At 55.1% G+C, this 278,304-nt stretch overlaps 10 protein-coding genes across 12 annotated transcripts in view; 4 read left to right on the forward strand and 6 right to left on the reverse strand.

Annotated features, from left to right (window-relative positions):
- The first annotated feature begins 58,550 nt into the window (after window positions 1-58,550).
- SCNN1B (sodium channel epithelial 1 subunit beta) lies at window positions 58,551-70,368 on the forward strand. 2 transcript variants are annotated; one of them, XM_056138906.1, is made up of 12 exons: window positions 58,551-58,861; window positions 60,289-60,565; window positions 61,861-62,051; window positions 65,044-65,147; window positions 65,799-65,962; window positions 66,171-66,278; window positions 66,527-66,644; window positions 67,335-67,410; window positions 67,693-67,750; window positions 68,226-68,287; window positions 69,804-69,879; window positions 70,015-70,368. In XM_056138906.1, exons 1-12 carry the CDS (start codon window positions 58,551-58,553, stop codon window positions 70,366-70,368), a joined length of 1,899 nt encoding a protein of 632 aa, XP_055994881.1. The 2 variants fall into 2 exon arrangements, with proteins under 2 accessions (XP_055994881.1, XP_055994883.1); XM_056138908.1 differs by lacking the exon at window positions 66,171-66,278.
- A 1,892-nt stretch (window positions 70,369-72,260) lies between these two features.
- COG7 (component of oligomeric golgi complex 7) lies at window positions 72,261-110,776 on the reverse strand. The gene is made up of 17 exons (XM_056138824.1): window positions 110,588-110,776; window positions 108,549-108,697; window positions 108,220-108,336; window positions 104,739-104,907; window positions 99,989-100,071; window positions 99,130-99,252; window positions 97,298-97,496; window positions 95,075-95,202; window positions 93,410-93,564; window positions 92,609-92,725; window positions 88,985-89,050; window positions 84,681-84,867; window positions 83,330-83,470; window positions 77,464-77,547; window positions 76,830-76,944; window positions 73,492-73,635; window positions 72,261-72,449 (listed from the first exon to the last, which is right to left on the reverse strand). Exons 1-17 carry the CDS (start codon window positions 110,754-110,756, stop codon window positions 72,283-72,285), a joined length of 2,313 nt encoding a protein of 770 aa, XP_055994799.1. The 5' UTR covers window positions 110,757-110,776; the 3' UTR covers window positions 72,261-72,282.
- Window positions 110,777-115,628: 4,852 nt separating this feature from the next.
- Window positions 115,629-144,219, reverse strand: GGA2 (golgi associated, gamma adaptin ear containing, ARF binding protein 2). The gene is made up of 17 exons (XM_056138844.1): window positions 144,087-144,219; window positions 135,058-135,142; window positions 133,828-133,903; window positions 132,977-133,075; window positions 130,719-130,842; window positions 129,177-129,280; window positions 128,395-128,475; window positions 128,056-128,193; window positions 125,972-126,053; window positions 123,584-123,709; window positions 122,458-122,580; window positions 122,246-122,274; window positions 121,962-122,095; window positions 120,360-120,514; window positions 118,726-118,895; window positions 116,865-116,975; window positions 115,629-116,474 (listed from the first exon to the last, which is right to left on the reverse strand). The coding sequence occupies exons 1-17, from the start codon at window positions 144,172-144,174 to the stop codon at window positions 116,364-116,366; spliced, it is 1,836 nt and encodes a 611-aa protein (XP_055994819.1). The 5' UTR covers window positions 144,175-144,219; the 3' UTR covers window positions 115,629-116,363.
- A 9,256-nt stretch (window positions 144,220-153,475) lies between these two features.
- Window positions 153,476-171,425, reverse strand: EARS2 (glutamyl-tRNA synthetase 2, mitochondrial). 2 transcript variants are annotated; one of them, XR_008795643.1, is made up of 9 exons: window positions 171,258-171,425; window positions 168,771-168,926; window positions 166,589-166,778; window positions 164,565-165,037; window positions 162,945-163,053; window positions 159,328-159,481; window positions 159,070-159,200; window positions 154,444-154,611; window positions 153,476-154,014 (listed from the first exon to the last, which is right to left on the reverse strand). XR_008795643.1 is itself a non-coding variant. In XM_056138859.1 (9 exons), the coding sequence occupies exons 1-9, from the start codon at window positions 171,385-171,387 to the stop codon at window positions 153,931-153,933; spliced, it is 1,563 nt and encodes a 520-aa protein (XP_055994834.1). In that variant the 5' UTR covers window positions 171,388-171,425; the 3' UTR covers window positions 153,476-153,930. The 2 variants fall into 2 exon arrangements, 1 of the variants encoding a protein (XP_055994834.1); XM_056138859.1 differs by having other exon boundaries at window positions 154,444-154,579.
- Window positions 171,426-171,611: 186 nt separating this feature from the next.
- Window positions 171,612-180,648, forward strand: UBFD1 (ubiquitin family domain containing 1). The gene is made up of 7 exons (XM_056138833.1): window positions 171,612-171,804; window positions 171,974-172,303; window positions 173,213-173,421; window positions 176,317-176,382; window positions 176,481-176,586; window positions 178,354-178,436; window positions 180,426-180,648. The coding sequence occupies exons 1-7, from the start codon at window positions 171,780-171,782 to the stop codon at window positions 180,534-180,536; spliced, it is 930 nt and encodes a 309-aa protein (XP_055994808.1). The 5' UTR covers window positions 171,612-171,779; the 3' UTR covers window positions 180,537-180,648.
- Window positions 180,649-187,956: 7,308 nt separating this feature from the next.
- Window positions 187,957-194,131, reverse strand: NDUFAB1 (NADH:ubiquinone oxidoreductase subunit AB1). The gene is made up of 5 exons (XM_056138902.1): window positions 193,926-194,131; window positions 190,933-191,055; window positions 189,421-189,508; window positions 188,409-188,508; window positions 187,957-188,119 (listed from the first exon to the last, which is right to left on the reverse strand). The coding sequence occupies exons 1-4, from the start codon at window positions 194,091-194,093 to the stop codon at window positions 188,417-188,419; spliced, it is 471 nt and encodes a 156-aa protein (XP_055994877.1). The 5' UTR covers window positions 194,094-194,131; the 3' UTR covers window positions 187,957-188,119; window positions 188,409-188,416.
- Window positions 194,132-201,331: 7,200 nt separating this feature from the next.
- PALB2 (partner and localizer of BRCA2) lies at window positions 201,332-221,317 on the reverse strand. The gene is made up of 13 exons (XM_056138918.1): window positions 221,115-221,317; window positions 218,938-218,997; window positions 218,185-218,287; window positions 215,987-217,432; window positions 213,277-214,067; window positions 212,851-212,922; window positions 210,869-211,030; window positions 209,693-209,778; window positions 208,882-209,043; window positions 207,114-207,230; window positions 206,049-206,136; window positions 204,596-204,744; window positions 201,332-201,829 (listed from the first exon to the last, which is right to left on the reverse strand). Exons 1-13 carry the CDS (start codon window positions 221,160-221,162, stop codon window positions 201,622-201,624), a joined length of 3,492 nt encoding a protein of 1,163 aa, XP_055994893.1. The 5' UTR covers window positions 221,163-221,317; the 3' UTR covers window positions 201,332-201,621.
- Window positions 221,318-221,490: 173 nt separating this feature from the next.
- On the forward strand, window positions 221,491-242,577 carry DCTN5 (dynactin subunit 5). Its single transcript, XM_056138850.1, has 6 exons — window positions 221,491-221,600; window positions 222,175-222,243; window positions 232,331-232,449; window positions 236,327-236,438; window positions 238,486-238,588; window positions 241,176-242,577. Exons 1-6 carry the CDS (start codon window positions 221,553-221,555, stop codon window positions 241,271-241,273), a joined length of 549 nt encoding a protein of 182 aa, XP_055994825.1. The 5' UTR covers window positions 221,491-221,552; the 3' UTR covers window positions 241,274-242,577.
- Window positions 242,578-251,506: 8,929 nt separating this feature from the next.
- Window positions 251,507-262,451, forward strand: PLK1 (polo like kinase 1). The gene is made up of 10 exons (XM_056138880.1): window positions 251,507-252,066; window positions 252,542-252,710; window positions 253,650-253,794; window positions 254,610-254,703; window positions 257,112-257,331; window positions 260,477-260,629; window positions 261,236-261,313; window positions 261,411-261,565; window positions 261,666-261,848; window positions 261,972-262,451. Exons 1-10 carry the CDS (start codon window positions 251,674-251,676, stop codon window positions 262,176-262,178), a joined length of 1,797 nt encoding a protein of 598 aa, XP_055994855.1. The 5' UTR covers window positions 251,507-251,673; the 3' UTR covers window positions 262,179-262,451.
- An 85-nt stretch (window positions 262,452-262,536) lies between these two features.
- The window catches only part of ERN2 (endoplasmic reticulum to nucleus signaling 2), a 16,873-nt gene continuing 1,105 nt past the window's right edge, over window positions 262,537-278,304 (reverse strand). The window contains exons 2-22 of the mRNA XM_056138813.1: window positions 277,137-277,242; window positions 276,869-276,902; window positions 276,643-276,715; window positions 274,731-274,803; window positions 274,544-274,651; window positions 274,217-274,318; window positions 273,364-273,607; window positions 269,441-269,519; window positions 269,193-269,340; window positions 268,985-269,106; window positions 267,994-268,149; window positions 267,649-267,793; window positions 266,254-266,338; window positions 265,880-266,069; window positions 265,676-265,775; window positions 265,378-265,577; window positions 263,443-263,590; window positions 263,228-263,355; window positions 262,966-263,089; window positions 262,826-262,893; window positions 262,537-262,749 (exon numbers count right to left, since the gene is read on the reverse strand). Of these exons, the coding sequence (XP_055994788.1) occupies window positions 262,537-262,749; window positions 262,826-262,893; window positions 262,966-263,089; window positions 263,228-263,355; window positions 263,443-263,590; window positions 265,378-265,577; window positions 265,676-265,775; window positions 265,880-266,069; window positions 266,254-266,338; window positions 267,649-267,793; window positions 267,994-268,149; window positions 268,985-269,106; window positions 269,193-269,340; window positions 269,441-269,519; window positions 273,364-273,607; window positions 274,217-274,318; window positions 274,544-274,651; window positions 274,731-274,803; window positions 276,643-276,715; window positions 276,869-276,902; window positions 277,137-277,242 (2,646 nt within the window). The remainder of the gene's footprint in view (window positions 262,750-262,825; window positions 262,894-262,965; window positions 263,090-263,227; window positions 263,356-263,442; window positions 263,591-265,377; window positions 265,578-265,675; window positions 265,776-265,879; window positions 266,070-266,253; window positions 266,339-267,648; window positions 267,794-267,993; window positions 268,150-268,984; window positions 269,107-269,192; window positions 269,341-269,440; window positions 269,520-273,363; window positions 273,608-274,216; window positions 274,319-274,543; window positions 274,652-274,730; window positions 274,804-276,642; window positions 276,716-276,868; window positions 276,903-277,136; window positions 277,243-278,304) is intronic.

The raw sequence follows: 278,304 nt of genomic DNA on the forward strand, positions 1-278,304 counted from the left end.
GGTACCATATGTGGTCCCCTAAGCACCACCAGAGGTTGCCCCTGAGCGCTGAGGTGTGGCCCCAATTCCCTAATCATCACTTGTATCACTTGTCATCCCGTTGCTCACCGATTTGCTCTAGTGTGTGCCAGTGACGTCTCCATTCGTCCCTGTCGCATGCTAGTGTAGCCCAATGGTGTCTGCTCGCTCCAGGAACACGAGGAGCATCAAACCATTTGTTTAGGGTCTTGACAAAGAAGTCTGATCATCTCTTAGGTGGGCGGCCAGGCGTTCTTTTGACGTCCCGTGGAATCCAGTCGGTAACTGCTCTAGTACAGTGGTTATCTCCAAATAATAATAATTTTTAAAAAACTAAGTCAACAGTCATATTCTTACTAAAATAGCAAGAGAACTTCCAGCAAAAAGCATCAGGAAAATTGTGAGAAAGAGAGAGAGAGAGAGAGAGAGAGAGAGATTTGGGGGCAGAGGAGGGTGTTTGTCTTGCTTGCTTGCTTGCTTGCTTGCTTGCAGGATCCCATACTGTCTCCAAGCACTGTCAGTAGTGATCCCTGAAGAAAGAGCAAGGAATAAGCCCTGAGCACCACTGGGTGTGAGCCAAAAGTCACACACACACACACACACACACACACACACACACAGAGAGAGAGAGAGAGAGAGAGAGAGAGAGAGAGATTTATGAGAGATTTTTATGAGAGATTTATTACTTACAAAACCTGGAGATTATACAGCACCCTGGGCTTCAGTAAAGCCACGGGGGCAGGGAGGAGACAGAGAGACAGAGACAGAGACAGAGAGTACAAGGTCCTGAGCGCCTATGTCTATAGAAGCTGACAGTAGGAAGCGGTGAGGAGGTGCTTGCATTGAATTCTTGTTAATTAAACTACAAGAGTGGAAATTACAGGGGCCATGGGAGAGAGAAAGAAGAAAAGGAGGAGGAAAAGAGAAGAGATCCAAATGATCAGCTCCCTCTTTCCTTCCTCCTTTCCTCTCTCTATCTTCCTCCCTCTCCTTCTCCCTCCCTCCCTTTCCCTCCTTCTCTCTCTCCCTCCCTCCTTCTCTCTCACTTCTCTCTCTCTCTGTCCCTCTATCCCTCCCCCTTTCTCTCATGCATGCAGTGGGAATCAAACTCAGGGACTCAACCACGCGGTACAAGGCAATGCTCTGCCAGCCAGCTGCACTCCCAACCTCCAGCTATCTCCTTTGTTTCCATAACAGAATATTTGAATTCTTGTCATTAGGAACAATTGCGACTATAGGAAAATGTACCAACATGCTTTGGAAATGAAAAGGCACCAAACAATGGCCAAGGAAGAATCGTCTGCTTTAGACTGGTCACTCCGAAACAAAATGTTATCAGTGGTGATTGTTGTTGCTGCTTTATTTCTCATCAACCCAGACTGGTAAAACAAAGGTGTCCTAGAAGGAGGAGGCAGCTCGATTCTTATCTGGTGGCGAGGCTGGTGTTGCGCGTGTCTGAACTGGCCCTCTCTGTAAGTGGGGGCTTCGGCAAATAAGCTTAACTCAGCCACTGGCATTGCAGAAAAGGAAGTCAGCTGTCTTCCAAACGCCAACGTTTCATCATTACGGAGGAAAGTTTGAAAAAGGGACATCCTCCCCTAGGTACCCAAATACACCGGCATAAACAGGGATGACCAGAACATCACAGAACCTAGCAAGGCGACGCTCTATGTAAGCGCGTTCAATACACTCACGAAGTCAGTGACACTCCAGCGTCTTTGACATTTGCTTTTTTAAAGCAGTACTTTGCTTCGGTGGCTTTGGTGACTTTGATTACCAGAAAACCAAATGGGCTTTCTGCTCTTTCCAAGGGTTCTACTTCTCAAAATGAAAAAACAAGTTCAGAAAATAAAGGCAAGGTCCAGCAGCCAGCCGGCCTGTGCAGTGGAAACTATGATCGATACAGGAATAGGGCTGGGTGTGACTTGAAAAAGGGGGTTTTCTGGTGAACCCACCAGGAGAAACCAGGAAAGGACCAATATGGACAGTGATCACTTGGTGAAGAGATTACCCACAAAGTACCAGCAACGAGTGAAGGGGGGAGAGAGAGAGAGAGAGAGAGGGAGGGAGGGAGAGAGAGAGAGGGAGGGAGAGGGAGGGAGAGGGAGGGAGAGAGGAGAGAGAAAGAGGAGAGAGTGGGAGGGAGATAGGGAGAATGAGAGAAAGAGAGGAGAGAGAGAAAGAGAGAGAAGGAGAGGTAGAAAAAGAGGGAGAGAAAGAGAGGGGGAGGGAGACAGGGAGGGAGACAGGGAGAAGGAGAGATGGAGAGATAGAGAGAGAGAGAGAGAGAGAGAGAGAGAGAGAGAGAGAGAGAGAGAAAGTCCTCAGAAGGCCGGGTGAAGGCAGAATCAGAAAGCTGTAGAGAGCCAGGAAGGCCTAGTATCCCCGCACCCCCAGGAGTGCCCAGAAACAACCAGCTCCGCTTCCCGAAGAGACAGAATTGAAACCCAGCCAATTACTCTTCCACTTACTCTTCACTCACTTTGCCATCATCGCACCAATGGGCACCTGGCTTCTACACAGATCTGCAAAGCGTGTCTGAGTGTGACCCTTCCCAACCACCCCAGGCAACTCAACACACCCAAGGGCTTCTTAGGTCTGAGACCCCCAATCCCAAATCACAGCTTCAGTTTTTGTTGGTTGGTTTTTTGTTTTTCCATTTTATCAAGGTCAGACTCTTAACTCACACCATGAAAGCCTCACACGCAGGTCAGTCCTGGATGCTGTCCAGTCTGCTCCGAGCTGTGCTCTTTGCAGCTACACACATGGTGCCCCCCCTTGCCCAGTGACCCTCAGATGATGCAGCCTCAGGACAGCTTCATGTTCATGTCCATGACCTCCCCAGGCCATGCAGAGCCCTCAGGACAGAACCCTCAGCCTCACTTGCTGTTGGGACGTCCCTCCCCTATAATGCAGTCAGTTGGGCGGGGAGGGGGAGGGAGAGCCCCAGGGTTAGGAGGACTGGTCAATGGTTGGAATTAACCACAAGTGTGTATGAGGCTGAGGGTAGGTAAGATAGAGAAGAGGCCAGTGTGACAGCAATAGCTGGGAATGATCACGCTGAGGGTTAAAAGTTGGTAAGGGATATTCTGGATAACCTTTCAGTCAGTATCAATGTTGCAAACCACAGTGCCCAAAAGGAGAGAGAGGGTGGGGGGAGGGAGAAAGCGAGAGAGAAGAAAAGCACCTGCCATAGAGGCAGGCAGGGGGTGGGGGGTTGGCGTGATGGGAAGGAACCTGGGGACATTGGTGCTGGGAAATGCGCACTAGTGGAGGGAAGGGTGTTGGAATACCGTAGCACGGTAGCACTGTCCTCCCATTGTTCATCGATTTGCTCGAGCGGGCACCAGTAATGCCTCCATTGTGAGACTTGTTATTGTTTTTGGCATATTGAATACACCACAGGCTCTGCTGTGTGGGCGGGGCACTCTCGGTAACTTGCCGGACTCTCTGATACGGAGGAAGGAATCGAACCCGGGTCGGCCGCATGCCAGGCAAATACCCTATCGTGAACAGCTTTGTAAAAAATAATGATAATAAAATAAAATTGGGGGAAAAAAATCCCAGGCCAGTGGTCACTCCTGTGACCAGTGGTTCCTGCTGCGTGGTCTCTGTCCCCGGGCATGTGGCCACACCACTTCCCGTGAGCCTCGGGACGGTGGGGACGCCTCTGTCTCAGAGGCTCACAGCATGGAGCTCTGGGCTTTGTGGGTATGTTCTAGTTGCACTGACCCCTCCCAGCAACGCTGAAAGGAGGACACTGTGGTTACCCATCTCACACAAGGGCGAAACTGAGGCCCAGCGGGATTAAGGGATTAGCTGGAGCGGAGAGGGTGGAGTCAGGGTAATTACGGGGCAGCCTTCAGGAGCATGAGCTGTGGCGGTGCCTGGCCTCTGGGTTCCTGCTCACCCTCCGCCCAGCCCACTGACTGCCGTGGTCTGGTTCTGTTGGGTCAGGTCTCTGGTTCTCCTCGCCAATGTCTAAAATGCACGTAGATGTTCATGCATGATTTTGCGTGGAGTCACCAATGTAATCGTGTTGGGCTTCCGTGGAGACGCCTTCCCTTCGCTGCTTTTCTTGGCTCGGCTCCCACTCTCATTCCTTGTCTTCCCACAGCTCCCGCCCAGGGAACCTATAAACATCCACTGGGTGAAATTCCAGAGTTTCCTTCCTCCGTGTTTAATCCTGTTCTTTCCCCTGGACCCAGAGGCGATGGGTCCCTCCCTCTGTCTCACACACACACAGACGAACACGATCTGCCTTGCACAAGTTGGGCGATGAGGTCTTATTTTTAGTGTTGGGTGTTTGGGTCCCCCCGGCAGGGCTCAGGGGCTCTGGGTTCACTCCTGGTGCCACTGAGGGGACCCGGAGTTACTGGGGATCAGACTTGGGCCTCCCACACACAGAGCATTTGCTCCCGCCTCAGAGCTCTCTCCCCAGCCCAATTTGCTTTTGGTTTTGCTTGGTTGGTTTGGCTGGTTGGGGAGTGCAAGGGTGAGTCACACCCAGAAAGGTCCAGCATTCACTTCTGGATCGGTGCTCAAGGGTCAGTCTTGGCAGTACTCGGGGGACCACAGGGATAGAGGCTGACTTGGTGTAAGACACTTTTTTTTTGCTTTTTGGGGGTCACAACGGGCGATGCTCAAGGGTTACTCCTGGCTCTGCACTCAGGAATTACTCCTGGCGGTGCTCAGGGGACCATAAGGGACGCTGGGAATTGAACCCGGGTCGGCGGCATGCAAGGCAAATGCCCTACCCGCTGTGCTATCACTCCAGCCCCAAGACAAACACTTTTACCCCTGGACTATCTCTCCTGTCCCAGTTTTATCATATAGATAGATAGATATCTTTCCAAACCCCACTCTTCTCTTCCCTGCTCTCTCATCTGATGCCTTTGATGAGCCCTCAAATGGCCCAGTGTAACTCTCGACCCTGTGCAGTGGCCAAAGGCACACAATTGGACCAGCCTGTGCCTGGAGCCCACTCAGAGGGTCAAGATTCAGCTCTTAACCAGAAACAATGCTTCAGTCACTTCGTTGGCCAGAAGGCTTTGGGGAATAACGCTCTTCCTTCTGTGGGATGCAGACCCCAGGATTGGGGTTTCAGGACCCATGGGTGTATATCTTTTAATAAAAACAAATGTAAAACACCTACCTGGAAAAGTGGAGTCATGGGTGGTGAGAAGTGTACACTGGTGGAGGGATGGGTGTTGGAACACTGTATGACCGAAACTGGACCAGGAACAGCTTTGTAACTCTGTATCTCGCAATTAAAACACAGAACAAAACCAAACTCCTAGATGGGGACAGTTGCAAGCACGGGGTTCCCCACTGCAGACATAACAAATCATCTACTGAATCCAGATCCTCTCAAGCCACTGTGGACTGACTCACACCGCTCCTAGGCCAGACACCTTTCATGAAGGTGTGAGCGGAGCTGTGTTTCTTGTGGATGCTCCAGGGGAATCTGTTCTTGGTCTTTTCAAGGGTCTAGAGCAGCCGGCCTCCCTGTGCTTCAAAGTCCGTAGTGTGGCCTCTCCCAATCTCTCTGCCTCCGTCTCCCTGGGTCTCTGTTTCTCTCCTCCAAACTCCTCCCAATATCCAATATCTCGGGTGCTTCTTCACTCTTCTTTTTTCTTTTGTTCTGCTTGTTTGTTTGTTTGTTTGTTTGTTTGTTTGTTTAGGGGGAGTTGGAACACACCCAGAGGTGTTCGGGGCTTATTCTTAGCTCTGGGCCCAGGCATCACTCCTGACAGTGCTCCAGGGACTCTATGTAGTGCCAGAGATCAAACTCAGGTCCTATCTCCGCCGCTCGACAACTTCTTCATTCTGATCCTCCTACCTCCGTGTCCTAGGAGGATCCTTGTGATCCAAGGAACCGATGACAAAGTCCTTACTATTTCATCATCACTTCAAAGTCCCTTTTGTCAAGTGAGGTGGCATTCACATCCTGGGACTTAGGATATGACTGTCATTGGTGGGGAAGGATTTATTAGTCAGCCTACACCTTACTACAAACCAGTGAGAAGTACACACATACACACACACACACACACACACACACACACACACACACACCTCTCTCCTAGTATTCTACCCCACCCCTGCATTTTCCCCAATTTCTTCTAAAGCCATCTGCAGCAAACTCTGAAGTTTCCCTGCACTCCCTCAGCTCAGCCCCCTGTGCCCCAGACCCCCTATCCTGACCCTGACTTCTCTTGTGCCAACAGCATGACAAGATGATGGCCCCACGGCCAAAGTCTCTACACAGAACCAGGACTTGGGCAGAAACGCGACCCAATTGACACCACCACTTGCTGTGTCAAAGCTAGGCGAGAAGTCAGGCCGCCCCAGGAATCCAGACAGCTGGGTGGAGACCTGGGTTGGGGACCGTGGCAATTGTCAGGATTTCCTAGGTGTCTCAGCCTCAGAAGCTGCGTCACCAGGGAGCAGCCAGCCACTGGACTGGTTCCAAGGCAGGTCCTGGAGGTTAGGAGAGAAGCCGGGAGATGCAGGGGGAATTCCAGGCCTGGGCAAGACCTGGGCAAGACCTGCTCCGGATGCAGAGGCCTCACCAACCATCACCAACAGTCACAGGTATTGAAGAAGTAGCTGTGACCGGCTAGGTGTGGGGCTGGCTGCCAGTTTCCACCTGGACTGAACATCTCTCTGTTTCGCAGCTGTCTCGAGGCGAGGTGGGGTGGAGAGTGGGGTGGGGGGCTTGGAGGGGGGAAGAGATGAGTGGCTTGTTTCTGTTCAATGCTGGCTGGAGGCTAGGGATCTATGACAGAGGTGGGCGAGCAGAGGAACATGGCCCCAAATGCATTGGCCAGGGGAATGGAACTACTGGAAGTCGTGAGCCCTGAGTCTCAGGAATGACCCTGTCTCCCCTGACAAGCTAATGCTCTACCCCGGTGGGCCCAGAGCCAGAGTCCCCTAGGGGGACCCCTGCATCCATCTAGCAGAAGAGGGAAAGAAACTGGGGGCGGTGGATGGCGTGGGAACCTCTGGCTGCTCCTGCAGGAATAGGAGCTCTTCCTTCCACCCTCTTACCAATGTCATGTGACACCTCCCACTGCTTGGAAGCCTGGGAAATGCAGTCCAGTGAGATCAAGCACTGTAGCCCTGTCCTCCCGTTGTTCATCGATTTGCTCGAGCGGGCACCAGTAATGTCTCCATTGTGAGACTTGTTACTGTTTTTGGCATATCAAATATGCCACGGGAGCTTGCCAGGCTCTGCCGTGTGTGTGGTATACTCTCGGTAGTTTGCCAGGCACTCCGAGAGGGATGGAGGAATCAAACTCCGGTCAGCCACGTGCAAGGCAAACGCCCTACTCGCTGTGCCATTGCTCTAGTCCAGTGAGATCAAGAAGTAGAAAGAATATATATATATATATATATATATATATATATATTACTGAAAGTATCCTGCCTGCAAGGGCAGAGCCTGGCAAGCTCCCCGTGGCATATACAATATGCCAAAAACAGTAACAACAAGTCTCACAATGGCGATGTTACTGGTGCCCACTCGAGCAAATAGATGAACAACAGGAGGACATATATATATATATATATATATATATATATATATATATATATAATACAATATATATATGAGAGAGAGAAAGAGAGAGAGTTTGCTCAACACCAAATAGTCTTTCCTTGCTGTGTCAGACTTGGGGAGACAGTGGAAGCTGCCCCCCAAAAGGTAGCATTTACGTCCAATGTTTAAGGCCACCCAGATGCAGAGTGCTTGCCCTGCATGTATTCAAACCCTGGCTTTACTCCTCAACCTAGAAATAGCAGCAGCAGCAGCAGCAACAACAACAACAACAACAATAATACTCCAAAGGGACGGTTCCTATGCTATTACCTGGGGATCACATAAGAGTTACTAGAGGAAGGGAGGCAGGGGCAGGTGTAGAGAGTCAAGCTGTGGATCGACCTCAGTGTTAGCAAGACTGAGAGCCCAGAAATGATAGCGGGCTGCGGAAGGAAGAAGTCCTGCTTCTCTGGACAGGGACGGGAGATCTGTGAACTGGAAGCTGAGTTGGCGTCACTCCTGGGTCAGGGAGATAGCCTGGCAGGTTGGCGTGCATACCAGGTATGCGTGAGGTCTAGAGTTTGATCTCCAGTTCCATCGACCCCTCAAGCCCCTCTGGGTGTGGCCCCGGTGAGCCCAGCACTGCCCAGCTGAGCATTAAAACCTTCAGGGCTGATTTCTGGGCTAAATCACTGGCAGTGACTCCCCATCTCCGAGTCCCTAGCACCCACACCTACACACCCAAAATCTGTTCAAACCTAAGTCTGGAGTTGTGGAGATGAAAGGTTGGAGTGTATCATGCTAGGTTTGTTACAGCATTGTGTGGACTCCCAAACACTTCTGGAAGTGACCCCTGAGCACAGACAGGCATCCCCCCACAAAAATCCCTCCCCCAAACCATACAACATAAACCACCCAAAAGGTAATGCCCAAAGTCATCAACACCAGAGGAGGTTTTTCAGGTTAACCTTCTAGAAATATCTCTGGTTTCTGCGGAAGGCAAGAAGATTGGAAGGGGATCAGAGATGGTGATAGATGTTGAGAACCAGTGTCATGAGGAGGGCTAATCTAAGCATCAGAGTCTGGGAGGGGAGTAGATTGTAGGCTGCGGGCTGGATACGAAGGCCAAAGGGATGAACGAAGAACAAAAACCATGATTCCATGTGGGACAGAGAATCCCATTTCCGAGAATGGCCCCCTGGGTGTCGGTGGTGCTGTTTCACTTTGGTTTTGGGTTTTTTGGTTTGTTTGTTTTTGGGTCACACCCAAGGATGCTCGGGGGTTACTCCTGGCTCATGAACTCAGGAATGACTCCTGGCGGTGCTCGGGGGACCATATGGGATGCTGGGGATCGAACCTGGGTCGGCTGTGTGCAACGCAAATGCCTTACTCGCTGTGCTCTGGCCCTGCTGTTTCACTTTGGACTTGAGGCATCTGCAGCGTCCATCTGGGCATTTAGAGACATGTGCCCTAGGGTCAATTGTCCATGGGTCTGGTGAGAAGAATGGATAGACCAGAGAGCTAGGACATCGGGTAAGGAGCTTGTCCTGCAAGCTGAAGGGGAAGCTAAGGGTTCGGGGTGGGGGTTCAGGGGTGGGGAGCATCATAGAGACAGCTCAGCAGGGCTGGCTGAGGGGAAGGGGGGTAGCAAAGTCCCTGAAGCAGCTCCCGTTTTCACGCCAATGTCCTCTCTCCTTCGGGGATCAAGTTCTCTGGTACTTAGACACAATCTTAGGAGAAAGACAGAAATCCCAGGCTCAGGTGCCCAAGAGCCCTTAAGTTTTGTTCTTTCCACATGGCCACTTGTGACACAGTCCCCTGTGTCATATATTCTCCCCTCAGCATCATCAGGAGTGATCCCTGAGCACAGCACCACCTCTGTGGCACAAATCCAAAATAAAAGGAAAGTTCTCTTGGGGTTGGAGCAATAGCACAGTGTTGGCCTTGCACGCGGCTGACCATGGTTCAATTCCCAGCATCCCATATGGTCCCCTGAGCACCGCCAGGAGTAATTCCTGAGTGCAGAGGCAGGAGTAACCCCTGTGCATCCCATATGGTCCCCTGAGCACCGCCAGGAGTAATTCCTGAGGCAGAGGCAGGAGTAACCCCTGTACATCGCCGGGTGTGACCCAAAAACCAAAAAAAAGAAAAAAAAAGGGAAAGGTCTTGTACTCATGTACTCATCCATTGAACTTTTCTGTAACAGGCAAGTACCTACTGGGAAGTAGGCAAAGGCACAGAGTGGCGACCCCCCCTCCCCGCACCTCCCCACCCCATCCCTGGCCCTCTGAAGCAATCCAACAAGGAAGGACCATGACGAGCTGTTTCTGCTCCCCCCACTTTCAACACCATGGACAGTTTCCTCTCTCCAGACACCAACGGCATAGGCTGGAACTTCAGGTCTATCACTGAGACACGACCCCCTGGGTGAACCCTCTGCCCTGCAGTCCCTCCACTATCACCTCTCTGAAGATGCCAGTTGCAGACATCAGGGATTGGAGTCTGTCCTAACAAAGTCGGGACTTCCTTTCACCCACCCTCCTTTTTCATAATGCGCCAGAACAGTTCACAAAACTCAGAGGAATATTTAGTTCATAGGTACAGGAAATAATGAAGGAGGCCACTGAGAAAGATCCAGAAGAGATGAACAGGGCAACAGAAGGGGAGGAGGGGGACACCCCCCAGCCGTCATTGTGCCTCCCCAGAGGCACCCTCCCCCCAGTTCCTCTGTGTGTGTGTTCACTGACCCGGAAGTGGTCCACACCCCATCATTCATGGTGGCCCCATTCCAGAGGCATGGTTGGTTAAGCCTGACCATTGGTTAATAAAGCCTGACAATTTCCAAGTCCTTTCCCCTTCCAGGAGGTGGGTGAGGGGATGGGGCAGAAAATTCCAACCATCTAATCACACGGCTGGTTCCTCCCTCCATCCTGAGCCTAGCTGGGAGTCCAGAGTCAGGTCCTTCCCATAAATCCCGGGTTTGGCTTGTTCAGGAAAATCAAAGACTCCTCTTAATACAGGGAAATAGAACGGGCAAGTGACCTCGATGGGAAGGAACGAGAAAATGCTCCTTGCGGGCAAAAACTGCCACACGGAGGCATTGCAAAGCTTGACAACCACAGATTCTGCTGTTTCCTAAGTGCACAGCCTACTAACAATGAGATCCTGTCCCTTCACATGTCTCCCCGTCCCTTTTTCCATCTTTGCTGTCTCTGTCTTAAATCCAGCCTTCCTCACCAGCCTGCCCACAGAGTAGAGCAGCCTGGCCCTTTTTTTTTTCCAAACAGTTAATGAATTACAAGTGCTGGGCACCAAAGGGTGAAAACAATAAGGCCCGAGACCAGTTCGGCCTGGGTGCAAGAACCAGGTGACGACAGGGAAGCCCCAACTTTACTGAAATACACTCTTGCAACATGCACACGAGCCTCACTCCTTCCATGAGCTGACAGTGGCTGAGACAACCACAGAAGCTTCCATGTGTGCTTGTACTCTGAGAAAGCACCACCCCACTGCCCTCTTCTCTGAAATCCTGTGCTATTCCTCCCACCTTTATTATTATTATTATTATTATTATTATTAATTTTTCTTTTTTGCATTTTGGGTCACACCTGGCAATACTCAGGGGTTCCCCTTGCTCTGCACTCAGGAATCACTCCTGGCAGTGCTCGGGAGACCGTATGGGATGCTGGGGATCGAACCTGGGTCGACCACATGCAAGGGAAACGCCCAACTCGTTGTACTATCACTCCAGCACCCCCCCTTATTATTTTATCTCATCTCATCTCTGTGCCTATAGAAACTAAACATTGGTGTCAAATGGTACTTTTCTCCAACTCGAAGACACCTGCCTCTGAGTGGGCCAGCTCCCCCTTGAGGAACGATCCGTCTCCATTAGCAACAATGCTCTCTGCAGCTGATGCTTGTACCCGATTTCCTCCCTGCTTCAGTAAATTACTTTCTAGGAGAGAGAAGACAGGGGCTAAGGTGCTTGCCTTGCACACAGCCATCTCAGATTCAGTCTCTGGAACCACCTAGAATCTTCCAAGCATCAGCCAGGAGGAAGCTCTAAGAACTGCCGGCTGTAGCCCAAAAGTCACACACACACACACACACACACACACACACACCATGTCGATAAATTGCTTTCTAGGGGCAGAGAGAGATCCATAGGCTGAAGCACATGCTAGGTTTGATTCCTGTTGCTTCCTGGTCCCTCCAAGCCTCGCCAGGAGTAGTCCCTGAGCACCACAGGGTGTGGCCCCCAAACCAATACAAAATCGATAAAGTCTCTCAAATTTGTTTCTGCCCCTGGCTCCTGAGTTCTTTCCGCCAGGGAAGCCCAGAAGCCTGGCTCCTGGGGAATGCTGCTGGAACCTTCGTACAACATGCTGATTTGGGACATTCCGAGCACGTTGAGAGTTCTGGGCCGGGAACCAGAGGCCAAGACCAAATATGTCCTTTTTTTTTTATTGTAGCTCAGTATCAAAGGGAGTCAATCAGTAAACATCATAAAGATGTCAGGTGGTGAAAATGTTCGTTAGAGAGAAAACTAAATCAGAGGAGCAGAACAGAGCAGCCGGGAGAGGGTGCGGCTTTACAAGGATTGTTGCGGGAAGACCTCGCTGTGGGAACTCTGGGCTTATGAGCCAAAGCACAAGAGGAAGCAAACCACCGAGGTGGAGGAGACGGAAGAAGGTTCTAGAAAGAGTCGAAGAATGAATGAACGAGGAGGGAGATCATCACACCCACTCCTGGCAGAGGCCGGAGAGGAGAGGATGAACCGAACTTAGTTCTGTAAGTGAGATGTGTGTGGGCCAGTCAGGGGGCAGATTTGCTTAGCAAAGACACAGGCTGTGATTCAGGTTGGGGTTTTTATGTCATTTGGTCGAGGGGAGGATTTGGGGTGGGATGCCATCTGTGCTGCGGAGTCACTCCTAGTGATGCTCAGGGCTCCACACACGCTGGAACCAAACCCGGCGTGAGTGAGGCACTCCAGCCCTTTGCGCCATCTCCCCTGCTCCTGACTTAGGTTGTGAACACAATCACTTTGGATGCTGGGTAGAGAAAAAGACCAAAGCAGAAAGGGTGAGGGAGAAAGAAAGTGCTAGAATCCAGGGGGTACTGCTGGCGGCCAGTGGCCCAGACCATGCTGTTACTGTCCAGCCGCCTAAAGGAAAGAAGGTCTGACACAGGCCATCGCACACACAAACCTCCACAATGTTCTCCTCTGTGAAAGATGCCAGAAGCCACAGGCTTCTCATGACACATGCATGACACAGACTGCTTCATGACACATACATGAAAAGCCCAGAATAATTGAGTTTCAGTCATACAATGTCCCAACACCCATCCCTCTGTTCATGTATAACATGAACAGCTTTGTAATTCTCTAGCTCATTTATCTATCTTGAGAGTCAATAAAATAAAAAAGTTAATATTAAAAAATATTGGGCTGGAGTGATAGCTCAGCGGGTAGGGTGTTTGCCTTGCATGCGGCCAACCCGGGCGACCTGGGTTCGATTCCTCCCCTCCTCTCAGAGAGCCCGGCAAGCTACCGAGAGAATCCCACCCGCATGGCAAAGCCTGGCAAGCTACCTGTGACGTATTCGGTATGCCAAACACAGTAACAACAAGTCTCACAATGGAGACATTACTGGGCCTGCTAGAGCAAATCGATGAACAATGGGAGGATAGTGCTGTGCTGCCATTAAAAAATATAGGGCTGGAGCAATAGCACAGTGGGTAGGGCATTTGCCTTGCATGCAGCCAACACGGGTTCGATTCCCAGCATCCCATATGGTCCCCTGAGCACTGCCAGGGGTAATTCCTGAGTGCAGAGCCGGGTGAACCCCTGTGTATCGCCGGGTATGACCCAAAAAGCAAAAAATAAATAAATAAAAATAAAATAAATTATATATATATATATATATATATATATATAAGCCCTGATCCTGGAGTTCTGACATCCGTTGACGATCAAGGATCAGGGACGCTGTCTCATTTGCCAAGGTGTCGAAAATCAGATGGGCTGGTCACGTAATGAGATTTAAAGACGACCGTTGGACTAGAGCTGTTACTGATTGGATTCCACGGGATGTCAAGAGACCGCGTGGCCGCCCACCTACCAGATGGTCAGACTTCTTTGTCAAGATCATGAACGATCGGTTTGAGGCCCTCCATGTTCCCGGAGCGAAGAGATGCCATTGGGCTACACTAGCACGTGACAGGGACAAATGGAGACGTTACTGGCGCCCGCTCGAGCAAATCGACGACTAACGGGAAGTTAAGTGATTAAGTGATATATAAGCCCAGAATAGACAAAGCTTCCCACCACCCCAGAATGGAAATGAAAAGTTGCAGAGGCCAGGGGGTGGGGGCAAGATTGGCTAATGGAGATGGGTCTTTTATGGGGTGATGAAAATGTTCTGGAATGAGAGACAGTGATTGCACAACCTCGGGAATGCATTCAGTGCCACTGACTCGTTCTCTTCCAGAGGATGACTCTTTGGCTAGGTGAATTTCACCTCACTATCAAATGTAGGGGGAAAACAATTACCAGAACACCTTTGACCTGAAAGCTTGGTGAGGAGGCCGCTGCCGTCAGGGGGAGCAGGGCTGGGAAGGAAATTCCAGAGCTCATTTTTTCTGTTTGTTTGTTTTCCAAGATGATTCCTCTGGAGAGGCCCAGGGGCCATTCCAACGGGGCTGTGCAGAAAACATCAGAGCTGGGATTTCAGGGGAGACACGGGAGAGATTTGGGAATCTCAGCTCAATCTCCACCTGCACGCGTCCAAGTTTCTGCTTCCTGGAAGAAGAGGCCAGGAGGAGAAAGCAGAACTGTGACCGCAACGTAAACACACCGATGTGTCAGGCACCTAACTTGGAGGAATGAAATTCAGACCTGCACCTCCCCACCCCCACCACACCCACCCACCCCAGCCGCTCCAGGGTGGTTTGCGCTCTTGAAACCCACCCAGCCATGACAGGTCTGCGGCGGGCAAGGCCGGGCTTGCGGGAGGGTGGTGGGGCTGGAGGCCCGGGGTTCCGCTGCTGTGACTCTCTCCACCGTCTCTGCGGGAGCTCCAGAACGCCAGTCAACAACGTGTTTTCAATAACGACCTGTCTGCCGAGCCCACTGGCGCGGCTTCCATCCTGCCAAGACTTGTCCCTTGAAAAGCCCAAAGGAAAAGGCCAGACTTTGCCAAGCAAGGGGATGCAGGGCGCAGAGCTGCAGAGCCCTAACCTTCCTTAGTGGACGGCCCCCCTCGATGGACACCCCTATTTCCCGGGCAATAATAGGAACCATCGATTAGGACGCTCTCCTGGGCAGGGGCGCAGTGCTCTGCCCAGAACTTGGCAGGCATCAGCATTCTGCCCGGGGGTGGCAGCAGGTGTGTGTGTGGGGGGGGGGGGGGGACATCAGAGAGGCAGATATTATTTCACTGTGACGATGACAAAGGATTCAGCCCTGTTTCACATGTGTCAACAAGCAGAGAGAGCTTAAGAGAATATTAGCAGAGGGTCACCGGAAGCAAGGTTAAATGCTTTAACAAAAGTGCTTGAGAGGAATCCAGAGCCACACAGCGTGGAAAGCCTGAAGGCTTCTGTTCTACCACTCGGCGTGGAGAGGCTGGCGCAGGGGTGAGGCCGAGTTCCCCTCTGCCCGCCACGCCACCCTGAGCCTCTTCACCAATCCTTAACATGGGGGATTGGCACCTCGCCGGTGGCCAGAGCTTGGCAAATGGGTGAATGAATGATTCAGCACACAAAAGGCTAATTAGCATGTGTCACCCTACGTTGCAGATTCGTAATTCCCGAGCCTGTCTCTCCAGCTGGTCAGAGGACTGGCAGGGAGACAGAGCCTTTCCCCCGAACAATGCCATGTAGGAGACTGGGCGAGTTTAATGGTGCAGGTTAAAGAGAAGGCGGTCTGGAGGTGGCTAGGTCAGGCCTCCCTCTCCGTGAGGCCCTGAGCCAGGGATTCTACCAGCCTCTGCTTGGATTTGCTCATCGGGGAAATGGGAGATGTGTCCAACAGCTTCCAGATGTGGATCAAGTTCAATTAGTTGGGCTGGGAAGATTACTTGGGGCGGGGAGCACGTGCTTTGCATGAGGGATTCCCCCTGGGGTGATCTCCAGACTGCCCGGAGTGGCCCTTGAGCATCAAGGGTGTGGTTCACCGCCCCCCCCCCCCCGAAATTAAAACGATTCAGAGGTAGAGAGGTAGGGTTACGAAGTACAGTGAGGAAGGCCGCTTGCTTTGCATTTTGCCAACCCTGGTTCTATCCTGAGCACCCCATGTGGCTCCCCGAGTCCAGGAATGTTCTCTGAGCATGGAGCTAGGATTAAGACCCCTCCAGGTGTGGCACCCCCCCAAACAAACAACAGCAACAACAAAGAGTCAGTAAGCGAACCCCCTGGTAATAGTAGGTGCTCAATAAACACAAAGTGGCAGCTATGAGTCCCAGACAAAGAGTCCCCTGGAGGCATCAGTGTGTATGCCCTGCAGCCTAGAACACGAACAGAAGTATTTTCAAGCATCTATGAGGTTCCAGGACCTAAGTGAAGCACCTCCGTCTCTCCATCATGGTGGCTCTTGAGCACTGTGACCTGGTTGGAACCGGAAGGTAACGTGTTGAGTGAAGCGAGCCAGAAGAAGACAGGCAAACACAGGGTGAGCTCATTGATCTGTGGGTACAGAATACTGGACGAGGAAATGTACTGTAGGAAAGGGGAGTTGCTTAGATCACCCTTGACCCCAGTGTTTAGAGAGGAAGAGGACAGGGAAGGAAAGGAATCAAGGGGAGAGGGGCGGGAGGGGAAAGAAGAAGAGAACAGGAAGTACTGAGGGAGCAGGCACCAGGGCTTCAGTTACATGGTGACATGGGACAGTGGAACAGCTATAGACCCAAAACACAGGCTCCCGTCACTGAAAACATGAGCTCCAAGCTGCAACCCCTGGAACTCCGAAATGTGCCTGGCAAGTTGACAGACGGGGCAGACGGGGATGGGGTGGGACTGGGGTGGGAATCTGGGATCACTGGTGGAAACAAGTTGACAACTGGTGGGGGGATTGGTGTTGAATCACTGTATGCCTAATACTCAATGATCAATAGCTCTGCAAATTACAACTCTTTAATCAAAAATAATAAGAAGAAGAGAATTGAAAAGAAAAAAAAGAGAAGCAGGGATGTGAGATGATTCCGGTTTTCATCCTTCCTTCCTCTTAGGGAGACGGAGGCTAAGAAAGACAAAGGGATTGGCCAAGAGTCCTGGAGCTCAAACGTGCAGATGGAGAGAAGGAAGCACCAACAGGGGCTGAGGGGTTGACTGAGACCCTGGGCCTAGGGGGCACTCCAGAGACAGTGATGATGCAAAGAGCAAGGCTCAAGGATAGCACAGGGCCAAGGTCCTGGCAGGGCTGGGGGATTCCCCAGGGGGCCATGGAGGAAGAGCCCGAACCACAGCACGGAACAGGAGGGGAACCCTGACCCTCCCTTTGTTTCCACCTTTTCTGCACTCCCACCAGATTCTGGGGCTCACCTGAGCTGGAAGCTACTGGGTTTCTACTTAGCCCCTGTCTATTGGTCTTGTGCCCCACCAAACACACACACACACACGCACACGCACACGCACACACAGCACCCCAGAATCTCACACCTAGAACCCACTGCATAAAGTGGAAGGGACGATACAGCTCACTTTGGGGTCTGCGGTAGTCTAGCCAAAGGCCCCTAAAAAGACACCCAGCTGAAGTTTCCATTTCAAGGGCTGGCAAACTGAGGCCCTCCTGCCTAAGACACTCAGGTGTGCCAGGGAGACCCAAGAGGCCCTGCCACTGCTCCACACTGCCCCCCACGCAGATCCACCACTGCCCCTACCTGACTGATGGACCCAGCAAGACGTACATTGAGACCTTTGTCACATTTCTAGAATTGTCCACACCACCCCTTCCCCAGGACAGGCTAAACTATTCCAGGTCCATTGTTTTATCTCTGTGCGATTGACTCAGAACCTTCCATAGTTGATCCAAATTACTGCATGTGCTTCTGCTCTTTCTTATGTGAATGACTTTGAATATTCTATATATGATTGACTTTCTCCCCAAAATTAGATCTCTGTCTCTTCCCGGACTAAACCGTAGAAACGCAAGTTTCCCCCTAAAGCAGGCCAGACAGAAAGTGTCCCCTAAGCTCAGTGGCTCTCTATCTACCTGGGGACTCCGCTGTGTCGGTCTGACCAGCAGGCTCTTTATTTATTTATTTATTTATTTAGGTTTTGGGTCTCACCCAGTGGTGCTCTGCACTCAGGAATCACTCCTGGCAGTGCTCAGGGAACCATATGGGATGCTGGGGATCGAACCCGGGTTGGTGGGGTACAAGGCAAACATCCTCCCCACGACACTATCTCTGAGACTCCTTCAGAGTCTTTGCTCTGTTAAACCGTCTCCCTCTCCTGGTAAGTTCTTTTCCCACCCCACGGTACTGGGCCCAGCGGGGCCTGGGTTCAAGTGCCTCGGCCTCAACTTTCAGGGTCTGCACCCTTATTTTTGCAGGTGGTAGTTGTGGGGGCCGTACTTGGCTCTGTGCTCAGGGATGACTCCTGAGGGTGCTGGGGAGTGTGAGGGGAGGGACTGAATCTGGGTCTGCCTTCTGCTTCTTGGGGTCTGCATTCTTCCTCCCCGCCTCGCAGAAGCCTGTGGGCTCCCTAAACGCAGGGCAGAGGGAGTGACCAGAGGCCCAGCCTGGGGAAAGAGTTGTGGGGTGGGGGGAGGGAAGATGCACCCCACGCCCGCCCCGCCAAGCCTAAATGTGGGTTCAGGAGGGCTGCAGACGGCCACAGCCTTCTCAGGAGGAACTACAAGTCTGGATTTTCAAGTTCAATCCACCGTCTTCAAAATATTGACAAAGAAATCAAATCCGGATGAGCTCTGCCTTCTTGTAGAGCCAAAAGGCTGGGCCGGCCAGGGAAGCTGGAGGCTGAGGTCAAGGTCATGTCAGGAGGTCAAGGAGTCAGCCTCAGGGGACTTCCACGGGCAGCTCCTTCTTGAATATTAAGAAGAAAATGAGGGGGCTGGAGAGATAGCACAGCGGGTAGGGCGTTTGCCTTGCACGCGGCCTACCAGGGTTCGATTCCCAGCATCCCATATGGTCCCCTGAGCACTGCCAGGAGTAATTCCTGAGTGCAGAGCCAGGAGTAACCCCTGTGCATCGCCAGGTATGACCCAAAAAGCAAAAAAGTACAAGAAGAAGAAGGAGGAGGAGGAGGAGGAGGAGGAGGCGGTCTGTGGTGGTAGTGTGTGGGTCGGACGTGTGGCTTGCACGCAGCTAACACTGCTTCAATGTCCAGCGCTGCTTACGGTCCCTGAGCACCGCTAGGAAAGTGGGTGGGGGGAAGGGGAGGGAAGGAGGAGGAAAAGGAGGGGGAGAGGAGGGAGAGGAGGAGAGGAAGAGAAAGAAGAGGAGGGAGAGAAAGGGAGGGGAAGGAGGGGGAGAATGAGGATGAGAGAGGAGAAAGAGGAGGAGGAGGCGGGGAGCGGGAAGCAGGGGAGAGGAGGGAGGGGTCGGAGGGGGAGGAGAAGAGGAGGGAGGGGGGGAGGGGAACAGCAATGATCTGAGTATAATCTGGGAACTGAGGAGGGGCATGCGAGTGGAAGAAGTAGTGATGTAGGGTCCGGAGCTGAGCTGGTAGTGAGAGGTATGTTGGCTTCTCTGCTTTGCCAAAGCAACCGTATTTCCCAGAAGATACCATCCTTCCCACCACCGGACGCTATATGAATAAGGAACTCCTGACTCAGGCTTTGTAACTGTCCTGTGAACCTACTGTCATTCCGAAATTAAAATATGCTTAAGGGACCAGAAAAACAGTAGGGGAATAAGACTCTTGTCTTGCTTGTGGCTGACCCTCCTTCGAGCCCTAGCACCAAACACACACACACACACACACACACACACACACACACACACACACACACTGAGCAAGGCCAGGAGTGATCCCTGAGGACAGAGTCAAGAGTAAGCCCTGGGAAAGCCACATATGGCCCTAAACAAACAAGCAGAAAATTATACTTGGGGTCAGAGCGATAAGACAGTGGGGAGGGCATTTGTCTTGACATAGCCGACCAGGATCCATTTGGTCCTCTGAGCACCACCAGGAGTAATTCCTGAGTACGGAGCCAGGAGTAAACCTTGAGCATAACTGGGTGTATGCCCCAAAAGCCAAAACAAAAATTATATTTTAAAAATATTGTTGAGGAGTCAGAGCGACAGTACAGAGGATAAGGCACTTGCCTGACACGTGGCCAACCCAGGTTCAATCCCCAGCATCTCATATGGTCCCCTGAGCACCGCCAGGAGTGACCCCTGAGCACAGAGCTGGGTGTAGCCCCTGAGCACTAAATGTGGCACCCAAACAAAACTCAAACAAACACTAAAAAGAAAAAAATTAACCCGACACGCTTGCTTGGAGGCAACTATTCTGGCCAATCCCTACTTGGGGGAGAAAAATGAGTAATGAGAGGAAGTAGCTATCGAATGTAGCCTGCCCACACGGCAGAGTCTGGCAAACTCCCCGTGGCCTACCAAATATGCCAAATACCAGTAACAATGATGGGTCTCATTCTCCTCACTTTGAAAGAGCCTTGAATATGGCACTTTTTAAAAATCTCAGGGCTAGGACAAAGGAGACATTACTGGGGCCTGCTCGAGGCAATCGACGAATAACAGGATGATGAAATGAAATGAAATGAAATGAAATGAGAGGAAGTAGTTTTCATCCTGCTCTCAACCAGGAGGAAATGCATCTTTTTCATCTTTCTTTCTTTGTTTCTTTGTTTGTTTTTTCTTTCTTTCTTCTTTCTTTCTTTCTTCTTTTATTCTTTCTTCTTTCTTTCTTCCTTTTATTTATTTTAAACTTTTTTTTTTAGTTTTTGGGTCACACCCAGCAATGCTCAGGGGTTACTCCTGACTCTGCACTCAGGAATTACTCCTGGCAGGCTCAGGGGAACCAGATGGGATGTCAGGGATGGAACCCAGGTCAGGCGCTCACAAGATGAGTGCCTTCCCACTGTCCTGTCACTCCAGTCCAAAGCAGCTTTTCTTGGCAGCCAAAGGCCAGCTTGTTCCTATTGAAGGGAAGACGCCTTCGAGTGAGCAAACCTAAATGAAGTCATTGACTCAGGCAATGGTCATTAGTGCTGAAACCAGGAGGGGAAAGGTTCAAGGAAGGCTGAATACATGCCAGGTTCCAGATTGTTAACCCAACGAGCACTAGCCGGCTGTAGAAGAAACCCCTAAGCATGGGGGAATTGGCCTGTCCCCGCCCTGTCCTGGCCCACTACGTACTCAGCTTCACCAACAAGCCCATCAATCACTCTGAACCCCGGGGTGGACCAATAGGAAGCTCCATACTACACAGCAGCAGAATGAAAAGACAAGTGATCACATCGCACCAAAAAGCTTCCGCACAACTCAAGAGAGAATCCCAACCTGAGGATAGTTCCATGTCACTTTCATGCAGCAGACCCTGGTTCCATCCCTGGCACCACCCATGGTCCCCTGAGCACCACCAGAGGTGATCTCTGAGCACAGAGCGAGGAGTAAGCCCTGGGTGTGGCCCCCAAACCCGAGCCCTCCCATAAAGATACCCACCACTCAATGCACAAACAGCCTCTGAAAGAGAGAACTCATCCCTCCACTCAGGGGTTAATCTCCAAAATGAATAAAGAATTCATTTTTATTAACGCTGAAGCGATAGCACAGTGGTAGGGCGTTCGCCTTACAAGCGGCCAACATGGCCGACCCGAGTTCGATTCCTCCGCCCCTCTCGGAGAGCCCGGCAAGCTACCAAGACTATCTCGCCCGCACGGCAGAGCCTGGCAAGCTCCCCGTGACGTATTCGATATGTCAAACACAGTAACAACGAAGTCTCCAATGGAGACGTTACTGGGCCCGCTCGAGCAAATCGACGAACAACGGGAGGACCGTGACCGTGAATAAAGAACTTGGGCAACTCATAGCAAAATGAACAAAACAAACAAATGACCCAATTTTAAAATAAGCCGAGGAACTTAACAGAGATTTGTCCAAAGAAGACTTTTTTCATTAATTAATTAATAAATTAATTTAGGCACTGTGGTTTACAGTTATTCGTGATTGAGTTTCAGGCATACAATGTTCCAACACCAACCCAGAGCCAGTGTCAACTTCCCTCCTCCAATGTCCCCAGTTTCCCTCCCACCCGACTCCACCCTACCTGTCTCTATAACAGCCACATTTTTTGTTTATATTTGAGCCACACCAGGCAATGTCTAAGGCTTACTTCTGGCTCTGCGTTCAGGGACCACTCCTGGCAGAATTAGAAAATCATATGGGGTACTGGGGATCGAACCCAGGTTGGTCACATGAGAAGCAAGGGTCCTATCCCTGTACTCTCTGTCTAGCCCCCAGAGAAGACTTGAAATTTCACCAATTACATCATGCATCATGACACCCATCATTAAGGAAATAAATGTGAGTGGCCAGGGAGATAGCTCAATTGGCAGAGTACATACCTGCTCTGAGCTCAAACCCTGACTCCTGATGTCCTCTCCCAGCCTTTCACTGAGTGACCTCAAGCATCTTTCCCAGAACGTCTGGTGTGACCCCTAAGAAAACCCACAATGTGGGCGTGACACAGGTAAAAGTCATGCCTGGCATGTGGTTGGCCCTGGTTTGATCCCCAGCACTATGGAGGGTCCCCTGCACACTGCCAGGACAAAACAAAAACTGACAATAGCAGGGCCAGAAAGACAAAAGCTTTCTGCCCCATGGGTAGATGGATGACTTCTGTGTTCAGTGCAGCTCATGCCTTGGAGGAAAGGTGGGCCCAGAGCATGTCTGCAGAGAAAGCTCTTGCTACTCCAGGTGGGATAACAAGAGAGGTCGTGGCTCAGACTCCATCCACAAAGGATGGATCTTCCCACGGACGGCACCAAATGAAGGCTCCTTTTGCTTCCACGGTGAGCCACGGCCACTCAGGGCCCGATTACAGAGCTCCGGAGGTGAATCCGACTCATTAAAACTTCCAATTGTCTGAGAGAGCTTACTCCTAAATGAAACCAAGCCCCTCCTATTTCTTCAACAGAATAATCTCTGTTTATGAGAAGCTCAGTATTTTATATGGCCTAAATGATGTAGGCAGATGCTCCCGTAAAAAGAAAGAAACGAGCTACAGACCACCTTTCACCTAGGGCCCCCCTTTTATTCTAGAGCTAAGCACTGCTCACAGTTTATGACCTTCTAGAGCTTTGTCTGTATGTCCCCAAACATGTATGAACCTATCTGGGAACATGGAACCCCTAGTACCACTGGGCCCCAGCAGCCCATCATTAAAGGCACATACTGAACTATTCAGCCTACAGTCCCAGGCCAATATCACTGGAAATGGTCCCCAGAACCCCCAGGGCCACTGGGGAGGGCCATCCCAAAATATATATAGGTTGGAGTGGAGCCAGGAATTAAACCCAAGTCTCCTACATTCAAGGCATCATTTTCCCACCAAGCCACATCCCTGGCTCTTCGGATGAGGTATTTTTTAAGAATAAAAATAACACACGTACTTGTTCACTGTTGCTGATGTGGGACCTGCCCGCGGTGCTCAGGAGGCCACACAGAGCAAGGTGGAACCCAGGGCCTACACGCCAGCCTGGACTTTCACTCAAGCCCCATCCTTAGTCTGTGTTTCATGGGATGGTAGTTTTTCTGTAAGGTTCTTGTTTCTGCAGCCTGGAGTGATAGCACAGCGGTAGGGCATTTGCCTTACAAGCGGCCAACATGGCCGACCCGAGTTCGATTCCTCCGCCCCTCTCGGAGAGCTGGGCAAGCTACCGAGAGTACCTCGCCCGCACGGCAGAGCGTGGCAAGCTCCCCGTGACGTATTCGATATGCCAAACACAGTAGCAACAAAGTCTCCATTGGAGACGTTACTGGGCCCGCTCGAGCAAATCGATGATCAACGGGAGGGCCTTTCTTTCTCATTCCTATTGCGATGATGAAACACACAGGGACCCAACAAAACCACCTCTTCAGCAGCACATTAATTGGAAAGACTCTAAGCACACCAGTGTTCATCGCGGCACTTATTGTAGCCAACATAGGAGGACACCCAGATACTCAGATGCCTGACTAGGGGTGCATGAACCCAGAATACATACTCAGTGGGACACTATATATCCTCCAGAAAGGATAGAATCACGCAGTTTGCCGCAATGCAGCTGGAACTAGAGGATGTCATGGGGAGAGAAGAGCTGGAAGGAGCGGCCCAGGGTGAACAGAACTGGAGACTTGGTCCACAGAACTGAGTTTGGGAGGAAAAGGTTTGAACAGGAAGGGTCTTTGGGGTCTTGGCGGAAGAAAGCAGGTACGCTGGTGGAGGTGTGGTGCCAGGATGATGTACGCGTGGAACTATCACTTAACAGTATTCTAAATCACATTATCTCAATAAAGATACTTTTTTGGAAAAGACTATCACGGTGCAAGCACTGTTGTGTAATTTGCATAAATAGCTTTAAAAGGGAATAGAATTCATTAGATATCCAGCTGGTGCATGCACCCTAAATTTCCTCCCCCCTCCCCCCCCAACACACACACACACACACACACACACACACACACACACACACCTAATCCCTCTGCCAATTTCTCTGGCTCTCCTGGAAAATTTCCACCAAAATCTGACCATTTCCAACCACCTCCATGTACTCACCCACTCTGATGGTGCCACCATCCCCAGACTCTGTATCATCAACAGGGAAGGAACAGGCATCAGCCTCCAAGGTAAGCGCCAGAAGACGCTGATGCTGCATTAGCCACAGGGGTCAAAAACATGGACACCACCCAATCCCCCTCAGCCGAGGAGCAGATGGGTGAACATGCCAGGCACAGGAACTGCAAACCATCATGCAACTCCCCTCTCTAAAGAAGGAGGGCCACGCGGACTCCAGCCTCAGCCTGGACATCCTTTGAGACCGTCTTGGTAAGATCAGCCAGGCACACAGATACACGTCTTGGTGTGATTCCTCCTAAAGAAGGTGCCTGGGGGCCTGGAGCAATAGTACAGTGGGTAGAGTGCTTGCCTTGCACACAGCTGACCCAAGTGTTCCATCCCTGGCATCCCATAGGGTCCCCTGAAAATCCTCAGTGCAGAGTCAGGAATAACTCCTGAGCATCACTAGGTGTGACCCAAAAAAAGCAAGAAAAGAAGGAGGAGAAAGAGGAGAAGGAGGAGGAGGAGGAGGAGGAAGAAGAAGAAGAAGAAGAAGAAGAAGAAGAAGAAGAAGAAGAAGAAGAAGAAGAAGAAGAAGAAGAAGGAGAAGAAAGAGGAGGAGGAGGAGGAGGAGGAGGAGGAGGAGGAGGAGGGAGAAGGAGGAGGGAGAAGGAGAAGGAGGGAGAAGGAGAAGGAGGAGGAGGAAGAAGAAGAGGAGGAGGAGGAAGAGGAGGAGGTGGTGCCTGCACCCCCAAATACAGAGATGGAGTGTTGGTTACCCGGAGCTGGGAGGCAAGGAGCCAGGAGGGCCCATGGGCTTCAGGACCTTAGCATCTGCTGTGCCCTCCCTCTGTAACCTCCTTCTCCCAAACACCTGTGGGGTTGGCTTCCTCACCTCCTCTGAGCTGAATCCCTGATTTAAAAAATCCCAATCTCCAGGGATGGGAGTGATAGTCCAGCAGGCAGGGCCTTGTATGTGACCAGCCTGGGTTTGATCGCTGGCACCCCATCAGGTCCCTTGAGCCCCACCGGGAGTGATCCATGAACAGAGAACCAGGAGTAAGCCGCCGAGTATGACCCCTAAACAAACAACCTGAAAATCCAAGCTGCACCCCATCTCCCTGGGGCCGATGGTTTTTTTTCTCCTCTGAACACGCCCTTATCCTAGTGAGGATCTCTCCTCCCTCCCTAGAGCGGAAGCTGTTTCCAAGCCTCTGAGCCCTGGCCTGACCTTTCCTCAAGGTTCCCAGATGCCACTACAATCCTTTCAACAAAGTGGCCAAGTTTGTTCCCCGATCTCCTTGTCCAGGTCACAGCCCTGCCACTGAGGACATGATTTTGTCTGGGCCGGGAGGGAGGGACAAAATGGAAAGTCAGGTGCTGGGAAGGACAGGGCCGCCCCAAGCGAGTGAGTGAGCACTTGAGCACCAGCCTGGCTCCCCCCGTGCCATCTGGGCACTGCCACTGGGTTTCTTGGAAGAGAGTGAGAAGCTGCCATCCTTGGCACTGACTGTGGGCTTCTGTGGCCAGCTGGGTGGAGGGGTGGGGGCGGGGGGACTCTGGTGCAACTTCGAGGAATGGGGACCCACTCAGCTACCCCCAGGGCAGCCAGAAGCAGGCTGGACCGGTGTGTGGTCGCTGAGCCAGGCTCCCTGTGAACCAGGCGCCCTCACCTGCCACTTAGATGATCCAGGCCGAGCACAAACAGAAGTTTCTGACTTGCTTCTTCTCCCAGGAAATCAAGGTGGAGGTTTCAGGCACTATTTCCTGATATGGTGGGGGTTTTTTTTTTGGGGGGGGGTTGCTTGGTTTTTGTTTTGTTGTTTTGTTTTATTTTATTTTGTTTTTGCTTTTTGGGTCACACACAGCGATGCTCAGGGCTTACTCCTGGTTCTGATCTCAGGAATTGCTCCTGGTGGTGCTCGGAGAACCCTGTGGATGCTGGGGATCGAGCCCAGGCTGGCCACATGCAAAGCAAATGCCCCACCCGCTGTACTATCGCTCCAGCCCCCTTGATTTCTTTTTAAACATCAAAATTTTTTTTCTGTTCCATGTGATCTGACAAAATATTATGAAAACTGGATCTCCGCCAACACAACCCAGCACTCCCCAGCAGTTATCAACCTCATCATACCTCTCTGGGGTGAGCAAAAACGTCTCCGCATTAGGACTTCTGGCCCCAGAGATACCTGTTTCTGCCCCTGCTTGGACAAGTTCCTGGGCAAGTCTGTTTTTCGATCTGTAAAATGGGAATGAAAACATAGAGCTGCTTCATCTGGTTGTTTGGGAAGCCAGAGGAGATTGGCAGGAAGCTGGTCAATAGTCGCAGGAGGAGGACTAGTGGGGAGGAGGAGGAGCAATGGGGGAGCAGAGTGAGCAAAGGGCCTGGGGCAGAGGAGAAATGACAACGGAATGCGTTGGATGTCACCTGGTGAACAGAGTCAGGGGAGTCTGGGGGAGAAGGGTGGAGATGGGACGCAAGGTCCAGACTCCCAGGTCAGGATTCTACCCATCAAGCATGGGGACCTCCAGACCTGAAGGGGACGCTGCTCTGTATCTGGAAGAGGTTCCCTACCCCAGGGAGTGGCTAAGTCCCCAGCCAGGGCTCCCCACTGTTGCCCTCAGCCCCCAGAAGCTGGTGCTCCTGTGAGGTCCCTCAGTTTGGGAAGGGTTCGGGTTGCAAATAACAGCTACCATAGCGAGAAGGAGCCTCGTGTATTGAAGCTGGTGTTTTGAAGCTTGTGGAGGTGCAGCTCGGTAGACTGCCGTGATGAAACCAGGATCTAGTTTCTCTGACATCCTTCTTATCGGGCTGGAGCGATAGCACAGCGGTAGGGCGTTCGCCTTACAAGCAGCCAACATGGCCGACCCGAGTTCGATTCCTCCGCCCCTCTCGGAGAGCCCGGCAAGCTACCGAGAGTATTCGATGTGCCAGACACAGTAACAACAAAGTCTCCAATGGAGACGTTACTGGGCCCGCTCGAGCAAATCGACGATCAACGGGAGGGCCTTTCTTATCGGGATCTTTCATCATCACCATCATCATCATCCTCATTTTGGTTCAGAGGCACAACTAGAGGATCTTTTGACTCAGTGCTCATGAGCTGCTCCTGGCAGTGCTCAGGGGAAATTGCAGGTGCAGGAATTCAACCCAGATAGACCGCACGCAAAGCATGCCCTCCAGCCCACTGTGCTGCCTCTCTAGCCCCTCTTTTTTAAATTTTCCCTCACTACCTTGTCTGATAAAAGGAGGCTACTCAGGCATCACCACAGGGAAGAGATCTCCAAAGCCAAGTACGGGGAAGAGGCAGAGAACATGCTGGTCCATCCTTCTCCCCAGAATGTCCCATTGCACATTCACCAGCCTGGAAACTCTCCAGATCCATAAGGGGCTCCACACATGACCAGCTGCAGCGGGTGTGTGGGGCTCCCTGAGGACTGGGAGAGGCTCCTTAGTGGAATTTCTCTTTTTTAAATTTAATTTATTTATATTTATTTTTTGTTTTTATGGGTCACACCCAGCAATGCTCAGGGGTTACTCCTGGCTCTGCACTACAGGAATTAGTCCTGGTGGTGCTTGGGGGACCATATGGGATGCTGGGAGTCGAACCCTGGTCAGCCGTGTGCCTACCCGCTGTGCTATCGCTCCGTGCCCCTCCTCAGTGGAGTTTCATTGACTCTGATGAGCCTGGCTGAGGGCTTCGCCCTGGAACTGATAAGATCCAGAGGAATGAAGTTTGCTGATGACCAGCTGGGCACTACCAACCCTTTTAGGTGCCCCTAAAAGGCAATCAAAAGTCCCTAAATATGCCGGGAATGAGGGTGAACAAAGGGGGAATGAACCTAAAACTAGATTAGGAGAAATTTCCTGAATGGTGTTCCGTGCCCCCATTCCTTCAGGGAAAGAAAAAGCACCGTTTACCACTGATTTATGCAGCCTGTTTGCAGCTGGTTCTGGAAGTGCGACATTCGACACCCCGTCTGGCTGGCTGTGAGTTGGTCGGGACCCCCTTTCAGATCTCCTAAAATTGCACTGATGAAAGGAACAGAACTGTTCTCCCACAACAGAGCACACATACCTCTCTAGAACATTCCTTGGCACAGAATCCTCCCAAACCACTCACAAATCCATCCTGACACTGATTTGCCTGGCTGTACCATCTTTCATGCCCGTGTCTGCTCCTAGAATGTTGCTGGCACTTTTCCTTGAGCCAAAGGCCCGTAGTTCCAAACACCCGTGGAAGTCCACGTGGCTGACATCCTTCAGACCAGACTCCTGCTGGGAAAGGGAAGGAGAGGGCTGGGGAGACGCTGGAGCATGGGCCTGGTGTGTGAAACTCTGAGTTTGACTCCACCCCCCCGACCCCAGGCATCTGAAGGTGGCCCCTGGGCACTGCTGGGGTGAGGGTGAGGTGGGGGCAGGTAGGGGAGTAAGAGTCCTGGTGGATCCCAGCAGCACCAGGCCAAGCACAAACCCATTTTCAGTTCTGAACTTGGAACCTTCAGGCCCGCACAGCCAGGCCAAAGATCCCCAAAGCATGATCCCTGAGCACTGCTGAGAGGCCACCAGCTTCCCCCCAGAAAACAGAGAGGGAAGCTTGCTTGTTCTTCATCAATGCAAGCCAAGTGAGAGGAACACAGCTCTCTTTGTTCACAGGTGACTTAAAAAATAAATTGTAAGGAGCCAGAGCGAGAGGACAGCAGGGAGGGCACTTGCCTTGCACGCGTTTGACCTAGGTTCCATCTCTGGCATCCCATAGGGTCCTCTGAGCACTGCCAGGAATGACTCCTGAGCACAGAGCCAGGAGTAAGCCCTGAGCACTGCCCGATATGTCCCCTGCCAGAAAAAAAATCAAGGTGCACTTAGGGGAATTCTTCATGGGAATCCCCATGTTTCATTTCTGGCATGACATGATGCCCCAAATGACCCCAAGCCCTGAGCTAAGAGTAATCCCTGGCACAACCAGATGTGGTCCAAACACCACACAGAGAAAAACAGAAAAACCACAGACCTTAAAAATGATCAGCCAGTCTGTCATTCCCAGACACCGCCTCACCCCGCAAACTCTAGCACCCCTATACTGGAAATCATGGCACCTTAAAAGGGCACGTCCTCCCGTGATGCTGCTCCAGATGCCTCACAAAGGAAGAGAGAACTGGCCAGAAGACCGCTCCTGTCTCCGTTTTTGTAGGTCAAGTGCCATCAAATACCAACACGATCACGTGGCCACAGAAGGCGGTGCTGGAGCAGTGGTTTTTGTGGTGTGACACACAGATTCCTGGGGGTTGGGGACAAGCCCCTTCCAAGGTCATGTTGTCAATGTCATCTTCACAGGAACACACAGATGCTATTCCCCACCTACCCACCCACCATGTCAACATTTTTTTTGTTTATTTTTTTTACTGACAAAAACAATGCCTGATGAGCAATAGTGGGTAAGATTACAGTGGAACTGTATTTCATTTATTCCAACTAAAACGTCTTTTTTTTTTTATTGAATCACCGTGAGATACAGTTACAAAGCTTTCATGTTTGAGATTCAGTCATGAAATGATCGAACACCCATCCCTCCACCAGTGCATTCTTTCCACCATTAATGTCCCCAGTTTCCCCCCCCCCCCCAACATCCCAACCCTCCTCCTGCCTCTATGGCAGACAATTTCCCCCATACTCTCTCTCCACTTTGGGGCATTATAGTTTGCAATACAGATACTGAGAGGCTATCACATGTAGTCCTTGATCTACTTTCAGCACACATCTCCCATCCCGAACGATCCTTCCAACCGCCATTGACTTAGTGACCCCTTCTCTATCCCCGCTGCCTTCTCCCCCAGCTCATGAGGCAGACTTCCAACCACCATGGAGCAATACTCCTGGCCCTTGTCTCTACTGTCCTTGGGTGTCAGTCTAAAACGACATTTTGCAAGTGACCAAACTTAGGGAAACAGTTATGAGAAACCTGCTGTCTTTTATGATACCACACAGTGACTTGCGGGAAAAATCCCACAGTGCCTTTTTCCCCCTGCCCTCCCCCACCCCCATTTTGCTATCGCTGGGAGAAATATGCATAGAGGCATTTTCTTTATATTCATTCTTGTTATACTTGGATAAGTTAATAACAGATCATCAAAGTATCTTTAAATTTCCAGTGTGGTAAAAATCTATAGCTTATTCCTCACATAAACAGCAAATCTCTGGAGTCTTTTGAACTTTAAAAGTGCAAAAGAACCCCAAACTTCAGGATTCATGTTAGGTTACACCATTTAGAAACAGATGGGAAATGATGTTGAAGGATCAGCAGATCAAATAACGTATGAAACTGTGGAGCCAATACTGCAACCCGGGAACACAGGACTATCAGAGAGCTAATTTCCCTTGTTATTGTTGGAGGGACCACATGGGCAGGGGTGCGGGGAGGGGTGCCGTTAAGGGTCATGTGGTAACGGAATTTAAACCCCAGGACTCACAAATGCCCTGCGTGGGCCATCTTCCCGACCCCAATAGATCAGTTTTTAACCACAGAAAAGTTAAAACAAACAAACAAAAGCCCCAGGGGCCAGAGTGATGGTATGGCAGGTAGGACCTGCTTTACACGCAGCCAAGCACCATGAAAATTCATAGAAATTGATGAAATATATTCTTAAGGGCGGAACTGTATTCTGTCAAATAAAAGATCTACATCTTAGTATTTCTCTGTAGCACTGCAGAACTGTCACCCCGTTGTTCATCAATTTGCTCGAGCGGGCACCAGTAACGTCTCCATCGTGAGACTTGTTGTTACTGTTTTTGGCATATTGAATATGCCACGGGGAGCTTGCCAGGCTCTGCCATGCAGGTGGGATACTCTCGGTAGCTTGCCGGGCTCTCTGAGAGGGAAAGAGGAATCAAACCCAGGTCAGCCACATGCAAGGCAAACGCCCTACCCGCTGTGCTATCGCTCCAGCCCTATTATTTCTCTGCCACAAACAGTGAAATGATACTTTTTTTTAAAACCCACAGTCTTTCTACTTTGTGGGGAACGGGGGTACAGAGCTTACTCCTGGCTCTGTGCTCAGGGATCACTCCTGGCATTCTTGGGGCACCATATGAGATGCCGGGGATCAAACCTGGGTTGGCCTGGGGCAAGGCGAGGGCCCTCCCAGCTGTTCTACCTCTCCCGTCCCTCCTTCCACTTCTTGCTTGGGTGATGTGGGATCTCCAGCCTCCTGAGCTATAGGAGAGTGAATCTGTTATTTCACAAATATACTTGTGAAGTACATATGTAATATATTTTATAATTATATATAAATATAAGGGCTGGAGCAATAGCACAGCGGGTAGGGCATTTGCCTTGCACACGGCTGACCAGGATTTTATTCCTCCGTCCCCCTCGGAGAGCTCGGCAAGCTACGGAGAATATCACGCCCACACGGCAGAGCACGGCAAGCTCCCCGTGGTGTATTCAATATGCCAAAAACATTAACAACAAGTCTCACAATGGAGACTTACTTACTGGAACCCGCTCGAGCAAATCGATGAACAATGAGAGAACAGTGCTACAGTGCTACAGAAGTATAAATAATAGTGGCACCCATTATGCAAGAAAGGGAGTTGTGCAGCTCAGTGAAAGGCCCAAGGCTTTGCTCGCTTGTCAGAACTCAAAGCCCCTGGATCAGACCCACTGGGAAGAGAACAGACAGGCAGGTGACAATGGGGGGAGAGGAGATCGCTGCTGAGAAGACACAGCCCCCTCCTGGCAGCCCTAGTTGTTTTGTTGGGTTTTGTTGGGGGGTGCACACCGCAAACATCTCCAACCTGCCCTGAGAACTTCTAGGGCGGACCCGCGACCTTGAGGCCCTGGTGATGGTCTGGAGACGAGAGCCGGGAAGGGAAGGAGAAGGGAAGGCCGGGAGCACAGGGCAGCCCATTCCGGGCTGACACGCTGGGAGGCTTCTGGGTAAATGAGTCGCACCAGCCTTGACCTTCCCAGGGGACAATCTGCCTGCGGGGGTGTGGATGAGACGGGTTGGGGATGATCTGGGGGAAGGGGCCAGGACCCGCGCACGCGTGAGCCAGTGGTCCTGTATGGGATGTGCCGGAGCTGAGAAGGATGTGGGGGTACCGTGACCTGTTTGCGGGACACGCGGGCGGCGGGTCAGGGCTGGGTGCACGTGCTTGTAGCAGAGACGGGGTGGTGGTGGGTGAGTCGGCAGAGAGGTGGGGGACGCAGGGATGCTGGACGCGGCACTTGGGAGCGGGTCGGAGCGGAGAGAGATGCGGGAGAGCGAGAGAGTGCGGGTGCGGGGGCAGGGCGCCTGGGAAATGCGGGACTGGGCGGGCCGCGCGGGGATCAGGGACGGGGCAGGCGGTCCCGGGAGCCAAGACGGGGCGGGCTGTTGGATGGACGGCTGGGTTGGGGAGGGCCGCGCGGGACTGGACGCGGGGGCTCGGGAAACTGGGGGACGGGGCGGGCTACTTGGGGAGGGGTGGGGGGACTGAAGGAGCCGGGGCGGGCCGCGCGCGGGAGCCGGAACTCGACCGGCGGGTCCAGAAGCCGGGACCGGGCCGGCGGGGGGCGCGGTCCGAGGCTCCGGCAAGCTCCGCCCGCGGCCGCTCCCGCCCCCAGGTCCGCGCCCGCGCCCGGCGCCGCCGCCGCTCCCGCCCCGCGCTCCCCGCGCCCCGACGCCGCCGCCCCCCGCCGTCCCTGGCCGAGCCCCGCCGAGCCCCGCAGACCCCCGCGGACCCCCGCGGACCCCCGCCGAGCCCCGCCGAGCCCCGCCGCCGGACGCAGGTAGGAGCGCGCTGCGGACCGTCCCCCGCGCGCCCAGGCTCCGGGCCCACTTGCCCAGCGCACCCCGACGGCGCCGGCACCCGCGCGCCCGGAGCCCGGGGTCTGTGTGCCGCGGCCCCGCAGGTCCCCTGCGGGCTGCGAGGGCCGGGCCGGGGACGCGGGGTGACAGGCCAGAAGGTGACAACAGCCGAACGCCGGGCTCAGCGCGCCCTGCACCTGCGCCGCTGCCGGCCCGGGCGCGCGACTTGGGGGGCGGGGGGGGGGGCGCCTGCTGGTAGTTCCCGGGTCTCAGAGGAGCTGCGGGGTGGGCGAGGGGCGGTGGGAGCCCGCAACTCCCAGAGAGCCGTGACTGAGCCGGCCGGGAACCCCCAGCGCCTGCCTGGGTGTCCCCAGAGGAACGTGGAGTGTGTGAAGGTCCTTCCCGCTCCCAGCCCCAGGAACCCCAGGAACCCAGGAACGCCGCATCCCCGTGTGCTGGGGTAGAGGTGGGCGGGCCCAGAAGAGCAGCTCTGGGTGGCTTGGCATGAGACTCTTCCCTCTTTAGCGGAGGGAGAAACTGAGGCACAGGGAAGATGTCCCGCAGCCGCCCCAGACCTTGCCCACCGCAGAGGGGCTCTTAGCCCTGCTGGAGCGCACGGAAGAGGGGAGGGGGGGAGGGTCTCTGGGACTGAGCACCCCAGTGGCAGACCCTCCTCCCCTTTGGAGAAAAGCTCATTCTCTCCTCCTTCCTGTCACCTCCCGCCCCTACACGTGAGCACTGTCATCAGGGGAATCCCTCTAGACCTTCCCTACAGCTGTGTGGAGCCGCGTGTAGCTGCTCAGAGTCGTGGGCATGTTGGCTGGAAGCGGGAAGGAACCAGCGTCCTCTCTCCTGCCCGTGGTCCTTGGCATCAGCCATGTTGCTGCATTGCCATCTCCAGCCTTTATTTTGTTTTATTTCGTTTTATTGGGAGGGGGCAAGATCTGGTGCACACCTGGCAATGCGGCAATGCTCAGAACTTATTCTTGGCTCTGAGCTCAGGGATCACTCCTGGTGGTGCTCTGGGGACCATCTGTCAGGATCAAACCCGGGTCCCCACCACCCGCCAATCAAGTGCCTTCCCCCCTGGACTGTTCCTCCAGCTGTTTCTTTCAACCTCGTGAAGGGCATTTAGGTCTTGAACGGTCTTTATTTGCACCTCTTCTGTAAGTCGATATCTCTAAGTTAAGTAGAATTGGGTTGTCCTTTTTTATCCTGAGCTGTCAGCATCTGAGGATGCTGAATGAGGTTCCCCTCGTCTCCATGGCTCACAAACATGTTTTGCGCACATGTGTGCACACTTGCGTGCATATGCATGCGCACATGTGCCTACAGGTCTCCTACACACATGCTCTGGGCACAGCAGGACCCTCACAACCCCACCCAGGTACACACTCGAGGCCCTGTCTCCCATACACGGGTGACAAGAACCAAAACTCCCTCCAGCTATGGTCACTGCTGAGCTGATGCTGGGAGCGGAGTTCTAGAGCCAAGCCGCGGGCACTGCCCTATCACGGTCCCCTGCGGGATGCCGCCCAGAGTCCCTGCCCCGCTGCCAGCCCACCCTCCAGCCAGAGCCAGAGCCCTGTCTAAGCCTAGCTCTCTCACCGTGAAGTGGACAAAGTGCCCACAAGTGCCAACCGAGGTGTGTGAGGATGCAGTGGAGTGAACACAGGCCCAGCATGGTCGCAGGCATGGAGCAGTTGCTGCTATTCTTACTGGACCAAGGCCTGTGTCCTCCCAGCACTTGCTGTGACTCCTGCCTCCTCCCAGCTTGCATGTGGGACCCCCAGGAGTGGGCGGCCCCTGGGCCATCCCTTGGAGCATCTCGCCCTGCAGATCCTCAGACCCACCCAGACCTTCTCATCAGAAAACCTGGGCTTGTGTCCGGCTTTGTGTGTACTGGACGCACGCTCAGATTTCCAAGTCACTGGCCTCCCTGAAAGCTGCTGAGGTCCTCGACTTCCTGCTCCCACCGCCACCTGGCAAAGCGGGCAGGTGGTGAGGATTAAACTGGACAGAGGGAGAAGGCGCGATGGGCCAGTATTAGAGGGAAAAGATGCAGAGAACCATGGCGTCAAATCAAAGGATCCAAAATGAAGGAGCACATCTGTGGGCAACTGAGTTTTGAGAAAGGTGACAAGAGCACAAAATGGAACGAGGAAAGTTTCTTTAATGGAGGTACTGGGGATGGGGAGGCTGGAGAGATAATAGTGCAGGAGGGAATGCACATGCCTTGCATGAGGCCAACCCCAGTTCAACCCCTGGCACCACCTGGTCCCCCGAGCACCCATACACCCATCCATCTGTCCACCTGCCCTTCCAACCATCCATCTCTCTGTCCACCTACCATTCACCCATCCATGCATCCACCCACCCACCCATCCCCACACCCATCTAATCACCCATCCATCCACCCATCCATCCAGACATTCATCCACCCATTTATCCATCCATCCATCCATCCATCTACCCATCCATCCATCTGTCCACCCATCTACCAATCCACCCATCAATCCACCCATATACCCACTTATTCATCTGTCCACTGGTTCACCCACCATCTACCCTTTCACCCACCATCCCATCCATCCATCCACCCATCCACACATCTGCTCATTCACCCACGCACCCACTCACCTACCCTCCCACCCATCCACCCGCTCACCCACCCATCTATCCATGCATCTATTGAAACCCCTTCCTTCCCTCTGTTGACACTAATGATGACGGTTGCACATACCTGATCCTGGTGCTCACAAAGTAGCTGTGCTCACCCCTCAGGCTGTGGGCTAGTTGTAGTGTCCACTAGTGCTCACTGTGGTGCTCCCGTACATTGTCACAGGGCTTCACCATCTGGGCCATGGTGCTCACCCATGAGTTCTCAGTTGTGGTCACCAGGGGTCTCTTACATGCAGCTTGCTGCAGTGGGGTAGGATGTGGTTTACAGCAGTGGGGACCCCACAGCAGAGCCATCGGGATTGCACTTGGTGTGTGTGGTGACTGACCAGATTCCACTCCCAGCCTCAGGCGTGCAAGGCAGCCGCTATGGCTGCTCTGCCCCCACGTGTGAGGTGTTGTTCTGTTCCACACACGTGTAGGAGAACTTGCAGTTGTAGCCACACACATCTTTCTTTCCATTTACAAGTATGTTATTGTTCATCAGAACACTCAGATGAGAGACGATGGGATCCCCCTTTCCTAGTGTACCTGCAGAGGACATTTGTTGAATGAAAGATGAATTAATTTTTAATCAGGTCTTTGACCGCTAAAGAACAAACACCGTAAGATTCTGCTTAGGCAAGAGGCTGTGAGCAGGCACCTTCGGGCAGACGGAGCTCCAGAATCTTCCGGGAGGTGGGAAGCAGGGGAGCAGGACTCAGTGGCTTCTCTCTGGGATGGAGTTCCTGGTTGAAGCCACTAAAATCTAGCCGGTGATGGCGAAAACAGTACATTTTTCCATCAAACAGGTCGGGAGGCTTCAAGAAAGGGGGTGGAAGCCCAGTTGGACAGTACAGCGGGGAGGGCGCTGGCCTTGCACATGGTTTTGATCCCCGGACACCCCCTAGGGCCCCCCAAGCCTGTCAGGAGTGATCCCTGAGCCCAGAGCTGGGCGTATGCCCTGAACACCATTGGGTTTGGCCCCCAAGCAAAACAAAACAAATTAGAAAACAAACAAGGTCATGGAGCTCTCTTAGCAGATTGCCCAGGCTTGTGGCCTCGACTAACAGGCTTCTCAACTGCGTGGTTGATCAAACTGTGTTCTCACCTGCACGGTGGGTCAGTCGTTGAGGGATCCAACTCTGGGTCTCACGTGCCAGGCAAGTGTCCTGCCTGCAGAGCCACACCCCTGCTCCTGACCCATCGTTTTTGGGCTTTTTTCTTTGTTTTGCGGGAGATGTATTCATGCTCAACAGGACCCAGGGCCTACCAGCTGGGTGCTGGGCCAAGGGCAGGGATCAGACAAGGAGCACCGACGCGGGAGCATGTGCTCTGCCCCCATGAGTCGGCTCCCTCACTGAACTCCCATTTCTAAAGGATTCACTGAGAGGAGCTGCTTCCCTCCCCCCTTTTTTCTTTCTTTTTTTTCTTTTGGGGTCACACCCAGCGATGCACAGGGGTTACTCCTGGCTCATGCACTCAGGAATCATGGGATGCTGGAAATTGAACCTGGGTTGGCTGCATCCAAGGCAAACATCCTACCCGCTGTGCTATTGCTCCAGCCCCCCCTTTTTTTTTCCAGCTATGAGTTGAGAGTTAGCATCATACCTGCCACCCCCTCCCCAAAGATGCACGTTGTGATCCTGGGCCCCTGGGTCCTGGTGGCCTCAGCTTCTGATTCTTCATCCCTGTTCACCTGTGTTGGACCTGAGGATCAGGTTGTACGTGGTGGCTCGCACACCCGCCACAGCCACAGGCAGCGGGTACAAGCCCCATTGTCGGTTCCCCTTGTTCCCGAGATCCAGGCTGGGGCCTGGTGAGTGAGGACCCAGAGGGTGGGTGTGCCCCCCGCCAACCGTTGGTCTCAGCAGCTCTGCGTGAGTGGGGACCCCTGGGTGGGATGCTCAGAGCTCCCCCGTGTGGTAGAATTTTGGTTCCAAGGCCAGACTGTGCAGCTCCGAGGGAATCAGTCAGATTTGGGGCAATGCTGGGGGGAACCCGGGGCCTCAGAGGTACAGGCGGGGCAAGGGCTGGACACTGAGCTTCCAACCTGCTCTTTGACCCCACGGTCTGCAGGAGCTGGGCAGCAGAGGGTTCTGTCCTCCCGTGGCCGCCCTCTTCCCCATTCTAGGGCTTTCGATCCCTGATGTGAAGCCCCGTCCGAGCCCTGCTCACAGTAGAGTCCCCAGGCCGGAGTGGGGGTGGGGATGGTGTCCCCGCAGGTGGCTCTAGCTGCTGCTCCTGGACAGGGCCCTCTCGTGGGTCAGCCTGGGCCCGGCGCCATCCACCCCAACTGCCTGGAACGAGAATGAGCGCCCAGGCCAGGACTGGTTCCCGGAGCCCTTGAGCTCGAGAGCCTGCCAGCCGGATCTGGGCGGGAGAGCAGCGGGCCTGGGGGACGGTGAATTCTTTCATTTTCTTCCTCCACCCCGAGGCCCGGGGACTCCCTGCCTCGCGGTGGCCCTTCCGTGTTCATGTGCTGGGTGTGGTCCAGGGGGCAGAAGTAGGGGTGCAGTGTGTGTGTGTGTGTGTGTGTGTGTGTGTGTGTGTGTGTGTGTCCAGGCCAGGGCACTCTGGGCTGCCCACCCACCCTGGGCGACCTTGGACTCTGGTTAGACCTGGGCAGCACCGTCCTCGCAGGACTGACCTGAGGATTAAGGGAGACGGCGAGGGCCGTGACCGTTCCTGACCACACCCTGGGCTCGGCCTGCGGTGGCTGTGACCATCAGCCCGATGGCCAGTTCATTCTGATTTGTTCATCCACACCCTCCCATTCGGGACAGTGACTCCTGCCTTACTCACCTCTTAGTTAAGCACCTCCGGTGCACAGACGCGGTTCTAGGGGAGTCCCCCCACCCCCCTGGTAACTCACCACCCCCCACACGGAGCCGTGGGAGCTGTGTCAAGTTCTCCAAGCACCTCATTAAGAAGCCAAGATTGGGGAGATGGGGGGCCAGAGAGAGAGTATAGTGGGTAGCGTACATGCTCACACCTGGGTTCGATCCTCCGCACCTAAGCTGGTCTCCTAATCACTGCCAGGAGAGTGATTTCTGGGTGCCGAGCCAGGAATAAGCCTTGAGTATGAAATTAAATTAAATGAAAAAGACTGTGAAGCTGGCTAGAGTGTAGGCTTGCATGCAGGAAGCCCTGGGTTCGATCCCCAACACCATACGATCCCTGAAGGGGCACCAGAAGCACTGCAAGGAGAAGCCCCTGAGCCCCACCAAACAGCAGAAAAATAAAGAAGAAAGAAAAATAAATCAGCAAACTAATTAACTTTCATAATAGATCTTATTGAACTCATAGATTCAAAATACCGCACCTTGAATCAATATCAGAAATCACAAGTGAGACTTTTTTTCTGTCCACATGTTTTTTTTTAAGTTGTGGATTGTGGTTTAAAAATTCCTGCCCCCCCCCCCCGCCCCAAACACCCCCCCCCCCATTGCTCAGCGCAGGGGCAGTGGCTGTTGCTGACTTGCTGTCATGTGTCCGTCTGCAGAATTCTTTTCATCTGGCAAAATCTCCGTGTTTGCCGCCTCCTGGGAGGCCGGGCCCTGACACTGGGCTTGGGGCTGACACTTGGAGGGACTCACCGTGGGACTCGTGCACTGCCGTCTGGGGGCAGGGGGGAGTGAGGAAGGACCATGCAGTGGTTCTCTGTTGGGGGGAGGGTGGAACACCTCATGGTAACGCCAGAATCCGAGGCATGCACAGCGTGAGAAAATGAACCAGAGCGGGCTGGAGTGTGGGGCTCCTCCGCCTGCAGCCGCAGAGGCTCAGGGCGTAATGGCTTTAGGAGCTGGGGCAGCAGAAAGGACCCAAGGGCACAGCCAGGGCGGCGGGTGGGGGCAATCAGCTGCCAGTGCAGGGGAGCTGGCACCCAGCTCCACGGTGCAGCCAGGCAACCAGTGCAAAGGGCCTGAGGCACAGTAACTTTCGTTCATTGGAGGGAGGGTGGGGAACTTGTGAGCCCGAGGTGGGTGTTTGGGGGAACAAGAAAGCCACCGTGCCTGGGTTGCATTCCAGATGCAATGGGAGGCAATGGATGAAAGTGTCAGAGTGCTTTGGGGGCCAGAGTTTCGGAGACCGTGCCCCCTTTCTGCTCAGCAGAAGTAAGCAAACAGACTGCCAGCAGATGTGTTTGATCGGGGAGGGATGGAGGGAAAGGTGGGTCTACAGGACCCAGGACTTGTCCCTTCAGGCCCCTCACGCCCCAGGAGGGAGCCCTCCTCCTTCTCCCTGGCCCTTTCTGCGCGCCCTCCTGCAGGGAGGGTTTTTTTTTTTTCCCTTCTTGCAGCTTTGATTCTGAGGCTAGGACTGGACTTAACCACAGGGGCTGGATAGCACAGCGGGTAGGGCGTTTGCCTTGCACGCAGCTGACCCGAGTTCGATTCCCAGCATCCCATATGGTCCCCCAAGCACCGCCAGGAGTAATTCCTGAGTTCAGAGCCAGAAGTGACCCCTGAGCACCGCTGGGTGTGACCACAAGTTGGGGGAAGGACATTTCTTCCAGGTTCCTCCCCAAGATGCCCCTTCCTGGCCAGTGAGCTGACCCACGCTAAGTCTTTCCTTGGAGGGGAGGCCCAGACTTCCTCTTCTTGGCAGCACACCTCCATCTCCCACGTTCATCTCTTTCAGTGCTGTCACCGGTGTGAGCCACCGGTGGCTCACAGTTGGATGTGGCTGAATGAACCCAGAATCAGCACCCATGTGTTAGAGACCCTCTTCTCATGGAGCCGGAGAGCTTGAACAGCAGGGGAGGGGCTTGCCTGGCTTGCGGCCAAGCCCAGTTCAACCTCATAGGCGCCTCGAGTCCTACCAGGAGTGGTCCCCAAGCCAGGAGTAAGCCCTGAGCACTGCCATTGTCGCCCTTCCAAAAGAGAAATTAAATACCAAGCCCCAGCACAGTCCAGCTCCTAGGGGCTGGGGCTTTAGAATGGAAATTTGGGGGACCAGAGCAATAATACAGTGGGGAGGGTGCACGTGGCTGGCCGGGGTTTGATCTCTGGCACCCAGAAAGGCCACACGCACTTTGCCAGGAGTGATTCCTGGGTGCAGGGCCAGGAGTAAGCCCTGAACGCCCCAGGGTGTGGTTCCCAAACCAAAACATAAATAAATAAAATATGAAATTGGGGCGAACACGGTAAGGGGGGAGCTGACGGAGGGAAACCGTGTGCTGGGCTTCCGGCCCCTTCCTTGCTCCCCCGCTGTCCCTGTGCATGAACTCCTGAGTGTGCACACAGATACGCAAGCACATACAGGCATATGCATGCATACACACACACACATGCACAGCACACACATGCATGCACACACACAGTGGGACCCTGCTTGGGTAGAACCACCTTTAATTGAAAAGGCTTCCAGCCCAGCCACCTGAGAAAGCCGCGGCACAGTAGCTGAATGAATGTCTGTGCTGCCTGGACCCAGGAAGTCCATGTATTTATTGAGCAGTAAGATTCAACCCCCTCACAACATCTCGTCAGTTTGGAGGGGATATCCCTGGTCCTGATGGGAGCAGAGTGTGTGTGTGTGTGGCAGGGGGATGGTCCGCAGAAAACCTGACAGGGCTTTGGCGGAGGGTGGGTGACCTCCACACAGCAGGGTCGACTTGTTGGAAGTGGGGTGCTGGGCATGGAGAGATGTGTGGGGTCTGTGGGGTCAAGGGCAGCACATGTGTGTGTGCAGGGAGGGATTTCCAGGGACCTACCTCCCAATGGCACCTGCGCCCCACCCAGGAAGAGGTGTGACACCCCATCCCTTACATAGGGGGCCACCAGGACCAACAGGGGACAGACAGATCCCTCAAGGTCACCCAGAGAGTCCCTGGGTCCCCCACACCACCAGAAGAGACAGTGACTAGGTCTCAGTGAAGGGCTGGGCCTTTTCGCACAGCCGCCTGGAGCTGACGAACGCGACTGATGTCTGGGAGGTTCCATCCGAAGGGGGTCACACACCGATTGGTCAAAGAGAGTGTGGCCTTCCGCAGCTCTTCTCGCCACTGGCCACATTCTTCCTGGCCACCCTCACACTCTCCCTGGGCAGGGCAGGGAGGGGCCGGGCCGTGGGCCTCGTGGACCCGCCATAGGCACCCCGTGTCTCGGGCTGGTGGGTCATCTGTTTTCCCAGGTCACTGTGTTCTCTCAGGCTGAGGTTTGCTGTCCTGAATCCCGGGCAATAAAGAAAGCAAACACAGTTCAAAAACGCAGCAGGGCTTGCCAGGCAGGCGTCATCCCGGAAACGCAGGTTCTGCCACCTGCCAACCCCACGCCCGAAGGAAGGGGGGGCTGAGTGTTTGTTAGTCATCAGGACACACGAGACCCCTGGACAGCTCCCTTTGCATTTTCTACTTCTTGTATTGCTTGGTGGTGGGGGGGGGGGGGGTCTCACCTGGTGGTGCTTGAGAGACTCTGTGTGGTGCTGGGGATCGAACCCCCCGTCGGCCGTGTGACAAGGTGAGCACCTTAACCCCAGAACTGTCTCTCCAGCCCTGGATTATCTGTTCTGTTTTTTGTTTTATCTAGAAAAGGAGCAGGAAATTTTGAAAGCAGGTACAGATGTTAGAGTACAGCCCAGGAAATAGAGCCCCCTCACCCCCCGAATTCCTGCAGGCCTTCATTCTGCCAAATATTCGACCCTTAATCCCAGCCAGTAGAACCCAGAATTCCCTTTAAATTCTCTGAAACCTGCAGTCCAGGAGAATTCACCTCTAATCCCAATGTTCTCACCGACATTCCTGGTCATCAGGTTTCCGTGAATTACGCTCTTGCTTTTATCAGGTTCACATTTGATCACAAGATTTCCTGCACCAAACATTTTTTAAAAGTCGTTTTCTTGGGGCTGGAGTGATAGCAAGCGGGTAGGCCATTTGCCTTGCACGCAGCCGACCCGGGTTCGATTCTCAGCATCCCATGTGGTCCCCTGAGCACCGCCAGGAGTAATTCCTGAGTGCAGAGCCACGAGTAACCCCTGTGCATTGCCGGGTGTGACTCAAAAAGAAAAAAAAAAGTCATTTTCTCATGAGTTTTGTTATACAAGTAATATTGGTTCCTTGAAGGAAAAGTTACAAAGCACAGGCAAGCTTCAAACACACACACACACACACACACACACACACACACACACACACACACTTTTTTATTTTTTTTTTAAATAGCAATTGCCCCAGACCCTTCCACCCAAAAATATTCTGGTTCATCTCATCCCAGGTTTTTTGTTTTCTTTTATTTGGGTGCCACACCCAGCAGGGCTCAGGGCTACTCCTGGCTCTGTGCTCAGGGATCACTCCTGACAGGGCTCGTGGGACCATATGGGATGCCGGGGATCGAGCCTGGGGTAGCCGCGTGCAAGGCCGGTGCCCTCCCCATTGTACTATCACTCCAGTTCCTCCCTTTTTTTCCTCTGCACCCAGTGACCTCTTCATTTGTAGTTTTTTACACTAGGAAAACTATGGCCGGAATGATCATAACTTTTTGCTCCAGTAGATGTGTGACTTCAGCTGGGAAGGGCTTTGCACGCGGACAATCTGGGCTGTGATCACCTTTCACTTACCAACCCCCAAAGAAAAACCAATAAACGCCATGAAAAGGTTCGACGAAACCTGTAGCTCTCTCGTTTCCCACTGAGTTGGGTCTGTGGAGGTTTGGCTGATTGGACTGAGGCCGGTGTGTGCTTGCATCTCCTTCACGAGACCTTTCAGGTAGAGTATTCTAGTGCCTTCGGCCACGTCTGCTGTTTGGAGTTTTCAGACTGAGCAGGGCTAGGAATCGAGCGAGAAGCTTGGGCGCAGGAAAACTGGTATACGATGCCATAGAATAGGTTCCGTGGAAACAGCCATGCCAGCAGCTGGGAGGGGGCGGCTGCAGAGCCCAGGGGGGCTGCCGTCTGGGTGTCGCGAGCGGTGAGGTCTTTTATCTGGGGCGATGGTTTTGCCAGGCGAGCACGGGTTTCTGCTGAATCTGTCTTCCGAGGCAGCACGGCTCAGGCGCTGCCTTTCATCTCCCGGGTAATTGCATCGAGGTGCATTAGAAAACAGCTCTAATTAGTCCCCTCAGACCTGTGATTTCATGGGCATTCTGAGGACCGAGCTCAAGTGGGTACTGGAGTAAGGAGTGAGTCAGCGGAAGGGCAGAGATTAAGACTAGGAGAATGTAATTGGCACCCAGACCTGCGGGACTGTGCAGGGGCAGAGGGCCCGGGGCATCGGACAGCTGTTCCCGGGGAGCAGAGAGGCCGGGGAGACCTTCTGCAGGCCGAGCACCAGCTTTGCACGTGGAAGGTCCAGGTTTGATCCCCAGCACCTCACAGTCCCCTGAGCAATGCTGGGACTGACCCCACTTACTCCCAGCACAGCTGGGTGCGGCCCCCGTCACTGCCTCGTGTAGCCTCCCCTGTCCCTCCCCTCAAAAGATATCGCCTCCTCTGCTGCAGCCTGGACCAGCCATGACTGTAAGAACCCTCTGCCCCAGGCCGGAGTGATAGGATAGCGCAGTGGGCAGGGCACTTGCCTTGCAAGCAACCAACCCAGGTTTGATCCTTGGCACCCAGAGCCCCTCCAGGAGTGATTCCTGATTATAGTGCCAGGAGGGAAGCCCTGGGCGTTGCTGGGTGTGACTCCCAAACAAAAACCAATAATAAAAAAATCCCTCAGTCTCCAGAGGCAGCTTTTGGGAGTTTCTTCCCTCTCCTCATAGGAGCTCGATGCAAGAACTCAGCTGGGGGCCAGAGCGATGATAGTTCAGCGGGGAGGGCGTCGGCCTTGCACACAGCCCACCCAGGCTTTGATCCCCAGCATCCCGTGTGGTCCCCTGAGCCCTGCCAGGAAGGATCTTGAATGCAGAGCTAGGAGTGACCCCTGAGCATCACTGGTGTGACCCCTACCCCCACCCACCCCCCCAAAAAAGAGGAACTTGGAGTGTGTTGGATAATCATCAGTACAGAAGCACCATCTGAATTCTTAAATTCTCGTCGCTGGAGTGTGGAGATGTCTGGCAGTTAGGGCGCACCAGAGTCAGGGTGCACCGAGCCTGGCCCATGGCCGACAGGTTCCATCCCCAGCACCACGACACCCCCCAGGGACAGCTGCAGGGCGGCCCCTGAGTGCCTCTAGGTACCCGTCAGAGCTTGAACAGTGGAGCATCCCCTAGCCCAGCTGGGGAACCACTGATGGGACTCCAGAGCTTCCTGAGCACTGCTTGGGAACCTCCCCACAACACACACACATGCACACGCACACACACATGCACACACACGCGCGTGCACACACGCAAACATACACATGCACACACGCACACACATGCACACACATGTACACACGCATACACCCAAGCATGCACACGCACACATGCACACCCCACACACACCCCACACACGTGCACACATGTACACACATGCAGGAACACACACATGCACACACACATGCATGCATGCATGCACACACATACAAACATGCAGACACACATATGCATACACATGCACACACGTGCACACACAAGCAAACATACGCGCGCGCGCACACACACACACACCCAATAAAAAACAAACAAACTGGAAGCTGGTCTGGTTGGGTTACTTTTGCACCTGGAAGTCCTGTCGTACCAGGTGTGGTTAGGGCCTGAGTCATGGGCTGGACCTTCCCTCATCCCCATCGCTGAGTCTGTTATTGAGGTGAGGTCATTGTCATGGGCCTGTGTCCTTGAGAACCCTGTCTTCAGACTGGGTGTGGAGGTTGGCGTGTGGAGGCTCTGAGGGGTCTCGCCTGCCCCCAGGGGGCTCGGCCGAGCTGTGTGTGCACTATGTACACTGTAGCATCTGTCTAAAGAGAAGGTTCTGGGGTGGAGAGCCAGTCCATCAGGCAGGGCTCTTGCTCTGTGTGCGGCTGGCCCTGATTCGATCCCCAGCACCCAAATAGCCCTGCCGGCCATGGTCCCTGAGCACAGAGCCAGGAGTAAGCCTTGGGTACCTCCAGGTATGTCCCCCAAACAAAAGAGTAATAATAAAATCATGCATTTTGCCGCTATCCAAGCGATAGGCCCCGCCAATCTTGGGTGTGGAGGGACTGCCTCTTGTCCCAGAAGCCAGACCTCACAGCACAACAAACGGGTGTAAACTTACCCACTTCCCATTCTGCTGCTCAGCCTAGAAGGCGCAGGGATTACCCCATTTCACAGATGAGAAAAGTGAGCCTTGGAGGAGGGACCATAGAAGATAATGGGCTGAGGCAGCACCACCCAACTGGGGTCTGACCCCAAACCCTGCAGACCCCAGCCCCGATGGCCCCTTCACTCAGGCACTTGAAGGCGCAGGGGGTCTAGGGTGTGACTGGGGAATCCCTCCCGCTTGCCCTCCGCAGCTGCTCCCTGACCTGTAGGCTGACAGGGAGTGTCCACTGTTACCCCCACATGGTGAATCAGAGGTTGCCCCCACCCACACGCCTCCACAGCACCCTGCAAAAGGGCAGTGACCCCGGGACTTCCCCACGGGGTGCAGGAGGGTGGCCAGAACCACTGACAGGCCCTCTCAGAGCTGAGAGGGCAGAGCAGGGCCCGGCTGAGGGTGGCCAGATCCCCCACCAGCTTCCCTGTGGGAGGGATGGGGCCTGCCCCCCAGCAAAGGGACAGGGATGGGGGCTGGGGGGCTGGGGCAGGGGAGTGGGGCGAAACCTGCAGAGTCCAGGACCCACCGGGACTCCTTTCTCTAGCCAGGCTGCTCTGCCCTGCCTCTGCAGTGCTCAGGCAGCTGTTGGTTCTGAATGGGGATCACTCCTGCCTGAGGGTTCTGTGCTCCATTCCTCACTGTGCACCCAGGCTCCACACACAAGCCTGCCAAGGTACACACGTGCACACACATGCACGCAGGACACACATCTACACATGTTTTCACATGTGCACACATCATACATGCACCTACATGCCTGCAAGCACACATCTTCATGCATGTTTATGTGCACACGCAGCACACATGCGTGCGCATACAGACCTGCACAGTGCACACATGTGTACGCACGCATGTACATGCCTGCACAGCACACACATGTATACACATGTACATAAATGCCTGAGCTCCGCACACATATGCACTCACTTATCCATACAAAGCATACACATGTACATACATGCACACACACACACACACACGTGAGCTCCCTGAGTGCAGTCTTCAGGGAGCAGCTGTCACATTCGTTTATCCATTTGTTCAGGTGTGTTTGCCGGGGAAGGGGGGGCACCCAAGCGGTGCCCAGGGAATTCTGGTGGGGGGGGCATGCAGTAATTTTCTATATTGATACCATAAACCTTAACACTATTGTAACGACCTGTCACTGTCACTGTCCTCCCATTGTTCATTGATTTGCTCGAGCGGACCCAATAGCGTCTCCATTCTGACACTTGTTACTGTGTTTGGCATATCGAATACGTCATGGGGAGCTTGCCAGGCTTTGCCATGCGGGTGAGATACTCTCGGTAGCTTGCCGGGTTCCCCGAGAGGGGCGGAGGAATCGAACTCGGGTCGGTGGGCCGGCCGCATGCAAGGCAAATGCCCTACGACTTAAACTTTAATACATTTTAATGAGGGGCTGGAGAGAGAGCACAGGCGCTTACGTCTCATGAGGTCAACCCCAGCAACCATATGGCCCTGGAGCCCCACCAGAAGTGAGCCCCGAGCACAGAGCCAGGAGCGAGCCCTGAGCACAGAGCCTGGAGCGAAGCACAGAGCCAGGAGCGAGCCCTGAGCACAGAGCCAGGAGCGAGCCCTGAGCACAGAGCCTGGAGCGAAGCACAGAGCCAGGAGCGAGCCCTGAGCACAGAGCCTGGAGCGAAGCACAGAGCCAGGAGCGAGCCCTGAGCACGGAGCCTGGAGCGAAGCACAGAACCAGGAGCGAGCCCTGAGCACAGAGCCAGGAGCGAGCCCTGAGCACAGAGCCTGGAGCGAGCTCTGAGCTCTGCTGGGTGCAGCCCAATCCTCTCCAGCCCCCACACAAAGGAAGTCCCCATCTCTGTTGGTGCCCAGCCACCCGCCCGCTCTGGGTTCCCTAAGTGTGAGAGGCTGGGCGGGCCCGTGGAGGTTGGGGAGCTGCAGCCCCAAGAACACAGGGTGCTCATGTGAGCATGGAGGCGGCGGCCCGCCCGTTGCCTCACTGCAGACTTCCCCGTTGCCCGCACCCGGGGTCGGCCCTGGAGCGTGAGCTGAGTAGCAACCTGGTTTCCGTTTCCAGCCTGTGACTCACGGGCGTGTGGGCAGCTCCCCCGCTGCCCTCCACACCTTCCCTGACCCAGGAGCCTGCCCAGCTCGCCCTTCCCCACACTCCAGAGGTGCTGGAGGAAATGCTCAGGCCACAGGGGTCTTGGGCCATGTGGGACCCGAACAGAGAGGCCAGAGGAAGGGCAGTAGTTACAGCTCCTGCCTTGCCCACCCCAGTGCCAAGCCCAGCACTGCGAACATCCTGGATGGGGCCTCCCCCCTCCCCCCAAAAAAAGAAATCTAAGAAAGTTTCCTACGGGGGTCAGCGAGACCCTTCTAAGAGGGACACTGAGGAACATCGTGTCCATCAGGAAGTTGCTTTCCCCTATTTTCCACAGAACTTCTCAGCACTTCGCTGACTGCACAGACTTGGGATGGCTTAGCACGAAGACTTTCAGCGCGGGAAGCTAGCGGAGGGGACTGGCTTTATTCGGTACCTAAGGCTGCAGGCATCCTCAGGAGTGATTAGAAGTGGGAAGGACAGCAGATGTTTGGGGAGCACTGAGTTAGGCGTTCAGGAGCACGCAACAGAACCGACGGCACGAGTGCTGGTGTGAAAACCCATCGCAAAGGTTTCTTTTTTGTTGGATGCGAAGAGGCTGGGCAGAGAGGGCAGCCAGGCGTGGACCAGCTCTCACCAAAAGCCTGCTGGTTGATAGCGCGGGTGTTGGGGGACGTGTGTCTCTGCGCGGCTTTCTGCTTTGAGCAAACCCTTCAAAGGCCATAAAAAAGAAAAAGTGGTTTGGCGATGATACGAACACAGGCTGACTTGGAGCTGAAATAGAGAGTGGGGGCTGGAGCAATAGTACAGTGGGGAGGGTGTTTGCCTTGCACACGGCCAACCCGGGTTCGATTCCTAGCATCCCGTAGAGTCCCCTGAGCACCGCCAGGAGTAATTCCTGAGTGCAGAGCCAGGGTGTGACCCCCCAAAATGAATGAAATAGGGAGTCCACTGAGAATTCATTGATTAGAGGCCAGAGCCATAGGAGAGCAGGCAAAGCGCTCGCCTTGCATGCGGCCAGCCCAGGTTCGATCCCCAACACCACATCAGGTTCCCTAAGCTATGTCAGGAGTGACCCCTGAGCACAGAGCCAGGGGTAAGCCCTGAGCACTACTGGGTGTGGCCCAAAGACAAAAATTTAAAATTTACTGAGTGGGGCTGGAGTGATAGCACAGTAGAGAGGCCATTTGCCTTGCATGTGGCCAACCCAGGTTTGATCCCCTGCACCCCGGAAGGTCCCCCTGAGTACAGCCAGGAGTGATTCCTGAGTGAAGAGCCAGGAGAAACCCCTGAGCACCTCCAGGTGTGACCCCAAAACAAAAACAAACAAAAATTCATTAAGTGTCGAATCTCCCAGAGTTGCAGACAGGAGCGAGCGGGGACTGTCTATTAATGTCACTTCCTCATTACGCCTCCCGCCTCTTCAGTATTCTTATCAACCTTTTCTAGTATTACCATTCATTAATGTTTTCCATTCACTTTTGTTCTGTTTTCCTTGGGAGGGCTACACTCTGTGGTGTTGGAGATTGAACCTGGGACTTCTGCATGCAAAGCATGCACTCAGCCCTCGGATCATTATTCCTGGCCCGAGCACTTGGGGGATTTTATTTTCCTTTCATGGTGTTGGGAGTCAAACTGGGGGTCTCACACATGAGAACCATGTAAAGCACATCCTCCAGCCCTGCAGGCTGATTCTCTGAGAGTCTCTGTTGTCGCTTCCTTCCGGGAGCCTCTGGACCAGCTTCCGTGAGACTGAGGTCAGAGAAGGGACCTTGGGACAGTGGTAGGGGGATATTGGCACCTTCGATGGTGGGTGTGGTGGGCAACATTGTGTGCCTGAAAAGCTCAGGGCAACACTGATGTCAACCATGTTACTGCCATAAAAAATAAAGACCAAGTTCGTTTCCTACAATGAGTCATTTTTTTCTAAGTAACTTATTTCAGTAAGTAATGGTATTTGGAGGCCAAAATCTGGGCCCCTGGCATGTACTAATGTGTATTTATAAATAGGAATGGTGCCTTGGGCCCTGGAGAAACTCTTTACTGCTTCCCTAAATATCTGCGCGCACCCCCCCCCTCCCCGCCCCATATCTTCCACCCCCATCCTGTCCTTTGGCTTCTGCCCAGAGAGAGCAAAGAGTGTTTCGGCACCAAGAGTCAGTGGTGCTTTGGGCCTGCCCTGGCAGAGACTGAGACATGTAAGGTTTTTCAGTCATCACTTTCAAGCCCGTTTTCAGGTGAACCTTCAATTAACTCTAAAAACTCACCGCCCAGAACTCTTTCCTAGTGATGTTGGATAACTGAGCTTCTGCTGTGAGAACAAGTGGATAATATATTATTATCTTCTATAAAATGTATAGCTACATATATTATATGTGCTGGAGCAGTAGTACAGCTTTTGCCTTGCACGTGGCCAACCCGGGTTCAATTCCTCCATCCCTCTTGAGAGCCTGGCAAGCTACCGAGAGTATCCCGCCTGCACGGCAGAGCCTGGCAAGCTCCCCGTGGCATACTCGATATGCCAAAAACAGTAACAATGATGGTCCTCGTTCCCCTGACCCAGAAAGAGCCCCCAGTATGCCATCAGGCCACACTAGCACGTGTCTGGGATGAATGGAGATGTTACTGGCGCCTGCTGGAGCAAGTCGATGAACAACGGGAGGACAGTGATACAGTGATATAAAATAATATAGGGGGTGGATATAGCACCCACCTGCAGTCCATAGGGTCACAGAGGCAGCTGGGGGCTGGAGCCAGAGCAGGGAGAGAAAGCTGAGAGAGACGGCCGGCTTTCGGCCCCCAGAGAATGGGCAGGAACTGGGAGTGTCTGCTCCATCTTTGTGGGGACAGCCGCAGGCTAATTCTGAGCCGGTTGTCCTGTAGAGACCACGCTCAGAGTTCTGAGTTTTCTCTTTTTTTGGTGTGTGTGTAGTGGTGGGGGTGGGGGGTATTTTGGGCCACACGCAGTGGTGCTCAGGGCCACTCTGGCTCTTCACTCAGGGGTCTCTCCTGGTGGGGCTCGGGAGCCTTATGGGGTGCAGGGAATCCATCCCAGATCAGCCCTGGGCACTGTGCTACCACTCTGGCTCCACTTTTTTTTTAAATTTTGGTTTTGTGTCTCACCCAGCAGTGCTCGTCCAAGCTCTGCACTCAGGAATCACTCCTGGTGGTGCTCTGGGGACTGGCGGGGATGCTGGGGATCGAACCCGAGGCCGGGTGCATGAAGGCAAATGCCCTGCCCGCTGCACTATCACCCCAGCCTCTTCCAGCTCCACTTTTTGATTTTTCCGAAGCTGAACTTTTAGATTTTTATTTTTGAAGTGGTTACCCCCCCCCTTTTTTAATTTTAAAAATTTTTTAAATTTTTTCTGTTTTTTATTAGTGAATCACTGTGAGGTACAGTTGCAAACTTAGACTTTCACGTTTGCGTTATAGTCATACGGTGGCCGTTTGCCCGTCCCTCCACCAGTGCCCGTTCTCCTGCACCAATGTTCCCAGCATCCCTTCCACCACCACCGCCCCACCTCTGCGGCAGGGCATTCCCTTTTGCTCTCTCTCCTTTGACCTTTTAGATTTTTATAAAGGTGAAATCTCGCTGTTTTGCAATCACGGCAGAGGTGCTTTGTTTAAGCCTGCGATGTGATTTGCATCCGCTGTGACGCCTCCCTGTTAAGTACAGCCGCGAACGCGTGGTTGCAGATGCATTCAATTAGCCGCCCTCCCACTCGGGACCGGGACTATTTTCATCACCTGGGAAAGTTTCCCTCTACCTTTCTAGGGGAGCCATTAGTCCCTGGAGCCGAGCAGTAATCACGCAACTTTGCCTCTTGCCGCTGTCCAGCGATGGAAGAAAGCGTCTCAGAACACCAATCCCTTCGTGTCCGGCTTTTTTTCCTTGGCCTGTTTTATAGCCCTTCGTGTTTCTGCGTGTAGCCATGGCTGCTTCCTCTTAATGACCGACTGGAATTCCACCATCCGGTTCTGCCACCATTTATTTATTTGTTCACCTGTTGGTGGACATTTAGGTGGCTTCCAGTTTGGGCCTTTGCATGAATGCTCGTCACCAGCCATGTGCTGGTCTTTGTGTGAACGCATGTTTTCGATTTGGCTGGATAAATAGAAGTCAATTACTCAGGGCTGGAGAGATAGGACAGCAGGTAGGGGTTTTCCCCTTGCACGAGGCAAGAGGCTGACCAGGGTTCCATCCCTGGCATCCCATAGGGTCCCCTGAGCCCCACCAGGGTAATTCCTGAGTGCAGAGCCAGGAGCAATCTCTGAGCATTGCCGAGTGTGACCCAAAAAGTCAAAAGAAAAGAGAAAATCAATTGCTTGGTCCAAGGATCAGTGTCCAATCAGCTTCCTGAGACGCTGCCAAACTCTTGTCCGGGGAACGGGCCGGTGTTGCATTCCAGCGGGTCTGTGGGAAGCTGGGAGCGTCCCACCCCCTCACCAACACCAGGTCCTGCCTGATCTCCACGTGGGTGGGATGTGGTATCTGCCTGCAGCCTGGATTTGCATTTCCCCAGTGACTCACACATGAAGCATCTTTTCCTGTGCTCTTGGGACACTTGGGTACCTTCTTGGATGAAATGTCTCCCCCGGTGTTTTGCGCCTCTGTCTGGCGGCGTTGCCGAAGTTCCTTGTGGATACTCTGCACCGATTCTTGGCCAGGTAAGTGAGCCCTGGATTCCCACCCAGCAATTTGCTCTCTTTCCAGTGTTTGGAAGAGCAGGAGATTTTTTTTCTCTGAATAAAGTGCCATGATGGAAGAGCTTTTATTCTTTGAGGATCCCAATATCTAATGTCATGCCTCAAAATTCTTTGCCTGCCCCCAGAGTCACACTTATTTCTCTCCTGTACTTTTTCCTGGATGTTTCCCAGTTTTGGTTTTTATGTTGAAGTCTAGGATCCGTTTCAAGGCAATTAAAAAGATTTTTATTTGAATCAGCATGAATTACAAGGTTATTCATCATTGAATTTCAGGCATACAATGTTCCTTTACGATCTCTTCACCTGTGTCCATTTCCAACCAACCAGTGTCCCCAGCTGACCCTGTTTTTCCCATTTTGGGTAGACACTGTGGCTAAAAAATCTAGTACTGTTACCGACAGGGTATCAAGCATATCACACCATTTCCTTTCAGCATCAAGGTTATTTTTGTATCTAGTTTGTGGTAAGAGTTAAGATTTGAATTTTCGGAGCTGGAGGTATAGCACAGCGGGTAGGGCATTTGCCTTGCACGTGGCCGACCCGGGTTCAGTTCCCAGCATCCCATATGGCCCCATGAGCACCGCCAGGAGTAACTCCTGAGTGCAGAGCCAGGAGTAACCCCTGTGCATCGCTGGGTGTGACCCAAAAAGAAAAAAAAAAACCAACAAGATTTGAATTTTTTTTGTTTCCTTGCTGGATCACACAGCAGTGCTCAGAGACAACTCCCATCTCAATGCTCAGGGGGTTCTACTAGTGGCACTTGGAGGACCACACAATGCTGGGAATCAAACCAGGCCCCCTGCATGAGAATTAAGTGCTCAGCTTCTTGATTCCTGAAAGTGTCCGTACGGGCATTTTCATTTATAGAATTTACTTTTTGTTCCAGCCTCTTTTGTTGGAAAAAAATCATCCTTTTCAAATTTGATATCCTTGACACCTATGTAGATCTATTTCTGAACTTTATTCCATTATTCCATTACTTTCCATTGATATAATATCTATTTATCTCACGATGGCAATAATGCAGTGTTGTGATTGTAGTATCTTAAAGTCATGATATTAGAAAATGTGTCCTTCAACTTTCTTCTTTTTCAAAAGCGGGATTTCTTTTCCATTTTTCATATGAACGTTTAAATCATATAATCATGCTGGGTTCAATCCCAAGCATCCCATATGGTCCCCCAAGCACTTCCTGGAGTGACTCCTGAGTGCAGAGCAAGGAGGAACCCCTGAGCAATGCTGGGTGTGACCCAAAAAGAAAAAAAAAAGATGACCTACAGACTAGGATATTCTACATATAATAAGAGACTTTTATCTATAATATATAATAACTGAATAGCAATAAAAGACAGCCCAAATTTAAAAGGAGCAAAGGATCTGAATGTTTCCCCAAGGAAGAGGTGAATTTTCGGCATACAGTTTTCCAACACCAAACCTTTTACTCGTGCTCACTTCCTGTCACCAAAACTGTAAGACATAGAATGGATATTTCAGCCAGAGAATGGATATCATGACGATAAAAAGTGCATGAGAAAGGGAGAACGTCATTAGTTATCAGGAACATGCGAATCAAAACATGCTCATGGATATGAGTGCCTTCCTTTTTGATATTTCCTTTTTTCTTTTTCCTTCTTCTCCTTGTCCATCTCCGTCCATCCTTCTACCTTTAATCCATCCTTTTTTCCTTCCTTTGGATCGAATTCAAATCTCACTCCTGCAAGGCATGCCCTTTACCACTGAGCCACATCCCTACCCCTGTGTGCAGATTTCTTTCCAAGGAGATGAAAATATTTTCAAAGATGTGAGGAGGGCAGAACAACTCGGAGCACACACTACACCGCACCAGGAATTCTCTTCCCACAGATGAGTTCTAGAGTATGCCAACTACAGATCCCGAAACTGTCCTCCAGGAAAAGAAATATTTTTAAAATACCATGCTACCATCACATACTTTCTTTTGCCAACCTCGCCCAGGGCCTGGGTTTTTGTTTTGTTTTAGCCCTCCAACAGGAAGTTCCCCAAAATTGATCCCCAAAACAAGTGTGTTTGGCCCAAATAATAAAAGACATCTGGACCCAGCTGAGACTCAGGAAACGGGCAGACGTTTTCTCTTACTAGCAACAGAGACTGTGGGACTCACTTTGTTGCCAAGATTTGGGGGTTACTCTGGGCAGCCACAGCAGTGCCCCCTGGTCCTGGCCCAATCACGCTCTCTGCCGCCACTGGTTCTGTTTGGTTGGTTTAAGCTGTTCTAAGCCGATTGGAGCCTTTCCGTACAAGCTGTGTGTTCCCTACAAACACGGGCCGCCTGGCACCTGAGGACAGGGAGTGTGATGGGGACAGCCTGCGTTGAGTGGTGGCACTGATTGATTTGTACTTGGCTGGTGGCCCAAGGGATCAGAAGAATCAAGGGCCCGAGCCGTAGTACAGCAGGGAGGCCACTTGCCTTGCATGCCACTGACCCAGGTTCAATCCCCGGCATCCTGTATGGTCTCCTGAGCACTGTCAGGAGTGGTCCCTAAGTGCAGAGCCAGGAATGGACCAAATTCATCACTGTATCACTGTATCACTGTATCGCTGTCATCATCCCATTGTTCATGGATTTACTGAGCGGGCGCCAATAACGGCTCCATTCGTCCCAGCTCTGAGATTTTAGCAGCCTCTCCTTACTTGTCTTTCCCAATGTTTGGAGGCTCTTTCAGGATCAGGGGAAAGAGACCCATTATTGTTACTGGTTTTGGCATATCGAATACGCCACGGGGAGCTTGCCAGGCTCAGGCTCTGGCATGCAGACCAAATCCATAAATTAATAAATAAATGAATAAATTCTGGGGCTGGAGTGATAGTGCATTGGGGAGGGCTTTTGGCTTGCATGCAGCTGACCTGAGTCCAATCCCTGGCATCCCACATGATCCCCCGAGCACCACCAGGAGTGATTCCTCCAGAGTGCAGAGTCAGGAGTAACCCCTGAGCATCTCTGGGTGTGGCCCCAAAACCAAACCAGCCAACAAACAGATGAGGTAAGAAGATGACAGGGCCTGGAGCAGGTCCGAGGGCTGGCGGGCAGCTCCTTACAATGCTGGAGGCGCTGAGGGTCCATCCCCGGCGCCACACAGCCCTCTAGAGCATCGCCAGGAACGCTCCCTGGCATCTGAGCACCCGAGCACTGCAGGGTGTGGCTAAAAAACCAAACAGCCCCAATGTGCAAGTGGACAGAGAACGCTGACCCAGAGCCTGGCTGGTGTTGCTTTGGGAGCTGTTAAGATGATCTGTAGGGGCTGGAGCGATAGCACAGCAGGTAGGGCGTTTGCCTTGCACGCAGGCAGCCCAGCTTCGATCCTCGGCATCCCATATGGTGCACCGCCAGGAGCAATTCCTGAGTGCAGAGCCAGGAGGAACCCCTATACATTGCCAGGTGTGATCCAAAAAGCAAAAAACAGAAGAAAGAGAGAAAGAAAGAAAGAAAGAAAGAAAGAAAGAAAGAAAGAAAGAAAGAAAGAAAGAAAGAGAGAGAGAGATGATCTGTCGATCTTTGTTTTGTTTTGCGATTGATTTTCATTGAATCATTGTGAATTGCCATTCAGTTCAGAAGTTCCTCCTGATTTCATTTCGGGCTTCCAGTGTTCCCACGGCGATCCCGTCACCAGTGTCCCCTTCCCTCCACCAATACCCCGCTGCTCTCCTGCTGCCTGGCCCTTTGCCCTCTTTCCAGCACCCCCTCCCCCTGCTCCAGAGTGACCGCTCCCCTCCCCCGTCACAGGGGTCCCTTCCCTGACCCATCCAGCCCAGCCGCCTCAGCTTCCTGCTGAAGCCCAGCCCTCCTGACCTGCTTCTGTTGCTGCTGGACAGCTGTTCGTCCCGCCCTGTCTATGTGTTTCTTTCCCTCCGTCCATGGGAGACATCCTGCTGTGTCCGTCTCTCTCCCTCTGACCCCCTCCCCTCAGCGGATCCTCTCAAGCTCCATCACGGAGCAGGAAACCACATGCCTTCACCTTTGCTTACGGCCAAGTGCAATCCCGTTGCGTCTCAGCATCATCTTGTTTGTTATTTCAGAGCAGGTCCTCTGTGGGGGTGTTGCGGGGGGCGTCGGATGCCTTCTGCAGCGGGGGCGGCCAGCGGGCATGTGGAGTGTGATTTCCAGAAAGCGGGAGGCCAGGGGCAGGGCTGGGGGATGAGCCCCCCCCCCCAGGCTTCGGCCAGGGTCCCCCCTCCAGGGAGAGAAGGGTCTAAAGGGAAGGAAGAGCCAGCACGCTTGGACCACATCGAGTCTGGGGCTGGGGCTGCAGATCCTTGAGCAGATGCATCGAGGGAGGGCGGAGGGGTGGCCCAGGGTGGGCTTCTCAGGGACCCTGAGGGGCTCACGGGGAGGCAAGGTGGGCAAGAATGAGCGGAATTTCTTTTCCATGAAGTTTCTGGTAGTTGGGCCAGAGAGATAGTACAGGGGGGCAAGACATTTGCCCTGCACACGGCTGACCCCCAGTTCAACCCCCGACACCACCCGTCGTCTAGGAGTCACTCCTAAGCACAGGGCCAGGAATGAGCCCTGAGCACTACCAGGAGGGGCCCCCAAACAAAAGGAAATGGTTGCAGAGGATGAACAACCTTTGTGGATTACTTAAGAAAGGAAAGGTCCTGGGGGCTGGAGCCATAGTACAGCGGGCAAGGCTTTTGCCTTGCACGCGGCCAACTCGGGTTCGATTCCCAGCATCCCATATGGTCCCCCGAGCACCGCCGGGGGTAATTCCTGAGTGCAAAGCCAGGAGTATAGCCGGGTGTGACCCAAAAAGCAGAAAAGAAAATAGAAAGGAAGGAAGGAAGGAAGGAAGGAAGGAAGGAAGGAAGGAAGAGTCCTACTCACAGCTGGTGACTCAGAATAAATGGCTTCAGGAATGGCTGGATCAAGGGGTTCTGGTGTTGCTGGGAATCTCATCAGGTTGTTTCTGCTTTCCCCTGTGTTCTTGCCTTTGGGGTCCTGGTGCCAGGACCACCAGATGTTCATTGGAGCCAAAAAGAGAGCTCCCTTCCTCACTGACTGCAGCTTAGCGTAACAAAATGGGGTCTCGTTGGTCCAAAGTGTGTGTATATGGGGTGTGATTGGTCACAGTGGGGCTGGCAACGTGGGTCTCTTCTCAAGGCTGGGGTTCAACTCATCCCAGCTGAGACCGGGGGATGTATCTGAGGAAACACCAGAGCAAAAGGCAGGCTCTGCCCCACCCCAAAGGCACCCCCAAAGAGGCGGATGCTTCCAGAAGAGGGCAGCGGTCCGTGTCACCACGGTGAGGAAAGCTGCAGTGAAGGACTGAGGGTCATGGCTGAGGGGCTCGTGCGGGGGAAGAGGAGGGAGGAAAGAGTTTGCCAGGGAAGCAGCGTTCTGGGGAGCCGGGGCCGATGCCAGGCTCAGGGGCTGGGCGCTGGAGCCCCCCGAGCCCCCCACTTCACATCCCCCAGCCCACACACGCTCAGCACCATTCACTCGGTCCTCACGGGCCCTCGGTCCATGAGACGTGGGCAATGGGCACTCCTGTTTACAAGAGGGGGTCACCGAGGTCCAGGAAAGGGGGCAGCTCAGGTCACACGGCCAGAAGATGGCCAGGCCCTGGCCTGTGAGTGGGCGCCACCTTTCTGCCCCCGCAGAACCCCAGGCCCCAGGCCCCGAATCCCAAGTCGTGCCCGGCTGATGGAGGGTGCAGCCAACAGCCCCCCAACAGCTGTCGGTGGAGGAACTGACCCCAAAGCCGCCCCCTCCCCCACTCGGCAGCTGGGAACCATCACCCTGGGCTTGGGGGGCGGGCACTGGGCACGGAGGGGGCAGGCTGATGCCCGCCGTGTGCCCGCAGCAGCGGCATGGCGGTGAGGAAGTATCTGCGCAAGTGCCTGCACCGGCTGCAGAAGGGCCCCGGCTACACCTACAAGGAGCTGCTGCTCTGGTACTGCGACAACACCAACACGCACGGCCCCAAGCGCATCATCCGCGAGGGCCCCAAGAAGAAGGCCGTGTGGTTCGTGCTCACCCTGCTCTTCGCCTGCCTCGTGTGCTGGCAGTGGGGCGTCTTCATCAGGACCTACCTGAGCTGGGAGGTCAGCGTCTCCCTCTCCGTGGGCTTCAAGACCATGGACTTCCCCGCCGTCACCATCTGCAACGCCAGCCCCTTCCAGTAGGTGCCCAGGCTGCGGGAGGAAGGCGCCCCTCCTCCCTCCTCCCTCCCCCTCCCTCCTCCTCCTTCCTCCCTCATTCCCTCCCTTCCTCACTTCTCCCTCTCTCCTCCTTCCCTCCTCCCTCTGTCCCCTCCTCCCTCCTCCTTCCTTGCTCCCTCCTCCCTCCCTCCCTCCCTTCTTTCTTTCCCTTCCTCTCTGTCCTTCCTCCCTCCCTCCCTCCCTTCCTCCCTCCATTCCTTCCCTCCCTCCCTCCATTCCTTCTTCCTTCCTCCCTCCTTCCTTCCCTCCTCCTTTCCTCCCTTCCTCCCACTCTCCGTCTCTCCCTCCTCCCTTCCTTTCCTTCCTTCCCCTCTTCCTTTCCTTCCTCCTCCTCCTCCCTCCCTCCCTTCCTTCCTGCCTTCCTTTCTTCCTTCCTGCCTTCCTTCCTCCCTTCATCTCTTCCTTCCTCCTTCCATCCTTCCTTTCTCCTTTCTTCTTTCTCCTTCCTTTCTTCACTCCTTCCTTCCCATCTTCCTTTTTTCTTTCCCTCCCTCCTTCCCTTCCATCCATCCTTTCTCTTTCCTTCTTTCTTTTCTTTCTTTCTCCTTCCATCCTTCCTGCCTCCTTCCTTCCTCTTTCCATTTTTCTTCCTCCCTTCATCCCTTCCTCCCATCATTCCTTCCCATCTTCCTTCCTTCTCTTCTCTTCCCTTCCGTTTATTCCTTCTTTCTCATCTTCCTTCCCCCCTCCCCTCACCCCCCTTCCTTCCCACTTTCCTGTCTCTCTTTCCTCTCTGCCTTCCACCCAGCTTCCTTGTCCAGAGGGAACAGACTCCCCTCTACCTCTACCGCCGTCAGTACTGAATCTGCTCTCTCGTGGTGAGAGCAGGTATAGGACGGCTGACCTTCAAGTGCTCAGACAGGCCAGCTCCATGGCAGGTGTCCTTAGAGTCATGTCCATAACTCAAATCCACTGCCACACTCAGGTGGGCACAGCTGTACTCAGCCTAGTTAAGAGATCAGGGGGCCCCTGGCTAGTCTGGGAAGTAGATGTGCAGGAGCTTCACCATGTCAGGACAGAGCGGACAGAGCACATGCAAAGGCCCTGGGGTGGGTAGAGCTCAGGACACTGAAGGAATTATAAGCCAGGCCAGCCTGGCTGGAGCCCAGACCATATTCTTGTTTAAAAGAAGGTCCCAGAAGGGAATTCCTGCCTTGTCATTCCGTGTCCAGTTGTCATGGATTTCCCTTGTTCTCGTAAGAGGGCTCTGACTGTGGGGAGACCCTTGTTTGTTTCCAGGGCCCCAACCCAAGGTCTCGCTCCTGCTGAGTCATTATTCTCCAGCCGTGTTCCTTTCTATCCTGAGCCGGGCCACACCCTGGGCAGGTGGGGGTCCATCCTCCAACGCCCCCCACGCTCCCACTGCCCGACTCTCCCCGCCACTCAGGTACTCCAAGGTGAAGCATCTGCTCAAGGACCTGGACGAGCTGATGGAGGCTGTCCTGGAGCGGATCCTGGCGCCCGAGCACGGCCGCGCCAATGCCAGCACCGCCCTCAACCTCACCATCTGGAACCACATGCCCCTGGTCCTCATCGACGAGCGGGACCCTCGGCACCCCCTGGTGCTCGATCTCCTTGGGGACCACCACAACAGCTCGGCCAACAGCAGCTCAGCCCCAGAAAAGATCTGCAACGCCCCGGGGTGCAAAGTGGCCATGAGACTCGTGAGTGGTCCCCGACACAGCCCAGCCTCGGGCGCCCGCCAGAGAGATGGGTGCGAGTCTGCCCTTCCGTGCTGGGGGTCTTGCTGGGGGGAGGGGCGGGCCGCGGGACTGTGCCTGTTTGGGCTGTGGGCAGCACAGGCAAAGACGAACCTCCCTGGGCCAGAGCCGTGGCACCGTGGGGAGGGTGCTCGCCCCGCACGCAGCCGACCGGGTTCAATCTCCCGCACCCAACATGGTCCCCGAGCACTGCCAGGGTAGTTACTGGGTGCAGAGCCAGGAGGAAGCCCCAAGTATTACTGGGTGTGGGCCCCCACCAAAGGAAATAAATAAAATTTTAAAAATACAGTAAGAACAATCTCCGCAGAGGAATGAGGTGCTCTGTGGCCCCAGGGCTGGGGCCCTTCCTAAGGAGGCGCCTCTCCCGGGTCCCTGGGGGAAGGGCCGCCCAAGCCGAGTGCCAGGGCCCCGCCTACCTGTGCCAGTGGAGAGAATGGGGGCCCAGGGGGAGGTGGGCGCGGAGGGGCAGACAGTGCCCTCCTGAGCGCGGGTGCTGGGAGCAGAACATGTGTGCACGGGCCTGTGGCCGGGGCTGCTGGGCGCCTCCAGGTGTGGGGCTGACATGTGGCGCCGGAGCTATGGCATGACGCCATGTGACGGAGCACACATGAAGTGCATGCGGTATGCCTGTGTGTGTTTTGCAAGGGTACGTGTGCCCGTTCATGCTGCGTGTGCTGTGCATGGTTTTGCATGCATAAGCATGTGCCCGTGTGTCATACACGTACGTGCTTGCCTGTGTGTTTTTGTGTGTTGTGTGCTCATTCATGGGGCATGTCCACACTTGCGACTGTGTGCGTGTGTGTTGGGTTTGTATTTGCGCGTGTGTGCCCGTGCTGGTTTGCATACATGTTTCCCTGTGTACATGTGTGTGTTGTGCGTGCGATTGCACCTGTGTCAGTGTGTCCCTGTGTCTGTGCCGGTCTGTGTTTGTGTGTCCCTGTGTATGTTCATGTGTCTGTGCTGGTCTGTGTCCGTGTGTCCCAGTGTCTGTCCGTGTGTCCCAGTGCTGGTGTGTTTACAAGCATGTGCGTGTGTGTGCGCATGCGTGCTTGTGTATGTGTGTGTGTGCGTGCGTGTGTGTGCACGTGCGTGTGTGTGCATGTGTGTGTGTGGCTCCACCTGGGAGACCCCGCAGCTGCAGCATCTGTGGCATGTGCGTTGCCCTCGCTGCCCTGGTGTGGGGGACCGGGGACTGTGTCTGGCCATGGCCTCGCCCCCACCTGCCCTCCCGCCCACAGTGCAGCCTCCGTGCCAGAGAGTGCACCTTCCGGAACTTCAGCAGCGTGGCGCAGGCCGTGACCGAGTGGTACGCGCTGCAGGCCACCGACATCTTCTCGCAGGTGCCCGTGCAGGAGCGGGTGCGCATGGGCTACCCGGGCGAGCGGCTCATCCTGGCCTGCCTGTTCGGGGTGGAGCCCTGCAGCCACCGGTGAGCCCCACCCCCGGCCCTCAGCCTCCCGTGCCCACAGCCTCCCCCAGGGAGAGTCCAGGACAGGAGGGTCCCCGGGAGGCGTTTTTCGGAGCCCCCAGACCGGGCCCACCCGCGGGGTCCAAAGACAGGCCCCCACGAGGGGCGGCTTCTAGACAGGCCTCGTGGGCCTTCTAATGTGCCAGGCCTGAAGAAGGGGTGTCTGGGGGCGGCTGCTCCCCCACCTCAGGTGCAAGGGCTGGGGGCACCGCCGCCTGCTGCCCTGCTCACCCCCGGATCGGGGCTCTGACGCCCCCTTCCCAGAGCTTTCGGAAGGGAAATAGCAGAGTCGGCCAAGTGGGCCTCAGGCCCCTCTGTGTCCTCAAGCCCCTGATGTGAGAGGATGGTAGATGGGGGAGGAGTAACCTCAGAACTCCCCATACCAGCCTCTCCAGCTGGACCACCAAGCCCAGGTTCATCCCGGCTGCAGGACCAGAGCTTTTGTGTTTTTTCTCCTTTGGAATTTTCCTCACCAAACTTTTTTCCAGGTTTGGTCAGTCATTTTCTCAGGGGTCTCCTATGTCTGTTAACAGTTCCCCATCCGTTTGATTCATTTCATAGATTGTGTGTGTGTTACACACTCCTTCCAAATAACTATTTTTTTTTGGTGGGGGGGAGTGCAGTTAACTAAGGATCTTTTTCATTTTTTTTCCTTTTTTTGCAATGCTCAGAGGTTCCTCCTGGCTCTGCACTCAGGAATCACTCCTGGCGGTGCTCAGGGGACCATATGGGATGCCGGGAATCAAACCCTGGTGGTCAGCTGCATGCCAGGCAAACGCCCTGCCCGCTGTACTGTAGCTCTGGCCACTGTTTTTTCCCTCTTGAATACTTTCTCATTTCTTTTTTCTTTTTTTCCTTCTTTGGGTCACACCCGGTGATGCTCAGGGGTTACTTCTGGCTCTGCACTCAGGAGTTACTCCTGGCGGTGCTCAGGGGACCGTATGGGATGCTGGGAATCGAACCTGGGTCGGCCGCGTGCAAGGCAAACGCCCCCCCCCCCCCGTGCTATCGCTCCAGCCCCCACTTTCTCATTTCTGAGGAGGCCTGGTCGCCTCCCCGGAGCAGGGCTTTATCCTCATTTTCCTCGCTGTTATTATCACTGCCCCACGCCTCTGCCCAGGGGAACCCCCCTCACCCCACTTCCTGCCGAGGCGCTGCATTTCTCACTCATTCCCGGGGCTTCCCCAGCCCTGGCCGCTTGCTGGCTCTTGGCTCCTGGCCAGGCAGGGCCCCGGAGGGACAGCAGCTGGAGGCGCAGCCCCGGGCGAGCTTCTCCGAGCACCAAGCAGGCCAGCCCCCACGGTGACACCAAGGGTGTAGCCGCAGACAGGAGACAACTGTCCGGCCACGCCCTGAGCAGCTCCCCTGCACCACAGCTGTCCCGGATGGCCCCTGGGAACACCGTGTCCCGACCCACTCTTCTCCTTCCCTGTGGCCAGTCTCATTCCCCCCGGAATGCGGGCGGAACTGGGATCAGCCTTTTAAACCGTTTTTTCCTGCCACATGGTTGCCTGCCCTGCAGAGTCTCTGCCTGGCATGTCCATCTCCTCCCCACACCCAGGGCTGCCCCTGCCCAGTCAAGTGTGAGCAGCCGGCCTCCCCTCTTCCTGGAACCCGCCCCACTCCTCACCTCCTGCTCCTGCTTATCTCTGCAGATGACTTTATCATGGATTGTCACTGACCTGCTAAATATTGACCCAGTGTCTCTGCCAGGGTGCCAGTTTCGAGCACAGTTCTCTGAGTGATCAGCCCTGCTTGGCATCCAGCCCTCTCTGGGTCCCTTTGGCAAGGGGGCAGGGAGGGGCGTGGATGCTGCTGGTATTTCAGCATGGCGAGTGGGGAAACTGAGGCCCTGAGAGGTTGAATAATGTCCCCAGACCCGCCAGTTACTAAGTGTCAGGACTGGGCTGATTATGGCCCATGAATTCGTTTTGCTTTTCTTTTTTCTTTCTTTTTTTGGAAGGTGAGGGGCTCATCGGCTGTGTCTGGGAGGTAAGGGCCTACACCTGGGAATACAGGTCCAGCAGATGGGGTGACCTAACCTTTTAGTGCCCGCTGGAGTCACACTGGCCCTGCTCAGGGCCGCCAGGCTCAGTCCAGCAGAGGGGCCAGGCGGAACTGGGCATCGAACTCAAGGCCTCAAGCACGCAGATGTGCTCTTGAGTTTTAGGGCCAGCTTCTGAGTTCTCTCTCCCTGGAGGCCCACAGCTGCCTGCTGGGTCTCCGTCCTGAAGCAGGAGCTGCTGACACAGGCCGTGACATACAGGCCCGGGCTGGACATGCTCTAGGGGTCCCATGGGCCGGTAGAGCTGGATCGGGAAGGGACTGGTCAGGAGGTCTCTGCCCCACGGCCCCTACAGAAGGACAGGCGGGTGACCTGGAGTGGGGGGGCTGGTTAGAGACTCTCCCAGGCCAATGAACAGAGGGCAGAGGCTGGCATTGGGGACCCTCCAGGCACGCCTGCACAGGTGGGCAGTTTGCACCCTAGTACCCATCGCTGGCAGCAAGAAGGGTTCAAGGAGGCGCCTCCGCCGGAGTCTGACTCCCGGATTCACAGTCGCCCAGTTGTGCAGGCGGAAACCAAAACCAAAACCTACTGGAGCCCAGTGCGAGGCTGGAACAATAGCTCAGCAGAGAGGATGTTTGCCTTGCACACTTCCAAGACTGGGGTTCAACCCCCGGACTCCCATCGGGTCCCCCGAGCACCACCAGGAATGATTCCTGAGTGCAGAGCCAGGAGCAACCCCTGACATCGCTGGGTACAACCCCTCAGAGCGCCCCCCAAAGAAAACACCAAAGGAACAAAGTATTTTCCCGATGCCACCTAAACCAGAGGGCCCGGCCCCACCCAGCCCGCTGTCTTTCCCCAGGGGGCTCTGGGAGTCTCTCCAGCGAGGGAGGTACCTGGCGACTCCTGCTGTGGAGTGACCCCCCTGCCCCCCACCCCTCCCAGGAATTTCACTGCCATCTTCCACCCCGACTACGGCAACTGCTACATCTTCAACTGGGGCATGACCGAGCAGGCCCTGCCCTCCGCCAACCCCGGGGCTGAGTTCGGTGAGTCTGTGGCCGGACACGGCTCCCCATGGGCTGCAGGGGCGAGTGACCGTGAGCTGTGCAGGGTGGGGAGGCATGATGTCCAGAGAAGACAGCATGGCGGGGGGAAGGGTGCCGCCTTACATAGGGTTTATCCCCGGCACCCCACAGGGGCCCCGATAGCCACCTGGAGTGATTCCTGAGCACAGAGCCAGGAGCAAGCCCTGAGCACTGCTGAATATGGCCAGGAAGGAAGGAAAGAAGAGAGGAAGAAAGAGAGGGAGGGAGGGAGGGAGGGAGCAAGGGGAACTAAGGAGGAAGGGGAGGGGGAAGGAAGGAGGGAAGGAAGGAAGGAAGAAAGGAAGGAAGGAAGGAGGGAGGGAGGGAGGGAGGGAGGGAAGGAGGGAGGAAGGGAGGGAAGGAAGAGAGGAAGGAAGGAAGGAGGGAAGGAAGAGAGGAAGGAAGGAAGGAAGGAAGGAAGGAAGGAAGGAAGGAAGAAGGGAAGGAAGAGAGGAAGGAAGGGAGTGAGGGAGGGAAGAGAGAGAGCACACAGGGGCGTGAGGTGGCGGCCCCCCGCAGGAAGCAGGAGCACCTGTGGGTTTTCTCTGGGCTGGGGAGTCTGGGGGTGCCTCTGCTGGGGACGGGGCTCAGCAGCTCTCCGGGCACCCACAGGCCTGAAGCTGCTGCTGGACATCGGGCAGGAGGACTACGTGCCCTTCCTCACGCCCACGGCCGGGGCGCGGCTGCTGCTGCACGAGCAGAGGTCGTTCCCCTTCATCAAGGACGAGGGCGTCTACGCCATGGCGGGCGCCGAGACCTCCATTGGGGTGCTGGTGGTACGGCCTCCGGGGACCCCTGTTGGCCCCTCCCGCCCCGCGCCTGACTGGAGCCCCACGGGCTCAGCCTTCCATCTCATCCTGGCCCCTCCCACTCAGCTGGGGGGAGGCGGTGAAGGGCTGCAGGGCCCCCCACCCGAGTCGGCTCTGTGATGCTTGGGGGGCAGGGAGGGCTGGTGGGCGCCCCCGATCCGTCTCTGTGGCGCAGGACAAGCTGGGGCGCATGGGCGAGCCCTATAGCCAGTGCACAGCCAACGGCTCCGACGTGCCCATCCGAAACCTCTACAGCGAGTACAACACCAGCTACTCCATCCAGGTGGGCCTGGGGGCTGGAGGGCTGTGCTCACCCCCGCCCCGCCCTGTGCTTTCCCGGGGCTGCCAGGGAGGGAGGGAGGGCCAGCCCGCCTCCCGCTCCTGCTCCCCGGGACCCCTCCTGGGGGTGGGACACAGAGCCAGCCCGTGTTGCCCACCTGACTCCCTGGTCAGGGTCTGCCTGACCCCCAGAGAGGAGCCCGGGACGCCGCTGTCTCCCGGGTGGGGACTAACGCCCGTCCCCGCCCCCAGGCCTGCATCCGCTCCTGCTTCCAGGACCACATGATCCGAAACTGCAGCTGCGGACACTACCTGTACCCGCTGCCCCGTGGGGAGAGATACTGTAGCACCCGGGACTTCCCCGACTGGGGTGAGGGCGCCTGGGGGGGGGGGGGCGGCGTGTGCCCGGTCGCTCTCAGCCCAGGCGGTGCGGGAGCAGGCATGCGGGCAGCATAGGTGAGCGCCTGTGGAGGGCGCGTGCACGTGTCGTGTGCACGTGGGCAGGGCAGCTCACAGAGCGCGTGGGCACTCCTGTAGGCATGCGGGTGTGTGCCTGTGGGCCTGTGTGCACCTGTGGGTGTGTACATACCTGTGGGCGTGTGTGTGCGTGCCTGTGTGGGCGTGGGCCCTACGGAGGTGTACATGCCTGTGGGTGTGTGGCACCTGCGGACTCCTGTGGGCATGTGCCAGTACAGGCCGTCCCGCAGTCCTTGTGCCTGCTGGTGCCTGCGGCGTCTCTGGGCTCTGGGAAGAAGGTGGGCTCTGGGGACTGACACCTGACGCCCAGGACCACCCCTGCTGGGCGCCCTCTGTGCCCAGGCCCCAAGTCCAGCTACAACACCAGTGGACACAGAGAGGGTCCCCCGCCCTGCCTCACGTGGGCGGGGGCATCCCCCTCCAACAGGAACCCCGCAGGGGTGTGTGACAAGCCGAGGGAGGGCACTGGGGCGGGTGTCTGGGGGTGCAGTGGCTGGAGGTGGGGGTGGGGGGGCTGCCGAGAGCAGAAGGGAGGGCGGGCCCGCCCCACAGCCCCTCACAGCCTCTGCCACGCCCCCTCCAGCCTACTGCTACTCTGCCCTGCGCATGAGCGTGGCCCAGCGGGAGACCTGCATCGGCCTGTGCAAGGAGTCGTGCAAGTGAGTGGACGGGCGTGTGCCTGCACGTGTGTGCGTATCTGTGCCTGCACGTGAGCAGACATGCACATGGTGGTGAGTGCGTGTGTGGATGGCATGCGTGTGCGTACACGTGTGCCTGCACACGGACACATGTGCACACGCGTACACGCGGGTGGTGTGCACACCTGCGTGCACGTGTACGTGTGCGCATACGTGTGTGCACGCACGTGTACTTGTGTGTACGTGTGTGCGTTCACATGTGTGGGCAGGCGGGATGGCAATGCGGCTCTCTTGCTTCCGCAGTGACACGCAGTACAAGATGACCATCTCCATGGCCGACTGGCCGTCCGAGTCCTCCGAGGTGAGCGGGCATCTGTGGCCCCTAGGCAGGTCCAGACCGACCCACACGCTGTGTCCCTCTCCCCTGTGCTGGCGCAAAGTGCTGGGGTCACCGCAGTGAGGGGGTGACCATCCTTTGCCCACCTGAAGCTTCCGTTCTCAGCAGGGAGAGGAGGTCACGAATGGCAAGTGGAGAGGCCGTCTTAGCAGAAGGTCAGGGAAGCCTCCCCAGAAAGGAGCCAGGTGGCTTGGGGCAGCGGGGCGCCAGGGCCAGCCCAGAGGCAGGCCGGCCGGGGCAGCTGGGCCTGCAGTAGTCGTCCAGAGGCCCGAGTGCCTCTCTCCGCACAGGCATCCCATGCACTCTGGAACCTTCCTCTGGAGGTTCTCCCCGGCCACTCAGCATCTCTCCACGCGGCCTCTGGGCGTGGCGGCCACACGGCCATGAGGGTCACCTCCCCCCGGCCCTCATTGCTTCCTTCCGCCTTCTCGCCGTCCAGGACTGGATCTTCCACGTCTTGTCTCAGGAGCGGGACCAGAGTGCCAATGTCACCTTGAGCAGGTGAGTGTGGGGCCTGGGCAGGGCTGGGGAGGACGGACTGGAGGAGGGGTTGGCCCTGAGCAGCTGGTCAGCACCAGCAGCGGGAGCGTGAGAGGGAGGCCAGCTGCAGGCTGAGTCTCCCAGACCGGGGATCCTGATCCCCTTGGTAACCTGCTCACCCCCACATCCCTCCGTCATCCGCCCCTCCACTCTCCCCCCGTCTCTCCGCTTACCCATCCCAGTGGGCCCCATCACCTCTCGCCTCCCTGCATCCCCATCTTTCTCCTCCTCTCCCCCACCATCCACCATCCCTTCCCCCATCTAACCTCCATCCATGTGTGCTTCCACCCAGCCTTCTGCTTCCTCTATCTCACCTTCACCCGTGCCTCCACCCTTCCACCCACCATCCAGCCTCCGATCCTTCTGTCTGTTGACCCAGTCGGCCTACACGTCCACCGGTCTCTCCGTCCCTCCGTCCCTCTGTCACCCATCCGTCCATCCAGCCACACACTCGCCATCCTACATGTGTCTTCCTTCATCCGTGCAGCCAAACACGCACTGACTCCAAGCAGACACAGTCCATCGCCTGGGAGGACTCCAGTGCGGTGGGCAGAGCTGCAGCCAGGGCTGGAGAGAAGGGCCTGGAGAGGGACCATTGAGCTCCCTCTCTGAGGAAGGGTGGGAACTGTCTGAACAAACACAAGGCAAGGACACCCAGGCCAAGTCTGGAGGTGTGGGAGCCGTGACTTTCTGAGGACCACCAGCGACAAGGGGGCGTCCAGGGCCACCCTTCCTGCCCCCAGTCCTCTGCAGCCTCCTGCCTGTGGGTGGCAGCCTGAGGCGGGCCAGGGGGCTTACCCTCTGGAGGATCTCTGTGAGCACGGGTCCATCCTGTGAGCATGCCCAGGTGTGTGAGTATGCATGCACGTGTCTATATGTGTGTGAGTGCCCATTTATGTGTATTGTCCATGTGTGCCCATGTGTTATGAGTGTGTCCGTGTATGAGCATGCATTTTGTGTTCTGTGGTATGTGGGAGTGTGCATATGTGTCCATGTGTGGGAACATGCTGGTATGTCCATGTGTGTGAGAGCAATTGTCCGTGAGTAGAAGCCGTGTCCATGTGTGGGAGCATGGTGGAGCATGTATTCACATATGTGAATGGACATGTGTGTCCATGTGTGAGCATGCATGCAGGTGTCATGTGTACACATACAAGAGCATTGTAAGCATACATGCATGTGTGTCCATGTGTGGGAGTAAACATGCACTGTGCCCATGTATGGGAGCATAGATGCATGTGTGTCATGTGTGTATAAAACAGGAGTGTCATTTGTGGTCATACATGTATGCTGTGGGAGCATGAATCCATGGACGAGCAAGCATGCAGGTGTCATGCGTGAGGTGCCATACATGCACGTGTCGTGTGTGGGAGTATACATGTATGTATGTCTTGTGCGCATACATGCATGTGTGTTTGCGTGTGTGCACGCGCTCGCGTTGCCAGGGAGGCCACCGGCTGTCTGTGCTGCTCCGCAGGAAGGGGATCCTCAAGCTCAATATCTACTTCCAAGAATTCAACTACCGCACCATCGAGGAGTCCGCGGCCAACAACGTGAGTCAGGCCAGTGCCGGGGCCCACCTGGGCCCGCACCAGGTGGGGGGGGCTGAGAGCATCCCGATTCCTCGCGGGGCTGCGGGTCTGAGAGGGGTCCCAGCAGGAGGTCACCCCCGCGCTTGCCCCCTGCAGATCGTCTGGCTGCTCTCCAACCTGGGGGGCCAGTTCGGCTTCTGGATGGGGGGCTCGGTGCTGTGTCTGATCGAGTTCGGGGAGATCATCATCGACTTCCTGTGGATCACCGTCATCAAGCTGGTGGCCTGCGCCCGGGGCCTGCGGCAGCGGCGCGCCCAGGCCCGCTACGCCGGGCCGCCGCCCACCGTGGCCGAGCTGGTGGAGGCCCACACCAACTTCGGCTTCCAGCCCGAGCCCCCGCCGGTGCCCGGCACCCCGCCCATCCCGGGCACGCCGCCGCCCAACTACGACTCGCTGCGGCTGCAGCCCCTGGACATCATTGAGTCTGATGGGGAGGGCGAGGCCGTCTAGTGCCACCCCCGGCAGCCGGACTTGGGCAGGGCACAGCACCAGCGGGGGTGTGGGGTCTCACCCCCACCCACACCACCCTGCTCCTTGGCCTGAGATGCCCCCTCTAAGTGCCAGCCCCCCCACAACACCTCCCCTGTGGGCAGCACTGCCCTCCCCGTGCCAGGCAGCTACATCATGCAGCTGACCGAGAACTGGGCTCTGTCCCTGGCCTGGAGTACCCGCTATGACGTGCCGCAGAGGGCAGTGCAGTAGAGCACAGAGAGCATCAGGCCTGGGGGACTGCCTGCTGGTGGTGTCCTGTTGTAGAGAATAAAAGTAGGAAACACGGAGTGGTGGTGTATTGTGTCCTGGGGTGGTCCGGGAAGGCCCTGCCAGCAGCCACCTGTTGAAAGCAGAGACCATGCTCGAAAAATCTCCATTCTTGCTTGAGGAAGCCAGGGACGGAGACCAAGCCTTGCCTCTCCCCCACCAGCTTGCTCCGCCAGGCCTGGTGAGGACCCCAACTTCCGGGCTTCCCTGAGTGGCCACGGCAGCATCTGAGGCAGAAGGGTTCCACTTCGGGCCCTGAGCCTCGGTCCACGTTCACAGCCCTCACTTTCTCAGGGAAGCCACCCTGGTTCCAGGGATGGGAGGGCAGAGGACAAGGAAATCCCAGGCCGCCAGCCGCTGGGGGGAAGCGCTGGCCCCTGAGAAGTCGTGCAGGCAGGTCCCGGGACCCCCCAGTGCCCACCTGGCTGGCCTGGGGGGACAATGACAGACTTGCTCTGAATCCAGCTCTGTGCTGGATGAGCCCCTCCCCCACACACTTGGCTTCGTGGTGAGAAGTGCAGATATGGGGGGACAGGTGACCCCCGCACACACGCACGCCATCACGGTCCAGGGCAGGGGTGCCTGGGTCAGACCCAGCATGGGACAGGCCCGAGCCCCACCACATCTGTGCCTGAACTGGGTGCGGCCCCCAAGCCAGGAAATAGCAAAAGCAGAAAAATAAAAAACCTAAGGGGGCTGGAGTGATAGCACAGTGGGTAGGGCGTTTTCCTTGCACACTGCGGACCTGAGTTCGATTCCCAGCATCCCACAGGGTCCCCTGAGCAGCGCCAGGAGTAATTCCTGAGTGCAGAGCCAGGAGTAACCCCTGTGCATCGCCGGATGTGACCCAAAAGAAAAAAACACACCCGAAGGAGTCTGCAGTGTGTGCTGGGCCCCCCCCCCAGCCTCCCGCTGGCCTCCCTGGGGTCCAGGCCATGTGGTAAACCCCAGCTGGTCTGAGCCAGAGTTTCCAGCATGACATGGTTTGGCACCTTGGGCTGGCTCTGACGACATTCTTGCCTGTCACGAGACAGTGGCCCTGCACGGAGGTGGCCGAGACCAGGAGGCTGTCCTTTCCCCCATGTCCCAGCCACCCTTGCAGCCGGGGAGGGTGCCTGAGGGTGTCACGGCAACCTGGTGACAGGGAACCCACATGAGGCCCGAGAGGAAGTTGGGGGGGGGGGTCTGGGAAGGGAGGAGAGTCGGGTGCAGGTCTCGCCTGGGTCGGCCCCACGCTCCTGCAGTTGCCCCTGAACTCACTCTCTGTGGCCCGTGGACACACCTCAGGGCCTCGCCCTGCCCGTGGGGCTGCCCGCCCACTCCCCAGCCGCCTGCCGCAAGGACCCAGTGGTCTGCGCTGCTTGGTCCGCAGACTGACCCCTCCATTCCCCTGGGGCCACACGCCCAATAGGCCCCAAAGGGTGAATGACGTGAGTGAGGCGCTTCTTTCATTTCTGTCTTTTACTGATTCCATCTCCAAAACCGGATCATTAAAAATTTAGGAACAACAAAAAACCCTCTGTTCTTCTCTAATAAATAAAACTCTGTGATCTGTGGCCTCTCTGAGGATGAAGCGAGTCCATCCTGTCCTGCGCACATTGCTGGTCAGTGGTCCACGCTGCGCATGGCGGCCACGGTGGAGACGAGGCGGCGGGGCAGCCCCTTGCTGGCCTGTCGGAAATCCTCGGGCTTGGCCTTCAGGAGCGTGACGATGTTCTGGAGCGTGCGGGACGGCTGCAGGCCCAGGGCATCCATCACGTTGATCAGGTAGTCTGCAGGTGGACACACACGCTCGGCAGATGGTCCCCCAGGGGCCCCCCAAGTGAGCAGCAGGGTTGCCCACCCGTGTGTGGGTCGGGCGGGATGGCTTAAAGGGCCCAGCACACGCTGGGCATGCAGGAGCCCGGGGTCCGCTGAGCACCTCCGGGAGTGAGCACCAGCACAAAGCTAGGAGCAGCCCTGGAGCACTGCACGGTGGAGTCCCCAGGGATTCTAAAGCCACCGAGCCTGGCCCACCACCCGGTCAGCTCGGGCTCTCCATGCGGGCGCTGCAACTCCCCGCCCACCCCACTGACCACGTGGAGATCCCAGGGGGTCAGCAGACACCGAAGACCTCACAGGGCCGGACAGAGGGAACAGGCCGGATGGGCTCACAGCCAGGAGGTGGGCGGAGCCGGGTCTCCCCCGAGGCTGGGACCCCGAGCTGGGAGCAGCCCTTGAGTTGTGCCAGGCATGCTCAGAAACCAAACCCACAACCAGACAATGGGATGACGCCGAGACCCCGGGAAGTGGCCAGACCCGAGCATCAGGTGGGAGCCCCAGGAAGGCAGCCAGAGGGGCAGGAGTTGGGGAGTGGTACCCCAGATGCCTCACTCCACAACAGCGCCAGGCTCTCTGGGGACTGGGGAGGGGGAGGGAGAGGGGAGGAGGGAGGGAAGGAGGGGAGGAGAGAGGGAGGGAGAAGGAGGAAGGTGCGGTTTGGCGCCTGACATACAGGGACGCCCTGAGAGCTGGACCCGGGGCAGTTTGGTGCTGAGGATTCCGGAAACGAAGCCCATGGGGCCAGCATTATCTGTGTCCCCTCCCGACCTGCACGGTCCCCAGGGCCTGACAGACACCAGGATGTCAGTCATGATGACACTCAGTCTCCCCAAGAATCTACCTCTCAGCTTCTCCCCCAATCGTGCTGGAGCTCAGAGGGCCGGACAGGGAGCAGTTTCCGGCATGCCAGGGACCCGGCTGCCCCTCACCCCCGGGCTGCGCCCCCTCCCCACCTCCCCACCACCGCCCTCCACCCTGGTTCCGGGCACCCACCGATGTCGGTAGCCAGCTGCTTGGTGGAGTGCGGGGTCAGCTCGGGGATCTGGAGGATGACGTCGCAGTAGGTCTGCATTGTGGCCCGGGCGATGGAGCCCAGCCAGTGGTCAGCCATGTTGTCCAGCTCGGGCAATTCATCCCCTGGAGGGGCAAGGAGGTCACGGAGAACCCAAGCCCGCCGGGAAAGAGCCACCTTGGCCACCCCCACCCCCAGTCTGGCTGGGAGCCGGGGTGCTGGGCGGGGGGGCTCGGGAAGGTCACAGAAACATCTGGAGCCAGTGGAAGGACAGGAAACGGCCCACAGGCCCTGGAGCCGGCCTGCCAGCAGAGGCAGCTGGGCTCTGGGTTTCGCATCCCGCAGGCCCACCAGGCCAGTTAGAGACGGTCATTAGCTGGAGGGTGACAGACAGGCCCGGGAAGCTATGTGGCAGAGATGAAACGTGAGCGAGAGCGGCACCCGGAGGAAGGCGCGGGCCGGGGCAGGCGGGCACAGGCCGGGTCCCGTGGGGTCCCGCTCCTGCCCGGTGTTTGGGGAAAGAGCCAGAGTCCCCACCAGCTCCCAGGCAGGGGGACCCGCGACCAACACCAGGGCACAGTCAGATAAGGCAGGCTCGGGCCGGAGCGACAGGACAGTGGGGAGGGGTTTGCCTTGGACGCCCCCAGGCCCGGGTTCGGTTCCCAGCACCTCAGAGGGTCCCCGAGCCTTGCCAGGAGTGATCCCTGAGCACAGAGCCTGGAGTCAGCCCTGAGCACTGCCGGGGGCGGCCCCGGAGCAGAAACAGTCGAGGCTCCCCCTCAAGGCCAGGCTCTCCCTTCTTTTCTTTTCCTGTCACACCTTTCTCAGTCGAGTTTCTCAATACGAACTATCTTGCTTTACTAGAAAAAAGGATCTGAGCGGACAGGTGCAACGAACACTCACCTCTACAACCTGCCCTTCAGTCATAGCACCACTGCCACTACTGCCACCTACATACATTTTTTAAAAATTCCTTTAAAAAATTTTATAAAGTAGCACTGCACTGTTGCATTGTCCTCCCGTTGTTCATCAATTTGCTCGAGCGGGCACCAGTAACATCTCCCTTGTGAGACTTGTTACTGTGTTTGGCATAATGAATACATCATGGGGAGCTTGCCAGGCTTTGCCATGCAGGAGAGATACTCTCGGTAGCTTGCCAGGCTCGCCGAGAGGGGTGGAGAAATCGAACCCGGGTCGGCTGGGGCGGCCTCATGCAAGGCAAACTCCCTACCAGCTCTGCTATCACTCCAGCCCTTTATAAAGTAAAACATAAATAAATAAAATAAAAAATTTATAAAGTAGGGGCTGGAGCGATAGCACAGCGGGTAGGGCATTTGCCTTGCATGCGGCCGTCCCAGGTTCAGTTCCCAACATCCAATATGGTCCCCTGAGCACCTCCAGGAATGATTCCTGAGTGCATGAGCCAGGAGTAACCCCTGTGCAACCCTGGGTGTGACCCAAAAAAGCAAAAAAAAAATGTATAAAGTAGTTTACAATATTTGATTACGTTAAAATATTAGAACACCAATTCTACCACCATTATACCTTCCCACCACCATATTTCAGATGTTTCCATCCGGAACCCCAACCCCTGCTCCAAGGCAGAATCAACATAATTTATTTTGTATTGTTATGAAAAACCACTGCATAAATTTTTATATGTATAAAAAAAACCCAAATTTCCAGAGAGGGCTGCAGAGACAGAGCAGCAGCCGGGGCAGTGGCCTTGTATGAGCTGGACCCTGGTTCCCCCCAGCCCTGCACACACCACATGCCCCTTGAGCACTGCCAAGTGGAGCCCCAGAGGCCTGCTGGGGTGGCTCCGGCCAGGCCCTCGCATTAATCCTCTGATGCCGTGTCCCCCTGATGTTTTTCAGACAACACAGAACAGCGGTGAAAAGTCAGCGTCCTTCACACTGGCCTCCTGGCAGCGGACACTGGCAGTGGGGTTCTGCGGCTTCCTGTGATTTTACACCCACCCCGCCCCTGCCCTCCCGAGCACTGCTTCTGTAGACGGCGTTGTCTGTGAAATAACAGGCGGCTATTCTGGAAGGGTGGGTCCTGCACCCCACTGGTCCTCCCGAGACCCGGGCCATCTCCCGCCGACAGCCACAGCTGCTGCTGGCTCTCCTGCCTCCCGTGTGTCCCCGCGTGCCTCTGCTGCTGGCTCTCCTGCCTCCCGTGTGTCCCCGCGTGCCTCTGAGAGCCAGTGGGCACCACACCCCTTCCTTCATTAATCTTTGGAGAAAATCTTTTTCTTTTTTTTAGATTGGTGACTTCTCTTGAGCTGCTGAATTTTTTTTATCTTTTTTTTCTTTTTGGGTCACACCTGGCAGTGCCCAGGGATTCCCCCTGGCTCTGCACTCAGGAATCACTCCTGGCAGTGCTCAGGGGACCATATGGGATTCTGGGAATCGCACCTAGATCAGCCGAGTGCAAGGCAAGCGCCCTACCCGGTGTGCCAGCCCCTGAGTGTTTGATAAACCAAGTGATTTGTACTGTCTCCTTCTTGGACAGGGGTGCTGGGGCCACACACACAGCGTGCTCAGCAGGATCTACTCCCAGCTCTGTGCTCAGGGGGGCCTCGTGGAGTTAGGGACAGAACCAGAATCGGCCAACGGGTTGGCTGCATCCGAGACAAGTGCCCTAACCCCAACCGTCTCTCCAGACCCAGCCGACTGTTTTTTTCCATCATTGCATCTCGACAGAGGGAGGCCGGGAAGGCCCAGTTCAGGAACTAAGATGATTCTGGATCTGAATAGGGGGTCCCTGATCAAATCTGGGTATGAAATTCACTATTTTCCCCTTGTCTGTGGAGAGGCCCAGGGTCCTGTGTGTCTGTAGCAAGGAGGGCGTGCGGAGGAAGGACGCCACCACCAGAGGTGTGGAGACTGGAAGCGTCTCCTTTGGACGAAGATTTTGTTTTTTCTTTTTGGGTCACACCCAGCAATGCACAGGGGTTACTCCTGGCTCTGCACCCTGTAATCACTCCTGATGGTGCTCAGGGAACCCTATGGGATGCAGGGAATCAAACCCGGCATGCAAGGCAAACGCCCTCCCCGCTGTGCAGCCAACTCCCCTGGACCAAGATTCCTTTTCCTGCCTCTATCAGGCCACGGCCCACAGCGGGGGGCCATGTGCTCCCCTTCGGACCCTGGGCCGAGAAGCCTGGCTCTCGCTCCAACAGCCCATCCTGGGGTGGGTGGGGTGGGGTGGGGAGGGGTCTGTCTCCCCTCGCCTTTCCCGGGACAATAATCCCGGGGCCCGCCCAGGTGTCCAGAGAGGCACGCGTCCAGACCGCCGGGGGCCGGGCACTCACCCTGCTCTGGAGGAAAGGGCAGCTTCCCGGCGTGCAGGGCCAGTTCCAGGGCTGAGTCCTCCTGCGTCACGAAGGGCTCGAGATTCAGCGGGAGGGACATGAGGTACTGGCCAATCTGTGCAAGAGGAAAGCGCTCAGGTCAGGCCGCGAAGGCAGGTGGGAGACTGGGTGTGGTGGGGCCACCCCGGTCTGGCCTTTCCAGGAGGTGGGGGGCGGCACTGATGGTTTGCAGGCTTGTCAGCCTCGCACTGGACCAGCCCAAGTGATCTGGCCCCCTGAAAGCACTTGGGTCACGAGACAGTGCGGGGGCTGGAGCGACTGGACAGTGGGGAGAGTGTCTGCCTTGCACACGGCTGACCAGGATTCGATCCCGGCATCGCATGAGGTCCCCCGAGCACTGCTAGGAGTTTCTGAGCCTCGCTGGGTGTGACCCAGAAAAGCAAAAAAGCAAAAGAAAAGGGGCCGTGGGTCCTGCCCTCAGCAGATGGTGAGCCGCCTCTCCCGGAAGCCGTGCGAGCAGAGGCCGGGCGGGAGGCTCTCCGAGGGCTGAGGGCACAGCCAAGCGCAGGGAGCCCGGGTCCCTCCAGCACTGCTGGAGGGCGAGCCCGGGCGGAGGGAGGCAGGGAACACTCACGTTGCTGATGTACTCGAGCGGGGTGAGGCTGAAGGTGGGCAGGTCGTCGGTCAGCGTCTCCCCGATGCCAGCCGTGTTCCAGCTCTAGGAAGGCAGGGAGGGGCGTCAGCTACAGCCACCAGCACCCCTCGGGCCTGGGCCGGAATCCCGGGGGTCTGTCCCTCCCACGCCACCCACACCTCAGAGCCGTGGGCTTGTCACTCGGGCTGAAAGGACAGCAGGGCAGTGCAGGGGCGGCGGGTGCTGGGCGCAGGGCACAGTCGGCCTTGCTGTGTGTCGGGCCCCTCGCCCGCTGAAGAGAAGCCCCCCTCCCCCCGCCCCGTAAGGCCCCCCACAGGCCCTACATGGAAATCCCCCGTCTAGGAGGGCGGCTCGGGGGCCGTGGGGGCTGCGGGAATACGAACGTCACTCCCCAGGGCGACACCCAATCCAAGCTCTCCTCTCTGCCCACCCTCGGCACTGCGTCTCCACCGGTTCCCAAGCGGGGCAGGACGGGGAGGAGGAGGAGGGACGGGGGCAGGAGGGGGCAGCACGGGGCAGCAAGGGACTCCACAGCCCACCGGCTGCTCCTCTGCCCTCGGCCTGGCCTGTGGGCGACCCTCGCCCCGTTTTCTCTCGCCACGTCAAGTGGGAACATGGACACTGCCCCAGGCTGGCGCCCTTCCCGGCCGTCTCTGGAGAGTGGCCCCCCACGGGACTGGTGCCCCTCTGGGCCACACCTCCGCGGAGTTCCCGAAGGCCCCTCTGGAGGAACGCAGGGACACTCCCCAGGTCACGCCGGACGCCCGATCCAGTCGCTTGAGCCTTTAAGCACATTCCGGGAAGGAATGACCACAGCTGACCGCGGGGCTCCTGGCCCAGGCAGGCCCGCGGCCTCCCGCTCCCATCCACTCTGCCCTCTGCCCCGCGCTGGGCAGGGCCCCCCCACGCAGCCCCTCCACGCCAGAGGCCCACCCCCCCCATTAGCCCATTAGCCGGTTAGCCAGAAGCACCCGCCCCGCCCGGCTCTGGGCCAGAAAGGGACACGCTGCGTGCTCTGTGCTCTGCCTCACTACAAATCACACATACACACACACACCACACACCACACACACGCACACCACACACATGCACACACACACTCCACACACCACACACACGCACACATACCACACACACACCACACACCACACACACACCACACACATGCACACACACACTCCACACACGACACACACGACACACGCACGCACACATACCACACACACCACATACACAGCACACACCACACACATACACAGCACACACACATACACATGTGCCACACATACACACACCCCACACCACACCACACATCACACACCACACACAGAACACACCCACACCACACACACACCCACACACACCACACACATACACACACACCACACATACCACACACATATACACACCACACAAACACCACACACACTACACACACTTACACACACCACACACACCACACGTAAGTTCTCAAAGGAGCTGGTTAGACAGCGAGAGCCCAGAGGAATAAGGGTCAGGAGCTTTGATGGGCTAGCTGCAGGCCATGGAGAGAGAGGGCGGGAGAGAACTGGAGCTTGGACCAGCACGCTGAGGCTTTCCCTTCGCCAAATATGCATGTGTGTGTGTGCGTGAGAGAGAGAGAGAGAGAGAGAGAGAGAGACAGAGACAGAGACAGAGACAGAGACGGAGAGAGAACGCACAGCTATTGCAGCCAGCTGCACAGGTTCCTTTCCCGTCCTTGCTCACCTCCCGTCTCCCAGGCGGGGCTCCACGTACCCCACAGGCGACTCTCAGCTCCCAGGCACCCTGGGCCTCCGCGCCTCCTGGAGCAATGAATCCCGGCCGCCTCAGTCCCCCGTCCTCGCCCCTCCCCCAGGGACTCTGAGGGAACAGGGGTTAACAAACAGGCCGTGAGGGCCAGATGGGAGTCCAGGAGGCAGGGCACTCGCCTTGCAGGCAGCTGAAACTGGGCCGGCCCACGGGTGGGAGTGATCCCTGAGCATCGCTGGGTGTGCCCCCCCACACACACACACATGCAATAAGTAAATAAAACAAAGATAAAACCCAGACACTCCTGTAGGCCTGAGGGAGCCAGGAAGGGTCTAGAATAAGCAACAGGCTCCGAGCGATGCAGGTCCAAGGGGTGACCAGGAATGGGGCGGGAGGCAACTCAGGAGCCAAGACATAGGGACAGGGGCCACAGTGCAGCAGGTGGGGCGTTTGCCTTGCATGCGGCCAACTGGGGTTCGACCCTCAGCACCCTGTGAGCACTGCCAGGAGAAATACCTGAGCGCAGAGTTGGGAGTAAGACCTGAGTACCGCCAGGTGTGGCCCCCCAACCCCAAAATTATGAACTAAAAATAGAAGAGGGGCTCCCAAGAAGTGATATGCAGGGGCGGGGGGAGAGGGGACCGGCAGCATGGGGTGCGGTCGCTGGCAGAGGGGAGCAGGCCAGGGTGTGAACACTGGGGCAGTCGGGAAGCCCAACGACAGGACCACGGGCGCCACCGAGGGGGGGCTCCCAGGAAAGCCCAAGGGGAGCAGGGGGGCACACAGCCGGATGCAGGCGTCTGGAGCGGGGGAGGCGGAGGGGGCCGGCAGGGTGGGGCAGCAGACGGGTGAGTGGCCTGGCAGAGGCCGACAGGGAAATGCTGCAGATTCTATTTCAATTGTTCCAAACAATGTCAAGGGTCCTCCAAAGGGGCGTTCTCCAGCCAGCCATCTGTCACCGGGAGCTGGAGGGACACTTCGGTCACCTCTTCTGAAATGGCACAGAGTGCTGGTTTATGTGCTCGACATGTAAAAAGGGCAGCAAGGAGATTTACCAGCAGAGGGTGAAGACAAACATTTCATGACTGGGGTTTAATTTTCAAATCCCTCAGGCCGCAGTATTTGCCTTTGTTTTGTGGGCGTCTGAGCTGGCACTTGGGGAGAACCCCTCCTAATCCCCAGACTGCCCTGGGGCCCTGGGGAGCAGGGGCGCTGAAGGGGAGGCGAGAGTCGGGGGCCCCAGACCCGACTGTGCCCCACGCCCTGTAGGGAGGAAACAGGGCACTGGGGTAAGAGAGATGGTACCAAGCTCCCGGCTGCGCACGACTCAGACCACAGAACCAGAAGGAGGACAGTTTCGGCACAGCGGGGAAAGATTTTAAGCGCTGACAAAATAAGAACTCAAATAAGCAAGCAGGGGCTGGAGCGATAGGACAGCAGGGAGGGCGCTTGCCTGGCTCACCGCTAACCTGGGTTCGACCCCCAGCATTCCATAGGATTCCCTGAGCACCGCCAGGAGTGATCCCTGAGTGCAGAGCCAGGAGTCAGCCCTGACAACTGCCTGGTGAAACCCAAGCCAAAACAGGCCTGAGATCGGACAAGGGGTACAGCACTTGGCTTGCATCTGGCTGACCCTATGTTGGTCCCCGGTCTTACATATGGGCCCCCGAGCACCGCCAGGGATCACCCCAAGCACAGAGCCAGCAGCAGCCTCTGCACAATGCTTGGAGTCGTCCATTGCTGCCTGCAAAAGGGAAACTATTCTCTCAATATTCGTTTCTTTTAGAAAACACATCCCGAAGGCTGGAGTGATAGGACAGAGGCAGCAGCCAACCGGGTCCAGCCCCCAGCATCCCATGGGGTCCCCTTAGCACCTTCAGGAATAACTGCTGAGTGCAGAGCCAGGAGGAAGCCCTGAGCATCGCCGGGTGTGACCCCCAAACAAAACAACAACAAAACAAATCCCAGTTCCTCCTGAGCACCTGTGCTGTGCGCCTCCAGCCTCGGAGTGAGCGCACAGGCAGAAACACTGGCTGGACGGGCACCAGATGCTTGGCCGGCGGGAGGGGAGTCTGGAGGGGATTTATAGCTCCCCCCACAGTGTTTCTTGAATTTCTGAAAATAAACGTGCACAATTCACATTCTATGTATGCAACAGTCAAATCTAAATACTGCACCCCCCCTTTACCATCTCAAACACAAGATGTCTTTTCCGATCAATCAATATTTTCTGATTATCAATACATGTGGAGCTGAGGTCCAACACAGAGGGCCCCTGTGGTGCTGGGGACTGAGCCCGGGACACATGCCATATGCATCACGTGTGCTCAGCCCCTGGGGCCACCTCCCCAACCCCCTGTGATTCTCATTTAAGAGCCCCGACCTTCATCTTGGGAAATGAGGATGTCGGGAGGAAGAAACCTTCCAGTTTGGAGGCAGTTCCCCATTGCAGTGCTGTGCTAAGTTGTATTATTGGCAGACCTCACCGGATTCTCGTGTATCTGCCCAGGGAGTTTCCATGTCCCCACCAAAAGCCAAGAAGGTGAGGTTCACAGGACCAGCCAGTCACGTGATCCACCATGTGCTCCACCAGCCAGCCACGTGACCCACGCTGAGCGCAGCTGGTGGGGCCCGCATGGGAAGCGTGGGGTGGGCAGCTGGCGCCCCTTGGGCCTCCCCACCCTGCCTGAGCCAGAGGCCCAGGGAGGCTAGACGAGACCACAGGGCAAAGCACGGGAGAGTCACAGAATCCCGGGGCCCGCCAGGTTGTTTCATGGCTCGTTTGGGCAGATTCTATGAGCTTTACAGGGGCCGAGGCCTGGCCGAGGCCAAGAACCAGCAAGGGGGCAGCCCAGAGGGCAGCAGAGACTTTGTCAGTGAGCCACGGGAGTTCAGCTTCCTAGAAGGATCGGAAGATTAAAAGGCTATAACTGGCACTTTCCCGAGAGATGAACGGAAGGGAGGGAGGGAAGAAAGAAGGAAGGAAGGGAGAGAGAAAGAGGAAGGGAGGGAGAAAGAGAGGGAGGAGAGGGCAGGGAGAAAGGGTGGAGGAAAGAGGGAGGGAGGGAGGGAGGGAGGGAGGGAGGGAGGGGGGAGGGAAGAAGAGACCTACATGGACAGGGACAGGGCCCAGGCCAGGGACAGAGCCAGCAGGAGAGTGGGCTTCGAGGCCGTGACCAAGCAGGAAGGGGAAGGTGTCGGATAAGAAGTGTGAGGCTCTGGAGGAACCGCCACAGGAAGAGAGAGAACATGGGGACAGGAGCGTCCCCAAACAAAAACAAATCCCCAGAAACACAGGACCACGATCTGGGGGGCGGGGGGCGGATGGCTCCAAACACGCGGACCCAGCAGGTGCCTGGCACACCTTGTAACCCCTCCCTCTCTCCCCGGCATCACTAGGACCAACATCGCAGGCACCACCAGTGTTCAAAACCCAAACCTAACCAAATGCGATGAAAATTCCAGGTCAGGGGCCAGAGCAGGCCAGACAGGACAGCGGGGAGGGAGTTTGCCTTGCATGTGGCTGACCCAAGCTCAATCCCCGGCACCCCACAGGATCTCCCGAGCACCTCCAGGAGTGATCCCTGAGCACAGAGCCAGGAGTCGGACCTGAAACCCAAACCCCACACCGTGTGAACCAAAACCCAAACCGACAATTGCAGGTCAAACCTGGCCAAGGCACTCGCCGGGGCCAAGTTCTAGAACCAATTCTGCAGAAACGAAGGAGGAGAATGATCCCACCTTGAACGCGCCACCCCCTGAGTGGGCCGCCCCAAAGGGCGGGAGGACAGGAGTTAATGGAGCAACAGTAATCACCCCCAAGACGAGCGGGGCTGGGGAGAAAGCATCGCGGTCACCGCAATCAAGATAAGACATTCTTGTGGGCAGTGAGTGGCAAGGGAACAGGACGGGGGCGGGGGGCGGGGGACACCCACACTCTGGGACCAGGTCAAAGCGGCTCTGAAAGCTCCTGGCGGGGGTGGATTTAGGAAGGGGCAGGACTGGGGGCGGGTGGGCGGGGGCGGAGAGGCCAGACAGAGATGGAGAGGGCGGGTGCTGCCTCCCGGGCACTCACATCCATCCTGCAGACCAGCAGGAGCTGCTGTTTGATGCGCAGAAAAACCGAGTCAAACGCCAACTGGTGGGCCTGCTGGTTAAGGCACGTCAGGGCCGCGCGCGACGCCGACAGCAGGGTGTGGTTCCTCGAGCCTTTCTCCTGAGGGGAAAATGTGGGCGGCCATCAGAGAGAGTCATGGAGATGCCGAGAGGGGGCGGGGAGGCGGCCAGGGCCCCCACGCGGGCTGTGTCCCCAGCCCCCAGGAGCCAGCCGGGGGCTGTCACTGGGATCGCGGAGGGCAGTCGCGACATCTCACTCGCTTCCCCGGGTGGGGGGACACAGCAAACACAGTCCAGGTTTGGCCAGGGGGGAGCAGCCGGGCCGTGCGAGGAGGAGGAGGAAGCGGAGGAGGAGGGGACCGGAGTCCTGGTTTCCACGGGGGCTGACCCACCGTCCACAGGCGCGGGCCCTGCGGAAGTGCTGACCGCCGGCCCGAGAAGGCACAGGGATGGAAAATGTGGCCTTGGCTTTGCGATGACAAATGACCCGATTACCATGAACAGACACAAATCAGATCAGCAATAAAGATAAACGGGGCGGCCTGAACCTAATCACGGGGACACGGATGGGTGAGCTCACTGCGGCGCTGGCAAAAGTGGCTGCCAAGCTCCAAGGCAGTCAGGGGGTGGGGGTCGGCTGGGCGGGGGGCTAACCAAGGTGCAGAGAGGTGGGGGAGACCCCGTGAGAGACACCAAAGTCAACCCATAGTCTGAAGCCCAGCAGTAGGATTTCGGATGACGCCCAGGGCAAGGGGACTAGCAAGGGCACTTCCGCCTGTCACTCCAAGACCCCAAGAGACGGGGGCCACGGCAGACATGGGGCCTGGGCGTGTGGAGGCTCCTCCTTGGTCCTCAGAGCGTGGGGAGAGTCCTCCCGGGGCCTGAGAGCACGAGGAGGGTGCTCCCCAGGGAGGTGCTCCAGTCCTTGGGCCCCTGCGGGCCTGAGACTTAAAGCGGAGGGCACCTCTGTGAGGGGCAGTCCCAGGGGATGGAAGGGCCGGCCCCCGTGTTCTGCCGTGGCCCCTTCTCGAGCACTGCAGTTGTCCGCTCGGCGGGACAGTGAGCGAGCCCAGCGGCATCCAGCGGAGAGGCCTCCACACACCCCTGTTTCCTTCAGCCCTGATAAGGCGCCGTGGACCTGGCCCTCACCCCCCTTTTCCAGCGGGCTCTTGCCCAGGTGCTCAAGGAGCTCCGTAAGTCACTGAAACACCGATGGGCCAGGCCACGGTGCAGGGCCCACGGCCACACCCGAGAGCCCGATGGCGGGAGAAGGAGGGTGGTGAGGGGAGCAGGATGCCCGGCCAGCCCACCTTGATGGTGTAGAGGATCTCCATGAGGCTGGCGTACTCGGCCGGACTCTCCTTCTGGAGGTAGTTGTACTCCTGCCAGGGGTTCTTGGCCGGGCTCTTCCTGTCTGCCAGCAGGCCATCCTGCAGGCCGGTGAGGCTCCGTGGGCAGTAGGAGTCACAGAGGTACTTGCCCGCCGTGGACAGGATCCTGCAAGGGAGCAGGGCTGGTTGCTGGGCGCCCAGTGGGAACTTCCTTCGGGGCCCGAGAGCCCGGTCGAGCAGTGACTCTGGGACGTGTCCACAGGACCTGCAGCCTTCCTGCGCCCGCCATGAGAGCCAGCTGGATCCCAGGAGCACAGAACCAGGCAGGGGCCCAGCTCCCAGGAGCCCGCAGCCCACCAGAACGCGGCACCTGCTGGCTAGTCACTGCTCAGCCCGTGACACCAGCCCTGCCCTACTGAGTGGCCCAGCACAGCACAGCCCAGCATGACTCTGACCCCGAAGAGTCGCGGCGGGGTCCCCGAGCCTCCTGGACCTCCTCTCTCCTCCTGCCCACTGTGCTCGGGCACCCCCTCCACAACTCAGCCTGCCCCCACTCCCCGCTAGGAACCTCGGCCCCTCCCAGGTGCTGCAGGAGCTTCTCACACGTGGACACTGTGCTCAGCTCCCTGCAGGACCTGACACAGTACAGGGCGGGAGGCACCAAGAGGTGACGACTGGTGTGTGCATGTGCATGTGCGGGTGTGCACATGTGTGTGCGTGTGCATGTATGCATGTGTGTGCGCGCGTGTGTGCATAAGTATGTGTGTGAGAAACCCCAGCAAGTCCCAGCATGTCCCTCTGGGCCTCGACTGGTGTGTGTGTGTGTGTGTGTGCTTGTGTGCCTGTGTGTGTGGTATGTGTGCATGTGTGTGTGTGCGCGTGTGTGCACATGTGTGTGCGTGTGCATGTATGCATGTGTGTGCGCGCGTGTGTGCATAAGTATGTGTGTGAGAAACCCCAGCAAGTCCCAGGATGTCCCTCTGGGCCTCGACTGGTGTGTGTGTGTGTGTGTGTGCTTGTGTGCCTGTGTGTGTGGTGTGTGCATGTGCGGGTGTGCACATGTGTGTGCATGTGTCCACGTATGTGTGTGCGTGTGCGTACGCATGCGCGCACGTGTGTGTGTGTGTGTCTGTGTGTGTCTGTGTGTGTGTGTGAGAAACCCCAGCAAGTCCCTCCGGGCCTTCCAGAGCCTGGTCCAGAGCCCACAGAGGAGCTGCGCAGGACCCCTTGGTCTTGGCACCCCACCAGCACCACCCCCCACATTCTCCCCACAGATGCAGTGAAGACCCAGGGGCCAGGGGGTATGGGGTATGGCAGTGGAGAGGGGGGCAGCCAAGGACTCAACGGGGTCCAGACCCCCGAGCTCGGAGAGGAATGGCGGTGCCCGAGGTGCAGGGAGAGGCTGATAGCTGGGCAGGACGGGGGGGAGGAGGGGCAATTCCCAGCCCCCAAATCCTGCTCCGGGGACAGCGGGGCAGGTGCTTGTCTTCCACGCGGCCAACCTGGGATTCATCTCTGACGCCCACCAGAAGTGGTTCCTGAGCGCAGAGCCAGGAGCAAGTCCTGAGCTCTGCTGGGGTGGCTCCCCCTCAAAAAACCCAGCCCACCCACCCAGCCAACCAGGCACCCCTCCTCTCCTGAAGAAACAGCGTTCGGACGTGCCCCACCCCACGCACAGCGTTGGCTGAGCTCGGGCAACAAGGCCTGCGGGCTGTGCGACAGCGCTCTCTCTCTCTCTCTCTCTCTCTCTCTCTCTCTCTCTCTCTCTCTCTCCCTCTCCCCCCTCTCTCCTCTCCCTCTTTCTTTCCTCGCTCTCTCCCCACTCCCGGCAGTGTGGGAGGCCCTGTGTGCCTCAGGGACTGAGCAGGAGTTGGCTGCGAGCGGGCGGGCGCCCGGCCTAACTGCAGAGAGAGACCCGGGCTGCGGGGCTGAGCGAGGCGGTGCTCGGGGCACTCGCCTGTTCCAGCCTCACGGTCCCAGGCGGACGGGCTCCCTCGGTCCTTCCTGCCCTGCTCCTCATGCCCTTCCCCGTGTGGCCCTCCCTGTCCCAGGGTCCCCTGGGTGGGGGTGAGGGGTTCCACACTTGCTTCACGCCCAGGGTCACACTGGCAGCGCCAGGACTACACCTGGCAGTGTGGGGCGGTGGCCGGGAAGAGACTCCAGGTCTTCTGCATGCCATGCAGCTGCTCTGCCACTGAGTCACAGCCCGGGCCCCTCTCCCGTGCCCTGTAACCCCTTAAAGAAGGTGGAATCATGTTCTCAGGAGCCGGGGTGAGTGTACAGAGGGGGCTGGCCTGAGCAGAGGGTCGGGCTGGGTGTTTCCCCAGGCGCTGCTGGAAGGGGACCCGGAGCGGCCGAGAGCCCCAGCGGCCACCTGTGTCCCCATGGCGGAGGTCACCACCATGTGGCAGCTGCCTTGAGGCTTATCTTATCTCCCCATCAATCTCCCCGTGTTATCACATTATCCAGGACGGCCTCAGGGGCAGAGGCCAAGGCACAATAAAGCCCAGCCCTATTGGGTGGGGGGAGGGGGTCACCTGAGGCCCCTCTGTCCTCCCCTGCTGCCCCCACATGCTCCTGGAACAGCTCCAGGACGCAGGTGGGGAGGGCACAGTTCTCTGGGACAGCCAGGTTGGGGGCGGGGGGTCCTCCCCATTTCCGCGGCAGCCCCGGGCCAAGGGACTCTGATGAGCAGCTTCCGGGTGTGAGAGCCTCACTTGGCCGGCGGTTTCCATCTCCACCTGTCCTGGCACTGCGGGAACACAGCCTTCTGCCTCTCCTGGGAATCCCCCAACTGGCGTCCCTCACCAAGTCTGCGTGAGCACACGTATGAGGGGTCTGCGGGTGTGTCTGAATGAGCACACGTGTAGGTGCGTGCATATCCGTGTGAGCACATGTGTGGGAGGGTGTGTCTGTGTGAGCACACCAAGGACACGTGTTGGGGTGTCTGTGAGCATGATGAGGGTGTGCGTGTGTGTGAGATCACATGTATAAGGGGGTATGTAGGCATGTCGTGTCTGTGTGAGTGCACTGGTTGTGTGTGCACACATATATGGTGTGTAAACATGTGTGTACAAATGTGTGAGCACGTGAGAGTGCGTGTCTGTGTGAGCACAGTGTGCATGGGGTGTGTGCACACATGTGTGATGTCTGTGAGCACATATACAGGGTCGTGTGCATGTGTGTGCAAATGTGGGGAATGTTTGTGTGTACATATGGTGGTTTGCATTGTGTGTCCACACATGTTGGGTTGCAGTATGCACATGTGTACACAAATGCAGGGCGTGTGTATGCATGCACACATGTGGGGGCATGTATGTATACACATGGGTAGGTTGTATGTGTACACATGTAACTGCATGTGTGTGGGTATACGTGCGTGAACACTGTGGGGCATGTGTGTACACACATGCAGCAGGTGCGGGTGTGCATGGGGCGTCTACTTCACGGAGTATGTGTGGCACACAGGCCACACTGGCCACCTGCGGGCTGGGGTCTATTCGTGACAGGAAGTCACATGTGCTGGGGGTGGCGCTGGGAAGGGAGGAACAGCACGGGCCCATTCCAGCTGCTGCAAGACTTTCCCCATGGTGAGAACATCGAGAAATCTCTGGAGACTAAAGCCCAGAAGCCGTGGCTGACCCCTAGCCCCAAGGCTGGTCGCACCCCACACCCCCTTCCCTGGCACCGCTTGGCACCCAGCCTGCCCAGCCCTCACCCTGCATAACACTGCCCAGAAGCCCCCCCACCCCCAACCCCTGCCCCGGCAGAGGGCACTTTGGTGGAGGACAGAGTTTCGGGGGCGGAGTGGAAGGGGCCGCTACTGGGCGCAGTAGGATGCTCGAGAGAACAGAGAAACCAGCTCCACCTGGGAACAAGGGGCAGAGCTGGAGGCAAGGGAGCAGGGCGGCCGGTGCCCTCTGAACGGAAACCCCATCTCAGCGGGGCGCACCGGACTCACTCCCACCCGCAGCCCCGCTCCCTGGGCACATCATCCCCAGTCCCACTGACTGACACCCAGGCAAGCAGGTGGAGCCCAGCCCACAAAACTGGGAGGCAGCAGGTGCAGTTTCATCCTGGGCTGAAACAGTCCCGTCCCCAGCCCCAGCGAGGTGCCACAGCCACGTGGGCCCAGCCTGCCCTTCACAGGCCCCATAAACCAGCAAGGAGGGAGGAAATGACAGCCGCTCTGGGGACAGCCAGTCCTAAGCACCGGAAGCTGTCCCGGGCGGGGTGAGGACAGTCCCCACCCAGCCCCTGGGGACGCCCCGGCTGTGTCCTACCTGTTGGCGAGCTGCTGCTCCAGGTCCCCGCACTGCCGCAGAAGCTCCCCACAGGTGGCTATTATCCTGGAAGGACAAAGAGCACCTCAGGGCCCGGGATCTGGAATGCTGGCATGTGCAGGGCAAGCCTCGTCTTATTCATAAGTTTGAAGGAGTCACTCCTTTCAGTGGCGTGGGCCCTGGGAAGGCCTTTAGCCAGCGGATGGAACCAGCAAAGTTCCACCAAAGAGCGATTACCAGGAGTGGGGACAGGTCGGCTCAAGGGTCCTCAGACAAATCTCTTGGACGCACTGTGAAACGTTGGTCTATGTAGGACAAAACCGAAAAACCTCAGGGCCAGCAGGCAGGGGACTTGCCTTGCACGCGGCCAACCTGGGTTTAGACCCTCGATCCTCAGATGGTCCCCAAGCACCACCAGGAGTGACCCGAGTGCAGATCCAGAAGCAAATCCCTGAGCATCGCCAAGCGTGGCCCCCAAACGAAACAGTAGACATATTTGTAAATCAATGAATTTTAACGGTTTTTTTTTTTTCCTTTTTGGGTCACACTGGTGATGCTCAGGGGTTACTCCTGGCTCTGCACTCAGGAATTACTCTGGAGGTGCTCAGGGGACTATATGGGATGCTGAGAATTGGACCCAGGTCAGCCGTGTGCAAGGCAAACACCCTACCTGCTGTGCTATTGCTCCAGCCCCTGAACTTTTTTTTTTTAATGTAGTTGAAAACATAAAAGTTAACTCCAAACCCCAACTGTCTCGTTTACCATTTGTTCAATGCCTGCTATTCACTGACAAGGCCGAGAACATCGTTGTGCTATGCAAGCACAGCCCTCTGGACCACACCCATGGCGGGGGAGAGAGATTAATCCCAAATTGCTAGGAGATGAGCCTGCAGGCACGTCATATCTGCACTGAGTAAACCTTTGCTTTCCGAGTAATTTTATGAGTGGCCTCAGATTCCGGCTGGTGAGTCCTTCAACACCACACTATAATGTCAGGACAAATCCAAGGATTAAAAACATCTTAGGACTGGTTAACTTTTAACTTTCTTTAAGAGCGTCTCTCATCACCCAGGTATCTGGGCATTCCATCATAAGAAAGGTTTATGAGAAACTGAAATATGCCACTTGCCTCGGGGGCAACACGAGCTTGCACTTAATATTTTCCAGTAGACCGGACTGCCAGAGATCCGGGGCTCAGAGCTCACATCTAGAACATCACGATACACCCACACACACAGACCCACCACACTCCAGATCCGAGCCCATGCAGTCACATACACACACACACACACACACACACACACACACACACACACACACTCACATATACACACGTCACTCCAGATCTGAGCCCACGCAGTCTCTCTCTCTCTCTCTTTCTCTCTCTCTCTCTCTCACACACACACACACACACACACACACACACCCCAGATCAGAGCCAATAGAGAGTTGGACTCACACATACAGAACCAGATCAGAACCCACAGACAGATAGACACACACACACACACACACACACACGCACGCACACACACACGCGCACACACACATGACAGTGTTAGGAGTTCCTGAAGGTCTGAATCTGCTCTTACCCCAACCCTCGCTGAGTTCTGCAGGTGTCGGGGGCACCACCCAGCGAAGACCAGAGCAAGGAATTTAAGTGGAGGGGGCCAGAGAGACAGCTCAGCCATGCGGCTGACATGGATTTGGTCCCGGGCAAGCCATCTGGTCCCACAAGCACTGCCAGGCGTGATTTCTCAGCACAGGGCCAGGAGTAAGCCCTGAGCACTGCCAGGTGTGGCCCCCAAACCCAATCCCCCATTCCTCCCCCCCAATCTAGGGCCAGGGCAACAGCTCAGAGAGCGCAAGCCCTGACTCAGATCCTCAAAGCACATCTGTGCCCCCGAGCACCACCAGGGGTGGCACAGGAGGCCCTTGGGCCGCGTCAAGAATGGTTTCCAATGACATCTGCACTTCTATGTTCATTGCTGCACTGTCCACAATAGCGAAAACTTGGAAAAAACCCAAGTGCCCAAGAACAGATGACTGGTTAAAGAAACTTTGATACATCTACACAATGGAATACTATGCAGCTGTTAGAAAAGGTGAAGTCATGAAATTTACATACAAGTGGTACTACATAGAAAGTTCCATGCTAAGTGAAATGAGTCAGAAAGAGAGGGACAGACATAGAAAGTCTGCATTCATCTGGGGAATATAAAGTAACAAAATAGGAGACTAACACCCAAGAATAGTCGAGATAAGCACCAGGAGGTTCACTCCATGGCTTGAAGGCCAGCCGCACACGCTAGGGGAAAAGGCAGCTTAGAGAAGGGAGCACCAAGTAAAGGGTGTTGGGAGGATGGGAGATGCATGCTGAAAGTAGACTATAGACCAAACATGATCGCCACCCATTGCCTCTTTTGCAAACCACAACCCTCAATAAGAGAGAGAGAACAAAAGGAAATGCCCTGCCACAGAGGCAGGGTGGGATGGGGAGATGGGGGGGTGGGAGGGATACTGGGATCAGTGGTGGTGGAGAATGGGCACTGGTGGAGGGATGGGTACTTGATCATTGTATAACTGAAACCCAAGCACAAAAACTTGTAAATCTACAACTGTACCCCATGGTGTTTCACTGATAAAAATTTTAAAAAATAATTTAATGACAAGGATTAAAATAAAATAAAATAAAAATGCACTGAAACCTTGGGAGAAAAAAAAAGAATGGTTTCCAGGGCCCTGAGCACCACTGGGGGCATCTCCCTGCTGCTGAAATTAAGAAAAAAAAGTTTTTTCTAGGTTGCTTTGTAATTTAGCTCGATAGTGCCACTGTTAGGTCACACAGGCGTGAGGGAACAGGACAATGGGCACACCCAATTACTGGCCCCCAGGGCCATGGGCCTGGACATGGTGTATGCAAAGCCAGAGCGTTCCATCCCACGGGAAAGAGGACAGGCCGGGTGCTGTCACTCTAGCTCTCAAGGCTGAAGAACCTCCCCCCCCCCCACAGTCACCCCAATCTGTGCTCCCACCAGCATGCCCAGAGGCGAGGGCCAGCCATGGACCACCAGGCTCTGATGACAACGTGTAGATGGGCTCCTCCCAGCCCCTGGTCATCCCAACGGGTGGTCAATGGCCTCTTAAAGGGTCATCTCAGCACCCTTTGAACTCGGTCAGGACCTTTTCCGGGCCCGGAGGGCGGCTGGTGGTAGGAACTGTGCAGTGGTATAGGCGTGGTTGTTGGAACATTGTACAGCTGAGACCTGATCATGAACAGCTTTGTAACTGTGTATCTCACGGTGACTCGATAATAATAATAATAATAATAACAATAATTTTTTAAAAAGAAACATGACTTGGAAATTACACAAAATGTGATTCATTAAAGACAAAATATAGGGGGGGAAGGGGGGGTATAGCCACAGAACAGCGGGTAGCTAGTCTCACACACACGGCAGACCCAGGTTCCATCCCTGGCATCCTGCATGGTCCCCCAAACACTGCCAGGAGTGAGCCTTGAGTACCACTTAGTGTGGCCCCAAAGGGAAAAACCGAAACAGACGCTCGAAGGCCGAGGAGGGGGACACGACGCCCATGCAGACATCTGTGCCCGCGCTGTACCTGATGGAGCTCTGGAAGACCGTCCAGTCCTCCTGGAAGAGGGCGTTGGGGGCGATGTCGTCCAGCTTGCACTTCTTCCGCACCGACTGCAGGGCGCTGGCGAAGTCTGACACGTACCTGCGGGGAGAGCCGGCCGGGCCTGTCCCAGTGCTTCAGACTGCTGGACACCCACGGTCTCATGAGTTCAGACATGCTGTCAGTGGCCTGGAGGGCATCTGTCGAGGCCCCAGCCCAGGGGTGAGCCCCAACTAACCCTGCCCACGGGGCGGCTGTGGTATGGCCTGGAGATCGTGGCTCGTGGTGAGGTGGGCAGGGGAGAGGCACCGAGACTCGGGGAGAGAAACGGGGCCGATCTGGTCAACACTCAGGCCTGGCAATAACTCAGGGCCCATGAGGTGGGGCACCAGGGCCACCAGGGTGAGAGACGGCATTGCCCAGGAGAGCATATGGGCCAGGGCCCGGACGCTGGTGTGTCCTCCAGCCTGGGAGCTGTCCCACAAGTCCAGACGCCCAGCCCAGGAGCTGTCCCACAGGGCCTGGACGCCCAACCTGGGAGCTGTCCCAAGGGTCCTAGACGCCCAGCCCGGGAGCTGTCCCACGGGGCCTCTAGCCCAGGAGGAGCTGTCCCCTCAGCCCTGGCACCTTACAGGCCCCACGAGACCAAAGTGCTGCCAACAGCCACGGTAGGGGCAGCCTGGGGGTCCCTGGCAGGCCCCCCCAGGGCATGAGCTTCTCAGGCCCCTCAGAGCAGGACACGCACACTTTCCCAGGTGTCTCGCTCAGCCGTGGTTCCCGACTTACTTGGCAAAGAGGGCCTTGAGGGCCGCGAGAAGGCCGCAGGTGCCCAGGCCGTGGGTGAAGCGCATGCACCTGTCCACGGCCTCCGCCGCCAGCCCAAAGAGCTTGTTCACAGACTGGCTCAGCTCCCGCACGCAGTCCATGAGCTCCCCGTGCTCCTGGGGGCGAGCGGAGAGCACGCGTGAGTGAGCGCAGGGGGTCGGGGGCAGTTCCGGGCGGGGGAGGACGGGCTGGGCGGTCAGCGAGGGGACGGACATGGGCAGGAAACGGCGATTCCACCTCCAGACTCAGGGGCCGGAGAGACAGGACAGCGTGGAGGGCGTCTGCCACGCACGCAGCCGACCCAGCCTCCATCCCCGGCATCCCAGAGGGATCCCTGAGCGCAGAGGCAGCAGGAAGCCCTGAGCACGGGCAGGTGTGGCCCCCAAACCAAACCCAACAACAGCAAGCAGCACGTTACAATCACACCTTTCCCTTTTGGAGTGGGAAGAAGGGGTGGGGCGGGGGAGACGCATCACAGTGCTCAAGAGCCTGCAGTGCTGGGGATCAAGGCTGGGGTTTCCACACGCGAAGTCTGAGCGCCAGCCCCCCTCCACCTCCTGGGATCTTCTACTGAATTCTTCCTATTGGTGGGGGTGGGCCACACCCGGGGGTGCTCGGGGAGGAGTCCCGGCTCTGCACTCAGGGATCTGTCCTAGCGGAGCTTGGGGGGCCCTACGGGGTGCCGGGGATGGAGCTCAGGTCAGGTGCGAGGCAGCCACCCCAGCCCGTGCTATGTCTCTGTCCCTCAATTCTCCGAGGAGGGAAGAGCCGCCCTGGGCCACTCAGGGGTTACTCAGCGGCGACTCCCGGCCAGGGGACGGCTCTGGGCAGTGCTGGGGGGCTCACTCAGTGCCGGGCTGGAAGCTGGTGTCCCACATGCAAGTCGTGGGCCCCAGGCCTTGGAGCCCTCTCCCGGCCCTTGCCACCCTCCTGGCCACCTTCCTTAGGCCGATCCCTTTACAGTGATGTTTGCTACAGAAATGGCCTTCCCAGGGGCCAGAGCAATAGCACAGCAGGTAGGGCATTTGTTTGCCTTGCACACGGCCGACCCACGTTCAATCCCCGGCATCCCATAGGGTCCCCCGAGCACCACCAGGAGTAATTCCTGAGTGCAGAGCCAGCAGTAACTCCTGAGCATCACTGGGTGTGACCCCCCCCCCAAAAAAAAGAAATGACCTCCCAGGAGGGGCCATAGAGGACCGGCCCTACTGCCCAAATCCCCACACGCTGGGCTCTGCTGCCCGCCAGCAAGCGCCCTCCGCCCAGAGGCCGCGTGGTATCGGGTCCGTGAGTGCCAGAGCCCAGAAGCCTGAAGCCTGTTTTGTCAGACTCCGGGGACTTTCCACGGAGGATATGGCTGGCCTGCCCCGGGGGTCCATTCCGACAGGGGATGGAAGCAGGGTCAGCCACGTGCAAGCCAAGCGCCCTGCCCCCGCACTGTCTCTCCGGCCCCTCCAGGGTCCCCTCTGGCTTTAGGATTCCAAGAGCCCGACGGGGTAGTGGGTGGCCAGAGTCGTTTTTCCGCTACCCACATTCCTACCCACAACCCTTCCACCTTCCCCAGGATGCCCCCCCGACCACACCCCAGGGCCCAGAATGACACCCACGGGGCCTGGGGGACATTACCAAGGGCACCGCGCTGAGCTGGATGAGGAGGTTCTTTTCTTCCAGTTCACCATAGCGGAGCTGGTAGGGCTTGTAGGGGCCGTACACGGCGTCCACCAGCTCCGTGACCTTCACCAGGTTCTGCTCATCTGTCAGGCAAAGAACAGACAACCAGAGACGATCACAAAGGAGCGAGAAATGAATGCCGGGAAGGGGCAGGTGTAAGGCCGTCTCCTGCAACCGCCCCACTCCCTCCTAGGGCCAGCGATGTCCTGTCTACCTGTCTGTCTGTCTGTCTGTCTGTCTGTCTCATCCCTGCAAACCTGGACCAGCATGTGCGCTGTGTAGAGTTCCCCCTCGAGCACTGTTCCTGGAGCCAGTCTCCTGAGTCCCACAGCCCATCACAGTCAAAGACATGCCGAGTGGTAACCGCCCAGGTCCCCACCCAGGAGCCCCGCTGGGGACGAACACAGACCACTGAGCCTGGAATAGCCCCAGAGCATCACCAGGCGTGGCCAAACATCAAGGGGAAAAAAACTGCCGAACAACATAACCGCAAACCAGCATGTAAGACTGTCCCCAGCAGCTTCTTTATTCGTAAAGGCAGAAAAGCTAAAGGCACTGTTGCAGAGTTGTCATTGAAAAGTGTGTCCTGGGGCCAGAGCGGTCGCACAGGACCCCGAGTCCTCACAAGCAGGAGATATTCTGGTCACCAGCAGTTCCCTACCTCGGGGAAGCAAGAAAGCTCAGTCCGAGGGACACACACATGTCTTGTGACCACACCTGGCGATGCTCTGGGGTTAATTCTGGCTCCGCACTCAGGAGTGACTCCTGGCAGTGCTTGGGGAACCCTATGGGGTGCCGGGGATCTGACCCTCCTCGGCCATGTGCAAAGCAAACACCCTACCAGCTGTGCTATCGCTCCAGCCCCCTCAAATACTTATTCTTTAATTGATTTTTTTAAAGTCATGATTCGTGATCCATATCCTCAGTGAGATACTATTTTGCTATTAAAATGGTGAAATGTTGGGCTGGAGAGTTGGTACAGTGGGTGGGGCACTTGCCTTGCATGTGGTCCACCCAAGTTCAATCCCCAGCATCCCGTAAGGTCCTTCAAGCCTGCCAGGAGTGATCCCTGAGTTCAGTACCAGGAGTAAGCCCTGAGCATCACCAGGTATGGGCCCGCCCCCCTCACGCCCCCCAAAAAGTAATAAAATTTAAATGTGTAAACAAATAAATAAATAAATAAAAGAAATCTTGCCCCTTGCGACAACAGGGATGGAACTTGAGGTGATGATGCTTAAAAATAAGACTGGAGGGGCTGGAGCAATAGCACAGCGGGTAGGGCGTTTTGCCTTGCATGCAGCCGACCCGGGTTCAACTCCTAGCATCCCATATGGTCCGCTGAGCACTGTCAGGAGCAATTGTTGAGTGCAGAGCCAGGAGTAACTCCTCAGGATTGCCAGGTGTGACCCGAAAAGCAAAAAAATAAAATAAGCCAGGAAATGAACGACAATCACAGGGGTTTCTCTCGTGCCTGCAACGTGAATAATTCAAGCAGGGCCGGAGAGAGAGAGCATCGTGGGTTGGGCACTTGCCTTGCACATAGCCGGCCTCAGCTGGATCCCTGGCGTCCCATACGGTCCCTGGAGCCCCACCAGGAGTGACCCCTGGGCACAGAGCCCACCAAGAACAGCCCCTGAGTGCCACGGGGCATGTGCTGTTGTTTGCTTCAGGGCAGGAAGGGGGGCCATGCAGTGCCGGGAATCAGACCCAGGGCTTCCTCAGGCCAAGCCCACCCCCCCAGCCCCTGAGCCCTGTCCCTGGCTCCCACTGGCCTTTTCAGCTGAGCTGGGTGAGGTTTAATAATGACTTGAAAGGAAGTGGACGTGGGGGTGGAGAGGCGGGACAGCCCACCTATGCTCTATCCCCGGCAACCCAGGGGGTCCCCTGAGCCGATCAGGAGCGATGCTGAGACAGAGTCAAGAGGAAGCCCTGAGGAACACCGGGCATGGCCCCCAAAAGTAACTGAAAAGAAGGAAGTGGACGTGCCCCCGAACGTGACCCACTCACTGTCGCGTGGACGCCCACCCGTACCCGGAGCCCCCACAGGAGTGGCCTTGAGGGGGGGGCGTAGGGGCACAGCCAATGCCCCCACGCGGTACCTGGGAACATCCGTCCAGCAAAGGCGCCCCCTGCCCTCCCCGCGGAGGCCAGCTCAGCCGAGCTGCGGTGGGCACTCACGGGGGCCGGCCAGCAGGGCGGCCTCCAGGACCTTGGCGAAGTGGGCCGTGGCGTCGTAGAGCTCCAGCAGCCGGCACAGCTCCAGCTCGGGCCCCGCCCTCTCCACGCAGTCGCTCAGGCAGCTGGGCAGCGGGGGCGCCAGGGCCCCCAGGGTCTGGATCAGCAGCACCACCACCACCTCGGCCGGGTTCTTGAAGACCTGCGGGGCAGAGATGGACGCACCAGGAGTGCGGGGTGCCGGGCCTGGCCTGCACCGGCCCCTCCACCCCCTGCACCCCCTACAGTCCCACCGCAGTGACCCCTGAGCACCGCCGGCTGTGGCCTCAAAAGCAGGCCTCAAGGAAGGACAGGAGCCGAATTTCCGTCTAGAACTCAGAGTGCCTGCATTTCCCGGTCCTACCTCCAGGCATAGGTACATGGAACCGTCTCCTCCAGCCAGGACCCTCCCCGCTAGCTGAGACCCTCCCCTCTAGCCAAGACCCTGCCCTGAGCATTCCTCACAACCGACACAGGAAAGACCTTTATGACCCAGGCCGACTTCTGCATTTGATAGGAAATTTTAATAATAATAATAATAATAATAATAATAGGGGACTGGAGTGATAGCACAATGGGGAAGGCATTTGCCTTGCACACGGCTGACCCAGGTTCGATTCCCAGCATCCCATATAGTCCCCCGAGCACCGCCAGGAGTAATTCCTGAGTGCAGAGCCAGGAGCAACCCTTGTGCATTGCCAGGCGTGACCCAAAAAAGCAAAAAAAAAAAAAAAAAAAAAAAAAAGAGAGAGAGAGAGAGAGAGAAAGAGAGAGAGAGGGAAGGAAGTGGGAAGTGCAGGGACAGGCGGGCAGCAGCTGGCGTGAGTCGGGCTCAGTGTTTCAGGGCCTCCCCAGCCGTGCTGGGGGCCCAAGTGCCCAATGGCGACTCCTGCCCCAAGGGGCCTGCAGATGGACACGAGGGCCCGAGAGTGCCCAAGGCCATCCCAGGGCCTCCTGAACACCAGGCAGAGCACTGCCAATGAGTCACACCCCCAACCCCCTTTGTGATTACTTATTTGGGGGAAGCGGGGTGAGGAGTTATACACCTGGCGTGACCTGGGGTCATTCCTGGCTCTGTGCTCAAGAGAGATGCCTGGGGGTGCTCGGGGACCCCACTGGGCTGGTGGCAGGCCAGGCGAGCTCACCCCATTCTGACTCTCTGGCCCAGCCCTTTCCCCTTCTGAAAGAGGGGGTGCCTGCGCCCCCCCACCCACTCTGAGAACAAGGGGCCATGACGCAGACCCTCTTCCCCGGATGATGCAACCCGACTTTAACACAGTCCAGGCGGAGAGTCTCCCCTGGGGGCGAAGTTGCCCCCTTCCTGCTCCCTCAAGTCCCAGGGCACCTTCCAGACCATTCTCTTCCTCACACGCCCCGCAGGAGGGGGAGAAGCAGGAACTGAGGATTTAGGTCAGGTCAGCCTCCCCCAAAGTTAAGATCAAAACCAGCCCTGCTCCCTCAAACACCAGTCTAGAGAGAGAGCCGGGGCCACCCACTTGCAGATGTGGCGATAACAGCCTCCAGGAATTCCAGGGGTGGGGCTGGGGGGTTCCCCAGCCTACACAGAGGGAGGAGCAGAGGGCCAGGAGGAGGTGGCCTAGACACGGCTGAGGCCCTGGGTCCACCAACCCAGGAGGCTGGGAGAGGTGCAAGGTCGCCTGAGGGTCTGCATGCCCCTGGGCTTCGCGGCTTAATCCCTGACCGCCCTTGAGAAGGTCCCTGCAGAGGTTCCAGACAGCGGGGGTGGTGGCGGGGAGGGGGGCGTCTCCCGAGAACCCCAACAGGCAGTGGCTCACCTGTGAGGCCCACTGGGTCTGCGTGTGCCAAGCGCTCAGCAAGGCGTCGTAGAGGCCGGTGAGCTGCCGGTCCAGGGGGAGGTCACTCTGGCACAGGCCCTGCCAGGCGGCCAGCAGCTCCACCTGCAGGGGACAAGACAAGCAGGGAGGGGGGTCCATGGGGCGCGGGCGGGCAGCCCTGAGGGTGTTCCTGCCCCCTCACCTCCAAAGCACAGCCTGCCCACTCTCGCCCCACCTTGCCCCCTCTGCCCTGAAGTCAGGCAGGGGGCAACGGACTTGCAGGGATTAGATGAGCCCAGGACCTCATTTCAACAGGACACCTGTAATCTGAGCCTTCTTTCAGGAAACCAGAAAATCTGAAAATTCTTAATGGCTTGTTCAGGGCATAATAAAGCTTCAGACATGAATCACCCTCCAAAGACAATAGGAGGAAGGCTGGAGGGATGGGACAGCAGGGTAGGGCGTTTTGTTTGCCTTGCACGCGGCTGACCCGGGTCCGATCCCTGGCATCCCATAGGGTCCCCCAAGCACCGCCAGCAGTGATTCCTGACTGCAGAGCCAGGAGTAACCCCTGAGCATCACCAGGTGTGACCCCAAAACCAAATAAATTAAAAAGGCAAAAAAGATTTTAAGAAAAAAAGGGGGGCAGGGAAAAAAACACCCCCCTTTTTTTATCTGTTGACGAAATCCAGCCATACACAGAAGAGTGAGGGCTTTTTTCCGAAACTGGTGGTAAAATGAATCCACAGGCTGGACCAAGAGCACCCCCTACCGGCTAATTCAAAGTACAGCGGTTTTACCTTTGCGTGAGAACTGGGTTCTGCATCCCTGGGACTAAACCACACTCACAGCCCCTCACCTTGTGGCCCTTGTAGTAGTAGGCAAGAAGCTGGGGCATCCGGTCGACTTCAGTAAAAATCTTCACCAACATCTTGGCCTGATCTAAAGGAGCAGAGGAGAAAGTCCACGCGCAGGGCTGCACACTCGCTGGTAAGAACCCGCCGCAAACACCTGCCCCGAACGGGGCCCCACGTGAGCTGGCGTTCGCGTTCTCGCCCAGACGACGCATGGAGTCATGCGTGGAGAGCAGGAATGAGACTCTTATGTCAGGTCAAGGGCGGAATGCTCGCTCCAGTCACACACAGACATGATGACAACCACGCGCCCACGGGCCCCTGAACACAGGCCGGGCGACGCGTCAGCAGAGTGACCGCTGGGTGTGAAGGGCAAGCCGAGTTAGCACAGGGCAGGGGCTGGGGGCGCGGCGCCTTCAGCACTGTGCCTCAGTCTACCACCCGCCCCACTTCCCCTGGACCAGGACTGGGGTCCGAAAGGGTCAGCTTCAAGGGGCTGGCACCTGCCTTGCACGCGGCCAACCTGGGTTCGATCCCCAGCGCCACCGATGGTCCCCTGCCAGGAAGGATCCTTGAGCACAGAGCCAGGAGTCAGCCCTGAGCGCAGCGGGAGTGGCCCCCCAAAACTAAAACAAAATGAAAAAAGCTTGCCAGCAGCAGCCCCAGGACTGGAGAGACAGCACAGGGGTTACTGCAGGCGACCCCAGTTTGAGTCCCAGGCCCCACATGATCCCCCCCAAGCACTGCCCGGGCTCACTCCCGAGCCAGGTATAGAGAGACTTCGCGAAAACACCATGTAAGATGGCATTCCCCAGGTGAGGGACGCGCAGTCACGGGCCCCCGGCCAGAGAGCGATACCACAGTCCAGTGAGACTCCAGAAAGATGCCGCCCTTAAGCTGCTGCTGGTCCTCAAAAAAAAATGCCATCTTCAAGGACTCAACCTGGTCTTTCCAGGGCCAGGAAGACAGTGACCCGAGCCAACTTCTGTCAGCTGCCAAGGACGAGTCCAGGTTCCCTGCCCTGGCCTACATGGTAGCTCTCGGTGGCGCGGGCCTCACCAGAGAGCCCTTCCTGACTGGTCCCCGTCAGACCCGTCCCCGCTGCCGTTCCCGGCCCCATCCTCTCTGTCAGATCCCTTATCTGGCAGTGACGGGCTCTCTCAGCCCCGCGAGTAGACGCGGAGGAACAGGACCAGGCACTCAGGGCTTCCCTTCAGTCCCCGCAGCAAAAGCCAGAGCTGGGAGAACTCCAGCTTCACTGCCAGCTGCAGGCAAAAGAAGACATGAGAATTGCACGGGTGAGGCCGGAGCGATAGCACAGCGAGTAGGGCTTTTGCCTTGCAAGGGGCCAACCCGGGTTCAATTCCCAGCATCCCATAGGGTCCCCCAAGCACCGCCAGGAGTAATTCCTGAGAGCAGAGCCAGGAGGAACCCCTGAGCATCGCTGAGTGCCTTCTTCCTGCCTCCCACCCCCGTTCCCTCGTCCCCTCCCCTCCCTCTCTGGCAACACCCCCCCCCAAAATAAAAAGCAAAAAAAGAAAAAGAATTGCATGTGTGCCTACATGAAGTTGAACCTATGAATAGATAGCGATGCACTAGTACTTTTCTTAAAAGATTTATGCTAGTGCCAGAGAAAGGGGAGGGTACCTGCCTTGCACACGACCTACTGGATTTGATGCCCGCATCCCACATGTGGTCCTCTGAGCCCCACCAGGGGTAACTGCTAAGTGCAGAGCCAGGAGCAACCCCTGAGCATCGCCAGGTGCTGTTCAAAAAGAAATTTGAAAAAGGGAGGGTGTGGCAGAGCAATAGCACAGCAGGTAAGGAGTTTGTGCTGCACGTGGTAAGCCCAGTTCGATCCCTGGCATTCCAAGCGCCCCCCGCAAGCCAAGCACAGCTGCAGAGCCAGGAGTAAGTCCTGAGCACCACCTGGTGTGACCCCAAAACAAACAAACAAGAGAATGCACACAAACAAAGAACACACACACACACACACTTTTAAAGGATTGATGCTATACTGGGAAATAGAGAAAAAAAGATTTATACTTTACCCGAAAACAACAACAACAACAAAAAATATATATAGGCCATTACCAGGTGGTGAGTTGACTAATTAAACATTTTCCTCCTTAGGGGCTGGAGTGATAGTACAGCACGTAGGATGTTTACTTAACCACATGGACAACCCAAATTGTAAGCCCAGCATTCCATCCGGTCCCTGAGCACCACCAGGAATAATTCCTGAGTGCAGAGCCAGGAGTAACCCCTGGGCATTGCTGGACGTGGGAGGAAAAACTTTTCCTTTTTATATTTTTCAAAAGTTTCAAATAACACTTTTTGGTTTGAAGGCCACACCCGGCAAGGCTCAGGACTTCTTCCTGGCTCTGCTCTCAGGGGTCACTCCTGGTGGGCGCAAGGAACCAAGCCAGGGATTCAAACCAACATCAGCCACATGCAAGGAAAGTGCCTGAACCCTCACACTATCACCCCGGCCCCCAAATAAGAGTGTGACTGGCTAAGCATCTGTGCGGGACCCTCTCCACATTACAAGGGTAAGGTCTCAACTTGTCCCCACAGATCCAGAACCCCCCGACCTCTTCCTGCACCTCCCCCTCCGGCAACCACCGTATTTCTCAAATGTTTAATGACCTGCGTGCAGCGCTTTCATCATCGGAAACGTTGCTTTCCAACCACTGCGATCTCAAGCTTCTGCACACACGAGCTCCTTCATCGCCTCCTCGGTGTTCCTAAGCACTTTTCACATTCCACCTTGCATAAAACCATCGGTGTGCCTGTTCTCTCTCCCAGCCTCACCCTCCAAGGGCTGCTGAAAGGTCCTTGAAGGAGAGCAGCCTTATCTCGATCATCTCTGTTTTCCTGGGCCGCCGAAGAAATATTTCTAATACTATTGAGGAGTTAGTTCCCACACCCCCTCCGAAAATTCCTACTCTGACTGCCCCGGCTGGCACTATAAAATACCGACACACCCACTCCCGATGCCCACCGCCTAGCCTAGGTGGCTTGAGGAATGAGCGCAGAATTTGATAAACAGCCGCATTCCACACATATCAGAGAGCCACAGGAGGCACTGCCCGACAAGCTCTTTCTTGCATATCTGGCTAAGGGCAGAGGAAATGACTGCCCGGGGCACCAGCCCCCAGGCTGACGCTGAAACAGAGCGCAGCTCCCGGACAGCGCACCGCCGACCCCTTCTGGCCGGGGCGCAAATGACACCGCAGCGTACAGGCGTGAAAGCAGCAGAGGGCAAGCTGGCCTGGATTCGAGCCCCTGGCTCCGCAACTCCCACACCATCGACTTGGGGAGCGGCCCCCAAATAAAACCAAAACAACCCAAACAAGAACAGAACCACGTGGGCGCTGGGAGCTGACTCAGACGGCCGGAAGGCAGGCTCTGAGGGACATCAGGACTTGTTCTGATTCAACTGCATCACCATAAATAATGGTGACGGGCTGGTGATGGGCTGGAGCGACAGCACAGCGGGGAGTGAGTTTGCTTTGCATGTGGCCGACCCGGGTTCGACTCCTCCGCCCCTCTCGGAGAGCCCGGCAAGCTACCGAGAGTATCCTGGCCGCACGGCAAAGTCTGGCAAGCTCCCCGTGGCGTATTCGATATGCCAGACACAGTAACAACAAGTCTCGCAACGGAGGCGTTACTGGTGCCCGCTCGAACAAATCGATGAACAATGGGAGGACAGTGCTACCATAAATAAACTGTCGAATAAACAAAACGTGATCCTGTATCTCCCGGGCACTGCACGCTTCCCTGAGCGTCACCAGAGCGTCGCCATGCACTGCGGGCTGGGACCCAAAAGCACACCCCAAAAATCCTGCTAATGACACCAGCTCACAACGACCCACTGGGGAGGCGAGGCCGTGGGACGGAAGTTGGAATGCGCTGAATTCACTGGAGCACTTGATGCCGGAGTAACCGCGGCCACCGTCACTATCAAACCAGCACATGGGGCCGTAGCGACGGCACAGAGGCGGGCGGATATGTGACCGAACAACGTGGCAAGACGCTAATGCCGGGTCTGCATGTGCCTCGACCCCGACCTTTCTCCATGCTTGAACCGTCACATATAGAACGCCAGGAAGGGGCCAGAGAGTGAGGGACCTGATGCAATGCAGCCAACCCTGGCCCGCTCGCTGGCACCTCCCACGGTTCCCCAAGCCCCGGCAGGAGGGACTCCCAGGCTCAGAGCCAAGAGTCGCCTCTGCACACAGCCAGGTGCAGCCTCAAACCCACCCCGCCGAAATGAAGTCAAACAAAACGCTGAGGGCTGGGAAGCCAGCAGAGCGCTCGTCAGTCGCCTGCCTTGCAAGGGGCTGCCCTGGCCACAGCCCTGGCTGGAATGCACAGCGCCGCTTCCAGTCCCGAGCATCCGCAGGAGGTCAGGCTGAGCACAGAGAGCCAGGGGCTGCCCCTGAGTCCTGCCGGGTGTGGCCCAAATGCCCCAGTCTCCAGGACCCCCAGCAGATGCTGCAAAGGCGACGCCTACCGGAGGGATGAATAAGAGTGTGTGCTTTGCACGAGGGAACCCCAAGTTCAATACCCAGCACCACATGGTCCCCGAGTACCACCTCCAAGGGCTGCCAGCGTGGCCCCCTACACACTCTAGAAACCCTAAAGTTTAGATTCGTATCCAGTCCCTATCTTCCAATCCACAGGAAGACACTCGACAGATTCACGACGGGGACCTGAGGGTCACCAGTGCTGGGCAGTGCCCCGACTCACCCACAGCCTGCGAGGAGAAGGCGGCGATGATCTGGGGGCTGGCAAAGGCCTCCAGCCGGTTCTTGAGCGCCTCCAGGTGCACACACTTCTCCGAGTAGTCGGGGGTGTCCACGAGCATGGCCAGGCTGTTCTGCATGCCGATGAGCTTGGCCGAGATCACGGCGATGTCCTGCAGGAAGCACAGCACCAAGAGCACTGAGATGAGGAGGCGCCTGCCTCAGAGCCCTCAGGGTGAGCTGTGGGGCTGCTGGAACGACAGCAAGGCGGGAGGGTGCTGGTCTTGCACGCGGCCGACCCGGGTTTGATCCCCGGCATCCCATAGGGTCCCCTGAGCACAACCAAGAGTAATTCCTGAGTGCAGAGCCAGGAGTCACCCCTGAGCATCGCCGGGTATGACCCCCTGGCCCCCATAAAAAAAGGACAAAAAAGTGGGGGCTGGAGCGATAGCACAGCGGGTAGGGCATTTGCCTTACACATGGCCGACCCGGGTTCGATCCCCGGCATCCCATAGGATCCCCTGAGCCCCGACTGGAGTGATCCCTGAGTGCAGAGCCAGGAGTAACCCCTGAGCATCAACAGGTGTGACCCCCCACCCCCATCCAAAAAAAAAAAGAACCAGAGGGGCCACAGGGAAGAGGACTGGGGCTGAGACACTCACACTGTAGGCAGTGGACCCGAGCTCAATACCCAGTCCTGCGGAGGGTCCCCGTGGTTTGCACACGGGCTCACCAGCGCTGCCCTCTGAGCCCTGGCCCCCACCGAAGGCACCGCAGCACTCATGCAGGCGCCCACCTCGGCCGCACCTTCCCAGCTGTGGCACTCACGGGACTTCTGCACTGCTGTGCTTGTTGGGGGGGCCCTTTCTGGCAGCACCCACACACACCTAGCCACAGTGAGGGACTTTCCACTGGCCCAAGTTTACTGGTCAGGCCAAGGATGTTTTCCCAAATAGCAGAGAGGCCTAGAGCCCAGCTGGCTCCAGACCCCATACCTGAGGGCCCCACTCTAAGTTACTCTGTTGCTATTTGTTTGTTTGGTTTCTCACTTGCCTCTGGTTGGGGTCCGGGACCACACCGGGTGGCAGGAAGAGGCGGCCCCCAGCAGCACTCACAGGTGCAGCGTCTGGCTCTGTGCTCCCGCATCCTGCGGCAGCAGGCCCTGAGCCCCGGCTGGCTACAGACAGGCCTAAACTCCCTAAACTCCCTCTGCCGGGCTCGCTCCAGCCCCAGCCCCAGCGCTGCACTTTCCCCAGGCACTTTTCTTTCTTTTCTCTTTTTTGGTGCAAAGGAATGAACGAAGGGCCTCAGTCACACAGAGCACATGCCCTCCCGCTCATCTACATCCCAGCACTCGGTGCTAGTTTTGTTTGTCCAACAGTGCTCAGGGCTGACTCCTGTCTCTGCACTCAGGGATCACTCCTGGAGGGGCCCCGGAGACCCTACGGGATGCCGGGATCTAACCCGGGTTGGCCGCGTGCTAGGCAAGCGCCCTCCCCAGTGTACTATTGCTCCAACACATCAAGTGCTTTTTTTTTTTTTTTAATTCAGAGGGGACCAAAGTGACGATACAGGGGCTAAGGCATTTTCCTTGCTCTCAAATGAACCCACTTTGATCCCTGGTGCCACATATGGTCCCCTGAGCACCACCAGGAGTGATCCCTGAGCACTGTCAGGCATGGTCCAAAAATACACACACAAGAAAAATTGAGAGTATACCCAGTAATTGTGCTTCGTTTCAGCATTCAACAGACATCAACCAGATGCAGACACTCATTCACAGATACTTGAGACACAAAGGAAGAGTCGCACAAAAGGCTTGCAGGGCACCAAGAATCATGAGGATCACAGCGGGACTCGGACTCGGCTGCAGGGGGAAGGATGAATTCTGCCTGCAGGGCTGAGAGGCCAGCAGGGAAAGACAAGAAAGGGGCCGCAGCTGGGCCCTCAGAGCTGAGCGAAGTTGGTCTCCTGGCCATGAGCGGAAGGAACCGCTCCGGCAGGGAGCTAGTGTGAAGGCTGCAGGCTTCGTTAGACATGCAACTCAGAGATCCAACACTGGTGGTTTACACCTACTCACGTCAGAGGCCGGCCCAGGCCTGCAGCTCAGTGGGAGGGCGCTTGCCTGGCGCGCCATGTGTGAGGGTCCGGGTCAATAACAAAATTTGCGCTATAGCACTGGCCTCCCGTCGTTCATCGATTTATCGAGCGGGCACCAGTAACTTCTCCATTGGGAGACTTGTTACTGTGTTTGGCATATCAAATATGCCAAGGGAAGCTTGACAGGCTCTGCCCTGCGGGCAGGATACTCTCGGTAGCTTGCTGTGCTCTCCGAGAAGGACGGAGGTATCGAACCCAGGTTGGCTGCGTGCAAGGCAAACGCCCTACCAGCTAAGATTAAAAATTAAAGGGGCTGGAGAGACAATACACTGAATAGGGCATTTGCTTTGCATGCGGCCAAACCAGGTTTGATCCCCCGGCCCCCATATGGTCCCTCTGAGCCGGGCCAGGAGTAACCCCTGAGCACCACTAGGTGTGGCCCAATAAGGATACCAAAATAGGGGCGAGAGTGAAAGTACAGAGGGGAGGGCATTTGCCTTGCACGGGGCCGACCCGAGTTCAATCCCTGGCACACCATATAGTCCCCCAGACTCTGAGCACCGCCAGGAGTAATTCCTGAGTGCAGAGCTAGGAGTAACCCCTGAGCATCGCTGGGTGCGGCCCAAAAAGAAAAATAAATAAAAGAATACCAAAATAAAACAAAATAACTTGAAAAAACAGGGCTGGAGATAGTCCAGTGGTCAGGACACTTAAGTGCCTTGCACTTGACCAAACCAGGTCCAGTTGGGTTCAATCCCCGGGACCACATTTGGTCCCCTGAGCACTGCTAATGGCGATCCGTGATGCTGGTGATGGGACTGGAGTTGGCAAGCTGTATGCCTGAAACGCAACTACGAATAACTTTGTAAATCTCAATACCTCAATTAAAAAAAATAAAAAACGAAAATAAAAAAGAACCAGAGGCCATATTTAAACCTACTCTCTCTCACAGACCTGTGCTACTGAGAATTCACTAAGAAGTGCTACTTGTCAGCTGGTTTTTGGTTTGGGTGCATCTCCTGGCAGTGCTCAGGGCGTGCTCCTGGCTCTGTGCTCAGGGATCACTCTCGGCGATGCCGGGATCAAACCAGGGCCAGTGACACACAAGGCACGTGGCCTTCCCCGGCACTCTCTCCCGGGCCCCTTCTCTGTTAACTCTCACTGGGAGTCCCCCACGGAGCTTCCGCCAAGCAGAAGAGACCACAACAGACCAGGGGCCCCCAGAGCCGCTCCCCACCCTAGGCCCTTGTGGGGAGGTCATGTGTGTCTTCACACCTGGATGGAAGTCCAGCGCGGACAGAGCCACGACAGGCCCAGTCGGAAACCCGAGACCCACAGACCCGGCACCGGAAACCCTGGGCGGGAACCGAGGCCCAGACACCCACCTGCGTCTTGAACGTCTCCTCTATGTCCGCGCTCAGGGTGCTCCACTTGTCGGCCTCCTGCAGCGAGTCGGCAGCCAGCTGCATCCTGGACTTGACCTGGTCGATTTCCACCAGCACCTACGGGAGAGGCGCCGGCTCAGCGCCCAGACCCAGGCCACTGCCTCCACCCGAGCCTCAAACCCGGGACCACGGCGTGCTGTGCTCCGGGCTGAGGGAGCCAGGACCCCTGTCCACCGCTGAGCACCGGCGAAGGAGAAACCCCGGGTGGACATGCATAGACATGCACGGGCTGCCTGAGATCAGGACCCAGGACGCGAGCACCCTCGGACCTTCATGGACTGCGAGGTGTCCTGCTCGAACTTGCGGATGTCCTCCTTGACCAGGATCATCTGCTCCTTCAGGAAAGACGCCTCCTGCTTGAGGGCCTCCACGTCCCGCAGCACCTTGGGCATGTTCTGCAGGGCCTGGTGGCTGGTCTCTGTCACGAGAAGCAGAAGGGGGGACATTCGGACCCAGGGCCTACCAGCCAGCAAATAAGAGCGCCTGGGGCCGATCAGAAACTTGACCCCCGAGTTTCCCAAGACTGTGGGGCAGAGGAGGACCGATGGGGGGACGGGGTGGGCGCTCGGCCAAGACTGCATCCTTCCTCAAGTGGTGAACTTTTGGGGGGGCGGAGAGGGGCACACTCTGTAGTGTTCGGCAACCTCTCCCAGCTCAGTGCTCACTCTCAGAGGTGCTCAGGGTCCCAGGCGGTGCCGGGAATCAAACCTAGGCCTCCTACGTGCAAAACACACTCTCCCCTTCCTAAGAAACGTACCAACAGCCCAGAGCGCCCTCGGGTATGGCCCCCAAACCAAACACAGAAAAAGAAAACCAGCACTTACAGGGAGACGGGGCGTGCGTTCTGAGCACTGGAAACCATCCTGCTGCCTGCCTGCCGTGGGGCTCCCCGGGCAATACTGGGGCGCAAGCACAACCAGATGTGCCCCCATGCAAAATAAGATGATTGTTTAAGTGGTTGTCTCTGGAAGGATAAGGGCCAGCTTTCACCTCAGAAGGGCCTGGGGGCACTTTATTGGCTTACGGTTCTAAATGGAGCCGAGGTTTGAGTTATACTAAACGTGCACACTTCCCAAAACTCCTTAGCCAAAACCCATACGTTTAACCTATGTCAAACCGACTGAGTCAGAGAGAACTAGGTGGGGGGCTGGAGACATGGTACAGCCCGTAGAGCGCCTGCCCTGCACACAGTGGACCCGGATTCCATCCCTGGTATCCCAGATGGTCCACCAAGCCAGCCAACAACACTGCCAGGAGTGCCCCCTAAATACATCCGGGTGTGGCCCCCCAAACCAAAACTAAATACAAACAAAAAAAGAACTAGGCGGGGGCAGAAAGATAGTGCAGAGGTTTAGGAAGATTGGCTTGCATGGGGCAGACCCTGTTCAATCCCCAGAGTGTCACCCCTCCGAGCACCGGGCCAGGAGTGATCCCTGAACACAGAACCAGGAGGAAGCCCCGAGCACCACTGGGTGCGGCTGAAGCTTCAACCCACCCCAAAGAACGGGAACAGGGGAGAACTCAGCAGACTATCTCACATGCTGCAGGCTCAGGTTCAGTCCCGGACACCACAGGGTCCCCTGAGCACGAACAAGTGTGCCCCAAGCTTCCAGTTCGATCCCTGATACCGCCTATGGTCCCCAAGCACCACAAGGAGTCACCCCTGAGCACGGACCAAGAGTAAACTCAGCACCACCAGGCATGGCCCCAAACCTCCTCACACTTTTTTTTTTAATGGAAGCGTCTGACACAGAGCAAGAACAGAAATATTCGTTGCACGATTAATGTCCTCCCTCCTTCTCTCCCTTTGGAGTTTTCCTTCCAGGCCTCGTGGGGAAACGCCCTCTCTGAGTGCTCCCCGCAAGAGCTAAGTGCCCCGGGATCCAGTTCTGACCACTCCTGACCCCCGTCCGCACTGCCTGCGGCGGGCACTCCAAGGGGGGGCGGGGCATCCAGCTGCCACTTCGCTGAGGCGCTTTAGGATCGTATCAAAGTTGTCTCGGGGGTTGCGGAGCAGGAAACTGAGCGGAGCAGGAGGCTGAGCCTGAGCAGAGATGGTCGATGCACCCACCAGGCTTTAGGAGACGCAGCCCCACTTGCCCCCACATTGGCACCGATGTCCGGCATCAGCAGCCCCATACGTGCACCCCGGACCCGTGCACCCCCCAGAACCCCTGCACCCTTCAGAATCCCTGCACCCCTCGCCCCCAGGACCCCTGAGCCCCCCGGATCCTTGCACCCCACACCCCCGCCCCCGGGGCCCCTGCGCCCCCGTCCCCCGGTGCACACAGCGGGCCGCAAGGCTCACCCTCCACGGCGTGGTTCACCTCCTGGATGAAGAGCTGCAGCTTCATCACCAGCGTGGCCGCGTGCCCGTCGGCCTTCCCCGCCGCCGCCTCCTTGGGGCCGGCCCTGAAGGCCGCGTTGATCCACTCCTTCACGTCGAAGTCGTCGGCCAGGAACCTGGAGAAGTCCATGGCCTGGGCGCCGGGGGCGCTGCGGGAGCGCCCACGCTGCCCCGGGACCGCGGCGCCCGCCCACCGCACCTGCCGCCGGGCCCCCCGGCCGCACCTCCCGCGGAGCCTCGGCCGTCCGGGGCTGACCCTCGCCGCGCGCCGTACTCCCACCGGAAGTGGCTGGCAGTTACCAGGGTGACCGCGCGAGCGCGCTTCCGGGCCGGTCCTGCAGACACGCCCCCGGCGAGCCCGGGACTCGGAGCGTTCGCCTCGCCGGGACGCACTGCCGAGTGTTCGGGGAGAGCTGGGTTGTGGTGAATCACGATGGATTCTTTTTTTAGTTTTAAACGCATCTTACAAAGCTTTTATGAATCGATACGCAGCAAGAAATTCAGACCAACCAGTTTTGCTTTTTTTCAACAAGGTTCAAAGTCCTTGGTTCTACTCTCTGGTTATATAGCTTTATCTCCCTTGGTTTAACATCACATGATTAATCATAGCTTTTTAAAAATGTTTTTTATTAGTGAAACGCCATGAGGTACAGTTCTAGACTTGCAAACTTTCGTGCTTGGGTTTCAGTTATACAATGGTCGGGTCCCCATCCCTCCACCAGTGCCCACTTTCCACCACCGCGGGTCCCAGTATCCCTCTCTCCCACCCCGCCTCTGTGGGCTTTTTGCTCTCTTTACTTTAGGGTGCTGTGGTTTGCAATAGAGGTATTGAGTGGCCCCCCGTGTTCGGTCTATAGTCTACTTTCAGCACGCATCTCGCATCCCGAGCGAGTCCTCCAAACTACCCTTTACTTGGTGGTCCCTTCTCTGTCTGAGCTGCCTTTTCCCCCAGCATCTGCTGCCAGCTTCCAAGCCGTGGAGCCGACCTCCTGGTACTTAACGATTCTTGGGTGTTCATCTCCCATTCTGTTACTTTATGTACCCCAGATGAGTACAGAGTTTCTACGTCTGTCCCTGTCTTTCTCACTCATTTCACTTAACATGATACTTTCCATGTAGAACCACTTGTATGCAAATTTCATGACTTCATCTTTTCTGACAGGTGCATAGTATTCCATTGTGTAGATGTACCAAAGTTTCTTTAACTAGTCATCTGTCTAGGGCATTTGGGTTTTTTCCAGATTTTGGCTATGAACACACAAGTGCAGCAATTAACGTACAAGTGCAGATGTCATTTTGGCTATACTTTTTTGCCTCTGCGGGATATATTCCCAGGAGTGGTATTGCTGAGTCAAATGGGAGCTCAATTTCTAATGTTTTGAGAATCATTTATACTGTTTAACAAAAAGGCTGAACCATTCAGCATTCCCACCAGCAATGAAGGAGGGTCCCTTTCTCCCCACATCCATGCCAACACCGGTTGCTTTTGTTCTTTTGGATGTGTGAGGTGGTATCTCATTTTTTTTTCTTTTTGCTTTTCGGATCACACCCGGCAATGCTCAGGGGTCACTCCTGGCTCTGCACTCAGGAATTAGCCCTGGCGGTGCTTAGGAGACCATATGGGATGCTGGGGATCAAACCCGGGTCAGCTGCGTGCAAGGCAAATGCCCTACCTGCTGTGCTATCGCTCCAGCCCTGGTTTTTAAGGAACTGTGATTTACAATGTTATATTTCAGTGGGTAGGGCGATTGCCTTACACGCAGCCAACCTGAATTCGATTCCTCTGCCCCTCTCAGAGAGCCTGGCAAGCTACTAAGAGTATCTTGCCCACACAGCAAAGCCTGGCAAGCTCCCCGTGATGTATTCTATATGCCAAAAATAGTAAGAAGTCTCACAATTTGTTGTGAGATGTTACTGGTGCCTGCTCGAGCAAATCGATGAACAATGGGAGGACAGTGCTACAGTGCTACAATTCAGTTTTATTTAGCCTTTTTTGGGGGGTCACACCTGGCGATGCTCAGGGGTAATGGTATTCACCCAGAAACTGACTTTAAGCCCATCATAGTAATGGTAGAAAGCCAGCCTTGCATTCTTGGGATAATTTTCATTCTCGCATCTGGGCATATTTACATAAAATGCTTTCGTTGCTGGATTTGATTTGCTAACTTTTTTTGTGAAGGATTATTGTAATTATGTTCTCCAGGGAAATTATCTTTTAGTTTTTAGTTGAATTTCCTCTGATTTTCATTTATGGGGTGATATTCATAGTGACTTGACAGGACTTTCTCTGCGTTTTTAAGGATTTGGTGCTGCCTTTTCATTGACAGTGCTTTGCCATCTTGGCCTGTCCATTTCTTTGTGGGAAATTTTTAAGTTACTAAACTTCTTGTTTTATTTTATTTTTGTTTTTGGGTCACACCTGGCGATGCACAAGGGTTACTCCTGGCTCTGCACTCAGGAATCACCCCTGGCGGTGCTCAGGGGACCATGTGGGATGCTGGGAATCGAACCCGGGTTGGCGGCGTGCAAGGCAAACGTCCTACCCGCTGTGCTATTGCTCCAGCCCCTTCTTGTTTTTTTATACACACATTTTAATCGACGATCAACGGGAGGGCCTTTCCTTTCCCTTTCCCACATTTTAATCAGTAGGTCTTTCTAGAAATTTCACTTTAGCTGTGAAATCTGCTGGCACAAAATTGTTTATTTCTTTGTAACCCCTTTCTATTTCTGTAACATTGGTACATCCCGTGACCTTTGTAAGTTGTGTCTTTTGTTGGTCAGCTAAGAAGTTTGAGGTTTTCTTTCTGAATTCTGGGTGGTACTCTAGGGACCATGTGGTCAGTGTCCCTGAAATCTAACCAAGGCCTACTGCATGCAAAGCATGTGCTCCTGCCTCCGAGCCATCCCCCAACCCACACATTTTATCGTGTTTTAAAAAAACAAGCTTTTTCCTTCTGGAAAGAAAGATGGCAGCCACCTCGGAGCCTTTTGGAAAGCCAGGCATGACTGGTCCTGACGGGGTGACTGAAACCTCATGGGAAGGGGGGCGCTCCCGGCTTGTCCTTCACGCCCTACTGAGGTCATGAGTTGCCCCCCATGAGTGGCTCTCTGGCACAGCCATGACTCTAGAGCCACAGAAACCAGTCTTATAATTATGTGACTCTCGGCAGAAATACTTCCAGGCTTAATAAGTAAAATATCAGAAATCGAAAATCCCGCGGCCGCTATTGTGGCCGCGTGACATCATTTGGTTTTTGTAACAAGCTGTAGAAAACAAATTATTTCACAATGCCTTTTGAGCAGGTCTGATTTGGGGGCTTAAACTCTAATAATGGTGCATCTTTTGTTGAAACAATGAATCTAATCAAAGTAGAGAGAGTGTTAACTAGAATTCATCTGCCTCACAGGGGGTATATTAGGGTTCTTGGTGGTGAAAAATAAGTACTGGTGAAGGGAAATGTGTTTGATGATTGCATGGCTGAGACTTAAACCTGAAAGCTTTGTAACTTTTCCCAGTGATTCAATAAACAAATAAAATATTTTAAAAAATTCTTTTTTTAAGTTTTGGGACCACACCGGCCGTCACTTCTGGTGGTGCTCAGGGGACCATATGGGTCTGCCAGTGATTGAATCTGGGCTAAGGCAAATGCCCTACTCAATGAACTATCACTCCCGCCCATTTCATTTTCTTTCTTTGTTGTTGCTGTTACTGCTGTTTGGTCACATCCGGCGATGCTCAGTGCGTACTCCTGGCTCTGCACTCAGGAATCACTCCTGGTGGTACTTGGGGGGCCCTATGAAATGTTGGGGATCAAACCCAGGTCGGCCGCGTGCAAAGCAAATGCCTTCCCCACTGAGCTGTGGCTCTGGCCCCCCATTTCATTTTTAATGGGTATCTTCATGTTCTTATGGAATTTAAGTCATTTTTCCTTTCTATTGTTAAGGGGGGTTGGGGTCACAGAAAGCATAGGGTGACAGGGGCGGCCTACAGCGAGGGGGATGGCACTCAGGGTCTCACACACACTCCTGTGCTCCAGGGCATGATCCAGGCCGCAGGCTCCGCCTATTTTTAACCTTCACTATTCACACCCAGCAACAGCCCATCCAGGCCCAAGGACAGGCTCACAGATAAGAGCATTGGAATCCAGTCTTAAGTTCACTGATGCTCTGTAGGAGTGGACTGCAGGTAGAGGCCAACGGATAGGAGGAAAAGTGGTATTATCGAAACATGAAAGGACTTTCTTTGGGGGCCAGAAATACATCACCATGGGGAGAGTGCTTTCCTTGCATTGGCCAATCTGCATTCAATTCCTGGCACGCCATGTGGTCCCCCAAGCCTCACCGAGAATGATCTCTGAGCATGAAGCCTGGAGTAACTCTTGAGCACTACTGGGCACCCCCCGCCCCGTCCCCTAAGAAACAAAATAAGGACTTTCTTGGGGCGGTGGTCAGGAGCGCTCTCTCCTACACAGATAATGCCGCGACGGTGGGAACACTCAACATTATGTTGGACAGAGAACAGAACCTCGCATCCTTCAGCCCGTCCCCCTTATCGGCTCCATGAATGAGCTCCCCTGAGGCGTAGCATCTTCTTCAGACTTAAAACTCCACACAGGGGCTGGAGCAATAGCACAGCAGGTAGGGCGTTTGCCTTCCTCGCGGCCAACCCAGGTTTGATTCCCAGCACCCCATATGGTCCCCTGAGCACCGCCAGGAGCAATTCCTGAGTGCATGAGCCAGGAGGAACCCCTGTGCATCACCAGGTGTGACTCAAAAAAGCAAAAAAATCAATAAAAAAAATAAAAGAACCTCCACACAGTGCATCTGCTGCACGGATTATTTATTTGGGGACCCCTTCTGTGTGGTCACCATGTCTGCCACTGCTAAGCTCTTTGCCGCTACCACGGCCCACAGCTCTCAGGGGTCTGTGAAGCGGAGGGGCCCGGGCGACCCCCAGGACTGACGTGCTGCCCACCCCGCACCCTCCCCCCCCCACACACACATACACACAGGCCTGAGGGATGCCTGTGGAAGGACCATGAGGACGGAGCCCAGACAGGGGCCCCACACACAGGCTCCCCCAGCCCCCCTGGGGCCCAGGGAGGGGGGCTCAGTAAGGCACGGTGATGAAGGTCATGAGAGGCCAGCTCTGGTCCAGCGGCGGTCCCTTGCGGTCCGTTTTCAGTTTCTCCAAATCCTTGCGAGCAGCATCTGCTCATGGGGATGGAGTCCAGAGAGGCCCCAAAGACCAACCAGGTCCCTCAGAAGGTCCCTGAGAACTCCAGCCTGGGAGCAACCAAGATGTTCAAAGGCTGACAAGGCACCGAAAGAATGAACGAGAAGGAAACAGGCTCGGGCGGGGGGTGGGGTGGGGGAGTGGAGACACCCAACTTTGGCTGAGAGACCCTCCAGCCTGAGGCAACGGCTTGGGCAGGTACCACCAAGCGGAAAACGGGTGAGTGCGGCAGGGGGACTGGGGCTGAGGGAACATCTCCCACGCTGCCCACACCCCAGGCCTGCCATATGCACACATGCATGTGTGCATGTATGCATGCACACACATACACGCACATGCACACTCAATGTGCAGAGGAAGCAGGAAGTGGCCAGGGGGCCTCCCGCGCCCGTGTGCGGGAGACACCCCCAAACACTACACTAAGTCACCACCAGTCGTCCTAAGTGGGCCACCCAAGGAGCTGCGTGCCGGGCGGGAGCACTGCATGGGCCCGCCAGGGTGTCAGGCGGTGGCCAGCATGGCCGGGTCGGGGACATCTTTCACTTCTCCTACTTCGCTGAAAGGCTGCCCGCCCTGGTTGAATGTCAGCTTATACCGCAACCGGATGGGCTCCTGGGCAAAGACAAGAAGGGACACGGGTGAGGAGAGAGCCAGCAGCCCGCCCAAGGACACATGTCCACCCCCCAGGTCCCGGCCTGTCACTCAGGAGGGGCACGCCGACTTCCCCTAGGAAGCCTGAGACCCCGGCATCCGCGAGCATCCTGGGAATTACAAATGTGCAGAGTCCCCCAAGGTCCCCAACGCAGCTGAGTGGCCAGCCCACACCCCGGTCCCCAGAGGCTCATGCTCAGTGTCTGCTAGGATGACCTGCTCCTGAGCTGCGGCCCACAGCCCTAGGCCAGCACTGCAGGCCCAGCAGGGGACGGCAGCAAGAGCCCGACCTGCGTCCCCTCCCCACCAGGGGCCTCTCGAGGTCGGCCTCCCCGCACTCCGGGATGTTACCTTGTGTGGGTTGTCCAGCAGCAGCATCTGCGAGATCACGGCCGGGGGCGTCAGAGGGCTGAAGGCGGGCAGCTTGGAGCTGGATGCCGGCTGCAGCTTCACCCGCATGGACTGCAGGACACACACACACACACATATGCACACACACGGCCATTTCCTGAGCCCCCGCGGCTGCAAGCAGGAGCAAGCAGCCCCCCAAAGACCGTTCCCTCCGCATGGAAGGAGCAGGGTGTAAGGGTACATCTTGGATAAAATTTACTTGGGGGAGAGGCCAGAGAAATAGTACAGCGGGAAGGGCACTTGCCTTGCTCGTGACCAATGCAGGTTCGATCCCCAGCACCCCGTAAGCATCAGCGCCCCATAAGCACCAGCAGGAGTGATCCCTGAGTTCGGAGCCAGGCATGACCCCTTAGTATCATCGGGTGTGGGCCCTCAAAGTTATTCTTGTTGGGGCAGGTGAAGTGTCAGAACCAGTGATGCCCGGGGCTTACTCCTGGCGGGGTGCAGGGGACCCTATAGGGTATTGGAAGTGACCCCGTATTATCTCTCCAGCCCCATCTTGGGAAAAATTCTAACTCTGCCTCTCCCTTAGCTCTGTGACCCCGGGCACAATCATTAACCTCGATGAGCCTTGAACTGAGATTTCTAAAGTCAAGAGATGAGTAGGTGCCCAGCGACTTGGTGCTCGGCCTCAAGTCCCTCCTCTCAGGACACGCCCCGCCCCGGCTTCCTGCGGCTCTGATGTGGCCACTGCTCGCTAGGGCTCCGCACCCCTCCAAGGGGCCAGACACTCAGATGCCTGCACCCAAGTCACCCCAGCAAGGATGCCAGGAGCACTGTGCGGGGCGTCAGCACGAGGCCTCGGGAGCTGGGCGCTGCTTTCTCAGCTGCTGGCAAAGGGGGTCGGCAGGCAGGCTCCAAAGAGGTGAGCAACGTCGAGAAACAGGAAGGGGCCATTTGGTCTGGTCTGGATGGGATGACTTTTTGTTTGTTTTCTTTTTTGTGGTGCTGGGGCTCCAACCCAGGACTCCAGAAGGGAAAGCATGCATTCCAGCCCTCTGTACTGTCTCTCAGCCCCAAGAGAAAGACTTGCACCCAGCAGCACTTGGGAGCTACTCTCAGCTCTGTGCGGGCGGGGTGTCTCCCAAGAGTGTTCAGGGAACCATGTGATGCCAAGGACTGATCCCATCCATGCCTCCCACATCCAAAACATGTGCTCTGGCCCGCTGAGCTATCTCTCCAGCCCCAAGAGACAGATTCTCTAGCAACTGTGTACAAAACCCACCTAGGGGCCAAAACTCACCAAGGGGCCGGGGATATAGCTCAGCAGGAGAGCAATTGCCGGGCTTTGATCCCTGGCACCACAAAACAAGTAAATAAGTGAATAAAAGAGCCACCTGGATCCAGCCATACCTGAAGTCCAATATTCAGGAAAATGCAGTTAAGTCAAGAAAAGTCCCATTTTATCTCAAAGTGCTTGCAGTAAAAAATTATACGGGGGGGGGGGGGGGGGGGGAACTGGGGACATTGGTGGTGGAGAATGTGCACCGGTGGAGGGAAGGGTGTTTTATCACTGTATGACTGAAACTCAAACATGAAAGCTTGTAACTGTACCTCATGGTGATTCAGTAATAAAATGTTAAAAAATATTTTACCCCATTCAACTGCTGATAGAGGGGCCAGGGCGAGCACTTGCCTGGCATGGGGCTGACCCTGGTTCGGTCCCCAGTATCTCAGGGATTACTCCCTGAGCACCACCAGAATAAGTAACCCCTGAGCATCGCTGCATGTGGTCCCAAAACCAAACCAATGAAACGCGACAACTCGCAGCCAAGAGCCCAGCGAAGGCGCTGGCACTCACCTTGGGCACAGCCACCTGAAACATGATGTCCCAGACGGGCTGCGGGGCGGTGCTCATCATGGTCAGCAGCAGGACCCGCACCTCGGGGTGGCCAGGGGCCCCCGTCTGGGAGAAGTGGAGCAGAATTCGGAATCCATTGCGGTCATACACGATCACGGGAGGCAGACTGCCTGGAGGAGGAGGAGCAGGCAGAAGTATAAGCACCCCCACACCCCCCCACACACGCACCCGGAACTCTCCATGGCCTCCCTGTGTTGTGTGGAAAGTCACACTTGTCCCTGGCCCCCAGGAAACCCCCCTGAGCTCCCACACGCTCTCCCAACCTCCGACCACACCAGTATACTGCTGGCTCCAAACCTGGTGCCATTTCCAGGGGGAGTGCTGGTGAGCACTAAGGCCGTGTCCGAACACACCAGGAAATCCAGCCCGTGGTGAGCAATGACACAGAGCACGAGACGGCACACAGGTGCCAACAAGCCTCAAGCAGCACACACAGTGGCCGACGAAGCGAGCACAGCTCAATGAGCCCGCGGCAGGGCTTGGGGACCACACTGGCGGAGGCAACGATTCTCACAGGTGTTCTTTCAGGGAAGTATTTTTGGATCATTCCATGAAGCCAGTCAGTGGTTGGCAAGCAATACAAAATAAATCATTGTTTCATGATTTATTTTATATTGGCCAGAGCGATAGTCCAGCGGGGAGGGCGTTTGCCTTGCATGCAGCCGACCCGGGTTCCATTCCCAGCATCCCATATGGTCCCTCAAGCACCGCCAGGAGTGACTCCTGAGTGCAGAGCCAGGAGGAACCCCTGTGCATTGCTGGGTGTGGCCCAAAAAAGAAAATCATTGTGGGCTGTGACAGGGGCAGGCTTGAGGGGTGGTCGGGACCATGGTGGAGGGAAAGGTCACAGTGGTGGCAGGGCGGGGGGCTACTGGGACATGGATGCGTGTAATGGGTCATCATAAGCAACGGTGTTTAAACAAAGTGGAACAGTTCAATAGATCAATCGATAAAGCACCGGCCCTGCACGGTCTCTGTCCTTCAGTGCGTGTAAACACCCACCCCCGCAGAGAGCAAGCACTGTGGGCAGGGCGCTTGCCTTACATAGAGCTGATCCTGGTTTGACTCCCAGCACCCCATAGGGTCCCCCAAGCCCCATCAGGAGAGATGCCTAAGCATCTACCCAACGATAAAAGCAGCAGAATTCTTTAAATGGACACCTCAATGACACTGAATGACCTTCAAAGCAAGTCCTACGGGGTTTAATTTTTTATTTGGGGTGTGGGGCGGGGGGGAGAGGAAGAGGGAGGTCTGATGGGCCACAGCCAGCAGCGCCCTGGGCTGAATCCCGGCTCTGGACTCGGCTTGGAGGACCCTGGCTTGGAGGACCATGTGGGGTACCTGGGATCAAACCCAGGCGAGCCGCGTGCACGGCCAGCGCCCTCCCCGCTGTACCAGGGCTCCGTCCCCTCCCGAGAGAGAAAATGTTTCCGCAAAAGCACAGCAAAGAGACCCCAAAGCACCTCTCCCACCCTCTGCCCCCTGCAACCCTCCCTTGGTTTAGGGGCGGCTGACGCAGAGCGGGGAAGCCGAGCATCTCGGAAGGGGAAAGCCGGGGTGAAACTGCCACTTACTGGGCTTCACAGACTCCAGGGGGACGAAGACGTGAGCCAGAGGCGTGTTCTGGGAGGACGAAGAGGCCAAAGGGCCGGCCTCCCAGGACCAGCCCGGGGAGGCCTTGGGGCCGGGGGTCACCTCCTTGGGGAGACTCTTCTGTGAAGAGTGATTCCTGCAGAGAGAGTCGTGCACCCGGACTAGCCGAAGCCCAGGTCATGGAGACCCCCAGCACTGCACGGGCCCCCCAGCACACCAGGAGTGACCCTTGAGCGGCCGGCATGGAGCACTTCCCCTGCAGCCACGAATGCGCCCCCAGATGCAAAACAAAGAGTAGTAGGGCCAGGGAGCAAGCACTGTGGGCAGGGTGCTTGCCTTACATCGAGCCGAGCCGGGGTCGATCCCCACCACCCCATGGGGTGCCCCCAGCCCTCACCAGGAGAGATGCCTAAGCCCAGGGCGGGGAATAAGCCCTGAGCCCTACCAGGTGGGGCCCCCAAACCAAGGCTAGAGTCATGATACTAATTAAAGGTTAGTACCTAAACCAAGGCCATAACGATAATAATAATTAAGGGTTCATGCCCAAACCAAGGCTGTAACAATGATGACAACTAAGGGCAACAGCCGTGACCTCAAGGCCCCGCCGGTGTTCAATCCCAGCTCCACCTGATCTCCCAGCACTCCCAGGCACTGCCCAATGGCCACTAGCCCTGTACAGTGACCTCCGTAAAGATAAGAATACAGCACTGTGGTTTCTTGGGACGCGCTGGGGTCTGGTGGCAGGACACCGAGAGTGGTCTACAACCAGAGGCTATGCCAGACCCTTTCCTTAAAATGTATTTTCTGGGCTGAGTGACAGTACAGCGGTAGGGGGTTTGCCTTGCATGCAGTAGACCCGGGTCCGATAGCAGGCACCTGTGGGCCCACCAGGAATAACCCCTGAGCATCGCCATGTGCTCACACACTCACACACAGACACACACACACACACACACACGAATGTACTTTGTCTGTTTGAGGAGCCACACCCAGCAGTGCTCAGGAGACTGTGTGGTGCTGAGGACCAAGCTCAGAGCTCCCACATGACAGCCAGGCACTGTGCTCCCCAGCACCAGCCCCGAGCACTTCCTGCCCTGCACGTCAACAGCCAACACACGGGAGGATGCAAGTACGACATGTCACACAGAGGACATGAGGCCCCTCGGCTGAGCCCTGGAACCATCCCTCACAGGCTCTGAGGGAAAAGGCTAAAACCCGTGTCTCAGTTCTGCTGCAGGGACTCAGGAATCACCTAGCACCTGCCTCCAGGGGGTACCAATAGGAACTCAGTGAGAAAAGGGATAAGGACAGGCAAGGGCTGTGGTTCAGAGGGAAAGCGCGAGCCTCGTCAGCGGGAGAGCTGGATTCAATCCCCGGAACCAGACGAGCCATGAGCCACAGTGAGCACTCAGGATGCTCAGATGCACTGAGCACTCTCACCTGCTGTGAGCACTCGGGACTCTCGGCCACACGGAGCACTCAGCATGAGCACTTGGGACACTCAGCCACACTGAGTCTGTCACCCCTGATGGGGACAATAGGACTCTCGGGCGTGCCCGCGCCGGCCTCCCCCAAGTACTCACAGCGGCCTGGGAGACGGCTGTGGCGAGAGGAGGTCCAGCAAGTTCCGCTGTGCAGGCAAGCTGGGAGGCCCAGCAGCGCTGGGCAGGGAGGTGGCCAAGGGCGTCTGTTCCTTCCACAGGTCCTGAGCTGACACCTGACCAAGCAGGCATGGGGTGATGGGCGGGGGCTGCGCTGCTTCACGGGCACCCTTGCCCCACCTTAGACCACTTCCGGGGGCTGGGGGCAGAGGTTGTGTGCGCCCCCTCCCCGGGCACCAAGTCCCCTGAAGGAAGAGCGTCCTTACCTTGCTAGTGACCTGGGCGTCGCTGATGCCTGGGAGGAAGGCAGAGAGTGCAGGACACGTCAGGGCCTTTACGCAGGATTGGGGGGCCGTGGCGACGCACGCCTCAGAACAGCGGCCCCTATGCAGCGGCCTGGCCTCTGGCGGGGCCCGCTCTGAGGATGGGATCTCCCTCCCCAGCAGGACAAACAGCCCCGGAGCACCGCCCCCCTCACCGAGGGCTGCCAGGTCCTGGTGCAGCAGAGAGGGCACCCCCGTCCCGTCGGGCTCAGAGCCACTGTCCGCCTCCAGGTCAATCAGGGAGCAGCTCTCCGTGCTGGCTGCAGGGCTCTCCACAGCTGGACAGACAGACGGAATGGGGACAGTCGGACAGGGGCAGAGCCTGCACACCGAGCGCCGCTGCTGGCCTCTCCCGCGTCAGCAAGTCCAGAGGAACCTCCCCACCCAGCCGAGGGTCAGGGGAGCAGAGCCTGTGCTGGGGGCAGCATAGTGTCCCCCTCGGCCGGGCCCCTGGCAGCACTGAACCCCCCTCTACCTCACAGGCTGGCTGGGGGGCGCCCTGAGCAGTAGCCAGGATCACCGGAAGGCCGCGCCCAGAGCACGAACCCTGCCTGCGGAGACCCAGGCTCCATCCCGGCACCGCCAGGAGCCATCCCAAGCCTGGAGCCGGGGGTGGCCGAAACACCCCCAGCACCACCAAGCCTCCCCCCGCAAAAGAAAAAGAAAGAAAAAGCAGATCCGGGCTAGGGAGATGGAAGGCGCTCACCTCGACACCAGCAACTGGGGCTCAGTCCCCAGCTTATGGTCCCCCAAGCCCTGCCAGGAGAGAGCCTGGACACAGCACCAGGAGAAAGCCCTGAAAACAGCCTGGTGTGTCCACCTCCCCTTCCCCTCCACCCCCCCCAAAAAATAGGAAGGAAAAGGGTCAGAGTCATAGTACAGCAGGGAGGCTGTTTGCCTTGCATGTGGCCAACCCGAGTTCGATCCCCAGCATCCCATATGGTCCCCCGAGCACTGCCAGGATGATTCCTGCCTGCAGAGCCAGGAGTAACCCTGAGCACTGCTGGGTGTGACCCCCCAAACAAACAAATCCAGATCCCCAGGAGCCGTCTGGGCACTCCTGATTCAGATGGTCCCAGCCAGAGCTTTGCAGCTCGCCCGAACAGAACACTGCTGCCCCGCGCTCCCAGAGGCAAGGGATCCAACCCCAGGTTCCCCCCCCCCCCCACCTATCGCCAACGCTGGTGGCCACCAGACCCACGCTCAGAGCCTGGGGGCGAGCAAGGGAAGTTCCCACACCCCAGCCCTGTCACCCCGACCTGCCGGAGTCTCCGTGCGTACCTCTGGGGCCAGGTAAGGCTGCCCCGGGGCCGGCCGTGGGGGTCCCGGAGATGACGCGGCCCTCCACCACCTGCTTGTAGAGCAGGACGCCCTGCGTGAGGAGGTCGTTGGCCTGGAGGATCTCCGCTGTGGGAGGAGAGGAAGCTGTGGTGCCGAGCAGCTGGGCGCTGGCCATTATCACCGAGAGGCGTGAGGGCTGGGCGGGGCGCACACCTGGGGGTTCTGGGGGGGGGCTCGGAATCTCAGGCTCAGCAGTGTTTGCAGGGGCACACGGTGCAGGACCGAGGGGACCGAACCAGCCGTGTCCCCAGCTGGGCTGGGAGGTTGCACACAAACAACCCGAGGGCCCGAGGGAAGCCAGGCTGGGGCCCTCCAGGAGGAGGGAGGGGGCACCGGGCCACCCAGTGGCGGGAAAAGCCCCCAAGCTCCTATCCTGCAGTGCTCAGAGGCCCCAGACTCTGCCTGGTTGAGCAGCGTAGATGTCCATCACCTCCCCAGCCCAATCACTATCTGTTTCATCTTATTGTATTTATCTATGCTGGAGCGATAGCACAGCGGTAGGGCGTTTGCCTTGCACGCAGCCAACATGGCCGACCCGAGTTCGATTCCTCCGCCCCTCTCGGAGAGCCCGGCAAGCTACCGAGAGTATCTCGCCCGCACGGCAGAGCCTGGCAAGCTCCCCGTGACGTATTCGATATGCCAAACACAGTAACAACAAGTCTCACGATGGAGACATTACAGGGCCCGCTCGAGAAAACTGATGAACAACGGGCGGACAGTGACAGTGATTTATCTATATACTTTCCTTTTTTGGGTCACACCTGGCAATGCTCAGGGTGACTCCCGGCTCTGCACTCAGGAATCATCCTGGCGTTGCTCTGGGACCATGTGAGATGCCAGGGATCAAACCCAGGTCAGCCACATGCAAGGCAAACGCCCTCCCCGCTGTTCTGTTGCTCTGGCCCCTCTCAGTCTGTCTTTAGCCTTTCAGACGGCCTGGCCAGGCCCTCTATAACCAAACCTCCTGCCCCCAGCTCACATGACCAGCCACGGCCAATCGGCCCTACTCACGCAGGTTCTGAATGCCAATACTTCTAGGGCTCAAGGCGCTCAAGGGGAACAGAGAGCCCAGAGGGCAAAAGGAAAGGCTGAGCTCAACAGGCTAAGTGCGAGCTCGGCAGGCAGGAAGCCCGGGGGAGACCCGCCAGATCTCAGAGGAGGGAGAAGAAAAGGCCTGAGTGATGCTCAGAACACACAACCCAGGTTCAAACTCCACAGGGTTCCGTGAGCCCTGCCAGGAGCAATCCCTGGGCACAGCTAGGTATGGTGAAAAATAAAAAAGGAATGGGGGGGGGGGGGAAGAGAGGGGGAGAGAGAGAGAGAGAGAGAGAGAGAGAGAGAGAGAGAGAGAGAGAGAGAGAGAGACCGAGATCAATTAAGAGAGAGTGAAGTATATCAACCCACAGTTGTAACTTGGAAATCATCACTCTGGATAAGGGAGACTGGTGGTGGGAAACACTCTGTGAAGAGATGGGTGTTGGAAAATTGTATGTCCGAAACCCAATCACGAACAACCCTCTGTGTGCCAGGAGTGACCCCTGAGCACTGCCGAATGTAGGTTCCACACACCCACCCCGCCAAAAAATTTAAATACTGGTCATGAGGATGGAGCCCTGTACACAGCCGACCTGATCCCTGGCACCCTATATGGCCCCCCGAGCACCGCCAGGAGTGAGTCCTGAGAACTGCCAGTGTGACCCCCCAAAAAAGGGGGGGCGCAAGTTGGTAATTTTCAGTAAGAATCCATAGGAATCAATTCAGCTACTCTCCTTTTTACGGGTTCTTCCCCCCAAATAAAAAGTATCAACTGCGGGTCTGGAGCGATAGAAGAGGTGAGACACTTGTCTTGCACGCCCCGGGTTCAATCCCAGGCACCCCAGAAGGAACCCCACACACTGCCAGGAGTGATTCCTGAGCATGCACACACAAACACACACCCCAGCACGCACACAGTGTCCAGACAGGTACACAGGTACACACACACACACACACACACACACACAGTGTCCAACAGGTTCATTACCTGCATGCAGGTATCAGAACTCCCCAGTGCCCTTGCCCTCTGCTCCTCATGGGCCGGTCACTTAGGGGCCCACCCAGGCCCTAGACACAGTCATTCCTGCTACCCCGACCCCAGCCCTCCCAGCCCTGTCCCTCCTGTCCATTATCCCCCGACCCTGCACGATCCAACCCCGTCCCCTACTCTCTGCCGAGTTCACACTTAAGTCTCGACGATTCCCAGTCATTCCAAGCCCGCGCAGGCACTGAGCTTATCCAGACCCAAGGCCTCTGCCGCTGGGCTGGGCTGAGTCAGGGGCAGGGCCATACCGAGCGCGTCGTCGTCATCCGTGGTGTCACTGGCCAGGCGGAAGAGGGTGGGCCGCAGCTTCTCACAGCGCTCGTAGACAACCTGGGGAGAGAGAGAGAGTGGCCGTCACAGCCCCGGCAGGGCAGCTGTCCCCACCATCAGGGCGATGACAGGGGGACCTGGTCACTCTGGACGAGGACTGAATACTCAAAGGAGGACATGCAGGCAAGCGTCTCCGTGACACTACTGGGAGCCACAGGGCCTAAAAGCGAAAAAGACACAAGTGTCTGCCAGGGAGGCAGTAGAGGGGGACGGACAAGGGGGCGGGAGGGTAACGGGGGACTCTGGTGGGCAGAAGTGGACACCACGGAAGCGATGGGTATTCTGACACTATACCCCTGAAACGCAATCTTGAATAAGTTTGTAACTCTGTAATTCACAGAGACTCAATAAAAGAAATTTTTTTTTGGCTTTTTGGGTCACACCCTGCAATGCTCAGGGGTATTACTCCTGGCTCTGCACTCAGAAATTACTCTGGCGGTGCTTGGGGAACCATACGGAATGCTGGGAATCGAACCTGGTTCAGCCGCCTGCAAGGCAAACGACCTACCCGCTGTGAATAATACTTTTTAAAGGCACTGCAGCGCTGCCCTCCCATTGTTCATCGATTTGCTCGAGCAGGCACCAGTTAACATCTCCATTGGGAGACTTGTTACTGTGTTTGGCTTATCGAATACGCCACGGGGAGCTTGTCAGGCTTTGCTGTGCAGGCGAGACACTCTCGGTAGCTTGCCGGGCTCTCCGAGAAGGACGGAGGAATCGAACCCGGGTCGGCCATATGCAAGGCAAACGCCTTACCCGCTGTGCTTTTTTTTTTTTTTTATAAAGAAGCTGGCCCCAGCGCCCCCCTGCAGCTCTGGGAGACAGGCGTTTCACAGGAAGGTGAGGCTATTGAGTAACCAATTATTTAAGAGAGAATAAACGTGACAAAAGGCCTCCTGCTGGCCAGTGCCGCCCTCCCAGCTGCCCCAGGCCCCACTTCACTGTTTCTCTGAGACCGGGTTTCCTGGTCCAGCACGGGTTTCCTGGTCCAGCACGCCTCCTGCCCTGGGTGTCCTCCCGCTGGGACCATCTGGAAAGTGGCCCCTTCCTCACCCACGGACACCGCGCCCACCTTTTCAGTGTCGTGAGCTAGACGGGAGACACACGTGTGTGTGTGTGAACGGCTCAGCTTTCCTCTCTCCATGCCAAGGAGCAGAGGGAGTGACGGGCGAGCCGAGGGGCGCAGGGGCACGAGAGTACCTGCCTGAAGCAGGAAGGAGCCCTGTGAGCAGGAGCACAACCCGCTGCAGGCTTTTAAGAGGGGGTTTCCGGGGCCGGAGCGATAGCACAGTGGAAAGGGCAATTGCCTTGCATGCTGATGACCTGGGTTCAATTCCCAGCATCCCATATGATCCCCTGAGCACTACCAGGAGTAATTCATGAGTGCAGAGCCAGGAATAACCCCTGAGCATCGCCGGGTGTGACCCAAAAAGAAAAAAATAAATAAATAAAAATAAAGAGGGGGTTCCCAGGGCTGGAGCAATATAGCACAGCAGGTGGGGCGTTTGCCCTGCATGTGGCTGACACGGGTTCAATCCCCAGCATCCCATATGGTCCCCCAAGCACCGCCAGGAGTAATTCCTGAGTGCAGAGCCAGGAGTAACCACTGAGCATCGCCGGGTGTGATCCAAAAAGCAAAAACTAAATAAAGAAAGAAAGAGGGGGTTCCCAGGGGCCAGAGCCATAAAACAGTGGGACGGACATTTGCCTTGCATGTGGTAGACCCAGGTTCAATTCCCGGCTTCCCACATGGTGCCCAGGTACTCCCAGGAGTGATTCCTGAGCAAGGAGCCAGAACAAAACACTATCTCTGGGTGCCACCCCAGGGACTCCGGGTGGCAGAGCAAGAGGCAGGGGTGTGACTGACAGGTGTGGCCTGCTTGGCCGGCGGCTGTGGGGCTCAAGCCTCCCCCGGACGGCCCCTCCCTACTGAGTCATCCGCTCCCCAGGAACAGAGGGCACGGAGGACCTTGGGGGGTTGAGGGAGATGCCAGCTGCGCACCTGCAGAGCCGCCTGGTCTGGGGGTGCCTGGCCGGGCCTGCGGTACACGCTCAGCATCTCCTGCAGCGCCCGCACGTGGCTCCGCACTTCCTCCACCGCGCTGGCCCGCCGCGACGCCTTCTCCGACTTCTCCTGCTCCTGTGGGAAGGAAGGGCCCATGGCTCCAGGGGGCTCAGAGAGGTCCCTCGGCGGGGGGGTGGGGGGTGCTCTCCAGGCCGGGAAAGGATGCAACTGGCCGTGGGGCCGGGGATCACCCTCCTGCCGGCCGCTCGCACACAACTAGGACATCCCGCCCGTCCACCTTGCTGTGGGCCCTGGTGGGGGGGGGGGAGCGCCCACCTCCTTGACCAGGCTCTGGATCAGCTGGTTCGCGGCCTGCAGGTCCTCCGGGTGGCTGCTCTTGAGAAGCCGCGTCAGAAGCTGCCGAGCAAACAGAAGGGAAAAGTGAAGACCCTCCCCGCCGACCCCAGGACCACTGCAGAGCCAACACGGGGCAGGGCAACCCCCAGGCACCGACTTCCTCTCAGAGATTGTATTTTTTCAGGGGAACAGGGAGGCTGGGGTCACACCCGGCCATACTCAAGGGTCACTGCCGGTGATGCGCAGGGGCACGTGGGTGCTGGCGGGTCTTCCCGTTGCACGGCCACCGGTTTCAACGGAGTGGAGGGAGATGACTCCACCTACCCTCCCCGGGGAAACGGGCCAATCTGAAGACAGATGTCCAAGTGCTGAGGCCACCCTGCCTGTACTCCCTGAGTGCTGAGGGGACGCTCTCCCCCATCAGTGTGCTGAGAGGACGCTTTCCCCCCTGTGCTGAGGGGTCGCTCTCCCTAGTCTCCTGAGCACAGCCTGGGAGGCTCCAAGAAATACATCGGAACAAATAAGCAAAATCACCAGTGCTCTAGGGTCGCCGGAGATGCTTCAGAGTGACCCACGGGACCAGGCCTAGAACGTTCGGCTGGCTTCAGATTGGGGATGGCACTAAACTCACCTCGGCCCCACACAGTCCGGTCACCTCGCCACCTTCTCCCCCCCAGACACACGGGCCGAAAGCACCCACGCAAGAGCACCCACACGGGGCCCCCTTCCCTCACTCTAAAGGGCCTCGAGCAAGGACGAACCTTTGACTTTTCCTCATCCGCGTCAAAGATGGAGCTCTTGGGCCAGGGAGACGGCGGGGGCAAGATTCTATCCATGGGCAGTTTCGGGTCCTGCTTTATGATTCCTGAAACAAGCAGGTCAGGAGGTGAAGACGCGGCTGCTGCCGTGGGAAGCCCCATCAGCCCCCTCGGGTCCCCCGCCATCCACCCAACTCTGCCGCCGCCTCCCTCCAAGGGCCCAAAGCACCACCCCAGGGTGGGACATGACCGTGTCCCAACCAGTCAGCGGCCATGGGCCTCAATGGGCACCACTGGCCCTTCCGGGCCGGTTCACATCGTCCAGCAGGACCACCCGCAACGCCGCTGGGCTTCCCGGATGCAAGCGCAGGGAAAGCTGACGGCAGGTACCGAGGGGACACACTCTACAGCCCACGACACAGGGCGGCGGAGCAGAGAGGGACATCAGCACAGCAAGTGGGCGGCGGAGGACGACAATCTCAGGAAGGGCGGCGCCTCCAAGGATTTCGCTCAGCTCAAAGCTTTGTGAGCTCCTGGCTGCTGATTTGGGGCCACAGCCGGGGTGCTCGGGGCCGCCTCCCAGCTCTGAGCTTGGGGTTCACGCCTGACGGTGCTTCAGGACCCTTAGGGATGCCGAACCCTGGCTGGCTGCCTGCAAGGTCAGTGCCCTCCCCACTGCACTGTCGCTCCAGCCCATTTTTCTGAACTTTTTACAGGCAGAGGTGAGCCAGCAAGACAACAGGCGGGTCCTGCAACATTAGAGGCACAGGCCCTTCATGGAGGTCCTGCTCTGGGGTGCCCTCCACAATGTGCTCTCCCTGCATACCCCTGACACAGGATGGGGGGGGTGACCAGGGGGCCAGAGATAGCTCAGTGGGAGGACGATGGCGTTGTCCGCAGCCCACCCTGGCTCGACCCCTGGCACCCCACATGGTCCCTGAACACCGCCAGGAGTGATCCCTGAGCAAAGCTGGGCACGACCTCTCCACCCCAAAATTAAAAATAAAAAGCAATGGGGCTGGAACAATAGCACAGCGGGTAGGGTGTTTGCCTTGCACGCGGTCCACCTGGGTTCGATTCCCAGCATCCCAAATGGTCCCCCGAGCACCACCTGAGTGCATGAGCCAGGAGTAACCCCTGTGCATTGCTGGGTATGACCCCAAAAAAAAAATAAAATAAAAATAAATAAAAAGCAAACCTGGCACTTTTCTTGGGGGGGGCAGCAGTGGAGTAAGTCCCTGGCCCAGGCTGGGTGGCCCAGGTCCTGCCCAGTACCCAGGACAGAGCCCGTGCAAGGCCAAAGCGACTGGGAGCAGATGGTCACTGCCGAGGTGACCGGACGGGACCTTCTGGGAGTGTCAGGGCAAAGGGGACCCAGAGCTGACGAGCTAGGCAGACCAGCGCGGCCCGACACCCACACCCTCGGGTTCCCCCAGGAGGGACACCACTGCCACCGCCACCTCCCTCCGGCCGCCCCTGGAGCCCGCAGCACGGGGTGGCCAGCTGGGCCGTGGGGCTTCAGGGAGGCGGCCCAAGGACACAGACCTTGCTTCTTCAGCATCTGATAGGCGTCCCGGATCTTCATGTCTTCTGGGAACCACACGGTCCAGCTGTAGAGGATCTCGATGACCCGGCCCTTGACCGTCTCTGTGCTCCAGGACCCCAGGTACTGGAAGGGAAACGGGGGGATGTGACAGCGGCAGGAGCCGGCCCAGCACCCGCACGCTCGGCCACTGGGGGCAGCACAAGCAGACCCCTGGCCCCAGCGCGGTCTGCCTGTCCGGGGATCGACTTCCAAAAGGTCCTTTTTTGTGAAGAAGGGGAGAAGGGGAAGCGGGGCCACACCAGGCGCTGCCTCCTGGCTCAGTGCTCAGGAGTCCCTCCGGGCAGTGCTTGAGGGAACCGTGGTTGGGGGTGTGGAGGACAAGCGCCTCGCCCCTGAACTGTAGTCTCCCAGTCTGCTCTGAAGAAAGCTCCCGGGCTGGAGAGAACTCCATGGACTGCAGCACACGCTCTGTGTGCATGAGACCTAGGGCCCATCCTTGGGACCACGCGGTCTCCTGAGCACTGAGCACTGCTGGGAGTGAGGAGGGAGGAGGGCGGAGGGAGATGGAGGGCAGAGGAGGTGGTGACGGTGAAGGTGTCTTTATAGGCCCAGGTCAGAAACACTGGAGTGTGCTGGAAGTAGAGAAAGGACCAAACGTGACAGCCTCTCAGTATCTATACTGCAAGCCATAATGCCCCAAAGTAGAGAGAGAGCATGGGGGAAATTGTCTGCCATGGAGGCGGGGGAGGCTGGAAAGGGGGGAATGCTGGGGATATTGGTGGTGGAGATGTGCATTGGTGGAGGGATGGGTGTTCGATCACTGTAGTGTTTGATGATTGTAAACTCAAAGGTAAAGCTTTGTAGCTGTATCTCATGGTGATTCAATAAAAAATAAATAAATAAAAGAATATGGAACTTAAAAAAAAAGAAGAAAGAAAAGAAACACTGGAGGCAGGGCCAGAGTAACAGTACAGCAGGAAGGGTGTTGGCCTTGCTCGTGGCCGACCCGGGTTCAATCCCCGACATCCCATAGGGTCCCCCAAGCACCTCCAGGAGCAATTCCTGAGTGCAGAGCCAGGAGGAACCCCTGAGCATCGCCGGGTGTGACCAAATAAGTCAGAAAACACACACTGGAGGTACTCATCTTTTGTGGGGGGCAGGGACTTTGCCCAACACCTGGCTCGGGAACCCATGAGGCAGCAGGGGCGGAAAACTCTGAGCTCTCTCTCCTGCCCAGAGACGCATGTTTCATGGGGTTCCCCCAGCCGTGGCTGAGGGCCGGGCCCTCTCCTGAGGCTTCGGGCCTTGGGCTCCTCAGGCAGTGCTGGGGGTGGGGTGGGCGGGTGTCCTGTAGTATTGGGGACCGAGCTCAGAGCCTCACACACGGCTGGCAGGCACTCAGCCCTCTGTGCGTTCTCCAGACCCGGGGACGGGGTTTCTGACTGGGGGAGGTGCAAAATAAGAAAAGATCAGTAAGAGCAGGAATGCAGATTTTGGGTCTGGGGGGCCCAGGCTGGATCCCTGGCACCACCTGGTCCCCCAACCACCACCCGGGGTGATCCCCAACCAAGAGGATGCTGGTAGCCACTGAGCACCGCTGGGCGCGGCCAAAAAATAAATTAAGAAAAGAATCTATCTGGTCTTTGTACCTAGTTCCTGTCGCCGCATTTCAAAACCCCTAGGAATTTCCTGAATGTCAGAAATGCCGTTATTCCCCACACCCCGGGCACCGTGTCCAGTAACGCAAACCACAAGAGTGGGCACATGGGCTCCAGGAAGGGGCTGGGCACACCAGCAAGGCCGCTCACAGGATCCCCTGAGGCCCGGGGTAGGAATGCTGAGGCAGCATTCAATCACCAGACCAGAGAAATCTCAGTTGGGGGCTGGAGAGCACAGCAGGTTGGCCACTGACCTTGCATGCAGCCCACCCAGGTTCAATCCCCAGGTTCGATCCCCATAGGGTCCCCCGAGCACCACCAGGAGTGAATCCTGAACGCAAGAGCCGGGAGTCAGCCCTGAGCACCGCTGGGTGTGGTCCCAAAACGAAATAAAACCTCAAACCAGGGCGTGAAGAGCGTCCAAGAGGCCGAGTCCATGCCAGCATCGGGAGGCCCAGGTTCGGTTCCCGGCACCACGCAAGGTCCCCCAAGCACCGACAGGTACAGCCCTCGAGCACCCACAACCTGAGCTGGAACCTGACCGTGAAGCAGAAGCCAGCGCCAGTGGCAGGACGGGCCCTCCTCCCCCTAGCACTTACCTTGGGGGACAGCACTTTGATCAGCTCGTTCAGAAAGCGGAACTTGGCCACCTCGTTGTGGAACTTCTCTCCACAGTAGTTCACGCATGTCTCCAGCACCTGCGTGAACAGGGGGGAGGAGGGGAGGGGGGGATGAGAAGAGGAGACACACCCCCAACCCTGCCCCGCAGCACCGAGGCTCAAACATGAGAGGCAATGCCGGGAAGCAAGAACACAAGGCCAGAGCCATACGACAGCAACAGCGGGGAGGGCGGGGAGGGCATCTGAGTTGCGGGTGGCCGGCCCAGGTTCGATCCCCAGCAGCACGTGTGATCCCCTGAGCACAGTGCCTGGAGTAACCCTTGAGCAGCACCGGGTGTGGCAAAAAGAGAATGGAGAAAAAAATCCAAGAGCCCATTCACAAACAAAACTATTTTCTCTTGAAAAAGCAGGAAACTAGTTTCCAGCCATGTTGGGTCCCAGCACAGGGCCTGGGTTTCTCCTCCCAGGGGCGTCTCTCATGCCACCAGGCCCACTGCGGGCATTGGCACATGCCAAGCTGATCTGAGAAGGGGGAAGAACGAAGTCCTCCTCCTCTCTCCTCCTTCACTTTCTCCTCTCGCCCTCCTCCCTTTTCCTGCTCCCTCTCTTCCTCCTCCTCCTCCCCTACCTCTTCCTTCCTACCCCCTCTTCTTCCCACCCCTCCTCTTCCTTCCTCCCCTTCCTCCTCCTCTTCCTCCTCTCCCCAGGCTGCTCTCCAGAGACAGATGGAGGATGGGGCGCTCTGGGCCCCACACCGCCTTGGTGGCAGGCCTCCTCCCGGTGGGTGTCGCAGCCCCTCCTGGGGCCCAGGCCCAGCAGGGCTGACTCACCATCAGCGCGTACAGAGCCTCCTTCTCCTGCGGAGACTGGATCTTGTGCGCCAGCAGCCAGGGCGCCTGCGTGGGGCTAAGGGGAACAGAGAGCCGGAGCTCGGTGGAGGGGTCGGCCCCAGGGTCCTGGAGGCCACCCCCAGCCCAGGCCCGCACCTCACCCCCACCCTCTGGCAGCAAGAGCACTGAGGCCTTCCTGCAGCCCAGGGAGAGACACTCAGGAAACACCAGTGCAGGGGGACACGGTCAGTGCCTCAGAGATGGCAGAGTGGACGCAGTAGCCGCCTGACTCTATTCACTGGGGGTCCCACACCCGGTGGTGCTCACGGCTGACTCCTGGCTCTGCACCCAGGAATCACTCCTGGTGGTGCATGGGGACCATAGGGGTTGTCGGGGGTGGAACCCGGGTCGGCAGCGTGCAAGGCCAACACCCTCCCTGCTGTCCCATCACTCCGGCCCCCTGACTGGATCTTCCGTTCCTATCCAGACACTTTGGAAAGAAAACACAAAACCTTTTCCTGATTTGTCTTAAGACACACTAGCTCAGGGCTGGAGCCACAGCACAGAGGATAGGGCGTTTGCCTTGCACGCAGCCAAACCGGGTTCGATTCCCAGCATCCCATGTGGTCCCAAGTACCACCAGGAGTGATTCCTGAGTGCATGAGCCAGGAGTAACCCCTATTCATCACCAGGTGTAACCCAAAAAGGAAAAAAAAAAGACACTGGCTCAGGCTGCAGGACAGCCCAGCGGGTAGGGTGCTGGTCTTCCACATGACCAGAGACCCAGGTTCTGTCCCCGGCACCCCACAAGATCCCTGAACACAGAGGCAGGAGTAAGCCCTGAGCACTGCCAGGAGTATTCCCCTGCATAAAATTTAAAAAAAGAAAGAAAACGAAGAAACAATCCTGTTTTTTTGTCATTTTGAAGATAAAAACACATGAGGGGCCAGAGTACTGTAGGGGCATTTGCCTTATACGCGGCCAACCCGGGTTCGATCCCTGATATCCCATATGGTCCCCCGAGCACCGACAAGAGAAATTCCTGAGTGCAGAGTCAGAAGTAACCCCTAAGCATTGCTGGGTGTGGCCCCAAAAGCCAAAAAAATTCAAAAAAAAATTAAAACCACACGTATTTGCTATTTCTAGAGGAAACATTCTGGGTAGATCGTGGGGGGTGGGGGAAGCGAGTCCGGTCACAGGCGGTGTTCCCAGAGCCAGAGGCTGCCTTACCCGCTGGGGTCAGTGTTCACTTGCTCGCAGAAGTTCTGGATGGCTGACCAATCCTGCTCGGGGGTGCTTGGGTCCGTGGCTTTGTCTGCCAGAGGGACAGAAAGGGAAAGTGTCATGAGGGGCCAGAGGCAACAGCACTTGCTCAAGAGTACTAGGGCGCTTGCCGTGCACGCAGCTGACCAGGGTTCGATCCTCGAGACCCCGTTATGGTCCCCCGAGCACTACCAGGAGCGATTTCCTGAGTGCAGAGTCAAGAGTCAGTCCTGACTCTTGAGCACTGCCAGTTGTGGCCCCAAAACCAAAGCCCAGGGGCTGGAGCGAGAGCACAGTGGGTAGGAGTTCAACTTGCATGCAGCTGACCCGGATTTGATTCCCAGTATCCCATAGGGTCCCCTGAGCACTGCCAGGAGTAATTCCTGAGTGCAGAGCCAGGAGCAACCCCTAAGCATCACTGGGTATGACCCAAAAAGAAAAAACAAATCATTTTCAAAAAACACCTTGAGGGGCTGGAGAGATAGCATAGCGGGTAGGGCGTTTGCCTTGCACGCGGCCGACCCGGGTTCGATTCCCAGCATCCTATATGGTCCCCTGAGCACCACCAGGAGTGATTTCTGAGTGCAGAGCCAAGAGTAAGCCCTGAGCACCACTGGGTATGGACCAAAAAGAAAAAAAAAATGTGGGGGCGAGGAGGGGGGGTTGAGAGAGGTTTAGCCCTATCTAGAAGGAAGATCCTGCCCAGGGCCCTAAATGGCTGACAGGGAGGTGCTCCCACCAGGGGCGCCCCACCCCCTCACCCATTCAGCTGCAGTGCTCCCCTCCTCAGCCCTCCCCGTCCTCAGGAGTAACTCCTGAGTGCAGAGCCAGGTGTAACTCCTGTGCATCGCCGGTGTGACCCCCCCCAAAAAAAAACACCTTGAAGAGTAAGGCACCTGGCTGTTCCCAGAGGGTGGAGCACAGCCCCCCTCCTCCCACCCGGACTCCACTCCCTCCCCCGCACCATGCCCTCCCCCTGCCCCCTATAGCTCTGCCCATGCTGCAACTCTGAACCTTGGCCTCCCTCCTCCAGAGCCTCCACCTACCCTCCAACCTCCCTGTCCCTCTTTTATAATGGGGACCCCTCTGGGGGAGGAGAGGGGATCAAACAGCCTCCAAGGTCTGAGCTGAAGCCTGAGCCTGGGTTCTACTTCCAGCAGACCGATCTCCCCACCCCCAAAAAAGGGGATTTCCACCCTCCATCCTTGCTGGGGTCACGGCCCTGTGCTCCTGAGCCCGAGTTCCTCAGAAAAGAGGAAACCAGAGCTTTTCTCAGGAACTCGTCTATTTTTCTGGCTGTTTCTGTTGGGGGCCCTCCCAGTGCTTGGGGATCCCCTAAGCGCAAAGCCTGGGCCTGGGAGGGAGAGCCCGGAGGCGGGAAGGGCTATGCCTGGGATTTGCTAGAATTCTCTCTCTGGCCCACAGGGAAGGATCCTGAGATGAGCGTGTCTGAGCAAAACTCAGGTTGGGGGGCCGGGGAGACACAACAGCGGGGAGGGCGCTGCCTTGCGCACGGAGACCTGGACACCCCGAACGGTCCCCAGAACCCTACCAGAGCTACCACCTCCTAAAAACCCCGACCCAAACCCGAACAAAAAGAATCCCAGCTCGAGGTCGCCTCCTTCTTTGGCTGGGGATGTGGCCAGGAGAGCTCCTGCCTTCCTTGCGTGTGTGAAGACCTCGGTTCGATCCCAGACACTGCCAATGAACCCCTAAAGCAGCGATTCTTGGGGCGTCTGACCCAGAGGGTCCGAGTCGTCTGCGATTCTGCACCCCTGAAGCTTGACGAGACTTCATTAGCGCCAAGGTTAAGGCAGCTCATGAGGAGAGCACCAACACCTGAGCAGGGGACTGGACGAGGGACAGAGAGGCCCGGCGGGGTGAGCGCCAGCCCCCGCCTCCCCGCCAACGGCAGAGAATGCAGCCGGAAGGAAGGAAAACCCACCGAGCTGAGCCAAGCGCCAAGCCCTCCGCCGTGACAAAGCAACACGATGATCTCAGAGGTCTGAGATAGTTCCGGTTTCAAAAACTGACTTTTTTTTTTTTGTCTCGGGGGCCCACATCCAGCAGTACTTAGGAACTACTCCCAGTTCAGTGCTCAGGGGTTGCTCCGGGAACCACAGTGTGGCTGGGTCTCCAGCATGCACAGTACTCGCTCAGGCTCGCTGAGCCACCTTCAGCCCCCAAGACACCGTGCTGGGCAGAGAACACTCAGGAATTCGCCTTAAGAAAAGCAACGTCTTCGGCACATGACAGACCCCAGAGCAGAACCCACCCCAGCAGAGACCGCGCTAGGAGCAGAGCCCTCCGCACCCTCCTCCCCGCAGGACCCTGCTCCAGACCACCTGCCTCCACTCAGCTGAGCCCCAGGGCGTGTCTGAGCCCAAGAGAGGAGGAGCTCAGAGGACACACATTTCCCTGGGAAGGGCCCTGTCATCAAAGTGCTCCCTGGGGTATAAGCAGTGCACTGCACACGGCCCGACCCGTGCTGACCCCCTCACCCCCACCAGGGTGAGCCCTGAGCACAACGCCAGGAAAGACCCTTGAGCACTGAGCCAGGAGGGACCCCTGAACAGAGAATCAGGAGTGACCCCTGAACACAGAGCCAGGCGTGACCCCTGAGCACAGAATCAGGCGTGAACCCTGAACACAGAGCCAGGAGTGAGCCCTGAGCCCTGAGCCAGGGGAACCTGCCTGCAAGTGCTCTAACTTGTGATGCTGGCCCCGCCACCCAGACCACTCCCACACCCCCAGGGGGACAAAGAAGGACCAATGGGAACGCAGGGCACCCCGCCTGGACAGAGAAAAGCTCTCCTAAACAGAGCAGGCCAGTGGCCCCGAAGGGGTAACCCAAGGGACCCAGAAGCTCAGATGTGGCCCTGCCTGGCACAGAGAGGGTTAACAGCTGGCCACACCCCACTGGACAGGCGCTATCTCTCCCCACATGGGTGCCCAGGACCAAAATAAACCCAGGGAGGGTGGCTGTGCAGGGCAGGGAGGCCCTGGGGCCCCATGGGGCACCTTTGAGCTTCCTGGTGTCCAGCAGGGGGTCTCGGGCTCAGCCAGCCCCGGTTGATTCCTGCCTCCAGCCCAGGGAGAGCACCACCGTAGCTGGTGCCAGGGGCTATCCTAAGTGTCAGCCAGATTCACTCTTGGGGTGTGTGATGCCCCCCGGGGGGATTTTCACTCTTCTCTGGCAGAGCCTCAGCTGCCAGAGCAAGGCCCTGACTCCGAGGTCCTCAGAAGACACCGGGGCAATGGTGCATCTTTTGTCAAAACAATGAATCTAATCAAAGTAGAGAGAGTGTTAACTAGAATTCATCTGCCTCACAGGCATTGGGAGGGTTGGGAGGGGGAATACTGGGGTTCTTGGTGGTGAAAAATGAGTACTGGTGAAGGGAAATGTGTTTGATGATTGCATGGCCGAGACTTAAACCTGAAAGCTTTGTAACTTTTCCCACAGTGATTCAATAAAAAAAAAAAAAAGAAGACACCTGGGGTGCTCTCCACTACTGCTATCTCTACACACACACACACACACACACACACACACACACACACACAGCACCACCAAGACATATCTCTGAGGTCCAAACTCGATCTCTTAAAATCCATACTTTAGTGGTGGTCTTGGGGTCACACCCACACTCAGGGTTTACTCCTGGCTCTGCACTCAGGAATCACTCCTGGCAGGACCCCCTGTGAAATGCTGGGGATTGAACAAGGTCAGCGCCCTCCCCACTGTACTATCGCACCGACCCCCTCCAAGTCCATTCTTAAACACTTTTCTTTGCATTCTTGTTGCTTTGGAGGGTCACACCTGGTTGTGCTGGGGGCTAACTCCTGGCAGGGCTCAGGGGGCCATATGTGGTGCCAAAGACTAAACCCGCGTCAGCCGTGGGCCAGATGCGCGCCCGACACACCCAACTAACGCTCCAGTCCCAACTCTTCGACTCTCACGGGAGCACCTTCCGCCAGGGGCCACCGTGTGGCATCTCCAGGGGCCATGAAAGGAGGTTGGGGGGCGCCTGCATCTAGAAGGTCAAGATGGGGGATTCCATCAAACTTCCTCCAACACAGGCCAGGCCCACAACACAGAATTCCTCAGTCCTGGGGGCCCAGCGCCACTGGCTGAAAACCCCGACTCTCGGGGGTCCTTTCTCCCCCTCGCCGGCCTCTCCCAGTGTCCCCACGACACCGCCAGCCCCGGCTCCATCTCGGCCCCCAACGTAACTGGGGTGGGGAGTATTACTGGGAAATGGGTTTGCCCGTGTACAGTCCTTAGCTCCTGCTTCAGACCCCGGGGACCTGAAGAGCTCTGCTTCCTCCGCACCGCCCCCTCCCCAACAGCTTCTGCAGCTACAGAGGAGGAGCTTCCCGAGCACTTCGGCAGAAACGGGCCCACGAGCACCCCACTCCGTTTCACGCCTTTACACTGCTGTTCTTCCCAGGTACCCGCTGTCAAACTTTTAAACACTATTTTTCATTTTGGTTTGGGCCTCACCCAGAAGTGCTCAGGGCTTACTCCTGGGTCTGTGCTCGGAGATTACTCCTGGCAGGGCTCGGGGGGCCATATGGGGTGCAGGGGACTGGACCCAGGTTGGACACACACCAGGTAAGTGTCTTACCTGCTATACAATCTTCTTTTAAAAAAAGAGGTAGGGAAGGTTGGAGCGACAGTACAGTGGGGAGGGCGTTTGCCTTGCACGCGGAGACCCGGGTTCGATCCTCAGCATCCCATAGGGTCCCCCAAGCACCGCCAGGAGTAATTCCTGAGTGCAGAGCCAGGAGGAACCCCTGAGCATCGCTGGATGTGACCCAAAAGCAAAACTAAAATAAAATAAAAAGGAGGTGGGCGAGAGAAAAAGGGGCCAGAGCGATAGTGAAGCGGTAGGGGGCTTGCCTTGCATGTGGCTGACCCAGGTTCCATCCTCAGTACCCCATACGGTGCCCTGAGCCCCACCCAGGAGGATCCCTTGGGTGGGCCAAGGACAGTGTAAGTTCTGAGCATCACCAGGGGTGGCCCAAACACCAAGCAACACACACACACACACACACACACACACACACACACTCACTCTCACACACAGGAAAACCAATCTAAATGTGTGTCTGTGGAGGTGGAGTGACAATACAGTGGGGAGGGCAGGGTGTCTGCCTTGCACAAGCCAACCTGGGTATGGACCAAAAAGCAAAAAAAAAAAAAAATGTGGGGGCGAGGAGGGGGGGTTGAGAGAGGTTTAGCCCTATCTAGAAGGAAGATCCTGCCCAGGGCCCTGAATGGCTGACAGGGAGATGCTCCCACCAGGGGCTCCCCACCCCCTCACCCATTCAGCTGCAGTGCTCCCCTCCTCAGCCCTCCCCGTCCTCCTCCTCAGAGACCTTCCGGCCCCTCCATCAGACTGAGAAACCTCACCAGTGACGTGGGGGGGGGGTCACACCCCCGGAATCCCGCTTCCCCCACCTCAATCTAGCAGTACACGCCCCGGGGATCAGGGCTCGGGGGACCCCGTTTCTCCCTGTGCCCGCTGAGGCTGCTTGTCCCATCGCTTCCTGAATGCCGAGGATCCCAACTCCCACCTGGGCTGCCTGCGCCCTGTCCAGGCTCAGTGCGGGCCCCTCCCCCCGGCCCCTGCCATGGCCTCCACCCGCCAGGGCTCTCTGACAAGCAGCTGCCAGCTGGGGGTGCTGGGAAGGGGCCCCATGAGAAAGGGGGAACCTGGGCACCCACCAGCCACACCGCAGACCAGCTGCTCCTGCCCAGGGCCTGAGCCGGGCGCTGGCCTGCAGCCCGGGGCCACGCACAGCGCTCCAGATGGACATCCACTCCCTGTCCTCATCATCCCTCCATCCTCACTGCCCTGACCCGACCTGAGCCCCTAACCACTACCTAGATAACTTTTTGGGGGGCGTGGTGAGGGTTGGGGTCCAACTTAGGGCTCCCTCCTGGCTCTGTACTCAGGGAGCCTGATGTGGTGCTGGGAATGAAACTGGGGTCGGCCCCACCCAAGGCAGGCGCCTGACCTCCACACTCTCTCTCCAGCCCCTACTCAAGCATCTTTTTTTATTCTTGTATTTTGGGAACAACGCCCGGAGGTGCTCGGTGTTCACACCTGGAGGTGCTCAGGGGGCCATGTGGGGTGCCGGAGATGGAATTCAAGTGAACGACACACAAAACAAATGCCCCACCTGCCGGACCCTCCCGCTGGCCCCTCAAAACATCTTTTTTAAAAACATGAAATTAATGTTGGCTTATGACCTTGGGAACGGGTTCAGAAGTCCAAGGACACACCTTCTCAAATGCCTGATACCCTCCACACCTCCACCGAAGCACTGATAACCCCCCCTCAGCCCTCTGCTGTGTCTGCCTGCCCTTGGGGGCCATGCTCGGTGACTCCAGAAGGGACCCCTCCTGGGGCTCCACATGAGTGCCAGTCTCCACCCTGTTGGCACACCTCATGGTTGGGAGGGGACTCTCAAGCCCACCTGCCCAGTCAGGAGGACAGCCAGAACCCAAGGGCTTGCAGGCTGGAGCGGTAGTACATCAGGGAATTTGCCTTGCACACGTCTACCCCGGGTTCGAGCTCCAAGCCCCGCCAGGAGTGATTCCTGAGCACAGAGCGAGGAGCAAGCCCTGAGCATCACTGGGTGTGGCCCAAGCACAGCCAAAATCAGAACCCAAGGGTTTGCTGTGCTGTGTCTGTTCCTCTGCTTTATTCCTCATACTTTTTGGGGGGGAGGGGATCAAAAACAGTGACAACAAGTTCACAATGGAGACGTTACTGGTGCCTGCTTGAGCAAATCGATGAACAACGGGAGGACAGTGCTACGGTGCTTTTTGGGTCACACCCAGTAATGCTCAGGGGTTCCTCCTGGCTCCGCAGTCAGGAAGACTCCTGGTGGTGCTCGGGGGACCATATGGGATATCGGGAATCGAACCCGGGTCGGCCGCATGCAAGGCAAATGCCCTCCCCGCTGTACTATAGCACCGTCCATTTTTCTCGTCTGTTTTTAATCCCCCTCCTTCCCTCGGTGCCCCGTCGCTGTGGCAGGCTGCACTCCGGCCGCTTCACACCCGGCAGCTGGCTCTCTGGCGGAGGCGCCGGCTCCTAGCAGCACACGAGCGCTGGTTGTGGTGGGCAGCTTGGGACCTCCGCAGTGCTCACTCGGTCTCACCAGAAGCCACCACAGATCTTGCATCTTTTTACTAGCAGTGCTCACTGGAAGGAAAGGGGTGCTGGGGAAGGGGGCTGGGGGAGATGGGGGGAATCACACCCTTGAGTGTCTGGTGCCAGGGAATACAGGCAGCCGAGCTTTCGGGAAGCCCACAGCGCATGTGGGGCACCTGGGTTTCAAACTCATGACCAGATGCTGCAGTGTAGGTGCTCGAGGTGCTCGTGTGAGTCCTCAAGGCCCCCTGTGCTGTGGTTCCAACGTTTCTAACCCAAGGATGCTTCTAACAGAAGAACCTGACCACAGCACCTCTCGCTGAAACACCAACACTCCCCTGGACCGCAGATTAAAGCATCAAACTCCTGGGACTGGAGGGAGAACAAGGCTGGCAGGGACGTGCCTTGGACCTGGTCAATTTGGTTTGATTCCCGCCCTACCCGCTATACGACAGGTCCAGCCCCCAATGTTCTTCTTCTCTTGGGGGGGGGGGGGGTGGCGACACATCTGGTTCCCCGAGGCACAGCCAGGACCGATCCCTGAGCACGGAGCCAGGAATAAGCCCTGAGAGGTCCCAGCTGTTGTCCAAGAACCAAACACATATGCATCATAAATACGAACTCCTGTTTGGGGTTGGGGACCCACCCGGGCAGGCTTGGGAACAGAACCCGGGTCTGCCACGTGCAAGGCCAAAGCACCCTGCCCACGGGGCACTCGCTCCAGGCCCTGACGAAACTCCCTTCTGAGCAAGCCAAACCCCTGTTTGCTCTCCAGGCTCTGCTCCTGCCCCACTTGGCTTTGCGCTGGCGACCGGCTCCTGCCTATGGAGTCTCCTGCTCTGAGGCCTCCTGCTCCACCGGAAAGCTGTCTCCCTGGGGACCCTGCTGCTCCTTTAAACAAACACCCCCACCCCCCCACAACCACCCACCCTCGTGATTTACAACCAGGCCCTGTCCTGGGGGGGAAATCAGCTTGGATCCACTAAAACAAAACAAAACAAAAACCCCCATGGTTCTGGAAGCCAGCGCCCAGCAGGCACACTACACACAATGGGCCATGTCCTACCTCCTCTGAACCTCGGTTTCCCCTGGAGGTCAGGGAGACCACAACACACAATGTTCCTGCGGAACAGAACCCGGGAACAGATGGGATGCAGAGGGGGATTAAGGGGGAACAGATGTCCAAGCTGGCCAGGGGCGGCCTGTGCCAAAGGGACAATGAGCCTGTGTGGACGTTCAAAGCTGCGGCCAGGGCCAGAGAGAAGACAGTACAGCAGGGAGGGCGCTTGCCTGGCGCCCGGCTGACCCGGGTTCGATCCCCAGCACCCCCACTGGGCCCCCCGCAGGCGCCCCCCGGCCGACCCCTGCCAGGAGTGACCCCTGAGCCGAGTGCAGAGCTGGAGTCAGCCCTGAGGACTGCGGGGTGTGGCCCCCAAGACAAAAAAAAAGAAAAATTAAAGAAAAGCTCCAGTTTTGCAAGCGGGCTCGCGGCCGCAGAGGCTGGCGGATGGGGCGCTGCTGGCCCCCCAGCCCCGGCCCGGGGTCCCTGTCGCTGGCTCGGAACCGGGGTGAATAATGGACGCGCTCTCGGGGTGGTCAGCGTGGGACTGGCCCAGGGGCAGGGTCGGAGGAAACGCTGCGGACGCCAGCGCGCGAGGGCGAGGTCCGCGCACCGCCAAGGCGGCTCCGGCTGGCCCGGGAAGGTCCTGGGGTCCTGGGGGGGGTGGGGGGGCTGCGGGGCCACCTGCCCTTCCCGAGGGTCCGCGGAGGACGGCGGGGCCTCACGTGCGGCGCTGGACCCGCGCCAGGGGCGGCCCCGGTACTCACTGAGCCACAGCTCCAGCGCCGCCGCCGCGGGCGGGCGCGGGGCGCCCTCGGCCGCCTCGGCCCCCGCCGCCACCGCCGTCGCTGCCATGCCCGGCCCGGCTGCTCGGGGACCGCGTCCAGCCCCGCGTCCACCCCCGCGGCCGCCGCCGTCTGGCGCGCTCCGGGGCTGCCGACGCGGCAGGCGCGGGGCGGCACGTGACCCGCGGGGCGGGGCGGGGCGGGGCTGTTGGAGCCACGCCCACCCGGGAGGCCACGCCTCCGCCGAGCCCGGGCGGGCGGGGGGCCACTCGGGAACCACCCCGGACACACACACACACACACACACACACACACACACCCCTCTCCCGGCCCACCCGGGCAGCTTTGCCCATCTGGACCTGCGAAAGTGGATTTGCCAGATAACAGAAGGTCATGCCCATCTCACCTTGAATTTCAGATAAACAAGGATCAATCGTTTTAGCATCTTTTTTTAAAAAATATTTTTATTTTGGTTTGGGGACCACACCCAGCAGTGCCTAGGGCTGACTCCTGGCCTGGCCGGGGGCTGGGGGAACCAGTGGAGCACCCTGCAGTGCTTTGCAAAGGCTTGCTCCTGGCTCTTCTAGCCGGCTTGGGGACCATAGGAGGCGCCTGGGATTGAACCTGGGTCAGCCACTTGCAAGGCAAGCATCCGATCTACCGTATTCCCTCTCCAGCCCCTTTTTTTGGTAAATTTTTAAATGTTTTTTATTTTATAAAGTAGTTCACGATATTTGATTACATTTGATATTCAAACACCAATCCCACCACCATTACTCCTTCCCACCACCATATTTTAGATGTTTCAATCACGAGCCCTAATCTCTGCCCCAAAGCAGAACTGAAATAATATGTTTTGTAGCCTGGCAAGCTACCGAGAGTATCTCGCCCGCATGGCAAAGCCTGGCAAGCTACCCGTGAGGTACTCGATATGCCAAACACAGTAACAATAAGTCTCATGATGGAGACATTACTGGGTCCGCTCAAGCAAATCAATGACCAACAGGAGGACAGTGCAGTGCATTGTTGTTTATCATGAAAAAACACTCAAAATGCTACAAAAAAAGTATCCTTAGAGGAAAGAGTGTGTAGGTTGTCGTATTTCACCCAGGGGCCAGTAAGCCCTTCTACAAGAGATCACTAATATGCTGTTAAAGGTTGAGCCTTGTGTGCTATAGATAGATACATAGATAGATAGATAGATAGATAGCTATAGATATATACATATATATGTTTTAAAAAAAGTATATTTCCCTCTAAGCTTGGTTGCCTCCTACTTTGAACCCTATCAAATGTGGTGCAGCAATCTTGGAGTATGGGTAGGGTGTGTGGTTTAAAGTGTCATGCGGCTGCGAATATGGCCACACAGTCCAGGAATACATTCATTCACGGGTGAGGTTCTGCCCGAGTGTGTGGAGAGCGGCTGTGAGCATGGCGGCGGCTGAGTTCTGGGGGTTTTCGGCGGCTGGTGCTGGGTCCCTAAGGACGAGAAGGGGTGCCCCGAGTTAAACAGCCTAGCGCGGGTTCTGGCGGCATGGTTATCCAGCCTCTCTTTTAAGTATTTGTTTTTCCTTCTGGTGTTTGGGCCACACACAGCAATGCTCAGGAGTTACTCCTGACTGTGCTCAGGGATCACTCCTGGCAGTGCTCCAGGGTCTATATGGGTCCCTGGGGATGGAACTTGGATCTGCCATGTGCAAGGCAAACGCACCGTACTATAGCTCTGGCCCCTGTTTTAGCATTTTTAAGGCTAACTAAAGTCCTCCTAGACCACCACCTCTAAGAAGACACCTCCCTGATTTCTCTCTCTACTCTGCTTTTGTTCACAACACAGAACAATGTACTGGACATTGACTTGCTTATTTTATTAAAGAACAATCCCTCCCCCCAAAAAAAATCACACTTCCCATATATTATGTAGTCAATCAATCACAATCACAATCACAACCATCCTGTTGTTCGTCGATTGCCTCGAGCAGGCCCCAGTAACGTCTCCTTCGTCCTAGCCCTGAGACTTTAAAAAAAAAAGTGCCCTATTCAAGGCTCTTTCAGAGTTAGGAGAATGAGACCCTTCATTGTTACTAGTATTTGGCATATTGGGTACGCCACAGGGAGTTTGCCAGACTCTGCCGTGTGGGCAGGTTAGATTCGGTAGCCTGCCAGTTTGTCCAAAGTAGTATTATGTAGTCAACCTATACTAAATATTTCATTCTTCCAATAGCTTGAGCACCATCCGCTCTGAGCACCAGAACTGAGCAGGAGGGTATGACCACTTTTCAAAGGGAGATTGGGGGCCAGAGTGGTAACAGTGGGTTGGGTATTTGCCTTGTATGTGGCCGACCCAGGTGTAATCTTTGTCATCCCACATGGTCTCTAGGGCACTGCCAGGAATGATTCCTGAGTGTGGAGGCAGGAGAAAACCCTAAACATCGCTGGGTGAGACCCAAAAAGCTGAATAAATAAATGCCAGACAGCTGTTTTTCATAGGTCTGGGGCCAGGCAGACCCAGCACCTGGTGGCAGGAGCCCACGGCCTGGTTTGCAGAGGGCCGACCCCCTGCTGATGTTCAGGAGCACTGTAGCACTGTCCTCCAGTTGCTCAACTATTTGCTCAAGCGGGCACCAGAAACGTCTCCATGGTGAGACTTGGTGTTACTGTTTTTGGTATATCGAATATGCCACGGGGAGCTTGCCAGGCTCTGCCGTGCGGGTGGGATACTCTCAATAGCTTGCTGGGTTCTCCAAGAGGGATGGAGGAATCGAACCCGGGTCGGCCACATGCAAGGCAAACGTCCTACCTGCTGTGCTATCACTCCAGCCTGACCCCCTGCTGATGTTCCGGAGCCGGGGGAAAGGCTTGTTTCTGCCCCTTAGCCAGCCGCTACCTATCAGAGGAGTCCCACCCTCCTGAGTTTGTCCAGAGTGAATTGCTTCCAAAGTTCCAAAATAGCATCACGTCAGGGGTAGACCTTCTGTACAGGAATTGTATTTTGTGGTGGAGATGGTTTGGTTGAATTTGCTGTCAGGCCACACGGGGCAGAGCTGGGATCAAACTCGGGGCTCTCCCATGAAAAGCATGTGGTCCAGCCATTGAGCTATCTTCCCAGGCATCATTTAAAATTTGACATGTATGTCAGTGGCTTTCAAACTACCAGATGTCAGCAACAATTTTTTGTTTTTTGTGTTTTGGGCCACACCTGGAAGTGCTCAGGGCTTATTCCTGGCTCTGTGTTCAGGAATCACTCCTGGCAAGGCTTGCGATGATGTAGGCAAGTACATATGGAAAGGTCCTGGGCAATAAAACTTAGGTCAACAGAACTTCTGGGAGGAAAATCCTCAGACTGATCCACCCTGTGGATACAGAAAACAGACCTGATAAGACCTTCAGCACACCCTGAGGAGGTTGGACCCCTCCCCATGAAGTTCCTATGAAAGACACCTTGAGAAGAGCCTATAAAAGACACCTTGGGCAAAGGAATGGCGCACGTATGCTGCCTGAGCCCACGTGCTGCCTGTGCCTGCTTGGCCGAGCACATGTGGTGCCTGAGCACGGGTCGCCCACATCTCCACTCTTGAGATGTGGACTTTGCTGCTTTCCTATCGAATGCTGGGATCTGCGTGTAGGGGCTCACTCTCCACCCTTGGAGAAGCCCTCGTTCTCTCTTGAGCACGGCACTCTGTCGCTTTTACTCTCCGCTCTCTCCCACTTTCTCTTCCTCCTTCCCTTTAAAACTCCTGCAAATAAAATCTGTTTTACTTCACTGCTCGTCTACTCCTGAAATTCTTTTCTGCGAGTGAGACAAGAACCCTGGGTAAGGCCTGGGACCGGATTCTCCTTTCCTGCAAAAAGCAAATCCTCGCCCCAGCTTGAGTCTGTGGCTCCCCAAGAAATCAGGTGGTGGGGATTGACTCCCGTGCCGAGAAGACCGCCTGGAGTGGGCTTCAGCGGCCACCTGGCGGGGCTCAAGCCCGTGCCAAGCAGGGGCTCATCACAGACTTTACCAGTCCTAGTCTTCCCAGTGGGTCCCGGGTGGCAGAGGCGGAGTGGGAGAAGGTGACTGTCTTTTTCTCCTCCTGACTCACGTGAGCCACCTGTGGGGTTCACCTACATCAGAGGGACCATATAGGGTGTCGGGGATCAAACCTGTATCATCACCTATATGCCAGGTCTGGCAACTATTTCTTTTGTTTGTTTGTGATATGGGTCACACCCAGCAGTGTTCTGGAATTTTTCCCAGCTCCATGCTCAAGAATCACTTCTGGCAGGGCTCAGGGTACCAGGGATCAAACCCAGCGCCCCTACATGGAAACATGAAATGAACTCGGCCCTTTGAGCATCTCTCTGATCCAGGCACTGTAGCACTGTCCTCCCATTGTTCATCGATTTGCTCGAGTGGGCACCAGTAACGTCTCCACGATGAGACTTGTTGTTACTGTGTTTGGCATATCGAATACGCCACAGGGAGCTTGCCAGGCTCTGCTGTGCGGGCGGGATACTCTCGGTAGCTTGCCGGGCTCTCCAAGAGGGACGGAGGAATCAAACCCAGGTCGGCAGCGTGCAAGGCAAATGCCCTACCCGCTGTGCAGGCCAAAAAGAAGCGAGAATAAGACCCTTTACTGCATGCCCTCTACATGCACCCTGCTTTAGCAGATGGCGGGAGAGCAGGGAGGGACCCACACACCCTTCCCCACCCTTTGCTCAAAGGCACGGACACATCCATTCCTCACGGGCATAGCAGTTTGTCGACACTGAATTTCAGTAAAACAGGATTTACAAGAAAGCACAGCAGTGAAGCCCCTTGTATGGGGCCGACCTCCGTTCTGTTCCCAGTGTCACACTGTCCCCTGAGCCCTGCGGGGTGCAGCCCTCGAGACCAGGCACATCTGTGGGTCACCTAGACCTCGCACATACATGAGGCAGAAATAAGGCTCCCATCTCCGATGATCGCCAGAGACATTCTATGTCTTTGCATGATGAAAGTAATGGTGCAGTCAACCGTACCCCAAAAGCATAAAATATTAATACTGGTATGTAACACACACACACACACACACACACACACACACACACACACACACACACAGAGTGAATTTTCATTTGGAAAATGAAGAAAACAGACCCTAGGATGGAACTTGAAGAACAGAAGATAAACTCTTGAGACTGCCTCTCCTTTGAATAGGAGCGTGAGCCTTAAGTTAAGAGAAGGAATTTGACGAAAAGAAGAAAAGCAATGAAGAGAAGAAGGAGGCTTGGGAAAGAGGGGCAGGGCAAGGAAATACGATCTGAAGGATTCACAGAGAGGCGTAAATCGAACTTGGGAGCCTTGGGTTTGATGCAAATGGTGCCGTAGATCTCAAGGGCCCTGACGTCATCAGAGCAGCTAAGACAGGTCAAAGTGATCAGATCAGACAGGTCTGATCCAGGGTCTGAGAGATATCTGCAGGTACTTGCCTTGCACATGGCTGACCTGGTTCAATCTCCAACATCCCATATGGTTCCCTAAGCACTGCCAGGAGCGAATACAAACAAAATCCAGTCCTATATTACCTGGAAGACTCGTTACATACAATGCAGAGTGTATTTCAGATTACACTAGTCTGGTATGAGGCCAAATCTCTTTTGGGGCCACACCCAGAGATGCTCACAGGTTACTCAGACAGTGACCAGGGGACTCTAAGAGTTGCTGAGGATTGCACATGGGTCGGCCGCATGCACAGTAAGTGCCCTACCCGCTCTATGCGCAGCCCAACCCCTTAAAAGTCTTTCTAGGGCCGGAGTGATAGTACAGTGCGGAGGGCGTTTGCCTTGCACGCGGCGGACCCAGGTTTGATCCCCAGCATCCCAGAGGGTCCCCAGAGCACTGCCAGGAGTGATTCCTGAGTGCAGAGCCAGGAGGAACCCCTGAGCATTGCCAGGTATGACCCAAAAAGCTGTCACTGTCCTCCCGTTGTTCATCAGTTTGCTCGAGCGGGCCCATTGTGACAACTGTTACTGTGTTTGGCATACTGAATACATCATGGGTAGCTTGCTAGACTTTTCCCTGAGGGCGAGATAGTCTCAGTAGCTTGCTGGGCTCTCCGAGAGGGGCGGAGGTATCGAACTCGGGTCGGCCATGTTGGCCGCTTGCAAGGCAAACGCCCTACCTTCTGTGCTATCACTCCAGCCCACCCAAAAAGCAAAAAATAAAAAATATAAAAAGTCGGGGGCTGGGGCGATAGCACAGAGGGTAGGGCGTTTGCCTTGCACGCAGTCAGCATGGCCGAACCGGGTTCGATTCCCAGCATCCTATATGGTCCCCCCGAACACTGCCAGGAGTAATTCCTAAGTGCATGAGCCAGGAGTAACCCCTGAGCATCGCCGGGTGTGACCCAAAAAGCAAAAAAAAATTATATATATATACATATATATATATAAAGTCTAATTAATTTCTAGGAGCTGTTGCTGCTGCCCTAACCCTCCACCCCCAAACCGGAAGGTTCTGAGCCGTGTGAGCTGTGAGGCAGTGGTCCAGGTGCTCAGTGCAGAATTAGGAGCAGCCTGCAGACAGAATAATTGGTGACTGCAGCGCAGTCTTCCTCGGCCCTTCTTTCCAGGCAGGGAGCCCTCTTGTGCACGTTCGCCTCTGGCCTCCCCTTCCCCTGGGACTCCCTGTGTGGTCCGTGGCCTGTCTCCCCTTCTGGATGATGAGCGGCCAGAGACAGGCATCCCGTCCACCTCGTGCGACTTCCGCCCCTTATCAGGAGCAAGCTGATGATTCCTCTGCCAGCACATTCCTTCCCGAACGCCTGATGGAAGTTTACGGCACCCCAACTCCATCTTTCTTCCCGTTTTTTTTGCTTTGGGTTTGGGCCACATCCAGTGGGGAGGTGCTAGAGGCTCTTCTCAGTGGTGGGCTCGGGAATTGTTCCCAGCAGTTCCCAGCTCTGGGAAACATATGGAGACTGGAAATGAACCCAGCATGTGCTCAGCTGGTCAAGTTATCTGACCCCCCCCACCCCCCACTATCTTTCCCCTTTGTGTTCTTTCCTGGAAACCTCCAAATCCTTCCCTCTGTTCTCTGTCAAAATGTCTCAGTGTGTGGCCAGTTAGCAAACGTAAAAAAGGCTAACATACAAAAACAAACAAAACCCAAGAATGAATGAGGGACACAGCTCATCAGCAGAGCAGCTGTTGCATATAGATAAAGCCCTGGGTTCCTTCCCTACGGTACAAACAAGAAAAAGATTTACACACACACACACACACACACACACACACGTTGGACGGATAGTACAGGAAGGTACTTGCCTCAATTTCAAGCACCACCTATGGTCCTCCAAGTGCCACTGGGAGTGATCCCTGAGCACAGAGGCAGAAATAAGTATTCGGCAGGTGTGACCCCCCACAGGAGGTAAAGCACTTCCCTCGCACACAACCCAACCCAGGTTCAATTCCTGGCATCACGAGCATTGCCGGCTAACACCCTAGAAAAACCCTAAAAAAAAAAAGTAAAATCCAAACCCCCCAAACAGTAGTCAGAGTAATAGTACAACAGGTAGGGTGTTTTCCTTGCACGCAGCCGACCCAGGTTCGATCCCCGGCATTCCATATGGTCCCCTGAGCACCACCAGGAGTAATTCCTGAGTGCAGAGCCAGGAGTAACCCCTGAGCGTGCCGGGTTGACCAAAAAGCAAAACAAAAACAAAAAAATCCCAAACCCCCCAAATCTTAAGGTCTTGCACTTTGCCCCTCATAGAGACACAGCTCAGTCGTCACTAGGCAAGTGGCTGCTTCAGACAGACAGGGCACCTGAGGCTGCCCAGTCCCACTGGCAGAGCCTTTGGGAGCAAAAGAACAGAGAGAATGGGGATGTGGGGGAGAGGAGGGTGCTGAAAGGAGGAAGTGGGCGGCCTGGGGGCAGCGGAGAGTGAGCAGAGGGCCCCCTCTGGACAGGGCTGCAGTCGCAGGGCCAGGAGAGTGAGGGGGACTGGGGTATTCCCAAGTCCTGGAAGTCTGGGCAGCTTTCCCGGAGCCTGTCCTGACCCTCACCCCGACAGTAAGCTGTTCTGCTGTTAGCTGGTTGCCATCTGGGTTGGTGATGGGCCCATTACCCTGTGTTGTGTGTGTGTGTAAACCTCCCGGGGGGGGGGGGGTCTCAGGGAGCAGGCCAGAAGTTCAGGGCTGGGGCCCTGCCATACCAGGGACAACCAGGGTCACAGCTGGCAGTGCTTGGCAGAGTTACATCTAGTGAGGCTCCAGTGGCCACATGATGCCAGGGATGAACCAGAGTCGGGCTCGCGCAAAACTATCGCCCTGACCCCTTCTGCCCCCCACCCCAGTGACTGGGAACCCCGACCTGGCTGGAGGCCTTTGCACCCCCGTCTCCTGGCTTCTCGGCCACTTCTGCCACAGTCTCAGCAGCCAATCCCGGCTCCAAGCAAGCCCATGTGGGTGTGAGTCCACTGCAGAACAAAGGCCACACAGGCTTCCTTAGTCCTGCCTTTCCCAGATGCTTTTTGGGGAATGGATAGAAGGGTTGGGTCACACCCGGCGGTGCTCAGGGCTTACTTCGGGCTCTGCACTCAGGGATCACTCTCGGTGGTGCTCGGGAGACCACATATGACGATGCCAGGGATCAAGCCCGATTCGTCCCCATGCAAGGCAAGAGCCCCCGACCCACCTCCTCCGTATTCTTTGACTCTCCTCAAGTCAGTCTCCAGTGGGTTCAAGCGAGGCAGAGCTGGTTTCTGTTGCTCACAGTCAAGAACCTTTATCCGAGTTACATTTCAAGCAAAGAGGAGTCTCAAAGCAGCTCGATGAACTTTCTTTTTCCTTTTTGGGTCATACTCAGTGGTGATGGGGGCTGCTCCCAGCTCAGGGCTTGAGGAAAAACACGCTAGACAGGTCCGGGACTCCTGTATGCGGCGTATGCTCTCACTCTGCTCCCGGGAGACTTCCCATCCCTTCCCCGTTCCCCTCGGCAAGGAGTATCAGCTCACGTCAGAGCTGGTTCATTCTCACACACCAGGTCACTTTGGACAATGAAGCGACATTATCTGCTCACTGGGGAGGGGTTGTCGGGCCACCACCCAGCAGTGCTGAGGGGCAGCACAGAACCCAGGTCTCACCCTTGGCGCTTTCTGTCCAGCACAATCTCTCCTGCTGTGCCCTGTATTCTGGGACCAGCTGCACCAGGTGGTCCTAACTCTGGATCTTTTTTTTCCGGGGGAATGGGGTCACACCCAGCAATGCTCAGGGGTTACTCCTGGCAGTGCTCGGGGATCGAACCTGGGCTGGCTATGTCCTCTGGCTTTACTATCACTGTGACCCTAAAGGTGGATACTTTCAGTCTTTTGTCGCTTGAAAATCACCACACAATGGATACAGAGAGACACATAAATATATACACACACCAGACTAGTGGCTTTAATTAAACATATGTGTGTATATATGTATAGTCACACACACATAATTGTCTCTGCCCACCTCTGGCAGTGCCCAGGGGGCCCTGTGGTGCCGAGGACCCAGCTGGCTTCCTGTGGCCCTGCCTGCTAGGCTCTCTCTAGCCCATTTGGCAGTGTTTCCTAACGCCAGCTCGAGCCCGCTGAGACGTGAGCCTCCAGGAATGTTCCGTGAATCTGCTCTGTGTGACGTGGTGCTGGCCACCAGGCAGCCTCTGGGGTTCAGAAGAGGGGCGTAGAGGTGCCCAGAGCCACCTGAGTGTCTGGGTCAATTCCTGCCTCCTGCCCCCGCTGTCCTGGGGCGCCGGGCCTCCTGCTCCTCCCCCTGGATGCAGCCGCTGCGCGTGCAGTCTCCTGGCCACCTGCTCTGGCCGCTCCTTGTCCCTCTAGCTGGACAGCAGTTTCTGGATCCGTTGCCGCACTTCCTGAGGGCCCAAGGACACCATCATCTCGGCGACCGGCGGGCCTTGCTGAGCGCAGAGAGAGGAAAGACAGTCTTACTGCCCTGGAAGCATCTGGGGGTGAGGGTGGGGGTGGGGGTGGTGAGGAGGGCTTAGGGCAGCTTTAGGCTTGAGGCTTGTTCCTGGCATGTGGTGCCAGGGACAGAGGCCCGCACTCCCCCATGCAGAGCCCGTGCCCCCACTGCCCTGCTCTACCCTCCAGGCAACTACCGTGCGCCTCCATCTAGAGCTACAGCCCAGCTGCCCCGGCGCAGTGGCCTGTCCCCCTCGCCTGTGGCACTAGGTCTGTCCCCTCAGTCCTCTCCCACAGGGTCTGCTGCCGAGACGCCTGCATGCAGCAGCCGTGGGAAACCCCAGGAGGGGCGAGGCCGCATCCCCCCCGTCTCTGCCGGCATGGGCGGGGTGCGGGGACACGTGCGGGCCCGCTGCCGGCCTCACCAGCTGCCCGCTGAGGGCCACCCGGAGGAGCTTCATCACGTGGCTGTGCTTGGTGCCCGGCAGCCCCGCCGACAGCTTCCTCAGCTCCCCGTTCAGCGCGTCCTGGGTGAGGCTCAGCCCGGGGCCGTCCAGCAGCCTGGGAGAGAAGCAGTTTCCTTAGGGGCTGCACTGGCCCAAGGCACGGGGAGGTGAGGGAAGAAGTCTGACTGACGATTCTCCACCCATTACGTCAGTGGCACCAGCGACGATCCCGCCTGCTGGGGTTGGCGGGTGGTGGGGAGAAGACCGCCCAGGGACCAGAGCAAGTGGGCAAGAGAGGAAGATGAAGAGAAGCCCCGCTAAAGGGCGTGTCCACTAATGGCTCCCTCTTGGCCGTCTCAGCCTCAGCTTTCTCACCTGTAGAGTGGAGCTGATCACAATGCCCGAGCCTCCCTGGCCACGTGTGGCTCAATTAAAACCTGGAGCTCCCCCCCCGGTCTGAGCAGGGCCAGAAGGGCTGCAGAGACCCCCAGGGAGCAGGTGCCGCGTTTCAAAACGCCAGGTATCAGCGATTACCAGCCACGAGACGTGCACACTTGGGAAGGAGTTGGGCAAAGACTGGACGAATGAAGCCCTCTGGGAAAGGACCCACAAATACTGCCTGACGCGTAATCGGGGGAGGCAAAGCACAGGGAGCAGAGAATGCGACTGGGGGTCCCAGCTCCAGGACTGGCCACCAGCTCGCCACCAGCACCCCGGACCTCGCCCTGGGCCGGAAGCACACAGGACCTAAAACCCAAGTGAGGGCTGGAGCCCTCGTCCACGATCCCAGACACTATTTGAACATCAGGAAAAAATTCATTCCCAGGGACAAGAGCAATAGGACAGGGGCCGGAGCGATAGTACAGCGGGGAGGGCGTTTGCCTTGCACGGGGCCGACCTGAGTTCAATCCCCGGCATCCCATATGGTCCTCCAAGCACCGCCAGGAGTAGTTCCTGAGTGCAGAGCCAGGAGGAACCCCTGAGCATAGCTAGGTGTGACCCAAAAAGTAAAAACAAAAGAGCAATGGGACAGCAGGGAAGGCATTTGCCTTGCAGGCAGCTGATGACTGCAGTTCAATCCCTAACATCCCATGTGGTCCCTCAAGACTGCCAGGAGTGATTCCTGAGCCCAGGGCTAGGAGTAAGCCCTGAGCATCGCTGGGTGTGGCTCAACAACAAAACAAAACAAAACAAAACAGAAAACTGAATTCCCAGTTGGCAGGACTCACGCGGCCTGTGGTGGCTCTGCTCCCCCACCTGGTCTCCGTCACTGCCGGGAATCCAGGCCGGAGAACGCAGCCGGGCAGAGGCTGGCCCGGCACTGAGCTCGAACTGAAGAAGCCTCGCAAGGCCAGGGCTTTCCTCGCTGGGAGTCTGTTCTGGGGCCGCTGGGTTTGCGCCAGACACCAGATCAGGCCCTGGTCCGCGACACGCAGCAACTGGGCCTGAGCACTGCTGCTTCCAGGTGGAGCTGTTGAGAACCAGCCTGGCAGCCCTCGGGGCACTGCGAAGGTGCTAGAGCAGGGGAGGGCCGCACAGCACCTGGGATGGAAGCGGGCCCGGTGCTCACAGGCAAGGCACGGACTCCTGTCCTTGGCGTCTCCCCTGCCGAAATCTTATTTCTTGGGTTTTCGTCTGTGGGCCACAGCCGGTGATACTCGGTGGGATCCAGTGCTGGGGACTGAACAAGCACCCCCTGCCCATCTGTCATTTTTGGATCACACCCAGCTGAGCTCAGGGGTCACTCCTGGCAGGCTCAGGGGACTCTATGGAGTGCCGGGAATCGAACCTGTGTCCACTGCATGCAAGGCAAACACCTGCCCGTTGTACGACTGCTCTGCGATCCCCATCCCTTTGTGTGTGTTTTTTGTTGTTGTTGTTGTTGTTGTTCAAACCAGGACTCCATTAAGGCAAGGTACATGGTCAACCCCTGGCTCAAATTATTGGGAAGTACAAAAAGTAATGAAAGAAAGAAACAGAGATTCAGTGCCGTGAACCATTAGACAGGGATCCGAGTGGTTCTTCAGGATAAAAATCTGACTGGATGAAAATCACATTGAAACTTAATAAACTTTGAGTGATTTAAAAAAAAAAATGAAAGAACAGGTGTTCTCCTCCCTGCCACGGTGGGAGGGCAGGCTGGCAAGGAGCAGGGAGGCAGGTCTCAAGACCCAGTGACGGCAGCTGAAGCATCCAGAAGACACTTCTAGACATTCTGGCAGCTTCTGACCGTCTCTGGGTGCCGGCTTTCCTGGCTTAGGGTGGGAGGTGGTCCCTGAAATCTAATCCTGTGGCAGGGTGAGGAGTGAAGATACTAGTTCCTGGGAATCAGCATCTACAGTACCCCGCAGTAAGGGATATTATGAACCGACTCCAGCTCCTGGGAATGTATCCCAGAGAGGGTCTGCAATCATGCCCAATGACGCCCAGGTGAGGTGATGCACCGCAGGCCTGTCTGTAAGGAGCAGCCTCTGGAAACAGCCCAAGTGCCCATCAGCAAGAAAGGAGTTAAGTGAACCTGGCACAGGGGGCTAAGAATGGAACAGGGGCGGGACCGGGGAGGAAGGAGGCTGCTCTGAGCACTGGCCTGGTCGAAGCCGCAGTTGGAAGGAAAATACCCTCAAATTCCCGGAACGCAGAACACGGTTAGTAGCTAATCTTAACAGCAGCAGCAACCTCCAAAATACATATTTAAATCAACGTTATCTCAAAAATCTTAACAATAAAAACTAAATCCAAAAATAAACCCCAACTAGTAACTGGGTTCTGGAACTGGGCAGGCAGATAGGAGACAAGGAGTGAAAATGAACTCCTGGGGCTGGACTGATAGTACAGCAGGGAGGGCGTTTACCTTGCACAAGGATGACCCGGGTTCAATCGCTGGCATCCCACAGGGTCCCCTGAGCATTACCAGCAGTGATTTCTGATTGTAGAGCTAGGAATAACCCGAGTATCGCTGGGTGTGACCCAAAAACGAACCATTCTGTGTGTGTGTGGGAGGCGGGGGGGAAATGGTACTCCTCTTATAAATCCTTTCAATTATTGCTAGTTTTTTGTCTCTTTTCCTGCAGATTGGTTGATTGGACGGCCACAGACTGATCTGCTCTGGTTTTTCTCTGGTTCCTGGGCTACCCCTGGTGATGCTTGGGGCTCACTCTGGCAGTGCCGGGTGTGGGGCCCCAAATGGGGCAGGGCTCAGAGTCCATGCTCAGCCTCTGGCACCCTGTCCAGCCTGGGTCCTCTAGGGGCAGGAATTCTCTGAGCAGGATACATGGGTGCCTATTACACTTTTCCCCCCCTGCCCTTTTTTTGGTGGGGCGGTTGGGGCCACACCTGGGGGTTTTCAGGGCACACTCTTGGCAACGCACTCAGGGCTGACTCCTGGTAGTGCTCATGAGCCCACAGGGAGTTCTGGGGATCAGACTCAGGTCGGCTGCATGCAAGGCAAGCACCCGACCCACTGGACTGTCACTCCAGCCCCCCAAATCACCTTTCCCAGCTTCCTTAGTGTAGTCTGGTCATCGGCAGGCTGTGAGTGTTTGACTTTTGGTGGGTGGGCAGCTGAGTCATACTCAAGGGTGGTGCCAGGGATCGAACCAGGACTGGCCACATGTGAGGCAAGTGCCTTCACTCCCGTTCTCTATCCAGTCCCTGAATGTGTAATTTTTTTTTTTTAAAGCTTGCTTTGTTTATTGGGGTTACATCTGGCAGGGCTCAGGGGACCATCTGGGGTGCTGGAAATCGAAGGTGGGCTAGGTGCGTGCAAGACATTTATGCTGTCAGCTGTCCTATTTCCCTGGCCCCCAAGAACGTGTAACTTTTAAGTCAAGTCCTCGGGGAAGGGGTGTCCTTGCCCTCCCCTGCTTCCTCCTGCCTCCTCAGGCTGGACTGAGAATGGTCTGCAGCCACAAACCACAGAAATGTGAGTGAAACCTAAGAACAGAGGGTCTCTGGGGACAGATGTGGAGGAAAGCAGCCTGCCCTGCTCCCTGTAAGAGGAAATGCGCTTTGTTGGGGTCAGCCTACCCCTCAGCTCCGGGAGAGGCCTCCTCCCCCCGCCACAAACACACACACACACACACACACACACACACACACACGCACACACCCTCAACCCAACAGATACACACACACACACACGCCCCCTTATCCCACAACACACACACACACACACCCCTGCCCCCTCACCCCAACACATCCACACGCGCCCCCTCACCCCGAGACACACACACCCACTCACCCTGCTACACATACCCCCCCCACACACACACCCTCACCCTGACAAACACACACCCCTCTGAGGAAAGGGACCAGCAGAGAAGCACACGGGGCAGAGAGCTAAAGGGAAGGAGAGACACAGGTCCTGGGGCCAGCTCTGTCCACGCTGGGACTGGGTAGAGCCAAGACTGGCCATTGCCCCCCCCCATAAAGATGCTAAGGGAGTACACATGGGCAAGGCAGCATGGGGAGGACCCTCGTGCCAAGGAAGCCAGCGAGTGAGCCCCTTGGCTCCTTCACTGGCCACGGCCATGCCCCGGGAGAGAAGGGGGCAGAGGAGAGGCAGGGCGGGAGGGGCAGAGACTCTTGAGCTGGGCCGGAACTCACCCCAGCACGCGCCTGGCGATCACCTCTGCCTCCTCCGTGATGGCCCCCAGCTGCGCCTGGGCAACGGTGGGGCGTGTCCACAGGTAGGCGTGTGCTGGGGAGACCAGGTCCTGCAGGCGGCCAATGTGACCCTGTTGGGAGAGACGGCACTGAAGGCCCCAGGGCTGGGCAGGGGCAGGGCGCTGCCCACTGGAGCCTCTAGCCCCACCTGTCCTGGCAGGACGATCTTGTCCCGGTAGACAGGACCCCCGACCCCACCTGTCTCAGCAGGACGATCCTCTCCAGGTAGGCAGGCTCCAGGACTGCCCTGTCCTCCAGCTGGCTCCCGAACGCCTCCTCCACCAGTGCCCGCAGCTTCCCGACCAGCTGGTGCCGCTGCGGCTCACTGCCCAGCAGCCGGCGGAGGTGCAGCCTGTGGACGGCAAGGGACGGTCCCACAGCTGACCCGGGCCTGGCTCCCACAGACCCTTCTCCCGGGGAGCAGGCTGAGTGGGAAGACTGATGCCTTTGGTCAACCTCCCCAGCCTTGAGCAGCTTTCTCTTGGTTTGGGGGTCACATCCAGCAGTGCAGGGGGCACAGGAAACCGTGAGGTGCTGGGGATCAAACCTGGGGCTCCAGAATGCAAACCATGCCCTCCGCCCCCCAGAATTCTTCCCCAAAGGGAACGAGCTCTTCCAGCTAGTCAGAAACAGGCAGCCCGGGAGCCTCGTGTGTGAAACTGTTGTCCCAATGAGCAGCTCACGCTCTGCCTATTTTTGAGTATCTGAGTATTTTAGTGGTGCTTCGTGGCTGTTCCCTGCTCGGTGCTCAGCAGGGGACGGAACCCAAATGAGATCCAGCCCATTTGTTTTTCTCTTCAGCCCAAGCAGCTGGACAAATTTAGTCTTTTTTCTTTTCTTTTTGGGTCGTGCAAAGCCAGGAATAACTCCTGGCGGTGCTCGGGGGACCTTCTGGGATGCTGGGAATCGAACCCAGGTCGGCTGCATGAAAAGCAAACGCCCTATCCGCTGTACTATTGTTCCAACCCAAATTTAGTCTTTTATATTTGGCTTTTAGGTCACACAATCTGGCAGTGCTCGGGGCCAACTCCTGGTGGGCTCCGGGAATCAAATGGGGTGCCGGGGATGAACCCTAGGTCAGCTGCGAGCCCGGCAAAAGCCCTCCCCACTTCACTATCGCTCCAGCCCTGTAGGCAGCATTTGACAGCAGGAAGAGAGCGTCCAGGGACATAGAGACTTTGGGCAGAAGAACTGGCGCAGAGACTTCCACTTCCCCCTATCTGGCTGGCTCATGAGCCCTTTACTTGGGGGAGGCAGAGTCGTGGGGCACGAGGACCCTGAAGCAGTGCCCGTGCTGCCGGGCCACCCACCTGCCCCACTGCCCTCTCCCGCGGGACCTGGCTGGCCTCTGAGGCCCTGAAAGTGGTTGCCGCAAATATGGGGCTCTGGTCTGGAAAGACAGCGGAAGAGGAAGGACTTGGGGGCCAGAGAGAGAGCATGGCGGGGTAGGGTTTGGTTCCTGGTGGCCCAAACGGTTCCCGAGTCCTGCCAGGAGAGATTCTCAAGCACTGCCAGATGTGACCCCAAAACAAAAACACGAAGCACAAAAGTATGTTTCTAAAGGTGAGGGATGGAAATCAGTGAAAGTTGCCTTGAGTGTGTGAGGTACCATACATGCATGCATGCATGCGCGCGTGTGTGCGCGCGCGCACACACACACACACACACACACACAGCACAACTAGTACTGGGAGGCGCCCCCCCGACTCTGACTCTGACCACGAAGCAAGCACTGCACGGTGGGGTCGCAGCCAGGACCCAAGGTTACAGTTTGGCTGCATGAAACTCAGGCCCACCCATTCCAGGTAACGCTGCACTGCCTCTTGGGGTCACGGGAAGCACAAGCCCACGTCTGCCTTCTCCTCCGGTCCTGTGGCGGCCGGGACCGCAAAGCACCTCCCTGTCCTTGCCCCTCCAGCCTCCAACACACCGCTCTCTCTGAGGGGGAAGGCATGGCCCAGGGATGAAGACGCTGGCCGTGCACTCTGTGGGCCCCGACTCCATCCCTCTCGGCTCATGTGGTCCCCGGAGCACCAGCGGGAGTCACTCCTAAGCAGAGCCAGGGACGGCCCCTGGGCATGGCCAGTGCGGTGCTTGCTCAGGCACACGTGCACGACGGGGGGGGGCGCTTGCAGACACACGCGAGCATGCTGGACACAGAAGGCAGCTGGAGCAGTGGCACAGCGGCTGACTGGATTTGATTGCTGGCACCACAGGGGGCCTCCCAAGCCCCACCAGGGACGATCCCTGGTCATGGAGCCACAGGGAAGTCCTGAGCACTATAGGGGTAGAACCCCCAATTAATAACAACAACAAGAACAACAACAACAACGAGAGAAAAGGCAGAGGAGAAGCCGAAGTGGCTTTGGTCTTGGAACTCGCCACGCGGAAGGGGCAGAGTGCTGTGTGTCTGGGCCAGTTTGAGTTTTAGGGTGATTGGGCCCCAGAGTCAGGTTGGGGGAGGGTGCCTGCCTTGCATACGGATGACCCAGATTTGACCCCAGTCACCCCATCTGGTGCCCTGAGCCCGGTCAGGAGTCCCTGAGCACCGCCAGTGTGTGCCTAGCCTCCTCCCTCCACAAAAACAAGCCCGAGAGTCATTTAGCTCTGGTGCTGTCCCTGTGTCAATCAGAGCGAATCTACGACCCACACCTTCGATTCCATGCGGGAAATAGGTGAAGGAAAACCCTTCTGAGTACCCCCTGGGGCTGGGCAGCTCGGTGGGCAAGTGTACCCCAGGCTGTACCAGCAGGGGGTCTGGGTCGGATCCCGGCACCTCGAGCAAAAACAAAACCACCTGCATGGGCCAAGAGCTGGTAGTTACAGGGACTAAGGCACTTCCCCGCAGCTGAGCCCTCCACTTCCCAGCACCACAAACGGTTCCTGCCCCATGTCCACCCCTCCCCTAAAGTCACCTTGGAGCAGAAAGGAATAGGCCCTGAGCACCACCAGGTACGTCTCTCCCCAGCACCCCTATGCCCCTAGAAACACCAAAAACCCAACCAGCCGCTGGGGTGAAGCCTGAGCTTGTGCAGATGAGGCTGAGAGAGGCCCGGGAAGACAACTCAGAAGGCCGGAGCCAGCAGCGTTCAGAGGGGCCGCTGCATCTCGTCCCCAAGGGGGCCTCGGCACAGGCCGAGGGCACCTTCCAGGCACTGCGTGTGTGGCCCAAACACCACAGGGGGAAGTACACAGCAGTGAAGAGAGCCAGCTTCTTGCCAGCCCCAAGGAAGGACCGTGGCCCCCGGCCGACGAAGTAGGAGCCCTTCCAAACCCCTGGCGTCCCGGTGCTCAGACACATCCAAGGCAGCCCCCGATCTGCGGGAAGCCTCAGGGAAGCGGGGCTTGCAGTGCGCAGAGGCTGCTGGCTGGGCTGGGCTGCCTGTGAGAGGACGAGGCCTCTCCATGCGGTGCTGGTTCCCAGAACCCGGGAAAGGGGCCTTGCAGGCTGGGAAGGACAAGCGCCATTGCTCTCCTGAAGAGAGGCGCTTCCTAGGCACTGCACAAAACACCTCAATGGACACCAAACTGGACCGAGCGCCGACAACATGGGATGCGGGGAGAACCCTGGGTTTGGGGACGGGTGGGTTTGGAGCCACGCCCAGCTGTGCCCAGGGATCACTCCCGGTGGGGTTCCGGGGTCCCTATGTGGCACTGGGGAATGGAACTCGGGCTGGCAGCAAGCCAGGAGATGCCTCAACTCTGGTCCTTTCTCTCTGGCCATGCCCCGTTCTGGAAGAGGGGAAACAGGCTGAGAGGTCAGACAGCTCACCTGAGCCCGCCCTTGGCGCTGGGCTCTCCAGGGCCCCACTCACCTGTTGAATTCTGGAAGCTTCTCCAGGTCCAGCAGCGCTGAGTGGCAGGTGATCCGGGAGAGGTCAAACTGCGCGATCAGCTCCGGCAAGGTCCTGCCCATCTGGTTCTCTGCCAGTGGGGAAGGCGGGGAAGGTGAGGCCCGGCTGCCTCCAGGACCCCCTTTCACCCACGAGGGAGTCCAGTCTGAGCGGGCCTGCCAACCCTCTCAACGAAGGGATCGGGGGTGAGGGGCTGTGTGTGATCTGGGGGAGACATGCGTGGATGGGGGGGAGGGGCGGCGCCTGGGGGTGTGAGTCCAGCTGTGTGTGGGGGGGATTTGCAGTGTGTGTGTCTAGCCCCTACTCTCAGTGTTTTTGCCTCTTTCTTTTTGGAGCCATGCCCAGCAGTGCTCTGAAGCTGCTCCTGGCTCTGTGCTCAGGGGCGCCTGCAGTGGTGCGGAGTCAAGCCTGGTGCCTCACACATAGTCAGGCCGGACAGTCTGAGCCGCACCCCGGCCAGGCAGGAAGCATCCCCTCAGGAAGCCGCCACCTGGGTGAAGCGCTCTGCTGACACTGTGCTTGGCCCGGCCCATCTGGGGGCAACTTGCCGAGGACCCCAGCTGAGCTCTGCTGGGCTTCTGAGGAGCGGCAGCTCTGGCCCGGGCTGGAGACAGCACTGGCTGGCGAGCTGCTCTGGGCTCTGAGCTCGCCGTCCCCTTGCGCAGGGAGCAGGGAAGCTGTCCCGCACTTCAAGAGCAGCACACAGAGGCAGACCTGCTCAGAGCCCCAAGCAGCCACCCTACTTGGTACGTGTGTGTGTGGCGGCAGGGGTGGGGGACAGGGACACACCTGGTGGTACGCAGTGCCAGGGATCAAACGGGTGTGTGTGGGAAAGGAAAGCCCCTTAACTATGCTGCTGCTTCTGAGTATCGCTGGACCCCCAGGACCAGCAATATCCCGGGATCCCCAAGCAGAGTTTAGGAGCGCCCCATTCAAAACACTAAAAATCAGGTACTTTTTTATTTTTGCTTTTTGGGTAACACCTGGCAATGCACAGGGGTTACTCCTGGCTCTGCACTCAGAAATTACTCCTGGCGGTGCTCCAGGGACCATATGGGATGCTGAGAATCAAACCCGGGTTGGCCGCAAATGCCCTACCCGATGTGCTATCACTGCAGCCCCTCAGGTAAATTTTTGAGCTCCATCCTTGGCACTTTCAGGAAAGAAAAAAAAATAGACACATATTAAAAAAAAAATTGGGTTCAAACCCTGGGCCAAGGAGAAGGGCTGAGGTGGGTCACAGGTGTGAGAGCAGCCCCATCCAAGTCAACCTCCCTTCCTTGGCAGTGACAGGGCAAGGCAGGCCAGCCTCTCACCCCAGTGGGTTCCTGCAGGGGTTGCACCCTGGGGGGCCGCTGTTCAGGGACTCCACCCTAGGCCCAGGAGGGAGGCATTGAGTCCATTTTACAGGTGAGCCCACTGAGGCTCAGAGCCCGGAAGCTCCCGCTGAAGCCTACAGTTCCATGACAGAGCCCAGCCTGGGGCCCAGTCGGGATGCAGCAGCGATTGGGATCAGTTGAGATCTGTCGGGATCCAGGCCTCGTTGCCCGGTGGCCCCAGGGATGCCTGCTGAGTGGGTACCTGGAAACCCCGAGCCGCAGTTGGTGATGATGTCGAGCAGGGCATCAGGCAGGAAGCCGGCGGCAGCGAAGTGCTCCAGGAAGATGTCGCCCTGCCGCTTGGACAGTTTGCTGCCGTCCCGGTTGAGGAGCAGGGGCAGGTGGGCGAAACGCGGTGGCGGCCAGCCCAGGGCCTGGTAGAGGAGCAGGTGCTTGGCGGTGGACACCAGCCACTCGGAGCCCCGCAGCACGTGGCTGATGCCCATGTGGTGGTCGTCCACCACGCAGGCCAGGTGGTAGGTGGGGAAGCCGTCGCTCTTCAGGATGACTGGGTCCCCCTCCACGCTCGCCACCTCGTGCCGGTTCCAGCCATAGACCAGGTCCTGGAAGGCGGGCGCCTCCCCCTCCAGGCGGAAGCGGATGGCGGGCCGGGGCTCCTGGGCCAGCTTCTGGGCCACCTGCGCCTGGGTCAGGTGGCGGCAGCGGTTGTCATATCTGTGGGGAGCAGAGCGGCGCTGTGGCAGGGCTGCGGGGCTAGCCGGCCCGCGGACGGTCGCGTCCCTCTTGGCCCCGGTTCCTGTGTCTTCTGTGGAGACAGTGAGCAAGCCAGGATGCAAGGAAACGATCCGGAGGCACGGCCCACCGAGCTGTCTCCGACCTCCACTGTTATCGGAAAAACGATGAGCCAAGAGGCCAGAGATAGCACAGTGGGGAAGGCACTGGCCTTGCACCAGGTTCGATCCCCGGCATCCTGTATGGTTACCCAAGCCCAGCCAGGAATGATCCCTGAGTGAAGAGCCAGAGCACCACTGAGTGTGACCCCCAAAACCAAACCAAATAAAAAAAAAAAAGAAAAAGAAATCTGAGTATTCCACTGGAGGCAGAGCCAACAGTACAGTGGCTAAGAAGCTTGCCTTGGATGGGATAGACTTGAGTTTGATCCCTGTCGACGCCAGGAGTAACTCCTGAGCATCGCCAGGTGTGGAGGAAAAACAAAAAATGATACATATAAATAAAAGACCACAAGGCAAAGTCCACCCAAGTGACACACTGGCTCTGCCACCATGCAGCCTGGAGGGTCACCCAGCACACATTGGGTGCCACCGCCAGCTCTCCTCCTTAGTGACAAAGGCTGGCCAGGAGGATGAAGGTCACCATGGGGGCACCGAGAAGACCCACGCACCAGACCACTGCACAGATATAAGGGGGGGAGGGGGCATGCATCCCTCAGGCTCTGCACCGGGTGCAGGGCGGAAACCCAAGGCACCAGCTGTCTCTGGACAGGGGAACAGAGGGGCTGGGGTCGGGCCCCAGGGCGTCATCTTTCGAGCCCTCAAAATTCAGTAAAGGACTCATCCATTCATTTCTGGTGGTCGGGGCTGGGCCTCACAGCCACAAGGCAAGCACCGCACCCCTGAGCCAGAGCCCAGACCCCTCCCTGGACATGCAAGGAGCAGAACTGGGTGCTCTGATCACGGCTGACCAAACGGTGTCCTCACAGCGGGCAGACCACCCTCATGCCTTCTCTCTCCTGAGGGAACGAAGGGCTTCGTAACTGCTATTTCTTTGATGGGGTCTCAGGGGCAACTCCCAGCTCCATGCTTGGGGGCAGCTGCTAGCAGGGATGGAGCAGTGTCAGGGAGCGACCCGGGTTTCCCGCATGCTGCCACTCTCTCAGGAACCAGCCAGAGCCGTAGGGATGGGCCGGCCAGGGACAGGGCTCTGGTGGTAGAACACGTGCTGCCTTGCAGGGACGAGACCCCCCCAGCCCACCGTGCACTCCCCAGGGCCCCATGGTCCCTAAGCATTAACCACCCCCAAGGAGACAAGGTGGCACTTCCACGCCCGGGTTCCAGGAAGGCTTGAGCCCGGTCTGCGCCCTCTTCGGGCTGGCTGTAAGTGAGGCCATCTTCTGCCCTGCTGTGAGTGGTGCCACCAAGAGTCACATGTGGCCCTTCCCGCCAGTCCCCAAGTGCAGACACGGTGGGGCAGTGAAGAGGCAGAGCTGGGGGCCTCCCCATGTGGAGGCTACTGGGGGGCACTCACCGGGGCGTCTGGCGGTTCCTCAGCGCCTCCTTCTTCAGGAGCTCCAGTCGCTGGGGCGAGCAGAAGCAAGGGTAGGCCGCGCCAGTCTTGAGCAGCGCTTCCGTGGCCCGGGCATACAGCTCGAGCCGCTGAGACTGCTGGTAGGGCCCAGCGGGACCACCCCGGCGCGGGCTCTCGTCTGGGGGGACACCTGGAACACAGGCCGCGATGCCCTGAGGACCTGGGAGGACGATGCCCGTCCACTTCCGGGCACAGCTCCGAGGGACGTGCCCGCGTCAAGCTAACTCCCCGAGGCAACCTATAGGGTTGGCACACTCCCCATGAACACCTTTTATTTTAACTTTGGTTTTGGGGTCACACTTAGAGCTGCTCAGGGATGACTCCTGGCGGAGCTCAGGGAACTCTGTGGGGTGCTGCGGGTGAAACCCGGCGTGGCTGTGTGCAAGGCGAGCGCCCTCCTCACAGCACACGGCTCCAGCCCCACACCTTCCCAGGGGGCCTCCTCAGGGCCACTCCCAGCCACTCATGACCCCGTGGCCGGCCCAAGGGCTCAGCAACATAGTACAGCGGGGATAAAGGAAGTCCGGCATCTAACTCGGGGCCTAGAGCAATGCAAGGCTAACGTCGGGGCTGACTCCTCAGTCCCAACACCATCTGCCTTTCTGCGTGACAGCCGCCTTAAATTTTTCCTTAAAAAACAAAAATCAAATCCCTGGACTAGAATGACAGTGCTGGTGTTAAGACGCCCCGGACACAGCCAAGCCCAGTTCAATCCTCAGCACCACATATGGTCCCACAGAGCAGGGCTAAGGCAATGTTGAACACCATCAGGTATGGCTTCCAACACCAATTCCCCCCCACCCCAAACATACACATACACACAAACAACCTGAATGCTTCCAAAACTCGTGTACCATCCTCACGCAAAGCCTATGCTAACATGTTTGTCACTCCACAGTCAGGTGTGGCCCGAACACCTCAGGTTACCCCTCACCGGGTCTCCAATTCGATGTCGTGCTCTCCAACAAGGCCCCCCTACCCAAGAAAGCAGCTCTCTGAACCCATACAGATTCCCTAATCTGCACCCTCAGCTCTGGGCTACTTATTGGCACTTCTTACCAAAGCAAGTGGGTAAGACTCAGTTTATCTGTCTTTCTCCGGTGTCCCAAAGTAACGGTGGCACACAGGCCAGACCGAGGCACGTAGCCTTGCAGCACATTTGATTTGATTATCGGGGTGTGGGGGGAAAATGGCCCACGTCAGCTTAGGCATCACTTGGTGCCAGGGATGGAAGCTAGGCCAGCTGTGTGCGAGGTGAGGACCGCAGCCCTGCCCTGAAGGAATGAATGTATTGGGCTAACCCTGACGAAGTCGGCTCTGTGCCAGCCTTCTCCAACACACAGCAACGAACTGTTTCTGTCCTTGAGGAATTCAAAGCCTAGTTAATCTTCTACCAGTGATTAGAGGAAGAAACCGTCTTGGTATTTGGCTACTTCTGCGGGGGAAGTTGAACAAGTCCTACCAGCCCTGGCAGGTGGGCCCCTGGAAACACAAACACGCCCCCCTCCCGTTCTCCCCACGCTTGGCTATCCTCAGGATTAATTCTCCACAAGAAGGCTCACTTCAGAGGTTATGGGCATTTTGTTTGGCTCAAAAAAATGTGGTTAAGAAGGAAAAAAATAAATCAGCTCAGCTTTAACAATGGGAAGTATTCAAGAGCACGGCGGACACCTGGGGTCTGGCTCCTCCTGGGCATCAGCGGATTTAGTGAGTTCTGGCTGTGAACCCGCTGCTCCCCGCTCGCCACAGGCCTCACTGGCCTGTTCCCTACCTGCTCCTGCCAGACTTACCTCAGAGCCTGAGATCAGAGCCAGAGTCTCAGGCTGGGGAGAAAGGGCAGAGATGATGAATGCATGCAGCTGAATGTGGTTCCTGAGCGTCCTCAGGAACAATCCCCCCACTCCAGGAAGAGCCCTGGGGTTAGGCCAGATAAAATAAAAAGGGAAAGACAAGAAAAAGATACTAAGAATGTCCAACAGCTTTTGGTCAGGAGACCTCAGCGTCCTTCTGGGAGGTCCCGATCACTCCAGGTGATACCATGGGCTTCTTGTCCACGAGTCCCCCCCCCCCCCCATGCCCTGACCCTGCTTCCCAGGCCCCCACGCCATCCCTCTGGCCTCACCTGCCCACTCCAGCATAGCCTCAATGTTCTCCGCGGCCCCAGGCACAAGGCGGGTCTGGTCTGTGTCCTCCAGCCGCAGGATGAAGCTCCCTCCATGCTTCTTGGCGAAGATGTAGTTGTACAAGGCAGTACGGAGGCCACCCAGGTGCAGGAAGCCTGGCGAGAGACGGCAAGGGTTCAGACAAGACCCGGGAGAGGCGCTCGCACCGCTCAGACAGACACATGCCGAAGGTACCCTCCGTCAATATCTGCGACCACAGGGCCTGGGGCACCTGGCATCCAGCTCTAGTCAGTAGCCTTTCCCCTGTGGGCTTTCCCTGAGAATCTATGATGAGGAGGATTACATTTACATTCAGCAAAAGAGAGGCCGTAAGTGTTACCGAGTGGTTTACCAAGTGGTTTCTCTTAAGAGATCTAGCTCGAATGCATTAGCTGGGCCAGGAGCAACAGGCTAGTGGGTGGAGCATTGGTTTTGAATGTGGATAACCCAGCCCAACATCCCAGATCCCAGAGGCTCTCTGCAGCCCCGCCCTGCAAACACCACCAGGGATATTTCCTGAGTGGAGTGCCAGGAGTGACCCCTGACCATCGCCATTGTGGCCCAAAAGCATTAGCTGCATAAGGCCTAACTCAGGAGGTCAGTAAGCAGGATGTTAGTATGTCACTGGATGACAGATGACAAAAGAGAGGCTCAGACAATAAGTAATCTGCCCATTGTACAGCAAAGATCCATACAATTCCAGACTTTGACATGAACCTCTGCCTGCATCTTTATAAAACAGGCTGCAAAACTGGCTAATAGGGAGGCACATGGCTCTCGAGTGTGAGGTCATGGGTTCGAGGTGTAGTGTATGTCCCCTGAGTACCCCGAGAACAAACCCCTAAGCACACAGCCTGAAGTTGCCTAAGTCCAGCTGCTGGTGTGGTTCCAAGATGGGGAAACCAAAAAGAAAAAACAAAAACAAAAAAAAACAAAAACAGAAACCCAGGATGCAAACACCCACCAGTTCGGAAGCAAGTACAAAAACTGACTAATTAGCAGCTTAGATGATTCCGTTTTGGAAATTTGCCCGCCTTTCAATCTGAGATGTGTACTCTGGCTTTTTTTTTAAATATTTTTTCCTCTCCAGAGGAGTCTGTTCTCCCTTCAACACGTTTCTCTCTCTTTCCCTCTCTCTCATATTTCTCTAAGTAAACCTCTCTAAACTATTTGACTTCTGACAAAGAAATAGGAATTCGATACTCATTTTGTGATTTCTGGATAACAGGCTCCTATTTTGCGTATTTTTATTTGTGCCGTATTGTGGATTGAACCCAGGTCTCACGCAAGCAAGCTATATGTTTTTAGGATATCTTTTCCCAGTAATCTATTTATAATACCAGTCCACCTTTAATTGTAAATTTTTAAAAATTGGTCTTGGGGGGCTGGAGCAATAGCACAGCGGGTAGAGCATTTGCCTTGCACGCGGCCGATCCGAGTTCAATTCCCAGCATCCCATACGGTCCCCTGAGCACCGCCAGGGGTAATTCCTGAGCACAGAGCCAGGAGTAACCCCTGTGCATCGCCGGGTGTGACCCCCAAAAAAAGCAAAAAAATAAAAAAAAAAATAAAACCCTGAGTCTGAGCATCTTTTAAAAAAAAAAATTGGTCTTGGGCCAGAGCGATAGTACAGTGGGTAGGGCATTTGCCTTGCATGCGGCCGAACTGAGTTCAATCCCCAATATCCTATATGGTTCCCCGAGCACTGCCAGGAGTAACCCCTGAGGCATCGGTGGGTGTGACCCAAGAAACAAAATAAATAAGTAAATAGGTCTTCCCACCATGAATGGTTAGAGAAACCCTGTGGAGAGTGCATCATACTTCTAACTGAATTTTATTTTGGTTTGGGGGCTATCTCCACCACCTTAGGCTTTTCTACTTCTTGCCAGCACCCGGTAGCTGTGCGTGCCACCAAGTCTCATTTGCGGACCTGGGGGCTCAGGATGCGTGACCTCACTCACTGCAGTCCAACCACAGCCACGGGGTCTTTGCACGTGCAAAGGGAGCGAGGGGCGGGGGGCGGAGCCCCTGCTCCAGATTATGGTTTACGGGAGCTGTCACTCAGGTTCTCAGCTGCAGCATCCGAGCCCAGTGGTCCCGCCTGGCACGCAAAATGCCTACGTGCACCGGTGGCAGCAGCCACAACAGAGGCCTCCCCGGAGCAAGGTCCCTGCTCCCTCGAGGACCCAGAGCAGGGTCTGGGCGCCCAGTCCGTCCCCAGAGCACGTTTATTCCACCCTGATCTCGAGGAGGCCGGCGAGGTGGCACACTGCGACAAACACCCTCCCGGGGACGCGCACGACTTCCGCCCGCGGCCAGGCCCGGGTCTCCGTGGCACGGGGTCGCGCTGGCCCCCGCCCGGGCTGCCCCACCGGAAGGGGATTCTTTCCAGAACTTTCGGGGGGGCGGGCCGGCGGGGGGCGGGGCGGGACGTCCGCCCAGGTTACCTGTGGGGCTGGGGGCGAACCGCACTCGCACCGCAGCACCGGGGTCGGCGCCCTGGCTGGCCTCGCGCCGCGTCCCCGGCCGGCCCGCGGGCCTCCGGGCCTGCAGCAGCCTCCGCAGGGGCAGCGCCATGTGCGCCGGGGGGCGCCCACGTGGGCCGCCGCGCGCGGCGTCACTTCCGGGAGGGCCCCGCCAATCGGGCTCCGCCAGCGCGCGCGAGGCCCCGCCCCTTAAAGGCGCAGGCCTCCTCCCGCCGCCACCTCCTCCTCCTCCTGGTCCCGCTCCCGCGCCGGCCCGGGAGGCGAGCCCACTCCGGCCTGCAGGGGGCAGAACCCGGCGCCGGGCGGGCCCGGAAGGCGAAAGCGTGGCAGGGGCGGGCTCCGGGAAGCGGAGGAGGCGGGTCTCCAAGGAGACCGCCACCTGTTTCCGGCGGGCGCGGGCGCGCGCAGGGGCTGCGCCGGGGGCCAGGCTCGGCGCGTTCCCGGCGGCCCCTGCGCGCGCGGCGGGGGTTGTACACAATCATCATGGCGGCGGCCGGGGCCCCGGATGGTGAGCGCGGCGCGGGCGCGGGGCGCGGGGCGCGGGGGGCGCGGGCGCGCGGGGCCGAGCCGCGGAGCCGCCGGCGCCCGCCCGTCCGCCCGCCCCCGCCCCGAGGCGCGCGCGGCCGGCGCCCCCGCCCCGCGTGACCGCCCCTCCCCTCCGCTCCCCTCCCCCGCAGGCCTGGAGGAGCCCGGCATGGACGCGGAGGCCGAGGCGGCGGCCGGCGAGGCGCCCGCGCGGCCCCTGCTCTGCCTGGAGGCCGAGGCGGCGGCGGGGGCGGCGGCGGAGGGCGCGGGCGCGGCGCGAGGCAGCCCGCAGCCCGCCCCGGCCCAGCCCCCCGGGGACCCCGCGGCCCAGGCCTCGGTCAGCAACGGCGAGGACGCGGGCGGCGGCGCGGGCCGGGAGCTGGTGGACCTGAAGATCGTCTGGAACAAGACCAAGCACGACGTGAGGTGCCCGCTGGACAGCACCGGCTCGGAGCTCAAGCAGAAGATCCACGCGATCACAGGTGGGGCTGCCCCCCCCGCCCCCCCCCCCCCCCCGCCTCCCCAGGCCCCCGCCGCGCGCAGGCCTGGCGGCGACCCCTGCAGCGGGCGGGCCATGGGAGGCGCCGAGGCCGCGCCGAGCAGCCGCCCCGCACGCCCCCTGGGAGGCCCGCGCTGGGCTCCTGGAACGCGGCCGGGACGCGTGGCCGCTGGTCTCCGCAGGAGCGGGCCGGTGGGGAGAGCCCTGCGGCCGGGCCCCCCGGCCCCGCCCCTCCCCCCTCGGGCCCCTCTGCCCCCGGCCCTGCGCGAGAGACTAGGCTTCTCCCTCGCCCGACCCTTCCGTCATCTGCAATGATCTCCTCTTCCAAGCGCGGTGGAATCTGGAAGCGCCATAAAAAAAACCCAGGAACTTTGGCCCGGCTGGTTTCTAGCTACCTGTGGACGCCCGTGTCATCGCTTGCATGGTGGTTGATTGAGGGACGTGATTTGACTTGTACCGAACCGTAGGGGACGGTGGACTGGGACTGCGGGTCAGGGGCTGCCATGGCTGCCCTTAAATCAGGGCCGAAGGACCTGCTGTCACCGATCTGTCACCGAGCCCCCGGCCCAGAGAGGTGGTGACTAGCCCCAGCACAGAGGTCACGCGTTTGGTGGCAGAGCCTTTCTCCTGGGGCCTGAATGAAGGACTCTGGTCCGGGCTCTTTTTTTTTTCCCCCTTGGCTTTTGGACTTGCTCAAAAGCCAGAGGGGCTCAGGGGTTCCTCTTGGCTCTGCACTCAGAAGTCACTCCTGGCGGTGCTTGGGGCACCCTGTGGGATGCCGGGGAGCGAACCTGGGTTGGCTGTGTGCGTGGCAAGCAAGCGCCCTGGTCCGCTGTGCTTTCGCTCCTGTCCCAAGGAGCCGTGGTTTTCACTTCTCTTCCCCTTTCCCAAGGTCTCCCGCCGGCCATGCAGAAAGTCATGTACAAGGGCCTCGTCCCCGAGGACAAGACGTTGAGAGAAATAAAAGTGACCAGTGGGGCCAAGATCATGGTGGTTGGCTCCACGATAAATGACGTTTTAGCCGTGAATACGCCCAAAGATGCCGCCCAGCAGGACGCCAAGGCCGAGGAGAACAAGAAGGAGCCGCTCTGCAGGCAGAAAGTGAGTCCCCTCGGGTGCCCGTCTGGCCTGGCCTCTCCGCGCCTCGCCTGTTTGTGCTCTCCCCCCAGGAAGCTCCTCTTGGGACAGGGCCGTCCTGGGGTGTCACAGCAGCGATTGGGCATGGCTGGCTGTGCGCAGAGGCGGCCACTGCAGGGCCCCCTGCCGCAGGTCAGGGTGTCAGGACCTCGCGGTGTGGCATAAGACCTGTGATAGGCAGGCCGCAGGCAGGAATCAGAAGGATTCAGGCGTGAATTTCGCGTCCCGGTGAGCGCCAGAGAGGAACGCCACACTAGGAAGAGTCCTGGCTTCTACCCCCTGCCCCCACCCACACTCCCTGTTTTATTCAGTTGCTCCCACTTCTCTTTTGGTTTGTGACTTTCCCCAAGCAAGACAGGCCTGGAGAAGGTGGATCTCAGAGGTTCCTATAAAAGGCATCAGTGCAAGAACCCACCCAAGTGAAACGATAAGGAAAATGCCTGGTGATTTTGTTGGTTTTCTCCCTCACTCTGTGACCGCGGGGCTCTGTTTCTGCTCTCTGAGCTCATCTTAGGTGCAGAGACCTAAGTTGTCTCGCTCTCAGTCCAGCCGCTTCGATTCTTTCCATACTCGGGAAAAGCAGGGAAAACCAGTCTGGTTGGAAGAAGCAGTATTTGTGAGCTGATGGGCCAGGAAGCCCCTGTACTGCCATGTGCCGGGCAGAGGGATATTTTCAAGCATGTCAGAGTTCATCTGTTCTAGAATCAGGTACCGCATGATTGCCCAGCCACTGTCCAGAATATCCCTCCCCACCTCCCCCAGCACATACGAGTGACCACTGAACACTGCCAGGCGTGGCCAATGACAGCAACAGAAGCTATACAGGCACATGTACTTAAGCGCCATCTTAAAAGGTGAAGTCTTTGTGTCATCTAAAAGTCCGCACCAACCATCCACAGGTTTTTGGGTGTGCGTTTACTGGTGGTGTTTGTATGCTGTCAGCCCCCAGGATGTGTGTGGGGGGGGGTGGGGGGAGGGTCACCGTATCTTCCAGCTCACTGAGTACAGTTCTGTGTTCCCGGCTGCCTCCGTCACATGTATGAATTCACCCGGCACAGGCATGTCAAGAGGGAACATTTTCCCTGGTCGCGTCCTTGGCTCCCAAGATGCCCTTTAAATACAGGTTTGACTGAATAATTGGAGCTCGACAGGCTCGGAACTGTTTTTCCTGGTTGCAGAGAAAGGTCTTCAGAAGGGCCCTGTAAAGGATGAGTCACAGAAAGCCTCTGATCTGCTCGGCTTCATTAATGCCTGTGACCGGTGGGCCGGGGCCTGCAAGGGGAGCAGCGTCTGGGCTCTTTTGGAGACTGTGATCTGCAGCCCCATGCGCGGGGGGCTGGCAGGCTGACAGGCTGCTCTCTGTGGGAGCTGATGAGTCCAGAGGGTTTCTGCCATGCTGGGGAGGGGCTGCGCTGGCTTGTGCCACCTCCTGTTTAAATTCAGTGACATTTTTCTTCTACCCACTCACTGCCCCGTAGTTTTTCTTTTTTGCTGGGGGGTGGTGGTGAGGGGGGTGCTCAGCACCCCTGGCAATGTTTTGGGATCACCTGGAGGCGCTCAGGTTACGCTATGGAATGCCGGGGATCAAACAACCCAGGTTGACCGTGTGCAAGGCAGGCACTCCCCCTGCTGTACTCCCCAGCCTGCCACAGAAGTTTTTGGGGGGTTTGACAGGGAGGCGCACAGCTGGCAGTTCTCAGGGCTTAGTCCTGGCTGTAGGCTCAAGGATCACTCAGGGCAGTGCTCGGAGGACCGTATCAGGTGCTGGGGATTGAACAGAGGTGGGCGCGTGCAAGGCAGGTACTTGTAGCCACTGTCCTATGGTTCCGGCCTGCCCCGTAGTTGTATCCGTAATAGTGCTGGCCACCATCAAGGCCCCCCTGGGCAGAAGCAGCCCTGCAGCACTGGCACCCGCAGGAACCATGGCGGGGGGAAGGTTGTGAGACAGACCCAGTCCTGCGTGAGCCGCCTCTGACCCCCAGGATGGCTTTGGGGCCAAAGGCCTTGTACTCCTCAGCTTCTGCGGTGGCCAGGGTCACTGTCCCTGAGCCATGTCGGGACGTGGGCTGAGGGCCTGGGGCACACATGCTCTCCTGCCGTGTTCCCACTCTGCCACTTCCCTGGTCCCAGTCAGCGCTTGCATTTGGAGAATAACAGCTTGAAGCTGGGTCTGTGCGGAGGTTGGGGCCGAGCCCCGGGGCGGGGGGAGCAGGCCGGGGGTGGGGACGCTTGTACAGCCAGTGGAGTTTGCTGCGTTTGTGGCAGAGATGCCCTTTCTCTGGGCGGGAGAGCAAGTCAGGAGGGTCGGCTCCTGCCTTGAGTGCTACTAGCACCGCCTGGTCCCCGGAGGTCCCCAAGCAGCACGGTGGTCTGGGAAGCTCAGGGCTAGGTCGACTGAGAAGCACTGGGAGAGGCCCCCAGCCTCGCCCCCCTAAAAGGGAGTAAAACACTCAGCAGTGGAAAGGTGCAGCATCCCAGGGTTTCTCTGGCGATGAAGTGAGGAGTGTCTGTCCTTTGTACCTGCCCGGAGAGCCCTTTGGCACTGGGGCTGCGGGCAGGGCTGGGTGTGGGGAGGGTGTGGCCAGGTCACAGCATGGACTCCTGGTGGCTGCTCTGGGAGCCCCAGATGGGAGTTTCTTCCAAGATCATGGGACCCTTTGTTCCTCGCCTGGCTTGTCAGCGGCCCGGGTCGCTCTGCCTCCCCTTGGAGGCTCTGAACTGCCCCGCCCTCAAGGGCCAAGCACCCTGTCCCTGGAATGTAAGGCCTTGGGAACCCAGACGTCATTCCAGCTGCTCCACACCCCTCCGTGGAGGCAGCGGGGCTGCCCCTGACACATCTCTTCTGCCTTGTGTCTTCAGCAACACAGGAAAGTGTTGGATAAAGGGAAACCTGAAGATGTGATGCCCTCTGTGAAGGGCGCCCAGGTAAGGCGGCCTCCCTTGAGCGGGTGCACGCCCTGCGGCTCCCTTCTCGGTCTGCCCGAGTTGGGGGAACCCCCCCATGACTGACCTTTTGCCCCCAGGAGCGCCTGCCCACCGTCCCCCTGTCCGGCATGTACAACAAGTCGGGAGGCAAGGTGCGACTCACCTTCAAGCTGGAGCAGGACCAGCTGTGGATCGGCACGAAAGGTACGTGCAGCCTGGGCCCGCGTGGGCGGCCCTGCCCTGGTGTGTGTGGCCCGGCCAGCTCGGGGATGCGCCTTCTCCTGCAAGCCCTTTGCCTCGTGCTTCTCCGGTCCTGGCCGAAAGGATGGGAGATTCTGCTCACGCAGCAGTTCTGGCCCCCGCTGGCTTTGCCTTCCTCTTGGCTGGAGGGGTTTTCCTGTGCCATCCCATCTCCAGGGCACAGGCTTCACGCATGCGTGTCTCCTTCCCGGCCTGCACTTGGTCACATCCTTCTGGAACAAGGGTATCCCCTGGCCAGCTCACTCGGGCTCTCGTGTGGGCCTGGCCTCAGTTCAGCCGAGGTTCCCGGTGTCTGACAGCTCCAGGGCCCTCCCAGGCGCCCTGTGTTCCCACGCTCACAGCTGGTTCCACTGCCGGCTGTGTCGCTCAGAGCTGTCTCATGGGCGCGAGGCTCCGGGTTCCCCCCAGCACTGCACAAAAAAAGCAGTCCCCATCCCCACATCAGACCAAAGAGCAAGCTGGCCCCCCCCCCCTTTTTTTTTTTGGATTTTGGGTCACACCCGGCGATGCACAGGGATTACTCCTGGCTCTGCACTCAGGAATTGCTCCTGGCGGTGCTCGGGGGACCCTATGGGATGCTGGAATTGAATCGGGTTGGCCACGTGCAAGGCAAACGCCCTATCCGCTGTGCTATTGCTCCAGCCCCAGACCCTTTTCTTAATGGGGTACCAGACTGGCACCTGGCAGTGTGCTCTGAGGGCCTGGGCTTTCTGTGGGGTGACTTGGCCGGCAGCACCCACGACTCTGGAACCCCAAGAGGAGGAGCCCTGGGGCGTGTGCTGGGGCCTCTGGCTTCACCGTGGGTTGTCTTCCATATCCTCAGGAAAGGCCAGAAATCCCGGGTTTTGGGGCATTCTCGGGACGTATCAGGGTGGCTGATTTCTTTTAGGCTCCAGTGGAGGGGCTGGGGGAGCCGGCTCAGCGGGGTGGGCCCCCCTCACCGCATGGTCCCCCGGTGCCCCTGGGGGTGACCCTGACACTGCTGCCCGTGGCCCCCAAACAAAAACAGACCAGCTCAGTCCTGCCAGGGTCACCTAAGAAAGCATGGTGGGGGCCTGATGGAGCTCTCCCAGCTCTGCGCCCCTCCCCCGCCAGGATCTTGTGGGGGCTCACAGAACTGAAGACAGTGTCCAAGTTGGTGGCCGGGCCCGGCCCACATTCCTTCATTCCAATCCGTTTGGTCACCTGAGATTCTCCTCCTCCTTCCCACCGAGGGGGTGGTGACTTGTTCTCTATGCGATTGAGGTGCTTGCCAAGACCCCCGTCCCCGAATACCTGCCACTGCTCTGTGTCCGCACCCCTGCCCCCAGGCTATCACACACACCCTGCACTCCGGGTCCACGGTATCTGGGAAGTCGGAGTTGCTGTTCCTTCAGGAGAAGGTGGCGCGGCTGCTGGGGGGTGTGAGGGCGGGAAGGACCAAGGGCCGATGGGGCACGACTCATACCTGAGCCCAAGCACTGCCACTCGCCTCTTCCCGGGGCCCCTTGGCTGCCCTTGTCCAGGGGCAGTTCTCGGGTTCTTAGTCACCCGGACTTGAGAACACCATTAGGAAAGACGCAGCCGTGCACCCACAGCCCTTGACTATGGCCAGGCCTGGCCCAGGGCGTGCCCCGAGCAGAAGGTCCCCGGGGCAGCCACCAGCAGCCAGTGAGGGACCAAGCCGGGAGCCACGGGCCCGGGACTAAACCGCTGTGATCCCTCGGGCAGAGCGGACCGAGAAGCTGCCCATGGGCTCCATCAAGAACGTGGTGAGCGAGCCCATCGAGGGACACGAGGACTACCACATGATGGTGAGTAGCGGCCGCTGGCTGCCGGGGACGGCCGCGCCGTGACCGAGCACCCGGCCCCGGAAGACGCGCTGTCCCCTCCATCTGCCTAGATCTTTCCTTCCCGGCCACTGCCTCCGTCTCTGGGGCTGCGGCTTGTCTCTGGCTTCCCTCCTCTTGTACAGTTTCACTTCTCGGTCCAGGAAAATAAATACAAAGCAGAGGACTAGCTTGTGGATTTTCATTGTAGATGTGGTCTCGCGTGACCCCGCCAGCCTCGTGCTGGTGATGCCCGCGGTCCCCTTCATGAGGCGAGGACCCCAGGGAGCTGGGGGCTGTGGGCCTGGGTTTGGCAGCGGCTGCTCTCGAGAGCGGCCACTTGCCCGGACAGTCCGTGGAAGAAAGTTGGGAGTTCAGCCCGGGGCAGGTCTGCTCTGCTCCCCCGCGCTCCCTGGCTGGGTCCCTGAACCCTGAACTTGCCCTGGCAGGGCTGGGCAGGGTGATTGCTCTGTGGGTAATGAGTGCCTGCAGGAAAAGGCCCCCATCACCTGAGCACTGAGGAAGAGTTAGCTCAGATCCCTGCTGAGTGAGGGGCCTTGCAGGTGCGTGCGGTCCGCCTCGGGAGACCGACTGACTCCCCTCGTTGTAGAAGTTGGATCTGAACGTTTTTAGCTGGACGTGGTCGCTGCCTTTGAAACATCATCTTTCCGGTCTGACCCACGAGGGTCTGTGACCCGCTCTGCAAGTGGCTGGGGTCCAGGGGTTTCAGGCACTGCAGCGGGGCCCCGGGCAGCCTGAGGAACAGGTGTATTGGGCCAATAGTGTATTGGCTTGACCTGCCCATTTCTCTCCGAACCCTTGTGGGCAAGGGGTTACAAGAACCCCCTCTCTTTCCCAAACCCTGGTAAGGGGCACCTGCACCTTTGTCCCCAGGAAGTGCCTCCGTCCATGTCTCTGGGCAGAACTCCTGCCCCTAGCTCAGGGGCTGCCTCAGCCCCAGGAGAGTTGGTAGCTGCGCTCTCCTGTTTTTTTTTTTTTTTTAGAGATGCATGGAGAATGCCAGTCCCTGTGGCCATCATCCCCAAAGTGAAACTTGTAACTAATTTGTAACTTGCTTTCGATCACTTTTAAATAAAAGACAATTTATCCTCTCTGAAAGTCCCTTTGTCTTCCCCTGCCGTCATCCTGATGTTCCCTTCGGCCTTCCCGTCTCTCCACGCTTTCCTTCTCCTCTATGTCCATGAGCAAGATCTAGTGTTGTTTTGTGTTTTTTCAGTTTTCATAAGTGGTATCCGGTATGTATCGTTCTGCAACTTGGTTATTTTTTTCTTTTCCTTTTTTCCATACGACCTTATGATCTATCTGAATTTAACTGTAGATCCAGCAAATCCTTCTTAAAAGTCCTCCCGTAACTCATTACATCGTCTGCGCCACTTTTCATTTTGTGTCCCCTTCCCGATGGATATGTAGGTGGCGTCCGGAGTGTCCCCGTTCCTGACCGTGCTGCCTGGCCCCTCCTCCCCGTGTCCTCATGCATGCGTGAGCTATGCTAGGGCAGTGGTTCTCCAACTGGCCCCTCCGCTGGACGCCCGGTTCCTGCCCCGGCGCTCCCAGACCGTCGCCCCCACGCGAGGCCCTTTCAGCCTTTCTGTTCCTGCAGACCAGCGATGGACGGTCGTTAAATGCCAGTGACTTTGGTGCCCAGGTTCGGGCGTTCCCGAGGACGGCCTGAGTCCTGCGGCCCGGCCCTTGGGATCGGTCCCGGGCCACCCCGAGTTTGGGAACCACTGCTTCAGCGTTGGCCGTGCGCCCATCTCTCCCACCCTCCTGTCTGTCCGTCTGTCCGTCTCTGTCCCCACAGGAGAATGCGCCCTGTTGCACACTCGTTTGCCTCCCTCCCCCCTTCTCCGCGCGTCCACTTCTCGGCCCCCCTCCTGCCCCGTGTGTGTGCTGTTCTGCCGCTCCGTCTCCCGACCTCTCAAGTACCGCTTGGTTTTCCTTTTTCCCTTCCAGGCGTTTCAGTTGGGCCCCACGGAAGCCTCTTACTACTGGGTGTACTGGGTTCCAACTCAATATGTGGATGCAATCAAAGACACTGTGCTGGGGAAGTGGCAGTATTTTTGAAAGCACTTTCACCTCTGGCCCAGGAGACTGACCCAAAGTGAAGGACATTGCTGGGAGAGGCCTGCAGCATCCCCGGATTTCAGAGTTCTGGAACTTGATTCAAAAACAAAAATCTCTCTCCAGTCTAAGGCGATGTGGTGACTGAAGCCACAGGTGATGGACGGTCACCGTCAGCTTCATTTTAACTTCACCCTCACCGGGTCCCTTTCTTGCAGTCAGCTTCATACCATTTTTCAAGTCCATGCGGTGGAAATCAATAAATCTGAATTCCGAACGTGTTGTGTGGAATACTCTTACATGTGCTGAAGAGTAGACCTGCCAGTTCTGTTTAGAGAGGAATCATCAAAAAAGCTTTCTGGTTTCTTTTTTCTTTTTTTTTTCTTTTTTTTTTTTTTGGTGTGTCTTTTTTAAAAAAAGAAAAAAGATCTCAACTGGAATATTTGCATAAACCTTTGGTTGCAAACATGTGGACTGCATTGTAATGAGGGGGTTGTTTTTATACCTTATTTTTTTTTCCATATGAAGTTGTATGCAACATGGGGAGGGGTGGGCATTGCAGGCCGTATTTTTCTTAATCTGTTGATTCCAGTGTAATTTTCTCCGTCTCTCACTTTCTCGCTTCCTAGATCGGAGTTTTTGTTTTCAGACCCAAAGATGTCGGTTCCTCTTTTTTGTACCTCATAGCCGCTTCCTCTCCTGGCCTCCGTCCGCCGGATGGCGCGGTCTCCGGCAGGTCACGGGCACGAGCCACAGTGTCCCTTGCAGTGACTCCTGTCTAGACATCTTACCCTGCGGGGTCCCCACTCTCGCTCTCCAGGGACACTGCACGGCTGAGTGGGTGGTCTGTCGGCCGGCAGGCCTGCTCCCAAGCCAGGGAGCAGACAGTGGGCGCAGCCATCCAGCCCCTGAGCCCAGATGACCTTCTTGCTTTGCAATGTTCCAGAAAGTTCTTACGCAGTCATGATCCTTTCAATCATGCGTCTCCATTCTGCCCTCGTAGCTCCTGCATTATGTTCAAGTGCCCTTTTCATCCAGGCTCACAGCTGCCACCTTTCTCACTAAGAAGTCCTCTCAACTAGCGGCTTGGCCGCCGGCGGTAAACATCCAAAAAACGAGTGGGGAAGACAGTGAATCGCTCTTGGGGACAGCTCGGCCCCTGGCAGTTTCCGCCCCTTCTGTCCGTTCTTCGTCCCTGTGAACTCTTGTCTCCTTCCGGCCTGCCTGCCTCTGAAATGCGGGAAGGCCTCTTGGCGAGGGTGTCTCCCTCGTGCTGTTCGCTGGTGCCCTGCTGCTGTCTTTGCGGTCCTCCTCCTTGGGTGCAGGGCCAGGCCCCCCCCCCCCCCCAGGCTTTGAACTCGGGGTCTTTGCTCCACATTCTGTGAAATGTCCTCGCATGTGTCTGTCCCCGACGACTCTCCCTCCCCTAGTGAGCCATTTCCTGGCAGTGCCCCTCGCCTCCCCTCCCCTCCTCCGCCGCTGGAGTTCGGGATCCCGCCCGTAGAGACAGTCTTGCTTTTCCATGGTGTGTTGTCGGTGCCCAGTCATGCATCCAGGTAGAAAAACTGCTTCTTGCCGTTCCGGAGGCCTCGGGACGTAGGTGAGGCAAGCAGCATGCGAGAGGCAGCACAGATACCAGATCCTTTGCAAAAAACGGGGGCAGTAAGCGGCCCTCCGGGGCCCCCCGCTTTTGTTTCTCTGAGCAGAGTGCCCCACTCTGCTCCTGGTCAGAGCCTCGCTCGAAAGGCTGCCCCCTTGGTCGGTTGCCCCCTTCCTTCCGGTGAGCGCCAGCCCCACGATCCACTTGCCACAGGCCAAACCCGCTTCCCGCTCAGGCTGGCGTCCCCACGAGCAGGGCCCACGCCAGGGAGAGCCCTTTTCTTTGAAGTCAAATGGTGCTTTTTCCTTCCTTGGAGATACAGTCTATAAGTAATAACGGACTTGACACTTTTTCGTCCGGAGCCGTCGGAGCCTGGCTCGCTTCGAGAACCGTCTTGGGCTCTGGCTCCTGACGTCCGTCCGCGCCGGGACCCTGCTTTAGGACCGGCACCCCGGGAACTCGACCCTCCCTGTGCCCGCGTTTGACCAGATCCCACGTCCGGGTCGCTGCAGTATTCTCCTCTAGCAGTATTCCTCTTCGGTCCCCTGCGCGGTCTCTTCCTCTCTCTCGTGATCCAGCACGAACGACAGTCGCAGTGGCAGTCCCCTTCCGCCCTCGGTCGCTCCTTTTGTGTGTCCCTGCTCGCTTCCTCCTCGGGTTTGCACAGCCCGTCAGGGCGTGGGGACCCCTGGGGTTGGGAGACCCGGCCCTTTCCAAGCTTGGGCGCAGCCTGTTCAGAAGACCCCTGAGAGGTGGCATTCTCCTGGAAGCCACGTCCGGGGTCCCCCGTAGGTCTTGGCCCCCAGACATCAGGCCTTTCTTACCCTTCCCGAGGCAGCCCCCAAGGCCAAGGTGATGTCTGGCCCCCTCCAGGCCTTTGCTGGCTCCCGGCGGAGCTCTCTGGGCCTCGAGGCGGTTTTGGGACCCTTCTCGCTCTGTGGCGAAGCCGCCTGCACTCAGCAGCTGTCTTGATCTCGCTGCTGCTTCCCCCACCAGGGCCAAAGAGACCACCATAGCCGCACGTCGTGCCCCAGAGTCGCCACTGGAGGGGGCCGGCTTTCCTCTTCCTCTTACTTGAACCACGTGCCTGGAGGAGCCCCCCGGGCCCACTTCCTTAGGGGCCCGAGAAGAGCAGGGGGTGGGAGCGGCTAGTCAGAGCCAGGCCAGGCCAGGGTGGGCTCGCTTCCCACCCCGCCGTCCAGGGAGCCGCCTTCTGGCGGGGCCAGCACTCTTGCTGCCCTGGGCTTGGGTGAGGCTGGGCCACGGGGGACGCCGGTGCGGGTGTGGACGGGGCCCCGAGCCAGCGCCCAGCAGGGTCCGGGGCCCGCGGGTCGGGAGCGGGCCGTCTGCTGAACTGCCCTGCCTGGCCGGGGGGGCTCTCCCGCTTTCTCCATTTCTAAGAACCTCTCTCTTTTTCTTTCTTAAAGAGTTCTGCCGAATTATTTGACAATATACGTAAGTACCATGTTTCCTTGTGGTGTACACTCTGTTCTGGTTTTTGTTTTTTAAATCCAATGCCTGTGTGGGCGGAGATGGACGTATTTAGTCTTAATAGATTTGCGCTGCTGGAATTTTCTTTTTCTTTCCTTTTTTTTCCAAGTGTAACCTTGACTAGCTGTCTCATTGTTTATCCTGTAAGATTAGTCTCTCGATTAAAGTTTCATAATGAATCACATCTCTCTCCTGCCAGTTCTTCATGCGCGGATGATGGTGGGCGAGGGTCAAAGGTTGGGAACAGGACCCCCCCTCCAGGCAGTTGGGGTCCCCCAGAGTTCTGCCAGAATATTGCTCACTTTAAGTGCAGAAAATCAGTTCCATGATGAGGGAGTGGATTTTCCCCCTTGGGCCAGTGCCAGCCTGACCCTCCCCATCCTCAGCCTCCTGGGTGGGACTTGACCGGCCATTGTACCTCCGGACATGTTTACCAAGGCCTCAAGGCTGAGCCAGTGACCAGGGAAGGGGAGACGCCCCATTTCCTGTCATGGAGGGCAAGTCTCGTTTGTCGGGGGGGATTGGACCTCGGGAGTCTCCTGTGGGACACTCGCCTGGCTCCTCCATGGGTGTGCCTGCCAGCTCAGGTCACACCCCAGCATCACACTTCCACTGGCGCAGGAGACTGTGCCTCATCACTACAAGGGGTCATGCCCACCAGGGGAATCAGCCTCTGAATTCTTTGCCTGGCAACCGAAAGGCAGAGGGCCAGGGAGGTGGCTCAGTGGTTAGGGACACCTGGCCCCAAGGTGGGTTGGCAACACTGCACCTCCACACCTTACCCCAACCTAGTGTGGCGGTACAGGGCCCAGGGCCTTGAGCCGAGGTGGGCTGAGTATCCGCAGGAGAGGTTGGTTGGTACTGACGACTGAGAGGAAGTCCAGGCTGAGGGTCATGTCACATATTCGGGGCCTTCTCTGGCGTTTTCTTACCTGTTGGTAACTATTGACCCTTTCTGCAGGAGGAACCCCACAAGCCAGTCATAAGACCCAGGGATAGTGCAGCAATTTAAGCATTGCCTTGCACACAGCCAGCCTGGCTTCTATCTCCCGTACCACTGGAATTGTTTCCTGAGCACAGAGACAGGAAGCCCTGGGCCCCCTCGTGTGACCCCATGAGTCCCCTTCGAGCTGAGAGTAGTGGAGGGGACCCCTCGCCCCTGCCTCAGCTCCGGGAGGATCCTCTGGGTTTTAGGATCAAGGCTGCTTTTGTTCTGTGGACTTCTGGTCCCCTGGGATTTTCCAAGAGAACATTTCCTAAGAGAAACGTTAGGAATTTTATCACTTTTAAGTTTCTTGTTCAGCCCTTTCCTCTGTAACTCATTTTAGTCCTTAGTATTTTCTTTTTTTTTTTTTTTTGTCCCTGCTTTTTGGGTCACACCCAGCGATGCTCAGGGATCACTCCTGGCTCTGCACTCAGGAATTACTCCTGGCAGTGCTTGGGGGACAATATGGGATGCCAGGGATCGAACCTGGGTCAGCCATGTGAAAGGCAAACACCCTACTTACTTGCTGTGCTATCGCTCTGGCTAACCTTTCGTATTTTCACTTTTCTTTTGTGAATCAATCATTTCCCAGTCACCCATAATTGACATGTGCATCAGTGAACTTTGGGGGTGGGCGGTCAGCCAGCATCTGAATCACTACCCACAGATACCCCCATTTCCCCAAACTGTAGGGACCTCACCACTCGCCTGGAGCTGTGTGCTGTCTCCAATGTGGACATTGTCACCCCTTACCACCAGGTGGCGTCTCATTCTCAGACTGGATCCATCCCGCAGCTCATGTCCACTCCATACCCGTTGGTTTTGTTTTTCTCTGGGGGGGCGTCAGGGGTGCTTGCTTGGCACGTTCAATCCCCAGCACTGCATGAGCCCTTAGTACTGATGGGTGTGGTTCTGGAAGCCCGCACCCCACCCCCCGGGTAGCCCTGGTGGTCCCCAGCACCCAGAGCCTAAGCCCCACATTGCTGGTCCCCTAAAACAGCCATTCAGAAGATTGAGAGTTCGTGGGGTCAGGGATACCGCACAAGTGTGAAGTGTCTGCCAGTCTGTGTGAGGCCCCCAGTTCCACCTCAGCCCCCCAGCACTGGCTCCCGAGCACTGCGGGGCCCGGGCCCAGGGAGGATAAATACCCACCTTACCCCTTTTTTAGGGGCCTTGGGGGGGGGTCACACCTAGCACTATTTAGGGTTTTCTTCTGGCTTGGTGCTCAGGGATCACTCCTGGCTGGGCTTGGGGGGCCATATGGGGTGCCAGCAATCAAACTCGAGCCAAATTACTGGTTTACCCACTATGCTATTTCTCCAGCCCAGCCCCCTTTCATGTTTTGGGGATTTTTTTGAGACATTCAGCCGACAGCCTGTTGAGCTCTGTTCCCTGCCACCCCACCCCACCCTGTACATTTTTCTTCTTAATTTTTTTTGCATTTTCTTTTTCATTTTGAAGCCACGCCCAGCAGTGCTCAGGAGTTACTCCCGGCGGTGCTCGGGACCATACGGAATGCCGGGGATCAAACTCCAGCCAGCTGAGTGCAGGGCAAATGCCCTACCCGCTGTACTGTCTCGTGGCTCTGCACTCAGAAATTAATCCTGGCAGTGCTTGGACTATATCCATATGGGGGCCCTTGATCCAGCCTGGGTCAGCAGCTTACAAGGCCAGCACCCTACCCCACTGTACTGCCGCTTCTGGCCCGAGCTCTCATCCTTTCATTGGGAACCAACACCTTTCCTTTCTGGTATGTAGTTGGTTTTTCATGGGCCAGAGCTGGGATTCTGGATTCGTCAGGGAACTGGCACCCCGAGAAGTCAGAGCCCTTCCCTCCCACCTCAGGACCGACACTTGGGGTCCACAATTCACACAACTCAGTGACAAATCCAGGTCCCCTAACTTAACCAAGGACACAAGTAGAGGTCAGGTGCCCAAGCTGGGGCACGCGGGGTGTGTGGCACAGTGGCAGAGCTGGTGCCCTGCACCCCAGGCCCTGGCTTCATACCCGGAGCCCTGGACAGGCCCACACACAGAGAGTGAGGTGCAGAGTCGTAGCTGCTCTGGTCAGAGCAGTGGGCGTTCAAGTCCTGTGTCAGCCTGTTCACTGCCGGCCTAGCCTCTTGCAGACCAGAAACCAGGAGGAGGGTTGGTACCTGAGACGCATGTCAAGATACTAGTCTGGAACTAAAGCAATAGGACAGTGGATAGGGTGTTTGCATTGGACCTGGCCAACCTGGGTTTGATGCGTTGCACCCCGTAGGGTCCCCCAAGCCCACCAGGAGTGATCCTTGAGCACGGAGCTATGAGTCAGCCCTGAGTACATCCAGGATTGGCCCCAAAAAACACCACCCAGAACACAATTTAAGGACTGGGCTGTTGGCTTAGCAATCGAGCACAAGCTGCTTTTTGCGTGTGCACCCGTGAGTTGGTTTCCCCTGCACTGCCTCGGTCACCTTCTCACCCAGGGCCAGGGACGGCTTAGAGTTCTGGGGCACCAGGTCCAGAGGGCAGTACCTGGCACCATGGGCCCAGGCTGGGTGTGAGCCAGCAGCTCCCAGGGCCTAAGTAATAAAGAACTGGGCACAGGGAAATACGGGCAGGGTAAAATTTGAGAAAGGAAAAAGCTTTCTGCACTGAGAAAACAAAATGTCACAGGGCCAGACCTGCCATGCAGGGAGGCAACTGTAGTGTTAACAACCCGCCCGCTGTGGTCTTGACATGAAGCTCAGAGGGCGTTGAAGAGCCACCAAGAAAATCGAGGTGCTTGCTTTGCTGTGACCAGCCCTGGTTCCATTACAGCATCCAGGTGACTGCAGTGCAGTCAGGAGTTTAAGCGCTGACCAGGCGTGACCCAAATCCCCCCCCAAAATAAAAAGGAGGCCAGACCAATAGTCCAGCGGAGAGGGCATTTGCATTGTACCCGGCTGACCTGGGTTCAATCCTTGGCATCCCATATGGTTCATCAAGCACTGCCCAGAGTGATTGCGGACAGAGCCAGGAGTAACCTCAAGCATGGCCAGACGTATCCCTAAACCCCCAAAATAAAGGGGAGATGGGCCTGCATCTGGGCTTTGTGGGAAGATGCCTCGGTCTCAGATGTGAGGCCTGTACACACAGGCTCCAAGTGGGCCCCCCAGGAAGCCCCCCATGCCACGGGAGCGCCTCCAGGCCTTCCTTCCCTTCCACCATTTCACTGAGTTTCTTGCTCCTAGTCTCTGGGGGCCAGAGAGCCGCGCCTGAGTGCAGTGACACCAGCACCCGCTGCTGAGAGCCCCTGGTTTCCCATTGGCCCCCGGGGCCCTGCTCAAGGGTCCCCCCACCAAAAACAAAAGATTGACAACAACCTGTTTTATAGCTTTATTTTCAAAGGGGAAAAAACACTTAGACAATTTAAATACAAGTCAAAACAGAATTATTCTGTCTAGGTTGCTGATGGCTCCAGATGCGTGCTCACATCAGGCTCCCACCCGCCAGGTGCCTTCTGGGTCTTCTCAGTGAGGAAAGAACCTGCATAAGATGAGACGAGTGAGGGGTGAGTGTCAGCAAAGGGCACAGGCACCCGGTCCCCACGGCCAGCTAGTCCCGAAGCCATGCTATTACATGACGGGAACCTCTCCCAACTGGCACCAAACACCTCCCCCCCGCCCCCCCCCCGACCTGGAAAGCACTGCTCGGAGTAACGGGGGCGGCCCTGGGGTGCCACAGGTGGGGCAGAGTTGGGGAAACAGGCCTGCACGAGCTCCTGAGGGAAACTGGTCTCTGGGGTCAACACCAGCCGAGACACCTTAAGACTCACCTGACGTTTCATTCATACACATCCTTCTTGTCTGCAATGTAATCTACAATTTCTTGTGGACACATTAACTTTTCCGCATCAATATCAGGAATTTCGAACCCTAAGGGTAAAACCAGAACCAAGTCTGAGTGAGCGAACCCTCTGACACCCACCAGGACCTCCGCTTTCCTGCCACCCTTGGGTCCACCCGGGTCGGGAGCCGGATCCAAGCACTTACAGAGGCGTGGAGTGCCCCAACTGACCTGGCCCACTGGCCCACCACCCTGTTTCCAGGAAAAGTACTCAGCCTGCACTTCCGCCCCCCTCCCCACCGGGAATCTACCTATAGAAGACAGAAAGCTCCCCCTGCCGCCAACTGCACCCCATAGCTACTTTCCACCCCAGTCCCCTCCTTCCAGCACCCCCGGAAAAGGCACTGCCCAGTCTGCAAACGTGGGTCTGCATTATCTGCCCAGGTGCAGTGAAGGTTGGTTCCTTAAAGCGACACTTCACGTACCGGAAAATACACCCATGTGACATGAGACAAAAGCCTGTTTCTACGCCACAAAAGCGTCACGGGACCCTAGCACCTTCCCATAACCCCAGGAAGAGACCCCTCGGCCCTACCCCAGCCCCAAACCACACCCTCCATTCTGCAGAGGAACCTCCAGGAGGGCCAAACACGCTCTGGGGTCCTTTCTGTAATCCACCCTGACCCGACCGTCCCCCCAACTTCTGCTGAGCTCTGTGGCCTGAGGAAGGTCTCACGTGTGTAACTGACTGGAGTGGGGGCGGCATCAGGGCTCCAGGTCCCCACGCGCCTGACCTGAGGGTGGCACAGCCGGTTCTTTCCCTGGGGAGCCCCAGGCCCGCCTTTCCTGGCCACTGCCCGCCCATGCCAGTATGGGAGCGCAGTTCCTACCATTCCCCGGAGCCCTGAGGGGTGGGAGCAAGGCAGTGTGCTCTTGCCGTGCTCAACCCCAACTGCCGCCCCCCGCACACCCTGGGAAGCCCGGGGACCAAGGCACGTTACCAAATTCATCCTCCATGGCCATGATAATCTCCACTTGGTCCAAGCTGTCTAGGCCCAGGTCTTTCATGAAATGGGAATTGACAGAGAGCTGCAATAAAGGACACAAGTCGTCAGGGACGGCTGTGCGCTTGGGGGTGTGAGGGTCTGAGCACATGCCCAAGTTTAATTTCCACCTTCAGATCACCAGGAAGAATTTTCATTTTCTTTTTTTAATCTCCTCACAGCTAAGCATTTTCTACAGCTCAAGAATTCTTTTTTTGTTGTTATTCTGGGGCCACACCTGGCTTATGCTCAGGAATCACTCCTGGCAGTCTTAGAGGATGCCGGTGGTTCGAGCCGAGGTCAGCGCTGTCAAGGCAAGTGCCTTACGTGCCTCAGCCCAACAATTCCTAAGTAAACCAGAACAGAGGGTTGGAGACAGAGGACTGGAAGCAAGGCGCTTGCCCAGCATGGGCTCAAATTCCCGCAGACACGGCCCCCAATTACCACCCGGAGTGACCCTTGAGCAGAGCCAGGAGTAAGCCCCGGCACTAGTGCTACAGTACTACAAGGAGTACGGGGGTAACCCAAACTCCCCTCCACTCCCACAAAAGTCAAGAATTGGATAGGTACAGGGGACCTGGAGAGAGCACAGTGGGGAGGGTGCTCACTTTGCTTGTGGCCAACCTGGGCTGGACCCCCGGCACCCCCTGTGGCTCCTCGACAGCACCAGGAGTAACTCCAGACACCTCTGGGTGTGGTGCAGAAAGCAAAGCACTGATGTGGAGAATGCTCACGGGAGGGCAGGATCGGGTCCCCTCTAGACAGCACCAAGTCAGAAGGAACCCTGAATCCAACAACAGGAAAAGATCAGAAACTAAAAGCAACCCCAAAAAAGCGAAATAAGAGAAAAATCTGTCCAATTCAACAGAGAGATGGTAGAGCAGACAGGGAACTTGCTGCAGCCCACCCGGGTTCAATCCCTGAGCACGTGGCAGGAGTGATCCCCAGTGCAGAGCCAGAAGGAGTAATAGCAACAGATTACTAAAGAATGTTTAAGGTAACTGCTATGAAAGTAAAAAAAAAGGTGCACGGAGGGCTGGGAACGTAGATCACTGGTGGCAGAGCAGTATGTGAGCCCCAGGTCGACCCCTGGCCCCACAGGAAATAAAAGCGGTACAAGGGGGCCTGGAATACAGCTTCTGCGCACGCTCCAGGCCGGGACCCCACACCCACGGACGCCCCAAGGCGCAGGTGTCTGTGAAGGTGGGCAGTGTAGCCCACAGGGCACCATGCGTCTGGGAAGACACGAGCAGTTCTACTGCGGCCGCCCAGTAAGGGCGGGTGGCCGGAAGCAGGCCATTCTCTACCGCCTGTCCACTTGGCCCGAGGAACTGTTTGGCGTGGGCTCCACCCAGCAGTGCTCAGGTGTCACTCTGGAGGTGCTTGGGGGGGCCCATATGCAGTGCTGGGGACTGAAGCTGGGGCGAGCGCAGCCTCCCCTGAGGGCAACTCTTAAAGGCGCCCCAGTACCTTTTCCGGATCGATTTTGTCATAGAGCTTCAGCACGTAGAGAACGCGGTCCTTGATCCCCTCTAGTGTCAGAGGGGGCGCGTCACTGTACTGGCGGCACAGCTGGGCGAGCCTGCTGGGGACCTGCAGGAGGAGAGACAGGGGACATGGAGCTGGTGCCGGACCCCCCACCCCAATCCAGCAGACCAGCGGCTTCATTCCCCTCGCGGCTCTCAGCCGCCTCCCTCAGCGCCCTCTGTAGGGTCCCGACTCTGGGGGTCCAGAAGCCGGAGGGGTGCAGTCCGGGTCTCGGCTCAGCCTGGTGCTCAGTGCTACCACACCGCAGGGTGACCACCCAAGTGCAGCCCCCCAACCCAGCTCGCCAGCAGCCCAAGCCCCTGGTGCCAATCCCAGCCCGGCCCAGTGCCGGCCCGTATTTTCCCCAAACAGCCCGGCTTGAGGAGGCTCGCCACCCTCCTCTCGCCCCTGCAGATCCAGAAACCAGCCAAGGGCCAGAGAGCACAAGGGATGTTGCCTCTACGGGCCCCTGCTGAGCACGGTGTGATCCCCACGTCCCCAGGGGCCCTGTGAGAGTAACCTCCCGCCCCCTGGAAGGCAGTGGTCTGAGACTGAGGAGGGCACCGTCTGGCCGAGGGTGGAGGGAGTCGAGAGTGAGGCGAGGCCAGGGCGCACCAAAATCTTAAGCGGGCAGGTTCTTACACGCTACCACGGCACCAGCCCCTCAAAAACGAGGGGTCTCAGCCTCTGCCCAGCTTCCGGCAGAGACCCCCACTACCTTCCTGTCTGGCCTGCAAGTCACTCCATCGTTCCTCCGCTCGTATCTTTCCCCAAAAAGCAGAGAAGACAGCACCAAGCCCCCAGGACAGCTGAAGGCACCCAAGGGCTCCCGGCGGGCTGCGGGCCCGCATGCATCTGAGTGGGGGCCAGCGGCCTGGACTAGCAGGCACGGCCAGGACCTGAGCTGCCTTCTCCCCCTGGTCTCTCCTCGAGTCACCAGCTTCTGGGCTGCCCCAGCACCCACATGCATCTTCTGCACCTTTTCCCCGACACCTCTACCCCTGCACCGGACCACTGGGATGAGGGAGGCAGAGCAGGGCCGGTTTCTGTCTGCTTGTGGGTTTTGAGGCCAGTTTCGTGTTCAGAAGCTAACGTGAGTGAGTTGGGGGCGGGGGGCACAACATCTCTCTGACCCCACGGGACAGCTCTGGCCTGGAGCCGGCAGGGGACGAGGGTAAGGCCCAGGCTCCATGTTCGGTTTCTAGCCTTGGTTTTCTTCTCGTTACCATCTGCTGGTGTTCTCAGACCCGGGGAGCTGCTTAGCAGGATCCTAGGGGAGTGGGGGGGTGAGTAAAAGAGGGGTATGTGCCCAGGCTCCGGGAACAGGTCTGCACAGGCACAGCTGACAGTGGGGAAGGACCAGAGGCCATGGAGACTTGGGCTAAGAAAACACAGCGGCCTCAGGGCTTGCAGCCCTAAAGGGCAGGGCTGAGGGTGTCCGGGGAGAGGGTGCTCTGCGGGGCAGATGCACCATGAGCCCAGGGGAACGGCCTCAACTGTCGAGGGTAGACAGAGCCACCGGGACAGCGCCAAGTGTCCATGCCGCTCTGAGTGCATGACTTGCCTCCACACCATCTCTGAATCTCTACAGCGAGCCTCGGACCAGACGTGCAACCGCCCTCGGGGAGCTTCCAGTATTCACCCTCTGCCGGTTAACCCTTCAGGGGTGTGAGGAGAATAAACGGGAGCACCTGGTCCCAAGCACTCTGGCCTAAAAACAAAAAGGGATCTCTGTGGCACAGGTTAGCCAAGCAGTGCCTCGGATGCCTCTGAGCACCTGGCAAACACAAAGCAACCATCCAAGGGTCAGTGGCAGGGACGGAATCTTCTGGAAGTTCACGGGAAACAAGCCCAGGCCCTCCCCGAGTCTGTCTGCGCATCAATGCTCTAAGAAGAGACGACGGCCTTGCCTTTCAGCCTCCTGTTGAAATTGGAGGCAGCAACTGTGCCGACAGTTCCTTGTCACTTCAAGGTGACACTCTGAACCTTGGCTCAGGTTAGGGGTGGAAATTTAGGGAAGATCCCTGGGAATGAATCCACTAGCCCTCGAGCCCATCTCAACCCCGGCTACACACACGAGTCTCATCTGGCCACTGTGGACAAGACACTCTGGCTCGAGGCTTGACTGGCCCGGGGTGTCCAGCTTTCATTCCAGCACAGGGTCAAGAGTGAAGCACTATTACCTATAAGGCTTTACTTTGAGAGGGAGGTTCCCACCTTGACCTTGGGCGTCCAGCCTACCCCATGGCCGCACTTCAGGCACCCGGGAACTCATGCTTTGCATGCCGAGAACATGCTTTGCATGCAAGAGGCCGGGTGTTCCACAATCCCCAACGTCACCTCCCCCACCTTTGGGTCCCCCAAACACCACTTAGCTGTAGCCCAGAAACCAAAACACAGGCCGCCATCCACCCCTTCTTCCCACGGAAGAAAATCAGAATCGCTGAGGTTAGTTCAAGAAATGTAGTCTTCTTTCTACCAAGCTCTACCCAGGTGCTTTGAATATACTGCCAGGCCTGAAAATTCACCGTGTTCTCTCCCCCCCCCCCCTTTTTTTGGTCCTGGAGGAACTGCAACCCCAGGTCGATGCGTGGCGTGCACGGAGCAAGCTCCGATTCCAACCCCCGGTTCCAAAAGTCAGTTTACTCTACCGTCCTCGAGAGAGGACCTCTCTCTGTGAAACTGCCGGGACACACACACTGGACTGGCTCTTCGCCCGAAAGGGGGCTCTCGACCCGCGTGCACGGCCCCCGCGCCGGCCGGAGACCGGCTGTCCCGGAAGCGTGGGGCGCGGGGGGGGCAGGGCGAGGTCACCGGGTCACCGCGTCCCGGCGGCGGCCCCGGGGGAGGGGACCCGCGCGCCCAGCCCCCGCCCGGCCCGCGGCCCCCGCGCCGAGCCTGACCCCTGCCCGCCCGGCAAAGTCACGGCCAGTCACCTGCGCGAGCGGCGGGGCCGGCCGCGGGGCGCCGGGCCTCGTCCGGGTGCCCGCGGGACGCAGGGCGCCGCTGAGCGGCCGGGCCGCGGCCAGCGAGGGCAGCCGAGGGAGCGGCGCCCAGGCCGCGGGCAGTCGGCGGACACCGGCGCAGAGGACACGAGCCGCCATGGCTGCGCCGACCCAGGATGCACTGCGGCGCCCTCCGCTCCGCCCCGCGCGCACGCGACGCTGCGCACCGGCCGGGCGCTGCCGGCGGTGGCGGCCCCTGGCGGCCCCTGGTGGCGCTGCACCCTCGCGGCTCCCACAGCCGGGGCTCAGAGAAGCTCAGAGCCGGCCTTGCCCCAATTAGAAGGAACTTGTTTCCTCTTCATTTTTTTCTTTTTTGGGGGGAGTGAGGGGAGAGAGGGCGGATGTTTGGCCCACACCTGGTGATCCTCAGGGCTTACTGCTAGCTCTGCGCTCAGAAATCATTCCTGGGTTGAAGCGATAGCATAGTGGGTAGGGCATTTGCCTTGCACGCAGCTGACCCGGGTTCAACTCCCAGCATCCCGTATGGTCCCCCGAGCACTGCCAGGAGTAATTCCTGAGTGCAGAGCCAGGAGTAACCCCTGTGCATCCGGGTGTGGCCCACTAACCAAAAAAAGAAGAAGAAATCATTTTTGGCGGCACTTGAGAATCATACGGAATGCCGGAGATGGAACCCGGGTTGGCTGCATGCAAGGCCTTACCCTCTGCACCTTTGCTTAGGCCCCTTGTTTTTGTGTTTTTTTTTTTAATTTTTATTAGTGAAACACCATGAGATACAGTTGTAGACTTACAGATTTTTGTGCTTGGGTTTCAATTATACAATGATCAACTACCCATCCCTCCACCAGTGCCCATTTCCCACCACCACGGATCCCAGTATCCCTCCCACCCCCCATCCCCTCCATCCCACCCTGCCTCTGTGGCAGGGCATTCCCTTTTGTTCTCTTTCTCCTTTTGGGTGTTGTGCTTTGCAAAAGAGGCAATGGGTGACAATCATGTTTGGTCTATAGTCTACTTTCAGCATGCTCCTCCCAACCTGGGAGGATCCTCCCAACACCCTTTATTTGGTGCTCCCTTCTCTATCTGAGCTCCCTTTCCCCCTAGCTGGCCTCCAAGCCATGGAGTAAACCTCCTGGTACTAATCTCGGCTATTCTTGGGTGTTAGTCTCCTATTTTGTTACTTTATGTTCCCCAGATGAATGCAATCTTTTTATGTCTATCTCTCTCTTTCTGACTCATTTCACTTAGCATGATACTTTCCATGTAGTACCACTTGTATGTAAATTTCATGACTTCATCTTTTCTAACACCTACATAGTACTCAATTGTGTAGATGTTCCAAAGTTTCTTTAACCAGTCATCTGTTCTCGGGCACTCAGGTTTTTTTCCAGATTTTAGCTATCATAAACAGTGTTGCAATGAACAACAAGTGCAGATGTCACTTCGACTATACCTTTTTGCCTCTCTGGGATATATTCCCAGGAGTGGTATTGCTGGGTCAAATGGGAGCTCAATTTCTAATTTTTTGAGAATCATCCATACTGTTTTTCAAAAGGGCTGAACCAGTCGGCATTCCCACCAGCAGTGAAGGAGGGTCCCTTTCTCCCCACATCTGCACCAACACATGTTGCTTTTGTTCTTTTGGATGTGGGCCAGTCTCTGTGGTGTGAGATGATATCTCATTGTTGCTTTGATCTGCATCTCCCTGATGATTAATGATGTAGAGCATTATCTCATGTGCCTTTCTGCTATTCGAATTTCTTCTTTGAGAAAGTTTCTGTTCATTTCGTTGCCTCATTTTTTTTTTTATGGGGTTGGATGTTTTCTTCTTGTGGAGTTCAGCCAGTACTTTATATATACTTGATATCAACCCTTGTCAGATGTGTATTTGGCGAATATCGTTTCCCATTCTGTTGACTGTCTTTGTACTTTGGTCATTGTTTCTTTTGAGGTGCAGAAGCTTCATAGTTTAAGATAGTCCCTTTGGCTATCTCTGTTTTCACCTGCTCGGCCAGTGGCGTGACATCTTTGAAGATACCATTAGCTTCAATGTCATGGAGGGTTTTGCCAACTTCGTCTTCAATGTACCTTATGGATTCCGGTCTGGTGTTGAGGTCTTTAATCCATTTTGATCTTACTTTTGTACATGGTGTTAGGCAGAGATCTGAGCCCATTTCTTTGCATGTAGCTGTCCAGTTTTGCCAGCACAATTTGTTAAAGAGGCTTTCTCTGCTCCACTTCACATTTCTTGCTCCGTTATCAAAGATTAGATGATCATATATTTGAGGGGAGATGTCAGTATATTCAACCCTGGTCCATTGATTGGTGTGCAGCTCTGCCTTTGTTCCAGTACTGTGTTGTTTTTTATTTATTTATTTTGCTTTTCAGGTCACACCTGGCAATGCTTAGGGATTACTTCTGGCTTTGCACCCAGGAATCACTCCTGGAAGTGCTCAGGGGACCATATGGGATGCTGGGAATCGAACCCGGGTCGGCCGCGTGCATGGCAAATGCCTTGCTCGCTGTGCTATCACTCCAGCCCCCAGTACTGTGCTGTTTTAATTATTACTGCTTTGTAGTAGAGTTTGAAGTTAGGGAGGTTGATTCCTCCCATTTTCTTTTCCCCAAGAATTGCTTTAGCTATTCGTGGGGGCTTATTGTTCCATATGAATTTCAGGAGTGTTTGCTCCATTTCTTTGAAGAATGTCATGCGTATCCTTATAGGGATTGCATGGAATTTGTACAATGCTTTGGGAAGTATTGCCATTTTAACAATGTTAAGTCTCCCGACCCCATGGGAAGGGGGGCGTTCCGGTCCGTCCTTCACGCCCTACCGAGGTCACCAGTTGCCCCCCACGAACGGCTCTCCAGCACGGCCACAGCCCCAGAAGCACAAGGGCTTAATGCAGAACCCAGCAGCTTGGAGCAGAAAAGTGAAAGGACTATGCGTTAATCCAGGCAATCATTTCTGCCCAGAGGGGAAAGGGTGTTGCTCCCTTCCGCCCTCCTCCCTCTGGAAAGAAAGATGGCGGCCACATGGGGGCCTTGTGGACAGCAGATATGAGCCGGGGGTGTGGGGGCGACTAAAACCTCATGGGAAGAGGGGCGTTCTGGTCCGTCCTTCACGCCCTACCGAGGTCACCAGTTGCCCCCCGCAAGCGGCTCTCCAGCACGGCCACGGCCCCAGAAGCACAAGGACTTAATGCAGAACCCAGCAGCTTGGAGCAGAAAAGTGAACGGACTCTGCATTGATCCAGGCCATCAAGTCTGCCGGAGGGGAAAGGGTGTTGCCCCATTCGCCCTCTCCTCTTTGGAAAGAAAGATGGTGGCCACATGGGAGCCTTGTGGACAGCAGGTATGAGCCGGGAGTGTGGGGGCGACTAAAACCTCATGGGAAGGGGGGCGTTCCGGTCCGCCCTTCACGCCCTACCGAGGCCACCGGTTGCCCCCCGCGAGCGGCTCTCCAGCACGGCCAGGACTCCAGAACACAGAAACCAATTTCTTAACTATCTGACTTTCAGTAGAAATACTTCCAGGGTCAATAGGTAAAAGAGCAGAAATCCAAAACCAACATTTAATTCTTGAACCCAGCCGTAGAAAGCAAATCACTTCACAATGCTTTTTCAGGATGTCTGATTTGGGGCGGGGGGGTAAACTCTAAATAATAGTGGTGAATCTTTTATTGAAACAATGAATCTAATCAAAGCAGATAGAGTGTTAACTAGAATTCATCTGCTTCACAGGGACGGGGAGGGGTGGGGGGTGGGGTTTTATTGGGGTTTTTCATGGTAAAAAATAAGTATTGGTAAAGGGAAATGTGTTTGATATTTGCATGACTGAGACATAAACCTGAAAGCTTTGTAACCTTTCCCACAGTGATTCAATAAATAAATTAAAAAAAAAAAAAAAAAAAAGTCTCCCGACCCATGAGCAAGGGATATCTTTCCATTTCCTCATGTCCTCTTTTATTTCCTGAAGTAGCGTTTTGTAGTTTTCTTTGTACAGGTCCTTTACTCCCTTAGCTAAGCTAATTCCTAGGTACTTGATTTTCTGGGGCACAATTGTGAATGGGATTTTTTTTTTCATGTCACTTTCTTTTCTCTCACTGTTTGAGTATAGGAAAGCCATGGACTTTTGGGTATTGATTTTATAGCCTGCAACTTTACTATACGAGTCTATTGTTTCTAGGCGTTTCTTGGTAGAGGTTATAGGGTTCTCTAAGTATAGTATCATATCATCTGTGAATAGTGAGAACTTGATTTCTTCCTTTCCTACCTGAATGTCCTTAATATCTTTTTCTTGCCTAACTGCTATTGCAAGTACTTCCAGTACTATATTGAACAGCAGTTGAGAGAGTGGGCATCCTTGTCTTGTCCTTGATCCTAGAGGGAAGGCTCTGATTTTCCCCATTGAGGATGATGCTTGCTGTAGGCTTGTGGTAGATGGCTTGAACTATATTGAGGAAAGTCCCCTCTATACCCATTTTGGCAAGGGGTGATGGATCTTGTCAAATGCTTCCTTTGCATCTATTGATATGATCATATGCCCTTTATCTTTTCTTTTGTTGAATGGATTATGGATTATGGATTTCCAAATGGTAAACCATCCTTGCATTCCTGGGATGAATCCTACTTGGTCATGGTGTATGATCTTTTTGATGAGTCGTTGGATTCAATTTGCTAATAGTCTGTTGAGGATCTTTGCGTCTGTGTTCATCAGGGATATCGGCCTGTAATTCTCTTTCTTTGTGGTATCTCTGTCTGCTTTTGGAATCAGGGTGATATTTGCTTCATAGAAACTGTTCGGAAGTGTTTTTGATATTTCAATTTTGTGGAAAAGCTTAAAGAGGATTGGGAGTAAGTCCTCTTTAAAGATTTTAGAGATTGGGGCTGGAGAGATAGCACAGCACGTAGGGCATTCGCCTTGCACGCGGCCAACCCGAGTTTGATTCCCAGCATCCCATATGGTCCCCTGAGCACCGCCAGGAGTAACTCCTGAGTGCAGAGCCAGGAGTAACCCCTGTGCATCGCCAGGTGTGACGCCAAAAAAAAAAAAAAAGATTTTAGACATTACTTTTTTTTGAGTGGGGGGGTCACACCCTGCGATGCTGAGGGCTTACTCCTGACTTGCACTCGGGAATTACTCCTGGCGGTGCTCAGGGGACCATATGGGATTCTGGGATTCGAACCCAGGTCGGCCGCATGCAAGGCAAACGCCCTACCCGCTGTGCTATCACTCCAGACCCGTTTTCGTGTTTTTTTTTTTTTTTTTTTTTTTTTGCGGGGGGGCGGTTTGTGTGACACCAGTAGGTGCTCATGGCTGAATCCTGGCTCTGTATTCAGGGATTATATATGTTGTGCTGGGATCTAACCATGGCTGGCTGCCTGCAAGGCAAGCACCTACACCGCAGTACTAGGTTTTCATTATTTCATTACCCCTGAAGTTTTCATTATGTTTTCAGAAATTTTATTGAATCAGTGAATTCACGGTGATAAGCCTTAAATGATGTGCTAGCAAAAAAAGTAGTGTTTCCCTCTTGGTTTATGGAACACACCTATCATTGTTCAGGGGCTACTCCTAGCTTTGTACTCAGGGGTTACTCCTGGATCTCCATTCCTGTGCATAACTATGTGGTGTCCGGGATCAAACAGGTTCGTTGCATGCAAGAGAAGTGCCTTCATCTCTGCACTGTCTCTTTGATTTCTGCATTTGAGGCTAGAGATCAGAATTAGTAATCAGAATTAGTACCGGAGAAAATAAAAACTTTATTTATTTTTGGTTTTGGGGCCAAATCCAGCCTGAGTAGGCATTTCTCCCGGCCTGCACCCAGGAATCACCCCTGGCAATGCTGGGGAACCATATGGGATCTGGTCATCCAACTTACACCTACAGTGTACAAGGCAAGCACCTTGCCTTCTCAAGATTCCTCTCCATCCTGCAAATTAAAAACTTTTGTTTGGGGGCCACACCTGGCAGTGCTTAGGGGTTACTCCTGGCTTGCACTCAGGAATTACTTCTGGTGGTGCTCAGGGAATTATATGGGATACTGGGATCAAACCTGGGTTGGACAAGTGCAAGGCAAATGCCTTAACCACTGTACTATCACTCAGGATCAAAAAGTAAAACTTTTTTGCAAATGTATCAAGGGTAATAATAAACTTCGCCTAAAATCCTATAGTTAACAAGGTATCTTTAAAAACAGAGCAAATAGTTACATTCTGTGTACCTGAATATGTAGCTCAGTAAACATGTTAAGTACTTGTAGTTTGGGATAAAATTTCCAACCTTATGACCAGATTAGGTCTTAGAAAAAAAACTCTAACTCTCAAAATGTCTGATTTAGGCAAAGGCAGAGAATCTGTACTGAGTACAGCTGTGTTGCAGAAGCCCCGTGTCTCTACTGATTACAGGTCCTGGGATCAAATGCAAGGGTAAACAGGATTTTATTTATTATTATTATTTTTTGCTTTTTGGGTTACACCCGGTGATACTCAGGGGTTACTCCTGGCTTTGCACTCAGGAATTACTCATGGCGGTGCTCAGGGGACAATATGGAATGCTGGAATTTGAACCTGGGTTGGCCGCGTGCAAGGCAAACACCCTACCCGCTGTGCTCCAACCCGGTAAACAGGATTTTTAAGTTAGCATACTTGGTAGGTTTTGTGTTAGTTTGGTACTGTATGAAGATAAAGTACTACAAATAGCATAAAGAAGTAAATTGCAGCGTCACAAGATAGCTCAAAAGGTTGGAGCACATGCTTTGCAGGCAGCAGGCGTTGGTTCCACCCTCAGCAAGTGATCCCTCAAGCAACACTGGGGTAACCCTAGAGTTCTGCTGGGTGTGGACTCCCCATATCCACCGCCCCCACAAAACAAAGGCGTATATTGCATATTAAGATAGTAAATGACCTGAAATAAACTCTTACTACACAAGCATTATTGACAAGGGCCCTAATGGGAAAATATTATCTTTTTTGAGCCACACCTGGCAGTGCTCAGGGGTTACTCCTGGCTCTGCACTCAGGAATTACTCCTAACGGTGTTCAGGGGACCATCTGGGATGCCCGCAATTGAACCTGGGTCAGCTGTGTGCAAGGCAAACACCCTACCCATTGTACTATCATTACAGCACCCAAATATTTAGATCTTAACTATTTTTTTTTTTTGGCTTTTGGCTTTTGTGCAGACCTGGTGATGCACAGGGGTTACTCCTGGCTCTGCACTCCAGAATTACTCTTGGCAGTGCTCGGAGGACCATATGGTACGCCGAAGAGTGAACCCAGGTTGGCGGCATGCAAGGCAAATGCCCTACCCACTATACTACCACTCCAGCCCCTAGGTCTTGACTTTCAAAAACGATTTAATACTATTACAAAATGTCAAGCAGAATATATAAATATTTATTAACATTTGAAGCTTTGTTTTTAAAAGCAAATGTGCAAATGTGAGAACTTAAAGAGAAATCAACCTAAAATCCTTTTCCTTGAAGTCCAGTGTAAATGAATACTCAGGATCAGCAGTGCCACCACTCTAAATAAACAAATCTATCTGAATGCAGATATGGGGCATTTTCAATGCCATTCAGATAGTCTCTCTAGAGTTGCGACTCCCAGGAGTACTCTAGAGGCTGCAGAGAGGCAGAACACTGTTTTTACCGCACGCTAACTTATTAGTAGCGGTACACAAATATATTGCCATCTTTTTGTCCAGCCAACAAATGAGAATCTGTGCCTGACCATTTAACGAAGGACCAATTTTGGTCAGAAACAGGTGGAAGGAGAACGGTGCAATGCCCTAAGAGCAAGTCCCAAACGGCAATTCTTCCAGAAGTTAATACGGCTGCTGCAAGACTGTCCTTCACGTCCCCTTCCAGGAACCTAATACAAAGCAGAGAAGAGACAATTCAAATCTCAGTTCAAAAAAAAAATTGTACATATGGATTTTAAGTTAGGTCCAAATCATATACCCTGCAGCAACATGAAGAACAGAAAATACCCCTAACCATGAAAGACTGTTCTTGTTGGCAACCTTCTAACTACTGGCTACAGCTGCCATGCAATCACACCTCTAGGTGCTTCCAGTGGCTTTGCCACATGCCCCAGCCCACAGAGGCCTTTGTCCCTCTGCCCACACCAAACTCAGTGAGTTAGTGTTCCTGTTAGTCCCTCTTGTTTGCTCTGTCCCCAGGGATCAGCACAGGTCTGTTAGCTTGGTACAAAGACTAGACCCATGGTCTCTCTACAGAGGATCGTCACACTCCCTCTCTACCACATTGTTTTTCTATTTTTTTTTTTTTGCATCACCTCTGGCGATGCTCAGGGGTTACTCCTGGCGGTGCTTAGGGGACCATATGGGATGCTGGGAATCGAACCCGGGTCGGCCGCGTGCAAGGCAAATGCCCTACCTGCTGTGCTATTGCTCCAGCACTATTTAAAACCTATTTTTGTTTTAAAAATTGATTGTTTTTTAGTTGAAACCCTGCAACTTATAATATTTTAATTATGGTTTCTCATGCACATAGTTACAATATTGCAAGTCCTCCCCAGTGTGCCTCCCTCCCTGTCTCACATTATCTGTTTGTATCCCTCATAATATGCATAATGTTGATATGGGGGAGGGAATATTATGAATACTGTTTTTTCCAGAGTGCTTTTCACTGTGTGGCAGAGTTTTCTCCTTATGTGGCAAGGCTCTCTCAAACCAAAAGGTGACCACCACAAAGCAGAACTCTGATTGTTTCCTTACTTCTGTAGTCAGTTTACCAGGGTCTGAATCCCAACAAAACAAGATGTGTCCCTGGGTAAGTTGTATAACCTCACCAGTAAATAGGTATGATGAGACACACGTCTACTTCATGGTGTGAGAGTTCATAAGATAACTGATGCAGACAGCTCAGCAGATTCCCTAGTGCACAGGAAATGTTTAGCCACTCCTGGTGGTGCTCGCAGAACCGTAGGGGATGCTGCAGATTGAACCGGATTGGCCACAAGCATGGCAAGCGCCTGACCTACTGTAATTATCACTCCAGCCCCCAAAATGTTATTTTTAAAATCTCTGGCTCCCTCCTAACTGTGTGTAGCCGGTTACCTAACTCATCTTCTAACACTCTATAATGTTTTCCTTTATAGTCTCTTCCAAGCATCAGCTCTCGATCATGGTGACCAATCAGCCTTTGTATCCCAAACAGTGCAACCTATCAGTATCTGATGCACTGAACAATAACCAGCAGATTTCTAACTTAAAAACGTGTGCTTCTGGGGTCGAAGCAATAGTACAGTAGGAAAGGCGTTTGTCTTGCACGCAGCCAACCTGGGTTTGATCCCTGACATCCCATATGGTTCCCCAAGCACCGTCAGGAGTAATTCTGGAGTGCAGAGCCAGGAGTAATCCCCGAGCATTGCAAGGTGTGACCCCAAAAGCCAAAAAACAAAAGCAAAACAAAGCAATACTTCTACAGACTCAACACTGACAACTTGAGATCTGAGCTGCAATCACTGAACCTTATAGTAGCCTGTCAAGGTGGCAGGCAGGGGCACTGGTGGAGGGAGGTCAACACTGGCGGTGGGATTGGAACTGAAATATTGTATGCCTTAAAAGTTAACTATTAAGGTTGGAGCAATAGCACAGAGGGCAGGGTGTTTGCCTTGCATGTGGCCAACCTGGGTTCAATTCTCAGGATCCTATATGGTCCTCCAAGCACTGCCAGGAGTAATTCCTGAGTGCAGAGCGTGGAGTAACCTCTGAACATTGTTGGGTGTGACCCAAAAAGCAAAAAAAAAAAAAAAGTTCTTCAATCAAATGAAAATTATTAACAAACAAAAAAACAGTGTCTAACAGGACTGCCATCAAATCAGCTTTGAACGTTACTAAACAACTAGGTTTCAGAAGTGATGGGATGCCAGGAATGAAACTGAGGTTGGCCTTGTGCAAGGCAAGCGCCTGCCTGTTGTAGCTTTTTGTTTGGGCTTTTGGGTCATATAGGCTGTGCTCGGGACGTACTCCAAGCCTTGCACCCAGGGACTGCTCCTGCGTGTGCTGAGGGTGTGGGGGTGAGACCATATGTGGCACCAGGAATTGGATCTGGGCTGGTTGCTTGCAAGGCAAGTGTCTTACCCACTGTACTATCTCTCTGGTCCATCACTGATGATAACTTTCTGTTTTATTTTGTTATTTTTTTTTTGGGGGGGGTGGGGAGGGGAGCAAAACAAGTCCTTTTTCTCTTTTTTTGTTTTTTTTTTTTTTTGCTTTTTGGGTCACACCCGGTGATGGTCAGGAGTTACTTCTGGCTTTGCACTCAGGAATCACTCCTGGCGGTGCTCGGGGGACCATATGGGATGCTGGGAATTGAACCCGGGTCGGCCAGGTGCAAGGCAAACGCCCCACCCACTGTGCTATTGCTCCAGCCCCAAAACAAGTCCTTTTTCATCCATAAAACAACCTGAGCAAATTTACACCAATGGAAATAAGGAAGTAGGGTATCTGGGTGCTAAGCCAGACCTACCAGACTCATGCTTCAAACTTCAACTGATCCTACCCTCTGTACTGTGATCTGCAGTGTTTCAGGCACTCAGATCTCTAGTTTTCATATCTGCCCAGAACCTTTCTAGACGTCACATTCAGTGAAGCACAGCGTTCACACTTGCCTTCCCGCCTGCCCCTGAGGAAGACAGTAGAGCATCACTCCCATACTCAGGGTCGTCTTAGGGTTAATCACAATCAGCTGAAACACAGGGCTTCCCGTGGGCTCACTCTCTTTGGCACACGGATGACTCAGAACAATAAACAGGAGCCCCTGGTTTAAGAGAAAAAAATAACAAGAAAACAATAATCAAATATCATTAACTTAGGAAACACTAGGATAATGGGGGAGGGGGGAAGTGCCTGCTACAGAGACAGGTTGAGAAGTCTGGGAAGGTAGACAGGAGGGAAACTGGGGACACTGGTGAAGGGTAGTGGGCACTGGTGAAGGGACTGCTGCTGGAACATTGTATGCCTGATACATAATCATAAATATCTTTGTAACTTGTAATTCATGGTGATTCAATTAAAAAGTATCTGTCACTGTCATTGTCCTCCTGTTCTTCATCAATTTGCTCGAGCGGGCCCAGTAACATTGTGAGACTTGTTGCTGTGTTTGGCATATCAAATACGTCATAGGCTGCTTGCCAGGTTTTGCCGTGCAGGCGAGATACTCTCAGTAGCTTGCCAGGCTCTCTGAGAAGGGCAGAGGAATCGAACTCGGGTCGGACGTGTCGGCTGCATGCAAGGCAAATGCCCTACGTGCTGTGCTATTGCTCCAGCCCTAAAAGTATCATTAACTTTATATTTTATTTTGGTTATGTGGTGCCACACCGGGCTGTGCTCTTACTCCTGACACTGTGCTCAGGGATCACTCCTGGTGGGCTTGGGGACCATATGGGGTGCAGGACATCCAAATGCACTGCAAGTACCCTACCTGCTGTACCATCTCTCCGGTCCCAGAGAGTTCAAGTACAGAGATACTTTTAGGCCAGAAAATGTGGGCACTGACACTCAAAAAGAGGTGCCACAGAGGTTGTGCGGTCCACAAAATACAAGTGCTGAGCGGTCTGCTACAGCTTCTGTTCAGATCTCACTGCTGGTAAGCAAGCAGGTGTCCCTGACTCCTAGACAATGAATGACCTTTAATCTGCTCAGATGTCAAAATTCAACTGTAAGCCAAGTCTATTAGCACTCTGGCTACCAGATCTTTCTATACACAAAATCTGATGCCTAAGAGGAAAACACATCTAGAGCTACTTTGTTTAGTTATCCTGAGGATGTCCATTCACATTGTAAGTTATTCATAGCAACATAGCTGTGAGTCAAGTCTGATAACTGGCCTGTTATTTCTCAGTACAAAATCAAAGGCAGAATTAAAAATTGCCTGTAAGTCACAAAGCAAGAAAATTCAGTGAGTAATTATAATGTGCCAATACATTCTCATCCACAGTTTCAGAACAAACACCGTTACTCAGAAATGAAAGGAAGTCAGGTGTGAGAGATGCTCTGATTATCACTGCTTACCAGGCTGTGAGTCTCGCTCAGGGGAACCAGGAGTAGACACGAGATACTCACCATCTCAGAATAGGCTCTGTGACAGACTGAGGCCTGATAGGAATCACCAATGTTCATCTTCTTCAGAAGCTGACCAGTTTTTAAATTCCTTAGATATTAAAAATAAGCTGTTAATATTAATCTTTTTCTTTTTTTAATTTATTTTTGGGTCACCCCCAGCGTTGCACTGGGGTTACTCCTGGCTCATGGACTCAGGAATTGCCTCTGGTGGTACTCGGGGGACCATATGGGATGCTGGGAATCGAACCCGGATCAGCCACATGCAAGACAAACGCCTACCTACTGTGCTATCACTCCAGCCCCAACTTTTTCACTTTTTGTGCATTCTCTTTGATCTTTATTTGACCTAATTTCCTAGCTTTTAATCCAGGCCACATTATCTGAAGGATGTATTTTCTTTTTTTTTAAAAAAAAATTGGAATTTGTTACTTTTACACTTTTTTGCGCCCTCCTAATTGTGTGGCGTAGGGTTATTTCTGAACCATTAGGATTCAATTTTTACTACTATGGATTCTCACAGGCTGTCAACATTCTTTCCACAAACCGACTTTCACATAATATTCTCTTATTCAACATAGGGGGTAAATCATAGAAAAACTATTGCCTTAGTTTTGATTAGTCACAACTATAGGTTTATTTTGCCAATAGTTAATTTTATGGTTTAGCAAATTCCTCTAGGAAAGTTTTCCATAATCTCATTTTACTTGCTACTGAAATCAAACATGTAGTTTCAATCCTTGCTTTCGTCTCATCATGGTTATGTCACATTTATTGCTCAGGACTTCCTCATGGCTCTGTGCTCAGGATCACTCCTGGCAGGGCTCCAGGGATCACATACAAGGGTGCTGGGGAGAGAACCCAGGTTGGCCACATGCAGGCCAGTGCTTTACCCGCAGCACCATCTCTCTGACGCCTATACTTCTTATTAAGCCAAACAAGATCCCAGGCGCCTCCAACCACTGCCAGGAGGAATCCCTGAGGGCAGACGCAGAAGAAACCTTGAGCATCACCAGGTGTGGCCCCAAAACCAAAGAAAGAAAAAGATAATAATGAAGCAACGCTTACCAAATCACAATGTTGTTCATTATAGTGGAACCAAGCAGAGCTTCTTGCATCCCTTGGACCTCAGCAAAAGTTAGTATAGTCTCTTCAGGGGGCATCAAAAATTGTTTTTCCTTGCTTCTGCATTTAAAATAGTGTAAGACTCAAGATGTACCAAAGTTGTTGCTAAGCCATATTATTAACCTATACAGACTGATCCATTTTTCGGGAGGGAGTGTCATACCCAGTGACGTTCAGGGGTTATTCCTGGCTCTCACACGGGAATTGCCCTGGTGGTGCTCATGGGACTATGTGGGATGCTGAGGATCGAACCTGCGTCGACTGCATGCAAGGCAAATACTTTACCCGCTGTGCTATCACTCCGGTTCCCAGACTAATCGACCAGTTTAAGAATCCTTAACTTTCTACAATAATCTTAATATTATCATCATAGTAGCAACTTGTAAAACACCTCAAATTCATCATATTCAAAATCCAACTCATTTACTTTTACTTTCTTGGGGAAGAAGGGCAGTCACAGCTGGCAGTGCTCAAGGGTTATCCTGGCATGCATGCAGAGATCATTCCCAGAGTGCTGGGAGAAACATGTCATGCTGGGTTTTGAACCAGCTTGTCCTCTGAGCTATCTCTTTTCACTTGTCTTTCTGCATGCCTATCCATTAGTCAGGTGACCAAAACCTGGACACTTTTCTGCTTCCCTTCTCCTATTTAATCACTAGGTCCAGACCATTTTTTCTCTAACCTCTCTGGGTGACCCCATATCCACAAACCCTTTCCAATTGTTACTTAAGCAAGTAACAATTCTGTCTACTGCAACAGGTCTTGAACAAAGAAGATACACAAGGTCCATGCCTTCGGTTATTAGGAAAAACAGATACTAATTATAATACAGTATGTTGAATTTCAGGTAGCCACAAGATATTTAATCAACAGGCATGTAGTTCTAGGGGTCAAAAAAGATCTCATATCTTAAAGTAGCCCATTTACTTCTCATAACAATGGTTTTGGGTCTATGAAGTTCTTGAGTTGTTTTTTATCTGTGTAATTGTGTATTGTTCCTTCAAATCTGAATGAGAGTCTGGCTGTAATGTATTCTTGGTGAGGCATTCGTTTCACTGAGCTTGTTCACTATGTCCCACCACTGTCTTCGGGCCTGGAGGGTTTCATCTAAGTCTGCTGTGAATAAACCATGAACAGCTTTGCAATGCTCTATCTCACGGCAATTCAATAAAAATAAAAAATATTAAAAAAAAGAATGGGGTCATAGAAAAATGTGCTTGCTAAATTAAAAGCAGCAATAGAAACTAAGTGTGTGAAGTAAGAGCAGGGGCTCGGACCCTGTAGTCCCTGTGATACTGGAAGAACAGATTTCAGACCCTGAAGAATAATCCATGTTTGCTAGCCCTCTCCATCCACTGAGGTCTTCCTGCCCTGTCCACTCTCGTCTCTCTAAATAGTTTCTCGATGACAAAGTTGAGGCAGACCCTGTTGCCCCAGAACACCAGACAAAATGCTGGTGATCCAACTGTCCTGGAAGCCCTGGGGTAAGATTATTGTGTTTAGTGTAGTTTTGGCCACACTTAGCGATGCTCAGGGCTACTACCAGCTGTGTGCTCAGGACTCTGCTTAGGGAACAGGGCGGTGCTGGGGATCAAATGCTGCTTCCTGCATGTGAAACCTGTGCCCCCAGCGCTTGGAGCTCCCTCCTTGCCCCCCCCCCCCCCAGGTGATTCTTTAGCTAATACTTTAAACCAACCAATGCTTCTCTTACCCTCCATCTTCTGAAAATGTCAGGATCTCCACTTGTTGGTCACAATGGGTCCCATGGCTACTGACGAGCCTTCTCTTTGTCAAGCCAAGCACAGCTTTGATATTTCCAGAACTCAGCAGTGCTTGCCTTTCACTGTGACCATCTGAGGAATAAAGTAATGCCCTAATGCAAATATAAGAAAAATAAAGAAGTCAGGAGTAAGTAAAGGGCTAAATTCAAATATTTTTATTTACCTCTTTGGGTTTTCATTTTGGCCACATCTGGCAGTGTTCCAGCAAGCAAAGGCCACTGAGCTATACCTCCAGGCCCCAAGTTCAAATTTTAAATACAGGGGCTGGAGAGAGGGCACACCAGGGAAGGCACTTACTTTGCAAGTGGCCGACCCAGGGTCAATCCCCAGCATCCCATATAGTTTCCTGGGATTACCAGGAGTGGCTCCTCAGTACAGAGTCAGGAGTAACCCCCGAGCATCTCAGCATCTCAAAACAAACTATTATTTTTTTCTTTTTGGGTCACACCTGGCTCTGCACTCAGGAATTAGTCCTGGCGGTGCTCAGGGGGCTATATGGGATGCTGGGAATCGAACCCGGGTTGGCCAAGTGCAAGGTAAACGCCCTACCTGCTGTGCTATTGTTCCAGTCCCAAACAAATTATTTTTAAAACAGAATCTCCAGCTAAGGATTAGCTGTTTGAGTGCTTTTAAACAAATTTAAATTTGGATTTTATCAAGACAAGCTTAGTTTATAGCCTGTACTCAAAAAAGAGACAAAGATAAATGAAAATAAAAAACTACTCCCTGAGAATTATATACCTGATTTCTCTGATTTCCAAATTTCCCAAAGCCACACATACAAGACTACAAAGACCAGGCACTGGAACTATTTGTAATACTGGAACCTGTATGAAACAAAGCAGCCAAAATTTATGCTGGTTAATACTGGAATCTATATAAAACCAAACTGCCAAAATTAATGTTTGGTTATTTTTATCACATTCTTTTATTTATTTATTTATTTATTTTTTGCTTCTTGGGTCACACCTGGTGATGCACAGGGGTTACTGCTGGCTCTGTACTCAGGAATTAGCCCTGGCGGTGCTCAGGGGACCATGTGGGATGCTGGGAATCGAACCTGAGTCGGACGCGTGCAAGGCAAATGCCCTACCTGCTGTGCTATTGCTCCAGTCCCTATCACATTATTTTCCGTAGTCACTACACCAAGATAATTCTCAACAGTAAAACAAACATGAGAAAGTTCAGCAAATACCCTCTTGTAACATTTTTTTGGGAGGGCTACATACAGTGGCACTTAAGGCTCACACCTGACTCTGCGCTCAGGGAGTACTCCTGGAGGTGCTTAGGCGATCAAATGGGATGCCGGGGATTGACAGCATGCAAAGCAAGTGCTCTACCTGCTGTACTACAGCTCCAGCCACAAACACTCTCTTTTATACGCTATAAATTTTAAAACGTTATATGCACAACACTATTTACTATAGTCTTTGTTTAATATACTCTACACTTCTAACCATCAGGCCATGATTAAGTCAATTCTGGCATGTGAACAAATGAACTATTATGAAGACATTTAAAATGTTTGTGCACAGAACAATGGTTCTTGTGCATGCAAAGCACAGCATTACAAGCTGTGGATAAATGAGAGGAAAGAATAAAATGTGGGCTGGAGAGATTGTAAAGCACTTTCCTTGCACACGGCTGACTAGGCTTTCATCCGCGACATTCCATATGGTCCCTGAAACCTACCTGGAGTGACCCCTGAGTAGAGTCAGGAGTTAAGTCCTGGCCATGCCCAGCCGTGTTCCTTTGAAATGTTTTTATAATAAAATACTGGGAAACAGAATAGAGGGAAGACCTTTATCACTCTGTTCTGTCCTGTTGGGTCATGACCCCAGTTTTGGCAGGCTGCCCATCTATACTACTAGGCACACAGTTACAGAGACCTCTTCCACCTCTAAGCTTCTGACTTACCTCTGTAAAGTGCCAGGAATAAACTTTTTCCCATTGCATGGTATCCAGAGGCCTCCACAAAGAAACTACATATTCACAAGCAGTTATTATACATGGCTCTTTGAGACCAGCTATTTCCCACCATAAGGCACTCACATCCACAGAGCAGGAACCTGAAGGATTCTAAACAGAATGGCAACAATTGTGTTCAAATGAAACCTGAAATCTGTCTTATAGAAAAAGAAACATAAAAAATGATGACTTTAAGAACCAGACAATTACAAGGTAGATGTAAATAAAATTTTGTGCAGGTTAAAAGAACTTTGTGGGTCTATCACGACGATCACGACCATCCTGTTATTCGTCGATTGTCTCAAGCAGGACCCAGTAATGTCTCCTTCGTCCTAGCCCTGAGATTTTTTAAAAAGTGCCATATTCAAGGCTCTTTCAGGGTGAGGAGAATGAGACCCATCATTGTTACTGGTATTTGGCATATTGGGTACGCCACAGGGAGTTTGCCAGACTCTGCCATGTGGAAAGGCTACATTCGATAGCCTGCCAGTTTGTCCAAAGTAGAAATAAGATAATGAGATGTCATAATAAGATATCGTGCGGGCGGTTCCAGGAGCTGGGATTCATAGTCTCTGAGTCTTGGCCGCTGATGGGATTACACAGCACCAGGGGGTCAGTTGGTTGTGGGTCTATGTAACTTTCAAATTGCTCATACACATTTACTTCACTACAGAATGGAATGGATTCAGATTTCATAAAAAAATGTAGTCCATATGAACTTATCCATTTGGAAATCAGACATCTTTTGTGTGTAGGGGATAGAGGGCAGGGAATAGCACAACTGGTGAGTTCAGGGCTTCTTCCTGGCTCTGTGCTCAGGGGTAACTCCTGGTGGAACTCAGGGGATCATTTGCAGTGCCAGGGACAAAACCTGGGTCAGCAGCACGCAAGGCAAGCATCCTAACCTCTCAACTATAGCTCCGGCTCAAAAATTAAACATCCTAATGACACACTCAACTGGTGAAGATGGAATAACACTGAAACTAAATACTATTTCTACAACAAACTACAAAGATTCATATCCAAACACGCAGTGCAAGGTCAAAGCTGTATTTGCAAAGGAAATGTATCACTTGGAAATACATTTACCAAAAAATAAAAACAAAACCAAAAAATAAACCCAAGAAGACAGTAAAAGAACAAAACACGCTGAAAAATAGATGGGGCCAGGGAGCTAGCTCAACAGTTAAGAATGTATGCCCTGATTTTGATGCCTGGCACCCCATGGCTCCCTGAGCACTGCAAGATGGAGTCCTGGTCACCACCCCACATCCCAGCATGGCTGGGCCCAAGTACCCAACCATCAGGTCTAGCGCTGCTGTGCAAAGTACAGCCAGGAGTGGCCCTGGGGCTCCCAAGCATTGCTGAGGGAGGTTATCCACCCGAATGGCCCCTAAAAGAGAAAAATACACAAAAAGGAATTATTGATAAAAAGAGAAAAAAACTCAATAACCATTACCACATAAATATAGTGCTTTTAGTTTTTTTTGGAAGGTCAACAGCACATGCAAATTTTTCTTTTTATTTTTTTGAGGGGTAGAGGTCATCTTGAATAGTGCTCAGGGGTCACTTCTGGCCCAGTGCTCAGGGATGTGATGCCAGGGATCAAACCAGGATCAGCAGCTTGCAAGGCAAATGCCTTCACCTCTATACTATCTCTCCAACCAAAAAATTCTTAATAGGATTAAATTAAGAATGAGAGCCAGGGGTGTGTCTCAAGGGGTAGAGGCATGCCCTGGATGTCTGAGGCCCGGGGTTGTATCCCCAGCAATGTGTACCCAAACTACACTCCCCCACTGTATATGCTCCCTGAGTACTGAAAGCAATAGCAGCAACCACAGCAGATGAAAAACAACCTGGTGAAACTCTTCTCAATTTTAAAATTACATTTTTAACACGTAAGACACATTTGAAGAAAACAGTCTTCTGACCTTCAACTTTGAAACCAACTGTAGGCTGCCTGGATTTAAGTTATCACAAGGAGGAAGGTCTGCAGGGTCAGTCTGTGAAAACAAAAATTAGGTCATCAATCTCTAGCTGATGCCTGCCATCACTCAACAGAACGTCTACTTGTATGCTGGGTTTCCCCTGATAACAGCAGCAAAGCTCCAAATGCAGCTGTTTCACTAAAGACAAAAATTGTAGGACCCCCGCCCACACACACACTAAAAAAAAAAAAAGTTTCAAAGTTCAATTACCCAGAAAGAACTTAATGTTTACAGAGACATTATAAAAAAAAAGTCAAAACATTCTTTGGTATATATATATATATATATATCTTGGATAGACAAGCTGTCCAAACTATAGTATTTCATCTCTCCAGAGAAAATTCCACAATGAAAGAGGCTAGAGGCTACCTGTTCAGTGGCATGTTCCAGGCACAGATCTTTTAGTGGATTTTCTTCGCAAGCAGCTAACATGGTAGGCAGAGGTGTAGCTTGAGAGCCTGGACCACAGGCAGGCTGTCCTTTCCTACCTGACCCGTCGAGGATGCCATCACATTTCGGTGAGCTGGTCAGCCTGTTATGTTTACCACAAGGGCTGCTTGTGGCTTTTGTGTGAGAGAGACAAGGTGTACAGCTCATCTGTGGAATAGTCTCTGCAGGCATTTTCTCAGAGTGTGCTTGGGAGAGCAGAGCTGGGGTTGTGCCCAAGATGGGAAAAGTGGGTGAACACAGGCTTGTTGGTCTGTCATCATCCGGTACAACAGTATTTACGGGGGTGAAAAGTAAAATCGACGAGGAGAGGTCCTTCAGAGGCTGTTTTCTCAACGATGACGTTTTAAGATGCGCATTTCTTGGTGGACTAAGTACCTCCTCCAAGTCCTCCATTTCTTTATCTACCTGTTTAGGAGTCTGTTCCTCCAAAACCACCCAATTTTCCTCTTTAAGCTCAAGCTGTTCTTCTTGATACTTTGATTCAAAAGGTTCAACTGGCTTTTCTGAGCAAGATTTCAGTTTTTCAAGTTTAAGGAGCCCAAAATCTTCATCAGGTAACTGAAAGTCTGTGACATTGAGGAAGGATGACAGATGCTTTAAAATTCGCTTTTCGTCCTTAAGAAATGGAGCACTGAAAGTATCATTATCCAAAGCTAAGTGTGCACTGCTAAAAGAAATACAATCTTCTTTTTGACCACAAACTTCTTTGCCTAAAACAGAAAGCATGAACAATATCCAATGAAAGAGACATTCGCATCCAACAGTGACCATCTAGACTCCAATATGATACAAAATACTCATTGTTTTTCTCATTCACGATTCTAAATTTCAAGCATCAGCTATAGGGTGGTGGTAAGCAGTTCTCCTTTCATAGCATCAAAAATAGTAAAGAGCTGACAGCATTAGCTGGGACAAATCCAGGGTCTAAATCCCAGCTCTGCCTCTGATTTGCTGTTATGTTGGGTTGGTCAACTGTTCTTCCCTGTTTCTTCATGAGGAAACTGGACTAAGATTCTCCATAAAGCCCTTCCTCCTCTAAAATGGTAACTGGAGGTTCTGGTGTCGCCCAGTGGTCACATGTGTGAGGTCTTGTGTTTATTTCCAGGCATTACTGTATACCCTTGGATGTGATCCCTGGCACCACAACAAAGTGTGCGAACCTGACACAGCAACTAGAACAAACCCCTCTTCCTACATTAAAATGACATCAATGCTAAGATTCCAACAATCCTTAGGAGGACTACCTACAAAATGGCTCTTCGAGCTGAAAAAGATCGCGAATACTCAATTATGTCAAGTGCATGACATCTCTTCCCAGCAAGCCTCAACTACAGAATGATCCATGTTAGCACATATGCAAGACCCACACCAAAGAGAGTGCCAGCCCATGATCCAGAGACTCATACATAAATAAATCTCGAAAGAGATCAACAAGCTGCAGAGATGATTCCGGACACCAAAGTCACAATCCAGTTAAAACTTTTAACTCCAGCTGTATCACCCCATTCAAAATTTTAGAATTCCTAGAGTGGCCATGCAACATCTCCGACTCTACACCACTAATCCACCAGGAGTAGCACACATTGGATGGGATGTAAAGTAGAAGACAACAGATCTCCAGGAAGAGAATATTAACACGCAAGGCTTAGCCTGTGACATGTGAATAATCTCTTATACAAGGGCTTAATGGCTTCAGGATGAGATACAACAATCCCCACATACTTTCTTCTAAGGAAATCTTTTCTGGTCATTTTTATCATATTATTTATAACAATCAATATCAAATAAATAATTTAGGGCCACTACTGAGACAGATCTGGGTGGTGGTTGAGAAACTGGAAATGTGGTGTGAAGGTCTAATGGTGGTAGGTCTGGTGTTGGAACATTCAATGTCATAAAATCATTGTGAACTTTATAAAAATGAAATGAAATAAAAAAAAAAGCCAGCCTTGGTGAGCAGATGGCCTAGTGTATAAGGTAAAAGTAAAGGCCCTCCCGTTGTTCGTCGATTTGCTCGAGCGGGCCCAGTAACGTCTCCATTGGAGACTTTGTTGTTACTGTGTCTGGCATATTGAATACGTCACGGGGAGCTTGCCAGGCTCTGCCGTGCGGGCGAGATACTCTCGGTAGCTTGCTGGGCTCTCTGAGAGGGGTGGAGGAATCGAACTCGGGTCGGCCATGTTGGCTGCGGGCAAGGCAAACGCCCTACTGCTGTGCTATCGCTTGGTGAGCAGGTGGCCTAGTGTATAACCCTGGTTATTACAATAGTATCAACAATAATGGAGGGAAAGGGTGTGTATTTGGGTGGGTGGGTGGATGGATGTATGGGGAGGTGTAAACAGAGACTCTTTCTCACCTAAGATTGGTGTGATGACTCAGTGAATTGGGATATTGCCAGGCAGAGCAATAATTATCATCATCAATATTTTCATTTGTTTTGGGCCCATACCCAGCTGTGCTCAGGGTTTACCTAGATCTGTCTCAGGGGTCACTCCTGGCAGGCCAAGCACATGTGGTAGCAGGGATTGAACCTGGCTGATTGAACGATGTGCAAAGGAAGCACCCTACCCGCTGTAAACTATCTCTCCAGCCCCTCAACGTCTTTCGAATTACCTGTAACTCTCCTTACCATGAACAATTGTGTTTTGAGTCTTTTCTTCATGCACAACTTGTCCCTTGGACCTAGCAGCAGCTGATGTGCCAGAAGTTGGCAAAAGCAGTTCATGATGATCTAAAACGGAGGAGATGCTTGACTTTCTTTTTCCGCTCTGTCTCCCACCAAATGGCTGGGAAACCAGCTTCCTTAAAAAGTCATCTTTAGCGCTCTCCGGGGGAGACCTGACTTCAGTCCATGAGAGTTTTTGAGGTCCTCTTGAAGCTGGTTGCCCTGTGCCTAGGTTAGATGTTCTAGTTTCACTCTGGCCAGTTTCTTCGTTGGAATGACTTACAGTTTTAGTTGTCTCCTTTTTATTTCTCAAAATTTTCTTCCTGATACCCAAATGATTTTGAATTACAGACTCGAGGGCTACTTTCCTCTGGGAATCTGACATGTGCCGTGTTGTTCTAACATAATATTCAGCAGGAAATAGAAGTCCTTCGATCATTGTGCAAGAATGTGCTTGATTTTCTGAAGAAACAGGAGCAGTTCCTTCAGGGATGACACTTTTAGACTGACTTCCAATCACCTGTTTCTGAAGACTCTCATTTCCACCCTTTCGAACATTATCGGGAGAATCTACAAGTGTTTCTGTGTGATGATGTTCATTTAGGCTTTGGTTTCTGTGTGCCAGTAAGTTACCATCTGGGTGCTCATTTACAGAAGGAAAGTTGTCTGGCTCTACGTTAAGACCTCTGGGCGGCTGGTCCCTTGAACTTCCACCTTTATTTTCCTCTGAGATATCTTTGAAGATAGTCAGGTTTTTGTCTTGTGCCTCTGAGTTTATAGGGCAAATGTTTTTTACACTGTGAGCAGTGAGTTCACAGTTTCCTTTTTGTGGCTTATGTGCAAGGTGCTTGCGATCACCACTACCTTCTAAGAGAGTATGCAAAGGAAGCGGAGTCACCCTGGGGGAAGGATTTCCTCTTAAGAGCACATCTCTTTGTGGTTTGGCAATTGGTGAAATTAATACATTCTCTCCATCGGCTTCTGTGGGTGCTGCTGGAGAATCCGGGTTGTCAGACTTAGTTGAAAGGTACGTTTTTATTTCAGTTGTGGGGGTCCTAGGATTGTCTCTATCAATTTCTTCTCCTTTCTTTCGTCTTCTTCCAGAGAGAACAAGGAACTCAGCACCAAAGACAGAGTCTACCTCCTGTGAAGTCAAAGTTCTCTTCTGCTGCTTTCTTCTCCCTGACAGCCTACCCACCTGTTTCTCACCATCAGGGACATTGTCCCTGTGGGAAAAATGTTCTTGGCTCACAGCTGTTTTTTCTAGATAAAATTCTTCCAAAGGGTCACTGTCAGGGCTAAAGGACACAGGCTCAATGTCAAGAGTGACAGGTGTCTTTTCTCCAGTTTCTTCATCGAGAAGGGTACTGATTTGTAATGGATCACAAGGAGACACTTTAATTTTAGATTCTGAAGAGGAAAAAATACATATTATTATCTAAATGAAAGAAAAAATTTTCATCTTAAATATCTTATATAAATACTATCACTGTCATTTTTGTTTTTTGGGTCACGCCTGGCTGTGCTCTGAGTTTACTCCTGGCTTTGTGCTGAGAGGGGCTAACCAACAACCATATATAGTGCAGCAGATCAAATCAGGCTGGCGTTGTGCAATATACAGATCCTTGTTCATATTTCTATTTAAAGGTACTTCACTGGTCAGTGCTCGAGGAACATGTGGTGCTAAGGGCCTTGAGCATGGAAGGCACTTGAGTCACATTCCCTGCCTCTGAACACAAACAATTTGATACCTCTATATAATGGAATACTACTCAGCTGCAAAGAAGGAACGAAGTGCTAATGCACGCTTGAATATATGCACAGAGGAACAATTGCTGAAAACATTGTGCTAGGTGAGAAGCCAGACACAAAGGGCCACATACTGTATGCGTCATTCACATGTCACATTCAGATTAGATAAATACAAAAAGGAAAAGGAGACCAGTGGTTCCCAAGGGTTAGGATACAGGGTTTCTGTGTGGAATATTTCTGGAATTCGATAATAATGATCATTGCATAATCTTGTGAAATGTACAAAGAGCTATAGAACTGTATAAGTGAAAGAGCCTATTACAAGTCCTTACCTCTGAATATAAGAAAAAGAGTCAAAGTCCCTGGAAAATAAATAATAAAGCAAGCAGAAGTGAATGGGCTAGTTTTACCTGAGTGGTTTAACTGTGAAGAAATTTCCTGCCGGAATGAGCTATCATGTTCTCCCGCTGTCTTCTTACCAGAATTCCTAAGTTTCTCAGCTCTTTGGGCACGCTAGAGAAAACAAAAGCATCTTAAGGGATGAATGTCAAGAGAAATTTTTTTTTTTTTTGCTTTTTGGGTCACACCCAGCGATGCACAGGGGTTACTCCTGGCTTTGCACTCAGGAATTACTCCTGGCAGTGTTCGGGAGACCATATGGGATAGTGGAAATCGAACCCGGGTCGGCCACGTGCAAGGCAAATGCCCTCCCTGCTGTGCTATCGCGCAAGCCCTGTGCTTTTATTTCAGTTTGGGCCCACACTCAGCGTTTAGGGTTGACTCCTGGCTCTGTGCTCAGGGAATCACTCCTGGCGGATGATCAAACCATGGGGATGCAGATCAAACCCAGGCTGGCTGTGTGCAAGAACCCCACGGACTGGTATTATTATTATTATTATTTTTTAATCTTTTGCTTTTTGGGTCACACCCAGAAGTGCACAGGGGATCCTCCTGGCTCTGCACTCAGGAATCACTCCTGGTGGTGCTCAGGGGACCATATGGGATGCTGGGAATCGAACCCGGGTCGGCCGCGTGCAAGGCAAATGCCCTACCCACTGTACTATCGCTCCAGAAATTTTTACTTTTCTGTTTTCTTTTCATGAACAATAGTTTTGAGTTACGTAGTCTGTATACCTCAATTTACAAGAGTAAGACATGCTTACCTGCAAGCGGGCCAATGTCTTGCTGTATTCTCTCTTCAAGAATGCTAATTTTTCCTTCAACTGGAAGAAAAACAGTGAACAGTACTGAGTAGGGGTGCAGGAGTCAAAGAGGACACAATGCCTTTCAGGCTCAATTGCACAGTGCTCATCAGGTACCTTGGACAGAGACTGTGGAGGCAGGTGCAATAGCCCCGGCCGGCTACTTTGGATTCCTACAGAGAACTCAGTCCTCTAATATCTCAGCTCCTCCGCATAAACAGTTCCCGCCATCTGGAGCATGTCTTCCCAACTCCTTTCACTGATTCACACTGACTCCTCAAACCTCAGCTCAAATTCTATTTTCTGTGGTAGATTCTTAGGTCCTTCTTCGAAGTCAAGTTTACACAAGTCATCTCTTGTTACTTTTTATTTTTTTCCTTTTTAGTTTTGGGGTCACACCTGTTGGTGCTCAGGGGTTACGCCTGGCTCTGCACTCAGGGATCACTCTTGGCAGTGCTTGGGGAATACATGGTGCTCCACAGATTGAACCCAGGTCAAGGCATACAAGACCAGCAACCTGTCCACTCGCTGTACTATTGCTCTGGCCCTGCCAGTGCTTTAATCAGAGTACTCATCACACTGCTTCCCTTCTCCTCCCTTCCCCTCGGGCATCTTTGAAGTGGGAGCGGTCATTCTCAAGACTCACTTTCACCAATAAATCTCCCACTAGGGGGCTGGAGCCATAGCACAGCGGGTAGGGCCTTTGCCTTGCACGTGGCTGACCCGGGTTTGATTCCCAGCATCCCATATGGTCCCCCGAGCACCGTCAGGAGTAGTTCTTGGGTGCATGAGCCAGGAGTAAACCCTGTGCATAGCCGGGTGTGACCTAAGAAGAAAAAAAAACCCCAAATCTACTGTCAGCCAGGCACCCAGGGAGTATCCCTAGCACCCTGAGCAGTAGCCAAGCCCCAGGAGCAGTTGGCAATGGTTTCAGAAGCAAGAGCCTCTATGCGGCCACGCTTATGGGAAAGTAAAGGCCCTCCCGTTGATCGTCGATTTGCTCTAGGGGGCCCAGTAACGTCTCCATTGGAGACTTTGTTGTTACTGTTTCTGGCATATCGAATGCTCTCGGTAGCTTGCCGGGCTCTCCGAGAGGGGCGGAGGAATCGAACCTGGGTTGGCCATGTTGGCCGCTTGTAAGGCGAATGCCCTACCGCTGTGCTATCGCTCCAGCCCTATGGGAAGGCAAAGGGTGCAGTAATACACAAGAAAACATGAAACCGACGAGCTCTTTCCAGCAGAGAACCAGAGTCTGAGAATCAGGATGACGTGAGCGCCTGACCTTGGGAAGGGGCTTCTTTACAGATGGGGTGGGGAGGACGGGGCACTGCCAGGCATGACACAAACTCAAATCTTCACGCATAAGGAGCTGGCTCGGAGAAGACGGGAGGAAAAGCGATCTGACCCCTGCTACCATGCATCTGATTCCTACTGAGCAATTTTCCTGCCCACTCGAAAACCACTTTCCTTGCCTTCTCCTCCCGCCCGCTGCTACTGGACAGGTGGGCCACGGGCTTGGGCTTGGGTAACGGGAAGGACTAACAGTTCGTCTGGAGGGGCCAGTGCCTCGACAGGCTCTCGTGATGGAAACGATCTAGAACAGCGCCCGGGGGGCAGTGCGACCCCCGGGCACGAGTGGTCCAAGGGCGGGCGCGAGCACAGGCGTGGATCGGGGCGGTGGGCGCCGCCGGCTGCCGCGCCGTCCAGTCCAAGCCGACTCTGGATTCGCCCCGAGTCCGCCGGCAGAGCGGCACCGGCCAGCCAGGAGGTGCTCCAGGCCGCTGCAGAATAGTCTGGAATAGTCTAGACCGGCGCGGGCGGGCAAGACGGGAGCCGCGAGACCATCCAGATCGTTCCATCACTGTCCTTCCCAAACAACGCAAGCCAGCTCGGGGGAGGGGGGCCGGGGGCCAGGACCCGCCGCGAGGAGCGACGACAGGTCGCGGCCTGCGGAAACGTCCCTCGGGGGCGCGGGTGGACGAGCCCGGGTGCACGGAGGGGCGTGGGCGTGGCGAGCGCGACTCGGGGGGCTGCTCGGGCTCCTCGTCGCCGCGCGCACGGGTCCGAGGTCACCGCCTCCTCGGGGCGGCCGGGACCCCGCGGCCTCGCCCTCCCCGCACTCGCACCCCGGCCCACACCTTTTCCTTCTCCGCACAGCTGAGGGGCCTCCCGGAAAGCTCTTCCATGGGGCCGGCGGCCGGCCGAAAGAGCAGCCGTGGCCAGCCCCGGGGCGGCGGACGCGAGGAGGCCCCGGCCCGGCCCCCGAGGCTCCAGGAGGCGCCCGGGGAGACGCGAGCCCAGGGCCGCCCTCAGCGCGCGGGTCTGGCCCACGCGGGCCCCACGGCGCCGCGCACTTCCGGCTTGTCGGGGCTCGGCCGCGCGGGCCGCGCAGCGCAGGCGCAGGCGCAGAGCGCCGAGCAGGGATCGGGGTCGTCGAGCCGATGGCCGAGCGCTCGATGGGGTCAAAGGCCGGCGGGAGCGGAAGTGGCGGCGCCGCCGGAAGGACCGGAAGCGAGCGCCGCGGGCCGGCTCGCAGGCGCCGACGGGCGAGGGGGCGGCGGGAGGAGTCGCCCGCCATGGAGCTGGGCGAGCTGCTGTACAACAAGTCGGAGTACATCGAGACGGTGCGCGCGCCCCGCCGGGCCGGGAATGGGCGTGGGCGCGGGGCTGCGGGGGGCGGGGGGCCGGAGCCCCGGTCGCCTCGCGGGGCCTTGGCGAGGGCGGGGCCGGGCGCGGCCCCGTGCCCAGACTTCGGCCCCGCGGGCCGAGCCGCCGACGGGGTGCCGGCCCGCGACTGTCGTCTCTGTCGCCCTCGGCGTCTGCCCCCCGGCGCTCTCGGGCCGGGGGCGGCTTTGCGCGAGACACGCCCGGGCCCAGGTTGTGCGTCTCGGGACCCCCGGGTGGAGGGCGAGGCTCCCGGCGACCGTGTCGGGGGGCGGGGGTCGAGCGTGCAAGCGCCCCGGCCCCCGCAGAGGCAGCGCCCCGCTCCGCTGGGTCCCCCGCACTGCCGGGGTGCCGCCTCCCCGCCGCCCCCAACGGAGACCAAAAGGCCCCCCCCCAAAAAAAATGAATTGTGGAGCAGACCCTGGAGTGCTCCGCGCCTCCTCGCAGGCAGCCCGGGACCCGGGGCGGGGCCCCCACCCCCGACTCTGCTTTCCCCGTTTCTCACCCGCCTTCCCGCTTGTCGTGCGTTTTCAGGCGTCGGGAAACAAAGTGAGTCGCCAGTCGGTGTTGTGCGGCAGCCAGAACATCGTCCTCAATGGCAAGGTAAGGCGCCCGAACCCTTTCGCCAGGTCGCTGGGCTGCCTTCCTCCCACTCCAAAAACCCGACCGTGTGTGTGTGTGTGTGTGTGTGTGTGTTTGGGGGTCACCCCTGAGTGCTGCCCAGGACTTAATCCTGGCTCGGGGATCATTCCTGGTGGCGCTGGGGTGGGGGCTGGGGTGGACCACTGCCTCGCTAGGAATCCAACCAGGGCCCGTCGTGGTGCAAGGCTCTCGCACTTACCCCGGGTGCTCTCCGGCTGCCTCTGCAGAGTCCTTTCAGCTCGCGCGCGCTCCCTGGCCCTAAGGTTGTTTGGGTTTTTTCCGGTTTTGCTTTTTTTAGGTGCACCTGGCAGGACTCAGGGCTTACTCCTGACGCTGTGCCCAGGAATCACTCCTGGCAGTGCTTGGGGCACCATGAGGGATTGGATGCTTGGGATTGAACCCAGGTTGGCCACCTGCAAGGCAAACACCCTGCCTGCGTGTACTGTTGCTTCAGGCCCTCTCAGTTTTTTTAAGTTAAGTTTTTAATTGAACTTAAAAGAGGCCGAGACATAGTACAGCGGGTAAGGGGCTTACCTTGCCTGCAACCACCTGGGTTCGATCCCCGGCATCCCGTATGGTCCCCTGAGCTTGGCAGGAATGATTCCTGAGGGCAGAGTGAGGAGTTACCCCTGAGCATTGCCGGGTGTCATCCCAAAACCAAAATATTTTTTCTCAAATGCTGTTTATTTACTTAATTATTGGTTTTTGAGCTACAGCTCAGTGTGCTAAGTACTTTCTTCTGGTTCTGCTCAGGGATCATCACCTCTGGAGGTGTTGGGGACCCAAGGGTACTCCCTGCAATACTCATCCAACCTGGCTGGCTCTTGAGTGCTGAGGTGCAGGACGGGCGCTCTAATTCGTGTCCTATCTCCGACTCTGAATTCTGTTCCACTGGTCGATATGTTTACTGTTTCAGTAGATTTTGACATCAGAAATCATGAGTCCTCCAATTTCAGCCTGCCGAGTTCTGTTTCGGGGTTGTTTTGTTATTGGAGCCCTTTACTTTTAGAAGGACATTGTAAGGCTGGGGACGTAGCTCAGGGGTAGAGCAAATGACTACACATATGTGAGCCCTGGAGTTTTCACCCCTGATCAATGGATGGTGGTGGGGGTGCACTTTTTATCAGTATGTTAAAGGGCTTACCATTCTCTCATGCCCACGTAATTGTGTTCCAGTTCTTCATTTGGAAGAAAAGTTTGTGGTGTTGACTTAATTTTTCTGTTTTATGATACTTATGAATGAAGGGTTTGAGGCTGTTCATGTTCCTAGAATGAGCAGGCGCCATTGGGCTACATTAGCACGCGACAGGGACGAATGGAGACGTTACTGGTGCCCGCTCAAGCAAATTGATGAGTAACGGGATGTCAAGTGTCAAGTCAAGTCAGTGCTTGTAAACATTATCTTGTGTACCCTGGTCAGCTGAGTATGAGACAAGCACTCTACCCACTGTACTATCACTTTGACCCTGGAATGGCTTTTTTTGGCAGGGTGGGCTACACCTGGCAATGCTCAGTGGTTACTCTGGGCTTTGTATTCAGGGATCATTCCTGAGTGGTCAGGGTGCTCGGAGGACACTGTGGAATGCCAGGGTTTAAGCCCTGGTTGGCAGCATACGAGACAAGCACCCTACCTGCTCTACTGTTACTGTGACCCTTGAATGGCTTTTAAAATAAGGTCACACTCCCATGTTGTTGGGAACCACTGGGGCCACACCAGAGGTGCTGGGAGTGGGTCTGTCGTCCAGGAATCAAAACCAGGGCCTTGTACAGGGTTGGCATGTGTGCTGCTGCTTGAGCTATTTCTCTGGCCCCCTATAAATCATGTGTGGAAAAAACTTTGTACTTTTCATATATGTATCCCCAGGCGATGTACAGTTGCTTGGTTTTTCTTGGTTTTCTGTGACTTTTTTCACATTACAATAACAGTAGGGACCATTTATATCACACGTTGTGAAGGACCATCATTCTCAACTCCTTTTCTGATTCCTGTGCTTTGCACATTTTCACTGCTGTGTACAGTTCCATTTATGTGCTCACTTAATGGTGTGTATGTCCAATTTTGTTGTCGCAAACAACCTTTTTGCATTTCCGGTTCTGTCCCTTGAAAACTCTGGTTCCGTTTTCCTGAGCCCTCTGTCAGTCGTCACAGTGCCAACAGGGATAGGCTGGGCTGAGGTCAGTACGGTAGACAGGATGAAGCCAGTGGAGAATAGTGGTGCCAGGTGAGAATTAAAGATGTGACCCAGCTCTGCCCAAGCAGACTGTTGATTGTCCTGTGGAAATTCAGACCTATAGTTCAGGAGCTTCTGGTTTTCTCCAAAGAGATTGGAAATCTTGAGTTTTTTGTTTGTTTTTTTTTTTTTTAAATGTAAAATGTCTCAGTAGTCAAATAATAATACACAATTAAACGGTAATTGCTATGTGGATTTAACAAGGCATGTTTCTGGCTATAATTTTTAGAACGACTTGCCATCTTTGCCTTATTGTTGAGTTTAGTGAACTCTGTGAAGACCTTTTAGATTTTAACATGACGTTGCCTTGTTTTAAGTTGACTTACTTTCCTACACATCCTGTTCAGTTAGGCAGAGCAGCACCCCTGCCCCTGGACTTTCCTTTTACTTCACTTTATGTGACAGTAAACCAGGAATTGAGTTCCTCTTGCTCAGTTACTTTGAGCACCAACGATAATCTTTATTTTTTAGGGGTGTGTGTGTTTGATTCTTCCAGAGAGTATAATTTAGACTGACAGGGATTTATATAGATTGTCTGTATTTCCAAACTAAGATTGTTGTCTTCATTCAAGACACAATAGAACTATAATGACCACTACTAAGTATTCAGACTCTGGAAATTCTCTCTTCTCCCCAAAGAAAAGAAAGTTATTTTCTGTGTTCACAGATGGAAAAATACACCAAAACCAGCCATTGAAATCAATTATGCATTTCAGATGAAAGAAGTTCATAATAGAGATAGGCATTTCTTTTTTTTTTTTGTCTGAAAGCTGAGAATATATTTACTCTTAATGATGTTGACTTTTTTTTTTTAAATGTAGGAGTACTGCTATTTATTCAGCCACTGATTAACTGATTGAATTGAGCATGAACTCCACCTTACTTTTGTTTTTTCATTTTTTATAATTTTATTTATTGAATCACCATGAGAGCAGTTACAAAGCTTTCAGGTTTAAGTCTCGGTCATACAGTGAAACACCCACACCCATACCTTCACCAGTGCACATTCTCCACCACCAAAAACCCCAGTATACCCCCATCCCACACCCTCCCCCTACCTGTGGGGCAGATGATTTCCACATTACTCTCTCTCTCTCTGCTTTGATTACATTCAGTATTTTGACATCAGACTCGCCATTATTATTTGGGATTTTACCCCAGTACTCAGATCTGCTGAAAAGGCAACAGTAGACAATTTGTTTTCAATTGCTGGTTATGAATAATTTATGATGTTGCGTGGCTGCAGTAGCGGCCACACGATTTTGAAATTCCAAAATTTTAACACTTAAATCTGGAGGGATTTCTGCCAAAACCTGCTGGGTTCCCAGATTTGTTCCTGAGTCTCTGGGATCATGGCCATTAAGAACCTTGATCAGGAGCCAAAAAGGCCGTTGGTGGGCAGCGACTTGGGGTCTTGTTGGGACGGGGAAGAAAGGACCAGCTCCACCCCCATCCTGTGAGGCCCCGCGTGTCTCGTAATTGAGGGCCCAAACCTGACTGTCCAGTAGGCCTCTGTAAGATGGCAGCCACCGAACCGCCTAAGGGGAGCAGGCGGAGGGACAGCACCCTTTCCCCCCTGGGGTGGCCCAGCGACAGTAACCTACTGCGGGTCTGGACGCATTTCTGCCAAAAGCCACTGGGTTCCAAGATTTGTTTCTGAGTCTCTGGGATCATGGCCATTAAGCAGCTTGATCAGGAACCAGAGAGGCCATTCGTGGGCGGTGACTCGGGGGTCTCGTTGGGTTAGGGATGAAAGAGCCAGCTCTACCCCCATCTCGTGAGGTCCCACGTGTCTCGTCACTATGGGTGCAAACTTGACTGTCCAGTGGCCTTCTTCAGAATGGCGGCCACTGGGCCACCAGGGGAACAGGCCAAGGCACGAAACCTATTTCCACCTGGGGTGACCCAGCACCGGTAACCTACTGCAGGGACTGAACGCATTTCTGCCAAAAGCTGGGTATTTTTTTTTTTCTTTTTCTTTTTGGGTCACACCCGGCAATGCACAGGGGTTATTCCTGGCTCTGCACTCAGGAATTACTCCTGGCGGCGCTCAGGGGACCACATGGGATGCTGGGAATCAAACTCAGGTCGGCCGCATGCAAGGCAAATGCCCTACCCGCTGTGCTGTTGCTCCAGCCCCAAAAGCTGTTGGGTTCCAAGATTTGTTTCTGAGTCTCTGGGATTATGGCCTTTAAGCTTGATCAGGAGCCAGACAGGCCGTTCGTGGGTGGTGACTCGGGGTCTCACTGGAATGGGGAGGAAAGGGCCGGCTCCACCCCCATCCCATGAGGCTTCGTGTGTCTCGTCACTACGGACCCAGACTTGACTGTCCAATGGCCTCTGGCGGGTGGCAGCCACTGAGCCACCAAGGGGGAGCAGATGGAGGGACAGCACCCTTTCCTCCCTGGGCTAGCCCAGCGACAGTAACCTACTGTGCGGTCCGGACACATTTCTGCCAAAAGCCGCTGGGTTTCGATATTTGTTTCTGAGTCTCTGGGATCATGGCTGTTAAGCAGCTTGATCAGGAGCCAGAGAGGCCGTTCATGGGCGGCGACTCGGGGTCTCATTTGGACAGGGAGGAAAGGGCCGGCTCCACCTCCATCCCGTGAGGCCCCACATGTCTTGTCACTGAGGGCCCAAACCTGACTGTCCGTGGCCTCTGGAGGATGGCGGCCACCAGGCCACCAGGGGAACAAGCTAAGGCACAAAACCTGTTCCCACCTGGCTGGCCCAGTGCCGGTAACCTACTGCAGGGACCGGATGCATTTCTGCCAAAATCCGTTGGGTTTCGAGATTTGTTTTTGAGTCTCTGGGATCATGGCTGTTAAGCAGTTCGATTGGGAACCAGAGAGGCCATGCCTCCAATTATATAGCTGAGCCGGAGGTGGTTTGTGGGTGTGTCTCCCACATACCTAACTTTTGGCTGTTTACTTTCTTGATAAACTTTTTTCCAAGTTTTTGGGGTCTGGCCAAAAGCACAGCAGCAATTTTTGGGTATCTGGAATTCTGAAGGCGCCATGAGGCTGCTGATGCACTCGCCTCACAGGTACAGATTGACCTGCTGGCGGCACCATACCCCTGAGATAGGCATTTCTTTAAGCTGGAAGGGGCTAGTGTTTATGCTTTGCTGTTTAATTTTCCCCTTCCCTTCCGTTGTTATTCTGCCATGACCAGGGTTCGCCCACTTGTTGGGGTACATTTAACTCGCAGCCTTCACTTTGACTACAAAGAGTGCACACTCTGGTTGCAGTGCTCTGGCAATTTCACGCTTTGTCCTGGTGCCAGGGATCCCCAATAACAGCATCATCAGGATCTCACTCAGCAAGTCGGGCAGTAATGGGGACAAGATGTGTGTCTTCAGATCAACATGATAAGTGCTTTACCTCTGAGCTTCCCCTGGACCCAGACGTATTGGGAGGAGGGCATGAAGGGATCAGTGGTCGTAATGTTAGGATTGAACCTAGGGCATCATACATGTGAGCCCTATGCTCTTAAGTCACTTTTTAAAAATCTGTAACAGTTCACTTTTTCCATCCTTTTTTTTTTCTCCTTTGTCAATTAAATGTTAAGAACTGTTTCACTGTCTCCTCGGATTTCCACATTTCTGAATTGGACTGCTTTTCTTCACATGGACTGTTGACTGCCATCTTTTGTGCCCCCCCCCGTCGCCCTGCCCCCCCCGCATTGGTAATTAATTTGTATATCTCTCATTTTCTTGTTCATTTCTTCTTTCCTCATGGCCCAGGTACTGACTGAGGTTGCATTAGGCATGGAGTCTTTTTTTAAAGCCACTGTGGTCATCCAAAGCGGCATTTCTTAACCTTGTGACCGTGGTATTCCAAAGGGGTCCAAAATGAAAATCACGTAATTGGGAGGTCATGGCACAAGGCTAGGGTCCCGCTTGGAATAGCACAGCGGCCAGTAGGTCGGGATCACATGTGAAGAAAGGGGTTGAAACACGCTAAGCTAAAGGATCACTTTCCCACCAGTCTCCCTCTTTCCTCCATGTAGACTCCAGACCGCTAGCATAATAATAACTCTGAAATGAAAATTCAGTTGGGTTAATTTTTTTCTTGAAGGACCAGAGAGACAATACAGTGGGAAGGGCACTTGTCTTGCTTGCAGCTGACCCAGGTTTGATAATGTGGCACCCGGTATGGTCCCCCAAGCATCACCAGAAGTAATTTCTGAGTGCAGAGCCATGAGTAACCCCTGAGCATCACAGGATATAGTTCCGAAGTAAAAATAAGTAAATAATCCTTTCCTTGCAGTCTCTCTCTCTCTCTCTCTCTCTCTCTTTTTTTTTTTGTGAGCAGGGGCCCACCTGGAGCCACTCCTGGCTCTGCTCAGGAGCTATGCCTGGCAGTGCACTTGGGTTCATATATGCAGTGCCAGGATTTGAACCAGGGTTGTGGCCACAGCCCTGTGTTTGGCCGCCATAACTTTTGTACAAGCTCTCTGGCCCTCTGATTACTCTGTAGGAAGAAAAACATCTAGCAGCCTGGTTGTGACTTAGTGGTAGAGCACCTGGCCAGTGAGTTTGGCACTGTCCCACATTGTTGAGTGAGATCCCACTGGTACTTCTGTCATGTTCCTTGGCCCACAACAAATCTGTGATCTCTGATGCACTGCAGCCACATGTATGTGTGTACCACAAGTATAGAGCACTGCAACTAATTGTGTTTGAGTAGCAGAAGTATGAAACGGTTCTGGAGTGGTAATACAGTGGATAGGGCATTTGCCTTCTATGCAGCCAATCTGGGTTCAATTCTCAGCACCCCATTGGGCTCCCTGAGCCCGCCAGGAGTGAGCCCTGAGCACTGCTGGGAGTGGCACAAAGTAAGTAAGTAAAAAGTAAAGGCCCTCCCGTTGATCATCGATTTGCTCGAGCAGGCCCAGTAACGTCTCCATTGGAGACTTTGTTGTTACTGTGTCTGGCATATCGAATACTCTCGGTAGCTTGCCGGGCTCTCCGAGAGGGGCGGAGGAATCGAACTCGGGTCGGCCATGTTGGCTACGTGCAAGGCAAACGCCCCAGCCACTCCCCACTCCCCACTCCCAAATCGGGAGTGGCACAAAAAACACAAAAAATTATTTGGGGCCAGAGCAATAGTACAGCAGATAGGGCCTTTGCCTTGCTCATGGCTGGCCTACGGTCAGTCCCTGGCCCCACATATGGTACCCTGAGCACTGACAGGAGTGATCCCTGAGTGTAGAATCTGGAACAAGCCCTGAGCATTGCTGGGTGTGACTCAGAAACAAACAAGTATGAAGCACTGCCACCAAGCACTATCACCTTCCTGACAAGAAGAGTATGGAAGAGGAAAGGGGGGAACTCAATTTAAACCTCTGTGCTCAGCATCTGTAATTCCCGATAACACTGACTTTTCCAGATGCAGTTCTAGCTAAAATCTGTTATTGGGTGCGGGGGTCCTGCCAAACAGTATTCTGGGGAACCAAGGCTACTCTGGGCGATGTTCAGCCTGGCTGAGCCTGACAGTTCAGTCAGTGCATGAGCCCTGTGATGTGCCCCTGGAATCTAACAGTGTCGCAGACCAGCGTTCTGTAAGTCAGTCAGTCAGTCAGTCAGTCAGTCAGTAAGAAAGAGTTCCTTACTGGTGCCTTGGCCTCATAGTGCCTGGGTCAAGGCACTAGTTCAGGGCCAACCTTATTTTTATTTACTTTTATTTGTTGGCTTTTGGGGTTACACCCGGCAATGCTCAGGTTACTCCAGGCACTGCACTCAACAGTTGCTCCTGGCGGTGCTCGGGGGACCATATGGGATGCTTGGAATTGAACCTGGGTCAGCCGGGTACAAGGCAAATGCCCTACCCGCTGTACTATCATTCTGACCCCCGCAGGGTCGTATTTAAATATGCTCTCCAGTTTAGCTCCACCCTTGGCCCCTAAAATCATCTCCCCCTTCCTCTTCCTTCTGTTGTTCCAATGAATGGGTGTTGTCCACACTGGGTTTTGGTGCTTGGATCCTTTTGTGTGCAGTGCTCTTGAGTTCACACCCTGGTTATGGTGTACATGTTATGGTCCCCTAATCCCATAGTGGTTCCCTGTGCTTGTCTATTTGGCTACGGTGCTCCCTGGGTAGCATTCTGGAATTGTACTCAGCATGTGAAGAGGTACCAGTTCACTCACTGCCCAGCACTGCACGGTTCCCTGAGCACCACCTAGAGTCATTCCTGAGCACAGAGCCAGTAATCACCCCTGAGCACTGTCCAGTGTGGCCCCCACCATCACCACCATAGGGGCTTTATTGGCAAGAAAACACGGGCCTGATAGGAAGTAGCTCAGAATGATAGGAAGTAGCTCAGAATGCTTTGGCATGTGCACTGCATACTGGATGCCTGGGTTTCCCCTCTATTGTTGCATGGTCCCTAAATGCTGAACCAGGAATTGCCTCTGAGCACTATAAGTGTGGCTCCCCAAAAAAAAGAAAAGAAAAAAGAAATTTCTTAAGTTGAAAAGTATGTCTGACCAGCACAGATTGTAGAGCAAGCATCAGAGAGAGGAATTGGAAGTCTGCTTTTATTTTTGGCAGAATTAGGGTGATGTGGCTGCCTAAATAGTCTTAGTTTTTGCCCAGGAAAAATTAGTTTGTTCAGAGTTGTGTTCACTATTGTGAACTCTTACTCATTGTTCCAAATAGTAACATGACCTATTCCTCCATATCACAATTTAATGCATGGATTAGGCCACTAATAGCAGCCTCTTGCCCAAAAATAAAACAAGGTAATTAAATGACCTATCCTCTGCCGAATTTGTTCAACTGGTCTGTTGAACACACACAAAATAGTTTTTCCCCATGTTTCCTGGGAACAGTGGGCATGTGCAGCTGAGGAACATGCAATGGACATGCATCTCGTGTATAGAAAATAGAGAAGAAACATAATCAGGGGTGTGTTTTTGAGCTTGGTCGTGAGGAAAAAGGTGAGTGCAGGTCAAGGAAGGTTCCACTGTGCAGCTGCTAGTATTTTCTGTCGCCTTATCACTACAGAGTTTTCCTCAGGTTCTCTCTAGGCCCACTCAGAGCCAGAAGAATGTTGTAAGGTGGTTTCTCCCAATGAGGGGTTGCCACATCCTAAAACTGCCAGCCTCAGACCAGTTTCTGTTAACTTTCTTAACCTCTGAGAGTTTACATTTGAGGGGAAGGGAAGCTTTTTAAAAATTTTTTGTTTGGGGACCACAGCCAGAGGTGCTCAAGGCTTATTCCTGACTCTGTGCTCAGGGATTACTCTTTGCTGGCTCAGGAGACCATATGTAGGTCTGGGGATCAAACCAAGCTGGGCCGTACCCTACCTACTATATACTGTCACGCTGGCCCAAGTAGGAGAAAAGCTTTGATCATTACATCACACTCATGTTCTTCGTTGTTTAGTCAGTGCGTCCTGTTCATGTGGAATTGAAGGCAAAGTTTGTACTATACTAGAAACATACTCCAATGAAATCACTATTGTAAGCAAAACCCTTCATCTTACAAGTTACTCTTAGTTTTGTTTTTTGTATGTGTGGGGGGGCAGGGGCACACCTGGAAATGCTTGGATTGTTCCTGGCTCTGCTCTTAGGAATCATTCCTGGCAGTGTTCAGGGGACCTTATGTGATGCTGGGAATCAATCGTGGGTTGGCTGCATGTAAGAACAGCGCCCTACCCACTGTACTATGGCTCCCGCCTCTACAAGTTACCCTTTTGAGAGAATATGTGACTGATCATAGCATAACTCTGGCTCAGAGTCATGTCGCTTACTCTTTGTTTTGTATTTTTGGCTGTGTTGCTGATTTTTAAAAAATGTGTTTTGTTTTCTAGACCATTGTGATGAATGATTGCATTATCCGAGGGGATCTGGCAAATGTGAGAGTTGGACGCCATTGTGTGGTGAAAAGTCGGAGTGTCATAAGGCCACCATTCAAGAAATTCAGCAAAGGGTATGTGATTTAATTACCTTATTTTATTTTGGGGTAAGAGATTGCTACTGGTGGAGTTCAAGAACAATTTAATCAGCCTAATAAGTGGATGAATAAATAGCAGTACTCCTACATTAAAAGAGAGAGAGAGAGAGAGAGAGATCGCTACTGGTAGCATTTTCCATGTATTAAATTGTGATACAGAGGAATAGGTCAGTGCTATTATTCGGAACAGTGAGTATGAGTTCACATTAGTGAACACAACTCTGGTTGTCTTTGTCCAGTTTGGTTGTTGCAAGAAACAACCAGTTCAGCTAGCAAAAGGGAATGGTGTTCTGATGAATAGATATAGGCATAATCCATGGAGTCTGAGGGTAGAAGGAGCCAGACTTCCTAAGGGACAGGAACATGGAAGTAGACGTCGAGGCAGCAGAAAGACAGGTCCTCACTGCACCAGTCTTTGTCTGTTTAATTATACTGTGTCTTCCCCATTCCCTCCCCAAGTCTGCTTCCCTCTCCTTTCTTTTGGGTAGGTTGTGTCTTCCTACTTTGCTTCTAGATACAACCTTACTGCCTCAGACCTTCATTTGTATCTCCTCCCCATGTAGACTTATTTTTTTGGTTTTTGTTTAGAGTAAGATAGATTTTATTTGGACGTTTTTAAAAGGGGAAGGAGGAAGAAAAAGTGAGAGAGTGTAATGTGCTCAAGAGAGAACATGTGCTTCTCCAAAGGTGGAGAGAGCCCCTATGCACATTCCAGCATTCGATTTGAAAGCGTGAAAGTACACATCTCAACGAGAGAAGATGTGGGTGCCACATGTACTTGGGTATGGGCTCAGGTGCCACATGTGCTTGGCCATGTGGGAGCAAGCAGTACATGAGCTCAGGCAGCATGTGCACCCCCCCCCCCCATATAGATTTGTAACTGAGGGATAGCGATATAGCGCAAGAATTATGGGCTTACCTTGCATGTGGTTCACTCACTTTCATCCAAAAACCCAAGTAAATAGACGTTCAACATACATGCTGTTTGGGGGCTCCTGCACCTGGCTGTGCTCAGAGCATACCCCTGGCTCTGTGCTTAGGGATCATTTCTGGTAGGTTTGGAGGACCATATGGGATGCCAGGGATCAAATCCAGGTTGGCTGTATCCAAGGCCAGCACCTTTGCCTGCTGTACTATATCCCTTTGACCTGGGATCTTAGGTCTTATTTCCAGATTCTTGGATAAGGGAATCTGATGGACTTCGATTGAGTTAAGTACCCATCTCTGAGCTAAATAGCTCTGACCCACAGGGAAAGGTCAAGTAAGGTCCACTGATCTCTCAGGGAATAAGGAGTGTCAAAGAAGGGATACCAGTATGGCAAGAAAATTGAGTACGGTGCCTGCTTTGGTGATGGTGGTGCTCTCTCCGTCTTTTTTTTTTAAATGTAGGTGTATTGCTGTTTATTCAGCCACTGATTAGGCTGATTGAATTGTGCATGAACTCCGCTCTCTCCACCTTTCTTCCTCCTCAATTGGTCTCCTGGTTCTTACCTACGGCACCGACTGTGTTCTACCCAATGATTTAACACATGCTTACTGTGATCTTTCCTTATGCCAATCCTGGATGATAATAAGGGATATGTAAAAATAGCATTCCTCCCTCAGGGGTCTCAAAATCTAGTTTGTAGGACAGTTGAATGGCCAGGTAACTAGCACCTAACATGATGGCCACTATATAATGTGATGTGCCTATCACATGACAAAGGAACACAGAGATGAGCCAGAAGCTCAGGGTACATCCTGCATTTCCCAGCTTAGTGGTGTGCCCCAGGCTTTCCATTACATACGAGCTTCGGAGCAAAGAGTCTCTAAATCTCTCACATGAAGATGTTTGCTGGTTAGTGCAGCAGGCTACAGGGAAACAGCAAACCTCCCAGTGCCTTCTTGTGACTTCCTACATTGACTCATGCTCCGCTGGACTTGTGGACGCTTCCTTCTAATCGGGGCATCACTGGGCTGGGTTTGACCAGGAAAAGCATGAACAGAGGGTTTATTGCTAAGAGGTCGCATGAATTGAATAGTCCATGTGAGAAGTACAGAAAGATGAAAATAAAAAATAGCAGCTCTTGAACAGAAGGTGAATGGGGATTTTCTCTTTCACTTCCCAGCATCAATAATGGATAACAGTATAAAAATAAGGGGGCTTCGGTTTTACGTACGTACGATGCCAGGGCCTCACAGGCGAGGCCAGGGCTCTGGTGCTGAGCCACCTCACTGGGATGAGTTTTCAGATTGAAGTGGAAGAACTCGCAGTCCTGCCACAGACTGCACTGAGACCAGAGAACCCATCACCACACGAGGGTGCAGACTCAGTAGGAATGGGTGCCTGGGATTGTGACTTTGTGGTGTAGAGTGCCTGCCTCACCTGTGTCGGGCTGTGGCTTCGAGCCCTGGCACCTCCTCTCTGGCACTGCTCGTGTAGATTCCCCAGGTCCTTAAGTGTGACCTCCAGCACACTGTCATAAAATAGGTGTTGTTTGTGTAACCCCATCCCTCTGGACATCACAGCAGGAGCAAAAGGAAGGGACATTAATCAAAAATGTGGGGGACTGAGCGGCAGCTCAAAGAGCTGGGCCACATGTCTTGCATACAGAGGCCCCCGAATCAGTCCTCAGTGCTGCATTGATCCCCCACTTTTCTCACCTACCCCCCAAGCTCCCAGAACTTCTAGAGGGGGCCTTGGTGGCTGCAGTGCGCCACCAGGCCAGAGCCCCAAACTGTTGGACCTGCATAGTTGGATTAGATAGTGGCGATAGTGGTCCCTGGCCCCAAGCCCTGCTGAAGGGTCTCAACAAAGATAATCCGGATGAACAGGAAGATTTTAGTATCTGCAGAGGACAGGTGTATCATCTTTCACAAAGTGGAACACCGGCAAGACGAGAACTATCTGCAGCTCTTCCTCATTAGTGCCAGTCCAGAGATTTCACATCCCACGTATCTGACGGTGATCGCAGGATTGCCATCGGTGACATTTGAGGAATCTCGGAGGATGCAGATGATGTCAGAAGTTGGGGTGGTGGAGGGGTGCTGACATTGGTGGTGGGTGTGGTGTTAGAACATTGTAGGCCTGAAGCTCTATTAGTAACAGGATTGTAAATCATGGTGTCTAAATAGAAATTGAAAGAAGCGAAAAAAGAAGTGGGGGGGAAGCCTGCTGACTCCTACTCATTGTTCCAACCTTGATTTATATGTCACCTTGAATTAAGTATTCACCAGATTTCCAAGATGAGTGCATTCTCCTAATTATAGACTCATAACTCGGAATAATTTTCTCAATGGCACTTTTACCAACAGTAACTAATTACTTACATAATCATTCCTTTAATCTGTCTTGTCTTCTCTTGACTGTAAGCTTTCCGAGGGCAGAATCATGTTCTTTCTGCTCGCCATTGCAGCCCTTATTCCTAACATAGATTCAGGCTTCTGGTAGGCACTCAGTGAAATCAATGCCTGTATGAAGATTTTCAGGATGTCAGATGCTAGAAAATCCATCCCCTGAATGTGATCTCGGTCCCCCGAAGCAGCATAGAGCAGAGGACTGAAAATGTGTTCAGGGAGCAGTTTCAAAGGAAGCAGGAATGAGCAAATGTTCATTTATTTTTATTTGGTTCCAACTCCTGTAACTTATCAGTCTTCACTCCTTGCTATTTTCTTTCACATTATGTGCTCTAGTATTTCAGTGTTTGAGTGACTGTCTCTTCAAGATTATAGAATTTCTCCACGTGAGAATTCTTGCCTTGCCAGGAGCAGTCTTACCAAGACAAGCTGATGAAACTGAGATGAGGAATTCTGCTTCTGTAAACTGTGACCTGAAGTGTGACCTGACTTTTGTCATGTTCTTTTTCTTCTTTAGGGTGGCGTTCTTTCCTTTACATATCGGGGACCATGTCTTTATTGAGGAAGATTGTGTGGTCAACGCAGCTCAGATCGGCTCTTATGTTCACGTGGGCAAGAACTGTGTGATTGTAAGTATGGCGATAAGCAGCCTCTCTCCCCCCGACATTTGTCCCTCTCATCACATGTCTCTGCCACTGTTTAGCACACAGGGTCCAAACAGTTTCCAGTCTATGGGGGCTGTTGTTGGATTTGGAGCTTCTCCTGGACATTCATAATTGGAACTTCTCTTTATTCAGCCTCTTCTATGTGACAGAAAAGTCTTTAATGATTTCACTTAATCCCTAGTCAGTCCAGGAGTGGCAGGTACTGTTATACCCTGTTTGCAGATGAGAAGACCGAAGCCCTTAGATACGAGCTAAGACAAGGTTAAGAAGTGGTAGAAGCAGAATTTGAGTTCATGTGATTTGAATAGCCATGTGCTGTCTGGTGTACTTGTTACCATAGACACAGATGCTATAGTCTGGTGGGAGCAAGGGAATCTTGAGGGATTAATAGAACTTGACTCATGGACAATGGGCAGACGGGCGTCTTGGAGAAGAAACTGGTATTCAGAAGGGTCAGAGTCAGCATGGGGCTAGAGAGATGAGAGTTCTGTGGGGAGGGCATTTGCCTTACATACATCCGACCTGGATTCAATCTCTGGTATGCCTTAGGGACTCCCAAGGATGGCCAGCAGTGATCCCTCAGTGCTAGGGATCAAACCCAAGTCAGATGCATAAAAGGCAAGTTCCTTACCTGCTTTACTATCTTTCTGAGCTGTGACCTAGGTTTTTTTTTTGTATGTACATTTTGTAAATTATATTTTACATAATATGCATCATCATCAGGGCTGGAGCGATAGCACAGAGGTAAGGCGTTCGCCTTACAAGCGGCCAACATGGCTGACCCGAGTTCGATTCCTCTGCCCCTCTCGGAGAGCCCGGCAAGCTACTGAGAGTATTCGATATGCCAAACACAGTAACAACAAAGTCTCCAATGGAGACGTTACTGGGCCCGCTCGAGCAAATCAGCGATCAACGGGAGGGCCTTTACCTTTACCTTTACCTATACATCATCATTGAATATGTCCTTCTGTACTTCTGTATAGCTTTGACCTTTTTTTTTTTTTAATTTTATTGAATCACCGTGGGATAGTTACAAGCTTTCATGTTTGGGTTACAATCACACAATGATCAAACACCCATCCCTCCACCAATGCACATTCCCCACTACCAATACCGGGGATATTGGTTTCTTAATCTCAAAATGCTGTGGGTGATGACAGAATTGAAAAGTGATACCAGCAGATAAAGTCAGTTATAAAATTCAGTCTAAAACATCAAATAGCTGCAATTTACCCGTAGGGGGAAAAAATGAATAAATTACTTCATATCCAAATGAGTTTGTTGGCACTTTGTCAGTTTGTCATTTCCAATTTGTTTTATACCATGAACCTATAGGAATAATATGGAATGAACCCAGAGTATAGAAATAAGCCCTAATTTCATGCATAAATATTTCTAGGAGTTCCACTGAGGACATAGGGATTTGTCTCCAGTTTGTTCAGGCAGAATTTCCTCATGTGATAAGACTAAGGTCTCCATCCTGTCCTGTAGAAATCCCTTTGGGAAAAGCTTCTTTCCCAGTGGTCCCAGTAGGACCCTGATGATGCCATTCATCAGTCTGGTTTAGTGTCTGTATCGATGCCCTTGACTAGCTGTTGCAGCCTGACTTGGAGTTGGGTGTTTGTGATGGGAGGTAGAAGCATAGCTATTTAGGTAATTTCCAGGGAAAATACTGATTCTATCAGCCGAAGAAAGGGGAATGGATGTAGGATAAGCAAAACAACTGATGTGCACAGAATTAAAAGAATAAAATTAGAAAGTTAGGTAGAACTCGTAGAATGAATGAATGTTTTGAGTTCATACCTAGGCTGACATAAACTGTCACTAGGGTGACATGCCACCCTCGCCCCAGAAGTACACGCACATCCCTATCTCTGTCGTTCTTGCTATAACAGGAGCCGTTTGAAATAAGGAGTTGAGCCAAGCGCCTTTTGCTGCCCACACAGTAGACTAAGCAACTTTTTTCTCTCACTTTCTGGTCTGTTTCCTATTGACAAGATTGTAATTTCAGGGGCGTCGATGTGTATTAAAGGACTGCTGCAAAATTCTCGACAACACAGTGTTACCTCCAGAAACTGTGGTCCCCCCATTCACCATCTTCTCAGGCTGCCCAGGTAACCTTGCATGTTCATCGTCGCGATTCATTTCATTTCCGTCACAAAAGAAATGTATGCTATTTCTGTCTCTGATAATATATAGATCTGCTAACTTTTACATTCTCTTTAAATGCCTAGAAATACTTAAGTACTACTTAAAATACATCCTGGAGGGTCAGAGAGCTAGTTTGGGGATAAGGTGCTTGTCTTGAATGTGGCTCATCCCGGTTCAATACCCAGTACCACATGTAGTCAGGGGTGATCCCGAATACAGAACCAGGAATAAGCCCTGTGCACTACCACTTGGAGGCACCCCTTGCCCTCCCCCCTCCCACCATCACCAAAAAAAAAAAAATCTGGTATCCTTTGTTGTGGACTTTGAACAACACCTGGCAACACAGCGCCATCCCTGTGGTCCTAGGTGGTGCCTGTGGGATCAAGCTCACAGCAGCCATATGCAAGGCGAGCACATTTTCTCTAGCCCATGATCTGTTGTCTTTTTAAATGCCTAGTTGAGTTCACAGGAAATTATGGAGGATTAGAGCAAAGAGGAAAGAAACCTGGCCTGTGAGCTGCTAAGGTGAACTGTCTCTATGATAGAATAACTTAGGGTTTGATCCCAGTCTTGGGGTGAGAGGCAAAATTTTGGAAACATACAGGCGAAGAGATATTCTTGAAGGATGATTTCTTGGAGTTGGAGCAATATTACTGTGGGTTGGGTGTTTGCCATGCATGCAGCCAACTCAGATTCAGTCCCCAGCATCCCATATGGTTCCCCAAGCATCACCAGGAGTATCACTGGGTGTGACCCAAAAAGAAAAAAGAAAGATGATTCTTCAATAAAAGATAGAAAAAAAAATCTGTCACCAGATGGTGGGATCGAGAGTTAGAAAGGGCTTCACCAATTGGTGCTCAGGTCTGCTCTCGGCTTCTTGCTCTAGCCCTTTGAACTATATCCCTGGCTTTAAAAAAAAACAAAAACTCTGAAAATGTATGTGTTTGTAATCCTGATCTTGCCTGCTAATTTGTAAAAGGTGCCTAGGAGAATTCTTTAGTTTTCAGACTACTTTTTTTCTCTTTTCCCTGTTTTTTTTTTTTTTTAATTTTACTTTATTTTTGTGGCCAGGGGGTGGGGGTTGGGCAGGGGATGGCAGCGAGACTCCACCCGTGACGCTCTTGGCTCTGTACTCAGGAATCACTCCTTGTGGGGCTTGGGGAAAACATCTGGGGCACCAAAATTGAACCCAAGTTGACTGTGTGCAAGACAAATGCCTTACCCGCTGTGCTCTCTCGCCCCTTCATTATTATTTTATCTCCCTATACTACATAGCTTTATGTATGGATGTGTAGATAGATGTATATATGAAGGTATGGTATTTCACATGTGTAACGTATAATATGCACACACAAAAAATTTCATTCCTATAGAGACCATTCTCTTCCAAAACATGTTTCCATTTTTATTTTGTCTTTTGTTTATTTGGGGGGTGGGGGGCGGAGGGCATGCCCATCTTTGCTTAGGGCTAACTCCTGGTTTTGTGCTCAAGGACCATTCGTGGCCACATTCAGGGAATGGGGTGTTGAGTTAAACCTTTGTATTATTTCTCCACCCCAGAAATAGGTTTTCTTTTTTTTTTTTTTTTTTGCTTTTTGGGTCACACCCAGCAATGCTCAGGGGTCACTCCTGGCTCTGCACTCAGGAATTACTCCTGGCGGTGCTTGGGGGACCATATGGGATGCCGGGGATCGAACCCAGGTCGGTCGCGTGCAAGGCAAACGCCCTCCCCGCTGTGCTATCGCTCCGGTCCCAGAAATAGGTTTTCTTAACAGTGTATCTTGCACATCTTATTGGCGTGTAGAGACTTGCGTTATTCATTTTAATGGCTACATGTTTTTACCTCGTGTAAATAAACCACAATAGAATCATTCCCTGCTTCTTCACTAGTGGAAATGTTGCTGCATTTACACTGTTGTACAGATGTTGAGCAGTTGGACAGAAAGTTAAATTTTCAGGTCACAAAACTTTAAAGTTTGCTAGCTCTTTCTAAATGCCTCTTCAGTATGAAGGCATATGTCCATCCACAGTATATGAGACTGTCTCTTTCTCAGAAAATTTTCAGTATGATTTTCCCATATTTTGTTCCTCTCTAGGACATTTCTGTTCTCCCCACCTTGTTCTGTATGCAATGAACATGCTTGAGCATTGGAGTTGATCTCACTATAGGGACAGAAGGGACGTTTCCTGCCTCAAAAGGAAACCTTGGCTTGCCCAGTAGGTGTCTCACTGACTCCAGAATACAGACAAATCCATGACCAGAACAGCCACACCAGATGTGGCCGTCGAAGATGCCTTCTTTCTTCCCAGCATGCAATAATGACCTACTCTCATTTGCTGGATGGTATTTGTGCATTTGGTGGTGGCTTTGTGTGTTTTCCCTACACATACACATTGGCGTTATCTGGAAGGGAGGGTTAGTAGAAATACTGTTAGCACTGAAGCTGGAAACTCCATGTGTACTAGTGACTAGCAAACGGGGGCCGATGGCAGTGCGAGCCGCAGGCCCTGCTGGCTCCATGGGGCTTGACCAGGTCTTTCTTTCCTCAGGACTGTTCTCAGGGGAGCTCCCAGAATGTACCCAGGAGCTGATGATTGATGTCACCAAGAGCTACTACCAGAAGTTTTTGCCCTTGACACAAGTCTAACGTCTGTGCCTAATGTCTTGAATTCGCATGAACTCTAGGATGAACGTGGGGACTAAGTGACCAATGAGATGGACACAGAGCTCTTGTGTCTCTAACACCTTCCACCTCCTCCTTTTTTTTTTTTCCAAAGAATTTCTCAGTTCTGGAGGCTGGAGAGACAATAAAGTGGGTAAGGTGCTTGCCTTGCACGGAGCTGATCTGGGTTCAATCCTGGCACCCTGTGTAGTCCCCCCAGCCCACTAGGAGTGATCCCTCTGTGCAGAGCCAGGAGTTAGCCCTGAGCACTGCCAGGTGTGGCCCCCAGACATACAAAACTCTTCTCAGTTCTTCTAGGCACCAAGACTTCATACCAGAACATCCTTGGGAGGGAGGGGGCATTGTCAAATCTGTGGTTAAACTTCGTCTGCTTAAACAATCTGTGGCATATAGAACCATCTGCATGCAGCACTCCGGCTGGTTAATCGTGTACCTGGACCCTACCTAGAATAATGCTGCGTTCCAGTGCAGAGGGTTGGGCTTGCGGTGCTTGTGTGCACAGCTCACAGGGATCAGCTCTCCTGCTGCTACCCTATCTGGCCACAGTTTTTCATAATTTTTTTTTTTAATTTTTCATAATCTTGAAAAAAGTGTTTGCGATTTTTTAGAGCCCAACTCCCTATTTACTAATTAAACTTGAAGGGAGGGGTGTTTCTCTTTTTCCTAAGAGAGCACTGTGGAGCATTCTCTTTCAGGGCTTTGATTTTCACCGAAAGGGAGGCCCACAATACCCAGGCTGGTTTGTGCAGTTCCAGATTCGAGTCTCCCGTGTACATGAGCGGGGTGGGCCGTCTCTCCTGCCTCGTCCCTGTGGGCAGCAGTCGAGGTCTTAATTCCACTAAGTTGCAGCATTTGTGATCCTGGTTCCCTGACCTAAAACCATTCACCCTACTCTGCATTTGCCATGAAGCTCACTCTCCAGGATATTTTACTTGGGCCCATTCCCCTATGTATGTGGGGCCTCTAAAATTACTCTGTGGGAATAGAGCCCTAAAGTCGCCAGTAGATCAGCCCACCGTGGCTCTGTCCTGCCCTATTGTCTTCGAAGGCAGAGTTGGAAATGGAGGCCTTAGAAGGTGGAAGGCCTGGATTCTGCTGGAGTCAGGTAGAACAGTTCAGCCCAGAGGGTTAGGACCTATCAGGATGTGTCTTCACTTACTCTCTGGTTGTTGGGTTTGCAAAAGCAGCTGTATGTAGTCATCTCCGCTAGTTCAGTGTAACTCTTTCCTGCTTTTAAATGTCTATTAAAATATTGACACATGAAAACAGTTACTTGAAAGTGATCACTCTACTTCCAGTGAAACCTATCTCCATTCCTTCGGCAGTTTTCTTGGTGTCTGATGCCCTGTCCCCAGCTGGACATTCACATCGTAAGGTGGTTGTCACTCCCATTTTACAATTGGTGGTGGGGGCGGGTGGGGGGTGGGAGGGGCAGAACCACTCCACTCAGAGATGCCAAATAGCCCGGTCAAGCCCCTACAGTGAAGAAGTGGCTGGTCCCAGAGCACCCCCAGGTCTGTCTGGCCCCCCAGCCCAGGAGTTTTAGCTCCGCTCTGTGAGCTGACACAGACTCATCCTTATAGCATGTGTACTCTGTGCCACACTGATAGCAGAGAAGGTTGCAGGGGGGTGGGGCAACCCCCCACTGCCTTCCTCCTTTATGCCACCATGCAAGATGGCACTTGGAATTAGCAAGGGTTAGATGTTCTCTACTGTCTGGTGTGTAACAGGTTATAACCTACCCTGTGTTTGAATGTTTCCAAAGGACACTTGTCACTTTCTGCCCTCAACTCCATCTCTTTTTTGTTTTTTGAGCCACACCCAATGGTCCTGAGGGCTCACTCCTTACTCTGCACTCCGGGATCACTTCTGGTGGGACTCAGGGGACCTTATGGGGTGCTGGGAATCAAACCCAGGTTGGCCTCATGCAAGGCAAACACCTTTCGTGCTTTCCCGCTTTGCTCTGGCCCCCCTCAGCTCCTTTCCTAAGCTACCTTTTGGGGTTGTTTCTGTGCTTGATTGGCATGCCATTGGATTTGTTTCAGCGATGTAGCACTGTAGCACTGTCATCCCATTGTTCAACGATTTGGTCGAGCGGGCACCAGTAACGTCTCCATTGTGAGACTTGTTGTTACTGTTTTTGGCATATCGAATATGCCACAGGGAGCTTGCCAGGCTCTGCCATGCGGGCGAAATAACTCTCGGCGCTTGCCGGGCTCTCTGAGAGGAATGGAGGAATCAAACCCAGTTCGGCCGCATGCAAGACAAATGACAAAACAATTCTGTATTTGTCCACACTGAAGTAATCCGCATAGTAGGTGGTTAACAGCCACCACCATCCAGAGTTACAAAGTTTTTGTTCTTGTAATTCGAACTCAGATCTACTCTTTTTCTTTCTCTTGGGTTTTGGGCCACCCCTGGTGGTTTGGGACCTATTCGTAGCCCTTTGCTCAGGGTTCCTCCTGGTGGGGCTCGGGGTACCATATGGGATAGAATCAGGGCCTCCTGCATGCTCAGCCTCTGCTCAGCCCATTAGACCCTATTTCCAGGCCTTTCTTGGTCACTGTGGCTCTGGTGGCAACTGGGGTCACACGCCTGGCTTGTGGCGCTCACCAGGACAGGCTCCTCCAGTTCAGTGCCCACACATTCCCCACAGTGTCTGCTTCAGGCTGCATCCTGCAGCTGTGGGGCTGTCAGGTGAGTCTGCCAGGGTCACACTCTCTTTGAGTTGTGGGGCTCCCCACTTTCTGGGTATGGTCACCAGGGGTTGTCCTCTTCCTGTAATGCTTGCACACTTAGTTCCAGTTCCCACACATCTCTGGCTGTGGGGCTCCAGAGATTATATTTTGTGTCAGTGTGTGTGTGTGTGTGTGTGTGTGTGTGTGTGTGTGTGTAGGGCTCACGCTTCCTAAGGGGACTGTTTTAACTGGTTCTTGGTCTGCCCTGCCACACCTACCCTGCATGTGTGTGGGGAGACACCCAGGTCTACACAGCCTGTTTCACCCAAATGTGAGTACCGCTTCATCCACATGTACCCCTCTGCATCCTGCGGCTTTCACGTCATTATCATTTAGATTGTTCATGTTGGCACCGACGTAAAGAGGGGGTAGAAAGCAGTTGCCAACACTGACAGAGCGTTGACCACTTGAAAACAAGTGCACTTTGGAGTCTTTGACGTTTATTAATTCCTTGAGTCCACCCGAGAGCCACGAGACAGGTAGAGTTATTGGACGTTTTGTAGCTTAGGTGATGGCGGATCTAGTCATTCTGGCTCGAGCCCATGCCATGGATCACTGTTCTGGAATCCCTCCCTGTTACAGTATTTTTCATTGCTCAAAATGGTTGTTACTTAGCCAGCTTCAGTTGTAGAGAAAGTTAAGAAAGTGAGTATTTTGCTTTTTCAGATAGGCAAGGAGAGAGGGATTTGGTATTGAGCACTGGCTGAACTTTTCACCCATGTCTGCCACAGGGAGCCTGGTGTCCCCTGTGAGAAGTCTGAGCCCTTGCATTGTGCCCTGCTACAGTCATGAAATGGAGACCAAGGGGGCCAGAGAGAGTGAGCACTGCAGGGGGAGCACTTGTCTTGCATTCCCTGGCACCACATGTGGTCCTCTGAGCATTGCCAGAATAAACCCGGAGCATCACCAGATGTGGTTCAAACACCAAAAAATTAAAAGTAAATGGAAACTTCAAATTGTCCTCCAGTTCTGTGCTATGGATCAGTGCTCAGTAGAAATGTAACACAAACAGGGTTAGACAAAAACACACTTCCAGCAGCACCTCATTGCAAGTGACAAAAATCCAACTCGAAGCCGTTTTTAAACTATGAAGGGGGGCTGGAGCAATAGCACAGCAGGTAAGGCGTTTGCCTTGCACTCCACTGACCCAGGTTTGATATCAGCATCCCGTATGGTCCCCCAAGCACCACTCGGAATAATACCTGAGTGCATGAGCCAGGATGAGCCTGTGCATCGCCGGGTGTGACCCAAAAAGCAAAAAAAAAACAAAAAAACCCAAACTCTAAAGGGCTTTATTGGTTTACACAGCAAATGAGGGGCGAGACCAGCTTGCGAGGCAGCGTAAAATGAACCTCGGGAGTTAATCTCTGCTGGTCCCCAAAACTGTGTCGTGGTTCTGATCACTGAACCCATAGACTGAGTGCAGTACCTGCAAACCCTTGAAACAAGTGGCGGCTGTGGGGGGAGCACCCCCACTCTTCACTGACCCTAAGCACACGCTTCTAAGATGAACACCCCTTCAGGCTCTTTCTAAAAGCAAATGAGTATCTTTCCCGGCTTCCTGTTTATTAGTAAAGGTGCAGGATGGGCTGCCGGCAGAGACTGATCCAGTGACTCGGAAGAGAGAGGCCATTTTTGGCCGCTAATGGCAGGGAGGGAGCCAGTCTCTGGCAAGATTAGCAGGCCTCCAGCTTCCTCCTGTTTGGACACGGCCACAGTGAGCTCAGGAGAGACCAACTGGGCAGCCAAAGGGGAGGACAAGAAGGGACCTTGGGTGACAGCAAGCCCGTCCCTCGGCCTGGATGTAGTGGCAGCTCCTTCCTCCCACACTTTCCTCCATCCTCCCACGGAGCAGAGGAGCCGCAGCCCTGTTCCAGACGAAGCAGAAGTGACAACCAGTAAATGAGTCTGTTGTCATGGGGTGCTACTGCGTGTCGTGCGGGGACCACCACGAGGGCGCGCCTGGTGACAGTTCAGCTGGACTCTGTCTCCATGGTGGCTCTCTCCCTGGGGACTGGCCGCGGGCAGTTATTGTCATTACCGCAGAGCAGAGTCTCTTTCCCCCAACTCCAGGGAGGGACTGGTGGGAGAGACCTCAGCTGACACTCCTGTTGACCGAGGGCACCGGCTAGGGGACATTGGGTGGTTCCGGTGGCCCAGAAGGCCAGGGCTAGATTAGGCTTCCGGCAGGACTCCAGACTCTTAATGCTCTAGTTGGCTCTCCGGCTCCCCACCCATCAGTGCTCAGGATTATTCCTGGCTCTCAGGGATTGTTGGTGGCAGGGCTCAGGGTGGGGAGGGGGCTGTGTGGTGCCAGAAATCGAACCCTAGACATCCACCTGCAAGGCAGACACTACCCTGCCATATTACCTCTCCAGACCAGTCCTTGTTTTGTCTTGTTCGAGGGTCGGGGACATCCACTTGCTAGAAAACATTTAATCCTCCCGAGCTGTTAAAATAGTAGAAGCTTTTCTTTGGTTTTGGTTTTGTTTTGTTTTTTCTGTGCCACACCTGGCAGTGCTCAGGGGTCACTCCTGGAAAGCTCGGGGAACATAGGGAATGTAGCGCCTGACCCACTGTATTGTTTCTCCAGCCCAAGTGGAGCTTTTATAATTCATTAAGGGGGAGGAACTGATCTTCGGAGAGGAAGAGGGGAAGTCAGCTTGACCCATATCGTAGACTGGAGGAGGCGGAACCCCAGCCAAGTCTTACCTGGCTGCCAGGTGTTCATGCAGCTCGCAGTCTCCTGGGCTTTTGTTGTGTTAAGCCTCTGCTTTCTAGATATTTCTAAGCAGCTTGGCTGCACCTGCTTTCATCATGCTTTTCTGACCTGACCTCCCCCCCCCCCCGTCCCCCCGCTTCCCAGGGGTGGGGCAGTTCAGCACAGAGCAGAGTACCTTGCTTCTCCAGGAGAGAAAGTGGCCTGGTCACTCCCGGCCAGCTGGAGAGACTGTGCATGTGCCAGTCATCCCCAAGAGGCACAGGCAGGGAAACGACACCGCCTGGCTCTCAGACCTCGGCACGGAAGCCTGAGGTTTTTCTCCGCCCTGGCTCGTGCTGGCTTCCCCCTCCCCTCTGGTGTCTGCTACGTGTGCTTTCTGATTTCCCTGGGGAGCAGCCAGAGCCCAGAAAGCAGAGGGCGGTGGGAGAGGGGCCTCTGGAGGCGAGCACCCTGGGACGAGATGCAGTTTCTATAGTTTTGGTGATAACAGTGGCTGGAGCACCATCCTCAAAGACTTTTCCCGAGAGCCCTAGGAGATAGGCGCACCAACCCTTGACTAGAGCGCTAGGGAACAGACATGACCACCTCCACTTGATGGGACCAGGGGCATGAGAGGGTCTGAGACTTGCCCGCGGCTGACATTGGAGCCCAGGCTTCTTGAGTCCTGGTTTTGGGTGGGGAGGGAAGGAGAACGCGGCTCTGGAGCCTGGGATTGGGCACTTAGCAGGCAGTAAGCACTGCGAGCCATTTGTGGTGCGTCTTTAGAGTCCGTAGCGTTGGGGTGATGCTCCCTGTCACCTTCTGGCTCCATGACTGGAAAGTAACCTGAAGTGCTCATTTTGTGAGGGTTGCATAAGTTCATCTCTGTAAAGTTTAAGGGTCACAGAGATTCATGTTTTTTTTTTTTTATGTAGGAGTACTGCTGTTTATTCAGCCACTGATTAGCTGATTTTAGCTGATTGAATTGGGCATGAACTCCACCTTTTTTATTTTTAATAATTGTATTTATTGGCTCACCATGAGAGCAGTTACAAAGCTTTTGGGTTTAAGTCTCGGTCATACGATGAAACACACGTTCCTTCACCAGTGCCCATTATCCACCACCAAAATCCCCAGTATACCCCCATCTTACACCCCCCCCCCACCTGTGGGAAAGATGATTTCCACATTATTCTCTCTCTACTTTGATTACATTCAATATTTTGAAACCAGACCCACCATTATTACTTGGGGTTTTACCCCAACACTCATCTGCTGAAAAGGCAACCGTAGACAATTTGTTTTCTATTGCTGGTTATGAATAACATATGATATCGTGTGGCTGCAGTAGTGGCTGCGCAATTTTGAAATTCCGAAATTTTAAAATTTAAATATAGAGGGATTTCTGCCAAAACCTGCTGGTTTCCGAGATTTGTGCCTGAGTCTCTGAGATCATGGCTGTTAAGCAGCTTGATTAGGAGCCAGAGAGGCCATTCATGGGCGGTGACTCGGGGTCTCATTGGGATGGGGAGGAAAGGGCTGGCTCCACCCCCATCCCGTGAGGCCCCACGTGTCTCCTCACTACGGGCCCAAACCTGACTGTCCAATGGCCTTTGGTGGATGCTGGCCACTGAGCCGCCAAGGGGGAGCAGGCATAGGGACAGCACCCTTTCTCCCCTGGGGTGGCCCAGTGACAGTAACCTACTGCGGGGACCGAACGCATTTCTGCCAAAAGCCGCTGGGTTTCGAGATTTGTTTGTGAGTTTCTGGGATCATGGCCGTTAATCATCTTGATCAGGAGCCAGAGAGGCCATTTATGGGCAGCGACTTGGGGTCTCGTTTTTTTTTTTTTTTTTGGGTATTATTTTGCTCTTTGGGTCACACCTGGTGATGCACAAGGGTTACTCCTGGCTCTGCACTCGGGAATTACCCCTGGTGGTACTTGGGACTATATGGGATGCTGGGAATCGATCCTGGGTTGGCTGTGTGCAAGGCAAATGCCCTACCCACTGTGCTATTGCTCCGGCCCCTAGCTCTTTTTTTTTTTTAATTTTTTTTTTTTTGGTAACTTTTTGCTTTGAGGTTCGTTTTGTATTATGATTACCGACATCAGGCAGATAGGTTATATTCTGCGAAATAACTGTAGATAGGTCAAAGCTTCATCTCAGGGAGGACTCCAGAGGAGTCTGGCAGAGCTATTCAAAACCCCAGAGAGGGAGGAGGGAAAGCTCAAGGTGGGTGGAGGGCAGGTTTGCATGTTGGAGCCCCAGGTCCGTCCCCAGCACCTCCGTGTCCCTTGAGCATTGCTAGGAGTGACCCCGAAGAATCTCGCAGAATGTGCCTACATCTCCACTCCCAAGTACCACTGTATCTCTCCCTCTACCAGAAAAGGGGGAAAAAAGGACCAAAAAAAGTGAAACTTTCATTTGCAGTGAGTTCTCAGTGACCTGTGAATAATGAATGAAACCCACCCCCTTCCCCACCTTTACTTTTGGTCCTTTGCTTTGAATCGTGCCTTGGGTGCTTGTAGCTAAGGGACATCCCCGAGGGTGTGACTCAGAGGGATGCCCTGCATTTGCGAGTGCCTGCACTGCCAGCCGCGGACCAAATAACACTAGGATTGTGGAGGAGGCGAGCCGGGAAGGAAGGGGAGGGGGGCCGAAAGGGCAGATATGGCCAGTTTGCAGGACTCGCTGGGTGCTTGGATTTGGGGCACGCATACACTGTTCCTTAAATGGCAACCAGAGGGACTCTTCCTGTGCATTTTCTTCTCTCCCCTCCCCTCCTCTCCCTGCATTTTCTGTTGAGCACTGCTTGCTTTCCTTGTAGGAGTCTGTCTGGGCTTTGGATTTATGCGGAGCAGAGGACCTTGACCTTTCCTACCAAAATCCCAGGGACTCTCTAAGGAGCTGTCCTGGTAGATCACATTTCCCATGTGTGGCACCACTCAGAATGGAGTGTGTCCTGGGTGCTTCCCCCTGCTCCCTCCCCAGCTCCCTCCCCAGCCCGCCCCTTGAGAACACCCAGCAGCTTGCTTTTGGCTTCCTCTGCTGATTCTGCATCAGCCAGCCTCTCTCTAGGATAACTCAGAGCCTGTGTCAGAGCTGTCCATGAGGGAACTGCATGCTGGGCCTTGGGAGTCTCCTAACGAATCAAACTGGGAGGGGAGGGCTTGGAGACCCTTAATCCAGGCATGCGGGGACTTCTGGGGTGTTAGTACCATTCTTCTTTCTTAGTCTGAGTGCTGTTTGCATGGAGCGTGTTTAAGTTCACGCATTTCAAACTCCAAAGTACATGTATACATTTTCTGAGCATAGATTCAGCTTCAATAAAAAGATGACAAACCACAGGGATAAAGCATTCATTCCAAAAAAATCTTTTATTGGGGGGGGGTCATGCAGTGCCAAGGACTGAACCCAGGAACGAACACATGCCAGGCATGTGTTCCAGGCCCTCTGAGCTCTCTGGCTCTTAGCAGCAGACATTTTATTTTTTTAGGTTTTTCTGGGCCACCTCCAGCGATGCTCAGGGGTTAAAACGCCTGGCTCTGTACTCAGGAATTACTCCTGGCAGAACCATATGAGATGCCCAGGTCAGCTGCATGCAAGCCCAGCTCCCTACCTGCTGTCCATTCTCCAGACCCATCAGCAGATGTTTTAATTACTCCTTTTCAGGAGGCACTGTGCTGGCCACTTAGGACAGAGTTCAGGAGACATCATATCATTGCTTCTCAGTTTATTGGGTGGTGGAAGGGATGCTTGTAATACAGATGATTTTGCTTGACTCTCTCTGACCTTGGGCGCTTAGGAGCACAGAGGAAGGATTTCTAACTCTGGTGTTGTATTTTGCCAATTAAGGTTGCCACTCGGTAGAAGCCACAAGGGTAGAGGAGCTGGGAGCTGTGGCAGCCGGTGGAAGTGCGATGGCAAATTGCTGGCTTTCAATTTTGTTGTTTGTTTTCAGGAAAAACCCTATGAATTTTGTTTTGTGGTACTAGGTGGGGTTCACGCTGAGCTCATGTGATTTTCCTCTTTTTCCTGGGTCCTTCAGATCTGATTTTTTTTTTTTTTTTGGTGTGTGGGACTGCACACATGAATTACTCCTGGGGGTGCTCCGGGACCCTGTGGGATGCCAGGGGACCACACCGTGGATGACCCTTTGCAGGGCTTTCTTCCCACCAGCCCAACCTCCTGCACAGTGGAGGGCTGCCGTGTTAGGTCCTGGGGGAGCGGACGGCCCTCAGGCACAGGGCGGGGCTGGCCTGGCGCTTCCCAACTTTCAGCCTGCACAGCCGCACCGACCGCGGGCGTGCTGACCGGCTGCCGGTGGGGGGTGGGGGGCGGCTTGCAGGCGTGCTTGCCTAAACAGCCCCAGCTGCGGGCCGTGCGGGCGGCCGCGCTCCACTGGCGGAGCTCGGTGGCCTTCGGACGAGGTGGTAGTGGGCTCGCCGGGGAGGTGCGGGGCCACCGAGCTTCCCGCCCCTGCTCGGTTCACCCGCAGACCGGCGGCTGCCTTCTCTTCCGAGCTGCAGTCGAGCGCAGCCGGACCTCGGCTTGCATTCTCGACGGCCGGGTGGGCGGCGGCGGGGAGCTCCGGGAGCGCCTGGAGGGGATGCTGGGGGCTCGCCCCGCCCGGAAAGTGGGGAGCGCGGGACGCCCGGGGCCGGGCGCTCGGCCTCCCCGCGCGGGCCCGGCCGCCCAGGCGCCCGCGTGCCTGCCGGGGCGCGGCCTCCCTGTCAATCAAGCCGGGCGGCGGCGCTCCCAGGGTGCCGCGCGGCGGGCGGGTTTGGATTTTAAATCCCCGCGGCCAATCAGCGGCGCGCAGGCCCGTGTAACGTTCCCGGCTCCGCGTTTGAATTCGGGGAGGAGCGGCGCGGCGCCAGGCGCGGCCCAGACCCGGCGAGGTCGGCCGAGCGAGTCCGGAGCATGAACGCGGCCGCCGCTGCAGCGAAGCTGGCGCGGGTGCCCGCCGACGCCGGGAGAGCCGGGGCCCCCGGGGCCCCGGCGCCCGGCCCGCCGGCCAAGGAGATCCCGGAGGTCCTGCTGGACCCGCGCAGCCGGCGGCGCTACCTGCGGGGCCGCTTCCTGGGCAAGGGGGGCTTCGCCAAGTGCTTCGAGATCTCGGACGCCGACTCCAAGGAGGTGTTCGCGGGCAAGATCGTGCCCAAGTCGCTGCTGCTCAAGCCGCACCAGAAGGAGAAGATGTCCATGGAGATCGCCATCCACCGCAGCCTCGCCCACCAGCACGTCGTGGGCTTCCACGGCTTCTTCGAGGACAACGACTTCGTGTTCGTCGTCCTGGAGCTGTGCCGCCGCAGGGTGAGCGCCGGCCGGGGCTGCCGGGGGGCTGCAGCCCGGGGGGAGGGTGCGTGCGAGTGGGGCCAGCTCGGATTGCTGCTCCTGGCCCGGCCCCTCGGGGCCAGGAGTCCACGGAGTGCCCTCCGGAACCAGGAGGTCTGCGGAGTCCCCCGGGCCCATGGGCCCCGGGGCTCCCGGGGTTGCCGAGGGAGGACCCCTGCCTAGGGGTGCTGCAGGCCGGGCACTTCCGGAGTAGGACTGGAGGGTGGCGTGGGGGGAGGGGTCGGAGGCGAACCGCGGAGCTTCTGGCCCGGGAAGGGATCTGCTGCCACCCGGAGGCCCCGGGGAGAAGGCGACTGGGCTTCCGGAAGGGGTCTCCGGAGAAGGGGCCTCTGTGGCCAAGCTTGAGGGAGGGCCCGGCCCTCTTAACCTAAGCACCCCTCTTCCCAGCTTGGGCCTCATCCTGGACCTTCATTTCTCTCCTTGCCTTACCTAGTCCCTCCTGGAACTGCACAAGCGGAGGAAAGCGCTGACGGAGCCCGAGGCCCGCTACTACCTGCGCCAGATCATCCTGGGCTGCCAGTACCTGCATCAGAACCGGGTCATCCACCGGGACCTCAAACTGGGCAACCTCTTCCTCAATGAGGATCTGGAGGTGAAAATAGGTGAGCTGCTCTGCCCACAGCAGGGGGTGCCCGACACCATTACAAGAGGCGGGAAGGCCTGGAGGAGGAAGAGGCACTAGGAGGCTTGGGCTCTTGAGGGATGGAGAATCCACTTTTTCCTTCTTTTTTTGTCTTTGGCTTTTGGGGTCACACCTGGTGATGCTCAGGGGTTACTCCTTACTCAGCACTGAGGAAGTACTCTTGGCAGCACTCAGGGGGCCTTATGGGATGCCGGGGATAGGACCCCAGGTTAGCGCCGCGTGCAGGGCAAACACCCCACCCACTGTACACCCATTGCTCCACTTTCTAATGCACGTTTAAAGGGAGCCCCAAGGCAGGCGCTTGTGTGCAGACATATTTGTCGGTACCCCTACATGGTACTAACTATAATTCGGATTTGTTTCCATGTTTCTGTTGGAGATTTGACATAAATGTTTCAATTTGAGGATCCTTTATTCTTTTGGTTGGGGGGGGTCACTCAGCAGTACTTAGGTTACTTAGGGACTCTGCTCAAGGGTAGGCGCCAAGTGGTGTTGAGATGCAGCCCAGACCCTGCTTTACGTGCGATGAGTTGACTCCAGGGCTGCTTTTAAACAACTGGGAGATTTAGGCATCGGGGGCACATTTCTTCTGGGCAAAAAATTGGTTGTGTGGAAAAGGACTCTGCCTTTAGACTTCTTTGCCACAGTCTGTCTTGGCGTTTCTGAGCTTGGGCCTGGGAAACGTTGGGGTGTTGCTGATCCCTCTTAGGTGGAGGACCCTCCCTATAAGGAGTGGGGCCGAGAGGTGGCTGGACCCCTGGGCCCATCTTTGCCGTGTACCTGGCGCAGAGGCCCAAGGTACTCTTGCCTGCGTCTTCCTGGTCGAGCCTGAACCGTGGTCGGCATTGATAGACGACAGGCCTGCAGCTGAGTGCTTCCTCTTCTCCCTCCGTCGCAGGGGATTTTGGACTGGCCACGAGAGTCGAATACGACGGGGAGCGGAAGAAGACCCTGTGCGGGACTCCTAATTACATAGCTCCCGAGGTGCTGAGCAAGAAAGGGCACAGTTTCGAGGTGGACGTGTGGTCCATCGGCTGCATCATGTAAGTGGAGAGCTGTCTCAGGAACCAGCTGTCCGGGGCAGGGCCTCATTGGGACGTCCTCCTGGCCTGGCTGCTCCGGAGGCAGAGTGCCACCACACAGGCCTGGCTCTGTCGCTCTCTCACTCGCTGCCTCTTGTCCCTCACCTCTCATCTCTGATGGGTCTGTGGGTCTGGGAAGGGGCAGAGGACACTCTGCAGCTGCACTGGCGCCCTTTGCGCCTTGATTTATGGTCCAGCAAGGGGCACCATGGTCCCCTGGGGGCTTGTTAGAAAAGCAGTATCTTGGGAACCCAGACCATTGATGCAGAACCTGGATCCTGACGAGATCCCAGGGTGAGGCTTGTTCAGAGGCTGGGTGTACCCTGGCTCTGGAGCAGCCTGGGGCAGGGGGGAGGGCCAGGTGTTTCACTGATAGGAGAGGCTGGGCCCTTCTCAGTGTGGTCTTAGTTGCTGCCCAGGTGCGGGTTTGCTCAAGTCAGGAGCAGCAAGCCACTGGTTTGCACTGGAGCTTTTCAAATAATAGCTTGAAGCCAGAAGGACCCCCACAGCCCAGTGCTCCAGTGCCATCAGCCCTCCATTCTGATCTGCCAGGTGATGCCTGTCGCCTCTAGGGCGATGCCTGTCACCTGCAGGGGGCAGCAGGAAACACACTGACAGGGAGAATCCTGCTTAGCACCTGCTGAGGGTGCTCCTGCCCTGGTGTCCAGTGCCCCAGGACCAGAGTGGGTGCCTGCCCACCCTCGGGTCCCCAAGATGATGCCTTGTGCTCCGGGTTTCCACGGGGAGCCTTGAGCGCAATCCCACTTTGCTTGCAGGTACACCTTGTTAGTGGGCAAGCCCCCTTTTGAGACCTCCTGCCTTAAGGAGACCTATCTCCGGATCAAGAAGAATGAGTACAGCATCCCCAAGGTGACTGCACACGCTCACACACACAAGTTGATTCTCCTACAAAGCTGTTTTGGGAAATTGAATTCAGCTGAATATTGGACACCAGGATAGGTCACTCTCACCCACCAGGAAGTCACAGAGCTTCAGAAAGCGCCATATCTGAAATTGCTGGTGGCCCTTCGTATATGTGCATGAAAGGTTTTTGGTGTGTGTGTGTGTGTGTGTGTGGCGGGGGGCGGGGGCCATGGTGAACAGAGAGGTCGGGTGTAGATCTCATCGATGGCAGATTTGTGTTTCTCAGAGGGGGCTTTGGGGAGGAAATGAGATCAGAAGGGGTACCGGATGGGAAAAGGTTGGAACACACCGGTGTAGATATTTCCAAAGGTCTTGGCTGGGGCCGGCGCCAAGCGCAGATGTAGGGCACTTCCGTTGCGCGGCATAGCCAGGCCACCTGGGGCAGCCAGCCTAAGTCCTGGGGGTTCTCGGTTCCTGCCTCTGGAGCACCTCCCAGAGGGCCTTGCAGGCAGTAAGTGCTCACACAACATGAGACGCTGAATCTGAGTGATGTGCCTTTTCCCAGCCACCAGCATAAACACACCCCACGGAATAGCTCCCACTGCAGTGGTGGTTTACAGCCCCTCATCCTAAAGGACCTTCGGAAGCAGAAAAGGGGGGACTGCCAAGTGTGGCGCTGGATTCCAGGGTGCTTATGTCCATGAGACTGCTCGAGTCTGGGTGCTGACACCCCTGGGGCTGGCTGTGCTGCTGGGACCCCCAGCCCTTGGGGCACCCCAAGACACTCTGGGCAGTACTCATCCAGCCGGGCTGTGTTCTGGTCTGAGAACAGAGTGCCAGGCGGCCCACGGACCAGCCCTGCAGTTCTTAGGAGCCGTGTGGTACAGGGGCTAAAGGGGGGTTGGCACCTATGTAGCAGGTCCCCTTTAGCCCACCTCCCTGGCCCAGGGAGGGGTGAGTGCATCTGAGGGAAATGCCTCAGTGTTCAGGGCTGCAAAGGAGGGATGGCGATGAAGGCGTCCCCTTTAGGTGCTGGGGGTTGGGGGGACTGGGGGAGCTGGGACCATGCATGGTACACGGCTCTGTGCTTGGGGGAGAGTGGTAGCAGGGATCAGATCCGAGTAGGGCAGTGTGCATGGAGAGATGCATGGCAAGACTCCCTGCTGCCAGCACTGCAGGTGGTGTGCGTTAGGCCCCATTCTAGTGTTGCATGTGGCATGCCTGTGTCAGCAGGTTCATCCCTGTACTGTTTCTCCTACAAAATTCCTGCATATTTTGCAGGGATGGGGTGGGGGGTGTTGTTTTGTTTTTGTTGGTGGTTTTGTGCCGCACTGCCAGTGCTCAGGGATGATTCCTGGCTTTATGCTCAGGGATCACTCCTGATGGGTGTGGGGTTCTGGGGATCAACCTGTATCAGCCATGTGCAAGGCAGGTACCTTACCTGCTAGACTGTGGCTCCAGGCCTATCTGACCCCAGGTAAATGTTTGTGTTTTAGGGTTACTTATACTGTATTGAAATGAGCGTGAATGAAGTGCTTTGCTAGCACGTGTGAGTGTGTTGTTGATGGTGGCTTCTTTCTGCATTTAATTTGCGCTGGGGTTATAGCCTTGAAGCTTTTCACTTGGGCTTCAGGCTTGATGCTGATACGGAGACCCTGTAAAGAGTGATTCATCGCAGCTGGCGTGAAGGGCAGCACTAGGGCGTAAAGCCTAGTAGGGCGGTGCTCTCTCAAACCTGCTCTTTCAAACCTCAGAGCATGTTTTCAGGCTGGAGCAATAGTGTAGTGGGCAGAGTGTGTTTGCCTTGGCTTGCGGCTGACCCAGGTTTGATCCCCAGCGTCCCATCTGGTCCCTCAAGCACCGCCAGAACTCCCACGTGCAAAGCCAGGAGTAAGCCCTGAGCACTGCTGGGTAGCACTGTAGCACTGTCCTCCCGTTGTTCATCGATTTGCTCGAGTGGGCACCAGCAGTGTCTCACAACAAATTGTGAGTCTTGTTGTTACTGTTTTTGGCATATTGAATATGTCATGGGTAGCTTGCTGGGCTGTCTGAGAGGGGTGGAGGAATCGAACCCGGGTTGGCCGTGTGCAAGTCAGACGCCCTACCCACTGTGCTATCGCTCCAGCCCACTGCTGGATATGGCCCCCAAACAAAAAAAGGATGTGTGTTCTCAAGCGCTGTTCTAGTGGGGAGCTGGGGAGCGTTTTGACTCCTTCAATAGCGAGCTGAGGGCGTTGCAGAAAGCCTGATTAATACTGCTTCTCCAAAGGAAGGCAGAGTTCCCTAGCTAGACGACACTTGTGGGAACTTGGCATACTTGAGACCGGGGGCTGCATGTGAGCACATGCCTGTACCTGCTGGTGGCACTGGGATCCCTGTCGCCGCCTCCTCACGACGATCTCTCTCTGCTCCAGCACATCAACCCGGTGGCCGCCTCCCTCATCCAGAAGATGCTTCAGACAGATCCCACTGCTCGCCCGACCATTCACGAGCTGCTCAATGACGAGTTCTTTACTTCCGGTTACATTCCCGCCCGGCTCCCCATCACCTGCCTCACCATCCCGCCCCGGTTCTCCATTGCTCCCAGCAGCCTGGACCCTGGCAGCCGGAAGCCACTCACAGTCCTCAATAAAGGTAATGGATGTGTCTGGGATGGCCACATCAGTGGCCCCTGCTGTGTCCACAGGCCCTTTTCCCCTGGGGCCTCCTTCAAGAAAGATAGCAGGGAGCAGACCCTGTGGCCCGGAAGAGGCGTCCGGGGATGCCCTCTGAAACATTCTGTTAGAATGCAGTTCAAGTAAGACAGCTAGCTTTTTAGCCCTTGCAAATTTCAGTGTGCGTTAAGGGGAGGGGCTGCTGGTAAGACCACACGCCAGAGCTGGAGAGACTACAGTGTGTAGGTTCTCGCCTTGCTTATAGCCAACCAAGGTTCTATCCCCAGCATAGAGCCAGAGTTAGGCACCGAGCAGGAAAGGCCCCAAAACCAAAATAACAAACCCACAAATGCCATTGCGGCGTTTGTTTCAGAGGACAGGATTAGGAACTGCATGAGGGGGTGGGGGTGGTGCGGGGGCAGAGAGCCTTGAGGTTATGCAGATCTTTCTGACTCACAGTTTTCCAACCTTTTCCGGCAATCAACATCTTTCTTATATTTGCTTTATCTCTTTATTTTTCTTTTGTTTCACAGACCACAGCACAGGGCACAGTTGAGTTCAGGAAATGTAACATTGATACAGTATTGTCTAGTACTGTCTCTCTGCTGTGGTGTAGCTATCTTTTTCTTAATTTAAGTGCCTGATTCAAATATAAAAGGGCTTTTACTTTATTATGCTCATATTTTTTTAAACTGAAAAGCTCTCTTATGATACTCTAGGTAATTTAATTTTTTTTTTAATTTTATCACAGTGAGATGTAGGTAATTTTTCAACGTGTATAAGGTGGAGGTAGTTTTTCAACTTGTATATGAACAAATTTTATTAAGATATTCATATAGATTATATAAAATGGGTTTTTCAGTTTCCGTGTAAATTAATTTCTGTTACTAAGTAATGACTTATTTCCTAGCATTTGTATTTGTCCTTTGAGACATATTTCACTAAAGATGCAAGAAGTTTTTTTTAAGTCTTTCTAACTGTGGCCCCTATCCTACCTGTTGACTCCCTGGTCTTATGCTGTAGCCCCCTTGGAACATTCTAGAGGGGTCCCCATAAGGTCCCTCTTTGAGAAACACTGATTTCCATCACTCTAGTGATATCTGATGGTTTCTCTACTGTGCAGTTACAGGTTTTTCCTCTGTGGTTAATAAATACTTTACCCGGGGCTACTTTAAGAGGATCCTGTTTCTCACAAGTTTTCCCACTGATTTGAGCCGAAAATGCTAATGGCTCTTGGGGCCGCATTCACAGTACTCCAGCTGCTCCTGGCTAGGTGCGGGGAGCACTTAGTGATGGGCTCCTGCCAGGCGCTTCTTTCTCATCCTCCACACACTCTGGATTCTGGAGGGAGCAGCTATCTCCTTCCTCCCGCCCATGGATCAGTATCCTGGGTTTGTTACTTGGACTTTGTTGTAATACTGTTACTTGAAGGGTGGCTTTTTTCTTTTTTTTTTTAATCTTTGAACAGAGAGCATGTTTTAAAAACTTGCACTAGAAAGTTTGAAACCTTGAACTGAGATCAGGGCTGGAGGAGAGTATTGCGGGCAGGATACATCCCTTGCACAGGCCAACCCCAATTTGTTCCCTGATACAGCATGTGATCCCCCAAGCCCCAATGAGAGTGATCCCTGAGCACTGCCAAGTGTGTCCTCCCCCAACAAAAAAGAAAAAAAAACTTAAGCAAAGTCAAGAGGACTATTTTATGAGTCCCGTCTATTTTTTTAATTTGTTTATTTATAGTTTGGGGCTGGAGCGATAGTGCAGCGGTAGGGCGTTTGCCTTGCACGCAGCCAGCCCGGCCGAGCCGGGTTCGATTCCTCTGTCCCTCTCGGAGAGCCCGGCAAGCTCCCAAGAGTATCTCGCCCGTACGGCAAAGCCTGGCAAGCTCCCCGTGACGTATTCAAAATGCCAAACACAGTAACAAGAAGTCTCACGATGAGACGTTACTGGGCCTGCTCAAGCAAATTGATGAACAACGGGAGGACTGTGACCGTGATAGTTTGGGGCCATACCTGGCAGTGCTCAGGACTTAATCCTGGCTCCATGGTCAGGGATCACTCCTGGTAGGGTCAGGGGACCGTATGGGATATTGGAAACTGAACACGGGTTGGCCGCATGCGAGGAAAGCACCCTGCCTTGCTGTACTATCTCTCCAGCTGCCTTTTTGGTAGTTTTTAAAGTACTGCTTTTCATTGTACAATTGTGGCAGATTTTATACTAGATCCCCCCCCCCCCAAAAGTGGGGTACCACCATTATATGAAGATTTGAAAAAAATCTTACACAAGGTAGATAGGGTAAGTCCCAGATATCTTATTTCATACTAAGTCCCTATCACAGCATGGGGATGTTGTGGGTTTTTTTTTTGTTGTTGGTGGTGGTTTATTGAGGAAGGGGCGAGAAGCAGTTTTGGGCCACATCTGGTGGTCCTCGGGGTCTAATCCTCTGCTCAGGTGTGACCCCCGGCAGTGCTCAGGGCACAGGAATTTGAACCATGGACAGGTCGCTGCCACTACTGCAGCACAGTGTCTGGCCTCCCCTACTGGTCATCAGCCCATTTGTGGTGTGTTTTTTTGTTGTTTCCCCCCATCATCATTGTAAATAGAAACTCCGATCTTTAAATATCTCAAGAAAATGTTCATATTGTACAAGAAGAGCTAGTGCATGTTACAGAATGAAGCATGTAAGCACAAAGACTAGAACAGGTAACCAGTGTTTCCGGGTCAGAGGGGGTCTCTGACCCTTGGAGATCTCTGCTGTGCCTGGAGACATCTCTGAGGTTTTGACTTCTCAGACTCCGAGAGCCCCTGGTGTTGGTGCTGGTGTGTGGCGGGGTCCTGGGCCCGCCCGTCTCTCTGGATGCAGCCTCTGTTGTACTTGTGGCTGGGCAGGGCAGCCCCCACTGCGCGGGGCTCCCAGCAGCAGGGGATTCTGGGACTCCAGGTGGCCTGGATGCCTTAGGGGGAGTGGCCGGGCCCTGGAGCTGCTGGGGAGCCCTGCATCCTCGTCCTGAGCCTGGCATCAGTGCTCTGTGGATAACCAGGCAAGGCTCCGTTCCCCTGAAACGGTGGCAGAGGGCGGGGGCACTGGCGCTGGGGCCCAGCTGATCAGTGCCTCATCTTCCTAGGGATGGAGAACTCCGTGCCCGAGCGCCCCCGGGAGAAAGAGGAGCCTGTCCGGGAGGGTGGCGAGGCGGCCGACTGCCACCTGGGCGACATGCTGCAGCAGCTGAACAGCGTCAACGCATCCAAGCCCTCGGAGCGCGGGCTGGTGCGGCAAGGTGGGCATCCAGGCGCCCTCGATGTGGCTTCGGCACGGGCCAGGCAGCTCGCAGCCAGCCGTGTTTGGTGGCTTGTCCAGCCTGGCCTCCTGAGGGACCTAAAGATGAGAGTAAGCCAGAGCACCGAGCTGCAGGGCGTCCCCGGCCAGGCTCCTGCCTCTGTCCGACCCTCCAACCTGGCCGCCACCAGCAGCACCTCTGTGGCTTTGTCGTCTTACACGCGTCTCGCCACCCGCTTCCTGCTCAGCCTTCACCGCTGTTGAAGACCCAGCTGCGCTCCGCGTGGGGCTTTTACTCACACAACTCCCTTTCTGGAACATTCTTCTCCAGAGTCTGCGTGGCTCACTCACTTGCCTCTGTCACACATCTGTCTCGGTGCCTCGTGAGCACTCCAGTTCCCCCCCGCTTGTACTTGTCCCGTTCTCCCCTGGTCAGTTGCCCCTCATGGCAGATGTGCTGGTTGGATTTGGCAAGAGGGCTTCCTGCGTGGGTGGTGCTTTGGCCTTCCCTGGGGGCTGGGGCCTTTGCATGGAGCCCAGCTGGGATTCTCAGCGGAGCTCCCTGTGTGGGGAGGAGTGGCTTCTGACCACTTGTGTTTGTGTCCAGAGGAGGCCGAGGACCCTGCCTGCATCCCCATCTTCTGGGTCAGCAAGTGGGTTGACTACTCGGACAAGTATGGCCTGGGTAGGTGTCTTCCGGGGTCTGTCGGGACTCCACGCTCCTCCCCGCCCCTCTCCCTCCCGGCTTCCCCTCCTCATGGTCCTGCGCCTGCTGCCACTAGGGTACCAGCTGTGTGACAACAGCGTGGGGGTGCTCTTCAACGACTCCACGCGCCTCATCCTCTATAATGACGGCGACAGCCTGCAGTACATCGAGCGTGACGGCTCCGAGTCCTACCTCAGCGTCAGCACCCACCCCAACTCCCTGATGAAGAAGGTGAGAACAGGCCGGCCAGGGCGCCGAGGCTGGTGGTGGGTGGGCGGGCGGGCCAGGGAGCGCCACCCCCTAGGGCCCGGCTCACTGCAGTTCACACCAGATCACCCTGCTGAAGTACTTCCGGAACTACATGAGCGAGCACCTGCTGAAGGCGGGGGCCAACATCACCCCCCGAGAAGGAGATGAGCTGGCCCGGCTCCCATACCTGCGCACCTGGTTCCGCACTCGCAGCGCCATCATCCTGCACCTCAGTAACGGCTGTGTGCAGATCAACTTCTTCCAGGTGAGCTGGCGACGTGCCGCGGAGTCGGGGGGTGCCGAGCTGGCCAGGACGCTGGGGGCCCACGCCCCAGCTGCTAACATGGCCCTTCCCAGGCTGAGCTCTTGTCCATCCCACCCGTCCTAGGACCACACCAAACTCATCCTGTGTCCACTGATGGCTGCCGTCACCTACATCGACGAGAAACGCGACTTCCGCACCTACCGCCTGAGCCTCCTGGAGGAGTTTGGCTGCTCCAAGGAGCTGGCCAGCCGGCTGCGCTATGCCCGCACCATGGTGGACAAGCTGCTCAGCTCACGCTCGGCCTCCAACCGCCTCAAGGCCTCCTCATAGCGCCTGTTCCCCTCTGGACTCAGCGCGTGGCCCCTGCTGGTCAGCCCCGCGGGTGCTGCTTTGCTAAGGTGCGCCCCGGCCCTGGGGGCTGGGGCCAGAGCTGCGCCGCCCATGTGGTGGGGTTGCTGGGTAAGTTATTTTGTACATGTTCTGGCTGCAGGTGCGACCACCCCTTCCTCTCAGCCCCACTGTATGAATTGTACAGAGTATCGCTAGTGAATCTGGGACTGTCCTTTTCTTGTCTTTATACATATTAAACACATGTGAATCTTCTTTTTCGGATCTCTTCCTGGGGGCTTCCAGCACCTCTTTCCTCCAGTAGCCCCCGCTGCCAAGTCTCCAGCCGTCTTGGCTGACCTCAGCTCCCTGCGGCCCCCGGGCATGGCTCCCTGGCCCTCGAGGCTGGCGCATAGTAGGGCAGGAAGAGGCTCTCGGAGGCGCAGCTCCTCATGGCGCCGTGCGTGTGGAGCAGCAGGTGGGGGAATCGGGTCGTGAAGTACTGCACGAAGCCGTCGGGGATGCGGCCGAGTGCCCGCCGGGCCTCCGCCGGGAGCTCCCGGTAGTGGTGCTTCTGGGGGCGCGGAGGGCAGAGTCCTGGCTCAGGGGTGACTGGGCCCCCCCGGCCCCGCCCACGTCCCCAAACCCACCTTGTTCCTCATGGCACGGAGCAGGTCCCGCACTGATGTCCCCTTGTACGACCGGAACCGTCTCAGATCTGGGGGCAGGGCACTGAGTGGCAAAGCTGGCCCTGCGGGGTGCCCCTGCCCGTCCCCAGGGTCGCCTTTACCTGTCTGCAGTGGCACAGAGATGTGCGTGTGCCAGTCGCCTCGCACCACGGCGGCTCCTCCTGCCTCCAGCGCCGTCACCAGCGGCCCCCGCTCCGGCTCCTTCTCCAGCCAGTCACTGACATCCTAGGAGGGCCCAGCAGTAAGCCCTGGGCTCAGGCACCAAGCCCTGTGCACCCATGGCTGGGCTTCAGCGGATTGGGACTGCTGACCCAGAACGCAAACTAGGGGTTTTCTGGGGCTGCTCCCAGGATCTCCCCCGACCTGGAAAAACTGGAGCTGCTTGGCCCTGCTCCAGAAGAAGGGGTGCGCCAGCACCTGGGGCGCAGAGGGGCGCTCCCGAGGCAGTGGGCTCAGCATGGCCTCCACCACGTTCCGAGCCAGGACCTTGTCTGCAGGCGAGATAGAGGGGTGGTGTCAGGCCCAGCCAGCCTCGTGCCCTGCTCCCCACATCACCCCCGCTCACCCCCACTGCTTACCATGAACCTCCTCCTCTAAGTGTTCCAGAGAGGGCGTTCCCGCCAGTATGTTGGCCTGACGATAAAGGCTTTCTCCGAAGGGGTGGCTGCCACCAGAAAGCACGTAGTAGAAGAGGCAGCCGGCGGAGAAGATGTCCACGGCGGTGGTCTGTGGGCCAGAGACAGCTATGAAGGCAACGGCTCCACTTCGAGGAAGTCACCCGGGCTTCCAGGAAGTTCTCCCTTGGCTGAGGCAGCAGCCTAGGTGGGCATTTAGTTAGGATAGAATGCAAGGTATCGCCCAGAGCGATAGTACAGCGCATAGGGCGTTTGCCTTGCATACGGCTGACCCGGACTCAATCCCTGGCATCCCGTATGGTCCCCCAGCACTGCCAGGAGTGATTCCTGAGTGCAGAGTCAGGAGAAACCCCGAGTGTGACCCAAAAAGAAAAAAAAGAAACCAAGGTATTTCCCACACAACCAAAGAGGCTTAAGATTCCTTCCAGTCTTTGCCCCTCCTGAACTTCTAGTCCAGGTGGCCAAGATTTGTATCTCCAGCGTTGAGCCCCACACTTCTCGACTGGGTGACACTTGGGGGTGCAATAGCCTCTGCCTGGCACTGGAATGATAAGGAGTGGCAGAGCCCTGGGTGCCAGGGGGTACACTTTGTTTGTTCACTTCTAAAAAGGTAGATTTCCAGAGGCACACTGAGCGGTTTATTTTCTGGAAGGAGTGTAGGCCTAATAGGCTTAGGGACCGCATGTGAGTGGAGGAGGGAGGAAGAGCCAGCATGGCCCGTCCACAGGCAGTGCTGCCCACTTCTCAGGTGGCCTCCAGGGACCCTCCCAGGGTGGCAGAACTCAACTTCCCAGGAGAATCAGGGAAACTGGATTTTCCAGTGGAATTTCCTTGGAGCTAAATTATTGTCCCCCTAGTTTAAAAGCCTGGAGTGATAACACAGCGGGTAGGGTGTTTGCCTTGCACGCGGCCGACCCGGGTTCGAGTCCTTCGTCCCTCTCGGAGACCCCGGCAAGCTACTGAGAGTCCCATCCACACGGCAGAGCCTGGCAAGCTACCTGTGGCATATTTGATATGCCAAAAACAGTTAAGTCTCACAATTTGTTGTGAAACATTACTGGTGCCCACTCGAGCAAATCAATGAACAATGGGAGGACAGTGGACAGTGCTAGAGTTAAAAGCCAGGGTGCCTGAGAGTATAGCAGGTGAGCCACTTGGCTGACTTGGCTTCAATCCTTGGCACCCCATATTGCCTGGTCCAATCCCCAGAGCCTGCCAGGAGTGATCGCTGAGTCAGAAGTCAGCCCTGTGACCCAGAGACAAGAAAATAAGGCAGACCTCGTGAGCTCCGTTAAGGGACTGGGTTTGACCCCAGGCCTCCAGGGGCCCATGTGTGTCTGGCTTCCTGACCGTTGGGACGCTGCCCTTGCCTTTTGTGTCACTCATCTGCACCCTGAATCCAACTCCCTTCCACCACCACTCAAACTTATGATCCAGGGGCCTGAGCACATGTGTCCAGGGGCCCACACTGCTCCGTGCTGCAGGGACTCCTCCAGTGCTCCCCCAGAGCTCAACACCACAGTCCTGCAGCCGGCTGCACCCCAGATCAGTCAGTACCCGACCTGGGTCTCTGGCTTTACGCATCATTCTGCTAGGGGTCAGGTTTGGGTGTGGGTGTGGGTGTGGGATGATGGTCCTGACACTAAGAATACTTGTCTAGTACCGGGCCCCTTCTCCTGCCGGTGTGACAACCTCAAATGGCCCTGACATTGTTCCCTGGGCAGCAAAGTAGTCCCTGGTTGAGAAACACTGCCCCCGGTTACAAGAAGCGCGTGGATAAAAAAGGTGTTCGTGGGCCTCACTTTACAGCCACTCTACAGTGTCCAGTGATGGGGAGCGGGGTTGGCTGGGTCAGGAGCGGCAGGGCGGAGCACTCACCGGGCTGTCAGGGGCCAAGAGCTGGAGGAGCTCCGGGGCCATCCAGCCTTCCGTACCCGGGATCCCCGAGCGGAGGCTGAAGCTGTGGCGGCCCGCTGGCAGCTTCTTGCAGAGACCGAAGTCGGAGAGGACCACCCGGCAGCGGCCCTGGCTGTCTGGCCCCGCGATGAGCACGTTGCCAGGTTTCAGGTCCCGGTGCACTGCAGGAGCAGGCTGGCAGGTGAGGGGCGGGGCGGGGGCGGGGCGTGAGGGCGGTGGGCGGGGCGGGGGCGGGGCGTGAGCGCAGGGGCGGGCCTACCTATGTGCAGGGAGTGCAGGTGCTCCAGGCCGGACATCAGCTGCTGCAGCGCGGCCTCGGGCTCCAGGCCCCAGCGGTCCGGCTTGGGGTCCTCCACGAACTGAGGAGCCGTGAGGGGCCGAGCCTCAGCCTGCGGCCGGGACCGCCAGCCTGCAGCCCGCCGCTCCCCCGCACCCGTGCCCGCCTCCGTGGCTTTGGCCTCACCTCCTGCAGGGAGGCGCGGCAGAGCTCCAGGGCAATGTAGTGGAATTGAGGTCCCCGTTCGGTGCAGAAGTAGCGGAGCACGTTGGGGTGCCGGTCCGACTCCTGCAGCAGCTGGACCTCCCGCCGAACCAGGCCAAAGCATTCCCGGAGGAGCCGCTTGACAGCCACCGCCCGGCCTTCGAACTGCCCTCTGAGCAGAGCAGTGCAGGGAAGCTCAGGAATTGGGGCGCAAGGGGCCCGCCAGCACCCACCTCAAGGAGTACTGAGACCTTCTCCATCTCCAGGGGACCCTGTGCAGGCCACACACACACACACACACACACACACACACACACACACACACACACACTCTCATTGGCTCAGCTGCCACTCGCCTGAAAACGAAGGTCCCGCCTGCGCCACGGCCCAGCACATCCTTGGGGTTGAAGGAGATCTTCCCCACCACGGTGAGCTGCTCAGCTAGGGGGGAGGCCAGCCAGGTTGCAGGAGCCCCTGCTGTCCGCGCCCAGCCCAGCCACCCTGAGCCCCCGCTGTCTCCTTTCCATGCTCGACTGTGCCAGCCCTCTAAATACAGTGCCAAGGGTCTCTGCCTGGCAAATAACTGAGCCCCGGGGCTGGTGTTCCTGGTGAAGAGGGTCAGGGGGCTGTTCCCCTCTTAGACCATCCTCTTCTTCCTATATCTTCTTTTTGGGGGGTGGGGGAGTCACACCCAGCAAATGCTCAGGGGCTACTCCTGGCTTTGCACACAGGAACTAGTCTTGGCGGTGCTCAGGGGACCATATGGGATGCCGGGAATTGAACCCAGGTTGTCCTTGTGCAAGGCAAACGCCCTACCCGCTGCACTATCACTCTGGCCCTTCCTATATCTTCTGTCCAAGTTCTCTCCCTTCTTTTTTTTCCCGTCTCAAGCAGTTTCAATAAACCCTTTTATTTCACTAATTGGGGTGAAAGACCCAGCTGTGCCAAGGGCTACTCTTGGCTCTGTGCTTGCCTGGCCGTGCTCGCGGGGCCCACACAGTGCCACAGATCCACCCAACTTCAGCCTCCATCAGCAAAGCATTTGCTCAGCTCACTGAGCCCTTTCTCTGGCCCCAAGATAAACCCTTCAATAGCATCAGCTTCACATACCCGTCATCATTGATCTGTCCTTGCCTGTCCTTTCTGCACTTTGCTTGAAGCTCACAAAAATTCCAAAGAGCATATTAGCACTTTGTTAATATTTTTTGTTTGTTTGGAGGACATGCCCAGTGATGCTCAGGGAACCACCTAGCTCTGTGCTCAGTAATTACTCCTGGCAGTGTTCAGGGCACACCACATGGAATTCCGGGGATGGAACCCAGGTTGGCCACATGCCAGGCAGAAGCCCTCCCTGCTGGACTATTGTTCTGGTCCCTATATTAGCACTTTAGGGCTGGCAGATACCTCAAAGGGCTGAGTGAGTGCTTCACATGTGGGAGGCCCAGATTTGATCTCTAGCATCACGTGGTCCCTTGAGCACCTCTAGGAGCAAACTCTAAGCACCTGCAGCTGTAACCCCTAACCTAAACCCAAATAACGAAAGAAACGGGAAGAAAAAGACAGTCACTATTTCTAGCGTGCTTGCAGTGAAACAAGCACCACCAGAAATACTCTCCTACCTACTCACATAGCCTTAGACCCTTCCTTCTCATAAACTTAGCGGCTTCTCATAAACCAGATTTGAAGTTGGTTCGATTCCACTCTCTCTTTCCTCTCTCTACCTCTGCTCTCTCCTGTTACCCCAAACTCACCATCAGGGCCTGCTGGGGGCTGGTCTTGTTCTGCAGGACCCTGGAGTCTCTTCTGGTCCCCTGAAGCCTGGGACTCGGCATCCTGGGAGACGCGGGAAGAGCCATTTGGTGCCAGGAGCACCGGCTGCGGCTTCACCAGCTCCTGCTGCAGAAACGCACTGAGCTCAGAGTGCTGTGAGCGGCCAGTCCCTGCCCACGCAGACCCCATGGCTGTGCCCAAGACATCCTGGCATGGAAGCACCTGGTGTACAGCAGCAGGGCAGGGGCCCACTCGGGGTGGCAAGGTGGTGTCCAAGGGCAGAAGCTGAGCTAAGATAGAGTCAGGATTCCGGGCATTGGGCTTACCTGCTTTACCAGGAGGAGGACACATCCACCCACGAGGACAGCCGTGACACTGGCCACCAGCAGGTCTTGGAGTCCCAGCTCTGAGGATAAGCCTGGACTTCCCTTTGTAGTGGGTAGCTCCAGGTTCCGTGGTTCCTCCCGTTTCAGGCTCGGGAGCTGGGGACAAAGGGGCTTGGGTTCTTAGCACCCCTCCTGCTGATCTCCCTTGCTCGGCTGCGTAGCCAGGGACCAAACTGGTGCAGAGGACGGGCAGTGAGAGTGGGCTGCGGGGAGGCGCTCTCCACAGTGCTGAAACCTCACGGTACCCAGGATACTGGGGCCCCCACTCTAGCTGATCTCCTGGGGTGATATAAAAAAAATACCGGGGCTGGAGCACAGCGAGTAGGGCGTTTGCCTTACATGCGGCCAACCCGGGTTTGATTCTCAGCATCCCATATGGTCCCCTGAGCACCGGCAGGAGTGATTCCTGAGTGAAAAACCAGGAGTAACCCCTGAGCATCACTGTGTATGACCCAAAAAGCAAAAACCAAACAAGCAAACAAACAAAAAAACCCGAGTCTCTCGGGAGTTGTGAAATATACGGACAACTACCTGCAGAGACTTAGGGTTCAACAGGTCTTTTGGGGGCCATTCGGGGGGGGCGCTGGAGAGCCACCAGATTTGACCAAGGTGGCGCTTCTGGCGCCATCCTTAGCCATTCTTCTGGGTGCATATTTTCCACTTTTTATTTTCCCAGATTTTATTTTTCCCATTGGGAAAATTCTATTGAAGATGTCAGAAGAAACCCCAGATTTCTTGGCTCCCAATTTAGTGAGCTAATAATTGTTGGACACTGCCAACACATTTCTAGCAACAGCACACAGACAAGATTATTTTGGAGGTGAGTTGAGTACGCCCCCAGCCCCATGCTATTCCTGGAAGGTGGAGGGGAGGTTCGGCAGCTACCCACCTGCCTGCTGAGTACTCCCTCATCCGCACCCCAAGCACTGACCTCCAAGAAGGGGGCAGGGGCCTGGGTGCTCTCCGAGGCTCTGCTTTCGGGTGTCCCACTCCCCGGGCTGGGGTACACTCTTAGCATGGTCGTGTGCAGGACTGGGGGGAGTTCGTGGTGTCCTGGGGCAGTGCATAAGGTCAGCGGATGGCACGGAGCCTCGGAACTGGGTCCAGACCTCCCGGAAGATGGGGTCGCGGGGTCTCACCGATGAGCAGCCACTGGCTCGGGAGGGCCATGCTGCCCAAGGGGTATCTGACAGCAGTGCTGGGTGAACCTTCTCGCTCCCCTGAGACCTGGAGCGTCACCTCCTCAGTGGTGGGGCCATCTGTGGGAGCCAGGGTCAGTCCGCGAGGCTAGGGCAGAGGATGAAGGGTCTCAGTGAAGCAGCCCCCCACCGACCCCCCCATCATTGACACCGGCCACTCCTTCCCACCCTATAGCAAGTCCCCTCACCACGAGGGCCACCCCTGTGTGCACCAGTGCTGTGGAGACATAGAAGCCGACTTCATGCTTCCCAACGTAGAGCGTCCTCCTAGGATGGGGGAGAAGAAAGAAGGTGAGGAAGGATGAGTCGTGGCAGGTGGGGTCAGATACTTCCTGTTGCCCTTCTTCAGGGACTGTCCCTTCCCACAGCGACTCTGGGCTTGGCCGAGGGATTGGCTTGGACCCAGGCACGCAAGCAGAGGTTGAATACTGTCCTCAGAGGTTTGGGTTTGGGTTTTGGGCCTTGTCCTCTTGGGTTTCCCTGGGGAACTTGAGGTCACCAGGTGAGCAGGCCATGCTGGACAGTGGGGCTTTGGGGGGCCTTATATGATGCCCACAGGACAAACAGTCCATCAGCCACAAGAAGCTCCCACACACTGCCAACATGAACTCGGACCATCGGGACCAGAAAACCACCCAGTCCACTTAAAACATTTATATACACACACTTCTGGGTTTATTTATATAGTTATGTATTTATGTATTTATTCTGGTACATTATTTGTTTTTGAGGTTTTTTTTTTTTTTTTTTTTTTTTTGCTTTTTGGGTCACACCTGGCGATGCACAGGGTTCCTCCTGGCTCTACACTCAGGAATCACTCCTAGCGGTGCTCCGAGAACCATATGGGATGCTGGGGATCGAACCCTGGTCGGCCGTGTGCAGGCAAATACCCTACCTGCTGTACTATCACTCCGGCCTTCTGGTTATTATTTGTATGTAAATATATATATATATATATATATATATATATATATATTACACCCAGCAGTATTCAGGGTTTACTACTGGCTCTACACTCAAGTCTCTCTACTGGTAGGGTTTGGGGGACACTTGCCAGGGATCAAATCTGGGTTGGTTGTAATGCAAAGCAAACCCTTTAACTGATTTACTATCTCTCTGGGCCCTCACTTATGAAATGTTTTTTGAAAATATGGAGATGTTACTGGTGCCCACTCGAAAAATCGATGAACAACGGGAGAACAGTGCTACAGTGCGACAGTGCTACTTTTTAAAAGTTTTTAAAAGTTTTTCTCCTTTTTTGGTGCTGAGGGCACATACAGCCCTGCTCAGGGCTTACTCGGGGCTCGATGCTCAGGGATCACACCTGGCGGTGCTCAAAGGACCCCCTGCAGTGTTAAAGATCAAGCTGGGCTTGGTTGCCGGCAAGGTAAGTGCCGTAACTCCTGTACTGTTTTTTCCATCCTAGATTTTTTAAAGCTCTATTTTGGGGGCGGGGGGTTGTTGTTACACAACCAGAGCAGACTGATCCAAACACAACCATCGGGGTTTCTAAACTGATGTCCAGCCCAGGCATCATTCTTTTGTCTTTTTTTTTCTTTTTGGGTTGCACCCAACGATGTTCAGGGGTTACTCCTGGCTCTGCACTCAGGAATTACTCCTGGCAGTGCTTGGGGGACCACATGGGACCACATGGGACCACATGGGATGCCGGGGATTGAACCCGGGTCAGCCGCACGCAAGGCGAACGCCCTACCCGCTGTGCTATCGCTCCACCCCCCAGCCCAGGCGTCTTTCAAGAGCTCAGTTTTCTCAGTCTGAACTCATCACTTTATCCTTACTTTCTCTTCCTCCTCTTCTTCCCCCTTTACCCCCCTCTTCCTCCCCTTCTTTTTCTTCCTCATTCTCTAGTGCAGTGACCTTCAACATTTTTATACCCGCAGGCTGGTTTCTGTCCTCCATAGGGGCCAGCAACAATAACTGGGTGGTTAGACCAGGGTTTTACACGTGCAAATCAGGTCTGGTTCATAGACTGGTGAAGAGCACAATTAGAGACCCAAAACCAGGAAAATAATTCGCCCTCTCCTCTCTGGAAAGAAAGATGGCGGCCACATGGGAGCCTTGTGGACAGCAGGTATGAGCCGGGGGAGTGGGGGCGACTAAAACCTCATGGGTCGGGGGTCGTTCCGGTCCGTCCTTCACGCCCTACCGAGGTCAGCAGTCGCCCCCCGCGAGCGGCTCTCCAGCACGGTCATGGCCCCAGAAGCACAAGGACTTAATGCAGAACCCAGCAGCTTGGAGCAGAAAAGTGAACGGACTATGCGTTGATCCAGCCCATCAAGTCTGCCGGAGGGGAAAGGGTGTTGCCCCATTCGCCCTCTCCTCTCTGGAAAGAAAGATGGCGGCCACATGGGAGCCTTGTGGACAGCAGGTATGAGCCGGGAGTGTGGGGGCGACTAAAACTTCATGGGAAGGGGGGCGTTTCGCTCCGCCCTTCACGCCCTACCGAGGCCACCAGTTGCCCCCCGCGAGCGGCTCTCCAGCACGGCCACGACTCCAGAACACAGAAACCAATTTCTTAACTATCTGACTTTCAGTAGAAATACTTCCAGGGTCAATAGGTAAAATAGCAGAAATCCAAAACCAACATTTAATTCTTGAACCCAGCTGTAGAAAGCAAATCACTTCACAATGCTTTTTCAGCATGTCTGATTTGGGGGGGGGGGTAAACTCTAAATAATAGTGGTGAATCTTTTATTGAAACAATGAATCTAATCAAAGCAGATAGAGTGTTAACTAGAATTCATCTGCCCCACAGGGACTGGGAGGGGTGGGGGGTGGGGTTTTATTGGGGTTCTTCATGGTAAAGAATAAGTGTTGGTAAAGGGAAATGTGTTTGATATTTGCATGACTGAGACATAAACCTGAAAGCTTTGTAACCTTTCCCACAGTGATTCAATAAATAAATTAAAAAAAAAAAACCAGGAAAATAACAGCGTCCTTTGGCTTCTAGAACCCTCAGCATCATCTTCGGCTCCCTGCTTCCACTCAGCAAACTCCCTTCTCACCAAAAGTTTTCCGTTCCCCGCACCCCACTCCCTGCCCCAGTTGGAAATGTCTTCACCACCTGCCTACACTGACGCAACATTCTCTGTGTGTGTATTTTCTCTCCTCCGCCACCCAAAGATATTTTTCTCCCTGAAGCCAGTTATCTTTCTGAAACAAAAATCTGATCATTTTCCACTTTCAGAGAATTATTCATAACAAGCAATATAAAAATAAATTATTTAGGGCCTGCTCTAGAGGCAGGTTTAGTGGTGATTGGGAAAATTCAAAATAATGGTGGTGGTGAGTAAGCTTTGTAATGGTGGTGGGATTGGTGTTGGAACATTGAATATGATAACCTATTATGAGCAACCTCATAATAATAAAATTGAATTAAAAATATCTGATCATTTTCAAAACTCTCCAGTGATGGCTGGAAAGGTGGCTCAAAGGATTGAGCACAGGCTTTGCATGTAGGAGCTCCAAGGCTTGAGCCCCGGCAGCTAAGGGTCCCCTATACAACCCTGAGAGAAACCCCCAAGTATAGAGCTGGGAGCAGTTCCAGAGAAATGCCAGACACGGCCTAAGAACAACACATCTCTCCCGTGACTTCTCTTTCATCTTGAGGGAAAATGTAAAAAGGATCTTGTAGAATCTCACTTAAATGAGCAGCCTCAGAGCTTGTTCCCTGCTCAGATCTATGCTTTTTGCCCGAGCTTAATTACTCTCTTCTTCTCTGTTCCCTGTGTCTCAGTCTGTCTCTTTTGTCTCTTGGTCTCTGTCTCCATTTCTCTGAAGTTTATTTTTTTTCTTTTTGGATCACACTCGGCATTGCACAGGGGTTCCTCCTAGCTCATGCACTCAGGAATTACTCCTGGCGGTGCTCAGGGGACCATATGGGATGCTGGGAATCGAACCCTGGTGGCTGCATGCAAGGCAAACACCCTACCCGCTGTGCTATTACTCCAGCCCCAGAAGTGCAGTTTGACATATTTTGCTTCAGGCTTCAGAGCCAACGTGCCATGGCTAAATATCATGCCCACTCTGGGGACCTGTCCTGTAGCCCCTCCCAGGCCCCTGCCCCCCACTCCCCACTCTGGGCACCTACATCAGCTGCATGTCCGTGTCCTGGGGCCCCGAGGCAGGCAGGCGGATGTGGCCCCAGCGGAGTGCCAGGAAGTGCAGGGTGTCCCGCGCCAGGGTGAGATGGGGCAGCTGGCGCAGGCTGTCCTGGTGCCAGGTGTAGATGCCCATCACAGGCACGCCCAGGTCCTGAGTCCACAGCACCATCCCGCTGCTGGGGTCCACGGCCAGCAGCAGGCCGGTGCCACATGAGGCCAGGTAGCTCATGTCTGCCGGGATAGAAAGCCCCCTGGGTCAGGGGGTCAGCGGAGACCACCTGGGCACTGCTGGAGATGGGGGGGGGGGTCAGCTTGAGTTCACAGGGTTTACTCTAACCACCCACCTGCAAGGTAGGGGCTGGGAGGGTCGTGGGAACCCCAGAGAGGTGAGGACAGGGGTGTTCAGACACGTTCTCCAAGTCTCCCTGGGGTGACTCAATCAGCATGGCCAGAAAGGGATGTGGGGGGTTCTGGAGTGTCCCTTGGGATATAACAAGTGAGCATATAGGCTTCTGTGAGAATTAGAGTCCATATAGGAGGGGGGTTCTGGGGCACCTGCGAGTTCACTTGGGGGTGGGGGTAAGGCCCCCTTGAGGCCCTTCTTGGGGCTGGGGGGCTCTGAGCCACCTCCCAGAGACCATTCAATGTGTGGAGGTCTGCGGGGGTCACTGGGGGTCACACAGGGAGCAGGGGCTCACACCATATAAGGGACTTTCTGGCTGGCACCCTTGGGACATGGAGGTTGAAGACAGGACAGACCGTTCATGGCATGTCAGGGAGTGCCATTCAGAATGACGTGTGTCCAGGTGGGTCAGGGGCTATCAGGGCAGCGACACTCACATCTCCCAGGCGAGGCATCCATGGGGGGCGCCGAGTAGCGGCGGAAGGTCATATTCCAGCGCAGGCCTGGCGCCCGAGGGTCATGCATGGTCACCGTGTACTCTGGGGAGGCCCAGGTCTGGGTCACGGGCATGCCCAGAACGCCCTCACACTGCCACCCTGAGCAGTGGGGCCTTCCTGGCACACAGCCCAGAGCCCGGTCAGGGTAGGAACTAGCGCCTGGAGAGCCCCTGGCGTCCCTGCAGCTCAGCGACACCGTGTCAGTCAACCGGGAAGCAACCAGCAAAGCCATAGCCAGGCCCCAGGAGCAGCCGGGGTCAGACTCACGTGTGCGGCCGAGGTACAGGCGGGGGGTAGGGGGCCCCTCTGTGGTCAGGGTCATCTGTGTCTCCCCAGACTCGGGGTCCACCACAAACCAGGCATCCTGTTTGCGGCCTGTGGGGGAGAGACAGGGTCCCAAGCTTCCAGACGGCGTGAGGGGGAAGGGGGTGCAGTCCGTGGGCCCGGAGCCTACCTGTGTAGAAGACCCCATCTGAGCTGCGGCAGGGCGAGGCGTGGACCAGCTCGGGGATGGTGAACGGCAGCTTCTGAGAGAGGGACAAGGGCCGCCGAGTTCTGAGGGACCCCTGCAGAAATCTCCACTTCCCAGATGGGCTCAGGAACATGACCCCCCGCAACGCCCAGCTCGTCAGAGTCAGAGCCAGGCCTTGAACCCGCGCTGTCAGCCTGCCTCCAGAGCAGCTGCAGGAAACGCCATCCCTACTGCCACCAGGGCTGCATCAGCAGCTCCGGCCCGCTGACCCTCCAAAGCCTGGGCTGGGTGGGCGGGGGGGGGGGGTTCGGGCAGAGGGAGAGGACAGCAGCGAGGGCTGGGATGTGTCTGAGGAGTGTGGATCTATGTTTCTGTGTACACACCTGCGGCTGTCTAGGGCTGTGTGTGCATGTGTGTGCACGTGGGAGCAAGCATGTATGTCTGGAGACATGCACGTGTGTCGGCTTATGCCCATGGGTGTATTTGCATGTGCACATATGCATCTGTCCTTGAGTGTGTGTGTGTGTGGGGGGGGGGTGCGTCTGCACACAGGCGGATAAGCCATGAGGCTGGAGGTGGTGAGGGCAGCTGGGGGCTCTTGTGGTCAGAGGTCCCGACGTGACAGTATGGTCCTGAGGAATGAGGGCTCCCTGCTATAGGCTCGTCCCTCCCCCAAAGGCTCAGCTCTGGCCACTGACCTCCCCGCTGCTTCCCTGGGGCTCCAGGTTGTGGAGCGCCCCACCCCCACCACCCCTCTGAGGTTCTGGCTGATAACGGTGCCCACAGCGAGTGCCTAGGTGAGCGGCCCCTGAGGAAACTTCCTCCAACTTTCCTCCCGCAGGGTGTGGGGATGAGGCTGACTTGCTCACAGAGCCATTTCACTCAGGCCGCCCTGTCCCCTCTAGGAAGCCCCGACCCTGTCAGGACCCACTTAGGCGGAGAACTGCCATGACAGGCTCTGAGTGACTTAGGCCGCTTCCAGGAACAAGAAAAGCAGAAAAACCAGGTGCCTTTGTCAAAGATTACACATCCCCGGAATCAGATTAGGTCTCTGGAATGTAACTGTCAGGGAGGTGGGCTGGATGTTGTGGGCCAAAACAACAACAACAACAACAACAACAACAACAACAATATATGTGTACTCTGTAGGTAATAGAAAATGGCTGGGTAGTGCTGACTTGCTAAAATGAAAGTGTAAGAACTTGCTGATCCTAGTGCTTGGGGTCCTTGTTGAAACCCGCTGCGCCGGGCGGACACCTGGACCCCAGCTAGCTGGAGCGAGAGACCTCACTATGTGATTTGCATTATCGGCTCTGTCCTCTGTCCTTGAGGGGTGGTCGACTCCGGACTCTACCAACCCCATCAGAGTCCCGAGGGGGAGGCCTGAGAAAGGGCCACGCAGGGGGTGCCAGGCTCCAGGGCAGCTTCGCGGTGAGCAGGCTGGTGGACGGCATTGGCCCCGGTTGGCCAGGCAGCCCCATGGATCTGGGGTCATGTGCCCACTATGTGGCCTCTGGCCACTGCAGAAGACCACGTGAACATGCCCAGGCTTGCCCGTGACAGGGCGGGAGATGTCATCAAGCACCCCCCCTTCCCCGCTAACAGCAAGGCCTGAGGCCACCCAGCACACACTCTCTTGCCATCGGGCTGTGAGCTGGATGCCCTGCTTGGGGGTGATCTGGCACCTAGCAGGGGAGGGGGAGGCACCAGCTGGAGGCGCCTCTGCCCACAGCCTCCCTCTCTTTGTCAGGGGTTCCCCCCAGGCAGCCTTCCCATGAATGGGCTTTGAGGCCCAGCTCACCCCCTGCAGAACGCCCAGAGTCTAGCCGCTCCCCTCCAGCCCAGTGCTCATGGCCCCAGTGCTCCCCCTTCCCCCTGGCGCCGGGAGACCCACCATTAGTCCCTGCGGCTTCTGCATCCCCAGGATGTACAGGCTGCCATCGGCAGGGTCCGAGAGGAAGGCCGTTCTGTGGGGACAGAGGAAGTGAGGAGGGCGCCCCATTCCTCCAACTCCAACACGCAGGAGGACCCCAGAGTGTCCGACTCACGTCTCCCCACAGCTTTCCAACATAATACCCCAGACACCTCGGGCTCTGCCTCCTGGCAGACGGTCCACTTACTCTGTGACGTACATGGGGCCCTGGATGATGGGATCTGTGGGGACAGGGACACAGAGCCTGAGAAGTCCCCTCCAGCCTCCCCAGGCCTACTAGGGGTCAGCTGAGTCCGCCCAGAACCCCGCGGCCCCATTTCACAGATGGAAAAAACCTGAGGCAGAGAGGCCGAGCCCCAATCCAAGGTCACACGGCTCGTCAGAGCCCCTCGGTGTCATGGTGACACCCACTCCCCAGCTCAGAGTGCAGGTGACGTGTGAGTGCCCGCCCTCACCGTCCTTCAGTGTCCACTGCATGTCCCCTGTCAGCTTGCTCAGTGCGTGGAGACTTCCGTCCAGGGTGGACACGAGCAGCAGGCTGTCGGGCGCCAGGGTCTGGACCTGCGGTCGGGCACAAAGTCATGTCCTGGGGCGGCTCGGGGACCAACTTGGTCCTCATCCCAGAGGTGTGTGTGTGTGTGTGTGTGTGGGGGGTGTGTATGTGGTGTGTGTATGGTGTGTGTGTGGTGTGTGTGTGGTATGTATGTGTGTATGTGTGTGTGTGGTGTATATATGTGTGTGTGTGGTGTGTATGTGTGTGTGGTGTGTGTATGTGTGCGTGGAGTGTGTGGTGTGTATGTGAGCGTGGTGTGTGTGGTGTGTATGTGTGTGTGGTGTGTGTATGTGTGCATGGTGTGTGTGGTATGTATGTGGTGTGTGTGGTGTGTGTACTGTGTTGTATGTTGTGGTGTATGTGTGTGGTGTATATGTGGTGTGTGTGGTGTGTGATGTGTGTGTGGTGTGTGTAGTGTGTGTGGTGTGGGGTGTGTGGTGTGTGTGTGGTGTGTGTGTGTCTCCCTAGGGAGCAGGGAGAGAGAGCAGTGGCTGGGATCCAACACTTCCTTGGTGGGAATATGGGAGTAGGGGTCAAGGCAAGACTCCCCACCATTCCCCTTCAACACCTTTTGGTTTTCCGGAGAAGACTGGGGGCCTTCTGGAAAGGAACCACTGAGCCTTCCCCTCCCCCAGGGGTCTGGCTGTTTTTTTGGGGGGGTTTCACACCTGGCTGTGCTGAGGGCGTCACCTGGCTCTGCACTCGGGGATCACTCCTGGTGGGGCTCAGGGGGTCCCTATGCTGCACTGGGGACAGACCGGCCCAGGGCGCGCAAGGCAAACACCCTGACCCCTGTCCTATCGCTCTGGCTGCTGGCTCCGTACTGGACACGCAGCTCCAGACAGGCTCAGTCACTGACTCGGCATCGACACCTGGGTCCCCGCTCAGGGTCCCCCTGCCCCTTCCCACACCGCACAGTGGCCCCGGAACCAAGACAGGGGGCGCCCTCCCATCTGGCCAACTCACCTGCTCCAACCCCTCCTTGAGCAAACAGGGTGAGGCTAAGCTCCCAGCAGGAACCCTAACATCCGGGTGGCCCCACTGCACCCCTGCAAAGGCAACATCCGGCT

The sequence above is a fragment of the Sorex fumeus genome, unplaced genomic scaffold, assembly GCF_029834395.1.
Source record: "Sorex fumeus unplaced genomic scaffold, SorFum_2.1 ptg000130l, whole genome shotgun sequence".
Lineage (NCBI taxonomy): Eukaryota > Metazoa > Chordata > Mammalia > Eulipotyphla > Soricidae > Sorex > Sorex fumeus.

What these genes read in the sequence shown, in the direction of transcription:
- UBFD1 (XM_056138833.1), top strand. Translation starts at nt 171,780, where the DNA reads ATGGCGGCGGCCGGGGCCCCGGATG. An exon ending in GAAGATCCACGCGATCACAG is followed by an intron (nt 172,304 to 173,212) that starts GTGGGGCTGCCC and finishes CCCTTTCCCAAG; the next exon opens with GTCTCCCGCCGGCCATGCAG. An exon ending in AGCCGCTCTGCAGGCAGAAA is followed by an intron (nt 173,422 to 176,316) that starts GTGAGTCCCCTC and finishes TTGTGTCTTCAG; the next exon opens with CAACACAGGAAAGTGTTGGA.
- EARS2 (XM_056138859.1), bottom strand. Translation starts at nt 171,387, where the DNA reads ATGGCGCTGCCCCTGCGGAGGCTGCTGCAGGCCCGGAGGCCCGCGGGC. An exon ending in GTTCGCCCCCAGCCCCACAG is followed by an intron (nt 168,927 to 171,257) that starts GTAACCTGGGCG and finishes GTCTCTCGCCAG; the next exon opens with GCTTCCTGCACCTGGGTGGC. An exon ending in GGATCGTCCTGCTGAGACAG is followed by an intron (nt 159,201 to 159,327) that starts GTGGGGTCGGGG and finishes CTCTCCCAACAG; the next exon opens with GGTCACATTGGCCGCCTGCA.
- DCTN5 (XM_056138850.1), top strand. Translation starts at nt 221,553, where the DNA reads ATGGAGCTGGGCGAGCTGCTGTACAACAAGTCGGAGTACATCGAGACG. An exon ending in TTCAAGAAATTCAGCAAAGG is followed by an intron (nt 232,450 to 236,326) that starts GTATGTGATTTA and finishes TTTCTTCTTTAG; the next exon opens with GGTGGCGTTCTTTCCTTTAC. An exon ending in TGGGCAAGAACTGTGTGATT is followed by an intron (nt 236,439 to 238,485) that starts GTAAGTATGGCG and finishes TTGTAATTTCAG; the next exon opens with GGGCGTCGATGTGTATTAAA.
- COG7 (XM_056138824.1), bottom strand. Translation starts at nt 110,756, where the DNA reads ATGGACTTCTCCAGGTTCCTGGCCGACGACTTCGACGTGAAGGAGTGG. An exon ending in GTCTTCCAGAGCTCCATCAG is followed by an intron (nt 89,051 to 92,608) that starts GTACAGCGCGGG and finishes TTGTCCTTCCAG; the next exon opens with GATAATAGCCACCTGTGGGG. An exon ending in TGCTGGTCTGCAGGATGGAT is followed by an intron (nt 77,548 to 83,329) that starts GTGAGTGCCCGG and finishes CTGCCTTCCTAG; the next exon opens with AGCTGGAACACGGCTGGCAT.
- PLK1 (XM_056138880.1), top strand. Translation starts at nt 251,674, where the DNA reads ATGAACGCGGCCGCCGCTGCAGCGAAGCTGGCGCGGGTGCCCGCCGAC. An exon ending in GCGCGGGCTGGTGCGGCAAG is followed by an intron (nt 260,630 to 261,235) that starts GTGGGCATCCAG and finishes GTTTGTGTCCAG; the next exon opens with AGGAGGCCGAGGACCCTGCC. An exon ending in TGCAGATCAACTTCTTCCAG is followed by an intron (nt 261,849 to 261,971) that starts GTGAGCTGGCGA and finishes CACCCGTCCTAG; the next exon opens with GACCACACCAAACTCATCCT.
- PALB2 (XM_056138918.1), bottom strand. Translation starts at nt 221,162, where the DNA reads ATGGAAGAGCTTTCCGGGAGGCCCCTCAGCTGTGCGGAGAAGGAAAAG. An exon ending in TTGGAAATCAGAGAAATCAG is followed by an intron (nt 209,044 to 209,692) that starts GTATATAATTCT and finishes TATTTGCATTAG; the next exon opens with GGCATTACTTTATTCCTCAG. An exon ending in ATGAACAACATTGTGATTTG is followed by an intron (nt 206,137 to 207,113) that starts GTAAGCGTTGCT and finishes TTAATATCTAAG; the next exon opens with GAATTTAAAAACTGGTCAGC.
- GGA2 (XM_056138844.1), bottom strand. Translation starts at nt 144,174, where the DNA reads ATGGCAGCGACGGCGGTGGCGGCGGGGGCCGAGGCGGCCGAGGGCGCC. An exon ending in TCAGATGCTGAAGAAGCAAG is followed by an intron (nt 129,281 to 130,718) that starts GTCTGTGTCCTT and finishes TGCTTGTTTCAG; the next exon opens with GAATCATAAAGCAGGACCCG. An exon ending in AGCCTTACCTGGCCCCAGAG is followed by an intron (nt 122,581 to 123,583) that starts GTACGCACGGAG and finishes CTGTCTGTCCAG; the next exon opens with CTGTGGAGAGCCCTGCAGCC.
- NDUFAB1 (XM_056138902.1), bottom strand. Translation starts at nt 194,093, where the DNA reads ATGGCGGCTCGTGTCCTCTGCGCCGGTGTCCGCCGACTGCCCGCGGCC. An exon ending in CGGCCCCGCCGCTCGCGCAG is followed by an intron (nt 191,056 to 193,925) that starts GTGACTGGCCGT and finishes CTCCTCCTGCAG; the next exon opens with GTCCCCAGCAGGCTCGCCCA. An exon ending in ACAAAATCGATCCGGAAAAG is followed by an intron (nt 189,509 to 190,932) that starts GTACTGGGGCGC and finishes CCTTTATTGCAG; the next exon opens with CTCTCTGTCAATTCCCATTT.
- SCNN1B (XM_056138906.1), top strand. Translation starts at nt 58,551, where the DNA reads ATGGCGGTGAGGAAGTATCTGCGCAAGTGCCTGCACCGGCTGCAGAAG. An exon ending in GCAAAGTGGCCATGAGACTC is followed by an intron (nt 60,566 to 61,860) that starts GTGAGTGGTCCC and finishes TCCCGCCCACAG; the next exon opens with TGCAGCCTCCGTGCCAGAGA. An exon ending in GCCAATGTCACCTTGAGCAG is followed by an intron (nt 68,288 to 69,803) that starts GTGAGTGTGGGG and finishes GCTGCTCCGCAG; the next exon opens with GAAGGGGATCCTCAAGCTCA.